Source organism: Populus alba, chromosome 6 (genome assembly GCF_005239225.2).
Source record: "Populus alba chromosome 6, ASM523922v2, whole genome shotgun sequence".
NCBI lineage: Eukaryota > Viridiplantae > Streptophyta > Magnoliopsida > Malpighiales > Salicaceae > Populus > Populus alba.
Genome location: NC_133289.1, coordinates 22764542 through 23044302, shown reverse-complemented (window position 1 = coordinate 23044302; position 279761 = coordinate 22764542). Strand labels below are relative to the sequence as shown.

Here is a 279761-nt window from a genome sequence, read left to right as displayed (position 1 = left end):
TCGTGTAACTTCCAAACCTTGACTTCTTTGCCAACGCATTTTTCCTCCCCTCTTCCTTTCCACGGCACTTTGTTATACGCCTTAGCTTGAGCCGGCGACTAAATAGACTACGTAATTAGCAACAGTAATATTATTTTACTATTTCAAACAAAAGACTAAGCAAATGATTACAAATTAAAGACTTAAGTAAGTAAACAATATATTGAAGCAGACTTGGCAAGAGTAGACTATGATCGGAACAATCTTCTAAGCATCCATTATTTAAACAAATGCTGGAAGGCCCAAACAGCAGAGGAAGAAGAAGTTGAGATAACTGAAGCAAAAGGAAAAGGGTACTTAATGGAGGTAGAAAAAGTCATAGAAACCAAGAGTTCTATCAAACAGGCCTTTTCCTCCATTTCTGGCCTTCACCGGCGACTTGGATTTAAAGAAAACGTACGTATTCTTTTTTGTTTCTCCAAAAACAACTTGGGTTTTTTTAAGGCACACAAAGACAATCTCATTTCTGTTATTGTTTTTTCCTTTTCCTGGTAAAGTTTTTGTTTCTTTTAGCTACGCATACATGCTTCAGAGAAGCATGATGCTATGCAGTTCTGATTTCCAAATCATGATGTTTTGGAGTTGTCGTTTTGGGTTATTGCAGACTAAGAAGGCAATGAAGTCAATCCAGACTAAGGCGGCAATCGAGGTAGCCAAGGCCAGCTATAGGGTTCATGAAAAAGCCACCAAAAGGATAGTTAAACTTATTCCTGGTAAAGATAACAGTAGATAGCATTTTGATTTTCACCAGGGATAATAAATAAGAGGATTAATTTATTAAATATGTTATACTTGATGTTTTCTTATTTCTTACCAGAGCTAACTCCTGTGTATGTTTGGTTTTAGCATGATATTCTCATTAGTTTGTGTTTGATTGAGAAAACATTAATTATCCCATTATTTTCTTATCTTCTTCTTCTTCTTTTTAGGATTTTAGTAAAACTTTCGCAACTATGTTACATGTGTAGGAGGGAAACAAGGTAAGGGCCAGTTGGAAGTGATGGGAGGTGGAGTTGATGCCGTGCGCACAACTTCCCCACAAAATGAACTGATGAAAGATACCATAGAAGATGAAGATGAGCAACTGTCGCCGGCCCAGCTAACGTCACCTCGTTATATCTGTCCACCTATCAATTACGAGGTTCAATGCTGCAACTAACTCCCATGCACTCTTTGCTCCATTCTTTAATTTCAAGTTAGAGTAATAAAGTATACTGTAGGTGGTTTCCATGGGAAATGTTCTTTCCTTTTTTTTTTTTTTGTTTTAATAGTTGAGAAAATTTTATTAAAAAACTGTTTGTTTTTATATTTTTAAAAATATTTTTAGAGAATTTAAATTAATTTTTATTTTAAATTAATATATTTTTTTGATATTTTTAGATCATTTTGATATGTTAATATCAAAAATAATTTTTTTTTTTTTTAATAAATAAATAAATATATATATATATATTATTTTGATATATTTTCAAGTAAAAAATATTTTAAAAAGAAACTGCAATCACATTCTTAGACAGACTCTAAAAAATAGGGTTAAATAGCATATAACATTTTAAAATTATCTGTGGTAAATTTTAAAATTTTTTTTGTTAGATATCTAAAAAATTCCAAATCTACACATAAATTTATAAATTTAGCTTTAAAAATCTTCAACCACATAGAAAATAGAAAGATGATGGAAAATTAATTTAAAAATTGAATTCCAATCTGGTAATTGATTCTAGAAGACCAACATATATATTTTTAACCAGCCAAATACTCCCATAGGCCTAGTTTTGAAATTTTTCTTTCACAAGACTACTCTCCTGGATTAACATATAATAACCATTATTTTCCAGCATACTAGTCTATTAAATACCTGACAAATTCAAAAATCTTTTCCACAATATCCAAATATGTCTGTAACGAAGAACAAAACTACCAACCACTTTAGTTTTAACAATACAAAATGGACAAGCTGCATTCTCATGACCATTTTAGTTTCTATTTGCAAGAAATCCTCTCGTAGACAGTCTGTTTTGAGCCGGCAAGCCAAAGAAGTGCAATACCCTTCCACAAGTGTTCTTTAATATAATGAGTTAATTTGTTTGCGAGTTAGCGGCCAAGCTAGTGGCAACGCATATTCAAACCCTTACTTCACTAAAGAAGAAAAGCAGGATTACCCGCAGCTGAAATGTGCTTGCTTTAAACGAAATTTAAGTTTGGTAGAATTGAATCTTTCACTTATCGTTACTTTTATCGTTGTGTTGTTTGTGAGAAGCTGGAAGGAGCAACGGATATGGACATGAAAAAGAAGGCAAGCACAAATAGTAATCCTGGTTCGAAAAATGCAGGGAGCTCATGCACAAGCTCTGGTAAAGATAACAGTAGATAGCATTTTGATTTTCACCAGGGATAATAAATAAGAGGATTAATTTATTAAATATGTTATGCTTGATGTTTTCTCATTTCTTACCAGAGCTAACTCCTGTGTATGTTTGGTTTTAGCATGATCTTCTCATGAGGTTGTGTTTAATTGAGAAAACATTAATTATCCCATTATTTTATTTTTCTTCTTCTTCTTCTTCTTCTTCTTAGGATTTTATTAAAACTTTCGCAATTATGTTAAATTTCTTGCTATGGCAGTACTGATTCGGGTTACATGTGTAGGAGGAAAACAAGATAAGAGCCAGTTGGAAGTAATGGGAGATGGAGTTGATGCGGTGCGCACAACTTCCCCACAAAATGAACTGATGAAAGATACCATAGAAGACGAAGATGAGCAACTGCTGCCGGCCCAGCTAACGTCACCTTTTCCTCGTTATTTCTGTGCACCAATCAATTACGAGGTTAACTAACTCCCATGAACTCTTTGCTCCGTTCTTTAATTTCAAGTTAGCGTAACAAAGTATATTGTAGGTGGTTTCCATGGGAAATGTTCCTTCTTTTTTGTTTTTTTTTGTTTTAGTAGCGAGAAAATTTAATTACAGAAAAAGGAGGCTTATAAAATTTTATAATTATATTGGTTTTAATTTTTTGGTGTAGAAAACAAGCGAGTGGACCTTACTAATCACCAGCTTACTTGTAGAGGGTATATCTGCAAGTTTTGACCAGCTGGGTTATGCAACCACGTCCATGGTGATGGCATTTGTAGCTTTGCTTCTTTCCATTGTTGATCTAATTCACAAGGCTCGAAAGGAAGGAGTTGCAGGTGATGAGAGGAGCCTGCTTCCCCGTTATTATCGTCGTTCGAGTCATAACTCCCTACATTGGAAGCCCTTTGGCGGTCTTGTTGAGTACTTTGGAGTAGCAGGTGGTCTTTGGCAATGTTGTTACTCGACAGTAGCGTATTATAGCAAACACAACCCAATCAAAATGTGTCTTCTACCTTTGATTTTTTCTTTGTGTGTAGTCATCTCTAAGTTAGTTAAGAGCCACCAACATGAACCAATGGTTAAACCTGAACCCACACGTCGAGAGGAAATTTGTTTATAGTAGACAAGAACAACATTCAATATTGGCATTGGTGTGTTATGATATGAATATACTACACCAATTCTTCGTTATGTATGGATGATGAGATTCCATTGATACAATGCTAATTCCAATAGATTTATTGGATGGTTTCATTGGCGTGTATCCAATAAGAATTGAACTTATGAATTCTTCAATTATGAGTTGGGCACTTTTAACCTTCAGCCATGGATGCCGAGTGGGGATACATGTACATGGTGAATAACCAACGTATGCTCTAGATGGGATTAGCGTGAACGAAATTCAGATCGATCACATTGTAAGCTGAAAGAGAATCAAAGTCAAAAGTTTTTTAAATTTTGGATCATGCTGTCACAGAAGGAATGTCAATGGTGCCGAGGGGAGTACCAAGTTTCCTTGTAGCAAATCATCAGAACAAGGAAACTTGTATGAGAATAACTCCAAGGATCTCCACCCATAATCTCATACATAGTTTCCGTTTGGTTTTTCAATTTCTCCATTCTCACCAGCACCACAAACTCTAAAACCCTGTAACCTCTTAATGCAGTACAGTGGAACTCTAGCAAATCATCAGAACAAGTAACGTGTATGAGAGGTTGTGGTGCTGTTGAGAATGGAGAAATTGAACAACCAAACGGAAACTACGCTTCCTTTTCCCGGTGGGCCAGAGTCTGAAAAGAAATGGCTCTCACATTGACTGTGAAAGACTTGGAGGCAGGAAGAGAGAAGGAACCAGCTGATGGTGTCACTTAATTCCACACCTGGCTCATTTCCAGACGGGTTTTTTTTTTTTTTGTTCTTAGAAGTGCCATTTATTACTTCTGGGCATCGTTAATGAATTTAGTTTGCTCCAACTTTTTGTGTTTTCTGATATGGAGGAATCAAAAACAAATGAAAGTAGAGATAACAACAGTGAAAGATACTCAGAAAAATAACAACATAAATTTCAGAAGCAGCAGCAGCACATGCGTCAGCAGCAAAAACAATAATAGTCACAAAGAAAACTCTATCGAGACATTAAAAAAGCAGAAGTAACTGAAGTTCAAAAGCTAGATTGCATCCATGTCCGGGCGAGTCATGATCTAGTTACTGATAGCATAACTTTAGCTAAAAGAGTGAGTAGGAAATTCAATAATTTCTTTCTTGACGTAAAACCTAGCTAGTTGTTTTGATCAACCCTCTTTTTTTCGCTGCTCGGTAGATTTATTTAATGGCCCTGTGTAACACGTAGCATTTGCGTCTGTTATGCAGGTTAAGGGAGAAAAAATCAATGAAAGAATGAAGATTCTGCAAGATTTAGTAGCAGGATGCAACAAAATCACTTCAAAGGTTTTCGTACTTGATGAAATCATCCACTATGTTAAACCTCTTCAGCGACTAGTAGCGGTAGTTGCTAATGATTTTTAGTTTCCCTGATGTGATGCTTATTGCTCTTCAAAAATATTTTATCAAAATCAAAATCTTTGAAGATCAATAAACACAAAAAAATGACATCAGGGAAACTAAAAATCATATCATAACAAAAAAAAAAAAACTGAAAGGATTGGTGAAACCAATGTTCATATATACAGATTTACTGGGGACTATAACAGTGGCACTTCCCTAGCCAGGCCTCCCTTCCCTTTACTAGCATCAGACCACCAACCACCACAGCCAGCAACGGAGTGAAAATAACAGACCAAAGTAATCGACAGCCCCCGCATCGCCTCCCATTACCTCCCGACACCGACAGACCATCGGCTCGCAACACCCACAGCCCACGGTAGTTAAATAGTCAGCAAAAGTAGAACTCAACACCATACCACCGTCAATAGCAGTTGCTGAAATAGGAATGTAATAAAATTGATCCTCCATGAATTTGAGAGCATCTTTATGTTTGTTTTCAGGTAATAAAAAAAAAAAAAAAGGATTCTTCATCCATGCTCATTCTTTGCTGCCATCATTTGACTTCTTCATCATTAGCTGTTTTGCCTACTTTCCACGGGCTACTAGCTTTACACATTTTTGCTCATTGATTAGCTAGCTAACCGTGTTTCTTACATGGTGGAATCTTTCTTTTACAGGAGAACACCAAACCACCAAGCACAACCTTCAATGATGAGCTGCTAAGTTTTCGTGTTCTTATAGCAGCAAGCAGAAAACTGTCTTGGTGTGATCGTTTTAAAATGTTTTCTTCTTGGATTGAATTCATGTATTTACTTACTATATCGATCAAATCAAATAGAAACAACTATATATCCTAGTTAACCTTTCGGATAAAATCAGGTTTGATAATTGTGGGTGACCCTGTATAGCATCAATCATCAACCTGTTGAATAAAAAAGAAAACAAACAGAAAAGAAAAGAAAAATTACACCACCCCAACGTGGCAGCATCTAAGTCATGAAGTCCATGTAATAAATATTCGCAAAAATCCAGCGTATCCTCCCACTCTACTCTACCGTTGACCACACTGCCTGTTTGATCTCTTCCATCTCACTCTTCTCGAATAAAAAAGAGAAAAAAATCAAGAATAATTCTCTTATTATTATTTATTTTTTTAAAATAGGGTTTTCTTCAAATTTCTGAAAAATGGAAAAACTCAGAAGAGCATCTCATGTTGGTTCTTGGTACACCGACGACCGTAAGTCTCACTCTCTCCCTTTTCATTTTTTCTTTGTTAACGATATTATCCAATCTCCTGAAGATAATACTGATACTGAAGATAAACATGATCAGGGATTGATATCCCTGACCTGACCTGACCTGACCTGATCATACCTGACCATACCTGAACAAGAGAGATTACTACTACTGAAGATAATCGTGATCTCCAAGCATATCTACAATAAAGATAATATTGATATTGAAGATAAACATGATCAGGGAGTACGATAATTATCAGGAAGTCTGGATACTGGAAAGATCATGATCAGGGATTGTTATCCTTGATCATACCTGCACAAGAGGTATTTGAATCTGAAGATAACGTGATCTCCAAGCATATCTACAATAAAGATAATATTGATATTGAAGATAAACATGATCAGGGAGTACGATAATCATCAGGAAATCTGGATACTGGAAAGATCATGATCAGGGATTGTTATCCCTGATCATACCTGCACAAGAGGTATTTGAATCTGAAGATAACGTGATCTCCAAGCATATCTACAATAAAGATAATATTGATATTGAAGATAAACATGATCAGGGAGTATGATAATCATCAGGAAATCTGAATACTGGAAAGATCATGATCAGGGAGTACGATAATCATCAGGAAATCTGAATACTGGAAAGATCATGATCAGGGAGTACGATAATCATCAGGAAATCTGAATACTGGAAAGATCATGATCAGAGATTGTTATCCCTGATCATACCTGCACAAGAGGTATTTGAATTTGAAGATAACGTGATCACATCTACAACAATATTAAAAAATATGTGTATATCTTATCATTAATTGTATCCTTGATTATAGGATTACTTTGAATTTAAGATGGTATTAAATAAAACCATCATGTAACAGTAAACATTATCAAGGAAAATACATTCTTCTGTATCTCTTCAGTCTTCCCGTCTACAGCTCTTCTTTTCCCCTTTCATTCTTTAATTTTACATTCTTGAATTTTTTTAATCAATTATAATTATGATTTTTTAATTTTGTTTCTTTAGCTAAAAAACTAGAAGAAGAGCTTGAGGGATGGCTAAGTGATACTGGATTAACGAAATCTCCTGATGTGCACGGTGTTATTGCTCCGTATATTACTTACTATTAATCATTTTTTCCTTAATTTTTATCAATTTGATTGCATTTTTCCTTTTTTATATATATAATTATTATTCTTTCATGGAAAAATGGAAATTTTAGGCATGCAGGTTATTCATATTCAGGTCGTGCCGCTGCTTACGCTTTTGGAAATATTGATCCCACTAACATGTTAGTGAGATAATTTATTTTCTATTTGATTATTTATTTATTTTTCTGATTTTTTATTGCTAACCTGCTGGTGTTTTAAGTAGTGATAATGTGAGGTTTTTTCAATTAAAAAAATAAAAAATTTAAGTATTGATTCTCTGGAAATGTGATATCCGGTTAGAATTTATTTTTCGGGAACTGCATCTCGAGGAGAGTGGTTCTGATGGGGGAATTAATGGTTTTTTTGATGATGATGAGTGGGAGTTTTGTTTTGTTATGTTTTCTAGTACTCGGTTATTTCTTCTCGGTCCATCACACCATTATTATACCCCAAAATGTGCTCTTTCAACAGCTGTAGTTTACAAAATGCCGATAGGGGACTTGCCTATTGATTTGGAAGGTACTATACAAGCATAGTTTGGTTTCTTATTGAGTTGATATACTAATGTTGAATAATGATCTGGATTAGTCCTTTTGAGCTCTAATTTCTGGTTTGATGTTGTGGTGGTTCGGTGTGATTGAACGAATTATGTTATTTTTGTATCCTTTTCAGTTATTAAGGAACTTAAAGCCACGGGAAATTTTGAGTTGATGGATCTTCAGGTTGATGAGCGCAAACATAGCATGGAAATGCACTTGCCATATCTAGCTAAGATATTTGAAGGGTAATTTCTATCATGTAAAGAATTTCCATATGTTGGTTTTGTTTGTGTCTCAGCTTTGCTGATACTTTATGTTGCCATGCTTTTTTTTTATTTGTTTGTCAGATGTCTCTGAGCTTGCATAATGCATTATGTCAAGTGTCTTCTGTAATCTAAAATGAATAGATCTATTTTTTGTTCAGTTCTTGAATTCGAAAAAAAAGTGACATGGTATTTGGGGGAATCATCTTATGTTATCCATTTTTGTATCTATTGTTCTGCAAAGCATGATATTCAGCAGTTTGTGCTGATTGTTTAGTCACAACCATACTTGAACAATATTGTTGTAGTTCTGTAAAACACATTCAGTTCACCTTATGTATTCAACTGTCTTCAAACATATCTTGACCTGTGTTTCTTGTATTAGGTTCCATTACACGCGCTATGACAAGAAATGTGGCCCCATACACAAGTCTATTGAGGCATTGGACAAGATGGTCATGGACATAATTGAAACAGGGAATGCAGATGCGTTTAAACAATATCTGTCGGAGTATGGCAACACTATCTGTGGAAGACATCCTATTAGTGTTTTCTTGCATGTAAGTGCCCAAATCTCAGAAGTTACCTAAATGGCTTTTGATTTCAGCCCCAAAAGATGTTTGCAGATGTCTTTACAACTTTTTTCTTCCATTTTCTATATGCAATTTTTACCAGCCATGTTTTACTTCTATTTAGTTGAGTAATTCATGACAATTGGTTTCCCACATATAACACTAGTGATAAATTTTGGTTTAAAACACCATTTAAATTTTTTTGGATATATTATTGCATGTTTTTTAGTTTCTATTGTATCCTTTTGTTTAGTATCTATGATACTCACAGATGTTGAGAAATTGCTCAACAAAGATAAAGATCAAGTTCCTCCGGTACGAGCAGTCTAGCCAATGCAAAACAATGAGAGACAGCAGTGTCAGCTGTGCATCTGCAGCAGCGAAGGTCGATGCTTGAAGCTGGGATATTGAGCATTCAAAATTTACTTGTGTGGAAGCAATTAACAATTTAAACTAATTTGAATTAAATGTTTTGTGCAACTTAATTTGAACACGCATTTGCAAGGATCCATCTTGCTATGCATTCCTTGTTTATAGATTGAAGATAACAACGAAGCCAAATTCCTTTTTCCTTGTTTATTGTTCCGGGCTCCATCACTAAATTTTAATGTCAACAGGGGTCATGGTAGTTGAGCAGCATTGGGCATTGATCTGCCATTATTGTCTGTCTACCGAAAACGCCTAGCAATACATAGCTCTTGACTGAAATAGGGTACGATAATTCAAGTAAAAAATGGTGGTTGTGGTGATATGGGGAGTAAAAAAGGTGGGTAATTCCATGACCCTTTCAATAGAGAGGTCAAGTGCAAAATGGCAAGATGGTGGATTTCTTGGCATCTTTAATTGCCAGGTCAGTGGAAATCCAGAGACTACAATTAGTTTGGAAGAAGGAAGGCAAGCCCGGCCAGTGAATAGCAGTACAGATATGGATGTGGTGGGTCGTTGAGCAGTCTCCATATGGTTCTCTCGGAAGCCAAAAATCCTTGGTGAGAAGGTTAAAGATTCAAGGATTGTTGGCTTTCAAGTCTTAGTTCATTTTGGATTATATTCGACTTCATAACCATATCATGGCTTTAGATTGGCTTAGCTTGCAGAATTTAGCTGGAAAAATAAAACAAAAGATTAAAAGAGACTTTCTTTCCCTCTATAATCATAGTTGAGTCATGGTTAGTTCACTAATCAATCCAAATTTATCTTCAAATGATATTATTTTAAATAAAAAATTAAATAGTTTTAGATAATTTTAAAAAAAAATCCTCAAAATTAACCCAGTTAAATCTCAGATTTGGCCAAGTTCAGGGTCAACATATCATGTCACTCGAATTTAGGAATTTAACCAAATTAACTTTTTAAACGAGTCAGAAGCAAACCTATCCTGCATCAGGTTTAAGTTGACGTTACAAAACCATGGTTCTCCTTCCCTTGCATCATTTGTTGACATTGCACGAGGAAAACAAACAATTAAAGAAAGGAGGATTTTGCCAAGGACAGTTATTTCTGCATGCAGTAAGCCAGTAACTGATCACAGTGATGAAAAAAAACCATGCTCGTGCATTATTTATGGGAACCACCCTACATGGTTCGCATTGACAGCTAGGATCAGTGACTGCATAAAGCCGTGACTGTCTCTGACAAAACTTGGAAAACTAATGGTAATACGTTTTATTTTCATAGACTATGGCATATCTTATTGGATGATACCATAAATTACTGTCTAACTTACTCATTACAAAGACAAACATTTGTATTTACACACATGGCCAGCCAAGGTTTAAGCATAGTTTTCATACTTTGAATTCTCACTGATTAGCTTCGGATTCAGCAGGTATTTTACTTGCTGATTCGTTTTCATATGCTGTCAGCATGCTCCATTTACCGACAGAGATTGGAGGCTCAAAGACAATAACAGCACCATCTTTCAGTCCCACTGCAAACTGGTCAGGTTCCTGAGGATGTGCGGCAACGACAAGCGGATGCACTCCCAAACTACAACCACAAAAAGACCACAAGATAAAATCATTAGCCAATTATCAGATCAGATATTTGACACGACTTCAAATACACAAAAATAACGAGCGAATAATTAGAAATGCAGGAGATTGGCAGCTCCTCTGCTGTAATTCATTTCAGTGTGGGGGTTACCTTGAAGTGGGAGAAAGGTAAGCAGTTGGATTATCCGACAGTATAACTGAAAATCTGAAGCATCAAATATAGATACAAGCCCGTCTTCAAAGGTAGCATACACCATCTGGCCATCACACGAGAATGTTGCATGGGTGATTGGTGCTCCAAAATCGCCTGGACTCCACTGTAAACATAATAAAGGAAAAAAAAATGCTTCTATTTATATCCTCACTGAGTAGTCCAATGACTGAAACACAGCTTCTTAGACAGAGAGAGTGAGAACCTACTTCACACACTCTAATTTTCTATCGTCATAGATTGAAAGACATGTCTCATGTACTGCAAGGAATTCTGTCTGATTCTGATGAAACTGGATGTCTGTATCCAATGATAATGAAGAAAGTGTTCTGCCATCGGGAATCTGCAAGAATGTGCTCTTCTTTTTTCCCCACCCTTCAACTTTCCAAACAAAAATCTGCAGAAGATAATGTTGGGAAATCCAACAGGTGATATTCTGATAGTTATCCATTGAAGGCTAAGCACAGTGACACAATATTTAACATGGTTTGACAAACCATCTACATCAACGGGAGAAGAGCCAATATTATTAAAGATATAGAGAAAGGGTTACAATACTCGTGGAGAAAGAGGATCACTTCACTCAACCTCAACTCTCATTGCTCTCACACACTGCTACACATGGCAGCCACTCCTCTTTCTCTCTTCTCTTCACACACTCTCTCTTATGTTGCTCTCTTTGTTCCTATTTATAGGCAAGAATGGTGTCACCAGCTCCAACTCATCTTCAATCATGGTGGTTGCACATGAGTTGCATTATTTTGTCAATGGTTGGTGCAACTACCATTGTAGCCTTTTGACAATGGCAACCCTCTCTTTTCTGATATCAATTGTTGGGGAATCCAACAGGTGATGTACTGATAGTTGTTCATTAGAGGCTAAGCATACTAACACTATTTAACATGATTCGGCAAATCACCTACATCCACGGGAGAGGTCCATATTATTAAAGATGGAGAAAGAATACAATACAAATACATGGAGGAGGATCACTTCACTCAAACTCAACTCCCAGCTCTCATTGCTACACTTGCAGCTGTTGCAATGGCAACAAGCCATTGCAACCCTTCTTTCTTCTTCTCTTACACATACTCACCACTCTCTCTCACTTTGCTCTCTCTTGGTGCCTATTTATAGGCAAAAATGGTGCCACCAACTCCAGCTCATCTTCAATAATAGTGGCTGCACATAGGTTGCGTCATTTTGTCAATGGTCAGTGCAACTACCATTATAGCCTTTTAACAATAACAACCCTACTTCTTTGGGTAGGCTGCAAAGGTTCTATGATTGTTGCACATTAATGGCAACAACCCTAGAACCTTTGCAACCTGCCCTAAGAAGTAGGGTTACCATTGTCAAAAGACTACAATGATAGTTGCACCAACCATTGACAAAATGATGCAACCCATGTGCAGCAACCATTATTGAAGATGAGTTGGAGCTGGTGGCTGCCTATAAATAAGCACCAATAGAAAGAGCAAAGTGAGAGAGTGGTGAGTGTGTGTAAGAGAAGAGAGAAGGGCATTGTAGCAGCTGCAAGTGTAGCAATGAGAGTTGGGAGTTAAGTTTGAGTGAAGTGATCCTCCTCCTCCATGTATTTGTATTGTATCCTATCTCCATCTCTAATAATATAGAACTCTCTCGTGGATGTAGGTGATTTGTCGAACCACGTTAAATATTATGTCAGTGTGTTTAGCCTCCAATAGGCAACTATCAGTACATCTCCGATCGAATTCCCCAACAATTGGTATCAGAGCACATGGTTTAAAGTGATGCTTGATTTTTGCTCAAAAATAAAAGTTGTCAAAATTGTGTTTTGATCATACCACCATGTAGAGGAGGAAGGGATGAGCACACTAGTGAAAACAACCTGAAAATCTAACGTCAGACATGGACACACGCGCCATCACGCTCGCCACGCGCCTTCTTCGCCCGGATAGGCTGACCCGGCCAGAATACTAGAAGCCCCGACCCACGTGCCTGACCCAAGTAAGGATAACATCATCATGATGTAATCATGGCATCAGCGTGCACAGTTGGCATGTCATGTCAGCTGACACGTCAGCACATTGGGACCCACCTGACACGAGCCGAGTGGAGTCGCGCCGAGTTGGAGCCGAGTCGCGAGCTGAGGGATAGGATTCTATGTAGCAGATTCTACATGCAACCGAATATTAGATTGAATCTGGGACACTCATCAGGCCAAAATTGTTTTGTTCAAATCTTAGCCATCTGAAATGCGATTTAGATGATTTTAGACTTATTTCCAGCTGATTTTAGACCATGATATGAGTCCAAGTTCAGACCGCCGCATGACAGGCGGAGACCTCAGACAGAAGGTGTGAGGGCCACAATATGAGCTCAAAATCATACCGTCTCATGACAACAGGCGAAGATACCTTAGAGAAGGTGTGAGGGCCACAATATGAGCCTAAGATCAGACCGTCGCATGACGACGAGCGAAGACACCTCAAATGGAAAGTGTGAGCGCTACGATAGGAGCCCAATTGCAGAACACCCCAGAGCCAATGTGATGGCTAGATATAAGTGGACAGGTGTATAGATAGCCAATGAAGTGGCTATGATGAGTATTGAGACAAATGTTGGATTGACTTTCTTGGATATTGCCCCCATGCTAAAGATCAATGAGCTAGAAAACATTTGCCTTGGACAATAAATGAGTGACTTGTGGAGCATTAAGACGTGACTACTAGGAATGAGTAGAGGACATGCGTAGGTTCCCAGAACAAGTTGACTCTTATCAAGGTGGTGAGCTCGGTGATGGCATTGTAATACTCAGAGTATGAAGACAAATATGGATCAACTTTTAATGGGCTGCCCCCATGGTTAAAGGCGGAAAGCTACCTGGACTCTTGAGACTAAGAGCGGGAAACTGGCAGAGAAGTAAGGTGTGGTTCCTAAGGTTGAACAGAGGGCAAACACAACTCCGAGATGAGTAAACTCTTGGAAGAGTGGTGAGCTCGTGATCACATTAAAATACTCAAATAATGATTGTTGCACTTGGAAATAGAAATTTTCGTTTGAGGGGGTGTTGTAAGCCTTGATATGAGGCTTGAAAAATCATTCTGGACCAAGCATGGTTGATACGCTCGAAGGGGAATGTTATGTCCCAAAAACAAGCGTTAACACTCTTTAGATGTGATGTGACAAACCATCTGGTTGAAGTGATCCTTTGAAGTGAGCAAAGGGGTGCTTTGGTAACTCTGGTGATTGAAAGGTTTGGCAAGTACCTGTAAACTTGGCCATAGACGCTCTCGGAATGGTAAGCTTAGAAGAGCTGCAGGAAGAGCTGCAGAATGCAAGCTTGTGCTGATGATGCAAGAGGACAATTGCCCACATAAATGGCAAAGGGGGTGATTGTTATGATTATTGCCATTAATGTGCAACAATCATAGAACCTTTGCAGTTTACCCTAAGAAGTAAGGTTGCTATTGTCAAAAAGCTACAATGGTAGTTGCACCAACTATTGACAAAATGGTACAACCCATGTGCAATCATCATTATTGAAGATGAGATTGAGCAAAGTGAGAGAGAGTGGTGAGTGTGTGTAAGAGAAGAAGAGAGAAGGGTTGTAATGGCTAGCCATTGCAGCAGCTGTAAGTGTAACAATGAGAGCTAGGAGTTGAGTTTGAGTAAAGTGATCCTCCTCCTCCTCCATGTATTTGTATTGTATCATTTCTCCTTTCTAATAATATGGACCTCTCCCGTGGATGTAGGTAATTTGCCGAACCACGTTAAATATTGTGTTAGTATGCTTAGCCTTCAATGGTCAACTATCAATATATTACCGGTTGGATTCCCCAACAAAGAAAAGAACATGACTGCATAAGCACACTTCAGACAAATAAATGAAGTCAAGGCATCATTAGTTAATAGCAATGCTTGAAAATGTTGTTGGAAATTATCATCAAGTAAAGTCAACATTGGACTTATTCCATATAATTTCAACATTAACCTGCGCATCTGCTCCAAAAGAAACAAGTACATTCAGATCATTAGAGAATGCAAGACCAGAGACTCTTTTAGAATGACCCTCAAGTATGGTATCAACCTGCATGAATTAAGGAAATGACAAACTTTGCTTGATTTTGCTATAGTAAAGCATTGGTGCATATCAGGAGAAATACATACCTTAGCCAAACGGACATTATAAATTAGAATCGTGGAATCGTCTCTCCTTATAGCAAGTATGTTGTTATCTTGAGGGTAGAAAGCAATACATGTTGCTGTAGGTGGTTGCATGATAGGCAGCATTGTCTGTTAAGTTTAAGAATGTTCAGTAAGTTCCTACGTGCTTGTAAGGAACCCGGAACACATGAACAAATCCTGAAGATTTAAAATCATGTTACGTGTTAAAGATAAATATTTTTATATCAGAAGATGACAATAAAAAGCAAGAAAACCACCTATGACAAGTATTTCAAGTTTCAAAAACAATAACTTAAAGCCATATATGGAAGTGTTAAAATAAGTTCAAATGTACGAGAAGTGGAAAGTTTTTTATCCTAAGTAAACCTAGAACAATTTGGAAATCATGACAATAATTGGATGGTTTGGAGTCAAATTGAATATATAGAGATATCAAGTATACCAGACAATTAAGATCACACGATGCTAATGAAAATGTGCATGGATCATGGAGAACTTCATAAATTTGAAGAATTTGTAGACTGCACACGGTGTTCATGATACCTTGAATTTCAGCAAGCTATGCAAAGAAACTCTCCCTCCACATGTTGACAGGAGATATGAATCATTCTTAGACAGGGCAAAGCAGGGAACTGTCTCTTCAGGTTTGCTGCCTGTAAGGTCATTTGTCATCAGTCCATAGCTACTACTGGGTTGCCACAGTTGAGGGGGAACTTTTGCAGTTGCCTACCATTAACATTTCATCATAATGGCATTATTAACAACAGGTGACACAAAATTTCAAAGATTAATTTCAAATGGAAGGATAGAATTGTTCATGTCTATTGTCTTGCTCACCTTGTCACTCGAGTGAGTGTCATTCTGTGACCATTTCCAACATAAATGGGAGGCATTTGATGTTAATGCCAAAATGGAGTTACCTGCATTGTTGTAAATGAGCCTCGATATCTGCATTTGTGTGAGAGAAATCTATTTATTAAATTCTCATTCTCATCCTTTCACAGTATATTGCAATTTTTAAGGGTCTCAAATTCTCAAGCAATTGCATCAGTATCTCCAAAAGCAAAGATCTGTGTTGCTTTTGAATATATCGAACATTTTACAGATGATTTTAGGGATCCTTCCAAATTTCAAATGTGTACACATTTATTGAGAAATCCCATCCTTCACATCCAAAACACACAAGAGTTGATTGTACAATATGCAAAGCAAGAACCAACAAGAAACTTAAACTACCTAGAAACACAAAGGAGAATAAAATAGCAATTTATGATAATGGTCAAAACATCTGAAAACATGTCTACATTTGTAGGACTTGAAATACTTGAAGCAGAAGGAATGAAAAATAAACCAAAAGAAAAATTGAGTTGTTATAACACTGGACAGTTGAACCTTGTTTGTTTTCATGGGAGAAGGAACTCGCAAAATCTGGAACTGAGAAGGGCTTGTTATTAAAATGAGCCTCTCGCTCTTTGATGTAGTGGATTTTCCAGTAATTTTAGATTTCGCTACCTCCGAGTTTTCTAGGTTTCCATTCTTCAGAAGATTAAAAAAATTGCTTAGTACTCCAAACTTCCAAGTAAATTCCAAAGTCATGACAAGGCCTACCTCAAGATAGGATTGTATTAAGTAAAAAAAACAACACATTATGAAGTACAAGATATAGTGTGAATCCCAGACAAAATCTAGAGTTACCCACGTTTGTGACAGCTTCATCTGCAGCTCCAGCACAAGCAACAGTTGAACTCTGTTCAATACCAAGCTACCAAAAAGGAAAAGCATCAGACAGTGATCTATCTTCTAACACAAGATACAACTGTATTAAGAATGCCCACCTTCTTAAAGTTATGACAGAGATCTCTAGAAGCATCATCAGAACAATTTTGTGATGTATGCAGTGAATGGAGACCGCTATCTTTTGCCAAGATCTTGATTTTGTTGTCATTTGCAGAAACAGCTAACAACGTGCCTTCCTTATTGAATCGAACACGGGTTTTCCTTCCGATCAAGAAAAAAAAAAGAGAATTAAATAAGAAACTTAAGACACCCTTCTTTATTTACAGAATGTTTAATTGAAACTCAAATCAAATTACCACTGGAACCAATCTTTAGTAAATTGTTGTAGAAATTTAATTAAAACTATCACCTGAAATGTGATTGACCATTGAGAAATTTATACCTTCACCTGCACAATGATTGCCATTGTAAGCCATTGTAAAATTGTAGCATCAAAACAGTACTAAGGAACTTACTGGTAAGCCTCCCTCTGCATCAATGGTTGTGAAAAGCTCAACTTTGTCCATATCCCATATTTTGATCACATGCTCATCACCAGCAGCTAAAACCTGATTCTTCATTATATCAAACTGCACTACACCCGAAGAACTCTTCTGCAATCCTAGATAGGTTCTTTTTATGGAACCTTCAGAGTCACCCCATTCAACAAGAAATGACTCTCCAGATTTACTGGTCCCACATGAGAAAAGCCTACAAAGCATTTGATTACAACATGATTTACCCATCAAATATAACAAGCATGTTAAACATTGCAAAAGTAATTCAGTCTGAATAAATGAAACCTTCTATCACCACTATAAGCCATTGATGTACACCCCAGGCCAGGAGCATCATAATCTACTCTGGTTCCTAGATTATCATATAGGCACACTTCTATGTTGTTGTTCACTGATGTTGCAGAAAGAAACTAGGGAATTAAAAAAAGTAGAAGCAAAGATGGAGTCATCATGAGTTTGAGAAGGCATGGAGAAGAATCGATATCACCACGACGAGTAAGAGTAGAATCGAGAGTAATCTTTACATGAATGTTTCCGTTGCTATGAGGACATAGAGAATAAACAGGAGCATCATGGCCTTCAAAAGTATACATTTTGACACCACTGGTCACGTCCCATGCCTTAAATGACCATCAGAAAAATAATGATCACACTCTTTCCAAGACAAAAAAAAAATCCATTATCTAATTCTAATGTAAAATAAAGCCAACCTTAACTGTCTTGTCATCACCACATGTAATGACCAGCAGTTGTTTCTCAGGGGCAGAGAATGCTAGGTCATTTACACCACCAACATGAGCATCAATCTAGATATAGGAAAAAAGTTAGTGAATAAGCTCGATAAGACATATATCCAATGAATGAACAGAAAAGTAAAAAAAAATTAGTAAAGTGAATAGTATAATTAGAAACCTACCTCCAATTTCTGTTGTACATCTTTGGCATCATTATAAGAATATATTTGCACTATGTGTTTTGAATAAGCAACCCCTTTTCGAAATCAAAGCAACAAGGTTAAGTTAATGAACAAGCAAAGTCCAAATGACAGGAAGTGATTTCTTATTGTCTTCCATTATCTCTAAACTTACCGAAGAAACAACCTTCTGGGCTCCAAGCAACACGATTCACAGAAACACTAGGATCCTTGAGCAAAGTTGCCTGGATTTACACAAGATCATTTCATGTTTCAGACCAATGATTATTTTTCTGCTAAAATGGAAGCATTGTATAGAAGGGGACAAACCTTGAAAATCTTTGAGCATGCTGCAATATCCCAGACCTTAAAATTCCTTGAAAGTAAACTTTCCCCTGATCTAACTTCCCACAATCCTGTGTCCCCCACAAAAGTTCCAACTGAAGTATCAAACCATCAGTTTCCATGAGTAAACATTCAGTTCAAATAAGGTGTTTATCCCCAAAGGCCTAAAATATGAGAGTTATTGAAAAGATATCCTTATGAGTAGACCTAGAAGAACAGTCTAATGTTCAGGGTGAAAATCCATGCTTGTTGGAGATGACCCCTCATTTAATATCCTTAAAACATTCTTAGGCAAGTCATCAGAAATGCCGACGGAGCTTTGATCAGGATGAGAGTCAGCTGATATTTCCTACATCCAATGAAACCGTGACTTCAGTAAAAAATTGTCATTATCATTTACCAATGTATCAAAAACAAAATCAGGCTTACCTCGTCAGAAGGCCTTTTAGGATTGCAATTTCACTTTCAGAAATACTACTGTAATGTGCACTAGTAATATCCTCCGAACCATCTGTAATAGCAGCTGCAAACATATAATCGATAGTTAGCAATGAAAGGAATATTTTTTCTATAACCACAATAATACGGCTTTCATACAAGGTCATAGAAATATTAATGAGAGAATCACGAACCAATTCCTATGTTTGTTGGATCACCAAGAGACAAAGCTTCACTTGAAATTGAAGAGTGAGCCTCAGAAGATAAGGTAGAATTTGAGGCTGAGGAAGTTGAAACTAGCATTGATGTGGTTTGAGAAGGCTAGACAAAATTATTGAAGCTCATTAGAAGGATTACGTTTGAATACTGTTAAATGGAATCAAGCCGGCTTGGTTAGGAACCATACTCGAATCCATTTATTGGAAAGAAAGAAAAAAGGAGGAAAATGATCATCATTCTTCTCGTGTCATACCACTGGATTGCTATCACTCGATGTTGAAAATAAATGATCATCTGATGGAATTGGTACACAGACATGATCCACAAAAAGGGTTCTTATATCAGGATTTGGCTGTGGATATGCACAAAGAACATGCTGCCAATTCAGACTGTCAGATTAAATACCAAAATCAGTTTTCTCTCGATGCCAAATAAACATATCTAGAAATTTTGAAGAGAATCCAAGAAGACAATGTTCATTTAAAAGTGTGAGTACTTGCATATATTCCATGTTTGTATCTAGTGCCTGTGTTTGGTGTGTGGCTTGGTGTATTCGAGTTGTGATGTGAAGTTGAGAATTAGATTACCTTTGGTTTATGAGGCGTCATAACCTATGACTTGCAACATTCGGAAATTCCAATTTGTCACTGAAAAGGGGATTTGCTTCAATAAGTTTCTTAAGCTCAACCCTCATAACTTTTCTTGCAGAGTCTGCATCGCTATACATGGAGAGTGACTCATGGTCCCTGTACAACAACTGGAGAATTAAGCTTAACATGCTACTCCTATGGAATGTGAATAATAATAATAACAGCAACAATAACATATGCATACCATAGATTTGTACCTTATATCATTCAATGTCAAAAGCAAAGTCATTTCCTTAAACAGCTCCTCATTATATGGGACAAAAGTTTTCAAATCCTTCACAAGGATGTCTAAAGCCTTGGCACAGTCCTTGCTGTAAAATCAATTAACTAATTTCAACTAGGATTTGATGTGACTTGCACAATGCCTGCAAAATGATTTCATGGAAAAGTTTATTGAAAGAAAGAAAGCTGCAGTTTTACTTGTCCAATGCCTCCAGAAATTTCTGCTTCCTAATTTCAAAATAGACCTTCATCGAGAATCTATTGTCAGATAATTTTGTGAAACAAGACAAATATCTCTCAGCCTCATCCCAATCACCAATGCATATCATATCCTCAAAAAACTTCATGTTGAAGTAATAACTACTTTCACGCTCAAGCCTAGATAAAGCAAAGCAGATTATACACAATTATCCAACTGATTCATCAAGAAATTGCATGATTCATCTAAAAGAACCTGATGGAGAAGGAGAAAGTAACATACATGCGAGCAGTTTCTTTGAATCCTTCCTCATCTAAGAACTGTGAGATTAACAAGACAAGGTCTTTACTGAGAGCGGACATCTCCACCGCAGCCTTGCTTGTCAAGATTTTGATCAAATTCAATACTCCAGTTAAGAATAATTAAGAAAAGAAATTGATGATTCTTAAACAGAACACAGTAAATCAATCAAGAAATTATGGGTTCTTAACCGATCAAGACAGTACCTTTTTAGCTTAAAATCACTAAAACTGAAGCCAAACACCATTAAACAAGATAAAAATGAGCAAACTTTGACAACATATAAGAGATGGGCATCAAAGAAAAGCAGAGAAAAAAACAAAGTTAGGTGAAAGCTCACCTGGTATGGGAATTGGATAGGTTCGGAAAGATTGAGTGAGAAAGAGATCAGTAAGTGACCATGACCCTTAGCTTCAAAAAACAAAAGGGTCTCTTAATAAGAGATGGGCATCGAAGAAAAGCAGAGAAAAAAACAAAGCTTGGTGAAGGCTCGCCTGGTAAGTGAATTGGATTGACTCAGAAAGAGTGAGAAAGAGAAGAGTGCCATGACTTTTAGCTTCAAAAAGCGAAAGGGACTCTTTTAGCCGGACACGTGCTTTTCTTTTTTTACTTCAAATTAAATTTTTTAAATATTTTTAAATTACTTTGATATACTAGTATAAAAATTATAAAAATATTATTTTAATATATTTTTAAATATAAAATCATATGAAAAGCAAACATTATCTCGGTCCCAAAAATATTATTTCTCTTCGTGTTTTCTTTGCTTTAACAGCTGAACTCAGACTCTCTGTGCTAAAATATAAGAAGACTGGCGACTTGTACGAGATGATAAGTCGTTGGAGTTATGACTGATAAGTCATGTTCTGGGAAAAGGACTGTGGGCTTATAAAAAGACTGTTGTAATGGGGTCCACTTTAAGACAAATGTCGTCATCTAGAGAGCACAACGTCAGATTTTAGACACGTGATACAACTTTTTTATTGTGCCAGAATTTTCCTCGAAGACAACATTTTGGCATCCCACGTAAACAAGTATTGAGTTTTTATTTGCATTCTTTTTATTTTTGTGTTTTAAAATATTTTAAAAAATAATAACCTATCAATTGTGCTTTTAATGCAGGGAGACTTCTCTTTTTTAAATAAAAGTATGATTGATAAATAATTTAGATAATAAGTTTCATTTTATTCATATATATATATATATATATATATATATATATATTTTTGATCGGATTAAGCAAGGTTTAATTATAGTTGATTTATAAAATAATCATTTGAAAATGATCTGATCGAAGCTAAAAAATTTATTGAGTTTACTAACAATTAAATCTAGATAAAACTTGATTTGATTTGTAAATAAAATTATAATAATATTATTCTAATTTTTTTAAAAATTATCTTGAAATAATATTATGTTTTTATTGATATTAATGAGGTTAATCCATTCAATTTATAATTCAAATCTTGAATGATGTTTTGGACTAGGTCAATTTTAATGAAATTATTTTAATCAAAAATATTTTGTAATGATGTTGATATGTTTGTGTTAACTTATATTTTATTGAATGAGTTTTACAACTCAGCAATATTGCTCATTTATACTAGCAGTTAAAAAATTTGAAGCTCGGTTTAATTGTTTAGTGAACTAAGTTAATATATTATTTTATTTATTTGTTAATAATTTGTTACGTGGGTCACTTGGAGCGTGTTTGGCAGTGTGGTAACGGTTGCTTTTCAAATAGTTTTTCGTGTCGAAATACATGCAAATGATGTTTTTTCATTTTTTAAAAATCATTTTTGATATCAGCACATCAAAACGATCCAAAAAATACAACCGTAACTCAATTTTAACAAAAAAAAAATTAAATTTTGTCAAAACGCCGGTTTGGTAGCAATACCAAACAGGCTCTTGGTTAACGTGTGGCGCTAGCTTATTGAAGATCAAGGTTTGAGCGGTAGGATGTTGCCTATATTTTATGTTATGTGACATATGCCTGTCGTCAATTACATAACCTTTAAAAAAATAAAAATAAAAATAAAAAATAAAAAGGGGGTGGGGGTGGGGGTGGAGAGGTGGACGGCAAGTCATCTTCTCCATACCAGAAGCAAAAAACGATCCAGGCTTTGATGCGCGGGCCACTAGCCCATACACATGAGCTTTTGGTATCAAGGCCATGATTTTCTTAGTGGCCTTTTGGGTTTTTTTTGGACTTATTTTTATATTTTATTTTTATTAATTATATCCTTAGGGTTTATTAAATTTTATTATTTGGTTTTGGTTTTGGTTTTGGTTTGATTGGGAAATTTCAGTTTTTATATATTTTTTTTGTTTTTTATCATATAATATAAAAAAATAATTCAATTAAATGAAGTTCATAACTCAAGTTTTAGATTTATCTAGGATGAACCTGGTTTTTTTATTTTCTTTTTCTTAGATTTTTTTTCTTGTAACTTATCAAAATCTATAATATCACATCAAGATAACTCCCACCACATGATTGAAATTAAAACTGATGTCAAGAGTTTTTAAATTTAAATTATTGTACTAAGTTTAATAATAATACCAAAAAAATTTCTAATAATTTAGATATTATTTTTTTACATTTCCAAAAAATTTGGGAAAAACCTGGACAATAAACCAGTGAACTTATAATTTTGACTAGTGTGAAGCTAGGATAAATGTATAGCCTTTCACAATTAAAGATAACATCTGTGTTGATTGTTTTCTTCTTCTTCTTTTGGGGTATTTGTGGATAATTCTTTTTCCTCTTGCATAGTAAAACTAAATATCTCCATTTTAAATCTTAAGTAAACTGTAAATCCACACTCGAATTGGAGTGTTCGTAACAAAAATTCTTTGATATTTATTTATTTAATTTCCTATTCGAACCTAAATATAATTACACATAGGTATCCAAATCTCCAATTTTACAAACTAGGCCTTGAATTGGCAATTGGAATCCGCCATACATCCAAATGTTAGCAATATATTTGCTACTCCAAGGCTCAATTGGCAAGTAGAGCACAGGAAACCTCACCATATATGAAAGCATTTATTTTCTTGCTACAAAATTGAAAATGACTCTGATACAGACATTTAATCATCCTTTTGTATTTGATATTATCATATACCCAAACTTAGGGAAGTTCTTTAATCATAGAGCTATTTTTTAACTAATTTTCACATGCTAAATATATATCAATTTTTGAGAACTAAATTTGATGAATATTTACAATTCAGAAAGGATGTGTTAAACGAAAAAAATAGTATTTTATTATTGTTTCAAAATAAAAAAGATGAGGTAAGAATATAATAAATATATCTGTGTCATTTATGTTATGAAAAGATATATAAAAGTTTATATTTATATTTTTTTATGTAATTTTTATTATAAAACACTAACCAAATATATTTATATGGTAAAATATTTGAAAGATATTTGCCATATAAATAGAAAATTTCCGGTTCAGGATCTTTACAAGCATTCTAGTTTGTCTTAGACAGGTCATAGAGGTTCAATTTTTCACTCGAGACAAATATTAATTAAATCATTTTGGCCTAAGTTATCTCTAGTTTACAATTGGAAGTTTCAACCAAATGCTAGCGAAGAACTTGAAAGCTATAGAAAAATAATTTAGTTAAAGTGACAATCTTTTGTTTCTGTTTAATTAATATTAATGGTAATGGTATTCTCGAATGAAGTAAATTTCATCTCTCCGTTTGAATCTTAATCAAATCATTTACATTGAACTTGAATTTTTATTAAAAAATATATATTTTCTTGCATTATGAGAGAATTCTCATCCTTCCATTGTGTTAATAAGACTGTTCTAGTAGTGCTCTAATTTTTATAATTAATTAATTGGATGTGTATTTGTGCTGTCCATAGTGCGGTTTGGAACGTCTAAAGATATTTTATAAAGATGGTTTCATAACACACTCTGTAAGAAACAAGTTTAATTTCATTACTAAAATCAAATCCATTATTGAGAGGAAAAATAAAATATTTTTTCTTCTGATCTTCCTCCTGTGGGCTAATTAAAACAATAGTAAAAACATTTGTCCTGATCGCTTTTAGGAGGCTCGCTTGTTGCCCCTAAGACCTCCCGGAGAAGGTGAAATCCCTAGTCATTGAAGTGCTCCCGTCAAGATCTCCACGCACAAGGAGACGAAGCAAGGATGCATTTCTGCCGGTCGGAGGATCCATTTTGCCTTTGAATGCTGGATTATCTGAAATGAATGTCTTAAGTGCATTCATCACGTGAATCCTTTCAATCTTTGGATCTCCATAGCTGCGAAGTGTTCTATGTTTCCTGCGTAAAAAACCAGTCAAGAACAATTAAACTTTTATCAGTGTAGTAAAACATACGATAATGCTATAAGAACATTTTTCCGGAAATTATTTTCCAATAACTTTTTGGTAAAATATTATATTCTTAGTAAATTAGCATTGTTCATAAACATATAGATTATACGTCACATATATTAATAGTGTAGAATTCACACCTAAAATCATCCATTGTCAGCAGTTTGGTAGCATCTCTGAACAATCTTTCATTATACCTTGAGAAATCTTGTAATTCCTTCGTGAGAACATCAAGGGCCTTAGGACGGTCTTTCCTGTCACACATGTAATCATCTATACTTATTTACATGAATGGCTTAATTAATCAAATTTGAATAAGCTAAACGATTAGGAAAATAATGGCTTGCTATAATATTATTAAACTTGGCTCGGTCTAATTGGTCAATACAGACCATAATCAAGATGAAGTTTTAAAAAATTCAAGTGAAAATTAATCTGATATGACTCAATCGATATAATAAGAATCAAGTCAATTTATATTAATATAATTTTAATGTACTCGAGTCAACATTTATTAATTTATTCAATTTTTTATCGAGTCTTTAACTAAGTCGAGTTTAATAACTTTGGTTTGCTATACTATACTATATGTGTATTACATATAAGTCAATAATATCATCAGCTGTGAGTGTCATTAATTAGTATTTCTCAATTTGACATAAAATCAAGAGTTTTAATACCTGTCTAAGGCTTCGAGAAATTTTTGTTTCCTTAGTTCAAAAAAGATCCTGGTAGAATCCAAGTTCTCATGCATATCAGTAAAACCAGATATATACTTCTCAGCTTCGTCGAATTTTCCTCCAAGCACCATTATCTCAAAATGCTTAGCATCAAAGAAAATTCCTGTCTCGCGCTCAAGACTACACATTAACAATGAAAAATAATAATAATAATAATAATAATATTAGAAAAAAAATATAAAAGAGAAATCCGATTCCAGTATGTGTAATAAGTTTTTCATTTTATTTATTTATTGTGGGTGGAATAGAAAGGAAAGAAAAACCTACGCATGAGCAGTGTCTTGGAGATTCTCATACTTAAGGAACTGTAGGATCGTTGACAGAAGATCTTTATGGAGAGGACTCATGGTTAAACTTGCACCAAAAGACATGATAGAAGGGGAAGATCTAACAAAATATATATATAAATGAATAAATAAATCAGACCAAAATTGAGTGTTAATATATGGGTTCAAAATCAAATCAAATTAAATCCAGAACAAATAAAAATTAATTCAAACTGTTGTGCAGTGTCTGTGCGTGTGTGTGTGTATGATATTCAACAAAATCTCTAATATTATATGCCAAAAAATTATCGTCCATAGGACAAAGAATCCTACCCAGAAAACAGGGATGATGGGATGGCAACAAAAGAAAGAGAGAGCCAGAAAACTCTCTGAAGGCTCACTGAAGAAAGAGAAAGCAAGCAAGAACCTTGAAAGTATAACACTAGATGTTAGAATTTCTGTGTGGAAAAATGTCTTGGAGAAGCATCAATTTATAATACCAGTGGCCTGTGCCCATGTTGGTTGGTGGAGATAAGCTTCTTGCCTTGTATAAGCAGTCACTGTCCAAATAAAACCTTAGGGTTTGGCATGTACACCTGCGCCTCGAAAGATTGACTTAAAGGATGGCATTTGAAAAAGGAAAGTCCTCGACCATATCCATGGCGTTTGAGGAACACTCTCTCTTTTGTCAAAATCATTAGAGGGCTTTCTCTCTGGTTCGTATGGACGGAACATCTTGCAACCATGGGTTCACAAGCTTTCACTATAGTAAAATACATGGATCCGTGATTGAAAGGCCTATGTCATTTTAATTTCACGTGTAAAGCTATAGTAATTGATTTTCTTTTTGTTTGGTTGGATGTATGAATCTTGGGTTGCGTGGGGATAATTATCGTTCTTGTTACGTGTGGAACTAGATGTTTTATTTAGAATTTTTTTCATGTTCTTTTAAAGTTTGGAACTAAACTCTTTTAATATAAATCTCAAATCTTTAATGATTAGGATGTGATGATGTTAACAAATTCAAAGTACTTATGAATTAGTTTTTAGTGGTTTCATTCATGGGTTAATCCGAGGTTTCAGTAAAACACTATATTTTTCATGATTTATAAAATTTGTAACTTGTTGTATAAAATTTATAATCAGTAAAACAATTTTTTTTAGTGGGATTTAAAGACCATTAAGTGATAAAATTAGTAATCTTAAAGCAAAATGATTACGGTAACTAAAAGAATAAACATCATTATTAAAAACAAAAGTATTTATTTTTAGTTTTGATATGGTAAATACTTCGGAATTAAAAGGTATTTTTGTAAAGAATATAGATTATTATAAACTCTTTATTTGAATAGTTCAGGAGGTATTTATAACTTTCAAACTTTGTTGTTTTATTTGGTTAAAGAGCGAAAAAGTCATTTTCTCCTGATAACATTAATGAGAAATAAATATATCTGATGTAATATTAATGAGAGACAAATATCTCTTACGCAAATTAATGAGATGAATATATGTTAGGTCATTGAGAGATTTTTTATACACCTAGAGATGTTGGAAGATAAATATATTTGATATTAATATTTTATATTAAAAGTCATAAGCATAAACAAATAAAGCCTTATGGCTCAACATATAGCCTATAATAATCTCGCGTTTAACTCTTTACACATGGCACATTACCAAGCCTACAATCAACAGGTATAGCAGCGAGCAAAATCCACGTCCAATTACGTTTGGCACATAGCCAAGACCAAAATCGATGGGTTGAGAAGGCCGTTAAACCCATGCCTAAATAACCTTAGTGCGTAATCAAGCCCAGGGATATTTGGTTTGACAGGTCATCAGACACATACCTGTTTGGACTTAGCATGTGGCTGAACTTAAAAACATTGGATCTGGTAGCTTGCTAAACCTATGTTCGTATGAGCTCGGTATATGGTTGAGCCCGATGTATGTTTGGTCTCGAAACATGGCTAAATCCAAATATGTTGGATTCAGTAGCTCGTTGGATTCACATATACTTGAGCTCAACACATGATTGAATCCAATAACGTTGTGTTATCATTCTGCCTTTGAACCTTTTTCCAGCAATAAATTTTTAAAATCATAATTAGTTAAGATTAAATGATTGTTGAAGGGAAAGTTAAAATTATATTTGATTTGCGACAATATTTATGAGGTTTTGAACAATAATTTCATTAAGCAATGAATTTTTAGAATCATAGTTAGTTAAGATTAAATGATTTTTCATAATATCATTTTGTTAAAATTTAATTAAAATGGAAGATTTTGTACGTAATACCCTAATATGCCATCAAAATAGAATTAAAAGATAAACTGAGTGTAGTTGTTTACTTTTATTTGAGCAAATAATGTTATGTTGAGGAGTGAGAGATTTAAGATAATGTAAATAATTTTATTTTGTTTTGAACTCTGGGTCAATTATTTCAATTATTATTATTATTTAAAGATCACTTTATTTTCTATCATGTAGTAATTACGTTTGTTGAGTTTACCTCCTTGCCTGATGGTTGTATCATACTATTATAAAAAAAATAAAATTATATTTGTATATTTATATGATATTTTTTATTTTTGAAAGAAAAAATTCTCTGGAAAAAATGGGCATGGATCTTATACATGGAGTTCACTAATTTGTGTGGATTTTCACTCGTAAAGTTTGAATAAAATCATTTATTTAATCTATGTTTTTGTGTTACTTATATAATTTTATTAATGTGTTAAAATTTATTCAAGTAATACCTTGTTTTTATCAAGTTTTGTCCTATTTAAGTGCTTAAATAGTATTATTATTGTATTTTATTTTCAATAAACTCTTTTTTTATAATTCTCACTAGCCCTACTCATTTTTGTCATGCTAACCGTGTTCCAATTGTTAATTCTTCCACCATTAATTTTTTTATTTTCTGATTTATGAAAGTTCTTTTCAAGATTTTAAAAACATAAAATGGAATCCATTAAATGAACCATGGATTTTAAATTGATGTAAAACACTTTATTTTCAATAAATTTGGAATTAAGTATTTTTCTTTTTCTTCGTTATTTTTCAAAGGGAATCACAAAAAAAAAATTATGGAAACAACGAAGGGAAAAAAAAAAAAAAAACCAAAGAGAGAATCAACAAACACCGTCCTCACTCTCTCCTCAATTCCCGCTTTGGAGCGTGTGCCAACAACTCACTCTGGAGCGTGGGGAGAATCTATCCTATCACTGTTACGTGTGACAACTCCTCTCTCCACGTGCAGTGGGTCCACGCGGCTTCTGTCTTCCATGTCATCTGGAACACATTTTTGGCTGTCTTAACTCTCAAGGCATAAATGTAATAAGATTTAACAGCTAACTAAGCTTAGCCATGTATGGTAAGAGAATCCGAAGAGTTGGGGCAACTTAAATTGTTTCGTTAAGATGGAAATCTTATTTACCGATTGTGATCTTGCACGGCCCGACTAAAATTGCCAGAAATCTACTCGATTTAATACACAAGAGCCAAGACTTTGTATGCCATCGAAGAATTGTCTCAACATAATCACCAAATGATAAATACAATATCCACTTGACATGTATAGAACTTTCATTTGGATTTGATTTACATTTTCCATGATCCAAGCAATGGATACTCGTATTTGTAATGAGCATATGCATGCACATAGGTTTAGAGTTTTTTTATATAAAAAAAAAAAACACAATAAAGACGTTCTTAAATCCTTATTTGATGAAATTTTAATTAGATTATCAATGCTTTAAATGGTATGTTCAAATAATTAATTTTTTTTTCTATATTTTCTTAAAATTCAAGGATTAAACTCGCTAATTAGTGAATGTTTATTTTTGCATTTTAGTATATTTTTTAAATTAGTTTTTGCTAAAAAAAAATATTAAATTCATTTTTAAATAATTTTGATGTATTTTCAATCAAAAAATATTTTTTAAAAAAATTATACATCATAATACCAAACATATATTCAATCATATTGCTTAAATATTTTAATTAGAGTTTTAAGGGTATGGTTGGTTTTTTTTTTTTTTGTATAGCTTTTAAAAAGTACTTGTATTCATAAATCTTTAAGTATTTGAATTGGACAAATTATAGATCCATTATATGTTCATCAAAAAAAATCTGTGTTTTTTTAATTAAATCTTGAAATAGAATCCGTGCTACTCCATCTTCTAATGCAAAAGCAAAATAATAAGATAATTTCATGTATTATTACGTGATATTTGAAGATTAAGACCCTAACGGTAGTACTTAGACTCTTGAGGTAGCAAAGTTTAGATGGTGTTCGGTACCAAGATTAAAAAAAAAAAAATGAAGAGGGAGACAATTTAAAATTAATTTTATTTTCATTTTAATACCAAAAAAAAATGAAGATGGAGAAAAGAAAAGGAATGTTGCTGGGAGAGTAAAATCTACTCTTCGAAAAAGAAAAAGAATGTGGCCCAAGCCCACAATTCTCCACTTCAATCCTAGGCCTTACAACCCTACTGTGGGCCGATAAACTAGCCCAGAGTACAGATACCATTTTCAACCGTCAACAAGAGTTGAAATAAATAAGTTTTTAAATAATATAAAATTTCAAATCTAACCCAGAAATGTCTCTTAAGATTATATAGGAAGAAGATTAACTGACACACAAACTTGAAGTCGAGCATGAAAATAAGACTTGGAGCATAGAAGTCAACTCCTAGGGATTTATTTTATTATTTCTTATTTATTTTTCACATTCTTAACTAATTGTCAGATTAGCTCAGACGTCTATTCAACTTGCCCTGTACAAGTTTACGTTTTATTGAAAGTCAAAGACATATTGGAGGGGGAAATGGGGCAAAATGAAGAATACGAAGCCAAGAGGAATATGAGAGGAAATTCTCCAAATTTATTAGTGTGCACAGGAGTTATTAAAGTTCCCGGGTTTTGGTAGGTCAATTTAATAATTTTATATTTTTTTTAAATTAAATTTATAAAAATTAATTAAATATTATTTAGTCAAAACTAATGAAAATTTGATTTGATTTTTTTTAAAAAAAAAATAAAATAATATTGATTTAACTTTTTTTCAAATAATATCATTTTAAATTAACTATGATTAACTTAAATTAACATGAAAAATATCAAACCGGGTAAATTTAAAAGTTCAACAATAAATTTAATTCATGATGTTTGTGGTGATTTCATCAATAAATCTGTGGTAAAATTAGAAAGCCATAATCTATAAAATTGAATGCCACAAGTAATTCTCTTGTTGGAGTTGAAATTATTATTATTTGTAATTTTGCTAAAATAATTGGTCTATTTCTTTTTCTTCCTTTTTTTTCACATTAAGATCCAAATTTATTGAGGATTCTTAATCATGTGAAAGTTATACCACGTGACAGATAATAATACTTTGAAGGGCAATAGTCGAGCTTATTGCTATCTTTTGTTTTGTTTTTTTTTTTTTTTTTTTTTTCACAAAAGAAAGGAAATAGAAAAAACATGGTTATTAAATTTTTACCGGCCCAAAACTTGAGTTACTAGCTGGAATGGAAGGGTTGATTGGAGTCAATCCAAAATAATTTTAATTTAATCTTAAATATACTCATTGCCATGCTGTAATAAATTTTCCAACAAACTAACATCTCCATTCATATTATTTAAACATTTTATTTGAAGGGAGAGGCTATTGGTACAACTTTACAGTCAATTAGCACAACCTTATATATAGTCTAATGGCCGTTTGGCACAACTTTATAGTCAATTAAATGACCAAAGTATCCACTCCTCTTTTGCTAATTTACTAGTGTAATTTATTAAGAAGCCGGAATCAAGTAGAGATTTCTCTCTGTGGGAGGAGAAACTCTTCCAACCGACGACAACCCACGACTATATTTTAAAATAAAAAATTGTTCAAGATAACATGTTTGTATTATAAAAAAGGCTTAATAAACTTGTATTAATCTTGATAACTAATGGATGAACTTGCACAACCCACAGCTATATTTTAAATTGATTAATAAAATATTTTAGGTTGGGCTGAGTTTTATAACTGAGATATCTACTAATAAATTCAAGAATCATATTGATTTTTACCATAATCAACAAGTAGATTATCACTTTTTTATTTTCGATTTGATTTTGTGCTTTAAAAATATTTTTAAAAAAAAATTTAATTTTTTTTTAAATTGTTACTTTAAATTAATATTTTTTTGGTATTTTCAGATAATTTTGATGTATTAATGATAAAAATAATTTTTAAAAAATAAAACAAATATTATTTTAATATATTTTTAAATAAAATTTATTTTTTAAAAAAAAATCACAATATCTTAGAGGCGGAGCCCTCGTTTCACACGCCCTCATTGCTTAATAAATATCTCATACGTGGGTAGCAGCTCATCACGTTTACTCGTCCAAAGTTGCCCTTGAAAATTCCCTGGAGTTCCTAGCGTCTCACATGCCCATCTGTTATTCCTTAATAATTCTTACATTATCGACAATCAAAGGTTACACGTGGAATATACGAGGAAATATAAATTAGAATATACACACACACGAAGAAATAAAGGATGTGATGGGAGATATATTAACGCTGTGATTACTGTGAATGCTGCAGGTAATAAAGAGTTGTGTGGCAAAGAACAGCTTGATAAAGATGGAAGAGATTATTCAGAGATGAGTGGCCTTCCTTTTTTTTTTTTTTTAATGAGGGATTACGCGTGTTTTAATCTGGATGAATGAAAAAAAATAAAATATCTCCTTTGACTTTGTTTTATGCAAGCATGGAGGAGAGTGGTTATTTTAGTCATTTTGATTATGAATATATTTAATAGAGTACAAAATACGCATCTGATAAAATAAATTGAAAAGAATAAGAGATGAAACAAGTGAATTATCATTTAATTTGATAAGGAAATGTAAATCTAATATAGAATCAAGAAGATTAAATAAGCTTATTTTTATTAAAAAAAAAAAGGGACGAGACTGTTAATTTTTATATAATTATTTCATTTTCTAATATTCTAAATATTTTTTCAATTAAGATAATTATTATATGATCATGTCATGATTTTTTTTAAAAAAAACATCGTTTCAAGTTTTTATTTTAATGAGCACCAGCCTTTCCGGTTTACTCTTTTTAAATTTTCTTGGAAAATTCATGTTTTCTTATTTATTAAAAAAAAAAAAACTGGATTTTTAAACAAGACAAATGAATCCGCTGCCATTGTGAGAAGCTGACACGTCGTGAGCAAACAAAAGGCAGGAAAGTTCTGCACCTCAGACTGTGAGTGAAGCAACCATTTAGCGGACAGACAGGGGTAATGAGTCGTTACATCAGCCATCAAAGGAGAGTCTGGACCGCAAAATGGCTTTTATTTAACTTGTCGTTACGTCAGATAGAGACATCCATGCACTGACCAAAGTGTTCTATGCTCTCCAACTCTGATGCACCTTGGAGCGCGTGACCACACGTCACACATTCATGTTACAGCGCCTGTGCTATTAAATTCGGAAAAACCGGTAGATCCGGACTTGCCTAACCTGTTCGAGAAAAATTAACTTGCAATTTACTTCGTCAACGAGTTAAAATATAGTTTAATTTTTTTTAAAAAAAAAAAATTGTTATAATAGTTTAATTTTTTAAAATAATATCATTTTAATTAATTCAAATGAACTCGCTCAATTTAGAATATATTAAATAGAATCATGAGCCAAGCCCGGGTTTCATTTCCATGTAAAGTGTTTGTTTCGTTCGAAAGCTAGTGGTAGGATAATTGATTAAATATGTGGTTGAGAGTTTGTGTTTATTGAAATAGTTAAAAGTATTATATCATTATCCGCATGGGTTAAATAAAAAAAACTTTAACATAAAAATGTTTAAAAATATTTAGACATTGCTAATATTTTTTATAATAAAAAAGTATTTTAATTCATGTGAGGAATTTTTTAATGTAGCCTGTGGATCTCAAGACAATTCAAATAATCTATAAAATAATAGTTTGACTCAAAATAAATATCTAAATGATAATTTTTTTATAAATATTAAGATAATAACATATTGGATAAAGTTGGCTCAGCTTGAATTAAAATGTTAATTCGCAAGCCAGGTTGTGAGACTATGATAATCCTATAAAAAAAAATGAAAACAAATTATGAAATTTAATTTTCAATTAACTAAATGTTGAAAGATGTAATTGAAAAAAAATAAAAAAAATAAAAAAATAACCCAAGTAAACCCGGGTTAACTCCCAATAAAAATAAAATAAAATAAATTATGAATCTAAACTCTCAATCAACTCAATGTTAGAGAATAAAATTGAAAAAAAATGATTAAAAAAGAACACAAAAAACAATTTGAAGTCAACCCGAAGTTAATTTACTATCCATGACTCAAATCATGAGACGAGAATAAATTCATAGAAAATAATTTGAAATGAATATTGAAATTTAGTTATCAATTAACCCAATATTGAATGATAAAATTAAGAAAAAAAAATCAACTAGGAAAAGGGAAAAAATACTCAAGTCAGCAGAGTTAACTTGTCAAACATGTGATACGGGTCATGAGACTGTGACACTTCATAAAAAGTAAATTAAAAAAATTATAAAGTCTGTTCCTTAATAAATCTAATATTGAATGATTGAAATTGAAAATGAAAAATTAATTAAAAAAACATAAAAAATAACTCGAGTCAACCCATTAACTCATGACCCGAATCATGAGATAAGAATAATCTCATATAAAACAAACTAAAATAAATTATGAAATTCAATTTCTAAGCAACCTGATGTTAAAAGATAATATTATGAAAAAAATCAACTAAGAAAAAAAAATTCAATTAAACGAGTTAATATTTAAATTTATAATCTAGGTTATAAGATAGAGATAACCTTGTAAAAATAAATTATAAAATTATATAAATTAATTTTCTAATAAATCTAATATTAAATAATAAAATTAAATTAAAAAACAAAACATAATTTTAAAAAATAAATAAATAATGATACGGTGAACAGGATTACGTAAAACCCTTCCTCTTTTATTTTTTTTTCCCGTTAATTGTTAATGTATATTTTAGTTTATATATGTACTTGACGTGATAAATGATTGTTTAGTATTTTTGACATATTTTTTTATTTTATTTTGATATAAACACCGGTGATATGTAAGAGTTGAATGCAGTTTTTCTTGATTTTTTACCTCTTCAAGTGTGGAATTCTTGTGAGATGGTGGCGTTTGATGTGTACGCGTCTCTTTAAAACCCTAAACGCAACCCTGACTTTTTTTTTCCCCATTCACAAATAGGGTTTAAACCCATTCTATATCTTTAAAGATTTATCTAAATAGTGAATTTAGTTAACTCTTTATATTACTATTTAATGTAAAATTCTAGATGATTTCATAAGAAAATGTGGTGTCAAGCGAATACATCAATCCCAATGCAGACTACTTGTTCAAAACATGAGTTAAAAATAATTTATTCTTTAATGAATATCAAGGATAAATCATTGGTTTTTTTTATTTATATTAAGGATAAATTATTGCTAAAAATAAAAGTCTTATTCTTCAGTATTCCTAAAGATGCCTGTATATTAGAAAATCTATGATTACTTATAATGAAATTATCCTACCTTGTTGACTTGGGATTTGGTCATAGATTTTAAAAACATTTATAGAAAAGATTGTGCACTTACCATTTCATTTTCCCTATGAGTTTTAAAATTTTACCTTGGTATGTATTTTAAAATGTAAATTTATGCCCATTAAAAATATTTAAATATTTAAATAAATCAAGGCTTAACTTAAATGGTCACTCAAGTTGATATTACAAGTAAATTCCTTTTTTTGAAAAAAAAACAAAAAGAAAGAGTTGAGTGCACACTAATTTGTCTGGATTTGGTTTCAAAGAATTCTCATCTTATATAGCAAATTATAATAAATGTTGGTAGGTGCCACTCCAATTGGTAAATCATTTATGATATCAATAATTCTGGACAAACGGTAACAAAATATTTTTAACAAAACAAACATAAGGCAATTCTATTCTCTATTCCAAAAAGCTTACCATGCTTGTTAACTTTTATAAGCATATTATCAATGAACACTTTAACAAACAATCTCCAAATTCTCTAAATAGTAGAAAAAAACAACTCCAATTCACCAACCATAATTATTCCCCACCCCTTGCATCATAACTCTGTTTGTTGAAGCTTTTGCTCTTATTTTTAGTATTTTGGATTGAAAAACATATAAAATAATGATTTTTAATGAGCAGTTCAGAGTCCGTTTATAATTATAGTTGTAGTTATTTTTAAAATAATTTTTATTTAGAAATACATTAAACAATATATTTTTTTAAAAAAATATTTTTTATATTAATACATTAAAATTATTTAAATAAATACAAAATTTTAATTAAAAAAACAATTTTACACCGCAAAAACAAAATGTGACTCAGAAAAACAGACTCTACATCTAAAATCATTAACGTCATTAAGCACAATTAACAAAAATAAACAGTCTCTAAATTGGGCAAATGATAAAAAAAGAAAAAACAATTCCCTCGAGAGAGTGTAATTCACTTGCTTAAAAAAGCGGTAAGGACAGATACCCACTCACCTCAGCCGTCACTGTCTTCTTTTGACAAAGTAAAGACATTTGTCGGCTGAGGTTTCTCGGGTGGTGCCCACTTTTGTAACTTATATAAGTACATGAACTTATCATTCACAGTTTCTGATAAGCTCGTGTACTTATTCCTCGAGAATACCGCCAGTAGCATATATATTTCACTTTTGCTTTAGTCACCTCAAAAACCAAGGAAGCAGCATCTTCTAGGAAACAGAGCTCAGAGATAGAGAGAGAGAGAGAGAGAGGGAGAGAGATAGAGATAGAGAGAGGGAGAGAGAGGGGGAGTTTGATTTAGAGAGCCAAATTGCTCTGTTTCCTTTAGTTCCCTGTTCTTAAGACTATTTCAAAGGTGAGCTTATGCTGTGTTTTTACCTTTAATAGTATAGTGAATGATTCCCTTTTGTTTCGTCTTTATTTTTTTGGCTTAAACCCTTTAGTCCACTTTAGGGCATCTTTAATTTTACTGGGTTAAAGCTACTTTACTGTTTCAAACATGCGAAAACCCTAATTTTCTCCAATTTTCGGAGTTCATTTTTACTTGAAAAACTTGCAATTCTGTGTTGCTCTTTCATGTTATTGAGGTTGTTGTGCTTGGTAACTTCAAATTCTTTTGGTTTTTCGCTTAATTTTGTATTCCATGTAAGCCCTTGTTTCGATTAAATTCTGATAAACTCTACTTGTTTGGTTGTAAATGTTGAGAACTTCTTTCTGGGCTGAAAAATGAGGCCATTTTCTTGCTTCTTTCGCTGTTTCTTCTTTCTTTTTGTCATTTTATGCGTATAATTCAATTTGATTGTGTAATATATGTTGTTTTTTTATATTGATTGGTTTTTGGTGGTTGTGTAGATAAGAACTGGCTGCTGTAATGACGTCTTCGCTCAGTAGAGACCTTATCTTTTTGATTTTGCAGTTTCTTGATGAAGAAAAGTTTAAAGAAACTGTTCACAAGTAAAAAATTCTTATCAATACCTAGTTTTTGGTAAAGTTTATGAATTTTTTTGTTAAACATTAATTGGATTTGTTTCATTTTTAATTAGGCTCGAGCAAGAATCGGGGTTGTTCTTCAATGCAAAGTACTTTGAGGAGCTTGTGCTGGGTGGCAACTGGGATGAGGTTGAGAAGTATCTATCTGGGTTTACCAAAGTGGATGATAACCGATATTCGATGAAGATATTTTTTGAAATTCGCAAGCAAAAGTACCTCGAGGCGTTGGATAAGTAAGATTGTGAATCTTTTGTGTTTAGTTTTCATGATCTGCTCCAGGCAGTTTGTTATTGAGTCTGTCTCTTGGCTCCCATTTTTATTGTGTTTGCTGCTCTTAAATATTATGAATTGATAGGCTTGATCGGACCAAGGCTGTAGATATCCTCATGAAGGATCTGAAAGTTTTTGCCTCTTTTAATGAAGACTTGTTTAAAGAAATTACCCAGCTGCTCACATTGGATAATTTTAGGTATGTATGCTTGAACAAGATGAATTAAGATTTTCCATTTTAGTTGACTGAGTTGTAATTGGACGATTATGCAGGGAAAATGACCAGCTCTCCAATTATAGAGATACAAAGTCAGCAAGAGCAATAATGTTGATTGAGCTCAAGAAGCTTATTGAGTCAAATCCCCTTTTCCGTGACAAATTGCAGTATCCTAACATAAAAAATTCAAGATTACGAATGCTTATCAACCAAAGGTCCGTAGGATTTTAATAAAATGATAGTGAGATTTTCTTCTGTCTTTAATGGTTGTTGCTCTGTCCCCTATTCTTTTCTTTTGATATGTGGCTTTTAAGATGTCACTTCCTTAGTTTTTATTCTTCTGTTCAATGAATATAGTTGCCGCAATCTTATTCTTTGTAATTTCTAGCACCCTTGTTTGCTGTAGAGAATAAACTGATCTTTGGTGTGCAATATGACAGCTTGAATTGGCAGCATTCGCTTTGTGGTAATCCAGGGCAAAACCCTGATATAAGAACCCTCTTTTACGATCACAGTTGTAGAAATGCTAATCATTCGTATCCCCAACTAGCAGCAAACAATCACCTCATAGCTTCTGCACCAAAGTCGGAAGGTTTTCTCCCAATAGTTGCAAATGGGGTACATGACTAGATTGCTTTTGGTTTCAATCATGTCTTGCTGTCTTTGACCAGAATTTTCTTACGTTGCTTGATTATTTTTTATCTACTAGTCATTCCAGCCAGCACCAGCTCCGGCACCGGTGCCCGCACCAGTTCAAACACCCTTAACAGCATGGATATCCAATCCCACAACTGTAACTCATCCAGTAGTTCCTGGAGTTGGACTAAATTTCATCAGCCCAAATCCAGGTGATAATGTGAACATATTTTTTATAGAATTCCTGAGTGGGTATTGTTTCCTATTTAATTCATTCAGGTACATGCTTGGGGTGTGCATGTGTGGTTTTGTTTTGTTTTGTTTTTTCTTTTTTTTTTCCGAGGGGGGTGGGGGTGGAATGGTTGTAAGATTTTGCCTTTAACATCCATTAAAGTTTCAGGTATAGCTGCAATGCCAAAAGGTCCAGGCGATTCTGATGTGTCAAGGCCAAGATTTTCTGGGGCTTTGGACAGGGTAAGTTGTTTGAACTCTTAACTACATAAACACAGTTTTAATAGCTGGTTTCCCGTCAAAACTACATAATTTGTGTGGAATTTTTCCAGCAGGTAATGTTGACAGGAAATAATTCTGGTCAAAATCATCATGGCCTGGCCTTTAACATAACCGAAGAGTTGCCCAGGAATGTGGCATGTACATTAAATCAAGGCTCAGCTCCCACAAGCATGGACTTCCATCCTGTTCGACTGACTCTACTTCTGGGTTAGTTCAGGTTTTCTGACTATAGTTTATGGTAACTTTATTATTTTTCCCCCAATAACTGCATATTACTTATATTTACATGGTGTCTTTTCAGTTGGGACTGGTATTGGAGACATTAGTTTGTGGGACGTTAGTTCTAGGGAGAAATTGACCTCTCAAAGTTTTCAGGTATGGGATATTGGAGCAAGTTCATTGGTATTGAAGGTATGCTCCTTTCTAACTAATTTATCATTTGGCAAGATTTTAATTCTGTCATCAGAGTGTCTCAATTCCATATTGATTTTGGTCAAATTCAGGCATCTCTAGTCAAGGACCCATCTGTCTCAGTTAAACGTGTATTATGGAGTCCTGATGGTTCTTTATTTGGTAAGATTAAAAAATGCTGGATCAAACAGTTTCTTATGACTTGATTTTTCATGATTAAAGTCTGTTATTCTTCAACTAAACAGGGGTTGCATATTCTAAGCATATGGTGCAGTTATACACTTATTATGGTGGACATGATATTCGGCATCATATAGAGGTAGGTTATGTTTGTGTTTACCTTATTTACAACTTCGTCATATTGTTTTCGGAGAAATAATTTATCTGTGTTTACCAGATCGATGCTCATGTTGGAAGTGTAAATGATCTAGCATTTTGCAACCCCAACAAGCAATCTGTTATCACTTGTGGCGATGACAAGACCATCAGGGTTAGCTTGTTATGAGATTCTTAATGACATTGTTTCTCAGAGCTCTTACTGTATATACTAATATTTTTAAATTTTAGGTGTGGGAAGTGGCCACTGGTGCCAAATTGTATGCGTTTGAAGGTCATGAAGCTCCTGTTCATTCGATCTGTCCCCATTCCAGGGAAACTGTTCATGTAAGAAGTCCAATTGGACACTCGTTTTCTGCTGATATATGTCTTTTTTTTTTTTGCTTCCCCTGGCTTTTCACACAGTATGCTAATTTTTTCAATTGTTTATGCCCCAGTTTGTCTTTTCAACATCACTGGACGGGAAAATAAAGGCATGGTTGCATGGCGTGATGGGATCTAGGGTTGATTATGAGGCTCCTGGTCGATCATGCTCCACAATGGCATATAGTGCTGATGGGAAAAGGTAGGTTATTAGAACTGGAATCCCACTTAAAACTTGCATTTTAAGGACAACTGAAAATTCATTCTCTCCACAACACATTTAGGCTATTTTCATGCGGGACCAGTCAAGATGGGGAGTCACACATGGTGGAATGGAATGAAAATGAAGGTAAAATCAAGAGAACCTACCAAGGATTTCAAAAGCATTCTTTGGGTGTTGTTCAATTCGATACTACCAAGAATAGGTTCTTGGCTGTTGGTGATGACTACTCGATCAAATTCTGGGATATGGATAACCCTTCTCTTTTGACAACCATTGATGCGGAGGGAGGCCTACCAGTAAGTTCATGCTTAAACCACAGTCAACTGCAAGTCTTTGTGCAAACATACTATGGCTTAACTGGGTTTTATATTCTTATTTCTTTGACTGAAGACAAGTCCACGTATTCGATTCAATAAAGGGGGCAACCTATTGGCTGTTTCTGCAAATGATAATAGAATCAAAATATTGGCAACAGTTGATGGTCTCTGTTTGATGCGCACCTTTGAAGGCCATTCTCTGGTTACCTCGAGACTTGGAATTGCATCTGAGGCACTGATAAAGGTCAGTAATTTTCTCTCACTTTCATTTCTTGGCTGGACTCACAAACTAAATCAATGGGTGCAATTGCTAGAATGGTGACACTAGAAACTCAGAAGGTGTAAAACCAAGGGTGCCTGAAGAAGCACACCCACCAAAGATATGGAAGGTCACTGAGATTAACGATCCTTCCAAGCTTCGTTCTCTGAGACTCTCAGCTCATGTTAAAACAGATAAGGTATGACTGTGCCACTTGGCTTTTATTCTTTTGACCCAATTTGTGTTTACATGTAGCTTGGCCTTGAGCACAGGAGAAATTCTAAGTCTTCAAATTGGATATGAGAAACTTTTTAAAATTCAGTAGGCTGTATCAAACAAGAACAATGCACCCAGAGACATATCAGATACCATCTTTGTTAACATATCTCTACATCATATAAGTTTTGTGCCTGCATTCTATCTTTTGATAACTTCCCCATGTTGCTGTCATTTAGTGATGGAGCACAGGAGAATATGTACAATTGTGTTATGCATGTGTGCATGTCTAGCAGGAAGTTTTGAATTCACAGTTTTAAACTTTTTTCCAAAACATATACAGACGGTTCATTGCCGTTAAACTTTCAGAGAAAAAAAGGTTCTTATTGGGTTTTCTTCTATCAACTGCAGATCGCGAGGTTGGTCTACACAAATTCAGGCACTGCCATCTTGGCACTTGCATTAAATGCGATTCATCTACTTTGGAAGTGGCCTCGAAGTGACCTTAATTCGAGTGGGAAGGTATGAGATTCCTGTATTTCTTCTGAATGTTTCACTGTCTAAGATGAAAGTCAGTTCCCAATACACAATAAATTTGTTCATCTTTTAAAAATTTGAATTCATTTCCTTAGCAACATATTTGTTTCATGGTCCAGGCAACAACCAAGGCTGCCCCTCAATTGGTGCAACCAGCATCTGGCATATTAATGACCAATGATCTCGTGGATGCTAGACCAGAAGAGGCTGTGCCATGTTTTGCTCTGTCGAAGAATGATTCCTATATCATGTCTGCCTCTGGGGGGAAAATTTCCTTGTTCAACACAATGACATTCAAGGTATTTTTTGAAATGAGATAGTAATTCCTCTTTTTACCCTTTTTCTAATTATTCTCTTGCACAAGGAAAGATGGCCTTGAATTTTTTTGGGTGCTGTATTGAAAAGCTACCTCCTTTGGGCTGCTATTTACAAAATTTATTGGCAACTGCAGACTATGACAGCATTCATGCCTCCGCCACCTGCAGCGACATATCTTGCGTTCCATCCTCAAGATAACAATATTGTTGCAGTGGGAATGGACGATTCCACAGTGCACATATATAATGTTCGTGTGGATGAGGTACAATAAGATGTTAGTTGATAGTAAGTTCCTGTGAATTCCAATGGGAAAAACAAACTAGGATTTGATCATTTTCTTTCTTGCTGTAGGTCAAGAGCAAGCTTAAGGGTCACTCTAAGAGAATCACTGGTCTTGCCTTCTCTAGTGTGCTGGATACACTTGTTTCCTCTGGCGCAGATTCTCAGGTTGGTATTTCATCTTTTATACCATGTCTATGCTAACAATTCTACGTGCTCTCGTAATTGTTTCCTGGCATTTGAACTTCCTTAGAATCTGTATTACCTGTTTTTGCTGGGCTTTTGCTTGCTGGAAAGGGATATATTTCATCTTTCCCCAGCTGCAAGACAGGGTGACAACATCCTATTTGAGAAAATATAGTGGGGTTGAATCACCTCAATGTGCTATCTGCAATATGTATCTTAGAGAATACATTAACCATTTTCCAGGTTATAGTGTGGAGCATTGATAGGTGGGAAAGGAAGAAAAATTGCGTCTTGCAGGTTCCAGCTGGAAGGACACCTGCAGCAATGTCAGACACCCAAGTTCAGTTTCACCAAGATCAAGTCCATTTGCTTGTTGCACATGACACTCAGCTTGTCATTTATGAAACAACAAAACTTGAATGCTTAAAACAGGTATTTTAATCTTGACTGTATTATGTTAGAGCGCTCCAGAGTCGTGTTACCGATTTCGTATTGTTTTAGATAAGGTCCTAGCAGCTTAAATACAAGTGTAATTGTTCTACAAAAAAAAGAAAAAAAATGTTTGTTTAGGGTGCCTTGAAGTTCCACCACAAGCAGAACTGGTGGCTTTGCTATATCTCAATTTTTTTAGGGACTGAAAGGACCACCTGTAATACCCTGTGGTTGATGGGCAACAAGATGGTGATGCCAGTTAGTAGTTTTCAAAGGGAACAGTCATGGTTCAGCAGTTCCCTTCTCCCCTACACAGTTTGTTTTTGCTTTTAAAACTACATTTCAAAATTGCGATTGGCTTGAAAATGCGTCAAATTGATGCTTCTTTTAGTGATTTCCAATGGTTTTGATATGCTAATGTTAAAAATAAAAATAAAAATCTGAAAAAATTATTTAATGTATTTTCAAGCGAAACACACCCTGCATCATAATATCAAACACAATAATCATTCTCTCTGTATTTCTTTTCAAAATTTGACCTTCTGTGTTAAATTTTCAGTGGACCATTGGAGAATTTTCAGCACCTATCTCGCATGCAACATTCTCTTGTGATAGCCAGTTAGTTTATGCTAGCTTCCTGGATGGAACTCTGCGTGTATTTAGTGCATCAAATCTTCAAGTGAGATGCCAGATTAATCCCATTTCCTATCTTCCATCAGATGTCAGGTACTAGTGATCTTGTTTCTTTACCAAAGTGTTGGTGAAAATTAGTTAAATCTTCACTCAAAAATCTTCACTCGAGAGTCTTTTTAACAGCTTGCATAATTAACCTGAATCATTGTTCTGTTGATCTCATTTCATGATCTCCTTCCACAATAAATTATGCTTCCACTACTTCTTGTTTAGCATGACAACTATAGCTGGAATTTTTCCATAGTCAACTTACAACCTCCTGGACTGTGTTCGACACTTTACAACCATTTATATCAACATGCAGCTTGTGGCGTTTGGATATTAGTGGATATGAGCAGATTCTCTTCAAGCATGTCCTAGTTGCGTGATCTAATGTACCTCTCTCATTCATTTTCTGCAGCTCTACTGTATATCCTCTAGCAGTTGCGGCACATCCCCAAGAACCTAATCAGTTTGCCATAGGCCTCTCAGATGGCAGTGTTAAAGTTTTCGAGCCTCTTGAGTCTGACAGCAAATGGGGCGTTCCCCCACCTGCTGAAAATGGGGCATCAGGTAGCATGCCTTCCACCGCCGCACCTCCAGTTGTTGCTTTAGATCAACCACAGAACATGGAGTGAAAACATCAACATCTCCGTTTACTCATATAAATCAGCTGAAGGAACTTATATGTAATATGTAGGAAACTTGGTAAGCCTTTAATAGCAAGCTTTCTTTCATGCATCCGTTTCTTATAGAATGAATGAGTGATAGCAGTTCTTTCGAAACTTACCAAGCCTTTTATAGTCAGCTATGATCTATCTTAACAGCCTTTGGTTAAACCGGACTCCTTTCTCGTCTAGCTAACCAAACTACTTTCTGGCTGGGGTTATACAAACATTTGAACCGACATTGCAAAGCTAGCTTAAGTTAAGGATCATTTGTGCAACGGTACAAGACCTCTACTTAACAAGAGGCTCAAAAAATAAAATATATTTGTCAACTATGTTTTATAAAATGAAAATTGCTAAAATATATTTGTTAATTATGTTTTAAAAATTGAAAAATGAAATGAAAATTATTTAAGGTTTTGTTTGTCAGATATATATAAATAAAAAAAAAAATTATTTGTAGTTTTGTTTCTATGATATTTAGGGCATTACCCTTGTGGAGATTACAAAACAAAGAAAAAATATTTTTTTTTTCTTGCTAAAGCCCAACTCCACAAAAACTAGTGTATAAATTAGAGGTGTAAATCAAACTTGGGAAACTGCATACAAGTAAATTTATTAAACTCTTACTTTTTATCTATATTTTTTTTCAATTATTGACTAAAAGAATTGCTATATGTTTTGTCAGGAGTTAACTTTGGATTAATTAATTGTTGAGTCAGGATTTTACATTGAACAAAAGTTATTTTTTGATAGAGTAATGGTAAGGATGCTCGTGATTTTTCACTGAATGACGTGGTAATTTGTGATAGGTGTACATGTTAATATCACATTAATTATAAAAATCTATCCTAACATGATTGTTTTTTTTTTTCAACTTATATTGTTTTTTATTCTATTTGTTCATGATGGTATTATTTTATTTTTATTTTTTCATGAAGTATATGATTATATTATTTTATTTGATTATTTTTTTTTATTTAAGTAGTTATACTCGATAAATCTATCAATGAATTAATTTTATAAGCTTATGTTATCTATATGAACCGATGTCTCCAAAATAACCCAGATTTTACCATTTTATATCCTTCAAAAGTGAGTCCACGAGTATAGAATTGACTACCCAATAGCAATTTAAGTGTAGGCCTCCATGTGAAACCCATTCCAGTTCTAGCTCCAAGAAGATAGACTCGGCCTCAGGCCTGGTACAAGTTAACTTCTGAGTTGGTGAGTCAACTCAGCTCCATCATGATATTGGTTAGATAAAATAAAAAAACAAATATATAAAAGACAATTTTTGTTCCCCTTTTCTTTTAAAGTTCAAAAAAGTTTTGACCAGAAAAAATGGTCCTGTCAATTTGCCCCAGATCCAGCACCAGACAGAGGTCAAGACAAACGATTCTGATTGTCCTTCATTCTCACTTCCTTTACTTTCTGGATTTTATCAAACTAACCCTTGTACAAATAATTTGTTCAAATCAGCCCTTACACGTCCAATTTTAGAATATTAGTGGGTTTTTTTTTTTAAGAAAATGGTGGTGGTGGTTTGTAATTGTAGCTATGTAAATTGGATTTGATATAAAAGTTCTATACATGATTCTTGAAGTTTTTCTATTTTTCAATCTCCTTTTTTTTTTGTTTTTTTAATTGTTGAATTTAATTTGATTTATTTCCTTTTATTTTTCAACAACATTAAATATTAATAAATATTTTTTTGTTTAGTTTGGCAAGGTAAAAAATATGAACTCTTAAAGATTAAAAGGTAATGCTATTTAAAATTGTTTTAACTATTTTATCTTTTTACTCCAACAATTAGCTTTTAAATACCATAAAAGATATTTATTTATTTGATTAGCGTTTTTATAACCATAGTTATTAAACTCGATCTAATTCAAAACTCCAATCACAAGTTGTGTGTGTTGATCCTAAGTTGATTCAAAACAATGTTATTTAAAGATTTTTCTAAAATTAAAAAATAATATTATTTTAAAAATTAAACTGATTTTTAAACTAGATTAACCAGAATATACATAATTAAGTTTAACTCAATTTAATTTAAAATTTAGCTCAGGCTAAAAAAAATAAAACAAGCTATTAAGTTTACTCATAGATCTGATGAGGTTTCATATCATTGGTTTTATGATAGTTTTAAAAGGAGGGGCTATTAACCTATAAATTGAAAGTACAAGATTTGACTTGACAAAATTATTTCTGCAGAGCTTAATTTGATCAAATTGATAAAGTGAAGGGGCTTGTGTTGATTTTTAGCCTTCTTACCACATCACCTGACGGTCAATCAATACATCCTTGACACCCTTTCCATGTATTCTTCACAGCTATAATAAATCTCTTAAAACCCCAACTTAAACCCCAATTCAAAACCATATTTCTCTCATTTAAATCCCTCTAGCTTCGACTCTAGAGAACACAAATTCTTTAATTTGGGTTTCTTTTTGTCTCTATATTTTTTGTGGTTTTTTGCAGAAAATGGAGGGTCTTCTCTGCTCAAACACTGTCGTTTTTGAGGGCTTCTCCCCTTCTTTAATGGAAGCTTTAGTACTTGAAACAGCCATTGCTGCTTCGAAGGCACTTGCTTTGTCACTTTTCATGGTATAGTCTCTGTTACTTTGCATAATTTGTTCATTACAGCTTCATTTTGAGAAAAGTTTGAAGCTTTTTTGGTTTTTCACATGTTTATAATGTTGTTTTGCTTCTTATGTGTTAATTTTGAGCAAAGTCTGTACTTTGAATATGTCGATCTGTGCTCTACTTGTTTTTTCTCTCTTGACTTTGTTTTTTTTCTATGAAGAAAGTTAGGATTTTGTTATTTTTTAGTGTGTGTGTGTGTGTGTGTTTTTCTTGCTTGTTTAATTTTTTTTTCCAGTAAAGTTATGGTGGTTGTGATGTGGGTTTTGATTATTGTGTTTAAAGGACCTTCTTTTTGGATGTGGGGTGTGTTATGCTGCTCTTTGAAGGTGCTGTTTTATGCTAGGGTTTGAACTGATTTTTGTCTTTGTTTATTTTGCTTTCTTGGTAATTTTCTAGTTGGTGCCTCTTTTGCTCTTCGTCTGTGTATTTGGCTTATCAGTTTTTTTTCCTCTTAGCATATGATGGTTCTTGGCTGCTTTGTTTTGTGGATATAAGTTTGATATTGAGCTAGTTTTTTTGGTTTATTGAGTATGTCTCTGTTACAAACTTGTAATGTGAGGTGGTAGGATCTTAAAAGAGAAGTAATTTTTATTTTTTCTGAGGGTCGAGAAATCAGAGAGGTCAAGTTGCAGGCACATTAATAGGAAGATTTACTGTGGTCTGCAACAATTATTTATTCATAGTCTGGTATGATATTTCTCTTTTGATAACGTTGGTGGGTGAATATTTTCTAGTTCTGATAGGAAATTAAATTACAAATATTGTAACCTTTATCCTTTTTCTTCCCCTGGTTCCATCGTGGTGTTCTATCTTGGCCTGGGCATTCCTTTAAATAAGTTTTGTCATGAACATTTTCTTTTTTCTCCTTAAAAAAAACTAAACCACAACTTTGTTCAGCTGGCAAGCTTAATATATATTGGTATAAGTGTCAAATTAAATGAATGATAAACAGTATTACAGTGGAATCTCTTTCAAGGTAAATGGAGATCGATGGCCGGAGTGATTCACTCACATTTTTTGAGGATGTTTTGCTCTTTCATGCTTACCAGTTTTCATTGAAATGAATTCAACCTGTTTCTCAGTCAAGGCTTGGCTGATTTATTTGCTTAAAGAATTACATGCTGCATGAGAAAGTTCTTGGGCTCCATTGATTTTTTTCTTGGTACTTGTTGGAGAACAATTTGTTTCTTCCAACTGGTCTCTTAATTGAGCAGAAATTTGTCCCTTTTTTTCACCAGATGGGTTCTTTGCCAAACGGATCCGGTGTCTTGCCAGAAGAGTCGGGCACAAGTCAAGAGTTAGTGCTCTGATTTATTTGTCCTGGATGGTGTTTATATGCTGTTGTTTTGGACAAGTCAATAACTAATTTCGTCCTGCAGTTGTCCCTTGACTGAGCTTCACACAAAGAAGAAACCTGATCCTGATAATCAAGATGGCAGTGATACTGAGGATGATGAAGGGGATGATGACGATGATGGCCAAGATGATCAGGATGATGATGATGATGATGATGAAGGTGCTGATGAGGATGAGCCAGGCAAAGACAGCGAGGATGGTGGGGATCCAGAGGATGAGCCTGAAGCCAATGGTGATGGTGGCAGCAGTGACGATGACGACGAAGATGACGACGATGAAGATGATGACGATGATGACAACGACAATGATGAGGAAGAAGAAGACGAGGAGGAGGACGAGGAAGATATTCCCCAGCCACCAGCTAAGAGGAGGAAATGAGGCTAAAATCATCTTTTTTTATATTTTGTTTTACCTTTTCTTGTTAGGGTGGGAGTTTGGGTTAAATAGGGAGTGTAGACTGGGAGGATTCAGGGTGTCTTATCTGCATCATGGTAAAAAAGATTGTGGTATTCTTGTGGACACATATTGGTATTTCTAATGTTTAGAATTCTGTAGTATTTATTCACAGTTGCATATTTCCCTGTGTTATACTGAGTTCACCTGTGTTCAAGAGTAGAATCTTGGGATCCTGCAAGCTACAATTGTCGGTGGATTCATGGGGAATGATGCTGCCATTGCCACTGTTTCTACCAAAGATTGAACCCTGGCAGCGGTGTCGGTACATTGCTAGCTTGGCAGCATTGTCCATATAATTTATGGCAACGATTTGTTCGTTGAATCTTGTGGAGCTCTTCAATTTTTCTGCACTGCAATGTCTTCGTAAACATTTTAATAAATCAGGCGTAGGTTAAACCGGACAGCTTTCCAGTCATGGCTATATGAGCAATGGAGCCGGCATTGCCGTAACAAGCACTTTGTGTTTCAACATTTTGAAGGGAAGCTCTTCATGAGTTTTACCCTTGCAGGATAGCAAAACCGAAAGGGATTTTTTATTGCTAAATCCATCCCCACACAAACTAGTATCTAGACTAGGTAATATAGATTTTTTGAATGCATTTTGATAGTTCAAACAAATCAAAAAATATATTTTCATCGTAATCATAGTTTTCAAATTCGTTCGAGAGGTTCACCAGGTTAAAGAGTCAAGTCTTGGGTTAAATAATTTTATTCAGGTCAATCTGAAAAAATTAAAAAAAAAATATTTGAGGTTTTAATATTTTATATGAAAAAATCAAGAAATAATTCATGTAAATATAGACTATTCATGTTGTAAATAATTAAGTTTAAAAAATTATCTCAAAAGATTTTCTATTTCACATTGAAAAAATACTATTTTATTCTTTTAAATACTTAAACGAAAAAAAAATTATCCCACAATGAAAAAATATAATTTTTTTCCTGTGAACATAGAGTATATATACCAAAAGATTTCAAATCTTACATTGAAAAAATAAAACACTCTTCTAGTATTTATATAGTGAACTTTGAAATGAGTTAGTAATAGATTGAAAAATATATATATAAAAAAAAAAGAGGTCTCTGGGTAGGAGAAAAAAAAGTAAAAAGACTACTAGGTTTTTACTGGGTTGCCCGAGTTCCAGGTTGTCCCGGTGGGTCAATTAATTTTCTTTGGCTCAATTGCATGGCCAATTTTCAAATGAAATAGATCCGACTAACGTTACTGGGTTCTGGTGGTAGCAAGATCCACCGCTGCTAAAATTGTGAGTAACTTGTTAAATTCACAAGATCAAAATAAATTCATAAAAAAATAGATTAAAAAAAAATTATAAATCACACTCTTAATAAATCTAATGTTAAAAGTTTAAATCGACGAAAAAAAAAATTAAATACATGGTATCAGTTATATAACCCAATATAAAGAAAATAAAAAAAATTTTGGAGCTAAATATTTAAAGTGTTAAAAAAAAACAAATAAAAATAAATTTCTGAATGGTGATATTAAAAAAAAAACCACGAAACACTATCATGCAATTACTTAGCCACATCTTTTGGTTCTTTAGTATTTTGTTAATAATTAGTTGTGTGATATATTATACCAGTTCTCCCGTGTGGACACATTTTTGAACGCGTGTAGCACTGGACACAAAATCATTAGCCGCGGTGTAATCAACAAGGAAAATCACTATAAGCTGGATATAAAGTAAAGATTGAAGTGTTGTCTTTAAAAAAATTGAAAAAAATTGAAATTTTTTTAAGCTTTGAATTATTATTTTTGTATTGTTTAATATATTTATATTAAAAATAAATTTTTTAAAAATAAAATAATTATTTTGATATATTTATAAATAAATAATATTTTAAAAAATAATTTCTATCACATTCTTATATATGTAATAAGAATAAAAATATATGACGTAAATTAAACTTTGAAAACGTATGAATAATTTTATATTTTTTTTTCTTGTTATTTAAGGTTTTGTTTTTCAACTATTGAGTAAAAGAATTGCTAAATGTTTTCTTCGGGAACAAGTTTTGAATTTAACCAATAAATCACTTTTAAATTTGAGGCGAGTAAGTCAAAACTCTAGTTTGAGTAAAAGTCTTTTTTTTTCACTTTCGAATACACTCTAGAAATGGAATTTTAGTAGCAATTGTAATTATGAAATGTCATTATTAAATAATTTATTTGAATTGTTTTTTTATTTAATTACTATTAAAAGTTAAATTTATTGTAGTAAGTAAAGCTAAGAATACTTGAGTAGTTACTAAATAATGTGACAATTTCTGACAGGTGCCCATAAATTAATAAGTGTAACACTACACTAATCGCGAGAAGCTATCTTATCATGATTTTAAAACATTTTTCAATTTTAAAAACATTTACTCTATTTTTTTTTGTCTTACATTTTAAAAGCATTTATAAAATGAGGCAATGTATGATAAGTGTATATAAATTCGATGATAATAACATCAAAGTAACTGTGAAAATATACCCCAACATGATTTTAAAAACATTTCTTTAATAAAAGTTGTCAAATCAATTAATAATAAAATTCAGTAAAAACCTCTAATTGTTGAAAGCTATTGAAAGCTATATTTAAAGGTATCGTTTCACGTAACGATTAAATCATTATCGTGACGAGCTTACTTAACATTTTACTAGAATTTACTCTTAGATTTATAATTCAATTGTTTTTTTTTTTTTTAAAAAAAAAATCATACCATTCTAATACATGAGAAATTATTGCATGATGATCTTGGCTGCATGGACTCACAGAATGATGGGTTTCATATGCGGGCGTGACTAGCCTGATAATATTTTTAGCTTAAAAAACCGAAATTAAAAAAATAATATTATTTTCTCCTTTTCTCTTAAACTTCAAAAAAAAAAAAAATTCGACCATGCAAAGTCTCCAGAAAATAAACAGTCTTGATTGCCCAATCAATTTACAGTAAAAAACATGCACAGGTCAAAACCAACGATTCTGACTGTCCTTCATTTTCACTACAGCTAAAAGAACACTGGAAGTCCCTCTACTTTTTTGGTTTAGTCAATTTAACCCTCATACAAATAATTTTATCAAATTGACCCTTATGCTTCCAATTTTGGGATACCATACGCTCTCCAACGACCTCCGTCTGTGATGATAAGTGACGGTGGTTTTTTCTGGAAAATTTCTATGGTGGTTTGTGATTGTAGCTGTGTAAATACAATTTGATATAAAAATTTTATGTAGAATTCTTTTGGTAATCTTTTCTTTTTCATTCATTTATTGTTTTTTCTCTCTGTTGAATTCAACTATTTGCATTGCTTTCTTCTTGTGTTTCCAAAATAGTAAATATTTTTTTCGTTTGACAAAACAATTAATATTAATTCATACAAATTGAAAGGAATTATTTTTTTATTTGTTTGGTTATTTTATTTCAATAACTAACTTTTAAATAGTATAGGAGATATTTATTTGGTCGGCTAATGTGTTTAGTCAAACTAACAATAGATTTGGAAGGACGGGCCAATGTAACCTACAATTGAAATCACAAGGGTTGATTTGAAACAATTATTTTCATAGGGTGTAATTTGACCGTCTTTATAAAGTAAAGGAACTTCTGGTCATTTTTAGTCGAACAATCCGTCTTTAGCACACTTTCCATGTATATTCTTCACAGTTAGTATTATAAATCTTTCAAAACCTTAACTTAAACCCCAATTCATAACCCTAATTCTCATTTTTTAAATCCCTCTCGCCTGGGTTTCCTTTTCTCTCTATATTTTTGTGTTTTTTTTTTGCAGAAAATGGAGGGTCTTCTTTGCTCAAACACTGTCGTTTTGGAGAGCTTCTTCTCTTCTTTAATGGAAGCTGTAGTGCTTGAAACAGCCATTGCTGCTTCGAAGGCGCTTGCTTTGTCACTTTTCATGGTATAATGTCTCTGCTACTTTGCATAATTTGTTTATTACAGCTTCAGTTTGTCAAAAGTTTGAAGCTTTTTTGGTTTTTCACATGTTTATGATGTTTTTTTTTTTTTTGCTTCTTTATGTGTAAGTTTTAAGAAAAAGACTGTACATTGAATATGTGGATCTGTGTTGTACTGGGTTTTTTCTTACTTTTTTAACGAAGAAAGTTAGGATTTTGTTATTTTTAGCCTTTTTTTTCTTTAGTACAATTGGAGTAGTTATGATGTAGGTTTAGATTATTGTGTTTAAAGGAGCTTCTTTTTGGATGTGGGGTTTGTGTTATGCTACCCTCTAAGGCGCTATTTTTTACTAGGGTTTGGACTGACTTTTTGTTCTTTGTTTATTTTGCTTTCATGGTAATTGTCTAATCGGTCCCTCTTTTGTTCTTCATCTGTGTATTTGGCTTGTTTTATTCTTTTTTTTTTTCTTTAAAGCTGCTTTGTTTTGTTGATGTAAGTTTGATAGTGAGCTAGTTTTTTTGTTTATTGAATGTGTCTCTGATATGAACTAGTAATGTGAGGTAGGTAGGAGCTTAAGAGAGAAGTAATTTTTATTTTAACTCTTGAGGGTCGAGAAAACAGAGCAACTTTCAGAGTCGGTTATGATAATTTCTGTTCTGATAACGTTGGTGGGTGAAAGATTTGCGAGGTCTGGTAGGAAATTGAATTACAAATATTGTAACCTTTATAACTGAATGATTTCCCTTTTCTTCTCTTGGTTCCATTGTGTTGTTCTATCTAGGCCTGGACATTCCCTTTGCATAAGTTTTGACATGGACCTTTTTCTTTTTTCTTCTTAAAAACTAAACCACAACTTTGTTAAACTGGATAGCATAATATGTATTGGAATAGAATGTATACAAGTGTCAAATTAAATGAATGATAAACAGTGTTAGAGCTGGAAGCTCATTTAAAGTAAATGGAGACTGACACGTTTTGAGAATGCTTTGCCCTTCCATACTTGTCAGTTATCATTGAAATGAATTCAACCTGTCGCTCAATCATTGCATTTGTTCCCGGTGCTTGTTGGAGGGCAATTTGTTTCTTCCAATTGGTCTCTTAATTGATCTGAAGTTTGTCCTTTTTTTTACCAGATAGGTTCTTTGCCTACTGGATCCATTGTCTTCCCAGAAGAGTCTGGCACAAGTCAAGGGTTAGTGATCTCATTTATTTGTCCTTGATGGTGTTTATGTGCTCTGTTGTTTTAGATGAATTGGTAACTAGTCTTGTCCTGCAGGTTTCCTTTGACTGAGCTTCACACAAAGAAGAAACCTGATCCTGACAATCAAGATGGCAGTGATACCGAGGATGATGAGGAGGATGGCGATGAGGATGGCCAAGATGATCAGGATGATGATGAAGAAGGTGATGATGAGGATGAGACCGGCAAAGATGGTAAGGATGGTGACAATCCAGAGGGTGAGCCTGAGGCCAATGGTGATGGTGGCAGCGACGATGACGACGAGGAAGATGGTGATGATGAGGAGGACGAAGACGATGAGGATGATGAGGATGATGAGGAAGATGAGGATGCTGATGACGACGACGAGGAAGATGAGGAAGATATTCCCCAGCCACCAGCTAAGAGGAGGAAATGACTAAAATCATCATCCTTTTTGTTCTTATTTTGTTTTATGCTTTCTTGTTAGGTTGGGAGTTTAGGTTAATGGGAGTGTAGGCTGGGAGGATTCGGGGTGTCTTATCTGCATCATGGTAAAAAGGATTGTGGTAATTGTGTGGACACATCTTGGTATTTCTGATGTTAAGAATTCCGTGGTATTTATTCGCAGTTGCACATTTCCCTGCGTTAAACCGTGTTCACCTATGTTAAAGAGTAGAATCTTAGATCCTGCAGGCTTCAATTATCTGTGCATTCATAGGGCAGTGGTGCTGCCGTTGGCACTTTTGCTACCAAAGATTTAACCCTGGCAGTGGTGCTAAGCTTGTTAGCATTGCCCCTATAATTTATGGAAATCATTGTTCATTGAATCTTGTGGAACTCTTCAATTATTCTGCTTTGCAGTGTCTCTATCATCTAATTATTGGGGACATTTTAATCGATCCGCAGGAATCCAAGCATACCAAGATCAACAAGTTAAAATAATTGATGATGGGATCCTTCAAAACAAAAAGGTTTGACAAGGCCTTGAATGCTTCAAGAATCAAAGACATGTTTAAATAACATTCCTCGAGCCAGTACTAAATACATAGCAATAATTCACAATAGTTCTCATTCCATTATTATAAGAACCTAACTACAGCTACTAAACCACAGGCCTCCAAATGAAACAAAAAAAAAAAGGCCTCCAAGCTCTCAAAGCCGGTCCTCAAGAACATGCAATTTCAGAGTAAATTGGCATGAAAGGATATTGAGTACCCCAAGAGTAGGTAAAATTGAATGTCTGATACCCGTACACTGGCTGCCCATGGTTAATCTGGCATCCATCATCCCCTATTGCCAAGATGGAAGAGTCAATTTCTTCAACGGTTTGGAACCCATCACAGGCCAGTTTGATATTGACTTGAGTGCATACACAATCATTTACGATGGTTACCTCCCATTGCGGCTTGTTTTGCACTAGCACTTCTGTTCGAGACTGGAAAATTTTGAGGTCGGTTGTAGGATGGCATTGGCAATGGCCTGCAGTGACTAAAATTAGGCAAGATTTTTAAAATAATGAACTCTGGATTCTCCTCTCCCTCGATAGATCTCCGAAAACTCGAGCCTAAAAAATATGAAGCTATGACTATATATCATCACATGATTCTTGGAAGAAAATTGTTCTCATAACCTCTTAAAACCTTGATGAACTGGGATCAAGGTTAGAGGTTCAAACCCCTGCTGCAACAACTAGCAAAGCATTGTCGATATATTAAAAAGTAAAAAGAAAATCGAGGAAGCCCCCCACATGTTTTCACTACATGTTACAGCAATCTTTGAGGATAAAAAACATGATATGAGCAAATTAAAGAAATGCATGACGAGTTTACTAAAGTTGACCAATGTGCATGGTTGATCATTTGAAGCATTAAAAACACAACATGCACATTTACCTTGGCTAGTGAGACTGAGGAAGAAGACTGCACACAGAAAATTGAGGAAGCCTGCCATTGCAGAGTGATAGAATACCAGTGACCAAGCGTGTGTTTGCCTAGTTATATACTTCAACAAGAACTGCCACAGGAAGTGCCAGTCATGTCCTAATTATCACGGACATGGTGAAGAAAGCGTGCACCCTTCTTGGACTTTTTTTGCCTCGCGCAGTGCCACGTTCTTGCACAGTTACATTTCTTCATTTTGAGTTTCTGTTCTTAGTATATAACAGTCCAAATACAGTTATGAGTAAGTAAATGTTGATCTTGCAACAAGTGTGCATGGTTGTCGCCACCGCCAAGGCTGACCCAATTACGACCAGATTGTTAGATTATCCAGTCAAATCAAATCAATTACAAAAAATTTATGTGAGTTTTTTTTTAGAGTTAATCTCATCGTAGATGTCGACCAGAGTGTTAGATTATCCAGTCAATTCAAACCATCTATATTTAGTTTAATTATTTCATAAGTAACTCTTTTTTACTACCTCTGTTTACATTTAAATCTACTTGCCTAGTAACCCCTGGCTAGTAAACTTGATTTTTTTTTTTTGAAAAATCTTTATCACAACAATATAAGATCACATCATAAAATTAAGAAAAAAACTGATAAATCTTCATCCATAAATAAAAAAAAATGTATAAAATAAAATTCTTAGATAAGAAAATAAAAACGATAGCGTAGCAACGTCAAAAACTCAACACCAAGAAGCATGTTTTCTGCTTGTTTCTTGTGTGTAGGTGTTGATGATCACCTAATTGATAAGATATTGGATCCATCACACCTCGATGGAGGTTCCCATCCATTCAGCAGTCTTCGAGGAATTTTGAAGAGTTCAGGGACTTCAGCAGTTGCTTGGGTTGGTGAGGCCGGGGGTGCTTACAAACAGTGACATAATCTTGTCACAACTACGTTACTGTTTAGTTTCTGGTAAGCTAGATATGCATTTGCTGTGTTTTATTTGTTTTTCTTTGTTTTAACTTGAAATCCTGGGCATTGATTGATCTGGTTTTCCATTTACCAACATGTTCTTGGACCAGCTAGGTATGGCATCATCGTATGATTCAAGAAAATGTCGTCGACAGACATTGATTAGTGGAAATTATGGCCCACTAAACACTGTCACATTTGTCCCTAATCCTGATTATTACAGGTAATTATTGAGCTTCAGAAGTAAATTAAATGAATCTGCTGTTACTGCTGTTGTTAACGTTGTTACTTCAATCCATCTCCATCAGTGCTCTTCTGTGGCACCGTTTGATGGGAAGAAATGTCCTGTCGACAGCTCTCTCTGGGACGAACAAAATATGCGCTTATGCTCCTTGTGCAATAGCATCCGTAAGCAGATCCATAAAACTTGGATTAGCAAACAAAATTTCATGTATAATGCCTTCTGTTCTTGTCATCACAGCAAGGAATTACATTGCTGTTGATCAACCTCGACGGAAACACACCGTTAAAGTCCACGTTTCAACTGAAAATGTTGCCAGCAATGGAACTTTGGCAATTCAACAGTAAGAAGCACGAAGAGCAAAGTTTTCTAGGATGTCTAGATGTTCACTTTTCAGAGATTTACTTTCTATAATGGGCGTGTGTTGCAGGCTTGACCACCAAAAATTGAAAGTGCGAGGGCTAGTTTGCCTAGAATAAAAGTAAAGGATTTGCTGTGACCAATTTCTAAAACTCAAGGGATCAGTGATGAACTTACCCGGCAATTCTCCCATATCTATTGTGGGCTGGGCCTTCTAGTCTTCTGCTTTCCTCTTCCATTGCTTCCTCAAACTATTGGGCCCATAAATATTTATTGTCCATATATATATATATATGGAAACGAGATAAATTGATGATGTTTTGATATGAATCTTGGAAGGTTTCAATGTATCTATCTCATTTGATATCACATGCATGTATTGTTTTGATATTTGAGATAATTAAATTATTTTTAAATAGTTAAAATTATCTTTTTTTGATAATTAAATTATTTTTTATGTAAAACGAGCAATATTTAAGATATATAATAAGGTTACTAAACTCGCCAAAAATCTCCCGAGCAATAAATGACATGGCCAACTTGTAAATAATCACGGGGCAATTAATATTTTTTTCAGTGCATACTTGGGAAGATTTTCCATGGATTTACTTGTTTTTTTAACACCGCCCCTCCTAAAATGCTAGATTCGGTCTTAATTAATATCCAACAAATACTTAATGATCTGGCCTTATGAGGTATCTGGTACTATAGATTACAGTATGGGGATGGATTTTTACTCACAAGAGTAGCTTTTAAGGCTATTAAATTTAGATTTTAAGGATGTTTAGTGTGTTAATGAGTTGAAGGGTGGTTGTTAATATGAATATAGATGAGAAAAATAAAATATTAGTTATAACCCGGGAAATAAAATAAATAAATAAATATTTAAGAGTGTATTTTGATGCAGGAAGGAAGTACGTAGGTGAAAATCTATAATAAAGTTTACCACTGTATTAGTTTTTAACCTCCTTGCTTGGATGTTAAAATCTTATCAATTTATGGGAATAATCTTAGTGGAATTTTTACTTGTTACTTGATATTTGTCTACTTAAATTTATAAACATAAAAAGTATGTCCCAGCGAATAACTATATATTTGTTTTTGTTTTTTGCGTTTTAAAAAAATTTTATTTTATTTTTATTTTATTTTTTTATTTTAAATTAATATTTTTTTGTGTTTTTAAATTATTTTGATGCGCTGATGTTAAAACTAATTTTAAAAAAAATTATTTTAATACTAGTAAAAAATATTTTGAAAAAAAAACCGTAATCATACTCTTAAATACACTAAAATAATAGTAATTTTACTTAAATCAGATAAATATTTACTCAAATTAATTCAAATGAGTTACTAGTTACATTCAAACAAGATAGATGTAATATTTTTTTACAAGAGACTAATCATTTAAAATCACATTATTCACATTTTACACTTGCTAATTGAAACATCATCTCGTATAAAAAAGTAGTACTGAAAATTTATCTATAAGTCACTTTCTTAAAATTCAAGAAGCACCAAGAGTTTATAATTACCCTATTGACATCTATCTCGAAAATAAAACAATTGGTCTTAGGTAATTTTTAAACCTATTATCCTCCGAGCAAGTTCTTCCAATAATCATAAATCGAGTAGCATTCTCTTCTTGTGTCTATCGGCAAGATTTTCGAAACATGCGTTCGACCCATTTAAGATCACCTTCCCAAGATGCCATACCAAACATAAATAATATTCCAAAACTTAGAGATTGTTTTGAAGGGATTGCTTGTTTTTATAGTTTAATCATGTTTTTAAAAATTTTAATTTTTTTTTATATTTTTTAATTGTTATTATGTATTGATATCAAAAGTAATTTTTTTAAAAATAATTTAAAAATATATTTTTATATATTTCTAAAACTAATACATTTAAAAATAATCTCATAATAATTTCAAACACGCTGAAAACCAAAAATATTATATAGATAAATGATTTTTAAAATTGATAATCTAATTCGAACATGATGAATATAAATATAAATTGAAACTAAATAGAGTAATTTATTTTTGAAAATTTACCTATAAATAAAGTAATATTATTATACTTGATTTAAAATTTTATTCAAATCTAAATCGAGATATATATTTTTATTATATAAAAATATGTGTATAATATTATATATATATTAATATCGATATAATATATATTTATTATATTTTAAAATTTATCTCTTAATATATATTTTTACTCTCTTTATATATTATTTGTTGCATAATAAATATTAATAAGATAATAAATATATGTTTAGATAGTCAAAACCCGAAAAAATCGAATACAGAGAAACCTACCCTTTGATACCGTTGTCACCGTAATGATTTCCAAGTATAAAAACACTCGGGAGGAGGTTGTGTCATCACCAAACACTCGAAACATTTTTCGGCCATGGCCTGCATTAAGAAATGAGATGAAAAGTCATCAAACTGACAAAGAAACAGAAGAAAGACGAAGAACCCCTCAAAAAGGTTTCAACTTGGCGCTCCTTTGTCCCTCCAAAATCCAAATCCAAAACACACAACCAAATCTCTCTCCCGCACCATCCAGAGAGAGATAATCAAATCACATATCATAGCAAGAAACGACAATTCTTTTGTAGAGGTCTATAATGCTAAGAAGCTCTTTTTTTTTTTGTCTTACAGAGAATAGTTTTGCTGCTATGGCAGTCACTTCAAGTCCTGCTGGTTCGAATGGAAAAGAAGTTGCAGAGAAGAGTCGGGCAGAGTGTCCTGGAGTTCGTGTTGTTGGAGGGAGGATCTATGATTCTCAAAACGGGAAGACCTGCCATCAAGTAATTAGTGATTCTTTTGATAGAATTTTAGATGATAAGTGGACCCTTTTTTTTTGTTTTTTTTTTTATCTCCTTCCAGTTTGGTTGATGAGAACATGCAAGAAAATGAAAGAAACCTAAATTTCAAGTTTCAGTTCTTTTTTTATCCTTGGGTTGATTGAAAGAGAACCCATGAATTTACTCTTCATGATCTCTTTGTTGATAGAACTTTAGGTAATAAGTAAACCCGTTTCGTGGGGTTCTCTTTTGATGAGAAGATGCATGAAAATGAAAGAAACCTAAGTTTCAAGTTTTAGCGATTAACTTTTTTTTGGTTGATTTGAAGAGAACCGTGAGTTTACTTAGTATGATTTTTTTGTTGATTCAATTTTAGATGACAAGTAAACCCTATTTGTGTTTTTCTGTTTGGTTGATGAGAACGTGCAGGAAAACGAAGGAAAACCTAAACTTCTAGTCTCATTTTTTAGTTTTTGTCTGATTTAACAATGTCCTATCACTACTCTTGTGATCTATTTATCTCTTAGTAGTACACATGCAAAGTTATGCTCCCTTTTGCTCTATTTGTACTTGTGATTATGTTGGTTGATGATAAGTAAAAAAGGAAAGTGGAATCTGGGATCTTTGTTTTATGATGTTAAGAGCATTTGTTCTGTCTAGTAGCATTAATTTTGTTTTTCCATATGAAAGTGAATCAAGAATTTGATTCAGTATTGTAATTATTTTTAAATTGTTTGTGGTAGTAGAATTGATGTGCTCAGTGATCTTTTTTCTATATTTGTTCTCTTTTTAATTGATATTGTTCTTCTTTCGGTTGTTGTTTGTTTGTAATCTTCAAAGTGCCGACAAAAAACAATGGATTTCATTGCCGCATGTACCATTCAGAAAGGAAATAAACTATGTACTCTCAAGTTCTGCCACAAATGCCTATTGAACAGGTTAGTTTGTGATGCAAGTCTCGAATAACAAACTTTATCAAACAATTCAAGGAGGTTTTTGCATGTGTGTTTTTGCTCAATACATGTTGCTTTGTGATGTTTTAGATACGGAGAGAAAGCAGAAGAGGTAGCTATGTTGGATGACTGGCAGTGTCCCAAGTGTAGGGGCATTTGCAACTGTAGCCTCTGCATGTGAGTACATTATGTTTGAAGTTTAGTGATGATATTATTGAATATGACCTGTCTTCTTGGTGAATCTAATAGAATAATGTGTTTCCAGGAAGAGACGAGGTCACAAGCCCACTGGCATACTTGTTCGCACAGCCAAGGAAAATGGGTTCTCCTCTGTCTCAGAACTGCTGCAGGTTAAAGGTCCTGAAAATTTGAGCCACTACAAGGATGTAAATGACAACAATGTTTCACCGAAGAAGAGTGCATTGTCAGAGGAGGTTTGGAAGTGTTTAGTTATAATGTTCTTTCATTATGATTGTTAGGCTGTTTCATTCATGGGATTTTTGACTTGCCATGTGTATACATCAATTGATGCTTTGACAGGAGTCTACAGTTGCTTCGCCACGGAAATCAGGGAATGAAGATTCTTTTGAAGAAAACATTGATATGAATTTGCATGCTCAGAATTTAACACCCATCTCTTTTGGGAAGAAATCTAAGAAAACAAAAAGGAAAGAACCAGAGGAAGTCAGTGATGGCAACATGGATGCTGAAACTAGGTTAAAGGAGAGTGGTCAGAATAAATCGAAAAAGGAAGGGACTAAGGAAGTTAGTAATGGCGGTAGGAATGGTGAAGCTAGTTCAAAGGCTAGAATTACTGCAGAGGTTTCTGAAAACAAAGCGAAGATCAATGAAAAGGATAAATGTGATGTTGTCAAGGACAAGAATGAAGATGCTTTTGTGGAGAAAAAGAGGTCTAAGACACAGCCTCAAGAGTTTTCCAAGAATGAAGTTTTACTCGGTACAAATTATTATGGTGGTATAGTTTGTGGTGTTAGAAATGATAAAATTCGAACTGAGACCAAGAAGGATGGAGACTCATGCAAAGTTAACAAGTTTCCTTCAGAATTTCAAACAAAATCAAAGACAGCCAAAGAGAGGCGGCTTACCACAGAAATTCAGAACAAAGAAACTGACATGGACATTAAGTTACCTCAGGGAACCTACTTAATGGCTGTAGCAGGCTTTGAGTTGCCTCCTGAAGATGTCGGTAATGCATTGCAATTCTTGGAGTTTTGTGCTAGTTTTGGTAAGGTATGAATAAATGGGTATATTACTATTTAACCAAATGAAGCATCGTGAATTTACTTGCTTATGATTGCAAATGGTACTTTAAAGGTGGTTGGACTTATATTTAAGCATGGTTTGACAGTGAACTTCTATTTAAGTATGGCTTATAGTGTAACTTCCTTTTGAGTATGGTCTTAGTGAACTTCTATAAAGTGATATAGCTTGAGGTGAATTCTTGTCTTGTAGAGTTAGAAACCATAAAATTCCATATACCTTTCATTTATTGTCAAACTATTATTTCTTAGTTTTGTTTTAGTATCATTGACAAATTTTATAAAGTTTAATTACATAAAGGGCTGGTGTTTCTGTATTGTGTTTCCATTTTCCCTGCTCAATTATTCAGGACTCCTTTGACTATCCTTTTTTATTTCCCGCTTAATTAGGTTCTTGGTCTGAAGAAAGGGCAAGCTGATACTATACTTGGAGAAATTGTAAATGGTCATAGAGGGCGTCGGTCACAATCCTATCACCTAGCCCAGATTCATGTTCAGTTACTATCAGTGATACAAAAGGATATAGGAGAAGAGTATGTAATCTCATACTTTGTCAAATTCTTCTTAACCACTTTAGCTTTATGTAGGGACAGAATAATGATAATTTTGTGATTTTTTGTTCAGATCTCCCACCCTAACTGCAACAAATGACAACTCATGGTTCAAAGCTCTCGGGAAATGTGTCTCAAAATGCCTTTTCATATCGAAAGAAATTCTCTCTGGCAGTTTTGACCTGGACAATGAAGGATATGATAACTTAAAGAGCTCTGAAAAGCTTAAACTCTTGAATTTTCTATGTGATGAAGCTCTTAATACCAAGTAAGTGACAAACAGAATGTGGAAATGGTTTGGTTCTTACAATTATCGATCTGTGTTGAGAAAACTTCTTAATATTTTATTTTGATTGTTTATAAATATATTTTCTAGAGAGTTGAGGAGTTGGATTGATGATGAAAACTCCAAATTTCTTGAAAGAAAGAAGGGAGCCAAAGAAAAAGTTTATGCAGCAAAGGAAAAGGTATATACTCATTGTAAATGGTGACGTTGGGCTTTTCAGTGCTGTTGATGAATCCAAGATTTATTTGCAAATTAATTATTTTCCCATATTTGTTTGGTACAGGAAAAAAACTTGAAAAAGAAGATGCAAGATGAGGTGGCCAAAGCTATTATTGAGAAAAACGGTGCTCCCAATTCTGTTTCTAATCATAAAGAACTAGTCTCACAAATAAAAAGTGAAGCCGCACAAGCTCATGCAGAAATGCTTGAGGCCATGGGCATGGCACAAAAGAGTAAGTACATCTTTACCTTTGAAGTTAATGTAATTACATAAAAAAGTTTGCTTTGTTTTTTTATAGATAATGTTAGATATTGTGGGCTTAAATGATTTTGTATTCTTTGGTTTCACTATACTAAATTGTTGTTACTTTGGCCATGGAGATTCGGTGCCAGAATCAAGTTCGGACAAGGGATGATTCTTGGTGTTGCTTTCCATTTATTCGCTTAGCTATTTTTTGTCAAAGACTATTACTATTAGATAAGAACTATATGACATGACTAGTCAAAGAGAATGCCTTTAAATTTTGAGAAGAAAAACATCAACAGGAAACTGAAGAATCCGTGATCAATTTTTATTTTATTTGAAACTTATGTTATATGCTTGCTGCAAGGATTGGTTATGCTTGTCTTGTGTAGAAATATGGTGTTCTGTTTTGATAGTACATGCATGTTAATGTATAATCTGTAAACATACATATTTAAACTTTACCTGCAATGATCAGAGAGACTATCCAATGCTGTCAGAACAGACCCTGTCCTTCTGGATGTTGATGGCCGTGCTTTCTGGAAACTAAATGGTCATGATGGTCAATCAGCTATTTTGCTTCAAGGTTAGGATGCAAGTTTGTTTTCATTTCAGTAGACTATGAAATAAACATGTTGCATATCACTATTTATTTTTCTTGTACAGATATGGGTGCATGGAATTCTGTTGCACCCAGTGAAAAATGGTTAGCATATGCTGATGAACAGAAAATGGACATTGAGAAATACATCTCTTTCTCGAGGTAATTACATTGATTAATATATATTTTGCACCATGAAGTTTTCTGTACATTTTTTTTTTTTTACCTTCTTAGTCCTCATGTTTTTCCATTATAGAAGGAGAACTTGTCAAGGATGGGAAAACTTATAACCAGTGGGAAAGTTGCTAATCATTTACCTTTGCAAATTTGATTTTGGTTTAAGGCGGGTATATTATGCTCCCAAGCATGTAACTTAAATCACTTAAGCATTCTGGGATGATTGATATTAAAATTACTTGAAAAAAAGGCAATTTATGAAGGGGGAGACGTGCTAATGCTGTATGAATTTTCACCCCTAACATTATTGTAAGGACTTTATTTATGATGTTGGAATAAGAAAAAATAAAATGATGCTGGCCAACTAAACAAGATTCCATTTGGTTCTGTTCATATGACAGAATTGAAATGCGCAATAACTTCTTGTTGGGATGCATGTTTGAGCTATTGGCACAATAGTGCCTTCTCATTTGCGTTTTTCTTTAGGGATCTGATGCTATTGTATATATGGGTTTATACATTAGTATTTCTTACAGGTATTCTGTGCCGAAAAAAGTCAACTATGTTCTTGAAGGGCAATGCTATAGCATATAACTGATATACTCGTTATCTTTATCACATATTTTCTTTTCTTTCCTTTTTGGCTGGCATGCTTAACCATGTTAAGCTCTTTTGTTTTCAGGACAAAATTGCGTAGGGTTCAACAAAAAGCTATTGAAACCCCTTCAATTGAAATTGATACTGAAACCTCTTCAATTGATATTTGATGAAACAAAGTCGGAATGATTTTCTGATGTCCATCGTTTGACAAAAAAAAAAAATTGAGGTAAGAAGAGAGTCAACTACAGAAGTTATAGTTTTGCATTGAGTTACTCAATCGTTTACCACGTATTGGATTAGATTATTGTTTTTTTTTTTTTTTACCCTTGTTTACTTGCATGCAATGATATGCAAAGCCAAGGCAACCTGTCCCCTCCAGCTCTCCTTCTGCATTGCATCTTTAGGTATGAGTTTTGATTGGATCTCAGGGTTTTTGGTATGAAATCAAGTAATTTTGTCCAAGTATAGATCACTACCGCTATTAAATAAATGTAGTGGCTTCATGATGTGCATATGTTTATGTTGTTTTAAGCTATGAAAATTGCATATCCAAGTGCTCCCATGATTGCACCAATGGCTTCCGCTGGTCGGAGCAGCCTGCATGGTAAATGCTTGCTCTTAGTTTAAACTCGTTTTGAGAAAACTTGTTTGTGACGGCCAATTACTATATTTTGTCTTCTGAATTTTTGGAAACAGATCAAGTGGAAAATACAGTGGTTCGGTTGCTCCATGGTCAATGGCATCTGAAGTTATTGACAACTTCTTTTTTACATTTGTTCCATGCTCGAGATAACGATGAAAGATCATTCTTTTAGAGGAAAAACTGCTGTTGTATGTGATCCTCCTTGTAAAGGTTATTTCCTTCTGTACACCATTGCTAGGGGCAAGCTTTACAAATACTAGTCTTGCTGCTTCCTTGATTTCTTTCTTGGGAACTGCAATTGTTGTAGATGGATACATTGTAATAAAAAGGAATTCCTCAAATATATTTATTTGATTTGCTTTCTTGGTACAGATTTTAAATCATTAAATATCATATTAGTACTTCAAAGTATTTTTTATATTAAAATGATTCAAAACATAAAAAAATATTAATTTTTAACAAAATAAATAAAGATTTTAATTTTAATTTTCATTCAGTTTCTGATGATATAGATGAGAAAACCTCAAGGTTTTAGAGATTGTTGTCTTTAGAAATATAAGTCATCATATGCTAAAATGAAAATGGATGTTATTTTCAAAAGCTACATAAATTATTAAGCTGACAAAATTTATATTGATTGCCATTTTTTTTTCCTCTTTAAGTTCATGTGAAAACTTTTAATTAAAAAAATATATTTCAGCAAGTAATCAAAGTAAGATGAATTAATAATCACCTAAATCATAATTAAGTATTATTATGCTTGACAATGGCACGTAGTAAGTTCGTCACACGAATAAAATCATAAGCAGAGCATGAATTTTCTATGTAAAAAAAAAAAAAAAAAGTATAACATGAATTTTATTGTCTTCATTCAATAGACAAGATGAATAATTTTATAGCATTTAGATATCACGGGATCCACCTTTATTGTCTTCATTTAAGCAATTTCAATCTCATTAAAGTTTGTCTTATAAACTATTGGAGGGAACTAAAATAATTAATTAAATCTATCTCTTTCTCTTATCTTAAATACTCTTATTAAATTTCGATAATTTCTTTCAACAATAAATAAATTGACACTTGTATGAATTAAAACCAAGATATAGGAGATATCATCAAAAAAAAAAAAAAAGTAAAAGTTTGAACACTTGCATGAATTAAAATTTTCTCTCTTACAAATCTAATTAGAAATTATATTTTTTGAAATCATGCATCAATCTTTAAATCTCCAAAAATCTCCGTATATACTAATTCTCTTCATTTTCAAGCAAATTTTGTAAAGTATTATTATATTGATGAAATTCATTTTACATTAATAAAATATTAAAATCAGAAATAAGTATACCATAACTTCAATTTTATAACTGTGATTTTTAAGACTCCCCTGAAAGAAAAAACAATCATCAAAATATGCCATTTCATCACCGTATGCTTTGAAATTTTTTTAAAAAATATATATAAAAATAGCTGAAAAATATATCAACTATAAATAAAAGGGTTACAATTTGCATAATGAAAATGCCAAGCCATAATTTATTTATTGATAAATTTAGGATGTGAGATGAAAGGCTTCATCAATTTCATTATTAAAATTTTTCTAATGTTCTTATGCTCAAGAAGTAAAATATACTTGATTGAATAACTTGGACACCTTGACACTTATTAGGTTTTGGAGGTGTTTTGAGAATATAATAATAATTGATTTTCAAAGTATTTTTTTTTTTAAGAAAAACATTAAAATAATATTTTTTATTTTTTAAAAATTATTTTTAATATCCATGACAAGCCACCCGCTTAGCAATTTTTTTTATCTCTAAGAAAACATAAGAGGACCGAGACAACCAAATTAATTTTTATTGAATAAAGGATGTTTACCTCCTCCATTTGCTCGTAGAAGTGATGGGAAACTAGAATGATACAGCATAATCATCTATAAGAGGAAATAAATGATGAGTTCACAAACTGCAAAGCCAATATTGAAATATGCACTTTGCCTGTGCTAATCCTAAAAGAATGTGGCTAATTTCGGCACCTAAAAAGAGTTACCCTCCACGGGTCTTGATGAATACGGGTATGACATGCATGTGAGATACGGTGTCATATCTCACTCAATGTGCCATTAAACAAACCTTAAAAAGCAAGTTTGATCTGTATATATGAAATGGAAGCCTATCTCTCTGATCAAGCCAGGGAACAAACCTTGTCTGCAAATGAACGGCGAGATGTTAGCGGTTAGTGCAAGTTGAAAGACAATCAGTAAACTAGTAGATGAAAGGTAGCTTGTAAGGATTATAGAACAGTTCAATTGAAATTCACTCATCGGAGGAGGGGTGAGGAAGAGTGAACTTAAAAAGAGCCCAGCACTTTAAAGAATCTATCATGTGTGGTAGAAAAGAAGTATCACTTGATAATTACAAGTGTTTTTTTTTTCCTCTCTCTCTTTTCTATACATGCTTTTCTACCATCAAGTCTAGAGACTACAGTTCAACACAAAAGGAAACATGAGCTCTAAAAAGAGAAAAAGGAAAAAAGCTTGAGAAAAATAAGTGCACTTCTATCAAAAGACATGGTAGAAAAAGCTTACCTTGTTTAATGCTACTGCAGCAAAGACAGCTGTCGTCTATATAGGTTGCTTGGACACCCATCATCCAAGATCCCACTGATGAATCATCATGGGCGTAACTCTTTAGAGATGCACTGCATATAATAAGGACCCAGAATTAGTCTGCAACTCATGCAAAGGGTGATGGAATCTGCATTAACTTGAGTAAAATTCTGCACAGGCGACTAACACAACGATGAACTTCTCAACAAACAGAAACTTGTAATAAGAACTGAGCAGCTTACTTTCCATTAAGCCTATCTGAAATCTGGTTCTTATGTATCACTACTATGCAAACATATTCCTCATCAACTTCAGAAAAGCATGCTGGGTAACTTCATCCAATTCACATAAAGCTCAAAGACCATGGTACAATGATGAGATAGAGGGTTTCCAATTCCTCAGCTTTGCACATATATCTGCTAATGTAGTCAAAGTATTTAATCTAATATTGACCCAGAGTTCTTATCATCAACCAAACTATATTGAGTCACAACTTCCAAACTAACCCAAACTTATCCTCACATCAAAAATTAAAAGATGAATTCACACTTAAACTTTTCCTATTACAGCATGGTTCTTTTCACTAACTATGAGGTCACTCTTGTTTCATAAGTTGGGCTGTTCACTTCCAAATTCGATAACTAGGATTTCCGTTGAAACCCGCTTTGAATTTTAGGAAACATGACAATATAACAGCAACAAATACATCAACCAAACCATTTAGTGTCCCAAGACAACCAGACAGAAGGGACATTTGCAGAAGGGACAAGAAAGTGTTTGGTTAAAGGGGCGGAGATGGAGACATAAAATAAATTCGTATATGGGACAGTTTCGGGGTGAGTTTTCTGCCTTTCAAATCAAGAGTGTCCCCTCTATCTCCACTATCTCCGTTTCTTTTATCTTGAGAGTAACCAAACGCTACTTAAAAGAACCTCCAAAAGCACCAATAATTGACATGAAAGGATGACCATGCTTTAATATTCAAATTCAAATATGTCAAGGATTTATGATAAATTCTAGCAAACCTTGCTCTATAAATCAGCATAAAAGCATATGAAATATGCATTACATTTTTTTCAGACTTTTCTTAAAAACTACAGCATAACAGCATAGACCTCTCTTATCCTAGCTCAAAAGCGTTCTTGTAAAGTAGATATCAGCATACCAGTTTCTGAATTCCATGCTATCCTCAAGTACTGTCCACAGAAGTTTGTACATCCAACTCTATAATTAATTCATTAATATTTCCTCTTTAAAAAAAAAACTCAGCTACTGGAATTTCCTTTCCTAAGTATCTGAAAATCCCCATAATTGATAATTCACACATACACAAACATGTACAGAGACTCATGAAAATAAATGCCCAAGAGGACATTATAGATCTTCACATACTCAAAAGATCAATGAAGCTCAACAACACAAGATTGAGAGGAAATGATCTTTTTAGGAAACATCTGGTAGGTGCATTTTGCTGGCTAATGAAAACATAATATAGAAATCTGATTCAATGTAAGGCAAGAACCATTCATCACGATGAACTATTAGTTTAGCAATTCCAATGATTTGGTGGCAAGTAACAGGTGTCATTGTTCAGATGTTGGCAAGATTGAACTAAAAATAACTTCCACGTTATGCAAAAACTACTTAATATTTGCCACATGAATTTGCAGCATGGAGAGAAAAAAATTTACATCACCTTTTCACCTTGACAAACTTCACGTAAGCCTAGATACTTCTTCAGAACAAGACTGTTATCTAATATCAAGCTGTGGTTCCTGCATCTGCAACGAAACCTTTCTCTCTCATTTCACCAATAAGCTGCACTGCCCTTGATTCATCCTTGTGCTGGAGAAATCCCCGGATGATAACATTATAAGAAAATTCATTTGGAGGGCAGCCATCCTCTTCCATATTTCGAAAAGCTTCCAATGCTTCATCTAACAATCCTTCTTTACAAAGTCCATTTATTATTGTAGTGTATATCTGAACATTAGGCTGCAACCCTTGGACAAAGAGTTCTGAAAATAGTTTCCTTGCTTCTTTAAGATTCCCAGATTTGCACGTGGCATCAATCAGGATGTTATACATCACCATATTAGGCTTCAAGTACGTACTTTGCATTGCTCGAAATAGTCTAAATGCATTAGCAAGGTACCCTTGTTTGCAAAAGCCATCAAGCAATATTGAGTAAGTACATAAATCTGGGAGGTTGCCGTTAGCAAGCATATTCTTGAACAGATCGTGTGCTTCCCTAAGTCTGCCTAATTGGCATAAGCCATCAATAAGAGTGTTGTAACTAACAATGTCTGGAGTTAAGCCTTGATGAATCATTTCATTAAAAAGCTGCTTGGCTTCACCTATCCTTTTGGCCTTACAATATCCGTTAATTAAGATGTTATAACTAAAAACATCAGGTTTACAACCCTTGGTTATCATGACATCAAAAAGCTTTCTAGCTTCAACAACTTCCGCCTGCAAGGAATATCCATTCATCAACGAACTGTAAGTAACAACGTTAGGCTCCACGCCCATTTCAGTCATTGTTTTTAGCACACCTTGAGCCTCAAAAACATTGCCTTCTTTACAAAATATATTAATCAACAGGCTGAAGGTGACAACATTTGGCATGATATTCAAACTCATCATTTCATTTAGCATTGCTGAAGCCTCCCTCCATTGGCTGAAATTGCATAAGCCCTGGATCAAAGAGTTGTAAGTGAAAATATTAGGGGAAATGCCTTTAGCCTTCATATAAGAGAAGATATCCAAAGCCTCATTCACCCGCCTATCTTTGCAAAGACTGTCGATGATCGTAGAGTAAGTCACCACATCAGGCTGGCAGCCTGCCTCTCCCATTTTCTTAAACAATCCAGCAGCCGCAGCAGTTTCCCCAATCTTACATAGACCATTGATAATTGTAGTATATGTGTGGACATCAGGTTGACACCCTCTTGCCACCATGTCGTCAAATAATTCCACGGCTTGGCCAAATTTACCCACTTTACAGAGCCCATTGATTAAGGTGTTAAATGTGACAATAGTGAGTTGAAGACCAAGTTTAATAATTTTGGCCAAGACAGAGAACCCAAGATCAACACGTTGCAACTGGAAGAAGCAATTAATCAACATATGAAGGGTATAAGTATCAGGAGAGAGCCCAGCTAATTCCATTTGTTTGGAAAGAGAAATCACAGCATCGTGATAGTGTCTCATTTTGACAATTGTAGACAATAATTTATTGAATTGTATAATACAAGGCCGGGGTTTCCTATGAAGCATGTGATTGAAATAAGCAAGGGCATCATCAATATTTCTAAAAGAAGAAGCATCATTTTTGTGTTTATCTCTACAGCTAATGCTACTGCTACTGCTACTGCTAAAAAAAGCAAGGGCATCGTTAATGTATCTAAAAGAAGAAGAAGAAGCATCATTTTTGTGTTTATCTCTACTGTTACTGTTACTGTTACTGCTACTGCTAGAAGAAGAAATGAAGTTGGAGTGGTTGCTAGACAACGGTGATGAAGTGGTTGGAGAAAGAAGAGTCATACCCATTATTTTCATTTGGCGTCGCTGAATTTGGGATCCGACAAAAAAGGCTTCTGAACCTCCTCGTCTCACAGCCGCCGCCGCCATAATCATCGAGCTTCCTCTGTGTTTTTCCTTCTCCTTGTGGTCTGGTTTTTCTTTGGAGAAAAATTGAACAAAACGACAGAGACACTCTGTAACAACTCTGGAAGATTGAAGAAAGGGATTTGGGGAAGCAGGAGCATCTCTCTCTCTCTCTCTCTCTCAAGGAGTGCAGAAGAAAATTGTGGGATTGTGGGAATGAACGGTTAAGATCATGCTTGGGTGACGTAGACGGCTGGATTTCCATAGAAAAGGATACGTTGACGTGTATATCATGTCTAATACGCTGGCGTTTTGAAGAAGAAGAAACAGCAAATTGCAGTTAATACATTCCAGTCCAGATTTGCTTTTGAATTTTAAATTGCACCCATTTTCAAATTTGAATCATATTCTAGTTTATAATAAAATAGTCATTTGACCGCGCTCTACCAGGCTACATGTTTTATATATATACTAGCCTTCGTACCGGGCGATATCATTTTTTTATATAAAAATATTAAAAAAAAAATTTAAAAATCTTAAATTTTTTTGCTAGGCATACACAAAGAATTTTGTGTTTGGCTGCAACGTCTGACTTAGAAGTAATATTTATAATATTAATAATAAAATTAAACTTGCATGACCCAAGTTTAAGTGAGCCTAATTGCAACACTGGACTCAAGAATATTGGAATAAGGTCGTGTCATAAAAGTGAGATAATTAAATAGACTAATTAAAAAAAAACAAAGAAAAAAAATTAACAGGAAGGAAAAAACTAATGAAGAAAAAAAAATGAATTAATTGGGTTAACCCTTTAAACCAGGTTATGCCGTAAAACCTTGGATTGTCAAGCCCAGGATATGTATCATGAAAGTATAAAAGTCTGATAATTAAATAGAAAGAAAATTAACTTTAACAAACTAAACAAAATGAAAAAAATAACTCGTCAAATCAAGTCAACCCATTAAACCTGAGATCCATATTATGAAAATCTGATAACTAAATAAAAAAAATTTAACATTAACAAACCAAATAAAAAAAAATTCATAAAAAAAAATTAAAAAGAAAAAAACAAAGCTAATATTGTAGTAATCCATAGTGTTTTTTTTTTTTAAAAAAAAAAAAAAAGCTACAAAGCTAAGTTTTCAACCAGATCAATATAAAAAAAACGACAAAGAATATATTTTTTTTTAAATCAATTTTGGGTAAAATAAATGGAAAAAAAAAACATGTAAAAAAAAAGAAAACAAAAACGGAAAAAAAACACGTTGGGAAAGCTACAGTGTTTTAAAGAAATAAACAAAAAAACTACAATTTCAACCAATTCGATAGTAAAAAAATAAAATCAACAAAAAACATTTTGAAAAAAAATGCAAAAATTGACAATTTGAAAAAAAAAAAAACCAAATAAAAAAACATGTGGGGAAAAATAAAACTAGATTATCATTCAGCTCAATATTGAAAAAATAAATTCGATAAATATAATTGTTTTAAAAAATATATAGGGAAACACTACAGCAAAACAAAAGCTATATAGGGGAAACACTGTAGCAATCCATATTATTTAAAAAAAAAACTACAAAGCTAAATTCTCAACCAACTTAATATATAAAAAAAAATCTACAAGGATCATGTTGAAAAAATAAATCATAAAAAGAAAAAAAACCAATGTATGAGAATATTATAGCAATCCACAATGTTTTAAAGAAAAAAACTATATAGTTAAATTTTTAACCAGCTTAATATTTAAAAAAATAATAAAGATAATTTTGAAAAAAAATAAAATAAAAAGATAAAAAAACAAAGACAAAGAAGTCAATTTTGGGTAAAGAAAAAAAGAAAAAAAAACATGTAACCAAAAAAAAAAAAGCTACAGTTAAAAAACTGCTACAGGAAAAAAAAATGTAAAAAAAAAAAAAATCACAGCTGCTACAGTGATTTCCCCACGCGTTTTAGAGTTCTTTAATATATATATATATATATAAATTTTTTTTTACATATAGGCTTTTTTTATTTATTTTTTTATATATATAAAAATCTAAGTACAAATTAAAAATCTCATGCATACGTATAATCAAATAAATAAAGAATTATATGGGTTAATAAATAGGAAAAAATATTAATGATAATTAAAAATAAAAAAATAGGTACAAATTAAGATATTTAATCTTGTAATATAAAATATTTATTTGGTTGTATTTATTGGATTTTTTTTATTAAAATTAATTTTTTATTCAATCAAATAATATTAAAAATGGATGTACATATTAAATTTATTAAATAAAATAAGTGAAAAAATATTATTCAAGGATGCACATATTAGAAATATTATTTAAATTTATTTTTTTATTTAAAAAATAAAATTATTGTATATAAGAAATTAAAAAAATATATATAAAAAATTATAATAATTTTTCAAAAGTTAAATACGCAAAACACTACAAAAAAAAAAATCTCTATTAAAATAATGTTAAATGAGAAAAAAATCACAAATGAAGATCAAGTACACTTGGGACACTAAAATGAAGAGTTCATGAGCATTAACAGGCCTTTAAGCCTAGGTCTCCATGCCTAAACTTATTTTTATTTTGTTAAATTTTTTAAAGGGGTTGATAATAAATCATTTGTCCCTATTTTTTTTTTGAAAAAGACAAGCGGGCGATGTGGCAAATGATATGTTATCTACAAGGCTAGATTTTGGTCATTAAAGTGGTGGCTAAAAAATTAAATAGCTAGTCTTTTAGCAAAAAAAAAAAAATCTCAATTTTCAACCTAAAAAAAACATTACCAACACCCATAAAACAATAAACCATTTTCAAGCTTTTAGTTTTGGTTCGTTGACTTATATTTATTTTTTTATGTAATATCAAGGCTCTAAATAACTACCATGAAATAAACAATAACTTTTTTTTTTTCACCGCTGAAATCTGACAATTTTTTTTCTCTATTTTATCTAACCAAAAAATGAAAAATAACACAAACCAATTTGTGTACCAAAATTTAATTTTTAAAATTTAAAGGGATTTAAATTGTATATATTACATTATTTTTAAAAATCAAGAACCTAAGTGTATTTTCAAAAAGTATTTGGCACATCATCCATATTTGATGTCTTATTTATTTTGGTCTCTCTTCTTTTATTTTTAACATTGACTACAAATTTATATGTAATTAGCTTTTAATTAGGATTAAATCATATAGAATAAAATTTAAGGGCCAAAATAAATTATTAAAACACACAGTATATTCATAGTATTTTATGAGTGTGCTAAACGATAAACACCACATGCCTTTTATATTTTTACTCAATATAGAAGTTTTCTTAGGAATAAATGCATGTTGGGTGTCATTAAGCTATTAAGTTTGGCAATTGGGGGCCCATGCTGCCTCAAATATGCCCATAAATATTTTTTATTCTTTTCAATCAAGTCTATGTTAGTTCAAGTTATTTCTTTCAACAAGTATTTCAGTTTGGACTCCTTTCAATTACACTCTTTTCAGCATAAACTACTAAATTACAAATCCAATTTATTACACTATAAATTTACAAAACACCATTACATAAGAGAGAATTATTATAATTCTCTAATTTATTTTAGGATAAGTAATGGGTTTATGGCATCTTTCAACTTTGAAACTGTCTTCAAATCATTCTCTCCTTCTTTCGGGTCTACTTCCTGCAATCCAAACTCTTTCATTTTTTAGACTTTATATTATTCATGGAGGGAGATACGACATGATTAAGTTGATGGCATTTTATTTACATTGCTACTACAGATTGTAGATCATTAAATATTATATCAGCACTTCAATTTAATAATTTTTTTCAATAATAAATTGAAATTGAAATTGAAATTGATGAGGTTTAATTATTATCTTCAAATAATAATACTACTAGTGATAATAATAATAATGTAAATGTCTGAATACTCGTATAGAATAAGATTTTATCTCTAACAAATGTGATTAGAAATTATATTGTTGAAATCATGATCAATCTTTAAATCTCCTAAAATTCCCATATATATACTAAAAATGTCCATTTTCAAATAAATTTTGTTACATATTATTATATTGGTGAAATTCATTCTACATTAACAAAATATTAAAGTCAGAAATAGTACATCAGAACTTTAATTTTATAACGATAATCACTAGGACTCTCCTGAAAGAAAATAAAATAAAAAAGCGTCATCAATACAAATCTCCTTAAATATTTCATAATTTCAATAATTTCAATGCCCATTTCATCATGTTTAGAAAAACAAAGAGGACCAAGACAGCCAGATTAATTTTTTCTCTCTCACAAATCTCCTTAAATATTTCATAATTTCAATATCAAAATATGGGTCATTGATTTTAAGTAATTTAATTTTCACAATCAAATCTGAAAATCATCATGAAAAATGTAAGCAAGAGAGAGTGATCAAGAAAAAACATTTTGTTTACTCTATCTCAACTATCTTTGTCTCTCAACTATCCAATCCAATTTGTTTATGCATTTCAAAAATATTTTAAATTTTTTTTTTATTATTTTATTAGCTTCAAATCAATATATTTTTAGTATTTTCAAATTATTTTAATGTGTTGATATCAAAATAATTTTTTTAAAAAACAATATTATTAATATGTATTTTAGCATGAAAAGTTATTTGAAAAGCAACTATAACAACACTGCCAACCAGCAACCAAACACTACTTCACAAAACTCAACAAACAAACACTACTTCACAAAACTCAACAAACAAACGATGCCTTCAATGAGCTAATTTAACGTTAGGTCAGGCCTCTTTGGATCTGCAACTAGGCAAAACATCCCTGATCACAAAAATGGTTTAACAATTGGAATTTAACACTAGAGCCCGCTTCAGACTTCTAAGTAAAGCCTGCGTCTGAATTGAATAAAGGATGTTTAACTCCACCATTTGATCGTTAATTACAAAGAGATCTTTTTAGAAGTGATGGAAAACTCGAATGATACAGCATAATCATCTATAAGAGGAAATAAATGATGAGTTCACAAACTGCAAAGCCAATATTGAAATATGCACTTTGCCTGTGCTAATCCTAAAAGAATGTGGCTAATCTCGACACCTAAAAAGAATTATCCAATGAATGCTCCATGGGTCTTGATGAATACGGGTATGACATACGAGATACGGTGTCATATCTCACTCAATGTGCCATCAAACAAACCTTAAAAAGCAAGTTTGATCTGTATATATGAAATGGAAGCCTATCTCTCTGATCAAGCCAGGGAACAAACCTTGTCTGCAAATGAACAGCAAGATGTTTGCGGTTAGTCCAAGTTGAAAGACAATCAGTAAACTAGTAGATGAAAGGTAGCCTGTAAGGATTATAGAACAGTTCAATTCAAATTCACTCATGGGGGAGGGGTGAGGAAGAGTGAACTTAAAAAGAGCCCAGCACTTTAAATAATCTATCATGCGTGGCAGAAATGAAGTATCACTTGATAATTACAAGTATTTTATTTTCTCTTTTAGATACATGCTTTTCTACTATCAAGTTTAGAGACTACAGTTCAACACAGAAAAGAAAAGATGAGCTCTAAAAAGAGAGATGAAAAAAAAAAAAGCTTGAGAAAAATAAGTGCACTTCTATCAAAAGGCATCGTAGAAAATGCTTGCCTTGTTTAATGCTACTGCAGCAAAGACGGTTGTCATCTATATAGGTTGCTTGGACACCCATCATCCAAGATCCCACTGATATATCGTCATGAGCGTAACTCCTAAGAGATGCACTGCATATAATAAGGACCCAGAATTAGTTTGCAACTCATGCAAAGGGTGATGGAATCTGCATTAACTTGAGTAAAATTCTGCACAGGCGACTAACACCATGATGAACTTCTCAACAAACAAAACTTGTAATAAGAACTGAGCAGCTTGCTTTCCATTAAGCCTATCTGAAATCTGGTTTTATGCATCACTACTAAGTAAACATATTCCTCATCAACTTCAGAAAAGTATGCTGGGTAACTTCCGTCCAATTCACAAAAAGCTCAGAGACCATGGTCCGATGAGGAGATAGAGGGTTTCCAATTCCTCAGCTTTGCACGTATATCTGCTAATGTAGTCAAAGTATTTAATCTAGTATTGACCCTAGAGTTCTTATCATCAACCAAGCTACATTTGAGTCACAACTCCCAAACAAACCAAAACTTATGCTCATTACCAAAATTTAAAACATGAATTAACACTAAAACTTTCCCTGTTATAGCATTTATAACTAACCTGTTTATGTCAATATACTGAGCCAAATTTTTGGAGAGTATAAGAAGGGAACCAGATGCATGTCGAAAGTACCTGAAATGACAAGAGGTTAATGTTTAACCATTTTCTGGCCATTCATGCAGTATTTAAAACCATAAATCGATGTTGCAGATATTAACCAAAATTATCAGTAACACATGCACAGCTAAAATATTCTTGTGTTGTCATTCACAAGTTCAGCCACTTACGATTTTTCATCTCCAAATTTCCACCATTCAGGCTCATACCATGGCTTACCCCTGAAAATCAATAAAAGGTTAGATCCCCAAATAAATTCCAATAACCTTAAAATTGAAACGTTTCAGGGCAGAAAAAAAAATCAGAGAACCTCAACTTAAAAAAAATCAAACTTTTACAGGACTAAAAAGTAAGAATGGGCAAATTGAAGACTTTGCCTAAATGAACACATGAATGAAACTCATACATTCATCATAATTGTTGGATCAGTGTGTAATTATAGATGCAACGGAAAAATGAAACAATGGAGATGTGAATATTTCATGCTTTCCAGACATAAGCTTGCACTCTTGGTGGAATATGATATATTAAATTAACTTTGCATTAATTCTACCAAGTCAATCAGAATGACAGTGCTGACACATGAGGGGTGATAAGTTCAGAAAATAATGCCGTGTAACATGAATTTGACTATTCCAAATGTATGGGGAAGGGAAGTCCAAAAATTTCATTAAAGATTCAATGAATCTATAAAGAAGCAGTACCACATATTTAAATGTCTGCACAGTGTCACACATGCTAAACTTGATAGGCAACCACAATTAGGTTAGAATAAAATACGATAGATCACATACTCTTCAGTTACAACTTCTCCAGACTTCATACAGCCAATGTAAGCACTATCTTGACGGCGACGGTGTTCAAGAAGTTCAATTAGCCCCTCTACACAAGAAAACAGAGCAAACAACAATGAAAAATCAGGTCTGATGAATAAATTTTGAATATCTTGGTGTAAGTTTTAAATAACCAGATATGACATTGAAGCTATACCAAGATCAAGGTTGATATTGTCATCAACTTTTACATAAAATTCTGCATCCCATGTTTGCACCGCAGTGCTAAAGAAGTACTTCACTTTCTTGGGCAATTCTTCTTGAGCCTCCTCATGACCTTCCTGAAACAAAATTAATGATAAGTGCACTTACACTCCTTCCCTTAGAATCCAAGAAATCAGACAGCATTCAAATACATTTGACTTAAAGAAATCAAGAGAGCTTTTTGCATCAAGAGTTATGCATGCTGAATATCATTTTTATAATAGTCTAAAGAATATCTAGTGATTATGAACAGGTAAATGTTTTAACTTTCATCCAGGACATCTAACAAGAAAAGGATAAACCTTCAAAAGGTCAGCACCAAGATTCAGAAACCATTACTAATGAAAATACATCATACTAGAAAATGTACATGTGGATGTTTAAAAAGATAAATTATGAAGTATGAATTTCCATCACCTACAAGAATCAAGAAATCCTTTGTTGAACGATTTTCACCGTCGATATTTCGATCTAAGCTATCCCCTCGATTAGCACTGCCAGTTTAAAGTTATCATAAAATCCATGGCATTAGTAGCTACCTCAACCATAATACTGGTAATGAAAAAGGAATCAAACCAAGCAAATTGATTAATAGAAAAAATAATAAAGGATATTCAAATACTACAATAAAGATTAAAGTGCGAGGGAAAACCTGCGACCAATCACAAAACGTATCACTACTCCTCTTTCCTCAAGTTTTTTTAAGGCATCTCCTAAAAAAGAAACAATAACGCTGGTCATTTATTTTTCAAGAATTAAAGGATATATGACTATCATTCACATTGTGAAACAAACAATAGATTCGTAAGTAAAACCACTTAGCTTGTAAAGGAAATACTTCATAAAAAACACACACTAATCACATGACCCTAAATTAATTAAGTAACCTTAATATCATGAATATAGTAAAATAAATTCTAGAGAGAGCTCCTGCATCATTAAGTCAAAAAGGATAATAGAGATCTATGGTAACAACTATGTACTGGACAGGGAAAGAAAGAAATGTGAAGAAACAACAACACTTAAGTCTCACAAGCTTCAATCAAATAGAAAGGAAAATAGAATGGCAGCAAAGATTTCCAAGGAAAAAAAAAAACACAGGAAATCCTTAGACATAAAAGAAAACGTCAAGTAAATCTTTCAAAGTCAAAACTATACCAGGAAAATAAATTCATATAATGTCAGAATTTGCTGTTTATTGGATGAACATCAATGGAATCAAATGAAAACCAACAGAGTGTATGAAATCTATTAAATCTGCAACCTTAACAACTATTTAAAAGAGAATACACTTCGAAGCCATCACAATTTCTAATCAATTACCAACTAACCTCTAGGCATCCATGACCCTCTAAACACCTTCCGCTTCAAGTGACTACCGAATCCAGTATAAACACCAATGACTGCAAGAAACTTTTTACCGGATGAAGACCCATTTTCCGACAACCGGTTTTTTAAATACCCTTGACTCTTAGCCAAAGTCAATTCCATTTCTGCCTCCACTATCCTCCTCTCCAAATCCCTACAAATTAAACAATCAACCATCAATAACACCAATTCACATCACAACATAAAACAAATTCAATTTTGAAAAATATTAAATAAAAAAATAAAGAAGAAAAACATACTTGCATCCTAGTACGACCAGCTTATCTTCAACTGTAAGAAATTTTGGTCTCTGCAAACAAATATGTGAAAAAAGTGAAAGATTAATAATAACGTTGACTTTTCTAATAAATAAAAAATAAAAAAGGACCAGTATGAACCTGCGCTGTATTTCTCTTTAGAAGATTAGAAAGTAATGTTCTGTTCTCTGCATCTTGCCATAAACTAAATCACAGCCAAACAGAGCAAACCAAAAAAAAATTAAATATAATTAATCCAAAATTCTTAATTAAAATTAATCTAATTGCATCAAATTACGATTATACAACTATAATTACCACGATCTCAATAAACTGTAGCTAAAACATTTCGCAATTACAAATTATATCCATTTTCATTTTGCCAAACACGTCCTAGTGAATATTTATTTCCAATAATTTCCCAATTTTAAAATTAGCTTAATTAATAAAAAAATTCATGATCAAACAAAAAAAAACACAAAAACAAATTCACGATTTGAATTTCAAAACTAGTATAATTAATTGCAATTAACTCCAAAATATCTCAGTAATTATAGCTGGCTAATCACAGATTACATCAATTTTTTTTGTGATTTTCGATGAATCTGATACCGCACAATAACAAAATGAAATGATGGAAACGAACCGTCCAGCAACGTAGAGCCAAGCGAAACAAGAGAAGAAGGCTAGAACAAGAGATGGTTTAGAGGTCTGTAACGGCTTCGATCTCCATCTTCGCTCTGATTTGGCCGACAGTGGTATACTGCTCTCCATTTCCAAGGTGAGAAAGATACCGTATATTTATACGTATGAGTATAGGAGTGGATCGTATATTAGCAAGTAAAAGATGAAATGTGCGATTTGATGAAGAAATTGGAGAGAAATTTGGAGGATGGTGCTGTTGGGATTTAAAAAAAAAACTATGGAGGAAGAGAGTTTAAAGAAGGACATGAAGTAACAGCCTAACAAACTTTTAATTACACATAAGCCCCAATGTGGCATCAATGTTTAATAAGGATACACTTGTAGTCTTAATTTGATTAATTGCATCCCCATCGATGACTTGGTCAATTAAACAACATATATCCTGACGTATGAACTCAACTCAATTTTTCGTTATTTTTTACTTTTAAGACATGGGGAAAATATCTCATATTTTTTCTAGTTTCAATTAAAAAAATTGATTAAAAATTTGAAATTGTAAAATTGTAAATAAATAAATAATTTTTTCACCAATATTCATTTATTTAAAGATAAAACTCCACTTTAAAATTATTTTAGATACAAATTATTTTATATCTCTGTCTTCATCTCTTAACCCAAATATACTTATGCCATTTCTTACTTGAAATATTAACCAAACATTTAGAAATTAAAATTAATATAAATTAAATTGATTATTCATCTGAGTCATGAATAATCTAGACTTTATGACCAGTAATCTAGCGTGGTCCTTAGTTAAAGAACGTAACTGATTTTATGACTAGAGATGTTAGAAGGGTCCCTGGTTTAAGAACGTAAAAGTCAACGTGGGTCTTTTATTCGATTCCGACCTTAATTCAACTATCTCCTGCACCATATTGGAGATGTGAAAATGGTGCAGAGGATTATCTAATTGAATGTCTAATAAGGATGAAATATGAAAGATTTTTCTTCTGTTCTCATCAGGTTCATGTGAGGTTTTTTTCTGTAACCATTATAATTTTAAGTATATTTATTTTTGTGTTTTAAAAATATTTTTTAAAAAAATTTAATTTTTTTATTTTTTTATTAATTTCAAATTAATATATATTTAATGTTTTCAAATTATTTTAATATACTAATATTAAAAATAAATTTTAAAAAATAAAAAAATATATCATTAATATATATTTTAATATAAAAATTTATTTAAAATACAACCTCAATTACATTTCAAGTGGCAAGCTACACTCGTCACATACAACAAAGCGAGATCGTGAGAGAGATCGGTAAATCAAGAGTAGCTAATTCTGTCAGATACTCTTTCCAAAACCATTTCCGGAGCAAATCCCCAGTGAATCTCACGGCCTTAATTATTATCATTAAATAAAATATTTTGTTGATCACCTGCCTTCATCAAATCCAGTCAACTCACAGAAGCTTCTGGTTTAGGAATCAACATGTCAGAGACAAAGCACATAGAAATAGAGCTTTGGTTTTGTCTATTCATCAGGCAAAAGAGTCTTTGCTTTTAAGATAGTTCTCGTAGTGATTTTAAAAAAATAAATTTATAAAAATATATAATTAGATATATTTAGTTAAATTAATATATATATATATATATTTGATAAAAATTATAATTGAAATTTATATACAACAAAAAATATATAAAAAATATTTAATTATGATTGTTTTTTTAAAAATATTTTTTATTTAAAAAATACATTAAAATAATTTTTTATTTTTTAAAAATTAATTTTAATTTAGCACATCAAAATAATCTAAACATACAAAAAAAATTAATTTGAAATAAAATAAATAAAAAAATTTAAATTAATTTTAAAACACAAAAATAAATAAAATTTTACGGAACTCAATTAAAAATCCATATAAAAACTGTGTTTGAAACTTAATTTTTGATGGATACTATAATATAAAATACACCTAACAGTATTTTTCAAAAGCTAAAACTAAGCAAAAGCAATGATGACAGCGTTACAAAATTTAGTGTTTTCCAAGGAAATTCAACAACCAGCTACTCGGAGGGATGCAATCGTATGATTCAAGGAAGAAATAATTGATGATGGTAATTTTAGTACACGTCTTTGAGCCCCATTTGGAATACAAGGTTGGGATTTTATCTCTAGTTGCTCCTTGCAGCTCCTGGCAATATGCTTGCTAGGGATGGAACCCCTTGGTTTCTCATTTCTTCTTGAGCTCTCCTCATTTCTTCCGGGTCTGTTGGCAAACACGGCAAATTAGTTTGACTGACTAATGAAGGGAGGAAAATAAAACTGGTGGCATAAAACAATAAGATGTCGAAAGCTCCTCTGCAGTGATAGTCAAGTCAACAAGTCTAGCATAATGCTGTCGAAAGCTCCACTAATCATCAAACAAGCATTTAGATGTATACAACATGAAGAGAAACTCCAAGAAAAAAATAATGTCATGGAAGTCCAGGATCATGTCACGGTCTATAAACAGCAAATTGTCAAACTCATTGACACGAGGTTGAAGGTGAACGGGCATGTAAAAAGAGGCTTGTCTAAGAAGTCTTGCACGTGGAAGCAACATTTTTGAATATCAATTATCACATGAGGCAAATGCTTGCTAAAAATCATTAAAACAAATAATATATACTAGGACCTGAAGAGGTTACAAATTAAAGATTGAGAAATGGTTAAACAATGTCATTTTACTAGCTTGAAATGCTTAAATAAGATTTCCTCGACGATTTGCCTGAAAAAATCAATGTCTATGGCCAAATTGTGTCAAGAACATCAAACACGGAAATGAAATAAATCAATGCATAAGAAAAAAGAGTAGCCATATAAATGACTATTTAAAATCCTGAAATTCTAGAATAACAACACAATTCTCCATGACATTCTTGAACCAATTATGGTAAATTAGCAGATACTGGATGCATCTGAGTAAAGATCATGTTGTTCTGCTGGTCAAAACATTGCATTTAAAATAATTAATCTATGAGCCAAGTTAATGGTTTACGTCTACAGCAATTCCTCAAGGCCATGACTGAGACATGCAAATGTGAAAAAATATAGAGTACTTTACCCATGTTTTCCATTAATTTTGGCATTATGAACATAACCAACACCATAAATCCCATCATGAGACCCATCGGACTTTTGACGATAGACATTATGGAGAAGGGTTCCCTAATCTGCAAGAAAACAAGATATTTGAGGAAAAGATTAGATCATAGTTTATGAAATAATTCTATTGAGATGAATAAAAAGAGGAAGATCAACCTCATAATACTGCTCTTCCTTTAATGGCTCTAATACCATTTCACTCAGACTCCTCCTTTTCTCTGTCAGTGTTGCCTGAACCTTACCAGGGAATCTGGCACTAACATCAACTCGGACCTAAATATTTTGAAGAAAATTCAGTAATGGGAATCCAATACATGATAATTCAACGATCAAATTCAACTGATTGAAACACCTACTGGAGAAAAGAAATAGCCAATGGCATCCACTTCAATTAAATGAGTCCCCGCTGGCACATTATGACTTTTAGTAGACAAGTCAAGGAGTGATGTAAATAGAGAGTGTTTATTAGAGCCTTCTTAATGCTATCTCATCAAAGTTTATATGTGAATATAGTTACTCTGTGAAACACTTAACACAGATACCCAAGGATGGCTGCAACCAACAGAAATGATGTGTTTTCATACAAATGATTTGATTAAATAAGTAAACAGGCATATGAAGAATTAAACAACGCTCCTTAAAGAAAATGTCAAAGCTATCACGAGTCAAGTTTGAACAGAACCATGCACAGAAGAAGAGAGAAAAACAGCAGGATACAATGAAAAATATCCATCAGGCCTCAGAAAAGTCACATGCTGGCCACCATTGAGTAGAACTTTGACATTGGATACTTTTCCATGACCTCCAAGTCCTTTCGTACTGATACCTGCTAAACAAATTCATGAATGCCTTAGATGAACTAAAAAGGAAAGGGGCTGCAAATAAGAAAACACAAATGTAAGAAGTAATCATCAATGCTATCATTAACAAAATAAGCCAAGAATCAATCATCTAGATACTATATTCATTAAGGTAAAATATTATTTGAGCTTGAACTGGCAAGCTAATCTGTGTCATAATTTCAAGTAATATGCACTCCTAACATTAGTAGCAAAATCATGGTCATATAACTTATTTGCAAAATGCACTAAGCAAGCAGAGGATAGACTTCTACTTCTAAAGAAACTGCCACCATGACCTTATGCTATGCATCACTTTTCTCACATTTCCCAGCATAAAAAAACCCTTTAATTGAGTTAAGATTAAAAATTCACCAAGAATGGACAAAATCTATAACCATTCCATTCACACGAATCCACGGCCAAGATCCAACAATCAAATCCATCATCCATTAATGTTCTCACAAAACAACAAACAATTTTTCTCTACCCTTGATTTACATGTTTCTCAAAACAAAGAGCAAAAGGATTCACCAAACAAACCAACAAAAAAACATTATCTTTAACATAAAATTATTGACTTAAGTGCTGAATTGAAGGAACATAACAAGAAAAACCTTATCATATGAGAAAACCGTATACTTGTATAAAAAAAATACCTGGGATCTTCACTCTACCATTGATTGCATAACCATCACCAGAAGACCTAGTAATTAAAAAACAAATAACTTCGTTAATATCAAAATAAGTAATTAACAAAAAAAAAACACTAAATTAAGAAACGTACCCAAAAGTAATTGCGAGAGACGGGGAGAGAAGAGAGAGGCATAATTGTACGAAGAGTAAGAGAATCACCGGTTTCAATCTTACAATCGATGCCATGATATCAGCTTGAAATAATAATAATAATAAAAAAAAACCTTCAGGCCTTTAACAGCTGATGAAAACTAGATTCAGTGACTTCTTTTTTTCCCCTTTAAGCCTCTTTCTGACTTTTTTTTTTAAAAAAAATATAAAAATTGCAGAACTTTTATTCTATCCATATGTGCCTAGCCCGCGTTCCATGGTACTGGGCCTTGTTACAAAGGCACTTAGCCCAAACTATTCGTACGTGAGTTGGGCTAGTCCATGCATCAAAGAGGCATCTTCAAACTGGGTTTTTCATATTATTATTATTATTATTTAAGAATTAGTTTTTTCATATTAATTCACTTAATTAAAGATGTTCATGAATATAGTTGTTTTGGATTTCAATCCATAATTATATCCAACATTAATTTTTAATATTTTACAAATTATAAATATAATCTATTCATTTTTTTATTCGGCGAGTTCGAGTTGGACTAAATTGTTTTGTAAATATTATAAACATACATGAGTTGGGTTTTTATTACTGATTTTTATGGGTCTATAATTTAGAGATGATCTATAACATGAATTGTAGTTGTCATAGTAACCCCGTGTTAAATTTATATCTTATATTACTATTGAATTCTAGTTATCTCATCTCTCTATAGCAAAGAGACAATCTTTTTTTTTTTATGTTAAATGAAATATAATATAAAGTTCACTAATAAAAACTTTGTAGCCAATATATTTTTAAATAAAATAAAAATAAATATTTAATCCACAAATTATCAAATATAAAGATAAAATAAAATATGCAAGCTAAGAGTTGGGCTGATAAAGTTTCAAAAATCTTAAAACTCCCACATAACTTGTGATATTCAATATTGCTTGTAATATTTTATATTTTTAATTTTGACAAGTTGGTCAAGTTAAATAATACAAATATTACAAATAAAATAATTTTTTAAAACACCTATACACTTAATTAATTTTCTACATGATACCATTGACCAACCTTCATGCTAAGATTATTAATACTAAAATATATATATAAAATAAATTATATCTTAAAATTGTAAATTTTATTTACAAGCTCAAGTTTTAGAACTAAAATAGTTATTTAAAATAATATCATTGACATAATATCAAAACTTTAAAAATTAAAACAATTAATTAAAATTAATTAATTATACAAGATTATCACTCAAAAAATTATATTTAAAAATAATATAAATTATATTTTAGATTGTTTTATTATTTCTTTTAGTTCTGACACGTAACTTAATTTTATATTAGATCAAAGAGATGGATTTAATTTAACATGTGTAATTCAATTCAAGAACACCACGAACAACCTTTAAACCTATCATTGGCCTGAACCAACCATGATCAAACTACCATTGGCGTGAACCCTGAAACGCTTCCTTTCGACCGTCATCGACCATCTGTGTGTCCATGGATCCTTGTGAGGTTGAAAGCTTCTCTTTTTGGGAAAAAAAAAAAACTTGAGATTTGAACCCAGGGTTGGGGTGCTATGACTCTAGGGCAGATGAATCCAAGGCACACATCACATGCATGGAGACCACCTTTGTGACTTGACCCCACCATCCTCAACATGCATTCATCAATTTAAATTTACATTCACAAAGTCATAAAAGAACAGTTTTTTTTTTCTTTGAACGAAAATGTTTTCATTTCAACTAGGGCACATCCCTCCACCAGACCTGATCATCCCAAAATACAAAACCCTGTGGCTTACATTTACACTTTACCATGACGGTACATTCCCTGTGAAGACGACAAAACAATGAGGATCACACCAAGACTTTGATATCAAGTCAAACCGGTGAAGAAAAGCCCCGAGAAAAAAATCAGGATTGCTTTAGGCCGGGATTTCACCAATGCTATAACCCTATCCTCTTTGAGAACCAATTCGAAAGATTAGCTATCATGAAACCTGCGAATACCTGCAGTACATGAAGAAAGAACATGAGATTGTTAGGATTACACTGTCATGTAATCCACAACGACACAGATGACAAACTTTAGCTCCTGCCTAAAGGACAGCGCAACCAGTCATTCACCAGTCATTCAAATACGAATCCAAATGCCATCATCACTTAGCAACATGAAAAAACAGGTTTTTATATACATGAGATTGTTACAAAACTAATAGCAAGTTTCCACCTTTTTAAGGAGAAGAAAATGATACATACCACCTTTCAGTACTTTAATTTGCGGCAGATATAATGGATGGCTATCCTGTTTCGTGATGTCAAGGGAACTCAACGCAGGGGCATTTTATAAGAATGGCATTCATTACCTGAGCAGAACCAAGAATGTAAATCGCTGAATAATGACGGCCATGAATCACCATGTCAGCTAGCATAGCAAGAGGGATGGTAAGGGACATGCCCAAGGTGGCCACCAATGGAGTTGTCCATACAACAGATAATGCCCTAGCAGGAAAATAGCAACTTCAGAATGAGAGGCTAGGATAATGAATATGAAGCAGTAATAGAAAGATGGGTGGCTTTCATGTACCAAAAGTAGTCAGAGAGGACACTTCCAACAAAGCCATTGGCAAGAACAATTTCATCCACTTTAGCAGAGTGAGGGATTGTAAACTTGGGTTCAATTCCCATGGCTGTCAACGGCCAAACTGACAGATCAACAGAAAACAATGATTCTGTCAGTTCTCAGGATCTGACATGTCCAGGCAAAGAAAACTCAAAAACAAAAGAAAACAGTGAAATCAGAATGCTCAATGGTTTTGAATTCAGACTTGTTGCCCATCAAAATGACAGAATATCACTAAAATATAAATCAAAGAATGAAAAGGAAAACAAGTGCATAATAAAGTCATCGCCGCCCACTCAGTTTGAGAAGTAAAACAAGAATACTTTCAAAGTATCACTGTCTAAACTTCATATCTATAATGACAAAAACGAAGTTTCTTGTTTGAACTAACAAGTCCCATCAGAGGTTGAACAATGACTAAACAAATGGCTAAAAATTAGTACCTAAATCATCAATCACATCCTACAAAGCTATGATTCCATGATTCGAATTGATCTCATGCATTGAGATTTCACCCATTCAAAGGACATTGAACAAATAACACAGCTTACCAAGCCACCACAGAGCTACTAGTGTAAACAATCCTATATATCCGAACAACTTTTGCACATCAACCCTTTCTCCTTCTCCAGCAAACTTTTTAAGAAGCACTGCAGCAAAGGTTGAAAAAGCAAACATTAACACTGTACTTTGGCAGAATAAAACTAAAACAATGACTACCTATGAATATTGGGATAACAAAAAAAGAAGAAGCAATAAACGGAGATATGGCAAACCTGTAAACAGTCCATATGACACAGCTGAGAGAAGACCAAAAAGATCCCCAACAAGCGAGCGTTTGCCGTTGCTAAACACAAATATCAACTGTCAACGCCCAGAAACGAATTAAAAAGAGCAAGCTAATAAGGTAATAGCTGCTCAAATAATACATGTGAAATTTGATGAAGTTGTTATTATCCTGCACGTAGAGTAACCATGGTATTTGCATCTGAATGTGTTGAAGTATCAGTAGAATATTTAACTAAGGTTCTCAATAATATTTTTAGTGTACGTAATGTTCACCTTAGAAGATAAACAAACCTTAACTATCACTTTTTAAATCGCACTTTAGTAAAAATGAACTGGGAGCCTGAATTGGAAACTCTTTCCTTCTTTATGGTGCATTACTAGTAAGGTGAGGCCACATTGAACAGCATCAACAATGTCCTTTATTTTGCTTTATGCTGACAGATAGGGAAGTTAAAAGTAAGGCAGCATAACCAACAAATATGGAGTAATAGACTTACATGGAAGCACTTAGTGGTGACTCATCTGCAGCCCATGTTTTTCCCAAAGTAGTCATGGCAACACCAGCCATGCTCACCAGGACAGCTATCACCTTTGCTGCATTTAAAGAATCTTGACCCAAAAACACACCGATGAAAAGAGTAAAAAGTCCAGAAGTTGATGACAAAACTGTTGTACTTGCAACACTCGTCCGTGCTAGTGCAGCATTTGATAGGTACTGTCCACAACAAAAAATAATAACTAAGAACTTTCTTGAATTCCTGCTAATTTTATGATCTGGAATCCTATGCCAAAAAGAATAGAGAACCTAGCAAATATATGTGGACAGGCAATATAGATATATTCTTATCTTGATTTTGTACATTCATCTTACATCCTTGTTGGTATTTTCCCTCAATCAATATTAGATTCACACATCAACTTGATTGTTATTGTGGAAAAAGGCATAAAGGAAAAGATAGCCCTGAAGAAGCCTTACCTCAGTTACAAACCAGATAGGGGCAATATAAAAACCACACATAGCAATTTCTCTGGTTGTGGGCTCTTTGTCATGTATAAGAACATTCAAATCATCCTTGTGTCTAGAAACTAATGGCTTTCCTTCTTCTGAAGATGCAAGGTCCAATTCACTGTCTTTTTTAGTCAAAGTTCCCTGAAGTTCCATTTCAAAGATTTTGCAACTCATAGGAGAGCTTAATTCATCAGAAGACCCATTTATGTTGGCTGCATCATTACCACTTTTAGAAGACTGTCGCTTTAGCAGATTACATGTCCAATCTTTAAGGAATGCCACTGGGAGGTAAACCACCAAAAGAGAAGCTCCAAGATATGTCACTGCAAATGGCTGCTTATAATAGGCAAAGATATCCTGTTGGGCAATGCATTTTTATATTAACACCTCATTGATTCGGCCAAAACATTAAAGTTCATTCATTTCTATGACTTTCAATAAAAATTAGAGTATTCTCCGTAGCAAACACTTGAACTAACATAATTCCTACAATCAATTCCGTAGAACAGTAAAGAGTGATTGTACCTATGTTACTACATAGCTGCATTGTTTTCTCTTATATTCATATATAATAATTCCATTGTTTCAATCACCAACTTGACTAGATAATCAACAATTATTTGCCTGATCATTTTCAAGTTCTGTGTAATCCAGCATTCCTTTTCTTTGAACCTCATTTTTGTTGTAAATTGTTGACGAACAGAAACAAACGAACAACAAACCTGAGGTGTGTATAGACATTTCCCCCACACATGATTATCCCCCAGAATTCAAGAGGTTCTTCCTTAGAATAAGGGATTCAAAAACAGCAAGATGAAGAATAACATAGCCTGACAGTCTATAACAACTAGTAAGAAAATTAAATAAAGAGTATGTGGTTTCAGTTTACGGGCCAAAAATAAATTATTATCAACTAGTAAGAAAATCAAATGGGAGAATTAAAGAGTTTGTGGTTTGCTCGGGCTAACCTTACACGTGAAAGCCTACCACTCTTTTCTTGTTAATTATTATCTTATATCAAATTTCACTATATAAACACTGGAAAAAAATCTTATTTTTCTAATATGAAATTGAAAGCCTATTAGTATATATAGGCTATGTAACCAAAAAAAATATGTTTTTCTAACGGGATAATAATTTTTTTTTGTTTAAATAATTAACTTAAAAGAATTCAATCTGAAATAAAAAAAACATTTTTAAATAATCTCTCAAACTTCATTATTTAAAACAATTTCTTTAAACCAACTAGTATTTTACCGAAAAAACGCCCACACCACCATCACATGTAAAAGGGTGAATCAACACACTTCAGTTTTATAAAAAAAGCAACCTCAAATTCAATTTTTAGCACACAGATTTGTATTTCTTCAACCTCAACAATTCCAGTAACAAAAACACACCATCTAGGACAAAGCAATACCAGAGGAAATTCCGGTTTCAACAACTGGGCCAACATCATAATTAAACACTGGAAAATTTAACCAAATATCTAAAAGCAATCCAATTCTCAACAAGAATAAAGAGTAAATAAAGGGGGGAAATGTGAAAAACAAATTTATGATTACCTGGGTAACTTCCGCAGAGGTGACCCATATAATAACAACAGCGGCTATCAAGAACAAACCAGCTTTATATCTCCAACCCATAAATGTTTCACAAATTTTACAAAAACCCAGATAAATAAAACAGCCAAAGAATTTCAGAGATCTGTAAAATCTCTCAGGTCTTAATTTTAGTATTTTACTGTCAACCGACAACGTATGTATATTCAACTGGCTTATAAAATCTTGCAAGGAAAATGAAAGGTCAGGGATGATGTTAGAGATCTCCCAGGCTTTAGATGGCGTGTGCTTCGATGCTTAACCAGGCCGCTGGTGTAAATTGTGAGCTAAAAAAATGAAAAACAAAGGGCAGGATTCTTGTGAATGAAGGGAGAATTTGGCTAGAAAAAGGAAGAGAGAAGGAAGTTTAATTTGTCAATTAGTGTTTTTTCTTTTGTAATTTTGGTGGTATTATGGTTAATTATAGTTTTTTTTTTTTAACCTTGAGGAAATCTGCGCCAATTTTCTACTTCCAAATAAGTGGATACTGTGTTACATTGCGCTTTTAAAAATATTTTTTAAAGATATATTAAAATGTTGTTTTAATCGTTTTTTTAATAATAACATATTAAAAATAGACAGACTCTTTAACAGTGGAAGAAAGATAAATTACTTTGACCAATTTATGACTCAACAAGGAAAATAATTAGTTTAAAATAGGCAAAAAGGTTAACCAAGAATAATCATGTCGTTAAACGCAAAGGCTGCTGGAGCAAAACGCAGGCTGTTAATTTTATTTTGTTTTGTTTGGAGTAGTCGAAATATTTTATATTAATTTAAAAAAATAAAATAAAATAAAATAATTTTTATTTTATTTTAAATTTTAGGTCAGTTCTGAATTTTTCAATTAAATTTTGTTTATAATATTCTGATTTTATTCCACTTGCTCTGTTCGGATTTTAAAAAATTATTGGATCAAATTGAATCTGATTCAAATTAATTAATTAAACCATTAGATATAAAAAAAAGTTCTTCTTCATTATTATTTTCAATAAAAATGATATTGATAATAATATTAAAAATTATTTTTTTATTAATAATTATATTAGTTTTTTTAAAAGTTAGATTTATCACTAATATATATGGTTTATATTTATGTTGTTTTTTTTTAAGTTTATACTTTGTAGGAATTTGAGCAAAATAAGAGATGATTTAGATTTTATTGGCCTTAATAACATTGATCTAGCTTTATATTTAAAATATTTGTGTTAAAACATTTTAATTTTAGAATATTTTGATATTTTTTTAAAGTTTAATTATTTTAATTTAAATATTTATTTCATTTTGACTATTTAGAAATATTTTAAAATTTAAAATTATATTTATTTAACATTGTGTTTGTATTGTATAATTTATAATTAATTTATTTTAAATTTAAATTATGCTTGTTGAATATATATATAAAAACCTTGAAACGACATATCAAAATATTTCAAAACTGAAACATTTTATTTTAATTAAAAAAATAAAATATTTATCAAACAGAATTCACCACTTTGGTTATTTTACATTTATTATTATACTTGTTTCTTTCTCTTTTCTATGTGGATCTCTTTTTCTTTCTTGTTAGTTTAGAGACGTTGTCTAAATGTTCTTAAGCAAAAATTTAATTTTTGCTGTTTTTACTTATTTTTTTATTTTAAGATTATTTTACAATATTAATAATAAAAATAATTTTTAAAAAATATAAAATATTATTTTAATATATTTCTAAAAAATAATTTAAAAAATATTTTCACCATTATAATACCAAAAGCTAACTAGATTTACTGTACTCGTGGTCCCAAAAAGGTCGGCACAGAAATAGCTGTTGGTCATTAAATGTTTTTTATTTATTTATAGAATTTGGTCATTAAATTAAGTTTTTTGTATGAAAAAATCACAGATTCAAATTTCTATCCATAAGGGGAGTCAAGGTAGGACCTAGTTGGAAAACCCAGTCCAGATTTGTCATTCAACCTAGTTGGTCATTAAATTGAATTAGTGTAGAATATTTCGTCCATTCCAAACGGAACAGAACAAAATTAACAATCTTATCGTAAGTTATTCTAGAACTTAAATTAATTCCGATTGAAAAAAAAAAAAGAATAAAGAAATTTTATTAGCGCAGTAAAAAACCCTAATTTGACTTTATTAATCCAAACCTAATCCAGTTAAAATTTAAAGTTTATTTATTTTTATATTTTTAAAATATATTTTATATTTTTTTATATTTTAAATTAATATTTTTTAATGTTCTTGTAACATTTTAATGTGTTTATATTGAAAATAATTTTTAAAAATTAAAAAAATATTATTTTAATATATTTTTGAATAAAAAATACTCTAAAATGTAATTTTTATTATATCCTTAAATAACCTTTAAGCCTTAATTTTAAACCTTTTTTAACAAAAAAATAAAAAATCAATGTAACAAGTTTAACAATGATATGTCAGACTATAACTCTTGTCGATTTTCTATTTACCTTTTAGGGTAAGCAAATTAAAGTGGATCGCATTTTGTTGCATTAGTTGTTTCCAAATTACTCTTAGCTTCAGTCGGTATTTAAAAAAAAAAAAATTAATTTAAAAAAATTAAATTAAATATTTTTTTATAATTTTAATGTAATGATATAAAAATATTATAAAAAATAAATTTAATATATTTTTTTATTAAAAAATAATTTTTAAAAATATCTTTCACCATGTTATCATCAGACTAAACACAAACTACTCATTCCAATATTAAAGAATTTTTGATAATTTACTTTTATGATATGACCTGAAGTTTGAGAAAAATAATTAAAAAAGGGGACGAATTCAATGTAACCAGGTAGAAGTGGCAAGTGGACGGGTAATGGGTTGAGTTAAAATAGATATGGGTCATATTTTACTCATTATTCATTCATGATCCATTATTTTTTTTAATGGATATCCATGTCCACTTAAACTTACTCAACGATTACCCTGCTAAATTACTCATTTAAATATGATTAATTTTAATTATTCTTACAATTTAACATTCAAGGATGTAATTGATATTTTTAATTAGAGACTAAATTGTATTTAAAAAGGTATAAGGACAAACAAACTTGTTAACAGGACTAAAATAGAATTTTAAACTCTTAGGGACTAGGGTGAACATTTTCAGTAAAACTATTTCATGTTGTGAAAATGGTCCAATAAGAACCCTCATTTAACTTGGGATATTTTTTGGATCAACCCATTAATGATTCGTTTAATTTTTGTGTTGAGTCTATTGATTTTTTATAACTCCATTTATAACAGTAAATTAAAAGTGTATTTAATAACGTGGTTATGCGGTTGTTTTTTAAAATGTTTTTCATAAGAAAAAATATTAAAATATTATTATTATTATTTAAAAATTATTTTTGATATCAACATATTAAAATAATTTAAAAAATATAAAAAAGTATTAATTTAAAAAAAACTAAATAAATTTTTTTTTGAAAACTTTTTAAAGTGCTTGGAATATAATTGAGTTGTTAGAAAGTTGACAATGTGATTAAAGAAGGTTCGAGACTGGTTGGTATGGAAGCTTAACACATGGCTAAGTTTAGATTAATAACAGCAAACTAAGAATATCATTTTAGTTTCTAATGTGAAGCGTTTAATTAATATTTTTTTAATTATTACTATATGATAAATATATACACATTAATTGAGTTTTTAGTACATGAGTTTGAATTTTATCTTGGGATTTCTTACAAAAATTATACTTTGGTTCTATTCATTCAAAAGATGCTCTTTTGTCTTTATTTAACTACTCTTGCTTCTTTTTATGTATTATTTAGACAATCTAATTATTTATTTTCATAATTTATTTTTCATAATCAAATGAAATTACTATTGACAAATGTTATTTTCAATTTGAGTTCAACTTTTATTTATAGTTATTATCACTTACCATTACCCAACAAAGCGAACAACTCCTTCAACAATCAATAAAATATAAATATTCTCTTTTAGATTAATTAAAATTATCAGATGTAAATTATTTTTTAAAAGCTTTTTAACTTAAAAATACATTAAATTATTTTTTATTTTATTTTTATTTTGATATTAACATATTAAAATAATTAAAAAAACACTAAAAAACATATAAATTTAATATATTTTCATGACAAATACATTTTTGTAGTAGTGATAAAGCACAAAATCAGCATATCCTCTTGGAACAAATAAATTACATGGATAGCAGGTATTATTTATTAGATGTTAAGAGAAGGAACTTGTCGAGTACAAAAAGACGAGGCGTGCTGCAGGGAAAGAATATTTTAATTAATAAAATTAGTTTTTTGAGACTGCAAATTGGTCGAGTAGGTACAGGCTTAAACTATAGAGAGATGGGGTGTGGGTGCGATGTATAGATCACCAATTTATAAATGCAAATGCATCATTCATGTTATAAGTATTATTATTATTATTATAATGGGAGGTTGGCTACAGAGCTTATACTTTGATGGTGTGTAGCAACTACTCAAGGACATTAAAGTAGGCATGTGCTTGTAATTATTTGACCTGCCTTCTTTCGAGCACCTTATTTGTTTGTATATTTTTTATTACTAAGTATTTTGTGCCTGCCTTCCTGTATTTATTTAGTATTTTTAATATTAAAGTAATGATTGTTTTTGAAAGGGTTAGAAATATATTAAAATAATATATTTTTTATTTTTTTAAAATTTATTTTTGATATTAGTATATTAAAATAATTTTAAAAAAATATATAAAAAAATTTAAAACATGTAAACTCAAGCAAATATATAGATAATAGTCGCTATACTCCGTTGGTAGATTCATTTGGGGAAATTAGAATTCAAAACTCGAGGTAAGTTTCTAGTTAAGCTAGATTTTTAATGAACCGATAAATAATATATATATATATATATATATATAAAATAAAAATGAAATGATGTTATTTTAATTAAAAATAATTGATTTAGAGAGTCGCATGGCTTAGTAATTCACCTCATTTAAAAAGAAAAAAGAAAGTTAATTTAAGAATATTTTTTTTACTACACTACTGATCTTAAAGAAAACAGGGTACTACTTCTACCATCACTAAACTGTTAATGCCAATCCTGAACTGAAGATCTAGAAGCTCCAGTTAATGGCATGTGTTGGGCTATGAAATTGCTTTAAAAAGAAATAAATAAAATAAAATAAGATCAGTATTTCTATTCCAAATCTAGTTTCAAGGTGAAGAACCCCATAATACCTCTGCAACAATAGTGGCAGCCTCTGCCTCAGAAGCAGAGGCCTCCCTGATTCTCCTCAATATTTCCCCTTTAATCTCCCTTTTCTCTACTGGACTCAACCCTTCTCCCACTTCAACTTGCACAGAGAATCTTGCAACACAGCTTGCGAATGGCCAATCGCTCTCACATTTATCTATTTCCAAGCCCAGTCTTCCACCTTCTCCAGTCTCCCTGCTCCGATGTGTCTCAGTCAGGTAGTCTCCATGTTTTGATCTTTGCAACTCCACCAACTTCTCTATCAACCCTTTTTCTAGCATTGATTCAATCACTTCTATCCTGCCAAAATAAGCAATTTGACAGATACAATCCATTGCTCCCACTTCGATTGACAGATCCTCAGAGCTGCGAAATAGACTGAGAATTCTTAGGATTTCTCCATGCAATTCCATTTCATCAATCAGTGGAGTTCTAATCAACGTGACAAGTGAGCATAGAACCTGCATTGAACAACAAGAAGCCAGTGATAGTAGGGCCTGGATAATTCCACTCATCAAAACGATTCCCACAAACACATCTGTATTGAACCTAACCAGAGCAACTATGGCAAGAGCTACATGTTCTCTAACTGTCGTTGAGCAAGTCGAGTCACAGAGTAACAGTTCAAGAATGGGAAATACTTTTCCTCTGAGAACCAGTTCTTGATAATCTCTATCAAAACCTTGTGATAAACGCCTTTCGAACCTCTTCAAGGCCCTAACTTTCTCTTCCTCAATGCCCACCGCTTCTTGAAGTGTCTTGACAAGATTTTGCACGTGTTCTTTATCAATACAGGCCTGAATTTGAATTTCCATAGTGAATGCAACTTGGTAAATTTCGCACCTTGTGATCTGGCGGAAAAAGAAGGATTTAAGGCTGTATTCTCGATACCTTTCGAGCTTTTCGAAAAGGGTTTTAAGGTTGCATAGTAATTGATAAAGCTTGAAAAAATCTGGATCAGTAGATAATACGGTGTCTACTTCACTTTCAAGGTTTAAAATCGATTCCATGTTGAGTTGGGGATCGTTTGTAATAAAGATGGGGTTGATTTGTAGATCTTTCGAAGCTTTCTTGAGAGCTTCCAGGAATTCTAACAAAGAATGCTTGTCTTGATCGCTCTTTGATTGTTCCATGGCTGCTTCGATTCGAAGCTCGGGAAAGATGTTAATTAGTTTGCATGAGGGAGTTTAGGTGGTCTCTCCACCAAAAACGAGATCTACCAGTCAACAACGGTAATTCGCAACTATCTTTTTATTTTTTTATAATATTTTCAGTTTGATTCCTTACTTTCAACTGTAATAATAAATCAGCATGAATAAGGTATATGCATTTCCTTGGTCACTTCCTCGTTTCTTTTTTATAGGCAAAACAGAGTAGATGAAATAAAAAATGATTAAAAAACCTTAAGAGTATATAATTTAACTGCTGAGATTCTAGATTTGTTTTTTTTTTAAAAATTAGTTTGATTTTTATAAATTTTAGAGTCATTAAAAGCTTACATGATAATTAATTTTAGAAAATATAAAATTATACTAATCTGGTTATTCACATTAATAATAAATAATAATAAAAAACAAGATTAAAAACAAAATCAGACTATATTACTGTCAAAACTCATGCCACTGCTTCTAAAGTGCAATACTTCATCAAAAGCAGATACCAATGGCAATCGACTAGAAGAAAATCCTGCAGATTCCAGTAGCTTTTTGAAAAAAACAGAGTTCGTCAATAGTTTTTTCCCGGCCTAAAACCACGTATTGCAAGATTGTCATTTGCTATGATCTGAGAAATTTAATTAAAAAAATATTTGAACAAGAAATCAAAGTAAGATGAATTAATAATCACCCAGATCATAATTAAGTATTATTATGTTAGACAATGGCCGCAGTAAGCTTAAAAATGGAATAAAATGCGAGAAATTCACCATCAAATGTACACCATGACTTTTCTACGTTAACAAAGAGTATAACATGGATTTTTTCTGTTTTCATTCAATATACAAGATCATCATTGATTCTATAACTTTAACTTGAACCATTTAAACTATCTCGTGGATCAACTTTTTATTATAATTTTTTTTTAATACAATCTCACTCTTATAAGTTTATTCTATGAGAAATAATTGGAGGGAATTATAAATTTTAAAATTAAAATCTATATCTTTCTCTTATCTCAAATACTTTTATTAAATTCTGATATGTTTTCTTCAACAATAAATCTAAATTGGCATTGATAAAGTTTGTATATGTTTTTGGTTTAAGAAATGGTATTGAATGAATAATGAAAAAAAAACCATTGTATAAATACTTATAAGATTTATTTTGACGAAAGAGAGAAAAACCAATATATATATATATATATATATATATATATATATAAAGAAATGTTTTAAAACTTTTATAAATTAAAATCTATTTCTATTAAATCTCATTGGAAATTATATGGTTGAAATCATTATGAATCCATTGATCTCTAAACCTCCAAAAACTTCCTTATATACTAAAAAAATTCATTTTCAATGGGCATTATTTGATTTATTTTATGACCGTGAGTTTTTTTTTTTTTTAAATAATAGAGTGTACTAATAAAAAAATTATTTGGAAGATAATCTCTAAGAAGTTAAACAAATATTTTTATAGAAAAATAAAATAAATACATGTGGGTTGTAAATAAATTATCATGCCGGACAAATAATTTATACAGAAAGAAATATCTTAAGATTTCGAGACATATTGAGATCTCAGGTATTACAATAATAAAAAAAAATTAGTAAAAAAAATCATAATAGGTAAGGAATTTTGGCATATAAATATTGAGATTTCAGGTATTACAATAAAAAAAAAGAAACAAATTATTAAAAACAAATCATAATCAAAGAAAAAGAAAGAGAAAGTCATATTGGTGTTTTAAGATAAAAGTATATCATATGTGTAGTGTTGAGAAATATATATTTATCTTATTTTTTTAAATTAAGAATAGAATAATATTTTTAGTTTACTCTATATATAATTATTTTGTATATTTAGATTAGAAATATATATTTTTTAGAATAAACAAATTAAAAAGAATTTTAGTTTTTATTTATTTATATTTGTATTTATTTTGTAATAATTGAATTGTTTTAATATATACGTGTAAAAAAATATATAGTAGAAAACTCTTAAATGGATACCATCTTAAGGAATCATAAGATTTTGTACTTGGAAATTATTATCCATGGCAGAACAGAAATCTTTCGAATCAATGCCACTTAAGGGAAGAAATGGAAATTATTGTCCCTTTTGCATTGACCCACACAAGCCGCCATAGTTAAATTTGGCTTTTATTAAAAAAGAAGTATTTAGGGAAACTTAACATACTAATCCACAAAACCGAATAATATGGTTAAAGTAAAATCCGTTTAATTTAAATTATAATGAATACATAAAAGGAAACTATAATAACCATGGTTTTAGGAGAAACCAACGGAACATTTTACTAGCCTGACAAATATACTTTTTTTATTTTTTATTTGTAATTAATCAACTTTTTTTTTTCTTGACGATGATCACAAAACCGTACCTCATTAGTCTATAAATGAGCAACTTTTGCTGTGCTCTCTCCTAAATTAAGAGTCCTAATAATTACACGTTTGACATTAGCCTTTTTTCTTTCGAGGTCTGCCTTTTTCTACCAGTACTGTAGAGACTCGAGACAGGGAAGATGGAGTTGGGTTCCATGTGGGATTATGAAGAGGTGGGCCCTTTCTACTCCCTATTTCCTCTTCTTGCACTTGTTTGGTCTGCCATTTAAGCCCTTTTGTTGTCTTCTTCAACTGTATGTTTTGCTCAGGACGAAGTTCGTGACTTTTTTTTCCATGAGCATGCCTTGCTGCAGATTAGTGCTTTGTTTTCGTTTTAGATTCATGTTGAGTTCTCGCATGGTAACCTTTTTTATTTTGGATTTATTTATATCTTTGCACGTAAAGCATTTACTCAGTGATTGGCTCGAATGAGAGAGCCTTTCATTGCATTACATGCTATGAGTTTGAGGGCATTGTCTCTGGATATTCTTTTGTTTTCCCCTTGATTTCCATATGCTGGTTCTAATTTCTTGGTTTGGTCAGAGAGAAGGGGACCTTGGTTTTTTTTTAGTTTTTTTCCTTTTTTTTTTGTCTTGCTTGCTGAAGAATGAAGAATCCTGTTAGGGCAGATGTAACTCGTTTGAAACTCGGAATTATTTCAAATAGCGGTGAAGTATTCATATAAAAAAGAGTAGATAGGGCCAAAAAATGTATTTTCAAACTATAAAATAGGTCAATTAACTTTAAAATGATTTTGTTGCAAGTGCACGTAGTTTAAAGAATATATATATTTACTACTTCACAAAGAAAATTGACTAAAAAATCCAACAAAACTAATATAAATAATAATAACAAAAAACCATTATAATTATGATTCTACAACGTGGCTTCCATTTTTCTTATTCTCCCCCCTATCTCATTCAATTAGTTGAGATTTTAATTTCCATTTGTTTTAGCAATTTTATAAAAATGGGAAGGGAGTTAAATGCTTTGCAGTTTAGGTGCAAATTTAAAATTTTCCATATTTAGTGAATATCACACTCATTTAGCAAAGATATTAAATGGGGCAAGTGTCAAATGGTTTACAATATTAGGGACCATTTTAAATTTTCAATATTGGGATTTCCGTCTCTGCCAAGTCAGGATTCTGTGATTTTCATATCATTGTCCATGTTCCATTGAAGCCGAGGTATTGATGTTTCTTTCTGTGTCTCCTAGAGACCGAGGCTTCAATATATTTCGTTCTTTTCCCTATATGTTTTACTTATGAATTATGCCACTCGATCCAAAGAACTCATTAGAAAAAGAGTTTGAGTTAATAGGTTTATCGAGATTAATTATTTTTATTAAAATAATTTTTAAATTTGTTTTTTGGTATTTACCCGGTTTGGTTTTACTAAATTAATCAAATTATGGTGACAATTCAATTTCATAGATCAATATCTTACTCAGTATGATTAAAAATCTAATTTAAATTATACTTCATGCATAAATACTCTCGATCTACCCATGTCTTTATTTTGAAGTTGCCATATTTTATCCCTTCCTCAAACCATATTAACCTGTACTGAATATTGACAGACCATTGATGAATTGAAGCAGAAGCTTGTGTACACCACCATTGAATTAGAGTCACTGATAGTTAAAGCAAGTGAAGAACAGAGAAAGCACGAGGAGGATGTGGGGAGATTAATGAACATGCTAAAGGTTGCTTCTCAAGAAAGAGATGAGGCAAAAGGGCAACTGCAAAATCTACTTAACAAGCTTATCCTTTCTAATTCGTCTGAATTACTTCCCTTTCTCCCTCAAGCACAATCAGGAAACCCTCTTGTAATTCCTGCTAGAGGGAACTCGAGCATTACTGAATCCAACAGTCTATCTGATACACACAATCACCAATCACACGGCTCCTCTCCAGTGGATTCCTTCTTTGATGCAATTGCTTCACCAGATTTCTGTAGCACTGACATGGAAGAATCAAGTCACATGGGGTTTGTGAGCAATACCTTTGTTAAAGAGTATAATAAAGGCTCCATATCAGCAGGTTTAGAGGTTCCGGCAGTGCCCGGGATCAATCCGGCCGATGCTGTAATCGAAAACTTTGTGAAAGGAAAAGTGCTGCCTCAAGAAGGAAACCTGTTGCAGGCTGTAATGGAAACAGGCCCTCTTCTTCAAACACTACTTCTTGCAGGCCCGCTTCCACGGTGGAGAAATCCTCCTCCATTGCAACCGTTCAAGATTAATCTACCTGTTTCCACCAGTAATCAGAATGCAGCTGCAAATGCAAGCTTTCTTGCTCAATCTTATATTGAGTTGCGTCGTGGATCTTCTAAAACATGCTCTTCCATGTTAAATTTCTCCAGTGGTGCTTCTGGTGCAGGTCTAGACAATGGATGCCTGTTAAGTTCTGGTGCTATCCATCAAATCCCAGCAGGAAAGCGGCAGAGGTTTTAGTGAGGTGCTTCTTCTTCTTTTGTTTTTTAATAACATAACTAGTCAACTAGCTAGGTGTAGTCCTCTACAATAATAACTAGCTTAGTGAACCCGTGTAACACCGTGGTTATGATTTCAAGTAAATTTTTATTATAAAGCAAGAAGGTGTAGATGTTAGATCTGCAATTTTCTTGTACAAAATCAGATCATCTCTTGATGTTATTCACCTAAAATATAGGTCAATTCCCTTTTTTATCACCACTTTTTTTTTTTTATTTACACACCCTATAAAATCTTAAATAATATAAAATAATCTACTTAAATCACTCCTAAAATATATAATACTATATGGTTATTTTTATTTTGATTATAAAAAACCTATAAACTCAAAACAACAAAGATATAAAGTATTAGAATAAAAAATAATTAAATTACATCAAAATTAGTCAGGTTACGGTTAAATTCAAATGTTTGATGATCCAAATTGGATTCAGGTTCTCATTTAGAACCTGCAAAATGATCATAAAAGGGAGAGATTATGGAGCATGCAAGTATGGTTTTTCCCCGCAAAACACAACTCTAGAAGACTCTATTTTGGCTCTAATCAACAGAGATCTAGATGGGCAAAATTGCACCAAGTAAAGATCAGAAAAAAAAATAAAATTTATTTACTAAAATATGTTAATTAAATAAAATTATAAAAGAGAAAATCTGAAAAAAAAAAACAACAACATTGCTTATTTTATTTGCCCATAGTCTATATATTATATTGCCTATTTATTTCTACAGGCCCATTAAAATTGTTTGTCCAGAAAACAAAAATATTATCTCCTCACTTCGGCCTTTATTCACCTCGTTACAGATGGCCCGATAACCTAAGTTTACAGCCCATATTTGCAAACAGTCTCATCCAAACATCACACCTGTCCACCTAGCTGTGTTTTTTTTTTTTTTTGGATTTGGTGTCCGAAGATAAATTGTTTTTGTGTTTTAATTTTTTTTTAAAATAATTTTATTTTTATTTTTTTATATTTTAAATTAATATTTTTAATGTTTTCTACATCGTTTTAATGAGTTGATTTAAAAAATAAATTTTAAAAAGTAAAACAACTTTGTTTTGATCATTTTTTTTTAATAAATGCCATGTTTATTTCCTAGAAAGTGGAATCTGGAAAATCATTTTTCAAAATTTTTTGTGTTTGTTTGCCATTAAAAAAGTTAGTCAACGAAAAACACTTTCCAGTCAAAGAAAAATTTGGCTTGATTTTTAGGAAAGTGTTTTCTTGGAAAATTTGCGTGGAAAACACTTTCTGGAAGTTGTGAAAAATTTAGAAATGTTATATTATTTGGTGATTATATCAAATTTGGTTCTCAAACTTTTAATTGCTATATATATATATATATTTTATTTTGAATATTTATTTTTCAATTCATCTCTTAAAATTTATTTTTTATATTAACTTTGATCCTCATTTTTATTTGCTTTTCCCTTATCATTTTTTTATTAAAATTTTTTATCTATCAAATTTAATCCTCATTCTTTTGAATGTTTTTTATTTGAAATAATTTATGAAATGTTAATTATTATTATTTTAATTTCTTCATCTTTTATTTATTTTTTATTTTTTAAATTTGATCTCTATTATTTTGATTATTTTTTTTTGAGATAATTTATGAAATTATATTTTTTTTCAATTTCATTCTTATTCAACTTTTTAATTTATAAGATTTGTTCCTCATTATTTTAATAAATTTGAGAAAAATAAAACTTTAATAAGTTATTTTCCAACTCATTTTTCATGACATAACCAAACGTTGGAAATTGTTTTTCAATTTATTTTACATTACACTACCAAATATCAGAAAATAATTCACTTTCATGGAATTCACTTTTCTAAATTCACTTTTCAAAAGAAAACTACTTTCCAGCAAACAAATGAGGCCAAAAAATCAATAGGTTTCTAACCTATGTTTTTATCTTGAATTGGCCTAAGTTTTGATCGAGTCAGGTCGAGTTAATTTTCTTTATTTTTTTTTAAATTCAGACCAATTTAAGCCCCATGTCAACTCATCTAGTTAGTCCTGATTTTATAACTAATTATTAATTTCAATACTAAATATAAACTAAAGAATATATATATATATATATATATATATATATGATTTTAAATATGTAAGTTTGACAACAATACTTATAAATTTTTATATTTTTTCCACCATAACTAAACATGATTTCAAGATAATTATTTTATCTTATATATCACTACCAACCAAAATTTTATCTTTGCATCCTTTTTTTTCTTATCTCTTTGCCTCCAATATCTTTGTCTCTTCTCTTCCAAAACAGTAACTAAATAATATCTATAAACAGATCAGTGATGAAAAAACTGGTCCAAAAAAAAAAAATTAAAAACCTAAATTAAAATTTTGAAAACAGATTAGCCAGGGACTAGTTTGTTTATTGACCAATAGTTTTTAACTTAGTAGCCTTTTTTATAACCATGTTGGCACTTGGTATCCCCATTTCCTCCCGAGCACTCAAAGTTCTAATTCTCCATATATATATGTATTTTATCCTCGTTATAATGTTAAAGTACTAACCTTTTCCTCTTTAGCATCTTATAAATTGTTGTTTATATATTATGATTGACGCTAGCTAGCTGCATGGGGATCTGAATATTGGAATGTAGTAAAGCTGAAAAAAAAAGGAAAGTTATTTGATGTTGAGAAACACATTCAGTAGTGTCAAAACTACACATGTTTTGCTGCAGGCTTACATTCCGTCTTAGATTTGATACACATTATTTGATCATTATTTGAGTATAATAAACTAAGATCAGAAATGTCTTCACATACATGATCAATCTGCTATGACGAATTATGGGTCGGTTGTGATCACTTGAAACTCATTCATACAGTTGCATTGCAATTTTAATTAATTGATTTCGGAATTCCCTAGTAAAAAATATATATATTAGAGAATCCTACTGTACATGTCAAAAAAACCAATTAACCTAATAGCAGGTCTCAATTTATATTATTCTTTAACACTTCCCTTAAGCGAAAGCCCTTTCAAGTGAAATGTTTTTGGACTTGAAACTTGCACAGACTCACATTATCTTTTGTTTAATTTTTATCAAATAAATAAGGGATGGTGAGATTCGAATTCGTGACCGCTTGATTATTAAGGTTCTGATACCATATCAAAGAAACATTTTCACTCAATAGTTTAAACTGTTAGGTGAGTTTTCAAGATATAATTTATATTATTCTCTAATAATACACTTATCAATCGATTAATTAATCGCGGGCTTGTGAGGATTTTTTTTTAATTATTATTGATCTCTGTAGTTTGGCTATGCTCTTGAATATAATTGCTTACGACTTAAAGAGCAAGAGCTGTATACACAATCAATACACACGCACACACATATATAAAAATAATAATAATAATAATAATAATAAAGGGTTTCCTACTGCATAGCGTGATTGAACATGCATGTCAAAGAGCTTCGTGCACTATGAATAAATTAGAGGAGGAAGGAAAGAATAAAGTAAAGTGGTTTCAAATGATTGAGTTGAATAAAATAAAGGGATGTTAAAGAGATGCCTCGAAATTTCATTAGCACACCTCGACAATCAAGCTACCATTTTCCTTTTCTTTCTTTAATCTCTACTTCTTCTTCTATTTTTTTTTTTTATTGTTAAACCTTTTTATGGCTTTTAAATATTTTGTATTTTTTATTGTGGTGCAAATTATTTTTTTATTTTTTATTTTTAACATCAATATATTAAAAATAATAAAAAAAACTAAAAAAAATCAATCTACTACTTTTTATAAACAAACACATTTTTAAAAAGCATTTAAAAGTAAAACCCACATTAATCTGAGACGGTTTAGGGTCTCCCGAATATTTCAAACTATTAGATAAGCTTTTTAAGCTTTTCCCTTCACATTTTTTGGCACAATTATAGCTATACAGCACTTCATGCGTGCGTCTCAAATTGTTAGTCTCATATGACTTAATTTTCTCATATATTAAAAGAATTATAATTAATTGCATGCCATTTTATCTGTTTTTAAATTAATTTTCACTATTACCCCTTATTTAAATATATAAAAAAAGCATGTTCGAAGCCACTAATCATTTGTAATGCCAGAAGGCTGCTAGATCATACTTTCCCAAGCCGTTTCAAACTCACCTACCTTAATTAAGTAGTAATTTATAAAAATCATTATAATTCAAATTCTGATTATAAGTAATTACCAATCTCTATAACCACCCTCCATCCTTTCTATCAAGATTTTTAGCATATTATAAATATGCTTTTGAAAAGTTCATTTCAATTTAAGTATAAGAAAGGGTATTTAATATTTAATTGAGAAATTTTCACCAAGCTTTCTAGAACTTCATTATTTTTTAACTTTGACTTTATTATTTCAAAAATTACATTTTCACATTCTTAGTCAACCTAACATTTTAAACCGTGTGAAATAATATTATTACTTTCAAAACACTCATCTTTTGCCACTCATTTTTCTCTACCCATGATTTTCTATCTTGAAACCGTACCACAGAAAAACAACCCCAGATAAAAAAAAAAAAAACAAATTAGGTTTTTTTAATAAAAAAACATCCCCCTTTTCTCTCCCTAGTTCCTTCCGATTGAGAAAAAAAAAAAAAACAGAAAAAAAAGCTTTTTAAGAATCATCATTAACGTCTGTCAACTCGCTCTTTCATTTATAAACTTATCTCAACTCAGTTCATCAATCTTTTCTCGTATCCAAACTCAAATTCAAATCCAAAAACTCCCATTTGCAAATCAATTTTAATTGATTTGGAAAATACCCTTAGTAGAAAAAACATTATAGGAACATATTGTACGTCCATCAATGGATTAAAAGCGACTCGGCTACCGTCTATGAAAAGTGGTTTTGTTCAATTATTTATTGGATTAAGAAAGGAAAAAAAAAAAAGAGGTTTTATGCATGAAATTGGGAGGGAAAAATAAATATAGTAGTTATAATTTAATGACGGACACACACAAGTATGCTTGATATACGGCTTGCGTTTAGATTAAAAGAAGAAGAAGAGGGTTTCCTGTTGCATATTTAGTCGTGATTAACGTGCATGTCTAGAGCTTCGTGCACTGTGAAAAAATTAAAGGAGGAAGAAAAGAATAAAGTAAAGTAGTTTCAAATTATTGAGTCGAATAGAATTGAAGGACGTTAAAGGACACAAGAGAGATAGAGGAACCTAATTGATCTTGTGGGCCTCCAAATTCCTTGACAATCAGCCGACAATTTATTATCTAAAAGTTGTGCGAAATCTATAAAACTAAATTTTAATAAAACATAAAAATTAAAGTATTTCCCCATCACTTGCTTTCTTCCTCTATATATTGGTTCGTGGGCTCTTCCATTTCACCACACCATCCCTCCCTTTCTCTCTTCTATATCTCCATACTCCAAAAAGGAAAGAAAAAATGACCGAAGCCAACCAGTACAACATTTCCATCTCCAAGAAAAAAAAGAAACTCATCCTAGCTATTTTTGCTTCCTTCTTACTAGTTGCCGCTATAATTGCCGTTGTCACTGTTGTAAATCCACACAAAAACTCCACCCGAAATGATGCTGCTGATCATGCCAAACTCGTCAAATCGACCTTTTCAAAGAATGATTTTCTACTACAAGTAAACCGCAGTATAGATGCTGCTCAAAGCAACAAGGTGGCTTTGTCTAAGAAACTTGCCACCAGTAACAAATTAGATGTTCGACAAACGACTGCTATCAATGATTGTTTGAAAAATAATGATAGGGTTGTTACTGATTTGGAAAAGGTTTTTGCGGGTGTCAAAGTCGACACCGGAAAGAAACCTCTTCAACCAAAAGCTGATCAGGATCTCAACACCAAATTCGCTTCTTGCATGAGCGGCGTAAACTCATGCTTGGATGGTTTCTCTCATTCAAAACAAGATAAGAAGGTGCGTGAAGCTTTGTCTGGTATAGTTGACGTTAAAGGGGAATGTAAAAAGGCACTGGAAATGATTAAGAGCGAGCCAACCGCCGACAGGGCAACTGGGCTTAAGACCACAGACAGGAAACTCAAGGAGGACAATGATAGTAATGAAGGGGGGGCAGAGTGGTTGTCAGTAACCGATAGACGGCTGTTTCAATTATCATCGTTGACTCCAGATGTGGTGGTGGCAGCTGATGGCAGTGGGGACTATAAGACAGTATCAGCTGCGGTTGCTGCTGCACGCAAGTACAGCAGCAAGAGGTACATTATTAGAATCAAGGCAGGCGTTTACAGAGAAAACGTGGAGGTACCGAAGGAGAAGAGTAACATCATGTTTCTTGGAGATGGAAGAAAAACGACTATCATTACAGGGAGCAGGAATGTGGTTGGTGGCAGCACAACCTACCATTCAGCCACAGTTGGTATGTCGTCTATATATGCATTTTCACCTTCTCTCTCCCTTGTCATATTCATATGCAATTGTTATAGCAATTAAATGGGGTAAATCTGTTAGTTTTTGTTACATTAACTCCTATGAACGTTGCAGCCGTGGAGGGCCAAGGATTCCTAGCCAGGGACATAACCTTCCAGAACACAGCTGGTCCCTCCAAGTACCAAGCCGTGGCACTGCGGGTTGAGTCTGACTTTGCAGCTTTCTACAAGTGTGGCATGGTGGGCTATCAAAACACCCTCTATGTCCACTCAAATCGTCAGTTCTTCAGAAACTGCTTCATTGCAGGCACAATCGATTTCATTTTCGGCAACGCAGCTGCTGTTTTCCAGGACTGTGACATCCGTGCTCGCCGTCCCAATCCAGGCCAGACAATCACAATAACCGCCCAAGGGAGGAGTGATCCTACTCAAAACACTGGTATTGTGATTCAGAAATGTAGGATCGGTGTCACTTCTGATCTACATCCTGTCAGGAGCAATTTCTCAGCGTATCTTGGCAGACCCTGGAAGGAGTATGCAAGGACTGTTATCATGCAGTCATCCATAAGTGACGTGATACACCCAGCCGGATGGAATGGGTTGAAGGGTCGCTTTGCGCTCAGCACATTATCGTTTGCAGAGTATGAGAACAGCGGGGCTGGTGCTGGAACCTCTGAGAGGGTTACTTGGGAAGGATACAAGATGATCACCAGTGCAACTGAAGCTCAAGGTTTTACTCCTCGCAATTTCATTGCTGGCAGTAGCTGGTTGAAATCCACTACTTTCCCATTCTCTCTAGATCTCTAAACTGGGCGGTGCTACTATATTTCCGACTTCTAGATGCGTTGAAAGAGTTTTGTGTGGCTGATGTTTTTTTTTTTTTTTTTTTTTATTCATGTTTTTGCTCAATTACAAGTTTTGGTTCATGTTTGCTCTCCCCCGGTGGGGAGTTTGTCTTTTGGTCCTAGCTAGCCTGGACTCTTATGAATAACAGCGTGTGAGATTTTAATTAAATTTGTTTGTTACTGTTGTTTGAATCTCTACGTTTGACTTTTCTATTAGTATTTATTTAATTTAAATTAAAACAAATTCATGTTTCCTCAATTGAAATCAACTTCGCCATATATATATATATATATATGTGATGGTTAATTTTTTATTAAGATTTTTTATTTTAAATTAAATGGATCAGATAAATATATCAGATCCAAAATATTTAAACTTGACAGTCAGCCATATTAAAAAATATATGGACGTGACAGTTAGTTAAGTTCAAAATTACGTGTCTAACAAACATGTTAAACCCAAAATATTTGAATTTAATGGATAACCAAGTCTAAAATATATAGATTTAGTAATCAACTAACTGCAAATAACATGGTTGTAGCAAACATACAAGTGTTAAAAAACTTAGATAATACCAATTCTAAGATTTTATGACATGTTAAACCATCATATTTCTTTTTTTTAGAATAATTTTTCACATTAAAGTAAATTTTTTTTATGCTTATAGATGTATTTAAGGTCTCTTAAAGAATCCATAATATTTGTTGTCTTATTAATTACATATAAGAGTTGTTTGCCTTCCATTAGTATAAAAAAAACAAAGGATTTTCTAGCCTTTTATATATATATATATATATATATATATATATATATATATGAACGATGAGGTTTAAAAGTATAAATATTCTCTAAACAATCCAGATAAAAGATATACAAACTCTCCCTAAAATAAATATTCAAAGATTTCATAACATTAACAAATTTAAAGCTCAAAAATAAATATTTTTTTCAATGAAACTTAAAGTTTTTTAAAGTTATTTATTGCTTTAAATCATTAAATATCTTTCTTAAAAAAAATACTAATTTTATTATTAGAGGGTTTTTAAATCCCCTATTAGAATTGTTTTTACAAGTATTCAAGAGATGCAAAATTGGTAATTGATGGCAAGTTTGTTTCGGTATTTAACTTGGATTACAAGTTTATACTGGTTAAGTTCTTTAGACCATGTTTGCGGATGCTTAGATAGGGAAAAGAGACTGATTTTCGTACGCAAAAGCCCGCTATGATGCAATTCCTAGGAATAGATGCCCCTAAACAGTATAACCTGAAACTTTTGGCAGAATTTGTTTATAATATGCTGGAAATGGTAGTTATTCTCGTAGTTTTAAGATATGATTTGATGGTCAGTTTGGTCAGAAACTCGGGTTTTAGATTTTAATTGTTTATCGGGTATTAACTGGGTTGCCGGGTCGGTCAGGTTATTTTTTAAAAAAAATCAAAACAACGTCATTTTAGTAAAAAAAAATAAATAAATAAAAGTCAATGGGTTTGCAGCCAGGTCAACCGAGTCACACTGGATTTTTTTTTTCTTCAACCCAGCCTGGTTCTAACCACGGGTCAGCCGGGTCCTCGATCGAGCTATGTGACTGGGCCGAATTTCAAAACTATAGTTCGCTGGAAATTTTCCAAATACTTTGTCATTTCTTTCTGCCATGCATGAATATTTTTGGATGCTTTGGATGTGCACTGCTAGCCAGCAACGTCCACTAATGATAAAAAAAAAAATGCCCTGGAGAGGATATTTTTTCCATAACATTGCATAGTTCCAGCAACACTGAGATGAGATCCAAGCCAATCGCTATTGAAATAGTTACTTCAAATTTTTTTTATGCTCCTGCAGAAATATACTTTAGTTTTTATTTGACAATCTGCAATAATATGCCAGCTTATTGAGCATTCTGTTGATCTATTTCATGATGCATCTCCCACTTTTGTGCCTTTAAATTCACGTGACAGTTCATATAAACTGCTAATTGATGAGTGACTCAAGAACTAATGGCGACTTGAAATGTAGATAAATAACAGGAGAAAATAATGGAAAAACAATGCGTGCATGAATGATGCTAATTAAAATACCATATTAATGTTATGACATGAAATAAATATAATGTGTGAAAGTGACCAACATGGATAAAGCATGAATGTGTATGGTTTAAAAATCACCATACGCTAATGAGATTTTTCTTTGTAGCTATTTCAACCAATAATCATGTTGAGCATTCTGTTATTCATCTTCCACTTTTTTCCTCAAAGATTTATGATGATAGTAAGGAGTCAACTAGGAGGAGATGACATCTCTAATTCAAATCCTTAGACAATTCAACCAAGTACGTTTATACACTAACTAAATGCAACCAAAATAATGTTTTATCTACATTAACAACTCCGAATTTCTGGCAGCATCAAAAGAAAGAGATTCACTTTTGATCGGATTGATTTAGTCTCATTTAGCTCAGCGCAAGTGAAAATGTGGGTGTTCTTGTGACTGCTCACTTATATTCCATGAGGTTTTGATGGAGACTTTAAACTCGTTTGTGTCAAGCTGATTGTAAACTGAAGCTTGGTCTAAACTCCTGTACTTCTTGCATGAACAGTTTATCTTAAAAAAAAAAAAAAGAGCATCCCAAGATTGTCATTCTTTATTGCCGTATTTGATCGCTGAATATCTTGATTTTATCAAATTACCTCAAACTAACTGATATCTTCTCCAGGTATCTGTGTGTTCGATGGGGGCACAGACTAGTCAAATACTGTGCTTTTCACAGGAGAAAGTGGAGACACAGATTATGAAGGCTTACTTGTTGGGCTTCTTAAGACTGTCGTGTTGAAGGGAGCTGGAAGCAGTTCTCTCAAGCTTCATGCTAACAGAAGCAATCCTCTAAGATACGCCTTTTGACAATCCCAACTTTAATGAATCACGAGTTCGAAGAAATATTACTCTTCTTATGCTGACAAAGAGGGACATTTCTTCCTGCTTAATAGGAAGCCTTTCCTTTTGAAATTGCCTCTAATTACCCTCCTCCCTGTCAATCTTCATTTTCCTTGAAATTGCCTACAATTTATTAAAAAAATAAATTTATGTGCTTAAATGTAACTACCAATATACTTACTCTACGAAAAAAAAAAATAGAGAAAATTATATTTATTCCCATAAAAAATAGGGATTGAACTACCCTATACTTATCATTTTCTTTTGTGGCTTTAGGGATTGAACATTAAGACGGTCCCCCATTTTAGCATTTAAGCAAAGCAGAATGATCATAAAGGACAATCCTTTAATTTCCATTGTGAATGAGATAATTACAGCAGATTAAATTGACATTTATTTATATTTTCTTTATCAGGAGCCATATTGAGATGGAGAGCTACCACTTTTTCACTGAGGGGCCAACGAATGACATTTACTCCATTGAGGGGCAAATTGTTGACGAATTGGACAGCGGCAAGAGCCCATTTTCAGCTAACAATCCTGATGAGGCACTTGCGTTTCTCGTCCCAATTAGCATGTCTAGCACCATGCATTTCTCAAGCAGAGGAGCTGACCATTTTATGATTTCCTGTCATGATTAATTGGGTGTGCTTATTCTTTTTTTTATATTTAATTTTTGTGAAAATCAAAATAGAACAATTAGGATTATGCCAAGAACTTGTGAGGAGCTCGATCGCTCGCGGGCAGAAAGATTGAGTTGTCGTGGTAATATTAATAACTATCAGTGCTAATCCTCGGATTGTTTGACTATGGGCTGCAGGAACCTATATATCTATCTCAATCTATAGCTTCTAACTTCTTTTTTTGACTTTTATGCCGTGATCCAATGTTCATTAATATGATTGGAGCAAATTACTCAGGCAATATACTCAGGCTGTGTTCCGGTTGTCATTTCAGACTATTATGTTCTACCTTTTAGTGATGTTCTTGATTGGAGCAAATTTTCGGTTCAAGTTCCGGTTGCAAGGATACCAGAAATTAAGACAATTTTACAGAGCATTCCCGAGGAGGAGTATTTGGAGAAGCAAAAGGAGGGTTATTGAAGTCCAGCGACATTTCAAGCTCAATCGACCTGCTAAGCCCTTTGATGTGGTGCACATGGTCATGTATGCATTCTCTTTGGCTTAATATCAGGCTGCCAATACTATGATTTCACCATTTTACATAAATTCAATTCACCTTGTGTAACCTACCCAACATGTATTCCGAGTCTTGGATCATACAGGGTTTAATAATTTTGTGTAAATCTACTCTTGGCTCGGGAAATTCACGAAATTTATTTTATATATGTACGAACCCTACAACTATGAACTACTCAATTATTTTTTACATCAAGAATAATTAATTTATTGCAATAAAGTTGTGAGAAAATCGTTCAAGTTGTGATTTGAGCAAGTCTCCAAGAGAGAAACGATGCCTTTCATGTGAGCTAATATTTTTTCTTCTCGTTTTGTTATCATTCTTGACTTCAAGATCAATGAGACCCATTTCTTTCTTCATTGACTTGATGAATCCCATATCAACTTCATTCCCTGAGATGTCTCTTACATAGAAAGCATTCACTGCTTTCTTTCCTTTTGTTGCTATATCTGCTCGAACGACCGCAAGTCCGTTTTCTCGGAGAACCCTAGTTATGTCCGATAGTAGCCCGACTCTATTTTCTGCACATAACTTCAGCCAAACACCCTGTGCACAAGTAGGAAAATCAATATGAATTTGATCAAGAAAATTATGTGATGATGATGATGATGATCGATAGATAGATATTATGGATCGGATTCGAGTGATAATTTTTTGTTTTAACAAGAGCTCACCTCACAAACCCGACGCTCTATGGCAGCCTCTAGGCATTTTATTACTCGTTGTTTCTCACTTTCTGTGTTAAGTGGATATCCATCGTCATGTCGAATAAAGTATTCCTGTATCAACAAATATTGTAGTTAATTAGTCATTGAGAGAAAAGATTGTGCCATAGGTTATGTTCAACAGCATTAGAATGTTCATATGGTAGATCTTACTTGGAATGCACGGCCATCATGAGAGGCAACTGAAGCATGGAAAATCACATATTGCATGTCAGTTAGTGTGCATACGGTATCGAACATGAGCCTTGGCCGATCCTTGCACTCTATGCTAACAATTGAATACCCTTTTTGGTCACAATTCTCGATCGAAACAGCCATCTTCGTCCCTCTTTCGGTGATATTCATTTCGGATGAGCTTCTAGGCCCGTCAAAATCCCTTACTGAAAGCATGAGTTGATGCAACCTCCTTTCTACGTTGGTCATGGTGCCTTCCCCTCCGAGAAATCCCCCGGTTTTCACTTCTCGATTCTTGATTTGGAATGGTCCAGTACCAATGCTTGGCTCCATGTTGGCACGGAGCACTGTGATTAGATGATCCTCGATGGAGGCTAAGCGGTGGGGGTCTTCGATTGGGGTGTGAGAGGATTGATCGGAAATGTATGCGACACAAGCTAAGCAAGCATTGTGGCTCCAAGCATGGGCTTCCACAATGTTGCAATGAAGATCTGCCAAGGTAGCTGATATCTCGGAGAGGAGTCCAGGCCTATCGGTTCCTGACATTTCAATGGCCGTATGCTCGTTTGAATGTTCGGCTTTGGAAACATTGTTGGTATATGCTCTTGCTTTAGGGGGACTCGGGGTACTCTCCCTTGTTGTTCCTATAGCCTGCAAGAAGTTTTTAGGTCGAGTGGCTCTTCGTTAATGACGATTACAACGACGCTAATTAATCACGCTAGCTTGATGAAAGACTACATTAATTACCTGCTGGATACAGTTAATAACATTTTGATCTCTAAGTTTCTTGCCTTGCTCATCTTGTACATGAAAAACTGCAAGATCAATGCACAAATTAACCAATTGTTCTTCAACAAGGCTTGATAAGACCCAACAAAATGTTGTAAATAGAATGCAAGCAAATCCACAAAATAACCTACCATCCATGAACCACTCGGCATCAGAGGAAATATAGCTTTTTGAGATGAAGAGATTCAAATCTGTCATAACTTGCACAACCTCCAGGAGGAGGCCCTGCTTATTTACGCTATCCACCTTCACTACCGTGCAATCTTCCATGCTTTCATTGTCAATACAAACTCTACAACTGCAATGCAATGATGAACAACATAAGGTAGCTACATGAGCCTGCAGCTATGGATTGTTATAGGCTTCTGTATTGAAAGGTAAATTACTTACGTGGGCCCGTATATCCTCTCAGACAGATTATCAAAATCAGGATCAAAGTAAGGCCAACAAACATTCTTCATTCTGCCAAAAGAAAGATCGAGAATGTAAGAACTAAAAGACTCCGAGATCTTGGTTTTGTTTCTCCCTTTTACTAGCCTTTGAAAGACTTGTTGGTTCAGTGATGCAACATAAAGCTAGCAAATTGCTAAAAATAATCATAGTAACTGAAAGTTAATGCAGGTACTCTTGGCTTAACAGCTCATCAATACATGAAAACAGATGGTCCAAAAAAACTGAAGGTAAAAAGAAGAAAAAAATAGCACAAGCTTGTACTCAAATTGTAGGTGTTCTTTAATAAATCTAATATTTGTACAATGTGTTTTCATCAGTTCAATAAAAAAATCTACGTACTATCAATATTCAATCAATTAAACATTCATATTTTTTTAGTCAATTGAGTATAATTCATCATAATCGTACGTCTAGCTGGGTGCAACCAACATTCTATATATATATATAGTTTATTTAGCCTAGAGACCCCCCTCCCCTCCTCTCTTCCTAGCAACTAGCTAACGGGCTATATGTAGTGAATTACTTCAATTAAATTTGCAATGCAAGTTAAATATGGTATGTGTATATATATACATCAAGAAGGTTCATGCAAAAAACACAACCAAATTCCAATGAGCTTGAAATTCAACCGGTTTTCATATTATCCCTCGTCAAAGGCCCTTCGGGTATGAAAAGAAATTTAATTTTTTAAAAAACATTTTTAAAATATATAAACAAATAGGCCCTAAAGAAAAAGTGAAGTATAGTAGCTTACAAAGATATATATCGTAGTGGTACAGTGGCCCAGCTGATTATGAAGCAACAATGCCCAGAAGAGAGAGCAGAATCAAGAAGCTTTCAGCCTAGCTCTCTGTCGAAGAAGATAAATACAAGACGAATTATGCTCTACGTACGTACTCCAATATATGGGGGGAGCGAGAGAGGGAAGAATGTTACTAGTTTGAGGTTTGTGAATGGAGTTTGATTAGCTTATATAGAATGTTAAATACTTGTGGAAGAAAAATCATAGAAAAGGGAACACGTACAAAAGTCAAATAATATTTATCGGCCACGTTTGTGTTGATTTCTTCCTCTTTAATGTCTTTGTCTTCATGTCTCGCCACCATTTTCCCACATGCTTCCCTATGTTTTTGGCTTTCTTATTGTGTGGATATATATACTAGTCAAATTAATATCCCATGTTTATAATTAAGAACAAGTAATTAGTGAAGAAAAATGCACCATCCTCTTTGATCTTCTCACTTAAACAATGGCCAAACACGTCTTTCAAATATGTGATCGGGAGGTGATTTAGGCCAAGATATGTGTCTGCGTGTATGGTAGCTAGCTAGCTAGGTCCTGCCCAGTTTACACATGCAGGAAAATTTTTGCTTTCAAGATATATTGCTTTCAAGATATATCGTATCATTCTGTAAAAATACTTTTTATTTGAATCAATTCTCTAGTGTTGAATTTAAATACAATCCATGATTCATTTCATTTTTTATATTAATTATTCTCGTCACTTTCATCTTATTATTCTTTAAAAAACTTTTTTTAAAAAAAGATTAATAAATAAAAATACAATTTTACAAGCATCATACATGACTTCCATTTAAGGAATTTGAGGGGTTGGTTAGGATTTTAGAGAAATTATTATATGGACTTATTGATTATAAATAAAAATTTAATTATAAAAAATAAAAATTTAACAAAATTAATCATATTATAAAGACTCATCATAGTAATTGTTAATAGTTTCTTATTATGCATAGTCCAGTCCATATATATCAGCTAATACAAATTATTTTGGTTCAATGAACAAGATAAATGCAAAAACAATTCTAGGGTTTTTGAAGCTTAGATTTAAGAGGAAATCTTGAATTGTGCTACTTGTATAGTGGATTGAACTTCAAGGACGTAAGTAACAAGTTCACGGAAATTACTCCACATGTGGGCTATTCACACCAAGAACAAAAAATTCTTGCCACGGTGAAAATTGCCTCTCACCTGCAACTGCTATATAACTTGTATGAATATGCTTCCGAGACTAATTGAAGCATTGAATTTTTTAATTTTCTCTTTTTAGATACCAAGTTTGCTTACCTTATGTCTGAAAATGGACAAAGAGATGTCCAATTGCCTCCTATCATCAAGCTCTATGTACCGGTGCCAAATTTTAGGCTACATCGACGATCTTATCAGCTGTGATGCTGTAAGAACTCCCGTGTTAGAAAAACAGGTGCCGTAATTTCCAAAACGTGTTGATTTTCTTGCATGTCCCATCATGGTACGTTTGCAAAAGGGTCAAAGATAACATGGTTGGATCTATCATATGATTAAGGATTTAGGATCGATGATGGTGATGATCTTATCTGGCTGAGTCGTCATGTTGTAATTTCTTCTGATGGAAGGGAACATTGTGGTACTATGGTCTTCTCTTGTTGAACGTGTAAGCTGACGTGGAGATCTGGCTTTTGTTTTAAGATTTAATTAGAGGGTGTGTTTGATATATGGAGAGGATTGGTTGTTGACAAGTCTTCATTTTTTGAACCTAGAAAATGACTATTCATGATATTGCTGATAATTCAGGGAGGAAACTATAGGTTTATCCTATTTCAAATTGCAGCATATATTTGCATCGATCGATGAATGGAGGAACTTCTTTTTACCCGCCTGATTTAGCGCATTCATACTAGGGAGATAGCATTTTATTATTGTTTTGGGATAAAAAAAATATAAAAACAATAAAGACAAAACATGTTTGATTGAAATGATAAAAATAAGATATAAAAATAATTTTTTTCTTGAAATAATTTTAGAGTGAATTTTGTAGATGAGACCATATTTTTGAAACCCGATTCGATCTGACAGGTCGACCCAGGGCTCGACTGAATCGGGACTGGAATCGAGCCGGTTGAAGAAAAAATAGGATACGAAAAAACCCGGTGTGGCCCGGCGGGTTGACTCAGCAAAATCAGGTCAAAAACCCGGTTGCAATCCCTTAACTTTTGTTTTATTTTTATTTAAAATGACATCATTTTGATTTTTTTAAAAAAAAAAATTGACTCGACCGACCAGGTAACCCGGTCAAAACCCGGAACCCGAGCCTTGAATCGGGTCAGGTCTGAAAACTATGAATGAGACATTTCTTTAAAAACAATATTTTTTATTTCTAAAATATTTTTATAAAAAAAACTTTTAATTTTAAAATTGATAGTTTTAAAACCGAATCCAAAAAAAAACTTAAGTCAAATTAGAAGGTCAACCTGAATTAATCTAAAAAAATTTAAAAAAAAATAAAAAAACATGTCACTTAGCGTACATAAACAAATTATTTTATCTTTTACGTCATCATTAAATATAGTTTTGTTTCGTCTCTTAATATATCTTGTTTCTTTTATTTTTGGTCTTTATCTCTTATGTATCGAAAAATATACAGGAAAGAAGACGTCAATATTGCACTTATACTGTCAAGTTACATATAATTTAAAACCATAGGGAATTCACGCGATGGAGATATGCGGGAAAGAGCATTTGATGGTTTCTGGTCTTGATGAAATTTATGGCTAGACACCGCTGTGAACACTGATTGATCAGTGTCCGCCAACCAGGAAGCAAGTAAGCAGCACAAGTATAGTGTTGTTTTCCCTCCATTTCTGCAGCTGATTCTTTTCATTTCTTTTTTATCCTTATGTGCAATTCAAAAATTCGAATTTCAGAATTAAAGTAAAGAACCGGTGCCAGTCAATTATCTTTGCTTTTATTTGAAGCATCACGACATAATCATCACCCATCACCCAGGCTGGCTGGTGAAAAGAAAAGTTTTTTTTTCACTAAGATGACAAAGCTTGAGCCCATCGCTTGCGCCAGTGAACCCGATCCTGTAACAATGCCTAACAACTAACCATGCTGAAGTTGTTGATGCATTCAAAATATTTAGACAAGAAATCTGAGACCCAGCAGCTTTACTCTGTGCCAAGATCGAACATGTTCTAGCTCACAACTGGACTAAACTGGACACCAAACCAGCTCATTATACTCGAAACCAAGAGATTCCCACCGAAGGCAATCACATGAACCAAGACAGGTCGAACTGAGAATCTCTGTAAACTGTGTCGGTGGACTCAAACGAACGAACCAGCCTCTGACTATCAAAAGGGCTACCAGGAGCACAACTTTACTCCATGTCAAGTTATAACCCGAGAATCAAACTGGTTTTTCAACTAATTGGACAGTCGAGTTATAACTTATTTTCAACATTAAAAAAGATGAGGAAAGGCTGCGTAATGAGATATGCCCATGATCGACAAAACTTTTCATGAGCCTTGCAATTAACTTTTATGAAAAGAAACAAAATAAGTATGGCATTTGCAGCTGTTAGTCCTATTGGACTCACTTTCCAGGCACTGCCCTCCCATCCCTCTTTCATACGAGAGAGATGTGTTATTCACTTCTTTTTTTCCTTTTCAGAGTGTTCCAACAGTTCTGCCAGTTAAAATGCCAAGAAGTAACTCGAAAAGGGAACATCCCTTCATATTGAGATTTCACCAGGCCGCATAAGGCGAACAACTGCGCCAGCATTGGACATTATCGAACCTGTAATTGTGAAATTTATGTATGGTTAAACCATGGACCAACTGTTCCATTCACGAGTCCATTGTTGTGGATCCCGACACCATTTGGAATCAGTGGAGGCAATCCAACTGCCATTGGAGGTGGAGCAGCAGGATACAACCCATGATTGTGGGGTAAGGTGTGGGGGCTCACATGAGGACTGGAGGCAGGACTCCCCTTGCACTGTTGGAGGGCATGAATCTGCCTGAGACCTTCCTCATGAATACGTGATATAGTCTCCAACTCCTGCATTGATAGAGCTTCCAATCCGGCTCCATAAAGAGGGGCATGCCGGTTCATTTCATCTTGAACAGAAGCCTCAAGGGTGTGGATATATTGCTGAAAAGGAAAGGATGAGCATTAATCTGACACTGCTGCTTCTAATTCACACAAGGCGGGAAAATAACAAGTCTAACGTTAAAATCTATTGTATTATTGCAAATGATTAATTCATATGCTATATGTAAGAGCTTACACCATTCTAAGCTCATGCTGCGTGAAGCAGAAATGCAAGGTTTTATTGGAGTGGGAAAGGAAATAAAAGAAAACAGAGTCTGTCACTTGATAAGGTCATGTAGCAGCTCTGCTCTTGTAGTCAACAAATCAAGCATCAAAAGAGATCCCAAGTTTAATCATGCTTGCCCAAACCATTCGAGGTAAAAAAAGAAGTCTACCACCTAAAACACTGACATTGCATGGGGGAGTTCAAATGGCAGATTATTAAGACAATCCTTTTGAAAACAAGGCAATGGTTTTGATTCTCAAAGACAATAATGGAGAACCACAAGCTTGATCAAGTATCATGACCAAGGCAGATTTCTATATGAGAACATGATTTGACATGACAGTGATTGTAAAATACTCAGGAGAGGTGTAAATTATGTAAAAGCAAAAACCTGGCAGGCCTGCAATTTTGATTCCATCCCATCAATATATGCTTCACACCTGGCAACCTGCTCTTCCTTCTCCCTCCTCTCTCCTTCAGTTTGCCCAACTGTTTTTGTCAATCTCCGAACCTCATCCTCCAATGACTGACGGATTTCCTCCCTTGTCACATTCTCTGTAGCATACCGTTTCAGTTCTTCATCAAATCTTTTTCGTGCAGCTTCAGCGCTCTTCAGCCTTTCAGCAAGAGCATTTTTCTCTTTTACTACTTTCTGCATGTTCATATAAATGCAGCACAACAGCAGTCAGCACCAAAGGGAGAAGAATACATGCAAACAGCTAAAACTGTTTCCAGAGTACAAACTTTATACAGTAACCCTGACCAAAAAAATATTCTAAATAACATAATTCCATCCACCTATCTCAAGTACAAAGAAGCAAATTCTACAGGAATATATCAACCATGTATATTCACAGTGTTGATCACAAATATCAAGCAAGTCACTATTTCCAAAACATTTCTCCATAAGAAAGCAATATGATCAGATGTAGCAGAATAGAATAATTAATCTTAGAGAATGTAAGAAATGAAGTTAAAAGCAAAAGACGGTGAATGGAGGGAATTTTTAAATACCACTCTTAAAAAAGTCTCCCCTTGGACTGGGAATAATGGAGGTAGTTATTAACTTCGTAACTATTGAAGCCAAACTTCCAATCATAACATTCTAATTAATTTAGGAAACTATACCCTAAGGATATACAAGAAACTTGATAATAACTTCATTTCCCTCCCGCTCTCTAACCAAACAAAGAAAATTATTTAACTAGCATTTCCCTAATGATGAATCGAAACAAGGAAAGAGTCTCTTTCCTTCCCTTTCCTTAATTCCCCCTCCCTACCACTCCTCCCAAGAATTCCTAGACAGCAAGCCAGAAACAACACCTATGCCCTTTTCTAATTGAGAATGTAAGGCCAGATTGGCAGCTGCAGATCATTTGATTGGAATGAAATTTGGAATGGGTACACAAGACAGAAGGGAGTGGCTACCTACTAGAACTTCGACCAGACAGCTAAGTTGGTATTTCACTTGAGAAAAGAGACAAGTGATAATGGATTGATGTGGTAAAAAGGAGAGGATTCAAAAAAGAGGGCAGTATCTTATTGTCTTACCTTCAATTCATCCCGTTTTCGGGACTTCAATTGGGAGAGCTGTGTCTCAGCATCATGTAGACGGTCTTGAAGAACTTTTTTTTCAACTGTCAGCTTTGTGATTTCATCATCTCTCTCTGAACGTAGCCATTCAAGCTGACTCTCAACTTCTTGTATTTGTTCAGAAAGTTCCTTCTTTTCCCGAGTGAAGCGATCCATCTCAGCCTTCATTTCAGACTGTCATTTGAATAGTGTTATTAACATTAATAAACACCCATATGAAATTCCCCACATGTTTATTAACTGAATTATATGAGGTACCTTTAGCCTATAGTTAGTGGCCTCACAGTCACTCAATTTTTGCGATAGATTTGCCTTCTCCCGAGCCATATTGGAATTTTCTGCTTTCTTCTCATCACGTATACGAATAATTTCATCTTCACTAGCACATAGCTGGTGCCAGAGAGCTGCCCGATCAACATTTGCAAGTTCAGCAACCTCCCGCATCATGCTCAGAACAGGTTTAACAATTTCTTGCTCCTCACAAACTAAAATAGCCAATATGTCCAAATCTAAATCTACATCACAACTATTATCAGTAGTACTGGTGGCACGATCAACAAGTCTCTTTAGCATTCTCCCTCTATAGGTCTCATTGGCATACCATTTAAATAGTATTGTGTACAGCATCTTAACAAATCCCTTCACACAAAGGTCTCTAGAAAGAGCCAGTGTCTCAGCAAGACCAAGAACAACAGAAAAATCATCACGTTGGACTCGCAGCTGTTCACTGGCTTCTTCCTCTATTGTAGCATCTGTGTGCTGAAAATTTTCATTAACAAATCTGGCATTAAAATTCAATCTTTGAGCAAGGCGTCTTTCCAAGACCATTGCTACAGATTGAGCCATAATTGCTCCTCGAGCTACAGCCCTCTCAAATGTTTGGGAAGCCTCAACAGCAAGGCAAGGTATGGATAACATCTCAATCAGGATATAAATGTCAGAAAAATGACATCTAAAATGGAATGTCTGCTCATCCACCACATGCAACCTTTCAGCAGCCGATGCATTTTCTCCAAACAAGAAGAGGCCACAAGGCAACGTTGAGCAGCTATCACCAAGGGCATCATCACAATCAATATCTCTTAGTATGGTTTCAGCAACATCTCCCCAACTATTCACAGTTCTGCTCAAAAAATCTAGGACAAAAGGAGACACGTCAGCCCCTAAGTTTTTTAACCTAGTGCGAACTGATCTGACCTACAGAAGATAACAGAGCAGGTTAAATAAGCATTTAATAAATCATGCCGGACAACAGAATAAGATATTCTGAAATATAAATGCATACTGCTTCCGGAAGATGTTGACACTGGGATGCAGCCTTGAATATAAAATCTATGGTAGCAGCAAGAGGCTCATCATTTGAATCAGCCAAAAGATCAAAAGACTGAATTAAAACACGCTCCCACACATCACTGCCACACTCCAGTTGACTAAGAGCACCAAAAACCTAAGCATGACCATCAAAATCACACAATAAGACATCTGGCAATAGACTTAAAAAAGAATTGCTTGTGCAGTTGGTCAGAAATGAGAGGGAATCTTTCAAAAAAAGTGTCCAATTGTATTCAACAGTTATCTTACAGGTATCCACAGTGCAGGTTCTGCATCAGGCTTTTTAAGTCTTTCAAGAAGTGCATAAGCCGCCAATGGATGCTCTGCATGCTCAACCAATTTGGGAATCAAAGAAACCAGGTCCGGCTGCAGATGCTTGGGAGCTTTATCCAGTACAAGAGCAATCTTTTGTGCAGACTGAGGTCTTCGTCTTGGCTCTGGGCAGCCTTGTGGAACAGCTCCATCTAGGGCTCTCAGTGAGTTAACAATCAGTCCCAAGAGCTCCTCAGATTGTTCTGGCCACATGGTCTGAAAGTTCATCTTCTCCAATTAATTAATATAAACTAAAATATTAGTCAGGAAAAGTTGCCAGTTATGCAGAAACCCATACCTTAGAGCGAAGAGAAGCATTTTCCAAAGCACCTCCTGCTGTTGTTACTGGTGGATAAATAGGCTGTCCTGGAAGAGCTTGTCCAGGCATATCAGTCCCATTTATGTCAGAGCTCTGTACAGCAGATGCTCTTTTAGAATCATCTAGACCAGAATCCAACCTTTCATGTACAGGAAATTGAGCGGATTCAGTTGCTCCACTTCCCCTGTCAGATTCCAATGGGCTGGAAGCACCACTGCCATCAAGAGAAGGCTTTGAGTGCGCATCAGAGGAATCATCATTCAAACTTCCTTCCGAAGGTTGGCAACATTCAACCATTATGTCCAATAGTAAATCTATGATTGCCTGCTGCAAAACTTTAACTCCCATCAACAAATTCATCAAGCTGGGAGAAGATTCATCAGCCTTCACAGCCTTCTTTCCATCATTGCCACCAGAAAGCTTGGTTGGAAGAAGCAGCTTCTTTACTTTAGCTGGTTCATCAAGATAAACACGTAGTCCAGTCAGAAAACCAGCAATTGCACCGGCATCCATTAGAAGCTTTTCTCTTAAGGTAACCTGAGGCTGTGAAGGATTATCTCCGTATGTGAGGTGAAACCCAGCTCTGGAAAGAAGGTTTCTAAAGATGTCTTCTTCATCTCCACTATTTCCTTCACTATCTTCAGAATCAATGAGTTCATCAGGATCAGTTGTTAAAGCATCCTGATCATCCTCGGACGCCAAAACCTAAGGGAAGGCAGAACACACATAAACATCTAGCTAGCATATGAAAAAGAGGACAGAACAAAATAAAACATGTTGCTTCTAATCTCAACAAATTGTAGAGTATTGAAAATAGGAAGATGCAGAGAAAGAGTAAATCTTTAGAACACAAAAAACACACGCACAAAAGGTAAAAGAAAAAAAAAAATCAGAACCAATGAACTGGTACTAAAGTCATGAATTTTTCTATTGTTACATGCATTTTCCTGACATGTATTGTGGTGCTTATAAATATAATTACCAACATGTGGGACGGGCTGGTGGGGTTTGGGGATGGAGGACAACTACCCCCATTATGTATTCCAAGGCCTATTGGCCTATAGATGAACCAAAACAAATGATATTCTTATAATTCTGAGATAAAAGAACTTAAAAGTGTGTAAAATCTAAAACACCTGGCTGATGTAAATACAATGGATTTTAAAAACTTGGACACAAAGCTCTCCGTATACAGAAGGTTAAAAATCATGTAAAAACATAAAGCAAGCACATGAACCAACTGGCATATCACCATACAAGAATCTCAAAGAACAAAAATAGCAGGCAATAATAAGAGAAGAAGGACCATAATTCTAACCTCTAAATCTGAAAACTCGAACCATGGGCAGCAATCTAAAATTTCACATACAAAAACAACAGTATCACGTACGAGGAACCCTGCATCTGTTTCCAACATATCTGACACCTTCATGAATTGCAGGACAGAATTATTCCATGTCTTTGTACAAATAGATGACTCCTTCCACACAGTCTTCGCTGGATTTTTTTGATTCACAACAGCCATCCTGTATCTGACCCAAAAGTTTTTATCTGGATCACTACCAACTGACTGATCACTCTCCAAATATATGCATATGGTGTCAAAGGACTCATACACACCTGCAATGGGAAAAATAAGGACCATCAGTTGAATAAAGAAAGAGGCAACCACAACCAGAATTTCAGCTGAGAGGGAACCAGAGATAACTACCCACCAATCCGAAGCTCACAGCCACCAGCTTGGAAGAACTTGCTAAATATTTTTCGAGTTTCCATTATTTCTTTGAAGGACAAGAAGTTCTCCACCTTCCATGTAAATGAACTTCTTTTCCCAACCTTGTCAGTCTGGGAAGTGCCATTAGTTGACTCAGTATCCTGATCCGTAAAATCTTGCATAATGGATGTTTCTTTCAAAATGAGAACCTCCGCCGAGAATACAACGGTATCTTGAACGAGAAACCCAGAGTCTTGATCAAACAGGCTTGTGAGTGTCACAAATTCACGCCAACCCCAATCTTTTGCAGCTTTGGAATAGCGATTTTGAGATTCCTTTGTGACAGACTTCTCTTCCATCCTCTGGTTGACAACTGACAATCGATGGCTCACAAAACAACTCCAATCGCTAGAAGTATTTCGCAAATCTGTAACTTCAAGAAACACTGAAAGATGGCATGGTGGCTGAGACTGCCCTGATACCATCAAGCATATAGGAAATTCTAATCAGTTCACTCTCCTAGAAAACTGTCAGTTTGGCTTGCATATTATCTTGAATCCATAATTCATGCAAGTAAAGATAAGGCTAATTATAAGAACTGTCAGTTTGGTATACATATCTAGCAATTGTACAATTAGCTTAAAAAAATAAAGCATTTGATTCAAGAAATCCTTCTCTTTCCTATTACAGCCTATGAACCAAAATACAAGTAACTAGCTAATTATAAGCAGTAAACAACAATGCATAGTGTTTGGAAACCCCTTAGTCCAGTTAAATGAGTTCATCACTAATTGGAAAAAAAAGTATGAATCTTCTTCAAATAAGTCCAGCATAACAGACAATTACCAACAATAAGAAATAAACTCTATTATGTTTACACAAGCAGGAACTACTACATCTCAACTATCCATATGAGTAATTAACAATTAGGGCAAGATTTTAATAATAAAGTCGAGGCATACAAAAAGTCCACAACATAAAGATATATGAGTAACTATAAGTTCATAACTAGATATTATTAATGAAAATCTTGCACACCTCGAGGATAAACAATGAGTCGGCAATCCCGATTCCCAATCTGAAACCTCCTGCTCTTGATGCAAAGACCAGTAATCTTCCTCTTCTTCAAAAGATCCTTCAACCTCATGAAATTCTCGATCCTCCAAGTGAATTTCCCCATATGCCCATCAGACTTCCTTGCTCCACTCCCAACCCTCCCTCCAATTAACCCCCCATTCTTCGAAAAACTACTGAACTCCTTAATCACATGAAATGAAGTACTAAACACTGCAGTATCATCAACCAAAAACCCTGACTCAGCCCCAATAAAATCAGCCATCTTCATATAATCATTCCACCCCAAACTCGTATTATCCCCACTCTTATTATCTGCTGCAAACCGTCCATATGAATCCCTATGCACATGATTACTCCCCCCAGCCTTCTGATTCAAAACAGACATTCTAAACAAACACCAACAACTCCTATCTGAAACAGCTGTCTTCTCTGTATCCTTACTCTCCAAACACATAGACAAGTAATCCATTCCATTCACGGAGCTCTGATACACACTAATCCTCAAATTACATTCCCCTGCTGGAAACACCGGACTCATTATCTTCTGAGTCTTAATCATTTCCTTAAACAAACTAAAATTATGCACTTTCCATGTACATTTGCCACTTAACACGTCCGATACCGGTCCCACAGCTACCGAATTGGACGAAATTGATAACGAAAGCCCCGATTGCACCTCATTATTACTAGTGCTACTACTACTATTATCACGCATAAAACTAACAGATTCGTTTAAAATCAAAATATCAGCGGTGATTAAAACGCAATCATTATTAAACAAATAGCCTAATTTGGAATCAAATACGGTAGAAGCCGGGGTAAAATCACACCAACCGTGTGATTTTTTCTTACTGGAAAACCGATGCCATGAATCACGGTGTATGGTTTTGGAATCATCAAGTGGATTAACAATTGATAAACGGTAACTAGCAAAACAATCCCATTTTGACGATGATGTACCGCGAGGGTCCATGATTTGAAGATAGATTGAGATGTACCCAGGCAAAGCTTGGGAGTCACCTTTAGGGTAAATTAATAAACGGCAATCGTAACCGCCTACTTCAAAATATTTACTCCATAATGCCCTAGCTTTAACACGTGGAAAACCCTGTACCGTCCATTTGCAGGTTGCGGAATACTCCCCTCGCCGATCGATTGTCACGGTTTCTGCTGCCGCTCCGTTCGTTCCGTCTAGCGTTGTCCCCACAGTGATATCGTCGATTGTCGAGGTTGTTGTTGTCGTCATTGCTGTCGATGATGAGGTGCCGAGAGAGGATTGGTCGGAGTGAGAAGGTATAGGGGCAGATGATGAGCAGGTAGAAGATGTGGCTGCCGCTTCCATTGAAGTGGCGGTGGTGCTGCTGCTGCTGCTGTGTTTCATTGTTTGTTAGGGGTTTTGGTGTTTGGAGTTATTTATTTTTAATTTAATTCTCTATAGTTTTGTTCCCAAAAAAAAAAAGAAAATAGAGAGAGAAAGGAAGTGAAAGAGAGGAGGGATGTGTGGGCGTGAGGGTAAGAGAAGAGCCTTGGACAGTGAACGGCTCATTGTAGTTAACATGCGCTTCTTCTTTTTTTCGTTTTTTCTCTTCTTGTTTTTTTTTGGGTTTTCTTGCTGCCAGGATCCGGTGTGGCGTGGGTGTAGGTTTTGTTTGTGTGAGATTGAGGAAAATTTTGAGGTGGGGTCCACGTCATGGGCCCTGATTATGATGCTCATGCGTGGGAGTGTGGACAGTAAGCCATAAAGGCGGCTAACTTTTTTATAAAAATATTTATATATTTTGTTTTTATGCTATTGATATATTTGTTTTGGGATTTTTTTTAAAAAAATAATAATAACAATAATACCATCACCACTATTTCAATTTTTCAAAGCCACTATCTAAAAAAAAAATTATAGATTGATCCTCAAGTTTTTTGTTTTAAAAATAAATAAGTATTTTTAAAGAAAACATAAATAATAATGTAATACTAGATCAATCTTAAAAAAATATATTAGTTTTATAGAAAACTACCCAGTCTAATTTTGAAAAAAAAATATTAATTGATTATTAAGGCTTTTTTTTTAAGAATAATTAAATATTTTTAAGTAAGATAAAAATATTTATGTGTTCAGATTCTATTATTTGATTTGAGACTTTTGTAAGCAATAATAATAAGAATAACATCAACTATAGTAATAATACAAACACCACTATTTCAATTTTCCAAAGCCACTCTATCTAATTTTGAAAAACAATCTCAAGCCTTTTGTTTTAAAAATAAATAAGTATTTTTAAAGAGAAAAAAAATAATATTAGATCACTCTTAAAAAATCAATTAGTTTTATAGGAAATTACTCTATCTAATTTTGAAAAAATATCAATATTTTTGTTTTAAAAATAAATAAGTATTTTTAAAGAGAAAAAAAATAATATTAGATCACTCTCAAAAAATCAATTAGTTTTATAGGAAGTTACTCTATCTAATTTTGAAAAAAAAAATATCAATATTTTTGTTTTAAAAATAAATAAATGATGATCCATTTAAAGGAAGGATGCAGAAATTCCATGTTGTTGTTTTTTTCTCTTTTTTTTAATTGGACCACGTCAGGGATTAGCTAAATATCAACGTGACTCTATCTATAGGCGATGATGAGTCTCCTATTCTATCATATGCGTGTGACGTTAACGGAATGACTGAAAATCATGACGATTCAGTTTTTTCCTTAGCGTTCACTAACCGGAGGGAATAGGCGAACCTAAGCGGGCTACAGTTTTTTAAGTTTTTTTTTTAAAAAAAATTAAATATAATTTATTTTATAATAGATACTAACTCGTGCTAATCTGATTAATAATTTATTTTATATTTATTCTTATGAAAAATAAATATAATATAAATACTGTTAAATTTAACTTCAAACATGATTCAAACTTAGCTGAAGGTATAATTTATATCATATATATGCACATGTAAAATATTTATATTTTTTTAATTTAATATAATATATAAATATTTCAATATCAACATATTAAATATTTATTATTTTATGATAAATAATAAATAGTATTTAAATGGATGATACAAATGGTAAAGTGTCTCCGTTTGTCATTGTAATAGTTTTTAATATTATATTTTTTTAAAAGTAGATTTTAAAAAATTATAAATTATATTTTTTTAACTAAAATTTCAAGTGAAAATTATTAGTAAATCTTATATAAAATTATAGTGTATGTTGACTAATTAAATATTTTTAAATTTATAATTGAAATAAAATATAAAAGGTATCATGCTACACCGCATCCAGTGGCAAAACTAGGGGGGCTGCAATATTTTTTTGTTTGTAAATCCCTCTTTGAAAAATTAGATTTTTAGCTCCAAAACAAAAAAAGAAGGTTAAATTTTGCCCCTCCTAATGTTTTTTCCCCTAATTTGTCCCCAAACTAAAATTTATTAGCTCCGCCACACCAAATAAATAAACAAATTGGAAACACTCACACTGCTAATTTGCGAACTACATGACCGAAAAGCAAAAAAACACAATTACCAGAGAAAAAACACTAGTTGTATATTTATAGCGTTTTCAGGCCCCACGTGTCGTTCTCCAGAGTCGAAAGATCAACGAAACCTCTGTAAGCCCGAGTGTGACTCGCAGACTTTCCTTCAACGCCAACTCGGACAGAACTCACTCCTATGTATTCACCGTCGATTGCTGCCTGACTCAGTAATCACTGTAAGATCCTCCAAAATTCCCCCTTCAATTTCAATTCGCAACTCATTTTTTAGAGCTAAAAAATCAATCTTCTTTGCTTTTTAGGGTTTCAATTGATCATATCTGTAAAAAAATTGAGATTATTTAACAAGAATCTTAAATGTGAAGTATGTTTCCTAAGGACTGGATAATACTGCTTGACATATTTTCTGCTAAGCATCTTAAGCATTAAGCATGTTTTGTAATGTAATCCTTTTAACTTGGGCTACACTTGTTACAACAGACCAGATTGTGCTTGGAAAATAAGCAAGCAAAGGATGCTATAATTAGTTTATTGGTGGTAGTTAATATGTTCATTTTGATGAAATTACTGTTTATGGTCCTGTCTGGCCTTTCACTGTGAAACTTGATATTTAAGGTTGTCACCATTGTTTTTTATCCTATCCATGATACTTGGCATGTATGCGTTGCAAATTAGTGTTTTTTTTTCGTGTTCAGATGGAAGAAGTTTGTTTGAATAGTGAGCCGGTGTTTGACGAAGGCGATGACTATGAAGTTGAGGGAGACTGCAGTGCAATGGGATGTGATGATGAAACTGGTGAAAATTGTTCGAAGAAAGAACGACCAGAACCGACTGTGGGTTTGGAGTTTGATTCTTTTGATGAAGCTTATGATTTTTACAATGTTTATGCCAAGGAACAAGGTTTTGGCATTAGAGTGAGCAACTCTTGGTTCAGGTCAAAGAGAAAAGAACGTTATAGAGCGAAACTTAGTTGCAGTAGTGCAGGTTTTAAGAAAAAGAGTGAAGCAAACAATCCAAGACCGGAAACAAGAACTGGCTGTCCTGCAATGGTCGTCATTAGGCTAGTGGACTCTAAAAGATGGAGAATAGTTGATGTTGAGCTTGAACATAATCATCAGGTGAATCCTCAAATCAAAAGGTTTTATAAGTCTCATAAACGGATGATTCTTGCAGCCAAAAAAGCACAACCACCACCAGAGCCTGTCACCGAAGTACACACTATCAGGTTGCATCGTAGAGCTCTCATGAATACTGGGTGTAATGTGTACTTAAATGTTGATGAAAGGGGGCATGTTGATCATGTTGATCACTTCAAACATTTGGAACTCAAAGAAGGAGATGCACTTGCAGTTTATAACTACTTCTGTCGCATGAAGTTGACAAATCCTAACTTCTTTTACTTAATGGATCTCGATGACGAGGGGCGCCTGAGGAATGTGTTTTGGGCTGACGCTAGGTCCAGGGTTGCATATGGTTTCTTCTGTGACACGGTAACAATTGACACAACATGCCTGGCAAACAGGTACGAGATACCTCTTATTTCATTTGTTGGTGTGAACCACCATGGACAATCTGTGTTACTGGGATGTGGCTTCCTTGGACACGAGTCTATGGAATATTTTGTCTGGATTTTCAGGGCATGGATCAAGTGCATGCAAGGGCATCTTCCACAGGTTATCATTAGTGACCAAAACAAACCCTTGCAAAGTGCAGTATCTGAGGTTTTCCCAAATGCTCGTCATTGTTACAATGTGTGTTGTATCACCCAGAGAGTTCCAGAGAGGTTGGGAGGGTTGCAGGGATATGAAGCCATCAAAAGACAATTAAATAAAGCTGTCTATAATTCCCTAAAGATAGCTGAGTTTGAAACTTCTTGGGCTGACATGATCAAGTGCCATGGTCTTGGTGATAATAAATGGCTTCAAACGTTGTATGAAGAAAGACAAGCGTGGGTTCCAGTCTACTTAAAGGACATATTTTTTGTGGGAATGATCCCCATCCAAGAAGATGAGAGCTTGAACGCCTTTTTTGATGGTTATGTACATAAGCATACATCGTTTAAGGAATTTGTAGATAAGTATGATCTCGCCCTGCACCGTAAACACATGAAAGAAGCCATGGCAGATCTGGAGTCCACAAATTCAAGCTACGAGTTGAAAACAAGATGCAACTTTGAGGTGCAGCTCTCTAAAGTGTATACAAAAGAAATCTTTAGAAAGTTCCAGTCTGAAGTTGAGGGGATGTATTCTTGTTTTAACACAAAACAGCTGAGAGTTAACGGACAAATAGCAACATACATAGTCAAAGAACGAGTTGAAGTTGCAGGAAGTGAGAAGGAGGTTAGGCATTTTGAAGTTTTATATGATACAAGTCAAGCAGATATCCGATGCATATGCAGTTTGTTCAATTACAAAGGTTATCTATGTAGGCACGCCTTGAACGTGCTTAATTATAATGGTGTGGAAGAAGTCCCTTCTCGCTACATTCTGCCACGTTGGGGCAAAGATTATAAGCGCAGGGGTCTTCTAGATCACAATTCCGGTGACGTTGATGTGGATAACCGAATTTACTGGCATAATCTTCTGTATAGGTATGCCATTCCAGTTGTGGAAGTAGGAGCACAGTCTTCAGATCATTATAAGATTGCATTGCAAGAACTGGAAGAGTTGTTGAACAAATTCAATCTTGCAGAGGACAACTTGGTGTAAATTCCTATATGTAGAAACTAGCTAGAAATTAGAAAATGCCGATTTGTAAAACTTCTTGCGGTGTCTATTATACTGTCTTCTCATGCCACTGGTGGAAGATATGCATCTTATACGAGGTTTCCCATGTCTTTGATTCTTTGAACTTGTGGCAAGCGTTATTCTATTTTGGTCATTTGGGATGTTTTTGCTATGTTCTATAGCCTTGGTTCAAAATGCAAACAGCACTACACAGTAGGTTAAAGTTTCAGGACATGAGTTTGAACTCGTTCTTTCTATGTTTGTGTTTGCCTTTTGAATTATGTTTTCTCAAAATTTATGTTTTTTTTATCTATTTAACATATTAATATCAAAAATAAATTTTAAAAAATAGTATTTTAATGATTTTCAAATAAAAAATATTTTAAAATATAATTGTTATTACAATGTTAAATAAATTCATGGCACAGCAAAGATGCCCCTTGAATTGGGCAAACAAGAAAACTTCTTGCAAGACACCAATTACACTTTGTACAACTTTCATTTGATTTGGTTTGTTTTTGTGGTTGAATTGTTTTTATTATTATTATTATTATTATTATTATTATTATTTTGTGTTAATATTAAAAATAATTTTTTTAAAAAATTATTATTTTAATATATTTTTAAATTAAAAATATTCTTTAAAAAAGAATGTCGAACATGCTATTAATGTACAAAATATGTCAAGCTTCATTCCACAGAAGATGCATCTTTCTGAATGGAATCAGAGAAGAAAAATAAACAGGATTCTGGAAACTTGACAGGTGCTTTCCCTCTCCCTTCCCGTCGATAATACTGAAAGCAGCACACACATGAAGGGCTTTTCTGACATAGGAAACAAGAGACATGTATAATTAATTATACCTTAGCTGAAAAGATTCACAAAAATGTTGGTACTCAAATAAATATTATATCAATCATATGCTTCAATAAACATACAGCCTGCATCACTTTGTTTCCACAAGGGCAGTCTGTTAACAAGAAGTGCGAGCACAGGCCCAGATAATTCAAGTATTTCACATTGCTTGAAAGAAGAAATTTAATACAACTCCGAGGAGAGAAATTTCAAACAGAAAAACCCATGTACTAAGAAAAATAAATTAATTAATAAAAAAATGCAAGCACATAGCACACCAGATCTCACTCAAAAGTTGCTCTTTACTTTCGGCATGTTGGCAGTGTAACTCCATGGCATACGAAGGCCAACACAACGTAGATAATCACCAGCAGTAGTATAATCAAAGCAACCCTGCCAGACGCAAAAAAAATTATTCAGTGAGCAAGAAATTCAAGTATCTCTGGTTTCAAGTGGGTAAATGCTGAAAGAGTCTCTTGAAATACATTCTTGCGTGTAGTTAGACATCAACAACAATTCATTTGGAGAACATACGTGAGCTTGACATTTCTCCACCATACTGCACTGCTGAAACGACGAGCTTGCTTTCTGAAACGGAAGGTGTTTCCTTGCATGTTGGCGGTTTTATCTACCAGCAATTCCAAGCGATCACCTCTCTCCAAAACTTTGTCAATGTTCTCAATCATAACATTTCGCACCTATTACAAAACAATTGCAAATTTTGAAATTACAAGTCTGTTTAAAATGAAAAACTCGGACAGGATCCTTCAACTGGAAATTTATAGAATAATTATTAAGTGCTAGAGTACGTTTCCTTTCTAACTACGATGATAATAATGGTGTATATCCTTCATATACCATTAATTTCATTATTCAGTACCCAAGTAGGAGTCGAGACCACAGAAAAGTCATTCAACCTGGCACCACAGTTTGACAGTGCGACTGGACAGCAGAATGTCGAGACCACATTTTAAAGCACAAAATCTAAAATAAAACACTATTCCAGACATCTATCATGAATTGGAAAGTAATTAAAAACCATCCTCAAAATTCATAAATCGATCCAAGAGATAGCAATCATGATTTAATCAAGCTCACCTGGCTCATTTCACCTTTCAGTCTATTTATCCTATCTGCATTCGGATCATTAGTGTAGTACTCCATTTGTTGGCTCAAAACCCTTGAGAATTCATCATTCATGGCATAAGCTTGAGCTGTAATAACTGCACGTCCATAAGTCCTGGCAAATCTCTGATGAATGTCCTCAAGAAATGCAAACGGAATTCTTCCTGGACATAAAATCAACATTATCATAACTTTTTCCCATACAATTTACTTCTTATATTCATCCCAAGAATCCAACAATCTAGAGGTGCTAGACCCATTTTAAAATCAAAGGTGAGGCATTCAATTTTATATGTCAAGTAAATAAAGTTATGAACTTTCAAATAAATTCACTCATTCTCCAAACAGGTATAGCTTGACTACTAAGAAAAGCATTAACACAGCTCCCTAAAACATCAAAACGCAGTAATTGTGACAGTGAATGACTTGCCTTCAGCTAAAATATCAGAACTTTCCCGCATGCAATACATTTCCAATCCTCATCTAATCCATCATAAACCTATACCCACCACAAAAATCAAATGTCTAATTTTCAAATAGTCTGTAAACTTGATAAGTTGCAAATTTTTAATGGTTTCACACATCGTAGCTTGCATCCTAAAATCCAGCGATTACTTCCTAGAATAGTTCTGAACCAACCCAGCCTGACGGGTCAATCCGCTGACCCAGGTCTGGAAAAACCCGGATTTTTTTAAGCTAAGTTGTTTCAGTTTTTTTTTTTTTTTTTTTAAAAAAAGGTCTGGGTTGACCTGGCCGACCAGCAACATGGGCCTTGGCCGAGTCGAACTCTAGGTCGGGTTCACTAAATATGATTCCTAGTCTTCGCCTAGACGAGCAGATACACTTAATTTCAGTTGCCCACAAACAAGTTTGATAATACCACTAAACAAAGCTATGAAATTTCTAACAAATTCTCCAACATGCGTAGCAGCTCGAGTCCTAAAATCCCATGTTTCTTTAATTGTCATCCAAGGCAATAATTCTTTTATCTTTTCGTCTAAGACCCGACATCCATAACGTAATCACAACGAAGAAATCGTAACTGAGATCCTAAAATCCGTAATTGACCAAAAATTAAATTAATTCATGCGAAATTAAGTGGAAAAAAAACAAGGGGATTGAAAAAAATCTTACTGCCGGCGGTTTCATCGGCCATGCAAAGAACGGCGAGGCCATCGGTGCGTTTAACATGAAAAATATAACGATCTTGAGAGTAAGAGACATTGCTATCATCATTGCCAGGTATCTTATCCAGTATTTGCCTAGCAATCGCGCTTGCGTTCGTTGCTGTAGAGCTAAACTCCGCTAGCACCACCGATCCCCTTGCCACTAGCGCGTACAGGATCGCCATTGGGATCTAATGAACGATCGATTTTTCTCTCAATTGGTAGGAGTTTACTTTTTTATTATTTTTAATTAGTTTGTAGCTATAGATTAAGAATTGAAAGGGAAGTGATGAGCCTACTTGCTGTAGAAAACAGGAGAAACCGAGGGAAGAGGAAGGGAAATGAGTGAGATAAGTAATATAATTAATTATTAATTGAGTGAGATTGGATTGCGTTTTAATTAGTGTCTCAAAATATATTTGATTAAAAGAATATAAAATAAAAAATAAATTTATTTCTATAATAATTTTTATTTTAAAAAATATATAAATAATGCAAGATATTGCATTTTATTTTGAAATATATATATATATATTTAAAAAATAAATTATATATGGTAATTTTGAAAAATATATTTTAGAGGTTCTCTTTGGATTTTTTTACAATTTTTTTGTTATTTTTTTAATATAAATAATATATATATATAAACACATTTTTAAGCAACGTAAGAGATTATAATTATTTTTTATATTTTCATATATAGTTAATATCATAAATTTAATTTTTTATGAACTGTATTATTCTCTAACACACCCTCTCGAGTAAAAGTTCCTTTGGACTTGAAACTTGCACAGGTTCACATTACCTTATGTTTAATTTTCATCAAATAAATAAGGATTGTAAGATTCAAACTCGTAACAGTTTGGTCATCAAAACTATATACCATATCAAATAATCATCTCAACCCAATAGTTTAAACTATTGGATAAGGTTCCACAATAAATAATTTATATTATTTTATAACACACCCTCTCAAATAAAAGTTTTTTGTGCTTGAAACTTAAATTGACTTATATTATCTTGTGCTTGATTTTTTATCAAAAAATAAAAATAATGAGATTCGAAACTCATAATCGTTTCGTCATGAGACTTTGATACCATGTCAAAAATCATCTCAATTCAATAATTTAAGTTTTTAAATAAAATCTTAAATATAATTTATATTATTCTCTAATATATATTTAATCTATTTGATTGTCTATTCAATTAGCCAAACACCTCAAACATGATCTTTGTAGCCAACCGAGAAGCAACTTCACAACAACTCTCTTATGCTCTGGTTTTTTTAGCCAGGTATGTGCAACTTACTATAAAAACTGAAAATACTAGGAGGTGTTTGAGATGGAAAGAGCTCAAAATAACCCTTTCATATATACTTTTATAGATATTTATTTATTTTTGTTTTTTTAAAATATTTTAAAAAAATTTTGATTTTTTTTTTATTATTTTTTCAAATTAATATTTTTTTAGTGTTTTAGTTTATTTTGATAGGCTGGTATTAAAAAAAAAAAATATATTAAAAAAAAAAAAAAAACAGTTAGAACGATGCAAATAATGTATACACGGTAAGAAGAAGATCAGCATCCAGGCATTTCAATAAACATTGGCCAGTCCGGCAGCAAATTATCCATTTCATGTGACCTAAAACATGTATAGTATACGACTTCAATTATTGGAAATACTGGACAAAATACCACGAGACAAAGAGTAGACCCACAAAGGATCGATTCATGGAAATACTGGACAAATACACAGCTCCCACGACCTGGATTCCACCAGCTCACAGAGAACACGTGGAAGCTAGGGGTCTGTGCTGCCCTCCTTGGGCCTGTTATTAATGTTGTTGCTGGAACTCCACCTTACAGCAACTTGTAAGGTATTATTGTTTCTGTTTTGTGCAGCAGCTTGTAAGAGAGCGGTATGTTGCTTCATGTGATCTTCTTGCTGGGTTTAAGATCTTGAGGGTTTCTTGTACATTCCAAAAATGTCTTAGAGGAAGGGCGGGGCTACATTATCTGTGATTTGTTCATGAAACTTGGCGAGCCTGTTTGCCTCTGTAAAAAAGGATTACATGTTCGTTAATTTCAGGGCCCGTGAATTAGTCGAGGTGCGCACAAGTGAGCCCGGATTTCAGGGCCCGTTTGCCTCTGTATAATAATGATGGCCACTGGAGGCTTACATGGTCGTTAACTTCAGAGCCCGTGGGATTAGTCAAGATGCGCGTAAACTGGCCCGGACACCAACATGTTAAACTAAAAAAAAAAAAAGATTTTTTTTAAGAGGTTATTTTAGTGATATCATTATTATCAATAAAAAAAAAAAGTACAACAAAAACATGTTACTTTTGACAAATAGTCTTCTTTTTATTGAAAACTCGTCCATGGCAAAACAATACTGGGAAAGTTTTATAATGTTAATTAAATTTATATAGTGTTGGAGAGCAGCAACGAAAAGCACTGGTATATTGCTTTTCACAGAGATTGGTCCTCAGTTTTGAAGTGGGGTCCACGTGAAAAAAAATACGATTAAATTAATCAAATGTTTTAAAACAACTTTTAATTGTAACAGTAGTCACGACAGCATATCCAAACACCCACTAAGAGCAACTTCAAGGGATATGCTAAATAAAAAGCTAATAATAATAATAAACAAATATACACACACACACACTCTTACATGCATGTTTTACATGCTGAAAAAGAAGTGCTAAATAAAATTTTAAAATGTCTTTTCTCTTTAAAAAAAATTATTATTTACATATATATTTTTTTAAAAACCAAATAGATAAAGTATGACTATCAAAAAAACAAACCAATTAAATACAATCATGTAAAAAAAAAAATATAAAGCACTTATTTATACTATACAATTTATCTCTTTGAAAATAACATCTCAGATGCTCTAATAGCTCTGGCATGGACTGGTCATAAAAATTACACTGTCTTTTTTTTGTTTTATTTTATTTTATAAAAAAAATATATAGATAAGTTGATATCTTGTCCATCCATATTTTAGCTACAGGTTATTTTTACTGTGATATCATGTTTTTTTTAAAAAAATTAAATTAATATTAATAAAAAATATTATTTAAATATATTTCTACATGAAAAATATTTTAAAAAATAATTGTTATCTAAATATGTATTTAAAACAGTGGTACAAATTATTTTTAAAGTATTTTTTTGTTTTAAAATATATTAAAATAATATATTTTTTATTTTAAAAAATTATTTTTAATATTAATATATCAAAATAATCCATATATATATATATATATATATATATATATAATTTACAACAAAAAAAATTAAAACAATTGACAAAACAATAGTTACATGGCTACCCGAAACGTCCCTAAATGCCGAGCACTAGTTTAGATTGCTTTTTTTTGGTTTCGTGGTGGCTGAAAAAGAAAAAAGGTAGTTTAAAATTAATTTTTATATTTTAAAATATTTTGATATAATATTAAAAATAATTTATTTTAAAAAAATAAAAAATACAATTTTAAATAAAAAATATTTTAAGAAATACGTACTGTCATTTTCACCAACAACGCACTAATCGATATATTTTAATTCAGTACCAAGGTAGTTCAATCTACTTATGTACTAATTTTGTATTCCGAGCCAAAACAGTTACTCCACAGTTTATTAGCATACATGATATTAAAGTGTAATTGTTGTTGTTTTTAAAATATATTTTATATTAAAATATATTAAAATGATATATTTTTTTATTTTTAAAATTATTTTTAAAATTATCACATTAAAACGAATTTAAAATATATAAAAAATTAATTTCTAATAAAAAAATTTCAAATTTTTGTGGAACACGATTTTTGTTATAAAGATCTGACGATGTATCTATACCTTGTTTTTCTTTTTAATTTTAAAAATATTTTTGAAAAATTTAAGATTTTTTTATTTTAAATTATTTTTAGATAGTTTTAATGTGATGATATTAAAAATAAATTTTATTTTAATATATTTTTAAATAAAAATATTTTAAAAAACTGCTATATAATAATAATAATAATAAATATACTGTAAGAAATGAGGCAAGTACCTGAAGTTGGTTCACCACTTTTACTACAGCCTTTACTCTTACCAAAATTTTGTCCCCAGTCCATCAAGCAATTCCTCTTTACGAGAGCTAAAACCATTAACCTGTCCATCAGTCTTTCAAGAAGCAATAACTTGGTAGCTAGCATGGTGAAGTTGATGTTGAAGTTATCAATGTCGGAACATTTATCATGGGAAAAGGGATCGAGTAAATTTTTTCATTGTGCTATGAAAAGTCTACTTTAAAACTCCATATTGTGTATCGGAGTTGCCATGATTCAATTAATTAATTTCGCTGATGCAAAATTAATCTAAACAACTATTAAAGAAATTTAAGGATGAAATTAAAATGATTAATAATAAAATTAAAAGAAAAAAGAAGGAAAATTAAAAAAAACAATCTTATTTGAAAAAAAAAAAAGATGAGCTTTATTATTTATATGAATAGTTGGCAAGCAGGCTATAATTGGACTTGATAATATGTCAAACTCTAAGCATGTTGGGTCTTGGTGTTGACCAGACTCAAAAGAAGATTGAATATACCACAATTAATTCTATAAATTTTTATATAAAATTATAGAAGAGTTATTTCTCAACAAATGAATGGAATACAATTCACTATACAATTCAAAAATATCATAAAGGTAAAATTAGAGGTAAGTCTCTCATCTATATAAAAAGACAAGATTCATGAACTATAAATACACTATGGAATCTTCATAACAAAAATTCACAATCTTTATTCTCTACTACATATATATTTTTAGAACATCTATATCTAGAATAGTATTGTAGTTTCTCTCTTTAAAAAAATACTTATTTAAACATCAAAGAATTTCCACTTCTAAAAAAAAATATTTTGCAAGTACTTAGTCACAAATCACTTTAGCCTATTAAACATCAAATATAAGCTATCAACCATCTTAATTAGAGAGAAAAAATAAAATTATTAGAGCTAATTGATAAATCAATTATTCATTCCAAGAATCTTATTTATAGTCTGCCTAGATTTTGGAGACTTTATCAGCAACCGATAGTTTTATGGTTATTCTTTGCTTCTTAAATTTTACGTAGCAAAATTATGTAAATGTTATGTGCCTAATTTGTTTTTTTCTTTCTTTTTTTTTTTTTTGTAACCCGGGTGTTTGGGGCAGCTTGCGTGCACCACAACTAATCTCCGGGCTCACTGAACATCCTGCAAGCCCAGTGAGCATGTAAGGCACCGCGGGGATGACAAGCATACACAAGTAGGGCTTGAATCTTGATGTGAAGGAAGAGAACAAGTCCCTTCAACCACTAGGCCATATTCTTTCTCTTGTTTATATATATAGCGGCGTGGCTAATTAGTCTAGCTAGCTAGTAGGGAAAAGGGTGGGAATGAAAATAATTTTTAACTCCTGGTAATCAAATATCATGCATGTCTAACCCTATTTAGATAAAAACATTTATGGCGGGCATAAAACTTCTGAGATATTGATCTACCTCCCCTGTAGCTTATTAATTTCTTTGAGCCTTTATATACTTCCCGAATAATTCCCCCAAAAACTAACAACATGCTGTACTATATATATCAAGGCGAGCACGGCTTGTAGACATGGGTCTCTTGGTGATTTTCCACGGCTTTCTTGAACTGTATATATTATCAATGGCTTTTTACGAGACTGGAAGATGGTTTCCATGGAGAAGAATTGTCACAAAAACAGTTCAAGAAAGCCCTGAAAAATTATTTAGAGGATCTATTTGTCTATACAATGGCTGGCAGGAGACAACAAAATTCTCTGAATTCTCTTTGATGGCTTTCTTATTATCTCCATGTAGGCTCTTTGCCCATGTAGGCTCTCCATCTCTCTCTTTTCTCACCTGCAGAGTTTCTTCTGATGCCGAGAGGTTGGTTAATTACAGTACAGAGCTTTGACAGACAAGTTCCTTTAATTAAATTATTCATTTACAGTTCTTTCCTTTCCTTTCTAGTTTCCTCTCTATAAGTTGCAGATCACGAAAAGAGAAGACAGATTGCATCCAGCAAATCACAATTCATGCATTTTTGTTGAATGGTAAAGGAACTAGTGTAGATGTGGGCATCTTTACATTCGAATTAGGCTTGCGCACACAGGAGTTTATATATACAATAGAAAAGCAATATCTTCAATCTAGATTATGGATCCTTCTTGATTAATAATATACATGTTTTGCTTGACTTACACACATTTTGGGCTTTAACTTGTTTGCTCATCCATGAGAACCCTATTTATTTAGTTGGAAAAGGAAGGAGAAGAGCGTTTAATTTCCAATATTTTATTTTTAATGGATATATTTTTTGACTTCAAGTTCTGTCATGGAGAATTTTTCTAATTTTCTTGAAAAAAATGAAGTGATATTCCATTAGGCCAAGTACGCACGAAGATATGATCCATCTACTTTATTTTTATTTGAAATCGGGGCCTGAAACCCTAAAATAATCTTAAATCAAATGCGGTAGCGTAGATTCAATAAGATCAAAATATAATAAAAGATATAACCCTGTAGAGGATCTCCAAGGATCCAATTGTGTTTATATATCAAAAGAATTTCTAGATAGCTCAAAATTGACTAACCAGTCTCCTGCTACATTCACATATATGTCAGAAAGCATGCTGCATGAGCACGTGCCTACGTATATGATTTTATATATCTTAGACGTTCGGAATTTCTTCAGAAGAGCAGGTTTGCTTATGATCTCATAAAGCATGCATGTGAAGTTATAATTATGTTAGGTATAACTTCACATGCATGCTTTATGAGATCATATATATATATATATATATATATATATATATATAATATATATATATATATATATATAATAAAAACTCTATTAGGGTTTCGGCATATTTGTGCATGTGTTATCAATTTGGTCAATTTTATACTTGAATTATCATGATTTTTGTAGATATTATTCCTTCGTTTGATTTGAATGTTATTATTGACCAGAACTCCTTTAAAAATTCATTCTTTGATATCTTCATGAGTAGAAACTTGTATCTAGTAAAAATTCAATCTATTATTAAAAATAAATTTTAATTTTTTTGGGTCTACAAGCATTTTTTTAATGTTTCTTGAACATTAAATATAAAAAATTAAATTATAATGATCTGAAATTTTGTTGGGGGTTTTAGAAAAATCATATAAAATTTATCTTCTTAGTCTTAGCAAGATTTTCAAAATATTTTTTTTAAAAAAAATTCAAGCTTATTTTTTTATTTTTCTAATTTATTGAATCCTTATTGTCTAGAATATATATAAAAAAAATACTTCCCAATTTCAATTCAAAGTGGATTGAATTTTCATTAGCATCTATGAAAATATTGATTTAAAAATACCAAAATATGAAAAATTTGAAGGGGGGGTTTTTGGTCGTACCAATGGTAAAATCAAATGGTGGGATAATATTTATCTACATGATAATTCAAGAAAAATATTGATCAAATTAGTAGCATAGTCCTCAATTTACCACAAACTCAATAGTTTGGGGGGGGGGATATACCATTAAACCGATAAAAAATAGTTACGAATCCCCCGAAAGCTTGTTGTTTGTTTGTTTTTTTTTTTTTTATCAGCAATATTCTATATATGCTGGATCATTGATGCAGGACTGAAATTAAACCTTCTTGTGATTTGTTAAAACCATATGAAGGTTTAATGCGCCGAAAAATATTTAATTAACTAAGTTATGGTAACCTTGAAAAGATCTCTTTCCATACTTAACTCTTGTGGTTTCTCAATACATATAATGCAAGTGAAATTAACTATACTTCCAGCAAGAAAATTTATTAATTCATCGATATATATATTATTTAAACTTGGGATCAAATAAATATATTATTTAATCAAGATTGTTAATTTATCAAATATTAATTTATAGAGGTTATATTAGTCCTTTTGGCTCAACATTACCAATACATATAAGGCTATTTTTTGGATGCCTGAATCAATGAGAAAGTTTATAATATACACACTACAAGTATGGGGCATCTACAATATAGAAAGAGTTAATACAGGAAAAGAGAGAAAATAATGAATTAAAAATACTTCTTAATTATTATTATTTTTATAGATTTTTAGTTGAAAAGATACAATTTTGAGCTAATAGCACAAATAATTTTAAAAACATTAGTGTAATAATAGCAATATTTTTTGTGAAATAATATAATTTATTTTTGTCACAGTTTCAAACATGACTCATTCATAAAATAAAATTATAATTAAAAAATATAATATTAAATAAATCACAACAGCTAAAAAAAGTTAATAATAATAATAATAATAATAATAATTTAGTGGTATTTTGTGATTTAAAATTAAGACAAGATAAATTATCACGTTTTAAAATCTTGACATCTTAAAATATCATAGTTGGAAAATACAATAAGCTAAAAATATGTTATTTTATTATTTTTTTCAAATTATGTTTTTCCTTTATTGTTATTATTTTTATTTTTTATACTTAGTAAAAAAATTAATTTTTTGACTTGGATGTTGTAATGAAATGTTTGATATTGAAGCAGCAATTATATTTTTTAAATTTTTTTTTTTGAAAATATATTATAATATATTTTTTTATTTTTTAAAATTTAATTTTGATATTAATATACTAAAATGATTAAAAATTTTAAAAATATTAATTTAAAATAAAAAAAAAAATACAATGTGACCACAAAAACAAATATCTATTTGCCGTTATAATTAATCTGGTGTTTTTCTATTCTTTAACTTCAAATTAGTTATTTTTTTTTTTAAAAAAAAAGTTTTTAAATATTTTAATGTGCCTGAAAAAGAGACACGAAGATCTAATTGATACAACATCGCACCGTACAATTTAGTGAACTCGATACTAACGACTGTGTCTTTTCCTTCTCTTTCTCCATAGAAGAGAAAAGATAAAAGAGACAACAAACAAACGAAGAATCGAAGCAGGCAGGCAGGTGTGTATTTCACACGCTACACCACACTCTCTGCTCATTATAGTCACGTTTACCTTGCCCCTCAATTATCTCTCGCCGTCGTCGTCGTCTATTTCCAGAAAAAAAGTCTGATTCATGAAATAAAATTGTACGTGATTTGTTGCGTGATCTCTCCGGTTCGTGTTTCTCCGATCTCAACCGGAGAGAAAGATAATTTTTAAACACTGTAAATTGAAGTTTTTATTGCGTGATTTGTTGATAGAATCAGAGAGATCATAGTCCATTTCTGCTAATCCCTAGTTTTTAGAGAGGGAAAAAAAATTTCTCGAGAGAGAAAATGATGCAGAGGCAGCGGAGTCCACCAAAGCACAGGCACGACGGGACTTCGCCGTTGCCGTTAGGGATGGATTGGAGTCCTCCGCCTCGAAAATGGGTAAAATTGTCAACTACTTCAATTTCTGTATGTTCAATTAGATAATTCGTTTTCATTTGAGTTTAAAATTTCTCTTTTAGTAGACTTGCTTGAATTTTATGTTATTTTTTAAATTAAGTATTAGCTCAGGATGGACTGGTTAAGTGGTCGCTGAATTGCGATTTGATCGATTGATCTTGTCAACACCGAGTTTGATTAGGGGGGTAATTAAGGTGCAATTGGAATTAATTTAGCTGTTTTTTGCACATGGAAAATGATGATAAATCATATGGAAGTTAATCTATGCGAAATGGACAGGCATTCTATGTGACATCATGCAGAATCATCTCATTAATTGTATCGTGACTGGAAGAACTCTGCGCATTTGGTATCATTATTGGAAGATCTCCGTGCATTTAATTCAGTGTATGATTAATTAGTTGATTTAATATGGCATGTGTGTTATATTTTGATCATGTGTATTTAGTGTATTTAGAATCACGGTTGGAATAACACCTTAGATTTAGTATGGCATTTGAAAGAACTTCATGCATCTATTAAAGCAAATATGATTTCTGGCAATTTATTCGTTTAATTTTGCTGGCCTTTTCATTGTTGGAATCAAGACTCATGCTTTGGCCAGTAGGACAGCATGCATGTGTCAACTAGTCTAGAGATTGTAAATGGAAATGGTTTTTATTAACCACAAATTATGCTTAAATACCTGATGAGAAATATGAAATCTTTAAAGAAATGTTCTTTATGGAGAGAAGGGTAACTATATTTGCATCTTTTATGTTGTTTTTGGTTTTTCGCTTTCTTGACTCTGATATATTCATTTCATTTTTTCTCAGGTTTTCTTTCATAATTGCCCTGTCATTTGCTATAGCAATGCAATTTAGTAGCTATAATTCTGTTTCTGCTAGCAATAAAATTTTTCAATACATGGAAGGATAAAAAATGTTCTTTTGCAGAATGGGCGAGAAACCGTTTGGCCCCATGATCCTAGAACGGGATGGAGTTACTGTGTCACTATACCATCCTGGGCCGTGCTCCCAAAATCAAGAGATTCAGATCCCATAGTGGTACTCAATTTGCATTACTTTATTTTGTAATGTAAATATTATTCAGATCCAGTAATGGATTTGTTGTAAAATACTTTAGATTGGTTATTTATTTTTAGGATGTTTCTAACAATACGGACAACTGGTTCCATGGTTTACCTTACTTTAGGGAAAAACTAGTTGAAGCTTCCAAATTATGCTATTGTAGTGAAAGAGGTTAATAGCATTCCTTGTTTTTCTATTTGCATAATTCATTCCATCAGTGCAAGAATTGTTTTATGTTCTTGCTACATCAGTGTGTTATATACTTCTGGTCAAAATTATCCTCATTAACTTCATTTATCCAATTTTCTTTTTTTGGGAAGTGCATAATATGTAAATATTATTTTTTATTAATTCCTTTGCGAAATGCTCATTTGAGTTTGGATATGTGTATCTGCATGTTTTGTGCACACTTCTGTGTATATAGTAATGTCTATGTACCAGTTTCAAACATCTTATGCTAACGTTCTTAAGGGACAGTTTTACAGGGTTCAGGTGGGTGTGCAATCACCAGAAGGGGCTACAACCATCCGTGGAGTGTTGAAAAGATTTAATGATTTTATGAAGTTATTTACTGATGTAAGTACAAAATTTTTATTGCATTTTATTACATTAATAATTTTACTTTGTTAATTCAGGGTACTTGAATTACTTAATGCCGTCAGGCATTCTTTATGGGAACTAAGTCTTGTCCCTTGCCTTGAGTGAGTACCTGTAACTGTATAAAACTGTGAACAATGCTCATATATTATTTGCTATCTCTTACAGCTTAAGAAGGCATTTCCCAGGAAAAATATCCCACCAGCTCCACCCAAGGGACTTCTGCGTTTGAAAAGCAGGGCACTCCTGGAAGAGGTACAGAAAATGTTTGGACTTTGTTACTGCATCTGTTGTTTTCTTTCTTTAGTGGCGCAGGTGGCATTTTCTTGTATCTGTTTTTCTATTATTTGGGAAACACAAGAAGATTATGTTTTGAATGCCATTTTTTTTTGTGCAATAATTGCTCTTGAATTTTGCTTATTGTTAATGCCACTTCATTCTACAAAGCAAATTGCCATAACTGTTGTGTAGAAATCTAAGCTGATAAAATCTTAACAAAATTGTTTGGAAGAATTTTGTGTTTAAGTTGCTGATTTTGACATTGTAGAAATCTAAAGGTATATAATTTTATATATTTTCCATTCTTGCAAAGTAAACACTTATTTTGTAAGGTAAAGTTTTCACTATATTGCAACTATACCAAAATCCAGCTTACAAAATAAGCGTTTAATGAGAACTTTATTTTGTTCACATGTAACTGACTAATATTCTTAAAAGACTTATTTTTGTTGCAGAGAAGGTACTCTTTGGAGCAATGGATGACAAAACTGCTGTCTGACATTGATTTATCAAGAAGTGTGGCAGTGGCATCCTATTTTGAATTAGAAGCTGCTGCGAGGTCTTGTATGTGTCATTGTTGTGCATGAAATTTACCTTAAAACATCTTTACTTCTTTTGTAGTTATGGTGAAAGTGTATAATCTACTTGAATCTCAGCTCTGAGGATTTTTTCCCCTTAAGAATTGAATCTTGCTTAGCATTTCCCACCAATTTTTTCAGCATTCCAAGATGGAAATCAGCAGTCATCAGAAGCAAGTCCTACCGGTGATGGTTCAACCTCCTCACTTCAGATACCTCCAAATTTAAGCTCTTCTCTTGCTACGAGTTCATCAATTGCATCAGATTATGGCAGTGATACTGCTTATGAGACATCTGATCTTGGAACACCAAAGCTAGCAAGAGACGGCAATTTTGGAATTGGCTTGGGGGATTTAGCACTGGATGAAGATTTGACCGGTCCAATAGAAAAACTTGTGAAGTATGGTATGGCGAATATTGATGAGGGACTGTTTATGGGACAGACTATTCTAGAGCAACTAGAAGGTTTTCCTAGGCATACACCACATGGTGGACATATGAACAATGTTATAGGGAAAGATGGGTATAATGGAAATGCATCCAAACCTTCATTTCTTACTGGAAATGGGATGGAACTTTTCTCTGAGCCAGAGCCTGGTAAGGTATTTGGTCATGTTAGAAAGTTATCTTGTGATAGTGTTGAAAGTGATGGAAGTTCTCTACGAGGAAGTGAAATATCAAACACTGGGATACCAAATTCATCTGGTGATGGATATCTTGACCTTCCAGGAGTTGCTGAGATTTCGAGTTCTACAGAAATTCTTGGTAATACGGAGCTGCAGTTTTCAGGTGATGCACACATTGTACTTCCTTTGGATCAGCGTCATAAAATGAACAGGGTTCTGTTAACGATGCAGCAGAGGCTAGTCACAGCTAAAACAGACATGGAAGACCTCGTATCAAGATTGAATCAGGAAATAGCTGTAAAAGATTACCTGACAACAAAAGTACGTCAGTGTTAGTTGAATAAGCTTTTCGGATGCCATCTTTTCATTGCATGTTTGAACGGATGCAATTTGGACTTCTTGCTTAATTATGCATGACAGTTTTAGGGCATGCAAGAGTATAATAGCTATTAAACTCTCCATGATCCAACTTTTGGCATGTCTTTTGTTGTTTCACTCCTGCACCAGACTCTGTTATTCTTTATATTACTCGCTGATTGGGTCTCTTCAGGTCAAGGATCTGGAAGTGGAATTTGAAACTGCAAAACAGAAAAATAAAGAAACCATGCAGCAAGCTATTTTAATTGAGAGGGAAAGGCTTACCCAAATGCAGTGGGATATGGAGGAATTGAGACGGAAATCATTGGAAATGGAATTGAAATTGAAGTCAAAAGAGGTTACTTATTAGCCATCATTCTGATTTCGAAGTTTCTTTATTGTTTTCTTTTATCTCCTTACTTTCTTTTGGAAAGTCCCCACGTCAATGGAAAGATGGTCCTTTCATTGCCTTAAATTCAAATTATGATTCATGTAACCATTACAGGGTGAGCAGCGGAGTACAGAATTTCAAATGGCACCTACTGACCATGAAAAAGACATAGCACTTGAGGAGTTGGATGCTACTAGAAAGCAACTGGAGGAATTGTCCAAGCGATATGAAGAGCTTGAAGCGAAATCGAAAGCAGATTTTAAATTTCTTGCTAAAGAATTTAAATCCCTCAAAAATTCCCAGACAACATTGAAGCAAGAGCTTAGTCAATCACTGAAGGAAAAATATGAAGTTGAGGTAGTATATCATTTCTGTATATCAAGTTTTTTAAACAGATTTTCTTCTTATGGGAAGCTACATCATATAATAACAACTCACTCAACTAGGTTAAGTCCCAAGTCAAATTTCAAACACATCGCTTGCTTCTGCCAGTTATCATGTCCCAAGTCAAATTTCAAACGCTCTATTTTTTATTGAATTAAAATATTAACTAATTGATTTTGGAAGTATATCTTGCTTTTGTTCAGTACATAGATATGTTTTACTGCACCATCAGTCATCCCAAAAGTCTTGCTGTTATATTTTTTTATTGTTAATCTTGCTGTTATGTCTATTCCTTGCAGTTGCATTCATGAAATTTTATCATTTAAAAAAAAAATCTTTAGACTCAGAATTGATATTTTGCATTTGAACCCAACTGCTAGCAGTGATATATATTCACTGATTCCATGCTATGCTTTGTTTTTTCAGAAACTTCTTTATGAGGAAAGAGAAATGAAGGAGCGTGAGAAAATTACTCGGAAGAAACTGCTACATGATTGCAGGATCCTGTATGACCAGCTGCAAGAATGCAACGGCAGTTTGTCCGGTGAAGATAATTTTATTGTGAACTCTTCTCTGGGAGATGCTTTAGATTTGCTGACCACATCTGATGATCAAATCAGCCATCTACTAGCAGAGGTACTTTTTATTTCCCGTCTATATCTCATTGCTAAACAAATCTACCAAGTACATATATACACACACGCACACATATATATTGGCTAAACAGAATCTACCCTGCTTAGGACCGTTGGCTTTAGGTTCTTGTCATTATTTAAAATGATTCCTAGACTTGATCACCTCTACCAAGACTACCAAAGCTGTATAAAATGATTCCTAGACTTGATCACCTCTACTAAGACTATCAAAGCTGTATTAACTATTTGGAAGCGCATTTTGAATATAAATTTAAAAGTAGGGTTCATTGATTCATTTTCTATGACTTACCTTCAACGTTTTCCCCCAAATTATTGGTTAGGCACAACTATTATTTGAAGATGATAAAATCACTGCTCCTAACAAGGATACAAGAGCAACAGATGATGAATTGAGGGAGATGCTGGCAAATATCTTCACTGATAATGCTAAGTTGAGGAAACAGGTGAACTCTATTATGCGTCATGCTCTTAAAATGGGCAGCATCTGTAGGAGTAGTAGTGACGAGGCTCCTTCAAGCAATAATCATGATGTAGAAAGATAAAAGGTATAGTCGAACACTGTTAACATTTTTTTTTTTAGTAAAAGGCTTCTTTCGAGACCATACTAATATTACAGGTAATGGACAATCTGTTTTGAACAGTTCCATCTCGCAAAATCAGCAATTAATTCGTGTAATTTTGTGGTTTCACAAGCAGTGGACTCAAAGAAATTTCCTTTTCCAGTGTTGCATCTTTTATTTTTTACTGGAATAAAGAGAGTTCATATTATTCAAGGAGCCAAATAAACAGATTACATGCGTGTCTGTTCATACTTTCCCTAGAATGAGAATCTCTGTATGCACACCCATTATGTAGATAAATAAGCTGTGCTTTCGATGCAAAAATTTTGGTCCAAGCTGTAACGTTTCATTTCCCATGATTGAAGTGAATTTCGCTCCAATTTCACTCCAGATTCTAGAGCACGTGGGTTAGGGTTTCAACACGGATCTGACAGGCTAGAAAGGTAAAAATGTCCACCAAGAATGGTGACCGAAGCCTGTATCATAGGCTGGGTCAAATGGGTCAAAACCTAGCATTTGAACAGTACAAGAAGATGGAGCCAGCTCAATTACCATCGCGGGACAGAAAAGATTGGGGACAGAAAAGATTGAACGGTGAAGACAGAGGAACATGTCTCTCATGTGCTTCTTGTTTTGAAAGTAAGTGAAATGACAGAACACGTTTTTATTCTCAATGTCTTCCTTTTCTTTTCTTTTCAAAAAACGTGTTTTTTATTCTCAATGTGTATAAATATATATATGTTTTTTTATCCTGAGATGATCAAACAAACATCACCTAGCAGTCCTGAACTCCCTAAACCATAACTTTAGCAGGGTACAATATCAAGAACCGAACCAAGTCAGGGTTGGTGACCAGATCTGTAGAAGAGCAGAAACGGGAATTGCATTTTCAGGCACCATGAACAATCTCACGTCTTGAGTCGATTCTAAGATGCTTGATGACCAAAACGGGCATCACATGGCTCTATGAACACATAAGATGATTCACTCCATCTTTTATCAAGTGGGGGGCAAAGGCCTATAAATGGGAGAAAATAGAAGCAAAGAATCTCAACTTTCCATCTAAAGTGAACCCCACGCTCCTGTTTCTGATCCATGCTTGTTCTAGCAGGGAAACTCGAGGCATTAACAAAGTCAAAATCATATGACAGAAAAGGATGGCCTGGCCTATTTTCTTTCATCTTTTTTGGCTGCAAAGAAAATTTAGAAGTAGAATGGTTCAATTATAGAAAAAGGTATAATAGCTTTTAGAAGCTCAACCTTTTCTGCTGCATCACATGGGAGCACCAAACTAAAGAGCTTGAGATGTCAAATCTAGACCATGTCAAATTTTCACATGAAGATGGCCAGACATCAAATTTCCCATGGGACATAAAGGGGGCTGTAAAGAAAAGCCAGGACAATGAATCATTTAATCATTATTAACAACATCTAAAACGGTCTCTGCTTCTTTTTTCAAAACTTTCATAACAGCCTAAATACGATTCAAGATCCCACAATGAAAAAAGAATGATACAGGATGAGCACTGTGAGGGAGGTATGCCCAGCAGCATGAAACTTGGCAGAGAAACATATCAACACATCATCACCTATGGTTCAGGTGTCATCTTTTCCGGCGAAGTCGGCCCCGCGCATAGCCATCCTCACAGACCTGCAAATGATGGAAATTAGATTATTATCAAGTTCAAATGCAGAACATTTTGGCAGTGGTTAAGAATATAAAGCCAACAGTGGCCTAGATATTAGATGTTGTTCATTTCATTCCATCCTTGATTTGAATAAGGTAAGAACTGACAACTTCGGAGGCCAAAATCGTTCTCAAAAGATTGAGAAAATATCCATATTCAGTACCCAATATGGCAGTGACCAGAATTTAAGACTAGAGTGTAATTATTGATTGAGCTTTTCCTGTCAACACACTCGTAAAAAAAAGAATGCAATCTCTGTTCTTAATCTTGTTTATGATTCATGGTAAGGCAAGAGGTATAGTACCTGTCCTTAACAGCAATTATCAGTTTGGCGTGGCTCCACGAGGATGTAAAGTGGCTTGCCATTGAGCCTGCACTGTCCCTGAAAGGCATGTCATTTGGTATGAAACGCATTATCCAGAGATTACTCTACTGAATTTTCTGGGAAAGAATCCGACCAAAACGTTTTTCATTTATCATGGAAGTCTTATTAGGGGAAAAAAAAACACAATAGAAAGTTCTTCGGCCATTACCTTGACGTCCGGCACCCCGATCACACAAGCACACTCAATTACTTCAGCCCCCACTCGTTCTGCGAAAACATGAACATGAGCATGAAATACATTATGCAAAGAGTTAACAAGGTCTAAGTAAACATAATTATAGAGGTGGAAATGGTTCTGATAGGATCGAGATGGAGGAGGCCAGTACCCAAGAGGCTTATTGCTGCTGACAAGGTCCCTCCTGTAGCTACCAAATCATCAATTACAATTGCACGTTCGCCAGGCTGAACAGCACCAACATGTATTTCTAGACAATCAGTTCCGTATTCCAGCTCATATGCTTCAGAAATCACTTCACCTGCAGACTCAGCATTGTGAAACCCTCAATTATAACAAGATTCCTTGTGTAAACTTCGGAGACAATACATCAATTTACAAACCAATAGATATCAGAGATGTTGATATTAAGGAAATTAGACATGAAATACAGAACTTTACAAAGTGATTTGATATGCAGGAAATAAAAAAACCTAGATGCTTTGCCTCTGGCATATATGCGCCAGTTTTTCTTCCACGAAATTTGCTTCAGAGAGTAATAGCATTGAAGCTGATGGAACAAAACAAGCTACCCCTTTCCTTAATATCAACATATGGACTAAATTACAGCAGAAGCACCATTAGAGCTCCAGATTAAGCACAGTAGTACCTGGCAACTTTCTGGGTTTTCTTAAAGGAACAAACTTCGCACCAATAGCTAAGGCAATTGCTGGGCCAAACATGAACCCTCTAGCTTCAACTCCTACATGAAAAACAACAGTCATATGGAAACATCATTATCAAGCAGCTTTTTTCCCTGCAGGGCTAGTCAACAAAATTTCTCAGCTAACCATGAAATTTCCAGTTGTACTAGAACTCTTACATGATAAAGACCCTTCAAAAATCCCACCAAAAACTTTTTCTAATAAATCTAGAAACAGCCTTTTATTTATGGAATTTTAGACCAAAGTCAACACCCCAGTGAAGGAAAAAAATTAAATAAAGCCAAAATCCATACATGAAACACGAGAAAATCACCAATTCCCATAATCCCATCGTCCTTTGTCCCAGTAATTAACCATTTTCAGAAGGCAAGCCATCCCACAAAAAGAAGAAGAAAAAGGGCAAGAAAAAGGTTTGGCTGATAAGTTACCAGCAACAACAGAAATGTTCATGTCTCTATAGCGATCGACAAAGATATCCACTGTGTCCTTGAAAGCTTTATGATCCAGCAACAAAGTTGTTATATCTTGAAACATTATCCCTGTCAAACAACAACAACAACAAAAGTTAAACAACCAAACAGAAAAAGAAAAAAGAAAAAAAGAAAACAGAAAACGAGGGAAGAATTCAAACCTTGTTTAGGAAAGTGAGGCACCACCCTGATAGCTTCAGAGATGCCTTGTAATCTTGGGTCACTTTTGAGTCCATTCTCAGCTGCAAACATTGCTTCTTTGCTCTCTCTCTCTCTCTCCCTCCCTCTCTCTCTCTCTCTCTCTGATTAAATTTTCTTCTACTGAAATGGGGCGTTAAAGCTTGTGAAAGGGTGGTTAATATAAGCAACAAAACTCTATAGTCATGGCTTCTCTACCCTGTTTGTCTCTGTATCTGTGAAATGGGATTTTGGTAACCAAAGTAGTATTCTTTACAAATTCTTTTTGCCCTCCTAAACTCTGCTAAAGACCAAATCTTTCTCTCATCAATGCAATCTATTGGAGCAAGAGATGATCAGCGTGTACTAAAATTAAATACAAACTATTTTGTCTATTTCAGCCTGTAAATTCTTGTGATTGAAATGAATTTTAGAATATTAAATTGAATTTTAAATAAAGTTCAATTTATAAAAATCTTTTAAGAGTAAATCATATATTTTAAATTTTTATAAGGTATGCTATTAATTTTTGGTTTATAAATTAAGAGTAAAATAATCAAGATTGTTAATTCAATTTGTTTTTTTCAAGTATAATTGAATTCAATTATTTATTGCAAATAATATTTTAAAAATACCAGCATATTGAATCAAAATTTAATTTTTGCTCGCTTTTTCATCCGTCTCTTTTTTTTCCTCGCAATAACCATTGGCTTTACAATATCTTTTCTTTCTTGTAAGTTATGTTATTATTTTACACGAAACTTTTCTTCTTCTTTTTTTGAATTAATATTAAAATATTTAAGATTGTTAATTCAATTTACTATCCTAAGTATTTTAAAATAATTTAATTTAATTATGTGATTTAATATTTTATTAAAATACAAAAATCATAATACATAACATTTTATTAAAATACAAAAATCATAATACATTATTAATTGAATTAAAAGTTATTTATGAATTGGATTGATGGATGCAGACAAAGTGTTTATGAAGGCCAGTCCATGCACTATTCTTGTACAAGCGTGTTTAAAGCACGTGCAAAACACACTTTATCACCCTCGTTTTGAGCCCACATTTCCAGTTGCTTACTTGACTCTTCCATCGTTTTTTTTTTTTTTTTAAAATCTTTTTTCTGCTGTTGTTGATTAGACCACACAGCGGGCTGATAATAATTTTTAATTCTTTTTTCTTGCGAAGCACATAAAAACTATATTATAATTTGCATGATCATTCAATGATACTAGGTTCACTCCTTGCGTTTCTTTGATAAAATACATATTATAATTTGCATGATCATCTTATATTATAATTTTTAATTATTTTGAATATATATTATTTATATCGCATTATCAAATATATATTTTATAGCTGTTAAATCTTATACCAGTAGAAAGATTACTCTCTAAAAACTTTATTTGAATAGAGTTTTAAGTTAAATCCAAGACACTGTTAATATAATAAAATTCAATTTATCTATTTGGATTGTTGCTAATTTGGTTGTCTTGATTAAATTCAATCTAAACCCAACAAGCTAGCACTTAATAAAATTAAAATAAATAAATAAAATATTATTATTTTAATAAAATGGATTGGGCCATAAATATATCAAAAATTAATTTAATAATTCAATAAACAGGATATTTTTTAATTGAATCCGACAACTATTATTTTTAAGTCTCGATTTCATTTAATGGTAAGCCCATAAATAAAAGTATATAACAAAAAATGTTCCTCTCTTAAAATACCTATTTAGATTTTATAAAATCTATTTAAATTTATTGGTTGTAATTTGCTTTGCATGAGAGTTTGCTTCCTGGTGTGAAGTCAGAAAAAACACCTTGGCAAAATCTTCAAGTGCACTGTTTCTTTCACAGTGATAAAATAAATATATTGAGTGTTTGTACTGTGTTAGATTGTTTTTCAAAATAATTTTTATTTAAAAATATATTAAAATATTTTTTAAAAAAAAAATTTATTTTTAATATTAACACATCAAAACAATAAAAAAAACACTAAAATAATTAATTTAAAGCCAAAAAATTAAAGTCTCTACAAAAAAAAAAAAAAATTAAATCTCTCGATTATTGTACCTACTTATCTAATTATATTTGATTTTGTTATAGTTTTTACTACTAAAAAAATATTAAATGATTTTAATATATTATTTTTAACTGAGAAACAAACCATACCAAAAGAAAAACTAGATTTATCCAAATCTATAAAGGAAGATTCTATGTTGCAGGGACCATTGTATTTATTAAAAGCAACAATCCTTGCTGTTAACCAATTACCACTTTCTTGAAAAAATCACTAATTAGTAATCACTAATTACCATTCATTCATGTTAAACTCCATTTATGCTAATGATTAATCCAAAGAACTCAAGATTTAGAGCATGTTTTTGAACAAAATCAAACATTTATTTTACAAGACCCCGCTGTTCCGGTCGAGTTTTAACGAGTTGATTAACCTAATTAAATTTAACCAGATTGATATGAAAAAAATATTATTATTTTAATAAAAACAGTAAGCTTAAATTAACCGATAATGTAGAAATTAACCTGATAATTCGGTAATCTAAGCTATCCAATCACTATCTCAGGTTACGCAAACAGTATTTATTCAACAGCTAGTTTCTCTACTTTTTAAATACAGTAAGACTCCTTTTCCCAATATCGAGGTTAAGACCCATTTTCGTCATTTACCAGAAGTTGACGGCTACAAAATTTTCCAGAGAATCAAGTGGGCAGGAGGAGATTTGGGAGATTTTTAGATGGCGAAGGTCCCACCCTGAGTCCCTTTAATTATTATTTTTCCCTCTTCTATGATGATTGGGGCTAGCTACCATCATGATGATCAAATTGAATCTTGCCCTACACGTGGAGTTATGAATTGAGTTTTTACCCTAATAAAGTTATTAAACCCGAAAAAAATTCACTGTCACCCAAGTCAACACGATCAATTAAATCAATTCAAAACAAGTCGTTTCATATTTTATTTTAAAAATTTTCATTTAAAAACTTAAAAAAAACAAATGGAATTTCATTTAATTTTTGTATTAGATAAATCAGATTTAGATTATAGCTGAACCTACTATATTATTCACTATATTATTCGTGTCAACTTTCAATTTAGCTTGACATAATACCTTACCCAAATCATGTCTAGCTAGGTTTGGTGAATTACTAAATAAACCCACAAGACTAAATTAGATATGATAACATTATTTTTTTTTAAAAAAAAAACTATATGATTTGATACACATATATTTATAGATAAGTGATGATGATCTATAAAATTGTCTTTTCCTATTACAAACCATATAATGTTACTTTATTGTCATGGACCCCATAGGCAGATACGAATGAGGTCATCGCGCAACACAAGCCAAAGCCTCGACTGTGTGTGTGAAAACCACACCCAAAGCCATGGATTTTGCATCTCATCTCTTCATATTTTCCTCTGTTTTTTTACCTCTTCAATGCTAAAAGTCTCTGAGCATTTCTTAATATTTTCCTCTACTTAATTCTTGGATATACATACATACATACATACATACATACATACATATATATATATATAATTATAAATTTCACGAGTATTTATTAAGAAAAATAAGAAGTAGAAAAAATATACTGTCGTCAAGTTTAGAGTACACATGTGTCATGTATAAAACACTACACGAAATGGTAAATAACCTATTTCGGAAAAGGGGTTGATGCTGATTGAAATAGATACACTTGCTATGGTTCGAGACAAGACCCAAGAGGGCAGTACAAAACTAGTATGGTCTTGTCATTTGGAAGACACGAAATTGAAGGTTACAAATCAGTGAGAACTTTTTTTTATTATTATTTTTTAAAGGATATTCTTAAGGTTTCTTTTAGAGAAAGTTGCCGTTGAACTCATGAATAATAAAATAAATAATTATAGCTATTAGAAAACCCTGATTAATTAGTAGACATCAAGAATATAATATAATAATGCAATGAGATATATATTGCTTAATTATAGATATCCACATGTTATATTTAGTATTAATACTGGTAAAAGAGCCCGTGTTCATTAGGATAAATATTGGTCCAAACAACTTAGAATGAATAGTTTTTTTTAAAAAAATAAATTTAGAATCAATAAAAATTGAATAACCAAACCAAACAAATTGGTTTGGTTTTATATTTTTAAAAATTGAACTGGCTTTTAATTACTTTTTATATAAATCTTTATTTAATAAATTTTTATTTCACAATGAGCCTTTATTATTTAACTTGTTTAGATTCAACCTTTTATATTTTAATTCTTGAAACTAAAACTGAAGAGGAACAAAAAAAATTAAAAATCTTCAAGTACCAAATTTATTAAAAAAAAATAACAATCATCCAAATCAGTTAATTATAAATCAATTTTTATTAATATCCCAAATAATTAATTTGTGAAATGTATTCATCTCTAATAAAATAAAAAAAATAATAATTTTTCAAGCTAAAAACACATTTAAAGAAGAAAAGGCTACATCAAAGAACGCGTGGTGGCATAGACACGGACGATGGACCTACAAAATAAAATCCACGGCACCAAGTTACTGCTCATGCGCACGCGAATTGTACTAAGAAAAAACACTCTAACATGATGATCATTCACAGCCCTTTACCTCTCACTATCTCTTAGATTCACAATATCCTCTTGTTTCTTCTTTTTTCGTGTCTGGACGGCTTGTATCAGCGGCCTAGATCGTCAAGAGCAGCCCAACTCCAGATCCTGACCCTCAATCCTGATGCCTCCTTTTGCCTTTTTGTTAATTATTCAAGTAAAGTCAAAGACATGGGTAAGAGAGATAGTCATCACCCTATCATTCCCCTTGCCAGGTGTCAGGAGATGGATAGTCTTGCGCGTGATAAATGATAAGAACAGAAAATTCCATGTAGTAACCTAGTGATTGCTGTAATCTTATTTTAAAGATTTTAGACAAATGTAAAAACAATTCAATCGAGAGATTAGTGTGTTCTAGTGAAGATCTTGGTTATCCTCAGGTTGTCAATTTCATTTTGATAAGTATTTTGTTTTTTTAATTGGAATAAAATTTTTTAGTTTCAGAATGTTTTGCGTATTGTTTTGGAGTTGTACTGTTTATATATATGTATGTATGTATGTATGTATGTGTGCCCGCGCGTGTTCAACAAATATAATTCAAATTTAAGATAAATTAATTATAAATTATGCAATACAAACTCAACGCCAAATATATATAATTTTAAATTTTAAAATATTTTAAAATAGTCAATATTAAATACATCTTTAACTTAAAGTAATTTAACTTAAACAAAATATTATGAAAATAAAATGTTTCAACACAAATATTTTAAATATAAAGTTAGGTCAATGTTATCAAGGTTAATGAAATCTAAAGCATCCTTTGTTTTGCTCAAATTCCTACAAAGTATAAATATGAAAAAAAAAAAAAACAACAACATGAATATGAACCATATATACCAGTGATAAATATAATTTTAAAAAATTAATATCATTATTAATGGAAATAGTAATAATATTTTTTAATAATATTATTAATATCATTGTTATTGAAAATAGTAATGAAAAATGTGATTTAATTAATTAAATTGAACAAGGTTTAATTTGATTCAATGGCTTTTCAAGAGCAGAATGGAACATATGGAATGAAACCGGAACGTACCGGCCGAAATTTAGCCGAAAAATCCGAAACGGACCGAGATTTAAAATAAAATAAAAAATGTTCTGTTTTTTAAATTGGTATGAAATGTTTCGATCATTCCGAGTGAAACGGAACAAAATTGACAACTTTGGATATCCTGGCTTCAAAGTTTTTTTTTCCCACACACACATGAAGAAATGAAAAGAGTGTGATGCATGTGAGCATTGGGTTGAGTTTAGTGAATTTAGGTATTCAATGCCATGATAAGAAAATTAAGATCAAGATTTTAGGGTTTCTTTTAGGAAGTCGTGGATTTAAATTATGTTAAGGATCGGTGTGAATTTAAAGATTTATAGAGAATTATTTTTAGTTTTAAAGAGTATGTTTGAGAGTGTAGTACTCGATGTTGCTTTTCAAAGTCAATTTTCATTGAAAATGTATTAAAATAATATTTTTTTTATTTTTTGAAAATTTATTTTTGATATCAGGACATCAAAATGATAAAAAAACACTAAAAAAATAATTTGATTTTTTTTTTTTCAAATCTTTCATGAAAAACATATTAAATCGCAGCCCCAAACAGACACAAAATGCAAGACATTTTAAACCTTTTAAAAAATTAAAGAAAGAAATTGCACTCGCATTAAAAGGTCGTGGGAGGAATCAAAGGTGAGAATAGTAATTCTATACGTTTATTCTATTACTTATAAGACCTGCCATGACTTCACAAGTTAAATTAGTAATTGATTGATATAAAATATAATTAATATTGGATTCTATTTCAAATAAGATTTTTTTATCAAATCAATATCATCTTTTTTAAATAAAATTAGATATGGTTCGAACAAGTTAAGTTAGTAACGGATGAACTTGAAGAATAACCTAATATATATATATAGGTTTGATTATGAAACCATGTTTTTTTTAACAAAACAACTTTCTCTTATTAATTTTTTTTTATTGGTTTGGTAAAAAAAATTGGATTGATATGTGGATTGACCCGACCAACATACGATCTGGTAAAAACCCAACAATAAGGATTTAAAAAAAAAAAATTTCATTATATATCTCATTACATTATTAAAATTATATTCTTGATGTACTAATTAATCAGGATTTACAGGGTTTTCATTGATATAACTCATCTATAGAAAAAAATAATTAATTAAGGTGTTCATTGATGCGACCGATCTCTAAAAAAAATATAAGAAACTATGCAAGTTGTGAGTTGAATGAATTATATTATGTCAAATAATATCTCAACCAAAAGTTTAAATTATTAGGTGAGATCTCTATATTTGATTTATATTATTATCAAATACATTTTCCTTTCAAGTAAAAACTCTTCAAACTCGAAACTTGAACATGCTCACATTATTTCATGCTTAATTTTTATCAAATAGAATAGGAGTAATGAGATTCAAACTTGTGATCACTTGATCAATAAAATTCTAATACCATATTAAAGAACCTTTTCAACAAAAAATCTTAAATTGTTAGATGAGAATTTCAAGATATAGTTTATATTATTCTCTAATATGCAAAACCTAACGAAAACAATTTGTTTTGTTAGTGAAGTGAATTTCATTATTACTAATTTTATTTTATAACGGGCATAGAATTTGAATGGTTTAATATGAATAAATTGAATATTTTCTCATCAAACCATGTTATTTTCTAATAGTAATAATTATTTATTTTATTACTTATGAGTTCATTGGCAACTTTCCATTAAAGAAACCTCATGACTATCTTCTTCTTTTTAAATGAAATTCTCACTAATTTAATATAATAATTAGTAGACATCAAGATTATAATATTAATAATGCAATGAGATATATATTGCGTTTATGCCATGGCTTAAAAACAACAAGGAATACCTTGGGTTAAAAAAAAAACAAGTAAATAAAAGACAAGTAGATGATTTCAAATCCTCGAAAGCACACATCATGTATGTAATACTATATATACATTTGAAAACACCCCATCACACCTTAATTAAAATTGAAACTCAAAATAGCTATTTAGATGGGATCAGAACTAAGGCATTAGTTTGGATCTATTCCGGCAGAAACTTCAGGCAAATAATTGATATATAAATAAATAAATAAATAAGCCGGAAAGATTGAAGAAAATCTAAGATCCTAATTCGTTGATATTTTAAGAGAAGATCCAAGATTTTCCAGCCATGAAGCTCGATCAAGATAATGTTGCCATTTCAAACGTAATGGAGCCGCAAGTGAAGAACACTGATTGTTTTTTTTTTATTATTATTTATTTATCAAAAGACAACTCTACAATCATTAGCATTACGAAAATTATACAAGATACAGGAGACCATATCTTCATCTCCTCTTTTTTTAATGGAAGGTTTTTGGACAGGGGCGGGGGGAGATAAAACCCTAAATCTTTCTACAAATGGGACCCCAGTAGGAAAAGAGCGATGGTTTTTTTTCTTTTCTTTTTTATTGGCGCCCATGGACCTCGTACTGTCGTGTTATCATTGATAGCATCTGTACATGGTCACATCTTGCTCAAACCTAACCTCAACTACAACTTTATCCTTCACTTTACAGCTTATGATCACCAGACAGGTACTTTGGATGTTATTTTCACTAATTATTTCTCTTTATCCACTGCTCATATTATATTACATTTGTTGATGATGAAGTCGTCGGGGGGAGAGATAATTAGTTTATTAGGTCGCCATTTGTTTATTTAAGCGATAAGAGTGAGAGACTGTTGCTTTTTTTAACCCTTTTTTTTTTTTTTCTGATGACAAGACAGAGATCAGTACATTCGTTAAGAAGGCATAGGTTATCAGTATAAAACGAATTTCTGCTGTAAGAAATGGATCATCAATCCTGTGATTAATGTTTTTCAATTGGGACATTCGATTGTACCTCCCTCTTTGATTTGATGGAGAAGACTGCCATGCTTCAAAACTAGGGGTAACCTAAGACTCAAATGCAGCGCTGTCAAGGCTGAAGATCAGTGTTGTCAAACAATATCCAGTAGGTTAGCTCGGGATCCAAACCTAATCTAAGCTAGGTTTTACAATAGTAAAGTGGAAATTATATCTGATAAAATCAAATGACCTAGCGACTTGTTATCCACCTCGGAGATTCGGTTAAAAATAGGTTTCGTTTTTTTCAGAATAATATAATTTTATTTTTTTAATATTAAAATAAAATTATTTTAAATTCAATCAAGTTATTTTATCTAATTTATATTTCAAGTGGGTCAACCAAAAATCTAATGGACATGAAAGATCCGGTTAAAATTAATTTTTTTTTTAAATAATCAGAACAACATTGTTTTAATTATTTAATATTAAAATAAAATCAAGTTAATTTGTTCCACTCATAATTCATGTCTTGAATTATAATTTAATAATTTTGATAATCTAAGTAATAAAACCAATAAAAAAACAGAAATTAATACAAAATCAACAATCCACTGTCTATTTACAAGTTACATGATTTTTACTGGCCCATACAGTATTTTCTATTTTTAGACTACTTTTTAATTTCGCATCATGATTGAGTTCATATCAGAGTTATCATCGCATCAAAACCGAAGAGGAACTGCTCATATTGCGATACAGAAATTCCACTTCTCATAATTTGATGCATGATTAAGGCAGCCTCGCTATCAAGACTTGGAACATCGAAGAGGATTTAGATATGACTACAAAATATTGGTGGATTTTCTTGCATGCGTGTTGATTAGCAGATGCAATTATGGACTTTGAGGCTGAGAGATAAAGTCTCAGTTTTGATTTCAACGAAGGTGGAATATTCATGACACCTTGGCCCATTTATTGCTTATTTTCCTGAATGTGTTGGCCATCCATGCGGTCCAAATCTAGTGTATTTATGCTTATCTCATCCATTTTATTTATCTATTGTTTTAAAACCTGATTGGACTGGAATGTTAATCTATGATCCATGAGTTTCGACATCTGCAACTAGCCGAGATTTAATAATAATAAAAAATTTAAGTTGACTTGCAAAAATACTCAATCAAAACAATTAATTTTTTATTTTTTTTAAATGATGTGATTTTTATTTTTTTTATAAAATAAATAAAATTGAGTTTACTGAAGTTCAATTCAGGTCAATCTACTTACTTCGACGATCTGAACTTACTAATATCACCTTTCAAATCAAGTTTGAAAATTATGAATATATTGGTTATTGTTATGCGGTGATGTCGGGATAAATTTGATCCATTCAAAGTACCGTGTATATTGATAAACTTATGATAAATAGACTTAGGATAGAAAGAGGAATGGAAGTCAATAGCATTTTAATCTTAAGAGAAAATTCAAATGGAGAAAAAGAAAAGGCATTATAAGTTTTTGATACTAGCTTATTATCATACGATTTTAGAAAAACTGTGAAATAGTCTAGTACCTATTCATCTTGCTTAGAGAAATAAATAAATAGTTTTTAATATTTATTAAATCTCATTCATTTCTCCTTCTCCCAATTCATTTCTTCCCTCCTATCACAAAATTGTCCCAAACGTTAAATAATTGATCTTATTTCTATATATTGTATTGTAATTTTTATTATCACACAGAAATAAAAGGCTCGACTCAGTCTCAAACACAACAAGGATTAAATCAAATCCAAACACAAACCAATCTGAAGCAAAAATAGAAGAAAGTCGGGCATATCGCTATCCCCTTTTGTCATCTGTTCCTGCACACTGAAAAAATAAAAATAAAAAAATTAAATACAAGAGACGAGACGAGTGGAGTCCATACAAGAGAGATTGACCTCTAATAATACGAACCACCATCATATGAAATTATTTCTTGGATGATTTATTCTAAGCTAAAAGTGGACATTTATCGACGATCAAGTCGAGCCCTTCAATCACTAAGGAATTTTTTGAAGGCCCGTTTTGCGCTTAAACCAAAGCAGGATCATGACGACGACAAGGGAGGTTTATTATGCGTGGCACCCTTCGATCCACACAACACAAGCTAGATCGATCGCCTAAAGTACCTACATGAAAAGTGCATCAAAGGCAGGCCATCGTGAAACCGTGACTCTACTTGTCCTGGGTGTAAGTTTTATAAAAAAAAAGGTGCAAAAATCTTTTTTTTTTTAATTAATATTCGTGTCCAAACTAGTTTGTATGTAACTCGATTAATCCCACAAGTTTTAAAATTAACAACTATATAAACCTTCAGTAATCATTATATTAGCAACTATAAACTTGAACTTGAAACAACAAGAAAAATACATCATATTAATTTTAAATTCTTACAATTAAATCATTTACTAAATAATTGAATAAAGTTCTTTTTCTATGTACATATCAGGTATGTTTGGTAAAACATTGTGGATGAAAGTGATTTTTTAAAAATTATTATGCGTGGCACCCTTCGATCCACACAACACAAGCTAAATCAATCGCCTGAAGTACCTACAAGAAAAGAGCATCAAGGGCAGGCCATCATGAAACCGTGACTCTCCTTGTCTTAGGTGTAAGTTTTATCACAAAAAAAAGGTGTAAAAATCTCCTCAACCAAGTTCTTTTTCCATGTATTTGTGAGTATGTTTGGTAAAAAATTATGGATGAAAGTGATTTTTTTTAAATTAATTTTTTATGTAGTTATTTTATATAAAATATATATTTAGTAAAAATTATGGATAAAATTGCTTTTCCATCAAAAGCATGCTAAGGAGGCTTGAAAAGCGAGCATGGCCCTCCAAGCAGTGGCCGAGACAGAAGGGGCTGCTAAGAAATGTTTTTTCCAGCCCCAATCTTAATAACTAAAATCTTACATAATATTTCTAATTTGAATTTTTTTAATTTTATTTTCTGGCTTTGCTGCTTCCAGGTCTACAAAATGGCTGTAGCCTACCTAGCAATAATGACCTTCCAAGCTTCTCTCGAAAACTTAAAGATGGCCTGAGGATGCATGATTATAAAGGTGAAGAGGGTAGTTTTTGGAGAGTAGAGGAGATGTTCGTAAGAAGTTTTAATAGAGATTTTAAGTGTTAAATGTTGCGTTTGCTTGAGATATATTAAGGTAGTGTTTGGGCAGTGTTTTTACCTGTGTTTTGCAAAATTTTTATTTTTTTTTTTTTGCTAAAATTGAGTGCGGTTTGTACTTTTTGGATCGTTTTGATGTGCTGATGTCAAAAATAATTTTTAAAAAATAAAAAAAAATCATTTGGCATGTATTTCGGCACGAAAAACTATTTAAAAAGCAATCCGCTACCACAACTGCCAAACACACTTCTAAGTAAATCTTATTTATAATAGCTTAAATTGAGTTATTTGAAGTAGAATTGTAATTCTTTATTTAAATGGAATCGAAGTTGTATCTGACTGTCGCAATACATTCAAAATATGCTAGAGCACTTTAATTTCTAAATTCCAACAAAATTTAACAAAAAAAAGCATTTCCCATATTTTTGATTACATTCAAATGCAATTGAATCCGGTCTAATCCGGTCGACCCGAGAAATATTTCAAAATCTAACCAACTCAACGTTTAAGTGAGTCAAGTTGTAAAATTAAACCAAACACAAAATTAATACTAATTTGTATAATTTAAACATAAAATAACTTTTATTACTTAACAAAAATAAAAAACAAACTAAACATTTACTGACTGCATGCAACTAAACCATAAACACCTCTTGATTATACAACTTCACCAATCACCTCCTCCATCTTCATTCAACCTCCATTATACTGTGTGAAATTATATATTTAGTATAATTTGTTTATTTGAGAATTCATATTCCATTCTTTTTAATTACAAACAGTGTTTGATTTTTTTTGCTCATTTTAATTATAAGCAGCGTCATTTGAATTCATATCCGTTAATTTGTTGAGCTGATTCATCTGCATGTTTCAAGAAATAAAAAATATTATTTTTTAATAATAAATTACAACAATCGTGTGGGTAATCCACTATTTGTTAGTGGAAAGTGAAGTCATAATCACCACTTGATCTTCTCTCACGAAAAGTATAAAGTATGCTGTGTCATCCACACGAACTAAAGCATAGAGAGTCACGTGCAATTTATCGAAAAGGGCATGGATTTTACCAATTAAACCAGTTAATATCCACTTTAATGTTTCTTTTTAATTTGGTCCTTACATATCTGAATCAGCCTAAGGAGCAAGTTCAGTGGCCAACGTTTGCCACCCCATTAGATTTGGGTTCAGGTCTTATCCAAAAAATAATCAATAGGATTATGTCTACATATCTTATTTTTGGATGAATAGCTCTTCATCATTTTCTTTTTCAAAAAATAAAAAATCACCCTGGCTATCCTATAGTTCAGTCATTTTTACATTTACCTTCCTTGTTTTTAAATATTATAATTTACATTCTTGGTATACTATATGATAATTTATGATGTAAACTGTGTACACGATAACAAAGTTTAAGATATAAATTATAATTTTTAAATTATTTAGGATAAGAATAAAAATAACTGAACTATATAATGATCAAGCTAATTTTTCCTGAAAAAATTAAAGATTTTCCATAGGGTTTTGGGTATTGTGATGCATGATATTTTTTGTTTGAAAATACATCAAAATAACTTTTTTTATATATTTATTTTTTTATTTTTAATATCAATACATCAAAATCACTAAAAAAAACATTAATTTAACAATTTTTATTTATTTATAAAATGACAAAAACTGTGGACAGTTATCATGCAACATGCAAACAAAAGGGTGGTGTAAAATCAAAGGATTCGGCCTCTGGAAGGCTGTTGCTTTCCTTATCCGAAGCCTTCATTTACCACTTCCCAAACAGACAAAGCCCTTAACCAGTCACTCGTGGACCAGCTCGAATGGGCCCAACAATGGTGAAGTTTTTGCCTGCGGTACTTTTTTGTTCTTCTCTTCATCTTCTTCTTTTTATAATGGAGAGCGAGGCAACGTCACAAGAGCGTATCTTCCCACTCTGCAAGTATACTCCTCATCAAGCAAGCCTTTTAATGGCGGCGACACCGTATAATTTTACAGCTTCAAGTGGCTAACACTCGTTCTACAGCCTACCTTCCAATAGCTTCCAGACAAAGTTTTCATGAAAACTCCCTTAATAGGCTATAAAGTTGTAGCTTCAAATTGAATTTGATAAAACATGATAACTTGAGATGTAAATTCATTCTTGATCAATCAAGATTATAGTGATGGTGCATCTTCACGTTGCAATAAACAAAATAATGGATCTAAGGATGAAATCATCGGTAACCATTTTAAATTTCTAAGAGTTTAATTCATTTGATAATTGAGCTTGTTTTCACATTATCATTCAAGATTTGAATTCTAGATATATCACAATTTTTTTTTCTTAATACAATAAATAGAATGTGAGTAATGTATTTGAAACTCCATTATAAAGAGTTTAGGGTTAGTTTCTCCATAGCGGTTGAAGCAAAACACAAAAATATAATGTTTTTTTTTTTGTTTGAAATACAAATAAACAACTATTTAGTATGTGATTAGCATTGTGTTAGTTTTTACGAAAAAAAATATTTTTAGTTTGGATTTAAAAAATATATGTTTGATTAGAACTATTGTGAAATAAATTTATACATACATACATATATATATATGTATATATATATATAAAAATAAATTTGTATAAATAAAAAATATATCATTATAACTTTCATAAAATCAAAATTTAAAATGCAATTATCAGACTAGTCAAAAGAACAAAAACTATATAACTAACCAATTTTTTTTTTTATATATATATATATATATATTTAGTTGGGAAAAAACAAAATTATTAAAATATCAAAGATATCAAAGGGTGTTGAAAGTTGATCCGAGAATATCTTTAAACTCGAACAAATAAGCGCAACCCTAGCGCTCCACGTAAGATAATGTTTTCCTTATCCAATGCCCTCACTCCACCTTGATAAAGCCCTTCAACCAAAAAAGGCCAAATAACGGTGAAGCTTGTGCTTCATGTTAATGTGACCCTACCTCTTTATTTCCTCCCTTTCGTGTTCTCTCAGTCGTTTCATTTCCCTCCGAAGAAAGAATCCATGGTCCCAGATGATTCTTCTCCTTCACTTCTTGACTCACAAGCCTGCCAAATCTTGAGTCGTGATTAGTAAGATTTACTAGCTGTTTTGTTTGCTTGTGAGAGTACTGGATAGATTCTTGATGGTTTATTGATTAGTGATTTAATGGCAGCTAGGTAGATAGACAGAGAGCATCGTGGCCTTGTCAAATGGGGTTTTCAGTTGCCCTTCGCTGTTATCTACCAGTCGAATCTTCTCTCCATTCCTCCAAGGTTTCTCCCTTTCTCTATTTTTATCTCAAGAATGAGCTTGCTTTTGTTTTCTTTTTGTTTTTGCAAGTGTTGTTTGTTGGTTTACTCTTTTTGTGCATGTTGACTCCTAAATTATTGGGGAAACTGAGGGGTTGTGTATTGGTTCTTGTTTTCTTTACGCATCTATTGACAAATTGGAGAGATGGGTTAGTGCGTGCTAAATCTTGGTATAGAGCGGTATATGAATTTCAGAAGAATTTTGTTCTTCACATGCATTAGGCTCATGCCAATGTGATATTAACAAAAAAATTTACCGAGAAATCTTGGTGCTTTCTGTAAATGAATCAAGAATTTTAATTTGGGACTTAAAGATGGTAAACTTATAATTCGGGTCTGGAGATTGAAGTATTCTTTTTTTCTTTTTTTTTGTCTGTGTGTGTGTGTGTGTGTGTAAGTTGGGAAAAGAATTCAAGGAAAAGATGGCGATTAAAGAATGTGGAATCTCAGTGCATGCTTCAATTTGTTTACATTGGGGAAATTGATATTGAAGCTTAGTAATTGTAAATTCTATATATATATATATATCGTTGTATGAATTCCAAGTATAACAGCCCTCCGTCCATTCTATTGTCTTATTTTTAAAGTGCTTTCGTGTGTGGCCTGCAATAAAATTTCGAATTTAGGTGATTTGTAAGTATTTCTAAAAATCTCTAGCTGAGTTCTAGCCAAATACTGGCAAAAATGGAAAGAGAAGTCATAAAAAGACTGCTCATTTATCTTGATTAATTGTTGATTACCATTAATATCCAATTCCTACACAGTATGTGATATGGTGAATTATTCTGCTGCAGTTTTCACCGAGGTTCAACTTGAAGCAGAACAGACTGGCTTTCATAACAACATCAAAAATAGAAAGCCCTTCGCTGCAGATTGTCAAATCAATCTCAAACAACATGAATTCGAGCATCAATGAAAATGGGGCTACTGAACCTGCAAGGGTTCTTCTTGAGAGATTGTTTGCACAGACTCTGAAACTCGAAGAACAGATGAGCAGGGGCTCTCGCCTTCCCGAGGATGTTCAACCAGTGGTTAATCTTGAAATTCTGGAATCTGATCTTCTTGCTCTTTTGAAAGCCTTGAAGAAGAAGGAAGAAGAACTTCAAGATGCTGAAAGAAATGTTTTCTTGGAACACAGCAGATTAAATCAGGCGAAGGAGGAGTTGGAAAAACGGGAAAATGTAATTACAGCTGCCTTTTCTAAGCATGAAAAACTCGAAGGGGAGCTAAAGCAAGCAAATCTTAATCTAGTTTCTCAAGCCAGGGAGATTGAAGAATTAAAGCTTCAACTCAAGGAGAAAGAACAGGATATTGCTTCTGCATGTTCTGCACTTTCTCTCAAAGAAGATGAAATGGATAAGATGAAAACTGATTTGCTGAAGAAAAGTGAGGAAGTTGGTAGGATTGACTCTGAACTGAAATACAAGACTCAACTGCTGAACCAAGCCAGTGAGGTTGTGAAGCGACAAGAAATCGAACTTCAAGGACTGCAAATGCTTATTCGAGAGAGAGAAGAAGAACTGGAAGTTTCTACGAATCTGAGGAAATTTGAGGAAGAAAAGTTAAAAGTTGTGGAGTCCAGTTTGGAGGATCGGACAAGGGAATGGTTGCTAATCCAGGAAGGACTGAACGAATTGGCAAAGGAAGCATCTAAACAAGTCAGAGACAGTAATGAGGCTTTAGAGGATTTTGGAAAGGTGTACAAGCTTCTTGAAGACGTGAGATCTGAACTGATTTCTTCACAAAAATCTCTAGCATTCTCTAGAAAGCAAATGGAAGAACAAGAGCAGCTATTAAAAAGGCAACTAGCAGAACTTGAAGAACAGAGGAAAAGTGTTATGTCTTACCTGAATAGTTTGAAAAATGCCAAAATAGAAGTGGAGAGTGAGAGAGTAAAGCTTAGGACTGCAGAGGCTCGAAATAAGGAGCTTGAACGAGACTTGTCCATGGAGAAGGAGCTGGTGGAAGAATTACAGAAGGAGTTAGAGAAGGAGAAATCTTCTCTGCAGCAGGAAATTGAGAAGACATCTTTTCTACAACAGGAACTGCATCAGAAAAATTTTGAATTTGGAGAAATGCAGCATCTTCTTCAAGCTAAAGAATCAGATTTGGTGGAAGCTAAACTAGATATACAGGATTTAAAATCTGAGCAGGCTTCTCTTCAGCTTGTCCTGGAGGATAAAGATTTGCAACTCTTTGACGCAAGGAAGAATTTGGATGAAGTAAATCAGGAGGTCGCAGAGCTAAGGATGCTAATGAGCAGTAAAGAAGAACAACTTGTCCAAGCCACCACCATGATAAAGGAGAAAGAGGAGCATGTTCAGGTTATGCAAGAGGAATTGAACAATACAAGGGTGAAAGTCTCTGAAGCGGAATCTGTAGTGGAAAGGATCGTAGAGCTTACAAACGAATTGGTTATCTCCATTAAAGATCAGAATGAACTAAGGCAATCCGACAATATGACCTTGGAATTCTTTCAACAGCCGTTGGATGAACTAAGTGATGATTTTAGGTTGCAGAAGAAGCAGTATGAAACAGAACTCAAGTTTAGCAGAGAAAGGTTAAGAGTGAAAGAAATGGAAGTTCTAGCAGCAAAGAGAGCTCTCGCAATCAAAGATGAAGAGCTTAAAACAGTTCTCGAGAGATTGGATACAAAAGAGAAAGAACTGAAAAAATTGAAGGAAGAGGCAGTTGAAGATAATGATCTGAGGAAGCTTTATTCTTTAGCGCAAGAGAGAATCGGTGAGAGTAGTGTTGGAGACTTGGCTATTGAGAAACTCAAACTGGAGGCTGCTCAACTTGAAGTTGAAGCTGCCACCAGCGCTCTGCAAAAACTTGCAGAAATGAGTCGGGAACTTTTAAATAAAGCAAGCTTGAGCATTGAGGCTGACGCTGATATTTTCATGGCAAACGGCTCTGGTCCTGGCCTTGTTCTGTTAGAGAACAACGAATGTTTCAAGGAGGTTAAAACAGAAGTTGCTCGGCTGTCATCTTTGACTGAACAGCTCTTGCAAGATGCTGGTATTACTGTTGGTGCAGACTGATAGATTCTGAAGCTTAAAAATAGATTGTGTATAGGTATCTAACTTCCATTGTTGTGTTGCCAAAATCTGTTGTATGATGAGCTGTACACTGAGAGCATGTCTCTGTTGCACAGTTTTTAACCCGATCAGTAAGAGATTGCCACTGTAATTTGGTACGTATTGAATCTGGGCAACATGTCCTGGCTTGGTATCAAGCATCTACTGGACAGCATAGTTGCTGGCAGTATGCATGGTTGTTGGCTCATGCCATTAATTTTCTCCTAGTTTGGGATTCCTATGTTTCGATTTTTGTTAAGTTGTATCTGGGTTTTACATGGATTGTATAGAGAGCATGGCCACCAATTTCTTCCATGAATGGGTGTCCTAATTTTGCTTCCATTATCATGCAAGTCAAATAGAGAAAACATGAAACAAAACAGGAAACACTGTCGAAATAGTGCTGGCTTTCAGAAACTGCACAAGCATACGTGCATCTTCGCATTACATGTATCAAGAGCAGGCTTGACTTCATCGAAAGTAAATAAGCACCAGCAGTAGTGCCAGTTCCTTCCACGACTTGGAAGAAAGACGCTAAAAAGGTTCTAAACATGATGCAGATAGATAAAATGAATATGTACAGGTTTTTGTGAACTTGAAAAAGCTCAGCTACCGCGCAGCAGGGCTAACACCAAGGATATTTTTCACGGATGGCGGAAACCACTGGTTGCTACCACTGCCGCTAGTCTGGTCATCCACATGTTGGCCATTACTTTGCACTGCAGTACCCTGTCGCTTGTTTGATCTCCCTATTTTCTTCCCGACAAAAAATCCAACCTTCATGGCTGTAAATATACCCAATGCTATCACAAGAGGTCTCACAGCCCAATGAAAATCCTCAAAGTGTTGATATTTTTTGACGACCCCAGGACAGGAATTAAAAGAAACCACTTCCACTTCAGCTGGATCAGCCAAGAAACTGCTATTTTCTTGTCCGATTGTCAATCTTCCAGGAAACTTTACAATGAGGCATCCATTGGGCAGGATCCACCAAATCCTCCCAGTAGCCCAGGCCCCTCCTGTTTTACGAGGCCATTCAAATCGGGGGCTAAGAACATTAGCTCTCGGCCTCACAAACTGACCGACAAAGTAAGGTTCAGCCATTTGCAGCTCTGAAGAATTTCCTTTCCAGAGAGTTTCCACACCTATAAATCCAACAGCCACACTTCCATCACGTTTTATGGAATGAAGAATGCCCACTGGTGAGTGCCTTCTGTCTTCCTCCTTCAGATGTACCCAATCCCCAGCAGCAAGACCAAAAGTGACTCGTTCCAAGGTTGAGACAGGAAGTCTTAATGGGTCATGGATGCCGTGAACTCTCACCAAAACAAAACCATCCCGATCTGGGTCACGTTCTAAACCCACTACGGTTCCTTCCGGGACATCCATATTTTCAGGTTTGCAAGAGTTAGGTGGCCTCCTGGAACGCACCATGTCTCCCACTTGCAGATGATCCTTTGACAGAAACCACTCTGTGTAACCAGTGCCACTAAATTTCTCCAGTGCAGTTCTGCTGCCAAACCCTGTCCAGCCTCCATCTACAAAAACTGCGTTCTGCGAGCTGCAAATTTTGTTGCAAGGAAAAACACGCAAGTACAAGGAGTGAACAAGAAAACTTCCATTCCAGTAACCAAATAAGAAGCAAATACTCATGCTGATCAATGAAGGGGAAAATTACAAGTCAAACGAAAATACAGAGGGGGATTGTAAGATCAGACATGGTAATGCAATCCACCAGCACATGTCAATATCTATGTAGGTTGAGCAAAGAAAAACAACAAGTGGAAATCAGTGTATAAAGTGTATATATGACCAGCGGGGTGTCTAACCAAACCACGAGCGAATGTCAACTAACTCTGGAAAAAATCTGTTCCCTTGAGCATAAATTAGTCTCTTAAACTTACTGTGATTCGTTTGTATATATACAAAATAGATAGCACGGTGGAGGGAGGGAGGGAGCTAGTAAGAGAGTAGCATCAGAATTGTCTAATCCATAGGAGCAAGAACGACAAATCAAGGTATCCCACAGAATCTGTCTCCTCTTCATGTCATAGAAATGGACAATATGGAAACAACAGATACAGTGAACACAAAATTTTTTATCCTAAATGCTGTGCCATCTAAATCTGTGGCAAGGAGGCAAAATTTTCTGTACAAACATAAAATTGAAATTTTTTGGGAATAAAAGGTAATCAAATAAAAGGAACTAGGATACATATACAAGCATAGTTTGATGTCCGACAGGTATGCTTATCCAAACAGGCCATTTGCAAAGCTAAATCTAATAAAACATTTACTAAGCAGCCTAAGCAGCCATTTTATTGCATTCATCAGCATTTCCAAGGCAAGTGATGTCTAGAAGAAAGTAATGAAAGACCTAATTTTCATTTTACAAAAGATAGCAACATATGTTTGTCAACATATAACAGGATTAGCATACCAAAGATCTACTTACAATGCAAGACCTACCTTTTAAATACACGTACTATGTCTGTCATCAAGGGCCGACTCCTCAAGTCATATTCAAAGCAGCCAAGAAGAACATTTTCAACTGGAGGAGGGAGGCCCTCAGGGATACGTGGTTTCTCTTGTTTCCTAACCACTGAGTCGTAAATTTCTTCAACTGACTTCCCACGCCAAGGCTGAACACCAGTCAACATCTCCACAACGCTGCACCCAAATCCCCATGAATCTGTCTCAAAGGATACCGGACCTCTTATTTCTGGCTGCCATTGTTCTGGAGCCATGTAGTTTGGGGTTCCAAGCCTCCGAGACATATCTGCACTTGGCAATGGAATTCCAAATAGCAGGAAAGGAATGCCAACATCTCCCAGAACTGCTTGATCATTCTCATTAAGAAGGAAGCTACAAGGTTTAAGGTTAAAAACTAGGATTTCTTTAGCATGCAACTGTGCAATTCCCTGAGCCAACACTATCCCATACCTGCAAACATAAGTAAACACTGAGGCTAGACTGCTCTTTGCTAATTTAATCATTCAGATTTAAGGGGAAAAACCAATTCACCTCAAAACATCAGGTAATGAGAGCTTCCCTCCTTTAAGGCGAGCCATTTTGTCCCCAACGGATCCCTCATAAAACTTCATCACGATGCATATCTATAATGAAATACAGGCATCAGTACTAATGATCTAATAACTAGCCAGAAATGTAATCTAATCATTGTATATCACACATAAAGGCACCAGCTCACCTTTCCATTTATAACTGAAATCCCATGTAGAAAACACACATTTTCTATGCTTTGACACTTTGAAAACAAATTATCAAACTTATCCAGCACAACCCTCATATGTTCCTCCTTAATGGGATGCAACATCTTGACAGCCACTTCATGACACTCATCATAATCTTCAGTTGATTGATGATGAGTAGCCAACCAAACATCACCAAAAGGTCCCCTCCCAATTCTGTGTCTAAGTTTCAATTTCGCAGGATCAATCCTAGGAGATGGCTGGCTTGACGAGGCCACCACAGTTCTAAGGTGATCAGGATCTTCATAAAGCTCAAACTCGAAAGGAGTCACGGGTTGAGCAGGAACAACTTTGCTGGCCATTCTATCTTATACAAAAAAGAAAAAATATGTGGAGTTAATTTCAAAAGGAAGACAAATTGACAAAAACCCATCAAACAAAATAATTGAATTGCAATAATATATACTGGAAAACAAGTATCTGCAACAAATCGATACAATTAACAATAAACATGCGAAGATAAAAGATCACAAAATATATCGTAACCATGCAAAACAAGCAAACTTCACAATAAATTCACAAACTTTATGCTCTTTATGTTTGGTAATGAAATGATCACTAAAAAAAAAAAAAAAAACTCTTTTTCTCGGAATCCAAACAGTTCCTTAAGGACCCTGTTGGCTTCCATTAAAGAAAAGGAAAAAAAGCTGCAGTCTTTGAATATTATGCTCTCAACCCTTTACTTTTTGCTTCACTTGAACAGCAAAAGAACATAAAAAACATCGAAACCCAGAATTCATATTTTCATTCTCTAATTAATTCTTAACAATTTCTAAGCAACCAACCAAAGTTTCTCTCTTTAACAAACATAATCTTAAATTAAAGAAGAGAAATACCTACTCTGGAAGAACTGATTAAAGAGAGGATTGAAGAGAAAATATATAGAGAGAGAGGCTTTAAAAAGCCTCAGAAATTTCGACGAATTGATTGAGCTGAACTAGGAAAAAAAGAAGGTAAACTTGTTAATAATAATAATCTAGAAGAGTAAAGGACAGAAAGATTGAGAGTGAGAAAGAGGGAACAACCAAAGAAACAAAACAGTGGTTAGCAAATGGAAGCAAATTTTGACACCACTAACAACGACAACATAGGAGAGACTGTCTCTGTCTCTCTCTGCGTTTATTTATTTACGATGGTGGTTAGAAGGTTAGGGATTTTTATTTTTGTATTTTAAAAGTATTTAATTTTTTTTATTTTAAATTAATATATTTTTTTTAATATTTTATATTGTTTTGGTATGTTAAAAATAATTTTTTAAAAATAAAAAATATTATTTTAATATATTTTAAAATAAAAAATACTTTTAAAAAAAATCACTAACTCCCCTTAAAAAATAAAATAAAAAAACGAACCATAGTCTTAAACGGTGATTTAAGTGAGGCCTGCATTCTTGATTATAATTTGAGATTTTACATCTAAAATGACAATTCAGTTCCAAAATTGGGGTCCTTGCCTAATTTTTTCCCCACCCTTTTCTTTTAATATTTTGAAATATAGTTTGAAAAATTAACTATTTTTTTAATTCAATTTAAAACTAAGCTCATATCACACTCATATACTAAATCTTCTGATTGAGACAAACATATCCTTCACCCTAATACTTAATATTTACTGATCAGATACTAAATTTTAGATAGACTAATCACATTAATTAAAAGACTTTTTAAAACATTATTAAACAAACCTTGATTAGACAAAGCAAAGGCCAAAGTTGCCCTTTATTTATGACGCGACATGCGTTCATCGGACGTTACGAAGCTAAGATAACTGCAGTAGAGAACATGATATTTGTAAAATAGCAGTCAATTTCCTTGTGGAGAAGAGATCAAAAACTTGCACCGCAAGATTGGCTCTGTTTTCTCAATCGAAAGACATGAGAAAACACAAGCAAATCAAACCCAACAAGTCTAAGAAACCTAGCGTAATGGCCATGGACATGTGCAAGATGCGTCTAACCTTGGCGAAAGCCATCATGTAATCCAGCAAGCAATCCTTGTCCAGATCCCAGCCCTCGTTCAAAAAATGAAATGAAATGCCAAGTAGGAATTCTGTTTTTGGTGATTACAGAGTCAGGTTATGGCTTTTATTAATCGATTTAAGCTTTTTATTTTTTGACTTGAAAAAGTCGCAAGTGTTTTTTATTACAAATGATTTTTAATTTAAATCTTGTTTTAATTAGAAGTTGGGATTCTTAACTTTTGTTTGAATTGTGAATTAAAATTAAAAATTATAATTCAAAAGTCGTATAAACACACAAATCTTAATTGTCAAACACAAGCAACCTTGATCAGCTATGGTCACCATGGATCTTTCCACATGGTTTTTAGTCACTGTAGAGTGAGTTCCAAGTTCCTGCCACGTGTTCATGAATGCTCCCAGGACCTGGGTGCAGCCGGCCGGCCGATTACTTTGATCATCTGGTCTAGACGATGGTGACTTTTCTCTTCAAATCATGCTTTGCACTCAAGTTGTTTAAGAAAATGTCTTTTTTCCTATCGTTACTAAACCTTTGTTTATGTATAATATATGATGACCGAAGCTAGCTCGGCAGCTTCTATTTGATATGCAGTGGTTAACACTAAATTTTGGTGGTTAATCCGATGAGTTCATCAATGGTTACCAAGTATGATGATTCTAACGATGATCTTGCATGTATTTCATGCACATCTCACTAAAAATTGTAACAGTTGTACCAGGAACTATTATTAATTAACTAACTATATATTAAAATTTAAAAGGCATCAGCTTGTGAAAAGTTGATGCTTTAGTTATGGTTTAATTAATTAATTAATGCAATACCGTAAATTAAGGAGTTGTCAGCCGGTTGAAAGCTGGAGGATGACCAGTACCGGCGAACCTTGACATATCTTCTCCCTCTTTACTTTTCGAAGAAAACGGAGTTGAGTATAAATGGGTGCTCATATCCTGTCATTTGCATGAGTGATATTTGCATCATGGAAAGGAAAGGATGGCGAAGGCTGATTTTGCCATTCGTGGGAGAGGTTAGCTTTAGGGTTATATCAGTTTTTTTCACGAGGTTTATTGGTAATTACATTTTAAAAAAAGTGCTAATCAGTAATTTTATGTTTTTTCTACAATGTAATTACCAAATAAATCTTTAAAAAAATTCCCCTTTTCAGGCTTTTTATTTTTTTGTACATGTCAATTACTTAAATGTTCTAAAAAAATAAACTATCTCTACTATGGATACAAGGTTATTTTAGATTTTTTTTTTTTTTTTTACAATTCTCATGTAGAGTTATAAGTGATATGATATTTTAACATATATAAAATTAATTTTAAATTAAAAAAGCTATTGGTGCATGCGTCGTTCGTGCGTTTCGGATAACGCGTGCAGCTCCCACACAATACCGAATGCCGGACAGTGGCATTCGACGTGCCTCACCATTCTCATCATGATGGGTAGGTGCATGTTTGCTGGTGATGTGCCGGCGATGAGTTTTTCCCTTTCTTTCTCTCTTTTTTTTTTTCCCTCTCCACCTAGAAAAACATGCTGGCCATTGCCAAAAACAAAAAAGTCTAGTATAATCCTATAGCAGGATCTTTTTTCTCAAAGGTAACGTGTTTGAGAGTATGGTTGTTGTTGTTTTTTAAAATGCTTTTCATTCAGAAAAGCATGTTAATAATGTTTTTTTTATTTTTTTAAAATTATTTTTGAGATCAGCACACCAAAATGATTTGAAAACATCAAAAATATACTAATTCAAAATAAAAAATAAAAAATTTAAATTTTTTCAAAAGCATTTTTGGAACGCATTACAAAACACGCACTTAAAGATCTTTGTATTTTATTTGTATTGATTATTGAATTAAGTCTGGTCATTCATGGGGGATAAGTCTAGTTTAAATGTTAGAAGAGTTACTAGAAAAAAACAATCAATTTTCTCTACTTATATATAAGGACATAGTCATGAGAAGATGTAAGTTTTTTATTTTAAAAGAAAATAATTCTTTTTTCTTTTCTTTCATTTTTTATTTTTAAAAATTAATTTGATAAAATTTATAAAAATATTCATATTGTGAAATATCTTTTTAAAAAAGTGAATACTGAATTCTACCTTCACCAATAAATTTCCTTTAAATCTACAATTTGGAAGCTACTACTAATCACTTACAAATGAAATTGCGCACCCTAGTATAAGATTTCTGCTTCTATTTGTTATTCAATTGCACAATGGTTTCTTCATTAGGTAGAAAGCTCGATGTTCATCTGTCGAGTTGTTGCCTTACAAATACTCCAGTTTCAGATCAAAGAAACTGAGTTGATTTCAAATCCCATTATTTTTCTACTGGTTACTAGAAAAGGACTGTGGTGTGGAACTCTCACTAGAGATTTCAGCAGAAAGAAATGAGTGCAGATATTATTCACAAATTCACAACCCTCTTAGATGTCTGGGGACACCTAACCAAAGATCAACGTTTCCAAATTACCTTTTATGCTTTGCTCAAGTCTCACCATTGGCAATCAGCATATAGCCAAATAAAATTAACATCCATAAAACCACAAAACAAGATCACAAGCACCACCACATCATCTTTAGAGGCCAAGGCAGTGAAGGTGCCAGAACAGATTCAGATGATCAGAAGAGGCTGTCAGATACTCTTATAAGGCAACTTTATACTGCCAGCTTGCTACAAATTTCTAGTTTATAGAGCAATTTAACCCAGTTGCCAAATTTTCATTTAAACATGGTAAACAACAAAACCTAAGAAACAAAGTATTAGAGGATCCAGCATGTTAACCTAATTTTCATTGCCTACGTTCTTCATTAATAATGTTGCTAATCAAACTCAAATTTGCGTGATGACTTCAATCCATGTCATCTTTATTTACCTCTCCCCTCCAATTCCTACAAACTAAAGTTGTAATTACCTTCTCAAGTTTAGCAATGCCAGTTCACATATTGAAATAAGGCACACACAAAAGAAAACCACAATCATTTTAGAGGCAAACTGACCAAAACAGGATGGTCACAAAGGTGAGAAAGAGCTCTCTAAACTCCATCCTAATCTCCAAAACACACTTGCGTCCTTTTTTGAATGATAGCGCACCTATGCTTTTAGTGTTAAGGATCTCCCTAAACTCCATCCTAATATCTGAACACAAGTTTATACTGCTATTTCACAAACAATTCTAGCTCACAAAGCAACTTAACTCAGTATTTCCATAAAACAAGGAGGGGGGAAGAGCAACGGAAACTAAGCAACAAGAAAGAAAGAAAGAAGAAGTTTTACAATTCACTCCTTTCATTGCATACCATCAGTGTAATTCAAAGAACATATACATTAATAAACGGAATTCATTTCCAATCTCACAAAATATAAGCACATGCTAAACCACAAAGTATTAACTTCATTGAACAGGAAGCACCTTCTTGACAATCCCATCACTGAGAGCAGCAATTTGTGAATCAAGTGCTTTCATAGTCTCCTCTTTCTGAGTCTCCAATTTAGCCAATGCTTCTTGCAAGTCAGCCTCAATTTTCTTCCTTCCTTCAGCCAACTTCTGCTCCACTTCACCCTGTGTTTCCTTCTTCATTTTATTCAATGCAGCCGATATCTCAGCCCTAGCTGCTCTCATAACAGCAGCAGCCTGTTCTTCAAGTTGCTTAACTTCTTCAGATGTATCTTTAACGCTGCTCAACTTCTCTTTTATAGCCGCATCTCTCCCATCCATGAAATTACCAAGTGGGGTGAACCAGATTTTGTCCAAAGCAACCATGAGGACCAAGAACTCAACCATGATTATAGGAAGTGTTAAGTTGAAGTCAAAGAGTGCAGCCTTTTCTATTTCTTCAGCCAAAGAAGGTGGTGCGAAGGTTAAGGAAGTGGCAGCAATGAGAGAGAGGGATTTGAGGGTGGAGGTGGAGAGAGATAGGAGTTGGGGTTTGGTGATCTTGAGGATTTTAGGGAAGGAAAGTTGTGGGATTTGGAGTTTGGGTTTGGTGTTGGTGGGGAGGGAAGAGGAGGAAAGGGTGATGAGAGGTTTGGAAGAGGCCATGATCATGTTGGCCATGGCTGATGACTAAAGATGCAAAATTTAGAGTTGAGGTGTCCTTCGGGGTGTGAGAGGTGATGACTGATGGTGGTGGGAATGGTAGATTTTGTGTGGAAATGGGGAGGGGATTTTTGGAAGGGGGTTATCTCTTTCTTTGCCACACAAATTGCTGAGGTTTGTAATGGGCGAGGGGAAGGAGTGGAGCGGAGAGGAATTGCTATGCACGTGTGAGTTGTGTGTTCTTGACCCATGTCCATATTGATCCGACCCGCCCGGAATTCATAGAGGCAGCCCTGCCTACCTGACCGCTAGGACTCTAGGTTAGAAAAAAGAAACCGTTCACCACCCTACCGGTCATTCTTTGGGCCTTTGATTAATCGACCGAGTGTCAAAACATCCCTTGTAATATTTTATTGATGATGATCGGATGTTGGCATGGCTTGATCTGATTTCCTATATATCCGTTGCCAGATTGGTTGATAGGATGTGTAATATCCCTGTTAACCCAGATTTATGTATCATCTGAAATATAGAGTTATTAATAAGGTATTTGATTTTGCAGTGGTAATTATTTTTTAAAATAATTTTTGTTTGAATTATATTAAATTATATATTTTTTAAAAAATTATATTTTATGTTAACACAAAAAAATATTTTTAAATAAACTAAATTTAAATTTTTAACAAAACAGTTTTTTTTTTACTACCAAAAACACTTGTCTGACTTAGCCTGGCCAGCAATACAATCCATTACTTGTGCTACGATGAATGTTTTTTTCAAAGAAAAACTTGTGAAAATTAACCTGTCAAATTAAAACAACCTAGATAAAACAAGTTTAACTTTTTAATTTGTTTTTCTTAAAATAACTTTGTCTTTTAACTTCTTTTGAAAAAAAACTGAAACGAAACGGGTTAATCCATGCAATCAGTGATCCCAACCTTGCCCATGTTTAATTAGTTTGCGGAAATACTTACAGTAGAAAGTTATCAGTGCTTTTACGTTTTCTATTTCTCTCATCAAAATAGTCAACTTAAAATTCAGACTCGGACTCCCGGAGGGGTCAAATTAGAGCCTTAAAACGCAATTACGCTGTGGTAAGAGAGAATATACAGTGACAGGAAAATCGAGGAAAGGACATAATTTTATATGTAATTTGGAATTCTTAAACTCATCCATTGCATTGCAGTAGATTTGGGAAAAGAAAGGGAGAATGGTGTGGTGCGACACTACCTGTATCAGTGCATGTATTTGTCCACTGTCTATTGGGCATTGGATAATCATGGCTAGAGTTGTAAACCGAAATCATTGAGCAATTCAGATTTGTAAGCAACAATTGTACAAAAACATGGTTTCCGCAGGATGTTAAAGAGACTAGGGGCAGCTTACATTTAAGGCTATCACGGCATGTCTCTGTAGGCTCGAGGTAAAGATTCAATAACAGAAAGAAGCCGCATTTGTGATGCATTTCAGCCGATCACTAATCCTCTCTAAGTGTACCTTTTCGGGAATAACTATTGTTACCGTACAACTGCAGTATCCTTCTAAAACTGCCCAAGAAACCACAGGCAGATCTAGATGGAGAAGTCTTCCAGCCAATTGTCCTATCCATGGTTGACAGCCTGGAGTACATGAACCACCGTCTGAAGACACAATTCCATCTGGCCTCGTCTTGTGTAATAATGCCATCGTTTTTATCTTGAAAATGCTGGCACTTCCCATTCTCTAAGTCATCATAACCTTTGTCTTCGTAATTCTGTTCTTTCTCTTCAGAGCGATTTGATGGTGACAGTGAGCTGCAAATGCACATTCCCAGTAATGTCATATATGGTTCCGATAGATGAATTGATAAACAAAGACAGATTCCTGAAGTCACTAGAGAAAATTAACACTTTTTAAAGCAACCCATGCCAGATGCAAGTGGACTGGAACCTTTTAATAGACATTTACAAATGACGAGTGGTAACATCGAAGGTGCAACTATAATAATGTTTTAAAGTGCTTCAAGAGGTTCCGAAGACCGAAACCCTTCTTATCTCTTTCTCATAGATTGTCCACGAGTTCATTCAATCTCACTAAGTCGTACATGTCAAAGGAAATTATTAATTATGCTTACCAAAGCATTTCAGAAATTGAATTGCCATATCTTAAATACACTCCGGTTTCTGCAATCTAATTTGTTTTTAGTTTCAAGGTAGCCTCAAGCATGTGTCGATTTCAGAAATAGGTGAAAATCATGCCTACCCAAAGCATCTCATAATTTAATTGCCATATATTAAGCAAACAATTTCCGCGGAGCCTATTTTTTTCTTATAGTTGCACTATAGCATAAAACATGTGTTTGTTTATGCAAAATTGCAAAGGTAAAATGGAGAGACCAACTAGTTCAACATGGCTTAAGAAATGACAAACTTGTCTATGTTGGCAAGCAAGCATGTTTATCTGTGACTGAAAGCTAGTAAGTAAACTGAAACAAAATACTTGACACAATGATAATATCTAAAGAAATCAAAGAAAGATATGGTCAGGCGCAGATCCTTACATTTTTGGTGATTCTGACCCAGCAATCTTTTTCAATGAACGCTTCTTTTTCAAACTGTAGTTGCCTGAGACATGCCGGATAAATTGAAGCTGCAAATACCAAACAAGAAACTGTGAGCATCAAGTAATTCCAGCAAAAACTCTTTGCAGTTCCTTTAGACTAGTAACAAAACTGGAAACTAATAGCCTTTATCAGCAAACAACTCCAGGGACACCCATTATCATTTACTGAATTTTATTCTTCGAGATTTCATAGACATCAGATAGACATCAGTTAGAGCTCTAGTAAACAAGCAAAGCATTGCTAACTCCCGACAGTAGCAAGACCAGATACTGCAGGAACTTAGCCATTCTCATCTCAGTTTATAAAGACCAGAATCACAAAATTCATTACATCTACACCTATCTTTATATATGCATCATGCACGCACTAAACCCATGAATGCAGCTGTTTTCATCTACAATGCAGCGATCATCCATCCAACAAACAAATTAAAAAAAAAAAAAACCTACAGCAGCATAGGAAATAACCAAAATATCTTCTAGACCCACAAAAGAAAAACGTGCCACGTACCTGATCACCATCCTTGATGCCATAGTTCTTAATATAATCTGTCTCCATAAGCAGCTTCTGATCACCATAACACAAGCAAAAATGCCCCCACAAATGCGGCCTGCACAAAACCATAAATTCACACAACAAAGCATCATATATCAATAACCCCAAACCCTAACATTCTCTTCCACATCTAGCAAACCAACACAAACTAAACGCTTTCCAAATCACAATTCACTTCTCCCCTCATTAATAATATATCTCAACAAAACACAACACAAAATCCAAAGCATCAACAAACACGAATTGCATTTGTAATTTTCGTGTTAATTTAATTGAATTTTACCATGAGATCTTTCCCGGCCCTTCCTGCGGCATGTAACTAAACACAGCCTCAACCGCTTGCCTGAGTTCTTCAACTGTAGCTGACTTCATTACTTCAATCTCTGTACACTCACAAATTTAACCCCAATTTCTTAATAAATTTTTTCATTTCCCTGCATTTTCTCAGCAACCAAACAGAACAGAACAAAAAACAATAAAAAAGGTAAAGAAACATAAGGTACGAACCGAAGGAGGAGGCGTCTAATTTGAGAACAGAGAGTCTGAGAGGCTCTTCAGGAAGTTTATTATAAGAATAAAAAAGAGTCTTGGTGACGTTGCCGAAACTTGAACGTCGGCCATCGAGAGTCATAAAGGGCGGTAATGAAGTAGACCGGCGGTGAAGGTGTCCACTAGAAGAAGAAGAAGAAGAAGAAGAAGAAGTTGGAGGTGAATAAGAACCGTCGATTCTGAAATCAGCCAGCTGAATCATAGAGCTCTCCTCCTCCTTCTCCTCTTCCTCCTCCATTTATGTATTGATTTTGAGAAGATTCTTAGGTGAAAGAGACACGCATTGTGGAGTGAAAATGTAGAGAGAGAGTTAGGGTTTCGCTTTTGGGAGATTCTGGAATATGGAATTGCTTGTTTTAGGAGGGGGGAGGGGAGGGAAAGAGGGTCAAGGGTGACAGTTGGGTTTTTTTTTTTGAAGAATAACGGTTTCTTTGGGCACCAGCTCAGCTCATGCAACAAAATAGAGATTACTATTATTATTACTATTATTATTAGCTTGATAATTTCGAAATTATAGAAAATCTCCATGCAAAAGCCAACGAGGTTTTATTAATTAACTTGGGTTGATATTTCATTCCAAAGGATTAATTATTACCCAAGAGAGATTTTTAAAAGAGTAAATGTGAGCCCTTAAGGAAATGAAATTAATCTATTTTATAAGAATTAATTATTACCTAAAAAATATTTTTAAAAGAGTAAAGGCGAGCCCTTAAAGAAAGGAAAATAATATATGTTCATAAGGATTAATTATTACCTAAGAAGGATATTTAAAAGAGTCAAGGTGAACCCTTAAGGAAAATAAATTAATCTATATCGCATGAGAATATCTTTATCTTCGAGTAAAAAATAATGTTTAGTGTGTTTAAGTGCTTAATGTAAATTTGTTAAAAATTAAAGATTTGAGAGAATAAGTAACATTATTTATTATTAATGGATAATTGGATTTGTTTATTAGAAATATTAGTAATAGAAATTAAGAATCATTTAACATGTGTTTTGAGATGTGATACCAAAAAAATAGTAACATTTGGCGGGTAAAAAAAAGGAAGAAAAGAAAAGAAAGAAAGAGCAATAGGGTTCTTAAGAACATAGGAAACAAACTTGAGTTTCACAACGATAAATTTTAACCCCACATTGACCTCCTATTGGACATGCTTGAGTTGGTCTGTAATCTCAGGTGTAAAGGATGTGTAACCTTGAGAACGAAGAAGACCCTTTACATGAAACAAAGAAGCCCCTTTACAGCAGGCAAGGAACCTCTGCTGAGGGAGTTGAAAAGTGGTAGCTGTAGAAGAGCTACAGGGGAACAGTGTTGTGAAGAAGATGAAGTCTCCCACCCTGAAGTTTAAAATAAATAATTATAAAAATATGTACATGACAATGAAACAAACCTTCAATAAAAGGGAAACTTGATACTAAAGGCAAAGTTGTTAAAGTCAGATTAACAAGGTATACTTAAACTAAACAAGGTATTGAGTTAATAAAACCTAATTGATCTGACCATCTAGCAGCTAGCTCAATATAAGGATTAAAAAAAAATGAATTTGTTCTAATAAAAATTTAAATCCAAGATTTCTCTCATTACTGGTTTTCTTTCATGAGAAAAAGAAATAGAGCAGAAGTTTACAAGTACTAGTCTTATTCCTCGTCCCTTGAAAGTGCTTCCTAATTTTTGCTCCAATGCTGCTCCGGTGAATAGCAAAACTGCAAACGTAAATAACAGAATTCTCTCAAGCATAAGGCGTTCTATGAACTCTGAAGTCAAGCTCCATTACAAATTGCAACCTTATACACTGACTTCGACAGGTTGAAGTCACTGGAACATGCAAATCTTTTACAAGGAAAAATGGCTAGTTAGGATAGTATCATAAGCATATTTCAACATCATCAGAGGTCCGGGTGATACACCGAAACACTTGCAATGTTGCCAAGAAAAGATAAAAAAAGCTCTAAAAATGGAAGTCAGTTTTGGAGTCGGGGCCTGGTGGTTCCCAGAATATGCTGTGTATCAGTGATCTATCGAACAAAAACCTCCTCGACATAGTTAAGTCTCTTCCAAGAACCTATAAGAGTGGGAACATCCTGTGAAGCAAGGGTCTCTATAGTTTGTCCATTTACCTCCCTATGAGCTTATAGTAGGCATACAAACCGGAGCCAGCAAAACCAAGGCATTGCCCAATGACATTGAACTGTAAGGAAGCAAAATAATATTCAATCAGAGAGTGAAATCACAAATGCAGAAGAGATATTAGTAGTGCGTGTAGAGAACAGATATAAGAAGGTTTTTACTCACAAAATCAAAAGGAAGCCCACCAAAAATAGTCCAGCCAAGTGCAATGGTAAATAGATCCTACATCAACATGATACCAAAAGATCTGATAAAAGTATCCATAATGTCCGTGGCAAGGATGGAATATTCAGTTTAGCCATGGATCACTAGATGTGCTGAATTAACTTGGGAATTTTACCAATAACTAATGAAGATAATAGTTGATGTTCAATATAGAATTGCCACTTCTTTAACCCCATAAATGTCAAATTATCGCCATTTCATAGCAAATGAAAACTTCATAGCAAAATTTGCAACCAAGGATAATATTTGAAAAATTCCAACCTCCTCAAAATTCATGCAAAATCTGCAATGATGTTAAGAGTAGCTGAAAACCCCTTCATTTTTCCACATTTATAATACACAAATATAGATGACTGTTTTTCAAAACTCGAAAATGTACCGAACATGGCCAGATTTTCAACTCCCGTCAAGATTAAAAACTTGTTCTTTAATTTATTCACTTCCAACCTGATTTCACAGCATCTGCAATGATCCTGACAGAGGCCTACATACCCCCCCCCTTGCTTTTTGTTTACTGCACTACAGACAGGTCCAGCCATGGCTACACTCTCTCTCTCACACACACACACAAGCATCCACTTGTAAGTTTAAGATAAATGTATAGTGTAAAATCTGGGAAGCTGGGTGACTAGCACCATTGGCTAGGTCCTTATTCGATATGATGATCCTAAAATTTATAGTTAATGCAGCTTGGTATTCAAAATCAGACAATAGTAAATGACGTCTGTTGGTCAGAAAAGTTGAATAATTTATGTAATTCGTTTCAGATTTAAGAGTGCCATGCCTCCATTACCAGAGATTGACAAAGATGACTCGGACACGCACTAGAATATCATTCCCAAGAAAGGTACAACTCTTATTATCAACAAGTTGCCCAATTCCATGCATTACAGTAGCAAGACATAAAAGAGTGATTAGTTAACTAACCTTAAGGTTACCACAAATTGTTTGTGTGAGTGCTGAATTGAGAGTTGTGTTCAGGAAGATACTGTAATTCAAGAAGAAAGCCAGGATACATGAAAGAAGCAATACAGCCTGCTCAAGAGAGAAGCAGAGTTATCACCACTTTTGTCAAAACCCTCTACACAAGTAAGTGCACTAAAACAAGAAAATGACAGAATTAAAACAGCTTTATGCTTCAAGTGATTCATGCTGGTAGAAAGACAAGATACCATAGTGCTTGCAACACCAGTACATACTTTGATAAGCTCGGTTAAGAGGGAGAATTTTAAACTTCATTAACACACAAATAAAATGTAAGAACTGAATTGCAGTGGGTTGTCAGAACATCCCCATCAATACTAGTAATGAATTGGAACCAGGCATGGGCAAAGACACACATGACCATTGGTGCCTAAGAATGTAGATTTTTTCCAATTAATTCCTAACTAATTCAGTACAGATTTGTACAGAGAATTAGGTGTTATAGCATAAGGGCAGCTACACTAAAAGTACATTTAAGACTTACGAAGTGCAGTGGACTAAGCTACCATGCTTGGTTAAATCAAGGGGAAAAAGGGACTTTAAGAATTACCAAGAAACCCGGGGAAAACAGATAAGGGAAATTCATTGTCATCCCCAAATCACCACGGATAAATGTCCAAAATAACAAAACCGGTCCACATATAATTCCTGTAATAGGAAAAGCAACACAATGTACAATTTCAGGTAAAGGACAGAAAAGTCTGGAGCACATGAAAATAAATTCAACAGATTACAAATTAATTTAAACATCTTCACTTACCATTGCACCATATAAGGCCAAAGCTATTTAGGCCACTGGATTTCCCTGGGAAAAAGAACATGTTAGCCACTATACAAAGAGAGATGTCAAGCTAATGAAGAGAAATTCCAAGAAGAAAAACAAGTGTGAGTACTACCAATACGGCTTATGGTTGCTAGATATATAGCCGTTGTAAAATTGGCTGCGAAGACAACAGCATAGCCATAGAAGTCAAATGACAAGTCCCGTGCTCCAGCAATAAATGCACCGAGAACTATCAACCCAACACTGGTAACATCCTAAACCTTTTCAGTTAAATGAAGCAATAAAAAATTACAATGGAACAGTAGCTATTTCCAGCAGCAAAATCTATATTGAAGTTCCTATCCAATTAGATATTTCGATGCAGAAACAGGACTATCAAAATGAAAGGAGAAATTAAAATGAAGAAAAAAAAAGTCAGTTCTATTCCTTCAAGCTCTTTCTTTTCTTTTCTGTTCTGTTCTTTTTCCTACAAAATACACACATTAATCAAGCTCGTGCAAATCCAGGGAGATTTTGTAAGTGTAACACAACCTTAATGGAGACGTCAACTTAAATTTTTGGACAAAGTCATAATAGTGGGCGCAGAATAGTACAATTTAAATTGCTCGCAAATAATATTTTGATAGAATAGCTACAATAAAGGACTATTTACCTTCCAAAAATTGGACGTGTATATCTTTGCCCTGCCAGAATATACTCCATTATCATTGTAAATACCACTGTTGTCCGCCTTAGGGTGGTATACATGGGAACATTTACCCCACGGACAGACTCCATTGTAACTAGCTTTCATGGGGAAACAGCAGAAGAGGTAGACATTAATTACAAGTGAAAATTCAATGAGGTAAGAAACCTATTCAACATTACACACTAACATACCATGTAAAGCAAATAAGTCAATGCAAGAGGTAGGGTGTGCATCAATGTCTCCAGTGGTACAAAAGTAGCATTGACATCAGAAGTAGTTAAAGATCCACCATCAGTGAAAGATATAATTCTCCAGCGTCTCAATGCATACAGAAAAGAGCACGAGCATATCATCTGTGTGGAACCAAAACAAGAGTGTGAAATGTGGCTATAATGTTGCCAAGACAGCCATTGACAATAAAGGCATAAAATACATAAAACATTCTGATTAAAATGGCGAATAATAAAATGCAACATGTTAGCTCAGGAAGATCTACCTGAAATAATGTTATGACATTTGCACTAGGGAAATTATAAGAAGAAAGAGCTGCTTTATTGAACAATACCAAAAGCACTGCAAAACATACAACAGAAACCGTAAGCAGCTGAAAATAATTACAACAAAAAACTCAGAAATGACAGTCTATATAAGACTATCATCCTGCTATTTCATCGATTTCCTTTCTTTTTTTTCCCTTTCCAATTGATTCATTTCCCTACAAATTATTAAAAATAAAAAAAATTCCTCATTCTCCTCATCGGTGCGCTTTTCTGGAAGGATACAAGAAAAAATGAAGCCATAATATTCAATAAGTTTCACGTTACTATTTCATTTAAAATCTCCAAAATACCTCAAACATAATTAGCCATCCAACTTGAGGAATCACATAAACAAATAACAAACAATCCGGTAAAATATCCAATCTAATCACTCTAAACCTCAAATTAACACCAGTAACCACATTCCTAATCACCAAATCCACAATTCACAAAATCTAATAACACAATCCTCTCTATGAGGGGGGAAAAGTAACAAAAAATCAGCTATACAAAATTCCTTTCCCTATAAAAAAAACCACACGCAGATAATTTAATAATAGATATCAACATTCAAAGATATCAGACCGAATCAAACAACAGAAATAAAAATTAAAAAAAAAATGATCAGTGTAAATTGTTCACGAATTGATTTATACCTGCACACGACATGTAAGAAATAGCAGCATAAGCTCCTCTCTTAGTCATTGAAGATCCTCTGAAGGCCTTCTCGTCCCCCTTGATCAGTCTCTCTTTCTCTCTTTGCCTCTCCTCGTCGAGTGGAGATACGGAGACTGGAAGGATTGAATTGGAAGAGGAACTTGAAGCCATCGGAGACATCAATTAGAGATTGGTTTGGACTGAAATGGTGATCACTGAGGATTTACGGTCAACTCAACGAGGTGAGGGAGTCGTTGACTCGAACTCGTACGCACACGCGAGAGCCGAGGCCAGTTTCGGGGCTGGCGATTTTTTGATTGCGCCTCGCCAGAATGTTCAGAACATTGGTGTTTCCTTAATTTCGATTTTTTTTTCAAATTTGTACATAATTTCTTTTTTATTTTGATAATGGGTTTCACTACGAATTTGAAATATAAATAAAATAAGTACCACAATATATTTTTTTTGGCGATAAAGGAGAAAAAATGAGTGATCTACGATAAATCAGCTATATATATATATTTTTTTTTTTACGACACACAATTTGTTATGGAAAATGAGATGACAAGAAATAAAATAATATGACACAAGTCTATTTTTATTATCGAGAGCCGCCGAGTGCCCATGTACACCTTAAGGTATATCTATTATGATGGTTTTTAATTTTCATTATAAAAATTCACATTTTAATTATTTATTGTCCATGATCAGTTTATGCACTAATCAATACTAATTCAATTCTTATACAATTGTACATTAAGAAAAATAAATTATTCTTAAATATTGATCTTAAATTTTGAATCAAAAAATAAAATAAATTACGAATTTCTTGAAATTACATTTCAATTATTGATGAACATTTCTCCTCTTAAGAAATATTCACAAACAATAAAAATAACAATTTTAATTTTAATTTTACATTAAATACAAAATTATTATCTTAAGATAAAATTTATTTATTCTAGTGTTGTTAAATCTAACATGATCTAGGATTTAGTTTGAGATTAAAATTTAAATTAAAATGACTGAGAGTTGATTCACCTAATTTAAATAATCAAAATTTAATTTATCATTTTTATAAATAATATTATTTTAATTAAACCCAACTTAATTTATTGATTCCATAGATTAAATTTTTAACTTTGATTTATCTTATAAATTTTATCTATCACTTTAATAATAAAAAGTAAAACACAAATTAAATTTTCAAACGACCCATGATGTTTGAGTTATTACCATTAAAAAACTTTTTTTAAAAAAAAAATAATAGACGCTTTACATAGCTATAAGTTTTGAAAATTTATATATCTAATTTAGTAATTGATATATTTACTACTTAAAATCTTTTATTTTTTTTTCTTAATTCTCAGGTTTAAATTTTAATTAATGTTAAAATAATATAAATATATTTTCATCTTCCATTAAAAACAAGATGTATATTATTTAATAAAAAAAAAGATATATGTTCTTATAATCAAAAATATATATTAAAAAATCAAATAAAAGTGTCATATTAAAAAAAAATAATAAAAATAATAAAGACCAGATGGGCCCTTTTGCTCGGTGATGAGCAGGAATAGGCCTTAATAATTTATACGGGCCTGAATTACATAAACCCTCTTTCCTGCTGCAAAAGGCAAAAAATCCTAACACGACGACTTCTCGTAACTGGGTAAAGACTCGTCGCCTGAACTCACAGTCACAGCACCGCAATTCATCGGCAATGGCACCTTCTTTCAAACAGAGAAGGAGACTCTGCAAGTCGTCGTTTTGAAGCCCTTCCATTGCTCAAGTCTCAATCTACCCTGATCAAATCCATTACCAACCACTTCTCTTTATAAACATTAAAGGTTAGCCTCTTAAATTTGCCTTTTCTGCTTAATATCTTAAAATAAATGCGAGGAACTGAGCAATTTTTTTTTAAGAATTTAGATTTTGTTAAGTAATATAAACTGTTTGATTTAGTTTCTGTTTTTTGTTTGTTGATATATGGTTGCTGTTATTTTTTTTTAATGCGGGTGTAACTGAATAATTAACTATTCATGATTTAAATTATAAAAAATGACCGATTTTTCGATGGTTAACCGGAGATACAGTTACTTACCTGAATGCAAGTGGCTTTTAGAAGCAACTGATATGCACCATGTTGTGGTGAGGAAGAGTAATGCAAAGGATTTCTTTGTTTGTTTATCAGCTCTCATTGTTGTCGCAAATGCGCGCCGCTTCGTATCTTTTCCTAGTTAAGGTGAAAGAATTGTCTTTGCTGTGATTTAATTTTTCACGGTTCAATGTGATACAGTTTGATATCCATGCTTTCTTGAAGACTACGTAACATTGAAGGTATGGATAAGTGGGATTTGTTTAGTTCTTGTAAATTGTCACCTTGTTCTTGGTAATGAGTTGATGTCTCTTCCTAATTGAGATTAAGAATTGTTGAGTTCTAGCGTGATAAGGCTGATTTGTTAGTTTGGCATTTGTGTTTTTGTTAGTACTGGGATTCGTGTGAAATTGAGCTGCATTATGCTAGCCTTCTATAAAAACATTGGGTCATTGTAATCCTGGACCCTCTCTTCATATCTTTGCAAGAAGGATACATTTGGTTTCATTTGTTGAGTAAATTAGCTGGTTTACTCTAGTGCTTTGAGTAATTTGTGGGGTGAACTAATGTAATGGCCATCAACTAACAGGATAAATCAATCACCAATCTTTTGTGGGGCTTTCTTCTGAGTGTGCTCCTTGTCAAAGTAATGTTTTGGAATCATGTCATGAAAGGTAAGAACTGGTGAAGTTGGGTTCTCAATTTTTTTGAGAGCATTACAGTTTGCTAGCTTCCAATGGTGGGATAGGATAGAGTGCATTATGTGATTTGACGTCGGATAATTATGTTTGCTTTCTGTACTTATTTTTATGCTTGAATGGTAGAGAGTCCGTTGTGGTTATACCAACTTTCGGAGTTCAACTTGAAGCACACGATGTAAGGTACATTTCTTCTTCTTTTTATTTGAATTTCATTCTTTTGTGTCAATTTCATCTCTGAACAAGCATATATAAATACACTAAAACACATTCTAATTTTTTCTAATCTAGCAATGTAAAAATGTCATGCAATTATACTGCTATGATTACATAAGTGGTTTGGGTGCATTATATTGATAGTGGTGATAAAAGCTACCTATTTACGGAAGCTTACCATCGGACAGTGATATGAAGTCTGAACAAGTGATTGTACTGAAAGGAGATGATTGTTTTCTTTAGCCATGTGTTTTGTGTGCTGGCACTAAAATGATGAATATGCTGTAATCTATCACTTTGATGTGGTTCCAAATTGTATTTTAGGGGAATATTTAGGTTCTGAATTCATGTTTCCAGCATTTTTCTGTATTTTCATTCTCTGAGACCAAATTTCTCAACCATTTTTTCATCTCTGTGATCAACTATATTTCTCACATGTTTCTGTCATAGAAAAAAAATGGTCATTGGCCCACCTAGGCTTTTCCATTGCAGGTCATTTTGCAAGGGGTTATAGGGTTGAGTTCTCCCTTTGAAAAATATTTTACCATCATTTTTCTCTTCCTTTAAAACATTTTTTTGTCTATGCAGTGGAAGAATTGTCCATCGCTTTATTCCAATTTGCAAGATTTTGAAACCTGTACTGCTGGAATGTGCATCTCCAGTTACTTGTTACTGGAGCTTGTCTCTGCTTCTGCGTGGAGAAGCAGAACTAGTGTTAGTTTTTAAGGTATACAAATATTTCGCATTTCAGACTTGAATTTCAAAGAAAAGATTTGACTGATTAAATCACTTTAGGAGGCATGAATTACATGAAATTGCAGGTCGTGGGGTATTACAAATAAAACAGGATATCATGCATGGCTTATAAAAACTAAAGATGGTTGACGATTGAGGATTTTTGTTGTGCTATTTCTTAATTGTGGTCTTCAACTTCACTAACATGATTTCTGATGGTCATGGTTTATCAAATCAACCTCATTTAAGAGATAATGCTAGAAAGTTATAATCTAAAATGAGGCTATGTTTTTTCAAATATTCATTCTCACGATTGAGATCGCGCAACGTAATATTAGGTGAGGACGCGTCCGGGCTCAATCCCACGACTGGGCCCGGAAGCAACCACGCCCAACTCTACGTTGCGCGAGGACACGTCCACACCAAGTCTTACGTTGGGTCCGGAGACGACCACATCCAATCCCACGTTGGGCGTGGACACGCTATCTCTCAGGCTTAGAGCGTGAATTAAGCCCAACATCCCTTAGATTTGGTGTGAAGCTGAAGAGTCACTCTACACCAAGCTCCCATACCTTGTGCTTGAATTGATAGTCATGATGCTCGTCATAATACTATTAAATACGAACAAGCAGCTCATGCTTGTATTAATTAGATGTGATGGCACAAACAGTAGAATGATATTATTTTACTATTATAAAATTACATCTTTACCCCTCCTATATTGCATAAAGCAAGTCAATTCAGGTAATATAAAAAGAAGCATGAATAAATAGGAGGGGGTTTGAAAACCTTATACTCTGAGAAAAAGCACATTCTTGGCTTCTTCTTCCTGATTCTCCAGTTTCTTCTTTCTTTTCTTCTCTATTTTCATAAAAGTTCATTAATGTCTTTTGCTACATGAAAAATTCTTGGTATTGACTTGATCTTTAAAGGGTTCTCCATCAATATCTTAAAGAACTTTGTGCAGATATTTATTTCAGAAAGAGTTGATATTTCTCAGAGAAAGATTTGTCCAAGAAAAACCCTACATAGTCTTGAAGGGGAGATCATTAAATACAGGTGATTTCAAGGAAGAATTCATCCCAGAAGATTCCTGTTATTATAACCTCATCAATTTTCATGTTCAGGAATTACGACCTCACGTGAAGATGTTGATCCTTATCTGGAAGGCCTTGTGTGATGCTTCTGGCATTAAAGAAGGTGCAGACACCTGGGAGGATGCCAACTAAAGAGATGAGATGCACCTGCAAGTCAGCAGAGTACCATTTGCAGAAAAGTAGGCCTTAAGAGATAATGTTTATCTTATCCTCTTAACACGAAAAAAAATAATTTATCACTAGCCATTCCTGCTCACAATTTACATCATCAATACACCATCATTTCATGAGGGCCATTTTTCTCTCGGAATAGATTGGTGCTTACTTTTGAAGCCACCTTGAGAAATTCTGTACATGGAGATATCATCAGATTCAATAAAGCTTATTCTTTCATACTGGGTAAAGGAACAGAAATTACCAACTTTGACTGATGGTTAACCTAATGCTATGTAAAACAAAACAAAATCATGATATTTCACTGGCGTCCCAGCACTCACCCTCACAGAAAATGACTTTTTGCGGCTTGTTGCGCTGGATTGAAGGAACAAATGATGAAATTGAAGCTAGTTATCAAACATGATTATGATGGAGCATGTTAATCTTGACTTCAAATTGAGCATAATCTAGAGCAAACTTGAAAGCTAGCACAAGATCCGTGAAGATGGTGGGTCTCCTTTGTTACTGCTGACGATATCCGTCATCGTCAGGTTTGCATATAGTTGATAAACTTGTCTGAATACGGTTGCCCACGACAGAACCGCCGATCAGGCGGTACTGACCCTAGCATCAGAGAAATGTCCTTCAGTTGATCCCCACCCTCTCACGTGTGCCGTGCAGATATAGACACCAAGTATGGAAATTTACAGACACCTTCCCATCAATGTCCTGGCATGAGAGATAATCGTATTTTGTGAGAATGAGTGTTGATCTTTCAGTGAATGTGACGCGAAACTACAATTACTTCGAATAGAAATATGGCAGTCTCCATCCATCAAGGGTGTCGTATCCTCGATGCTGCTAAGGGAGAAGAGCTTCCTTTGTCAATTATGTTGTTGTTGGCTTTTTGTTTTTTAAATTGTAACTATATGTTTTGGTTTTGAGGTATTTTGATGTGTGTTTTTGAAGTTGTATTGTTTATATATATAATCTAAAATATTAATTTAATAAAAATAATTTTAACTTTAATAAAATAAATTCAAATAAATTATGAAATTTAATTCTTAATAAATTTATTGTTAAATATAAAATTTAAAAAAATTCAATCTAAAAAAAACATAAAAAATAATATTTCAAAACAAAATTATAAAAATATCATTAACAATCTCGCAAAATCTTTATAAATTACTTTTAAAATTTAGCTTGAGATATAACAATATATCATGACTCCTAAATCTAATCTTATGGTTATATTGAAATATATAATTGATATTGTAAAGTTATATAATATTTAAATATATATATATATATATATATATATAGGATGAAACAAAACAACCAGAATGGAACTGAAACATTTTAATCAGGATTTAAGCAGAATTTATGGAATGAATTGATATTGAATAAGATAACATCTATTTCAATTTATTTTATTTTTTAAACTAAAACAGATATATTAATCATTCCAAACATAATAGAACGGAAATTTCAGCCTTCCTTTAAATTACTATTATTGCTTAGGATGCTTACCTTACGGTCCCTCCCTCTGTGTAGGGACCCTACCGAGAGATAAGAACGTGAATGCTTTTGAACTACCCATACCAACTTGCTTTAAAAGCATTTATCCATTAGTAAATAGATCAAGGATGGATGTCAGCATATTAGCATAATTGGAAAAAAAAAAAAAAAAACTTATTTCGAGGACTGTTTTTTTTTTTTTTTTCATTTGATATTTAAAAACATGGGGGTATCCGCACAATATGCTGCTGCTATTAGATGGTAATCTTAAATGTTAATTTCATGAATTAAGATATCTTAAACTTGAGGGGGTTGGTTTGGATAAAAGGGTATGCTATTTGTAAAGTCCGACTCCATGTTGATTTTGTTTAAAATTCAAGTTGAGAGTTTAGATAGTTAACCCGAGTTAATCTAATTTTTTTTTTTAAATATCTAAAATAACATCGTTTCAATAAAAAATTTATTTTTATTAATCCCGAGCTAAATTTTTGATTGATGGATCATCGAGTTGATTTTACGAGCCAATTTGAATCTTACAATTTCATGTTTGATCTAAAACCCAAATCATTTTCTAATTCTAGCATGGACATGTTTCTGATTGGATAATAAGATAAATTTAGTTTTAATAAGTAGAAATTGAAAGAAGAAGGGAGTTTCCAGCACAATGAAAATTGCTAATCTTGCACTACATGCACGTTTGCTTAATGTTTCAAACTCTCATACTTTCGTATGATCACACGACTCCCTACATTTTATTTCCTTTCAACTGTAGATGTGGAATGTGATGCAAACTAATGGCTAAATTAGGGATATTCTTGTTTGAAATTGTAAAACCATTGTTTTAACAGACTTGGCAATGTCCATATGGGTTTACTTACCTCGTCTGTGTATGGCTAAACATACAAAGCCTGGAGATTAAAATTCTTTGTTTTTGTTAGGCAAAAGCATGGAGTTAGTGTCAGATATTTGACTATGGAATTGGTATGCTATCAAATCCTTCAACAAACCCAACAAAAAACGAAGATCTTTCGGAGAAGTGACTGCGAGTGACAACGATTACTGACCATAAAGTCCCAATTAATTAACCATGTGGGGTGGCTTGATTTGTGAAGGTTAGCTTAGCTTAGCTTCCTCCATAATTTCTCGCCACCCCACCTGCAGCTGTAACTCTTTGCCTCATCCCATAGTACAGTTTTTCATCTCTAGGAACTAATCGAATCCCTCCTTGTCAAAATCCATCCATGCCAGCAAACCGTACCATAGTTTGGATTTGTGAGGAGCGAGCTAAATGAGCAACAAACGCTATGTACAATTTGTTTGCAAATTTGAGTACACAAACTTGTAATTGGGTTCCACCACCACACGAGCATGATCCTGGCCACATTGATTGATTGAACTGGTCATAAAAGAACTAACCCTAGCTGGTTTTGATGGTGTCAGCCCACACTAGCCAGTACTGTAGACTCTTGGGGCAAGCTAGCATGCTCGTGTGACCATGCTGGCCATCACGTGAACTTCACATGGTATACCTTCTCTGTGTTCAAAACATCAAAGACGACCTACTTCAAGGGGGAATATTGGAACCCCACCCTGCCCTTCTATGGTGACCAATTACCAAAGAAACATGCACCAAACCCTATATTATATTAGTACTGGGGTGCTTTGTCTAGCTAGCTAAGATCAATACTCTCCTCTCTCTCTAGCATTATTGACCCTAGCAATGTAGAACTAAACTCCGACAAAAAGAATCCTCATTATTATAATAGGAAAGTAGAAGAGAGTGTTATGGTTTTAGTATCATCATAATCAAGAAAATCAAGAGAATGTTTTCTAAGTAGTAGTAGAACTGCCCCCCATTATTATGGAGGTTCTTGAATGATAGAGAGTTCATGCATCGTGATATGTTTGACGAACTTCTTGCCGACATGCTGGACATTTATATTGATGAAATCATGTGCACAATCCTACAAAATATATTCTGTATGTTACAAGAGGCAAATGCCAATTATCAATGATCATAAATGATGAAGTTTTTTGTTTGCTAAACACCAATTTGTAGCAAGGTAAAGACATATAGATGTATGCAAATTGCACATCCGTGCGTTACCACGAATAATTCGATTCTTTAATTAGTTATAATTTCACTAAAACATAATGCCTTTTTGTTAAATATATCTTCTTATTACTTTAATTGTGTGATTAGTAATATGATGTAGAGTGTCATTTTAATTTTGAAAACATTTAAAAAGTATCATTTTATATTTTTTTAAGATGAAAAATAGTTTGAAAAGCAGGTTAAAATACAAAAACAAATATTAATTTTGAGATTAAATATCTATAAAAACTAGAATATTTGATTTCATGCATGCTTCATTGGAATCCAAAGACTAACTCTCGAAGAGGAAAATGGTAAAATTTTTACTCACAAGTTGAAATCGACCCTGGTAGTTAAGGTCAATAACCTAGTCAAGAAAAGCTCATGCTTGCCCAAGTTGAATGGAATGGTGTAATTTGCTTTCAATCTAATACTATACAAATCAATCAACTGTATACCATAGTACAGGAGCCTGTTGTATTTTCCAGAAATCATCAGACTATGCTGTACTAACTAAAAGTCATATATATTGATTTAGATTGTCTGTGGGTCATGATGTACCATAACCAAATTTAAGAAAGGGGGGCCTCGAGTTGTTGAACGTATGGACACAAGAACAAGCAGCCGGGGTTCAGACTTGAGAGTTAAGACAATGACGAGAGCTCCCCGGGCTAACTGGTCCTGGCACGTTAGTGCACCCTTTCCTTACCTGTCGTATCAATGCTAGGCTTTTGCCCGACCTAACTTCCATGTTGTCCCTGACTCACTCTCTCTTACAGGACAAGATGGCCAACTTCGTAGGCCTTTAATTCTCTCTCCCACCTGTATATATACATGTTTCACACTTTCAAGCAAGAAGTATCCATCAGCCAACTCACCCCGTTTCTTGCTTTTGTTCATATTTTATTACTACCTTGAAGCATTCTGTGCTACCTTGCTTTCTTGTTAATCAATATCTGGAGGGTATCATGGAGCTTCAACTAGGTCTTTCCCTTCCAACCTACAATTTTATTGAGAACTTTGACCTGAACAATGGTGGTTTTGAGCCCAAAGATCAGATGCTTGGTTCGAAACCATGGATCAGCTGTGAAGATGGTAATTACTTGGACAACAAACGTAGCTTTGAAGTAGCCTTTGAAAAGAATATCAAAGATGCATCTCAAGAATTGCCTTTACTTTTATGGAGTGGCCAGCCAAATGATGAAGATGATTGGAATGGAGAGAAGAAAATCTCTCGTAGCATTAACAAGTGAGTTGTCAATTGTAATATTTAGTATGATCAGACCCTTTTCTTGTTTACAGGTCTTAGCCAGGCATGCATGATCTGACTACAATATTTCATCATGATCTTACAGGAATGATGAAGAGGAAAATCAAGTTGTGGGGTGGCCACCTATTAAGTCATGGAGGAAGAAGGTGCTTCATCACCAGCATCAAGCTGGTCATGTTGTGAATAGTGCTAGAATGGCAACAGCTGGGAATTATGAATATGGTACTGGATCAAACTCCAAGTATGTCAAGGTGAAGATGGAAGGAGTAGCAATAACAAGAAAGATTGATTTAAGGCTCTACAACTCTTATCAGACACTCACAAAATCCTTGATCAGCATGTTTGCTAAATGTAAGTGGTAGCTGCAATTAATATTCATCATCACATACAAACATCAGTGCCAGATTCCTCAAAGAAAATGCTGTAATAATTGTTTGATTTCTGGTTTTGGGTTCAGGCAAAAACCTTGAAAAAGATGCTGCACGTTACAGTCTGACATACCAAGACAAAGATGGGGACTGGCTAATTGCAGGAGATGTTCCATGGCAGTAAGTATCGATACTTCTTGATCTCTTCAATTTATTTATTTCTTACTTACTTCAATTATATATATTTATTGAGCTTGAATTAGCTAGCAAGGTCAAGTAATGTGTGAATTAATTAGCCACAAATTTGAAATTTATGGTATAATTTTGCAGGACTTTCATGGAGTCTGTGCAGCGTTTGAAGATAGTAAGGAATGCTGGTTAAATTGGGTTGGATTAATGATCAATTATTGTGTCCTTGTGTTACAGTGCTGTAGTATAAGAGAGATATCGTATGTATTTATACCCTAGTGTTAGAGGAAGAGCATAATTAGATTATTAAGCCTATATATAAATGTTGTGTTGAATGTAATTGAAGTAATTTAGCATTGTAAGCTTGTAATCTTAATTTGTTGTTAATTCCATCATATAATTAAGTTGTTTTGCTTTTGAGAGTGAAAATATTGATATAGATATGTTAATGCCATATCTTACGAGAATTCGGACTTTGTAAATCATCTTTAGAAAATTATGATTTTCATCACAGAAAGAAATAATATGATCGCAATAATAGATACAAAAAAAATACAAAACCATGTTTAATTGAAAAGACAAAGACATGAAATAAATTTGTTTATGTTACAATTTTTAAATGATTTCATCTATTTTTAAAACAAAAAAATATAGAAAAATATGTCATTTATCTTTATATTTATTCCAAAACAGTAATCAAAATGTTATCCAACTAATGACTAATAATTACTGACAATTTAGATTTTTTTTAATATTGAAATTCAACATTTATTTGATCAAATTGCAATTTCTGAATATATATATTTTTGGTTATATATATATTCGATGGGAGAGAGTGAGCATAATAATATCATTGCAAATCTCCTGTAAGAATTATAATTCTATCATCAAAAACACATTTTAACTTTCATCTCCCTCATATTTTTCCTTATATGCTCTTTTTTTTTTATTTTCAAACCCTCATTTCTTGTTTTGCAGATCGCAAAAGTAAATCACTTTAACTAAGAGAAATAATTTTAGAATACAATTTTGTAAATATATCAGTCTAATTAAGAGAATATTTTTAAAAAGAAAATATAATGAATAAAAACATAAAAATAAACAACTGCTACCATTGTCTCTTTTTTTTCTATGATCATTGTGTCTATTCATTAAAAAAATTTCGTCGGACATAACATTGCATTAAAAATAATAAGATAAATGACTTAACTAAAAAAAAGATCTTAGTATGCTAACATTGATTGAATTTAATTAAAAACAAACCATATTAACTTATTGATTTTTTTATCTCATGAAAATCTGATGATATTGATTTTTTTAGTGTTCATTTTTTTAAAAAATATTTTCCTATAAAATAAAGGGCATGCTCGATAATAAATAAATAAAAGAACATCCCATCTGTATTCTTATTTTTCTTCTTCATTTTTAGTTTTTCTTTTTCCAAAGAATAATTAAAAACATGTCCATTAACCCCCAAAAGTCTAATTGCCCTCATATAATCATCATCATAATCTTGAATTTAAAATGCCGAACCTAAATACTTTATATATATTTTTGTATAATTATTTTAAAAAATGAATAGATAAAAGTTTCACTAACATTAGAAAATAACAACAATGTGATTTAGTGCTTAACATTTAGCTAGTGTTTTATTGTTCATATAATTAAAAATTGAAAAACAAATTGCATTAAAATGAAAACTCTAAGGGTATATCGGAATGCTTTGATAGCGGATGTGAAATATTTTACAAAATATGAAGGAAAAGCTATGTTTTTTAATCTCTTTTTTTCATTATTACCTAAGAAATGATGATTAATTAAAAAATAAAATGTAAAGCAATCCTCTCTTCCTTTTTTTGCAAGCCTCCTCTATTTACTGTGTTTTGGGCTTGGTCCAGTTTACAAAGCCCGCTTCAAAGACTATAAAATAGCCTAGTTAACAAATGCAAACCAAGCCCACAAATGCAATACAAGCCCAGGACATGGGACATGGCCCAGATGTGACTCATCGCCTAGAGCCCTAGGGTGTTCAAATGCTCAATGACCTAGAATTGTTGAGTTTCTTTTCGAGTCACGTCCCCGCCGTTTCAATAATCAATCATAGTTTTCAGTATTGATCCGGAAATTAATTTGAAAACGACCATGGATTACTGGTTTATTGGATAGCTTGTAAGCCATAAATTTAACGCCTTGTTTTGTTTTATTTTGTTTTTGTTTTTTTTTTAATGTTAATTTTATTAAATCTGACCGAGTTAAACAAATCATTTAAATTCAAGTTAGATTAACAAGATTTTAATGAATGAATATCTTGTATAGTTTAGCTACAAACTCAACTTAAAATAATGTTCAAATCATGAATTTAAATTGTTAAGCTGAAACCAAATTTAACTATAATGGTTTTAACGTTTGTATTTGCTGATGATAGTGTTAAATGATTTATTATAACGTACCTTGCATTGGGCACCAGGATGTTTCTGCGGTTTTTTTTTTAAGAAGTGTTTAGAATAATGATTAATTTTAAAAGTATTTTTTATTTTGAAATATATTAAAATAATATATTTTTATTTAAAAAAAATGCACATATCCCATTTGCCTTTCTTTCTTTTTTTTTCATATAATGACAGTTACACCAGTCCAAAAAGGGATCCAATGGATTATCTATGTATTTAATTCATAAATAATTGAAATTATTTGGAATTTCTTACTTGGAAAGAAGACTTCATAGTCTACTCTCCCCCTTTTTTTTTGGGATAATTAGCTAGGATGGGAGGAGGATTTCTATTTTTTGTTGTTGTTAAAGTGTTTATCATCATGTTTTTGGTTTTGCATGAATGATTGGCAAAAATCTTTATCTACGATATTAAATACTTTTAAATCTCGAGCCCACAATCTTGAGTCTCTTTTCGATCTTGGCTTTGTTTGTTTATGTAGTGTGGTGTTGAGTTTTGCATTTCCCCATCACCATGTATTTAAAAAAATTTAGTTCATTAATACATATCATAATTTTACATGAATTTTACTAAAAAAATCTAATTAAAAAAATTATAATTTATATATTTTTAAAATTTATAATTTTAAATCATAATTACAAAAACTACCGCACAAAACTAGACACGTAATAATTGCCAAGTCCACTTATTTAATCTATGACTAATTCAAGCTGTTTTATGTTGAATCTCAATTATATTTAAAATTTTAAGGGACAAGTTGCCTAGGATAAGCAATTGACTGTGCAAATGTCTACCTTTGGACAGGGAGAGGAAACAAACTAGTCAATAGTCATTGTCTCTTCTGTACATGTCCTTGGCAAAGAAACTATTGAAGAACTAGAGTACCAGAAATTACTTTTGGCTGGCAACGGAGAAAACCCTCGTATACTTGATAAAGCTCATGCATCTTGCGTATATTTGAATCTAGCAGAGTCAAGAGTAGACTCCTCGTAATATTCTAACATGTTTAAGATATAAATTTGATTATTTGACCCTCATGTCTCTGTTTTTTGTTCTTGTTGTTACACTAGCGAATGCGAATCTTCAACGAAACAATATCTAAAATTCTCTGTTGGGTTCTCAAGTACTGCTTTACAAATTTTGCAGCCAGCTAGTCACTCTCTCACTCTCCCTTCCTGTGTGTGCTTTGTAATGGGGGCCTTGAGCTTCTGTTTCTTTGTTTTTTGGGTGTCTCAGGTTGGTTTTGGACAGCAAACTACTGATCCTAAAGAAGGTCTTGATCACTTCATTTCTATACCTGTATGGTGTTATGAAAATTTAACTTTTGGTTCTGTTATGTGATAATTCTGCCTTTGTTCTTCAGTGGATGCCCTAAACAAATTGATAGATTACTGGAATTTGAGAGACAAGTTGAATATTATTGATGACCCCTGCATCCAGAATGCAACATGGGCTTATGAAAAAGCAAATCCTAGAGTTGCTTGTGATTGCAGCGGCAACACCTGCCATATCACTCACCTGTCAGTATATAATCATCATTTCAATGCCTATCACCCTCATTTCTTTGCTATAGTAGTTACTTGATGCTGAGGGTTTTGTTTTCATTTATATGATGATTCAGGAAGATTTATGCTTTGGACATTTCTGGTGAGATACCAAGTGAACTGTTTGTCCTCAAGGAGCTGATGGACTTGTAAGAAATCAAATTTTATTTAGAACTTCTACTATTGCCTTGTTGATTTTGTTGTTGATTTAAAGAGGAGCCTGAATTATGTATAATGATGCAGGAATCTTGGTCAAAATGTACTAAATGGTTCCATCCCAGCAGAAATCGAACAGCTGTCGAATATGCAATACCTGTAATTTCCTAACAATCTCAAAGGATCTTAAATTTGCAGAGTTGCTGTTTTTATTTTTCTTTATGAAAAAATTGAATTTTAAATGTTGAGATACTCAAAATTGTTATTCCTCATGTTTGACAATGAACAGTAGCCTCGGCATCAACAACTTCACAGGTCCAGTGCCTCCAGAACTTGGAAATCTAACCAAGTTGATTATCCTGTTAAGTACTATCGGCAAGTTTTTAGAAATTTTTTTGGTTTCATGTCATGACTTCTACTCAATTGACTGAAGCTAATATTTTTTATGAGTTTATATCCTGTCGCAGAAGTTTTAGCTCGAACAATTTCGTTGGACCACTGCCTACATCCCTTGGAAAGTTGACTTCCTTGCAGGAGCTGTAAGTTGTTCATGACTAATTGATCATAATACATATTGAGGGACCTTAGGCCAGTTACTTTGATAATTTGGTGGATGCAAATGTTTGGTTTACGAGGATCATTGGACCAATTGAGTTCGGGTGTTCTCAGTTGGGAACTGCAGAACTGCATGTTGCCTCATCTTGCTTGCTAGCTGAACAATCTGATTAGAAATCAACACTTTCTTTCAGGTACATTGATAGCAGTGGAGTCAGTGGACCGATCCCGCAAGAATTTGCAAATCTGAAATCTCTTCAAATTCTGTACCTCTCAGTTTCTGTAAATTATAGTGAAGTGTTTGAAGATTCACATGATGGATTGCAAGATAATTTTTGGATTTTGTATCCTTCATTTCAGCTGGGCATCTGATAACCAGTTCACCGGAAAGCTTCCAGATTTCTTTGGAACTCTGACAGAACTCAGGATCCTGTATGCATGATTTTCCTTCTGCTATAATGCTAAAGTTTTGAGAGAGATTTTTAACTAGTTATATTTTCTTCATTCTTTACTACCATGTCTTATCATCTGCAGGCGGCTTCAAGGGACATTGCTTGAAGGTCCAATTCCAAACAGTTTTAGTGCTCTAAACAAGCTGGAAGACCTGTAAGGCCTTCAAATAAGAGTTGGAATATCTTGCATCATAAAGCATGCTGTTGTCTATTACTCTCAGAACAAGAATGTTCGGAACAAAGTGTGGCAGGCCATATACTAGTAGTTGTTGAATGTTTGCAGATCCACGTTTTTTTTCCTTGACCTCCCTATTTTTGGATACTTTTCAATCATTATATGGAAAATCAGAATGTTTTATATCAATCTATTCTTTACAGGAGAATCGGCGATCTTAGCGGTGAAGATTCTTCCCTTGAGTTCTTGCAAAATCAAAGAACTTTGTCTATATTGTAAGATTTTGTAATGTGAAATCTATAATAACTTTCTTCGTATAGCAGTTTCTACCCTTTTTTTTTCTTTCTAATATTATCCAATGAGTTCCATTACCTGTATCTTTTGAAGGATCTTGAGAAACTGTCTACTGTCAGGAAAAATTCCAGACCAACTGGGGGAATTTTCTAAGTTGCAAGAACTGTAAGTCACTTAGACATCAACAGTTGTGCATTGTGAAGCTTCTTCATTCTAACCTATGCATAAAACAAATTTTTCCTGACAGGGATTTGAGTTTCAACAAATTAACAGGTCAAATTCCAGAATCATTTCAAGATTTAGTTTCGTTACAGTATCTGTAAGTTTTATAGTCTCCATTTTATTATGATTCGATCGGTGAAGCTGATTCCTGGTCATCAAATAATCTATTCCTCATTCATAATGCTTATAATGAACCATGATCAGGTATCTTGGAAGCAACAACTTGAATGGACAGCTCCCTGCAAATGTCCTAGGTCGAAATATAACTGCAATGTGAGTGCCGCCCTGAATTCAAATACAAGAAGATTAAAATATTCATACGATAACAAAACAAATTAATAAAAATATTTTTATACAATGATAAGAGTCCATTATCCCTTTAATCCTCCATCTACTACATTTGAAAACTTGTAGCAGATGAGACTGGGAAAAAAGATATGCTCAAGGAATGTCAAGTAACAGGAGCATTGATCATTTTTGTACTGTGAATTCTGATAAATCCCAGCATGCTTCTAGATGAGGCTAAATTTTTGTTGGTACTTCATGGCAGAGATGTCTCATTCAATCCCCTTTCTGGAAGTTTGCCACAAAACTTTGCCAAGGCTGGATTATCGATGTAAGCTAAACTTTGTATCCTTCGCATTCAATCCCCTTTTTGATCATGCACTCTTGGAAGTGGTTCTTACTTCTTACAAGTTTTTGTCAAGTGATCATGCTGCAGTTTTTAAGCAAGATCCAACTTTTTTTTCTTTTTCAGGAATGCTGTTGGAACTTCCATTGATGCAAACAATTTACAGGACAAGTACGTTTTTCTGGAGATTACTGTGTCACTGAGATCTGTTGCTGTTAAGGTGTCACTTTTCAGATATTGCACTCATAATGTATTCTGCTTAAGAATATTTATGTTAGGAAGACAACTTTTGCACTGTTATGGTTTTGACACCCTTATGAATTTTCCCTGATCGAGTGAATAAAAATGAACACAGGAAGGCTTCTGGGATGTTGCAGTGCCTCCAAGCTGATTTCAAGTGCAGCAACAAAGTTCCATCAAGTATAGCTTTCGAATTTCAGCATGCTTAAAACTGTTTTGTGCATCCTTTGAAAAACGGAACATGAGAATTTTTCAAGACTTTTTGAGGATTGTTTATTGCACAAGTTCATCTTCCAATCCCACTTGCATTTCCACTACCATTGCAGAATCATTTTCTGTCAAGTGTGGAGGCACAGGCCAAACGTCTGCATCAGGGGTTGAATATGAAGGTGATTTTGAGTCAATGGGATCTGCTTCACTATACACAAGCTCAGAAAATCTATGGGCAGTAAGCAATACTGGAAATTTCATTTCGAACCCAAACGGACCCCAATACATAGCACAGACAGGCTCTCAGATCACCGGAACTTTGGACTCTGAGCTATACAAGACAGCAAGGATTTCGCCGAGCTCGTTGAGGTACTATGGCCTTGGTCTAAAGAATGGAATATACAGTGTTGAGCTTCACTTTGCAGAGATAGGAATGGTTGACTCGAACTCTTGGAAAGGTCTCGGAAGGCGCATATTCGACATTTACATTCAGGTATGCTGAAAACTTCCATTTACATTTAGAAATTTCGAAAAACTTGTGCTAGAGACAGAGACGGTCTTTGCCGTCAGATATCGACTATGTGCTTGCTTGATGGTCATAAATGTATGTTTGGCTTTAGGGAGAGAGAGTTCTCAAGGACTTCAACATTAAAGAAGCAGCTGGTGGATCCAAGAAAGCCTTGATTAAGACATTTGAAGCAAACGTGACAAACACAATCATGGACATTCACTTCTTTTGGGCTGGTAAAGGCACTTGCTGCATTCCATATCAATCCACTTATGGACCTTTAGTATCAGCCATTCATGTTTCTCGAGGTTGAACCATCCTTCAAATTTTCTTTTTCAAGTACAGAATTCCTCCATTTGCAGGCTTCCTTTTGCTTTCCTGACTTACTCTACTGTGCTTAATTTTTGTAGCATCTGATGCTGCCGGCTCTTCCAAAAGGGACAAGAAACGTATAGGAAAACTCATCGGGATATCAGTGGCATGCGTAGCTGGGCTTGTGATCATCTCTTCTGTATTTTATCTATGGTGGATAAAGGAGGATTCACCTAAGCACAAGAGAATTTACACAGATTCACCCAGGAAATGATCGATGCCAGGAACTAGAGCCCTAAAAGGATACTGCAAACTAAGTACCATGTGGATAATCAATTTTCAGGCAAGAATCCCTTAAGCAATATAATCGTGAAACAATGTATAATCACCAGTATATGCTATGTATTTCAGGCCAGGTTCTTACTCTGCTTTACAAGAATCCTAATCAACGTGAAGGTTAGGGTACCAGGTTCTATGCTTCCTTGTTAGATTTATGTACTAGAACTGTATATAGTCAATAAAGGCGGTTGAGTGTAATCATGTTTCGACGATGTTTATCCACTACATAGCTAGCCCCACTATCTCAAGAAAATCCATGGCAGAATGCATACCTCCTGTAAGTTCCCTTTCGTCTTTCTCTTTTAAAGGGCTTGCTTGGATGTATGCGTTCAAAGAGATTCGCAGCAGATCAAATCCATCAACTGACATGATTGAAAAGAAGTAAAATGCTTCACATGTTCTTCCTAGTGGAAAAGGGTTTTCTTTAATGTTATGGCATCTTTCATTCTTCCCATGCTGTTGTTGGATAAGATATGTTGCGTTGAAACACATCGAAAGTATTCAAAGTTTTTTGTTGTCTGTAGACAGCGTTTTGCTAGATGTTACTTGCCATTGTTGTTGTATGGTTTTTAGCTAAAAAAAAAAGAGCTGTGATAAAAAGCGATCACGGTGGGACTCGAACCCACAATCTCCCGCTCCGGAGGCGAGCGCCTTATCCATTAGGCCACGCGATCCACTGGTGGTAGCGGTTTGAGATTCTAACTATTATTAGTTTACAATCTAAATCCTTTCTTTAATTTTCAAAGAAGAAGATGAGGGCAAGTGCTAGTTCTTCTTAACGCCTCCAGACCCGAGGAATCGTAATAGGATGTTTTTGTTTTAGTGGTCATGTTTTTAAGAAATTTTAATTTTTAAAAATTTAATTTTTTGATATTTTTTATTGTTTTGATATATTAATATGAAAAATAAATTTAAAAAATATTATCTTAATATATATTTTTTAAAAAAAATATATTTTAAAAGTTAATATTTATCGTAATCTTAAACTATTAATATATATGATTAATAAAGTGTTTAAAACTTTCTAATTTAAATTTTGAATTTAATATTTAAAAATATCTATTGAGTTATTTTAAATACAGTAAGTAAATGAATATCTTTAAGAATTTATAATATTAACTTTACATTCTTGCTCGAGTTATATTGAGGATATGGTTGTTTGTTTGGGATTTTTTTTATCTTTTTTTAAAGTTGTTTTTCATTTTTAATTTTTATTTAAAAAATTATAAATTCAAAAATAAAAACAAAGAAAAACGGTTAAAATAATTTCTTTCCTAGCCAGCTAAATAAAAAACAATGCTTTACTTGAGATAATTTTGTGTCTTCCCTATCCCAGAAGAAAAGGCTGGATCGGGGATCTAAAAAGCTCGAAGAACCTTAAGTGCATCACGTCAAGTTATGTATCCTTATAATTTTATTTTATTTTTTAAAATATTGAATGCATTTTCCAACTTATTTCTTATAATTTACTTAAAATATTGAAAATTATTCAATTGTATAAAAAAAGGCTTTCTGCTATGAAAATTGTTTTCAGGCAAACAAATATAACCTTGATTGATAGTCATGCTATCAATTGAGATTGTTTTACACAATATATTCGTATGAACTCGTAAAACAAAAAATTTAGACATAAAAATCTTCAAACTATCTATTTCTTTGTTTTAATTTCACGTAATCCCAATCTGTCTAGATCAAAATGTTTAAATGTAAAATAAATGAATCAGGCAAATTTTTTTTTATTTCGTCACTCACTCATCATGACCATTTCAGTCTCTTTTCTTCAATCATTTCACAACTACAGGTATTTAGCACTGTAATTAAAAAAATATTTTTGAAAAAATTTAAATTTTTTTAATTAATATATTTTTAATATTTTCAAATTATTTTAATGTGCTAATATAAAAATTAATTTTAAAAAAATAAAAATATATATATTATTTTAATATATTTTAAAATAAAAAAACACTTAAAAAATAATTATTATCACATTTTCAAACACACTTTTCATCTTTATATCCTTTTTCAGCTCAATTTGTTTTCATGCATTTTATCATTCCACCCAAAAATAAAAAGCCATTTAGTGAAATTAATTATGCTTCCCATTTTAGCAATCAACTACATGGATCAAGGAGGTCAAAATTTAACAAAGGGAGTAATCAGTGAGGTTTATTTCATCCCAGAATATAAATTCCAAATTAATTTCCCAATAATAATTATTGATGGGATCAACCCACTAATAAGGATCATCTAGCAATTTCAAATTATATATTTTAAAATTAACTTTTTAAAAAATATTTATTAATTATTGATAGATTTATTTTTATTATTATTAGCGTAGATGTTCAGGTCAGCTTACGCACACCTTAACTAATTTAACAGATCCTAAAATTAATAATTATCTAAATATGCAGTGACTATAATATGAGTAATCACATGGCTTAAATTTAAGACCATAAAAATTAATTATTGATAGATTAATATGATTTGCTGATGTAGAAGACACTGGTTATTAAGTGGCTAATGTTATTATTAAAATAAAAAAAAAACTAATTAGAGATAGATATGTTATAGAGATGAACAGTATTAATCATTTAAGCGCTATTTGTCTAGTATTTATATTGATGGATTTAATTTTGAACTCCAATTCGAGAAATAAGTGCTAATAAAAATACAATCTTAATTGACTAATATACAAATTGATATAAAAATATTTTTATTGTGAAATAAAAAATAAAAAAAGAAGAAAAGATTAGGCATAGGAAAGGTATAATATACAGCCATGCTCCATGCCCGATCTGACTTGATAGATTAACATAACAAGTTATTAATTTAAAACTCGGTTTTTAAATTAGGTTTTATATTAAGTTAAGTTAAAATTGACATTGTCAAACATAATTAACTTGCTACTTGTTACAACTCTAAATAAAAGTTAATTTGATTTAATTTTTATTTTTTTCATAATAATATTATTTTTTTATTATATAAAATAATATTTTTTAAAAAATTAATTTTGAACAATTTACTCCTAACTAATGTTACAAGTTGTTATAACTCTAAAAAATATATGATAATGGTTATTTTTTAAAGTATTTTTTATTAGAAAATATTAAAATAATTTTTTAAAAAAATTATTTACATTAAAATCATAAAAAAAATAATATATATAAAAAAAAAAAAGGTTCGAAGCTTACTCCCAAGGTGCCTGCATCTCTATTCCTAAACAAATATAACTATCCACCGACTGCAATTAATTACCTGAGACCTATAATGCACATCTGACTTTGTATATTTAATGATTAATTAATACTTTAATTAGTCTCCAAACTTGGCCATCAGTCACCTGCGCATTGGTCCACTCCTCTTCTTCTGGGACCAAACAGCCGGATCAGCCGCCACGTCAATAATTCCGAAACGCTAAATCCCACAAAAAGAGAAAATCAACACCACCGGATATCGTACGCGTCATAACCAATCATGTCCTCTTTTTGTAATTTGTGTGAACTTAATTTATTTAGTCCCTGAACTTTGAAATTATCCTCTTCTACTCCTTTATTTCTCACAAGACAACCCTTCAAGGACTAAATAGTAGCTTTTCTATAATCAAGAAGTAAAAACTCTTTTTCATCAAATCCTCGTGAAAAATAATAAAAAATGATTTTGCGTAATTTATATTTAGAATTCCATCAAATAATTAATTTATATGATTGTCCTCTCCATTCATATAAAATAAATCTTAAAGGGTGTGGCTTAAACATCAAATTATTTTCTATTAAAAGATATGCATTTTACGTGCTAGAATCACATTATTCGAGCTAGTCACACAACGGTGGACTCCCTTTTTTTGGCATAGAAGAAATAAATCACAATCCTTCGAAAGTGGATTGACTAAATTACTAACAACGTCAATATAAATTCTTTTCCATTCCTAGATTTTGTTAACAATTAGAATATATTCAATCAATTTTCACATAATAAAATTAAATTCCTTTTCAATTAAATGTAAATAAAATTAATCTAATTGCTAACTATTAAAAAAATATTATTTTAATTAATCTCAATTAATTTATATAAGTCGTGATATAGGTTATGATCGGGTTATGTACCAGATCGGGTTTCGTAGTCCTTGCAAAGCTCCTCGGGCACTTCCGCTAATATTGCTGTCTCTCCTCGACTTCTCAGATCAACGCCTCTCCTTCCTCCACGTCCTCTCCGGACCCCAACTCCCTCTTTAAATCAACCTTTTCTTGATTTTTATTACAGCTAACTACATTCTCGCGCACCTAGCTCTTTCCTTTTATCCCTCCTCTTCCATCTCTCTCTCCATATCCGCTGCTCTCGACACCGGGATTGTAATAAAACACAGTAGATCCGACGCCGTTTTCAGCAGTTTCCACCCTTCTCGTCCCAGATCCAACAACCTCGAAATCCGACACATCGGTAAACTTACTTTTTAAACTACTAAAACCTCGAACTGAATTCCTTACTTATTGTCCGCTTGCTTCTTCCAGCTCAGCATCAACGGTCGATATGGCGCCGAGCACAATTCGAAAAGCGATCGGGACCGTTAAAGATCAAACAAGCATAAGTATAGCCAAAGTAGCGAGTAATATGGCGCCGGAGCTTGAAGTAGCAATTGTGAAAGCAACGAGCCACGACGATGAACCGCCAAATCAGAAGTATATTCAGGAGATATTGAGTTTGACATCGTCTTCTCGGGGTTATGTGAATGCGTGTGTATCTTTGGTTTCGAGAAGATTAGGGAAAACGCGGGATTGGATCGTGGCGTTGAAAGCATTGATGGTTATCCATAGGTTGTTGAATGAAGGAGATCCGGTGTTTCAAGAGGAGATTTTGTATGCTACTAGGAAAGGAACTAGGTTGTTGAATATGAGTGATTTTAGAGATGAAGCACATTCAAGTTCCTGGGATCATTCCGCTTTTATTAGGACTTTCGCCATGTATTTGGATCAAAGACTTGAACTGATCTTGTTTGAAAGAAAAGGAGGTGGTGGTGGTGGCCGTGTCGGTGGGGGGAGTGCTAATGGTGGTGAAATTGAGAGGTATGATGGAGGAAGGGGTGATTTTAGGTCGCCGCCGCAGCAGAGAGGTTATGAGTATAGTGATCAGTATAATGGGGAGTATAATAGAGGGGAGATTGGGTATGGGATGCCGAGGAGGACGAGGTCTTACGGGGATATGAGTGAGATGGGGGGGAGAGAAGGGAGGGAAGAGAAGAAGACAGTGACGCCGCTGAGGGAAATGAAGCCCGAGAGGATTTTTGGGAAGATGGGACATCTGCAGAGGTTGTTGGATAGGTTCTTGTCGTGTAGGCCGACAGGGTTGGCGAAGAATAATAGGATGATATTGATTGCCTTGTATCCTGTTGTGAAAGAGAGTTTTCAGTTGTATGCTGATATATGTGAGGTTTTGGCTGTTTTGCTTGATAAATTTTTCGATATGGAGTATCCTGACTGTGTGAAGGCCTTTGATGCTTATGCTAGTGCGGCGAAGCAGATTGATGAGTTGATTGCGCTTTATAATTGGTGTAAGGATACTGGTGTGGCTAGATCGTCTGAATACCCCGAAGTGCAGAGGATTACGGCTAAATTGTTGGAGACTTTGGAGGAGTTTTTGAGGGATAGGTCTAAGAGACCTAAAAGTCCGGAGAGGAGAGAGGAGGCACCTCCTGTGCCTCAAGAGGAGGAGCCTGTGCCTGATATGAATGAAATTAAGGCCCTGCCTCCACCGGAGAATTACACTCCTCCACCTCCCGAGACAGAGCCCAAGCCTCAGCAGCCACAGTTTGCCGAGGATTTGGTGAATTTGAGGGACGACGCTGTCACGGCTGACGATCAAGGGAATAGGTTGGCTTTGGCTTTGTTTGCTGGTCCGTCTGCCAATAACGGGAATGGATCGTGGGAAGCATTCCCATCCAATGGAGAACCTCAATTGACCTCAGCTTGGCAGACTCCAGCTGCTGAACCTGGCAAGGCAGATTGGGAATTGGCATTGGTTGAGACAGCTAGTAATTTATCGAAGCAGAAAGCAACTTTGGGTGGCGGGTTTGATCCATTGTTGTTAAATGGAATGTATGATCAGGGAATGGTGAGGCAACATGTTGGGACTGCTCAATTAAGTGGAGGTAGTGCTAGTAGTGTGGCGTTGCCAGGGTCTGGAAAGAGTACAACGCCTGTTTTAGCTCTTCCTGCCCCGGATGGAACAGTCCAGGCAGTTAATCAGGACCCTTTTGCCGCATCTTTGAGCGTTCCACCTCCTTCATATGTCCAAATGGCTGATATGGAGAAGAAACAAAACTTGCTTGTTCAGGAGCAGGTGACATGGCAACAATATGCCAGGGAGGGGATGCAAGGCCAAGCTAGTTTGGTCAAGATCAGTGGTACTGGTCACTACAATGGAGGTCCTGCGCCAATGATGCCTTATGGGATGCCACCTGTCAATGGAATGGGGCTACCACCGGCCGGGTATTACTATGCTCCCTACTGATTCGAATGCCATTTATCTAATAATTTTGTTCATGTTCATGTTAATGCTCATGTTTATTTTTGTAGTGTTTTGTTTCTCTTAAAAAGATATGATGTCATGTTATTCCTGCAATTTGCATACAAAATGAGGGGGGGGGACTGAGTTCGAGAGATAAACGATGCAGGGGAATTGTGATGTTTGGGAGACCTGTAATTGGAATTGTGATGTCTCTTTGTGCTTTGTAATATTAGAATTTTCAGACATTTTTATTCTTTATTCATTTTTTTTTTTTAATCTTTGGTTTGAGACCTCAGAGAAACTACATTTAACACAATTTAAACTGCAACTTCTTGTGATTGGTTGTAAATTAACCTTTCTTTTTTTATTTCCAATTGTGATGATCCATGTATCTGCATCCATACAAGTTAGGTTAATTCGACAATTAAGTCATGCATTCTAGACCGAATGCTCTTAATTCTAATTTTCCCTGGGATGTTTAGCCGTGTAAATAGTGGGTGTTAGGAGGCAACTTCTTAAACTTTGAGAGGATCTTGTGTCTTTGGCAATGTGACTTGATCAATTTGAAACCAGACCTGGACACGTTCTCTCTTGATATTTTTGGCTTGCGGATAAGTTTGGAAAATTTAGGCAGATGTAGTTATGGACTTGTGAATTGACCTTTCAATTTATTAGAAGGTGAAACCAATGGGGTCAAGAAAGTGACTGGTTTGAAAGAACCTGAAATCACTTATAAATGATATCAGATAATTGGAGCTGATATTAAGAGTGTGTTTGGAGCTGATATTAAGAGTGTCAATGGCTGAAGCTGACGTAGATAACAATGGAGTATAATTCAATGCAGACAGATTATAAGGTTCAAAGTGAACAAGGTAGTAACGAAAACGACAGTATGTCTGTAATGATATCATATGTATTTGGTGTTTTGTTTTGCTTTTCCTGTTAAGGTTGCTATGTTGATCCAAACTGGATCATATGACTCTAGTTATCTGAGATAAAGATGGCCGTGTCAATCCGAAGTTAAAAACTCTGCTGCAACCTGGAAGGGTTTCAGCAATTCAGAATCTTTTAGCTTCGAGCTAGCATAATCCTGAAATGGCATAACTTGCTGGTGTTAAAAGAATGGCACTAGATTCCATGGATGTTTACACCCTGCCTGTAATTTCTTATTCCTTGTCATAATTAAGCACCCTTATATCCTGTGGTGGCTCACCAATATGAAGGTGGCCGCATGGACCCCGCCATTAAGACCATGGTGTTTTCTTTTATGGTGTTTACTTTTATTGTCAACATGAGATCCAAAGGACTTGAGGGGGTAGATCATGAATCCATAACTTATAAGATTTATATAGTAAAATATATAATAAAATATAGTAAAATTTATAAAACATATAAGATTTCAAGCTAAATTTTAAATAGTAAAAAAAATAAGATAATATTGCAATTGCTACATTGAAACATTGTTTGCTTAGTTTTTTTTTATAATTTTAAAAAATAATAATTTAAAGAAAAATACACAATTACAAAACAAATTACAAAAAAAAAAGATAAAAATAAAAAATAATGATATAAATAGTTTGAATGTATAGCAATAAATATTTAAGGTAGAGAATAAAAAATATATATTTTAAAAAAAAATGTAAAGAAAAACACTAAAAAAATATTACAAAAAAATAAAGAAGAAAAAAAATAATAGTAAATAGATGAAGTGTAAAATAATAAAAATATTAAGTATAAAGAGAATAAAAAACAAAAGTATAGACTTGTTATTATTATAATATCAACAACAATAAAAAAAAATGAATTTTTTTTAATTATATCATGTCTACAAAATTTTTTTATAATAAAGATTAATAGTGCTATTTTTTTATAATAAAGATTAATGATAATATTGATGAATGTAACTCAACTGATCATGTTTTAAATTTGCTTTTTAGAGTTTACTAGTTTGATTTTTACAAACTTTAATTTTATTAGAGATTTATATAATTATTAATTTTAGGGTTCATGAGATTAATTGAGATATATACAAGTTGATAGAAGCATTTATTTTAATAAAAAAAATAAAGATTAATGGCAAAACAATTATTGGTGGCGGTCCATTTATATTTGCCAGGGCATGGATCCGAGTGAAAAAACTTTATTGTCTTCTTTGAAAACGTGTCCCACTGATTCCACACAAGGAGGTCTTTGCACAGAAACTTCACAGCTTTTATTGGGTGGACCGACCTTCTAGACTATCATTACATTTCATGCCCTGGCAACCCAGTCCAGGGGGCAGACTTACTGGAGAGAACTAAAGAACACGGCAACAGCAAACCCATGTTTATAATTTTTTTTAGATTAATATAAATATTAATATTAATTTACTTTCATCTAAATTAATTTCACGGATTCTACAATTAATAATTATATAAATTTTTAATAATTTTAAAATTTATAAAACTGAAATTAATTATTTTTAAAAAATAAATTTAAAATCTAACAAGTTAAATTATTTACTTTATTTTTTTTAGACTGGTATGCTGGTTCCTGAGCCACGGTGTAGTTGACTCTGACCACCAGTCCTGGTCCTCCTGGATGGCTTGGGTGTGTGAATACAATATTAGTAGCATAAGATCAGCGATAGTGCGCGGTGGGGTGGTAGAATCAAGGACAAATTGGCTGGTAGTTAGGCAAACAGTGGTGGAGATTACGGGGCAAAATGTTGAATTTAAATGAAGATGCACATTTTATCGAACGGATAATTGAAATGTCAGCTGCTGGTGGGCTGGCTGTTCGTGAGCAAGAAAAACTACCAGCTGTGTTGTGGGTCCAATGGAGGCAGGTCATCAATCCCACCGTTCCTCTATGTTTGTTGTAAGAAAATTAAGATAGCTTTTTAAAAAAATAAAGATATAAATATATTTTGTGAGATGATTTTAAATTGATTTTTTGTATTTTTAAAATAATAGTTACACAGGGGACAAGTATTTAAGGATAATATTCATTATTTTTTTATTAATAAAATATCTTTATAAAAAAACTCTCAATTTTAAAATTATCCAGCTAAGAGAAGTAAAGATAAAAATAGTTATGATTATAACTTTAAAATCTAACTTGAAAGTCAATCTCGAGTGGTCGGGTTGACCTGTAATTTTAAAACCTAACTCAAAATTTGATATTTGGCAAAGCTCAGGTCACTGGTCGAAGCTCGAGTCACGAGTCAATCTAAGTTGGTGAAAGAATAAAAGTGATTTTGGTATAATTTTAAAACTCAATTTAGGAGGCAATCTAGGTCAAGACCTGAACATGAGTGGGGTCAACTATTAACCTGAGTCAACATCAAAACAAAAATGATTCTCATCATAGTTTTAAAACCTGATTTGAGGATTGACAAGAAATAAAGCCTTGGTCACATTTTAGAAAGGTCAATCCTTATCATCATAAAATAAAAATAAATAGGTATTATCATATTTTTTAAAATTAATTCGTGGGTTAACATAGGGCAAAGCCCAAGTTACGAATCAAGAGGGTCAACTTGCTTTAACCCATGTCAATGTAAAAATAAAAGTTGTGTTAGTATAGTTTTGAATTCCGACTTGAAAGTCAATCTGGGTAAAATCCAAGTTACAGGTCGAGATGGTCAACACAGGTTTACATAAGTCAACATATGGATAACAATAATTATTGTCATAGTTTTAAAACTTGATTTGGGAGTAATGGGTTGGGAGGGTCAACTCGGCTAACCTTACAAAAAAAATTAATTTATTCTTCAACAAAGTCAACAAGTGTTTTACCCGAGTTTTATCCTAGTGTGACCTAGGTTACAGTAGCGGAGGGAGGGGGGCTGGCAGGGGCCCCGGGCCCTGCAAAAAAATGTCTTTCCCTTGTAAATATTTGTAATTTTAATAAAAATAAGTGAAATGTTTTCTCCCCTAAATTTTTTGTCTTGTTCCACCCCTGCTAGGTTGTTAATTGGGTTGGGTCAAAGTCAATCATTTCTCTATTTTTTCTTAAACTCGGATCAATCTAAGCTTCAGGTCAACATTTGAAGTCAGTCATAATCTTATAACTAGGGTAATTATAATATTATTAATTCCAACACTCAATAAAAACTAAAGTTAAAAAAAAAATATTGAATTATTATTTTTAAATATGCAAGTTTGATAATAAAAGTAAAATATGTTTTTTTTATATATTTTATTTTGTCTTGTTCATCATAACCAAACTGAATATAAAAATAATTACTTTATCTTATATATCACTATTAAACATAATTTTATCTCGAGTTTTTATTTTATTTTGTTTTGTTTTTATTTTTCATGTCTCTTCCCGGGACATCAACTAAATGATATCTAAAAAAGTACATAAATTGCCTTTTCTTTTTCTCCCGAAATCTCTTGATGAATATAATGTTAGATCTACATGTCAATGGTCTTTCTATGGTCGTCCAATTGAAAAAAGACTCTAGTTTTAACGTGTCAAAACTGAATATAAGAATACTTAAACATGTATACAAGACATAATCCAGTCTAAGACTTAGGCTAAGGGTTAGACAACTCAATCTAGAAAGATTTAAAAAGGATAAAAATAATATTATTTTAATTTTTTTAAAAATTGAAATATCATTATTTAAAAAATAATTAAACCAGGTTTCCCTTGATTTTTAATTAAAAAAATGAACTGACCAGATCAATTCCCAAAATAATTTAATATGAAATTTAGTTTAGTTTAAATCCTAAATTAATAATGATGAAGCTACTTGAGAAGTAAGTCGACTTTTATAACCATATACTCAATTATTAAAAAAAAAACAAGAACTCAATTCTAAGAAGAATTATCTGTACATCCAATTAATTCCGTTCTTAAAATAAATAAATAAGTAAGAAATTACAAGGCAACTTTTTAAGAAATGGCTTTGTCGAGTCAATCTACCAACGTTAAAGCAAAGACAAGGAGTCCAAAATGAAGAAGACCAAACTGCTCAGTCCGGGTCCAAATTGTTGAAGAGATTATTATTGGGCCTGTTTATGGGCCGACATCTTCACTATGAAAAATCTACTCGACAATTGTTTTTCGAAAAATCAGAAGATAAATGCACGATGATATCATCAGTTTTTTTTAAGAATAAATTTAGTATTTGATTATTTTAATAGCATTTATATTTTTTTAAAAAAATTATTTTAAAGTATATGAAAATGATATTTTTTAAATTTATTTTTAATATTAATATATTAAAACAATCAAAACACATAAAAAAATAAAAAAAATTAATTCGAACAAAAAAAATCAAATTTATGCAAAAACACATCAAATTTCTGCAAAAGAATAATCTAAACCTACACGGACTATTTAATTATTCGTCATACAAAATGGACTGATTTATTCTCTTTGAAACAATACAGTGACTAACTTATAATTAACTCAATGCTACAGAACAGTGAAGACACTGGTAACAAAAACCCACAACCCCGACTTCAAGTGGATAAGGAACAGCAAGAGTCGGTGAGCCAGGTAAAATCTTTAGTTTCAGTTTGGAGAAAACTAGAAATGGAGGAGCAATGGAGGCTGTATGAAGCTTACAATGAGCTACATGGGTTAGCACAGGAACTGAAGACTCCATTCGACGCACCGGCTGTGTTAGTGGTGGGCCACCAAACCGATGGAAAGAGTGCACTGGTGGAAGGTCTAATGGGCTTTCAATTCAACCATGTCGGCGGCGGCACCAAGACTCGTCGCCCCATTACTCTCCATATGAAATATGATCCTGAATGTGAGGTCCCTACTTGCCATCTTGTCTCTGATGATGACCCCTCTTTTGCTCAGGAGAAATCCCTCCATGAAATTCAGGTTTGCTTTAACTTTGATTTAATTGTTCGCCGCAAAAGTTTTTTTTCTCTCGAATTTTCGTTTTGATTGAGGATGGAATCATATTCTACAGGCATACATCGAGTCTGAAAACATGAGGTTAGAGAAGGAGTCGTTTCAATTTTCAGCTAAGGAGATAATTATAAGGGTGGAATACAAGCATTGCCCGAATCTTACTATTATAGATACTCCTGGACTTATTGCTCCTGCACCGGGCCGGAAAAATCAAGCATTACAGGTCCGAAAAAGGAATTTATGATTTAGCATTGCGATTGTGAATTTTGATTTTTGATTCTGAATTTTTGATGTGTTATATTTGTTTATTCAGAGTCAAGGTCGTGCGGTGGAGTCACTTGTGAGAGCAAAAATGCAGCATAAAGAATTCATTATATTGTGTCTTGAAGATTGTAGTGACTGGAGTAATGCAACTACTCGGAGAGTTGTAATGCAAGTATGTTTCTTTTGATCACTTGAGTGTGTAAAGCTTTTTGTTGGATTCACATTGTAGGGTGGATAATTTGAGAACCTTTTTGGAAACTTCTCATTAAGGAACTATATGTGCTTCTTTTCATAGGACAGTGGGAGTGATCGTACTTGAGATAGCAACTGGGGTGAATATTAGGATAATCTTTGAATATCATCAAAGCCAACATGTGTTTGCTTCGCCCAAATTTGTTTTTGATAAATCTCTATACCCGGGAATAATATTTTGGCTGCTATTCTCCTTAACAACCGGATTGGAGTGTTAAGTTTTTTTGATTCATAGTGATTCATAGTGATTCAAAGTCTGTCTCAGGAATGAATAATTGCCTGTAAATCATTACTGCTATTTGTAAACCATCAATTCTTTTTTGATTGCTTACAGATTGATCCTGAGCTCTCAAGGACTATTGTTGTCTCAACAAAGCTTGACACTAGAATACCTCAGTTTGCTTGCTCATCTGATGTTGAAGTGTTCCTTTCACCACCAGCGCATACACTTGATGGTTTCATATTAGGTGACTCTCCCTTCTTCACATCAGTTCCTTCTGGAAGAGTTGGTTCTGGCCATGATTCAGTTTATAGCTCCAATGATGAATTTAAGCAGGTTTGAATCTCCAATCATCAAATTAATATTGGCTTAATGAAGTAGATCAGGAACTTTTACAACTGCAACGTGCTCCTTGTTATATGATCAATATTTAATCTATCATTCAAATTCATAATTCTGTGTTCCTCTAAACTTAAGTTGTAAAGTTGCAGCTATATCATAGATGAATAGTGATGCAGCATAGGGATTTAACTGTGACTTTGGTGAATATTTAGGGCAAATCTGTAATTTCAGTAGATTTCCTACTAAAGATGCATTCAGGAAATATCAAGCGTGTTTTTAGTAAGAAGATTTAGATTTCTTATTTATGTTTCCATTTACTAGTTAAAACTGAAGCATTATGCTATTTAGTAATCGTAGTCTAATTTGGATTAGGAATAACTCAAGCCTACACATATGCTTGTAGCTTATCAATTTCAGTATGATGAAGTTTATTATAAATAAAATGCATCCTTAGCTTTATATGTTGTGAAAATGTGATGTTTCCATTAAGTAGTGATTCCCCTATGTGTGATGGTTGGTTTTTATGCGAGTGATTCATTGAACTATTAGTGTGAGGCTAATCTACTTAACTTCTTTTATTTGCAACTTTCAGCCCTATGTTTTCAATTTCTAAGCAACAATAAACTTTCGCCAGACTTTTCCTGCATCCTGTAGTTATCTGAAAAGGCTGAGTTAAGTTCTTGTGCATCAAATGTTGCTCGAACCATACACACCATGAAATGTTCATGTTTCATGTTAGAAATTGCATATCTTATTTGCTTGATGCTGATGGTTGTCACAATCTCATGAACCTGGTGCTCTTAAATTACAATTGTTAGAGCCAACAAAGTTAACAATACATTGCATCTATAGAATTAATTTTGATAAAACTAGAGTCATTTAACAAGAAGTTCATGCATGTTGTTGTTCCTGTAGTGTAGCTAAACAAGGAGGCTTTATTTAGTGCAAATATTAGATGCACACTACTGTAATATTGTAACCCTTATTTTATGTTATACAGTTAGAGGGTTGTTTTTTCCAGCATTATTCTGTTGCAAAATTTGTTAATCAAACTACATGCAGGCCATATCCTTGAGAGAGGTGGAAGACATTGCATCTTTGGAGGAAAAGCTGTGCCGCCCATTATCAATGCAAGAAAGAAATAGAATAGGTGTTAGCAAATTAAGGTCCTTTTTGGAAGAATTGCTACAGAAGAGGTATAGCTTATATATAAATATATATATTATCTTTTTGCACAAGTTCTGATCACGATACGTCTCCACGCTAACCAGCTATCTACCATGACTAAAATTTGAGAATTTATGTTCCTGTCAGGTATATGGATAGTGTTCCATTGATCATTCCGCTTCTTGAAAAGGAGTATCGCACTGCAACAAGAAAGCTGAATGAAATAAACAAAGAGCTCAGGTTTGTTGTTGAAGTTATAACAAAGGTTGTTTTGAGGCAATAGGGGTCTAACCTATAGCCTTTTCATTTTTCAGTTTCTGATAAACTTGGTTAGGGGCTTGAGTACTTTCATGTTTACCTCCTGTTTTCATTGTGATGGGTATCTTTTAACTTCTTTCATTGCCACTAGTTACTTTACGATATTCTTTGTTAAGTATGCAGCACTTTGGATGAAGTAAAATTGAAGGAGAAAGGGAGAAAATTTCACGATCTATTCATAACCAAGGTTTCTATCGACTTTCACCTTTTGTCAATATTTTAACATCGCTTCTAGCCTATTAAGAGGTTCCTTGACCTCGAGCAATGTATATATAATCACACTGACACGAATACTCCACCACCATCCACAGTTACTGATGATTCTCAATAGTTTTTTCCTATGCTTATGACTCATTTATGCATTCTAACTAAATCTTTACATGTTCAGCTGTCATTGTTGTTGAAAGGGACAGTTGTTGCTCCTCCAGATAAGTTTGGTAAATCATTTGATTGATATTGCACACCACAGACAACTTTACCATTGTTTAAATATTATTTTATTATCTTCTCCTCTAGCATGAATTAGTTGAATATTATGTCACATGGTTCCAGTAGTAGAACTGTCTTATTAGTAGATCCAAGGCTCTCCAAAAACTGAGAAAAGTCATTTGTAGCTTAACGCTACTGAAATTTTAAGGATATGCTTGATAGAGGGCTCCAAGGCAGTGAAAAAATCACTAGTAAACTTTTTCACCATATTCTTTAGTTTTGCAAGCCAAACATTCAATAGATAATAATAAAAATGGGCAACATTTTGTCCCGAACCCCCATCCTAGGGGTACTGTGGCCCTCCCATTTTCATTTATCAATGTCGTGAATTCCACCAATATTGTTTGTCTTTAATCTGTGAGTCCCATCATTATCCTTCATTTACATTCTTAACTTTCCACATCCACCAAATATCATCCCTCATAAAAAAGTTATACACTACCATGTTTGTACCATGACATTTACTCTGTGATTTTTCAGCCCCCATTTTCTCACCTTGAATCAAATGTAGCTTTATATGAGTGGACTTAAAAGGGAAAGGATCCATGTAGCATTTCAACTAGTTTTTGGTAGAGGTCAAGAATCGCTTTGTTACATTGTCACCACTCAAAGAAATGAACTTGCTATCTTTGAACTCCCATCTAGTTTAAGTTTTAGGCCAAATTGTAAAAAGACTGGACTTTATTTTGAAGTCCCCTTGAACTAAAAAAAAAATCCCCAGAATTGAAGCCTCAAAGCAAAATGTCATTGCAATGTGATCCAATTGTTAGAGAAATGTGGTATTTTGTCAATTTTGACCTCCAACTTTAAAAAGGTCCCCACATAACCCATAATTGGAGGATGTCAAAATCAACAGAAACTTACATTTTACTAGTGGTCGGACCAAACTGCAATAGGGTCTTAGTACAAGGCTTAAATTTTTGTGGTTTTTCAGTTCAGAGGAGCTTTAAGAATTGCTAAAGTTCAGGGTTTTTTTTTTATATATAATTTGGCCCAATTTTTATTATTGTCTTACTATTTTAATATGCCAGTATACTCAGTGCTGTAGTGTTTATTGCAGGCGAAACACTGCAAGATGAGAGAAGTAATGGAGGGGCATTTGTTGGCACTGATGGTCTTCAATTCCCACTCAAGCTAATACCTGTAAGCTGTATTATTTTTGTCAACAATTTCTTTATGCCTTTGTAGTAGGGGTGTATGATTTTCCAATGTCATTATAAAGCATTCTCATTGCTTTACTGAGAGGAATATAGGAAATGCTACCATAATGGTGTGTGACAATGAGATGATTGAGGTTGTTTTGGACTGTAAGGCTAGAGAACTCTTAAGAGTGTGCTTGGTTGGAAGGGCATGGACATTTGATTCTCAATCACTAAATATACCGAGAGTGAGGTGGTGCGCTGTGAAACAATGGAAATCATGGGCTACATGTCACTGATTTCATTGATGGCTGTTCAAAACAAAGGTTTGGCAAAGCTTGGGTCGATGGGATTGATTGCTGTTTCTTCCAAATCATTCCTTTCTCTCCTTGCCTTTACTTTAAATATAATTGTTTTTCTCTCTTGCCAATTGTCTTGGTAAGTTAGGGTTTTCATTTTTGCTGGCAGATGCTTAATTTGGGGAACAAACTCTTTGATTTTATGGGTAAAGTAGGTAGTTCTGCATAAGGTAGATGACATGGTCCTCTACTAGCACTTTTTGTTGGCTTTGGGAATGAGAGAAACCATATTATCTTATGGACATATGCTGTAGTCTTGGTGATTTGGATAATTTAGTGCAATGCAATTTCTGAATCTTCAAGAACTACTCTCTTTTATAGCAATTCTTGTGGACCATTTTTTTTTGGACATCTTTATTGTGTTTTGCTTATGGAACTTCCCCATGAGTGTCTTTAGTGGATCTACAATGGGATCAGATTGCCTGTTATATGATTTTGAGCCTTTCTTTAATTCCTTCTTTTTATTTTTTCTGTATTCTTTACTCCTGCAATTTTTCCTTCTTCCCTCCTTTTGTGAATTCATTTCAAAAGATTCTCGTTGCCTTCTGCAAATGTTGCGTCACGTGTAGCTCCTAGACTTCCAGGCTCAATGCTGGGATGTTTTTTCTTTTCTTTCTCTTTCAAGTCATTGAGTGTCTTAAGGTTTTCTTGTCTGTTTCTCTCTGTAAGTTGCATTCCATATTTGTTTGGCCTATATTGACTGGTCAAGTCTACTTGATATGAGGAGATTTTTCTTCTTGTGACTAGTATCAGCACAAAGAAAAAAAATGTTAGCCAATTACCACAACCAACTAATATTAAATATTGGACAGTTCAATAATCTCTATGGAAGGTTGACATTTTTGCAATTTACATGTAGAATGCAGGGATGCGTCTTTATGGGGGTGCACAATATCATCGTGCAATGGCTGAATTCCGTTTTGTTGTTGGGGGAACCAAATGCCCTCAAATTACACGTGAAGAAATTGTGAATGCATGTGGAGTGGAAGATATCCATGACGGAACCAACTACTCTAGGTATCCTTGAGATTTGATTGAACAGCTACCAATGCTTTCTGAGATGGGAAACATTTTTTTCTTTCAGTTATCTGATCTCCCTTTTCTCTACAATTTTGTGGATCAGGACGGCTTGTGTAATAGCTGTAGCCAAGGCTCGTGATACATTCGAACCTTTTCTTCATCAGGTGAGCTGATGTTTGCTCTTGTTTACCCCTCTAGGTGGCAGTACGTGTAATATATTGTTACAAGTGATTTATACGACCAATTTTGGGATTATACCAAATCCTTTTCTTTTGCTGCTTTTAAGTGCATCCTATCTGTTTTGAGGTGCAGCCTAGAGATTAGATAACCAGCTGAATGCAACTTCCCTGTCAACTTGCTTCTGCATCTTCTTTAAACCTTGCAACGCAAATTTTGAGCAAAAACACCAGGGTTTCATTACAGGCCATGTCCAAGCAAAAGCCTGCTTCTAAAGAAGCATGTCTCTTAACAGGGAAACTTTATCCACTTGATGCTTTCAAGTTGTCAACAAAAGTTTTAACTGAAATTCTGGCATTCCTAGAGCCTCTCTTGTGTTCTACCTTCATGTTCCTGGCATGCCTCCCCTGTTGCTTAAGGAACAAATAATCGATTGAACATATTTCAATTTAAGATATTTATGCTAAATGTATCTCATGACAATGTCAGTGATTATCTCATAATTTTAGAAACATAATTTTGGTAAACAGGTTGTGATATGTTAGGGATTGTAGAGTTATGGTCCCACTCAAGCAGAATTCTATAAGGGGAGTGCAAGAAAATATGCTTCGAAGTTACTAGAGTGTTAATGAATTATGAAATACCAATCAATTTGTTGCAAAAGAATGATTCATGTTATATCATGTTCTTAATGATAAATCTGTCCAATTATGAAATCCCAAACAATTTCTTGCAAAAGAATGATTTGTGTTATATCATGTTCTTAATGATAAAACTGTCCCATTTTCTTAATCATCGGGAGAATGTTGAGTTTTTCAGAAAATTCTGGTTGCTTGTCTTATTGTCATTTATTGATAAAACTCATGTAATTAATTTTAATTTGATTTACTCGCATGACTTTCAATCAATATATTTGGTCATTCTGCCATTATAATTTTTTTGAACATAAATTTTGGACTATGAAAGGAGCAGTCCTGTTTTTGGTTTGCTTCATGCTATATGTTGCAAAATTTGGACACTTCTTCTCCTGGTATGGTTGAATTTGTACTCCAAAACTAATAACTATCCTCCTTTGGTACAGTTAGGTTGTAGGCTCTTGTACGTCTTGAAGAGATTACTTCCAATCTCGGTCTATCTTCTTCAGGTGCAGGTTCTATTTTGGTCCTTTTCCTTTATATCTGGAGGACCTTCTGAATAGTTGTGTTATTCGTTCATTTATCTCATACCTGAAATTGTTTGTAACAGAAAGATGGTGAGTATCTAAGTGGTCATGATGTATTCCTCAAGCGTGTTGATTCTGCCTTCAGCAACTTCGCAGAATCTACAGAAAGGGCATGCCGTGAAAAGTATTCTTCTTGTTCCTTACACCAGTTATTTTATTTTTATGATTTTTTAAGGAGAAAAAAAACTGCTAACTTTGGATTTAGTTCTCTGAGATATTTTTCTACCATGGAGGGCTGAAGGCAAGTGAGTGCATCAAAATTCAAATTTCCCAATGTACGACTGCCTAAGGAGCACCATCACATAGAATGGATAGGCATGCAAACTGCATCAAATAAGAGAGATAGTATACAAACAAGATTTTTTCAAAACAACACTTGGATAAATCCATGATTTACCTGGGCAAAAAGGGACACCTCATAGCTGGTGTTCAACAGAGTTTATCAGTCTCGTGCAAAATTCTTCCTAAACAAATCGTAACTTGCACTCATACTTGCCTTTTTTGTTTAATATTTGCTGCAGATGCATGGAGGACTTAGAAAGCACCACACGTTATGTAACATGGTCCCTCCACAATAAGGTTAGTCATAGTTAAGGGATGCTTATGAAATCAATAGATTCCTAATTATCACTTTTGTCATGACTCTTTAATTTGATAAGCATCATGCTTTGCATAATAGTGCTATTGTTAATAATGGCTGCAACTTCTCCTTCAGAAGCCTGCAAAGTAACTACTTTGGCATCTATAATGATTACGTTGGCATAAAACTTTCCATCCACTCTTAAGATACATGAACTTGTGGATGTGCTATTCAGATTATTTGTGATCTAAGTTCTTATTTTTTATGTTCCATATATAGAACCGGGCTGGGTTACGCCAATTCTTAGACTCCTTTGGTGGAACGGAGCAGTCTGCTATGGGAGTTAATCCTATATCTGCTAGTCTGGAGTCATCCATGGTTTCAGCTGCCAGTGAGAAGCATGACAATAGACCAAGGGCTGATGTCAAACTAAGTCATTTGGCTTCAGGCATTGACTCAAGCTCTGCAGTTCAGACAACAGAAACACGCCTTGCAGATCTTCTAGACAAAACCCTTTGGAATCGGAGACTTGCCCCTTCATCTGAAAGAATTGTTTATGGTCTAGTTCAACAGATATTCCATGGCATAAGAGAGTATTTCTTAGCCTCTGCTGAGTTGAAGGTTTGGCATCCTCTCCATTTGCAGTTTGGTCAAAATGCCCGTGTGTGGTTGATTGGCTCCACCCTCATTTTTCCTACTGCTTTCCAAAGATCATGTCTTGTTAGGATATTTTTCAATTTGAAAAAAAGAAGGAACCAAAACTTACGGTGAACATCAACTTCTAGAAAATTACCCTCCCTCCCACAGAAAAAAAAAAAAGAAAAAAAAAAACTCCACAAGTGAAAAATATATTTTGGTTGTAGATTCAAAAAAATAATTTTTTTCCGTTTTCTGAACATAAACATACTTGGAAATGGAGGGAACAACAGCAGTTAATCAATTTTCTTTTTCGTGACACACTATTGCTTCCTCTTTTTTAATCAAGAATTTTTGTTTTCAATTGCTTTGACTATTTGTCCAACTTTTTTGTTACTAGCTTTTTATGTGTGAGCTTTTCACAGTTTGCATGTGTCCCTTGCAGTTCAACTGTTTTCTTTTGATGCCGGTTGTCGACAAGTTGCCAGCACTTCTTCTGCAGGACCTAGAATCTGCATTTGTAGATGATTTAGATAATGTTTTTGACATCACCAACTTGCGACACTCTTTCAGCCAACGGAAGCTAGAAACAGAGATGGACCTTAAAAGGGTTTTTATTTTCTTTATTTCCATTTCTTTTTTTGATCCTTTCTGTAGGAAATCTGTCAATCCTGGCATTCTCTAGTTTGCTTGTTTAACTAAATGACATTTTTTTGCAGATCAAGAGGCTCAAAGAGAAATTTAGGCTGATAAATGAGCAGCTTACTTTGCATCAACTCAAGGCCGTCTCCATTGAATGAGCCCTATACCAGAGTGACACTTGAAAGGTTTAAAGCAGTTGTGGATGCATGAGCTAATCAAGCTATCTGCACCCTTTTTCCTTTCATTCTGAACCCATTTTATTTCCATTACTGCATTAGTCTTGTTCTGCACGATGATGTTCTGAGCGTGATCTCATTATAACCATAGAAGATGTGATGCAAAATTCACTGTTCAAGATTTCAAATTAGTATGTATTGTAATCCAACATATCTTGTGTGGTAGTCTTTTGTTTTGTTGTTGATTGATGACAATAAGAGAATTTATCCTCATTACTTTATTCTTTTTCCCATGTTTCGATGACTAACTCGAACCTTTCAATATCAGGATGACTAATAAGTTCATCCTTCATCCTTGATATGACAGTAAACTATTTTTTATCAGTTAAACTAATCTTTTCCAATTCATGAATCCTGAATCCTTCTTTCTTGTTTTTCAAGGTATATAGTGTGTGCTAATGGAGGGAGACAGTAGTGGCTTGAACCTGATCATGCCCCCAGGGGTGGGGATGGCAATCTCTCAGCTTTAAGTCAATCATGCATTGAGTTTATCCATTAGAATTGTTGGAGTATTAGCTCAAGCAGGCAGTGAGTGCACCTCTAGTTATTTTCTTGTCCAGATTAAAGGGGGCCAAGAAAAGTAGATTCGTTATGGATCAACCAAATCTCTTGATGAAGGATAGAAGCTCTAACGAACAAGTAGTCGAAAGTGATTCTAAAATGGACCTACTGTCCAATTCCATTCCAAATTGCTATATATATATATATATATATATAACTATGGTTAAAAAAAAAAACCTTGAAATGATATTATTTAAGAATTTTCTTTTTTTTTTTCCTTCAAAGAAGAGAAAAAACAGAGCTAGAAGTGAAACTTCACCTGGATTTGTAACACCATCTTAAATTCTCTAAAATGGACCTACTGTCCAATTCCATTCCAAATTGTTCTTCATGTATATATAACTATGGTTAAAAAAAAAACCTTGAAATGATATTATTTAAGAATTTTCTCTTTTTTTCCTTCAAAAAAGAGAAAAAACAGAGCTAGAAGTGAAACTTTACCTGGATTTGTAACATCATCTTAAATCCTCTCATCTGGAAACTTGAGCGAGCAACCCCCTCTCCCTCCATCATCTCCTTCGATGGGTCAACAGCAACAGATAATTAATCCAATCAGCCATCAATTCATGGTGCTGGTTGGCCCCACCAGGAAAGTGAAAAATACATAAAACCATCACCATGGGACGGGAAGCTGCATGGCAGGCACTGCCCATAATGGACAATACATAGCTTGATGACAACACAGAGGTCTTTAACTCTTTGAAAACACACACCCTCACGTGTTCTCTTTAAGGAACAACAACTCAATGCTTGCTTGTCCTCCACAGTGTGTCAGTGAGCGAGGCCACGTTTCCAACCATGACAGCTCAAGTCTAGAGTCTAGACTCTAGTTAGTTGATAAACACGCAGTACTTTATTGGGTTTTGTTTTTAAATTAGCACTATTAATTAAAAATACAGCCAGAATAGCATTTTTGTACTAATCGCAGCTCAAAAATGCAAAATTCCATAAAAATCATGATTCCAAATGGTGGTAGCTTAACATATGAGATTTAAAATTTATTAATCGCAACTTCTATATATTTTTTGGTGTTTTTAAATCGTAATAAATATAAAATTATATTATTTCATCAATATTTATGCCAAAAAACTTTACTTTTTATGCTAATATATTTTATTTCCCAATGCAACAATCTACCAGCCCGTTGTGGACTAATCTGGAAAAAACATAAATTATTAGATCAGCTCGAGGACTTTTGAGTTAATTATTTTGACTAAAATGGTGTTATTTTGTTTTTTTAATTATAATGACTTTTGAGATTATGAATTTTCAAAATCAACAATGAAACAGATTTAATTAACCATGACAAGGACTCTTTCCACGTCTCAAATTATACAAAGTATTTTCGTTTCTAAAACATCTTTTTCAAGGCCACTGTATTGGCTAAAGTCCACCAGATAGGCCCCTGAAATAAATGATAAAAGACAAGTGAAACATCAGTGCCCACAATAAGTTTTATTCAAAATATATTTTTTATTTAAAATTAATATTTTTTATTATTTTAATATGCTGATATCTAAAATATTTTTAAAAATATTTATTCAATGCCATCTCAATTTTTATCATTTTTTTTTATTTTTTTTCAAAAGAAGGGATTTTTTTCTTTTCAACACAAATAGATCATGTGCTCATAGTAATAAAAGAGACCCTGTTAAAAAAAACTAGACATAGTAATAACTAACCATTGATCTTTAGAATGTAGCCTCGTTAACAACAAAGGATCATACACAAATTTTACAAGATTTATTTATTTGTATAAAATTATTCATAAAATAATTTTATTGTTTTGTCCACCGTTTTAGCATTGTTAATAAAAAAAATATTGTTTTAGAAAAAAATCAACTTGAATCTCACTTGAGTTTCAATTATCCCTGTTTGTTTTTACGTTTGAAAAATGTTTTTGAAATTTTTTTATTTTTTCTTTGCTTCAAATTAATATTTTTTTATGTTTTTAGATCATTTTGATATGCTGATATAAAAAATAATTTTTAAAAAATAAAAAATATATTATTTTGATACATTTCTGAGTGAAAAGTATTTTAAAAAACAACCGCAACAACACTCCTAGACAGGCTTAATCGGATTTAAATAACAGTAGTTTTTTAAAGGGAAAAAAAAGCTTTGCACTTTTAATATTAAGTTTGTAATCACAACTTCTTTTTTATATAATTTTCTCTAAAAACCATTAATTTTACAACAACGCCATTATCCTAATCATTCAAGATGATATCCTTTTCTATACTAATCAACAACTGGATCGAATCAGGAGAAAATTTCCTCGCAAACAAGAACGGGTCATTTCGTTTCATCACTGACAAATCAGAGCCGTTTATTCCCTCGTAACCATACCTCGGCCTTTTGTTTCTCAAGCTCATTATCAAATCTGGGCCTACCTCATACGCCTTATACTCACGTGGGTGACCACCAACACGAACACTCCAGTCAATGCTTGTTAGTGTGGTAGAAACTGACCCGTGCAGGTCCTGCATATGGATAAGGGTAGGGAAGTAATGCTCTTCAGGATAACACGTGTCCTCCCTTAAGCAAGTTTGGTTAAATTTGGGCCAAATCCTCATGTCCCTCACTACCATCCTCGCATGCTTACGTGTCAATATCCAAAATTGGGACCCGATGCGAAAATCTTTAAACCCCACCTCCGGGAGCATCAACTCTTCACCACGCGCCACCCATCTATCATAAGCACCGCCCTTAATGTCAAGTATCTCAATAAAACTCTTCCCTGAGTTAGTCAAGATTTTGTATGTGAAGTTGAACGAATGTAGAGGAATACAAGAAGGGGATAAAAGGGCAAATATGAAATTGGAAGGGTCATGAAGAAGCGCATGGGATAGTAATCGACGCGTCGCCGATATGAGAGTGGGGGTTGATCTTTTAGCTGGTTTTGAGTGGATAACTTTGTTTGTGAAAACCCCCGTAAACGGCAGGTCGTACTTGTAAGTTGGATCTGCATGGATATAGATGTTAAAGAGTGTAGTTCTACTTTGGTTAAAGTAGAGTTCCCATAATGGTGCAAAGGGAAGAGGTGCAGTCATCAAAAATAAAAAAAGCTAGTTTTTTTGGTGATTTAGGTCTTGGATTGACTTGAGAAGCAAGGTGTAGAAGTGAGTCGTCATCTTGAGGTGGTGGTGGTAGGGATGGAGGATAATGTGGTGGTTGTGGTGAAATGGGGGTTTTGATTTCGAGTTTATGGAGGTTTTTTATTAAAAAGATTGCAACTTTATCTTCTTTGCAATTAGTGATAGTGGTGATGGTGAATGGAGGCATGGTGATGGTGAAGACAATGGCCAAGGGTAAGCACAGGATCAAAGCACAAAAGAGAGAGGGGGGGTTGTAGAAAGCATTTATTTTAATTTTTTTGCAAAATTCAAGACGATTGAATTTCTAGATTTGGTGGGGAGAGGGGTTTAAGGTTGTATGGGTTGAATTGTAAGATGCTTAATTGACTGCTGATGTAATTAACTAACCATTTAAATAGAGATGCTAAAAAAGAAGAAAGAATAGGAGAAAAAAGAAAAAAATATATCATTTTTTTTAAATAGGAGAATATATATATATATATATATATATATATATAATTCAACACCATAAAATATTAGCTAAAATAGAGCAGCGTTTGTGTCATTTGATTGTGTTACTTTTAATGTGGCTTCTTGGGAAATTGAATCACAGCCCTAGAGTGTGTTTACTGGGATCATAAATCTAGAGATAAACGGTGATGATGTCTTCGCATTTTTCATGTGAGAGTTTCCCTTTTTGGCAAGTGGAAAAAAGAATTTTGTTGGATATCAAGAAAGATGAACACGTGGCTAGCATGCAATTTTTTGTGGGCCTTATCGGGAGGGCATAGTGCGTGGGCCATGGGGCCCTCACATGTATATTGTGCGTGCCCTCATTAAGATCTTGTCGTCCTCCTCGCCAGCGCCGTTGAGACCTCCCTCCTCTGGCCGTTAAAAGATTAAAAATAACGTCAATTAGCTCGTTGCTAATGATTTATCGTGCTTTGTTTATAAATGTTTAAATACATTGAGCGGTGTTGGGTTAGATTTTAGCATAATAACGAGAAACACCACCCCAGTCTCCGGCTCTCAGCCACCATGCATCCATATCAGGCAAAAAGCTGCAGAAAAGAAAAGAGCCGTGGCCATGTTTTTATTCCCTGTCCTGTAAAATAACCCATCCATCTTCATCGTGGTATCAGAAATCAGGATTCAACCATGTTTGTCTGTGCACATCTAATTATCGAAACAGCGATGGCGCCTGACACCACTGCAGCGGAGGCACTGAGCACTGACACACACACATGCATGCACGCAGCCTGACCACCAAAACCCTGTCGAGGAGGCGATCCAGGATGCACCGTGCCGTGCGTGTATGGCTGCTGTAGGTTTGGGCTCGTGAGGGAGTACTTAACCTTCTTTCTTCCTGGGTCATCTGTCCTTTTCTTCTTCCCTTTTCAAGTACTGGTCAGACAATGGAGGCAGTAGTAGCTAGCTGCCATCTTTTTTTACACGAACATGCATGCAGAACATGTAGGGAATCCATCACAAGTTGGAAGAGAAGATCCATTATAATTATGAATCCTTCGTATTTATTCCCCACATGAAAATTAATTTGTTGTTAAAACCCAGATTAAAAAAAGAAGAAGAAAGTAATTCCTCTTAAATGTATAAATCTGTTATATATATAGACACAGTAAGAACTTAGCGCGTGCATGTTACATCAATCAGGTTGATTGACACAATAAAACCTAATAGTATACGGAGTATAATTATTTATTTTTCATTGTAATTATTTTTTATTGTTTCGAGGCAGATGAGATAAAGTTAGTGGAAAGAAATAAGACACGTTCTCCCTTTATTACTGTTTTAAAGTAAAAAAAATTTATTGTAGAATTATTTTAAGAATAAATTTATTTTTTTATTTTTTTATTTTTATTTATTTAACCAGATATATTTTTGTTTGTCTGTCTTCATTTTTTATGTTGCAGTACAATAACTAAGAACTATCTAATATCTAGGATTTATGACTTTAAGTCCTTTCCATTAGATAAATGTTAGGTTAATTTGCATCTAAATCTGTATTTAACTAATGATAATTAAGATTTGTTTGAAAAATGCATGTTTTTATCCAATAATTGTGTACTCGTTGACTTTAGTAAGTAAACCAAGTTTTTTTTCCCAGTAATTGCATTTTTTTTTCTTCACTATTATGTAACACAAAGGGAGAGATTTATTTGTAGGGTTTAGGTTTAAAAGAAAAGCACATGTGCTGGACCGAGAATAACTCAGTTAAAAAGGTTTATCTTCTTCTTTGATTATATGGATTTGAGTCTTAATTCCAATATTTAGAAAAATTCTGTTAAATATCTTTAATTGTGAAATAATAATAATAATAATTACAATTATCACGATGTTGGATATGTCCATGGCGCCATCACTTGTAAATCGCAGTGCTTGAATTTTGCCGTCTAAAACAATTACAATGTCCTTAATCAAAGGCAATGGTTTCCCTGATACCATCAACCATGGATTTATGAACAGAACACGGTACTCTGTAAATGCAATCATAAGCAATCACAGCAAGAGATTGCTGGAGAAGAGGAGACATCAATGAAAAGGAAGAAATTCTTATGAAAATATTGGTCCGCGCTCCTTCATGCCATTTTACACAAACTAGTTAACCGTTTTTTTTCTAATTAAACTATGAATTTTCTTTTTGATGTTCTCAAGAATAGAATCAAGTTCTCATGTAAATAAATAATATTTTCCCATCAACTATTTGGTTGTCCACAAATACAATCATCCATGAATGATCCTTTTTTTTGTTTAAAAAGATTTAATATGATAAAAACATTAGTCTCAAAGAAAAAGCTCCGCCTTCCACTCATAGATCTTCACTCCCGGACATGGTGATTATGGAGAAATGCATGATCAAAGCTAATTTCCTGGGGATTAAAGTAGGAAAATTTCAATCTTTTCTTGGTTTATCCTGACACATTTGACTCAAAAAAGAGACTTTTATTTTCTAGTAATTGAATGGGGCACACTTTCCATATAATTCAGCAAGGGGCTTGCTTACATGGTAAGAACATGAGGCCACCCTGCCTCACACCAGTGACCGTCCATGTTGTGGTGGGGGAGAGAAGAACGTATAACATTGTCACTGTCGGTGGTGTCTATGCAACCCCAGCCCCAGCATCTACTAGTACTGTAAAAGGTTCACAAGACACTGGCAAGAAAATATTTAAAGAGAGGGATAAAGTTGAATGGCGAGAGAGAGAGAGAAAAGGCCAAAACCAATGGGCAATGAGGGGGAAATAGAGAGGGGGACTCTTGGGTTTAGGGGAAGCAGGCATGTGGACGAGTGGGGGACACACCAAAACTCAACCCTCTTGAAATAATTGAGTTTGTGACAGAAAAGAGAGAAAAAGTAGGGCAAAGCCCTTATAAAAAAATATAATAAAATCTGAAAAGCCTTTGCTTCTCTCACCATTTCTTGCATTTTGGGACTCCTCTACTGTGTTGTTGTTGTTGTTCTGTTCAGTGTTAGTGTGTGATTTTAAAGACTTGATAAAGTCACTAGCAAGAGTAAAAAGACAGGAAACCAAAAACTGATGCTACCCTTTACTTCTTAGTCACAGCTTAATTTGTCATCATCTTGGTCCTTCTTTCTTCCTCTCTTTCTTCCTCTCAAGGAATTAGTGCTAGTGAAGGTGAAGAAGAAGATGCCTAGACCAGGACCAAGACCTTATGAATGTGTTAGGAGAGCTTGGCACAGTGATAGACACCAGCCCATCAGAGGTTCTCTGATTCAAGAAATTTTCCGGTGCCCCTCTCCCCCTGTCTTTGTTTCTGTGCATGTTCATATGTGATATAAATTCTGTCTTTTTCACTGATTTTGGCCATGTATTTTGTTCAAGACTTGTTAATGAGGCTCATAGCTCAACAACTAAGAAGAACAAGGAATGGCAAGAGAAGCTCCCAGTTGTTGTCCTGAAAGCAGAAGAAATTATGTACTCGAAAGCCAATTCTGAGGTTAAAGCCCTCTCCTTTTTTATCCTCTCACTGTCAATTGAAATCTGCACACCTCTACCCTTTGTGTGTTGTTAATTGAAAGCAGAGTTAAAGTGTCGACGAACTAAGATTTTTTAAAGAAGTTTTGAGCTTGATTTCGTACTGCTTGGGTGCTGACAATTCATGAATCAAAGATTGAAAATTAACATTTATTATGTTTTCTCAGCATAGTCCATAGTTTTTTCTGGTTTGGTAGATTTCGATCCTGTCTTTTTATAGAGCTTCCTTTTGGATTCTAATTCTTGCATAGGCTGAATACATGGAGCTTAAGACACTTTGGGACAGAACAAATGATGCCATTAATACCATAATTCGGCGTGATGAGAGCATGGAAACTGGAGAGCTTCTTCAACCTTGCATTGAAGGTACCGTCTTCGATTAATTTCTGCATGTCTTAGAATAAAGATCTTGTTGCTTTGGAGTTTAGAATGGCTTTGGTCCAATTTTCAGTGCTTGAAGTCAATTACAATGAGTGCTACTTTGAAATTTAGATTTAGTGTGTGTGCCTGTCATCGTACTTGATTCAACCATTATAATTATTTCTCACATGGTGCCATTTTTACTGTAAAGTCCTATATTGTGTGATTCTCCACTTTGTTTGATACGTTGTACGGACAATACCCTGCATGTAAATGCTATGTGTAATCTTTCTCACTCCATTTCATCACTGTTCAGCTGCCCTTAATTTGGGCTGCACACCGAGAAGAGCCTCAAGGAGCCAGCGGAACTGCAATCCGAGCTCTTACCTTAGTCCTAGCACTCAGGAACCAAACACCTTGTCCTCTGGTTCTGTGCACAGTGCCATTCAGGCTAATCGTACATCCAACTCGCATGTCCTACCTGATTATTCAAGCATGGTGAAACCCATAATCATGAATTCCACCCCTCCAGGCTCGGAATCACAAGACTTTGTTGGCCAAAGCAATGGCTCTTCTAACAGATTTCTTTTTATAGATGATAACATTCCTCTATCTAACGTTAACCAATGCTTACCCTTGGGAAATTACCGTATACCAAGCTTGTGCTCGGTTTACCCTTTATACTATGGTAGTTGCCTAGAACCACAGCGAGGTTGTGGAGCTCTTCCTGAGACTTTTCCTGGCACCATGGAGCCTGTCAAGGTGGCTGTTATGCAAAACTTCTTCCCTTGCAACGAGGACACTCCTGTTAAAACCTGCCATGCTGATCACAAAGACAGTCCTTTACAGCCACAAGAAATTGGGTGCGATCTATCATTGAGGTTGGGTTCTCTCCCAGCTCCAATGCTGAGTGTGAAGACCAAGCAACTCAAAGATGCCAAAGATGGTGGTCATGATTGTTCTCAAGAGGGGGGTAAGGTTGATGATTGGATGCCCCAAGCGGACAAGGCGTTACCCTTCTTCACTAGGGTCAATGTGGCTGACCCGTTAGTTTCACATTCAAGCAAATCGAGGGAACATGTAAATATAGATGAGACAATGAAAAAACGCAAAGCGGTGTTGGATCACCATGTTGAGGATCAATTTTGCTGGCAGCCAAAGCTTCATTGTAATCAGTTAACTTGCAGAATGAAAAGTGCCGGTTCGTAGGTCTGTCACCTGGTACGTTGCTTGAAACTCATGATATGCCCTTGTAAGAAAATCTTGCTGGGGCTCTTTTTTGGCAATGTAGTGTTTGTTATTTTTGTTTGACAATGATGAGTTGCTAGCTGCAGTGATGTAAGAATGTTAGATGTAAATATTGATCCAGTTTACATTAGAACTAACAGCAGAGGCTCGTGGTTTAAATTCACAAAAAAAAAAAAAAAAGGTTGTAATGTAACATGGTGTTGCTTTTGGAAACTAGACCAGTACTTGCATATCATCATACCCCTTTATCTGGTAGAAGGAATTTGATTTTAAGAAAATAACTTGGTGTAAAAGAGAGGAGGCTGGGAGTAGTTGTAAAGGGTAATCTATGCATAGAGCTGGTAGGATAATCCATGCCACTGTATGTCCATCAGCTGAAATTTGGAAATCACAGATCCAAAAGGAATTCCCTAGTTGCACTTTGGATGCATTATAGATTATGGTATCAAGGTGGAAAGGTGGGGGCAAAGACGTGTCTCTTCAACAAACCTTAAATTCAGCCATCAGAAGAAGTAATCCTGATCATTAGATCTGAGGTCACTGGTCCCCATTCTGATAGTTTTGGCTAAAAAGTGGGCAAGAAATGATTAATGAATAACTGGATAGGGCTTTTTGTTTGTGTTAGTGGGGAACAAGAAGGTCTATCTTGCCATAGCTGACTAGTTACTACTATTATCATGAGTCAATATGCTCTCTGGCTGTTCCCTTGTGTATTTGTTGGCCCAGTTAGGGAGAGGATAAGACCTTTTGCTTGCATGAATGGTGATTATTATCTGTAGGGAATGGGTGGTTATCAGCCATCTCTAGGGTCAGAGTCTAATTCTAAATGACTTTAATATTCATCAAAGGTCATCATGGTGGAGAATGTGGGCCATATGGTTTTGATAAACTTGATATGTAGGAGGAGGTGAAGAGGGTGGATGGAGGGAGGGTCACCAGGTACTAAAGAATGGCTTGTATTTGGAGGCGGTGGCTCCGGTGACTAGACTTGAGGTGCCGGTTGCCTGTAGGGAAAGATCTCCAGATGCATAAACATCAAGGATCGCTAGCTATGAAAGAAGGAAAAACCCTTGCGCACAGTTACAAAAAGAACAACATTTTATTCATTACATTTATCTACGGGCAAGAGATCACTTGTTTTTGCAGGAAAACATCATGGATTACCGGCCAAAATCCAACTTAAACAAAAAACTCTTCAAAGCTCATCAAACAGCCATTTTAAGGTTTTTCCGACCTCGTCAGTCTCGGTTGCTGCGAAGCTTCCACCGTTCCTGTGAACCTTCTGCTGCGAGGTTCAGTGTGACAATGACGGCATGAATTCTTGGTTCGAGTGAAGCCAACCGGCAATGACAACAACTATTGCCGTGCAGGCACTCTCTCCGGTGATCAAGGGAAGCAAGAAACACTCTCGGAGTTTTGCTTGCCATCTCTGCCGGCCATTCTTTGACTCCCCCCTCATCTTTTCGCGAGTGTAATCAAGTGCCAATTATATCACGAACTCCCTTTTCCCAGAAATTTCAAAAGGCAATGATTCTGTCTTGGCAAATGATAAAATCTGCTTCTCGTCAGAATTACGGACATCGTGTCGATGATGAATTTCCTGTGGTCCATCGTGCCATTACGCTCCATGGCAAGTTCTCTCATCATTTCAATAGCAACTAAAAATTCAGCCGATAGTTCTTACCATCCACTTACTTGGGATATATCTTGAATTATGAGGTTTTAACTTTTGAAAATGAAACCGATGTGACCCTACTATATGGGCCACGTCTACGGGTTTGGCCGACACTTCAATATATATTAGTCTGATTCCACTCGCTACTCTATTGGGTAAAACACTTTTTACCTCTGCGTAAAAAAAGATACAGGTGTCATACATCCATTCAATAAAATAGATCAAAACATAAGTCAAATTCTTAATTTATATATATATATATATATATATATATATATATATATATAAATTAAGAATTTGACTTATGTTTTGATCTATTGGATGTATGACACTTTACACTATATTATGAAATTGCCTAATACAAATCACTCGAGTATTCTCTTGTGAGTATATGAGATAAATTCGCTTAAACTCACAAGAGAATACTTGAATGCTTTATATTATGCAATGTCATACTATAGTGTAACTTAATGACTTTATTTTTTAAATTAAGATGTTTTTTTAATATAATATTAAAACTTGAATGACCAGATAGTTTGAAGTTTGAATTCTAACATTTTTATTTTAAGTACATGTTTGGTATTGTGGTACATAATTTTTTTTTGTTTAAAAATATATTAAAATAATTATTTTTAGATTTTTTTTAACTACGTCACATCAAAATCATTGAAAAGTATAAAAATATTAATTTAATATTTTTCAAAACAAACACATTTTAAAAATATACTCAAATTTAGTTTGAAATGCACTTTTAAACCATCATTAATTATATTAATAAAAAATTAAATATAAAATAATAATAAGTGTTTATTCGAGGAGTCATGTCAAAATATAAAATAAAATTATTTTTAAAATCTCGTATAATAACTTAATTTTTTACACTTAAATGTTTATTATACGGTGTCGATTGATGTAGTTGTGTGGGAAAATGCCGGCGATAGTCGTCTCAATATATGGCTCAGCTCTTATGCTAACCTCACACCCTCATCCCTTATGCTAAGCTCTAAGGTTTATATTTATTTATTTATTTATTTTTCTAGTCACCGGAAAATACTAATATATTGTAAAGGGCAGCTGGGGTTTGAATTGAAGTCGATGTCCCATGATATCTGTCTTTTGGGACCAAGAAGGAAAGATCAATTAGGGCACAGTACTAATTGGGCCGTTTTGGGTTATGGTTTGGGCCGTGCTTAGCTTTCAAAGGTAATAGGGCTCGTTTTCACTTCTTCTCATTAATTTGTAGAAATTCAGATGCATGCAAAAAAACTCGAAACTTTGAAAGGATCTCTAGTTGCCGATTTCAATGCCTTTATTAATTTATTTTAGAGGGATGGTTAGTCTATTGATATTTTCTCTTCCAAAGAAAATGGCATGGGGAGGGACTATAGCCATAGGACAAAAAAATAAAAATAAAAATCTTAATCTAAGCTCTATATATATATATATATATATATATATATATATATATATATATATATATATATTGTTAAGATCTATTGATTAAATCAATATTGTGGATAGAATCCTAAAATAAAATCAATGGAAGGAGTTGATTTTGGAGGGGGGAAAAGTTGAAGGGGGTTGATTTTATAATTCCCAGTTCAAGGATTAATTCTATTTTAAGTTTTTAAGTAATAAATCAAGGGATTGAACACCTTCTAGCAACAACAAAAAAAGGAAAATAAAAGAACCAAATTTTTGTTTAAGAATTAACTCACTTCCTCTTTCTCGAGGACAATGATTTAGAAAATAACTAGAGAAAAAAAAAAAACATAAATTCATGATGATAATTTGACGTAAAACCAATGTACTATATATAGATTATTTATAGATGACCACCTCATGTTCTTCATTCCAGATACGTGAGAGAGAGATTCCTAGACAATAATTTCAGATCTCTTATAGTTTTATATATCTCATACGACAATAGAAAACTATTCCTTTGAGGATCTTTTTCCAAGTTTTCCCGTTGCTTCAAAACCAGCAGCTTTGAGCTTCCCTTGTTGAAAATCACAAGCTCTTGAAGGCAACCTAATGCGTTTTGTTTATGAAAAAAGTTGATCATAATTGGTTTCCAGTTTGAATGAGTAAAAATATTTCTTAATTTCCCAACAACCGAGGACTTTAGTCAAACATAAATTAGTGTTTTATATATAACCAAATATATATACACTGCCTGAAAGTTTTCTCTTATTTTTCTTGGGGTGGATCATCAGGGGATTTGTCAAATTTGCAGTCTCTCCTCATTGCTATTGTTTTTCGAAATATAAAAAGTACATGCACTGATATTGTTCGAGTGGGAATTTAGTTATCACTAGAGTACTGAAAAGCATAAAAATACATAATACCAATAAAATGGGATGACGCTCTAGTCTAATATCAACCATCAACCGAGGAACATAACTACAAATATTTAGAACATGTTTGTTTAAGAGTTAAGAGTATGTTTACTTAAAAGGTATTTCATGATATATCTTTTAAAAAGAATGAAATTCATGTTTTTTTTTGTGAGGTGTGCAGTGGTGCATCTCACAAACAAACACATTCTTAGTGTTGTTAAAATAGTGTTTGAGATTGCTATAATTTTTAGTTTTAAATGTGTTTTGAAATATATTTTACTTTAAAAATAATAAATTAATACTTTTTTATTATTTTAGTGTATTGATGTAAAAAATAAAAAAAAATCTATTAATATATTTTTTTTAAAAAAATACTTCTAATACATGCTAAATGCAACTTCGCTGAGCAACATGTAATTCAATTTGAATTTCATATTAAACTGGTGGGAGTTAACTTGGTCAGCTAATATTATGGTTGACAAAGTCAAACCTTGGTTTGATTAATTTTAAATTATTTTGTTGTAATTTATTTTTAAAAAATCTTAATTGATTTTAATTTGAATCGAACACACATTAACCCGTATAATCTATAACTTAAGTATTATATTGTGTTTTGGGCTGGTTAGGTTTAATTACACTGGAAAATACATCTTTATAAGAAAAAAGTTGTGATCATTGGAGCAGAAAGCATCAATTTATTTATAAGTGGCTTATTTAAAACATATATGGAGAAGGCTTGAAAGTGAATAAAAGCTGAAACGAAAATAGACTCTAATAAACCTTTACCAAAACAAACAAATTGAAACACTTAATTAATGTTTACATGTGTCCGTACAATGCTGTAATACCATTTAGCTGGTCAAATGTAAAAGTCTTGTACTAAATATAATGCTTCCATGATTTCATATATTCCATTTTCAAGAAATAATTTACTTTTGTCTCTATGCATGCTGCCTTGATTCGATATTCCATTTGATCCACCCAATAACTTTTTTTTTAATAGCAATAACTCCATGTTAATTTAATAGGTTTTTGTTCTCATTATATATACAAAAATATTATTATTAGATTTAATTATAATAATTTTTTAATATGAATATTTAGATTAACTTGCGCGTATTTCAACTAATCCCACGGTTTCTGAAGTTAACGACCATATAAGTCTTTAATAATTATTATATTAGCAATTATAAAACTTAAATTTTTAATTTTTAAAATTATAAAAAAATAACTTTTTTAATCTCAAGCTCGGCATGATTAATCCATCACATGTTAGCACCCGCAATTTCGAAAACATTGATCTCGGTGAGCTTGGAAAGCTTATAGCAAAGATCGTAGATCTATATTTATTTTCACTGATAATCATCTTAGATGGTACAGTACTGATGCAGACTTTAATTCGATTGAATATTTAATGTATTTGATTCAGAGATATTTTCAACCACTTGAAGATTATAACAAGAACTCGTTACTAAATTTGAAATTAGATTTACTCACCTTACTCTAACCTAGTTTTTTTCCTTTCTTATATAAGAAAAATATTGATTTTTTTTTATATATATATGGATAATGACCACCTAAATATAAATAATTTACGAGTAAATATTTTCCTTTTCTATTCATTATAAAATTTATTGCTCACTACTTTATTTGTATTGCAATGCACTAATTAAATCATAATATATATATATATATATATATAAACAAGCCATGTGACCAAGCCACGGGATCCTGTCTCTTCGCCATCTGGATCAACACCAGATTCATGCATGTCCCTCGTCTTGGTAAATGGTAATGCAAATAAATACGTACCTGATGGCCTGTTGGGTTTAAATTATCCATGTAGCCATGTTAGCTAGCAGAGGTAATTAAGAAAGAAGAAGAAGAATGAATCTTCCTGTTAATTTATTGATTCTTTAACGAAGAGAAATCAAGAAAGGAAATACAAGAGAGGACTCAATCGATCTGTAGATAGCAAGTTTCTGATCTGAGCATCCTTTGGAATTCTTTTTGCTTGGAGATTCAATTATATCTTTTTTTTTTTTTTTGGTAATCCGGGGTGTCCGGACCAGCTTACGCGCACCACGACTAATCCCCGAATCTACTGAATATTTTGCAAGTTCAGTAGACAGGTAAGACACCGCGGAGGTGACATACTGGTGCACAGAGAAGATCAAACTCGGAATAGTCGCAAAGCAAGCCTTGCAGTTAACCACTGAGCTAAACCCTCAAGTGCGATTCAATTATATCTTAATTACATGGGTTGTAAAACTTATATTGTTGTCTTTATCTAAATTGAACGGATTTCAAGTCAATTCAATATGTTATTTTGGATTTTACAACCGTACTTATATGAAGTACAAAAACAATAAAAATGAGCCCTTTATTTTCTTGTTTTTTTGAATCATGTATACATATACATATATGAGCCCTTCATTTTCTTGGAATTATAAAAATATAACATGATACAAGGATCTTGTCTCCACCTCTTGATGTCTCATATATCATTACCATTAACTTAAGGTTCTACTTCTAGAATCAGTCTAGAAGATTAGGGTTAATATTCCCACAAGTACGGCTTAGCTGTATTTAAGGTTCATGGCTGCTGTAGCTGCATGTGTTTGTCGATTTGTACAAATCTCCCTGTATATATATATATATGCACATCCTTTTAGGTCACATTGGCCTTCCAATTTTTGGAACTCTTGTGTTACAGAGAAAGGGAAGCAGCGGTCACGTAGACCTGATCCGAACAATTCAAAGTTTGGATCGTTGGCTGGGCATGAGTTGGTGGCAGGTAGCTTTACTCTATCTCTCCACTTTCTTCAAACATTGCATTAAATTATCCCACAACAGTCTTTAATGTTGAAGAACCCCATCCTCATACCTAATCGGCCAAGACAATTAAGTACGATATTAAATTAAATAATTAAAAAACTAGCACCAGGCCATTGCAGCAACTTGGTAAATAAAAAATTGCAAAAAAGATGAGTGTGGAGAAGCATGGCCGTGAGCTGATCATAGGACTTTCCTTTTTTTTATTTTAAGTTCTGAGTCATCAGATTATTAGGTCAACTTACACTAATTTTAAATAAAGCTTTTTTCGCACCTTAATGATCAATACTTAGAGAAAGAAATATGCATCGAATGGACATGATCTGGATCAATTTTTCTTGGTTAAATAACATTGTTTTGTGCATTCTGTGTGTTTTCTGGTTATTTTTATCGAATAAGGACCGGATTTATTCAAGTTAATTTAATCATTAAAAGCCTGATGAATCGGACGAGTTCATCGTATTATTATCTTATCAGATTTAACTAGAAATTCAACACACGCCAAGCTTCGAATCCTCCCGAATTTCTCTAGTTTAAGCCAAACAAGATTTGAATATATTGGGAGATGTCAAATTAACCACGTAAAACTGTACGAAGGTTTTGACAGTTCGGAACTTAAGAAGATATAAGCCTCGCCTCAGATCTCTTCAAGACTCTTTGATGACACAAGCAAAGCTATAAACAAAACATAGCAGTTTGTTTATAGAAATAAGCCAAACAGAAAGACCCATGTTTGCATATCCCCTTGTTTCTGTTACAACAACGACAAAAAATGAGGTGAGAGCTTCACCTACAAGACAAACTTGTCTGTTTCTCTATCACTTTAACCTCCTCTTCCTCTCCTTCCTTCTTGCTTTCATTTATTGCACTGCCAAAAAGCTCAGCTTTCTTTGAATCTGCCTCTTTTTGCATATATATCACAGACTGTTTCTACAACAAGTTGGTCAAAATTTATAAATGGTCTACGTGAAGAGTACCCATCAATTCAAATTGATGGTTCTCTTCTTCCTTTTCTATTATTTGTCATTAGTGAAATGTACCTATCAATAAGCTGTCATTCTTGATTATGATTTTTCTGTTTATCAGGAGTGGTTTTGGCCCTTTTGGGGTTTGAAGTTGTTTGTCTACCGTATTCTTGAGGTACATGCATGACTCTGTCTATTGGTTTGCTTCCTTGACTCACCATTTTGGTTTCTCTTTAGTTTTGTCCAAATTTTGGTGCCTCAATTGAAGGGAAGAAAGATTAAAACAGGGGTCCTTTTTTCTTTCACATTTATTTATGTTCAGTTGTTTTATACTTTATTAGTCTATGCTTTGGAATTCGATAGCCTGTTATCCTTTTCTTCTCTCTTACCTGGAATTTTCCTGAATCTGGGAATTGTTAGCTTTAGATGTATAGCAACCAGCTGCTTTCATAGTTCAACTTGTGAGTGCTGATTCAAGAGTGATCGCAGAATGTGGAGTTTGTCATTGGTTTGTTCATATAAACTGTTCATCAAAGCCCTTTTCTTCGTGTCCTGGATTTTGTAGCAGAATTTCGTTCTTTTGTTTAGTTTGTTTGTCCTCCTCTTCTTGAGTGTTCATGGACCGAAGGGGTTTGATTCGCTTTATGAGGTCCATTTCATTGTTTGTCCTCCTCCTTCCTGAAGCCTGTAAGGCTGGTCTCCAAAATGTAGGAACGATCTATCCAGGGTTTCAAGGGTCTCAAATGACTTGGATCAATCTTAATGGGTTGTTTCTTATATCCAACAACTCGAATTTCGCATTTGGCTTCTCAACTACTCAAGATGTTACACAATTTCTGTTGGTCGTTGTCCACACGGGTAGCTCGAAGGTCATTTGGTCTGCAAATAGAGGCTCTCCAGTTTCAAATTCTGATAAATTTATCTTCGGTGGAGATGGGAAGGTTTCTTTGCAAAAAGGGGAAGCTCTGGTTTGGACAGCTGATACCGGTGGCAAGAGGGTTTCTGCGATAGAAATGCAGGATTCAGGGAATTTGGTTTTGCTTGGGAATGGTGGTAGTGTACTTTGGCAGAGTTTTAGCCATCCTACCGATACACTTATATCGAACCAGGATTTTGTTGATGGAATGAAACTTGTAAGTGATCCTAACTCCAACAAGCTGACCCATATCCTTGAAATCAAGTCCGGAGACATGATGCTTTCTGCAGGTTTCCAAACTCCCCAGCCTTATTGGTCCATCCAAAAGGAGAGGCGGGTGACCATCGATAAAGGTGGTGGGAAAGTTGCTGTAGCATCTCTCATTGGAAATTCATGGAAGTTCTATGATGGAAACAGAGTGCTCCTGTCACAATTTATTTTCTCAGATAGTACTGATGCAAATGGCACCTCGATTGCAGTTCTAGGAAATGATGGTTTTATATCTTTCTACAATCTTGATGATGGAGGCAGTGATTCACAAACAAAAATACCAAGTGATCCATGCAGCAGACCGGAACCTTGCGATGCACATTATGTTTGTTCTGGTAACAATGTATGCCAGTGCCCTTCTGGTCTTAGTAATCGCCTGAATTGCCAGACAGAGGTTGTCTCTTCCTGTGATGGTTCAAATGGTTCTACAGAGCTTGTGAGTGCTGGCGATCGGCTCAATTATTTTGCTCTGGGGTTTGTTCCACCCTCTTCAAGAACCGATTTGGAAGGTTGCAAATCCGCTTGCCGTGGTAATTGCTCATGCCTTGCGTTTTTCTTCCATAACAGTTCTGGAAACTGCTTCCTGTTCAGCGACATAGGAAGTTTCCAGAACTCTAATGCAGGCTCTAGCTTTGTTGCATACATTAAAGTTTCAAGTTATGGAGGCGGTGGTTCCAATGCTGGAGGGGATGGGAGCGGCGAAAAAAGCTTTCCAATTGTTGTGATAATAGTCATTGGAACGTTGATTGTCATCTGTGGTCTCCTTTATATGGCATTTCGCTATCACAGGAAAAAGAAGAAGATGCTAGAATCTCCCCACAACACCTCAGAAGATGACAACTTCCTAGAGACTTTATCTGGGATGCCAATCCGTTTTAGTTACAGAGATCTTCAGACAGCTACTAATAACTTCTCGGTGAAGCTTGGACACGGAGGATTTGGCTCAGTTTATCAAGGAGCTCTCCCAGATGGAACCCAACTAGCTGTGAAGAAGTTGGAAGGCATGGGTCAGGGAAAGAAAGAATTTCGAGCTGAAGTTAGCATAATTGGCAGTATCCATCATCACCACTTGGTCAGGATAAAAGGCTTCTGTGCTGAAGGAACTCATCGCCTTCTTGCTTATGAGTTCATGGCAAATGGCTCTTTGGATAAATGGATCTTCAAGAGAAACAAAGAAGAATTCCTGCTGGATTGGGAAACAAGGTTCAATATTGCTGTGGGAACAGCAAAAGGACTAGCTTACCTCCACGAAGACTGTGATGTTAAGATCATTCATTGTGACATAAAACCAGAAAACGTGCTCCTTGATGGTCAATTCCTTGCTAAAGTCTCAGATTTCGGCTTGGCTAAGTTAATGAATCGAGAGCAAAGCCATGTTTTCACAACATTAAGAGGCACCAGAGGGTACCTTGCACCAGAATGGATCACAAATTATGCCATATCAGAGAAAAGTGATGTTTATAGCTATGGCATGTTGTTGCTTGAGATCATTGGTGGAAGAAAAAACTTTGATCCAACTGAATCTTCGGAGAAGTCCCATTTCCCTTCTTATGCATTCAAGATGATGGAAGAAGGGAGACTGAAGGAAATCCTTGATTCGAAGCTGAGGTTAGACAATGACGACGATAGGGTTTCCACGTCTATTAAAGTTGCATTATGGTGTATACAGGAAGATATGAATCTCAGGCCATCAATGACCAAAGTAGTCCAAATGCTTGAAGGTCTCTCCCCAGTTCCACTGCCACCAACTTCATCACCGTTGGGTTCCCGCCTTTATTCAAGTTTCTTCAAATCAACAAGTGAGGAGGGCACTTCCTCAGCACCATCGGACTGCAATAGTGATGCCTACCTCTCTGCAGTGCGACTTTCCGGCCCTAGATAACATTTGCTGAGGGGAATTCTTATGTTTAGATGTAGAGTTGAACCATTTCTGCAGATGTTTCCCATAATGTTCCTGTATATTTGTTATATTACTTTATAGTTTTGCTGCACTAGCCATTAGTTAAGCTTGATCGCTTTGTACACTCACTGATTTGAGATGTAAATTAAGAGTGTCGATTGTGACAAAGTGATAAAGCATAGAGAATTTCAACATGAAACATTGAAATCGCGTCTTATTTTCGACTAGATTCCAAGATTTAAAAAAGGGACTAGCTGTAAATGATGAAGTTATGATAAAATGATTGCCTAATTCCTTGCTGGAAATACACAGCCATAAAATCATCCTTCTTGTTGGCATGAAGACTCATTTCCACCAGAATTTTTCTTCTATTTTGGTCGAGTTGCTCTTTGTATTCCTTTATTTCCTAAGTTCTAAATGCTCTTGTCGCTATTTCAAACCAAGAGGCAACAAAAAACAGAAGCCCTCCACTTGTTGAAGAAACTAGCCAATAGGATAGGGTCTTTTGGTTCCACTTCTCCGTGACTCAACTTCGTCCAATCACTACCTCTCCAACTTAAAAAAATCCTCCCTACCCTCCATAGAGCAAAAACAAAAGCACTATCTTAACACAATCCATTAAAAGATGGCTTCTTTAACTATCCTCAGCACCACCAAACCCTCCTCTCTTCTCTCCTCCACGCTCTCCTCCACTTCTCCTCAAGAATTCAAATTTCCCGCCAACTCACAACGACCCTTTTCCTCAACTGTCAAATTTCGGGCCCTGCCCTTCAAAGCCTGCGCTTTTCCCTCTAACAACAATGATAACGGTTCTGATAATAGTAGCTTAATTATCCTTTTTTCTGCATAAGCAAATTCTCTTCTTGGTGTTGTTATTTTGTTTTCAAGTGCTTCTTAGTGGATTAATGAATTCAAAATAGAATCTTGATTGAGTTTTATTCTTTTACAGGAGAAAAAGATGATTGCTTTTCAACTAGAAGGAGTTTACTTGTCTGTATATCAACATTGCCTTTTCTATTTGGTTTGCATGAATTTCTGGAGGATCTTAGCGCAAACGCATTGCAGTAAGTTAAATAAACATACCCAGTTGTTGCTTTGGTTTTGGATTTGCATTTTCTCTTGTGAATTCTGGATTATTTAGGTATATAACTCTTGTGGCTTCACTAGGTTCCATCATTAGAGGTTGCTTGATGTTGCTACTTAAGTTTGCTAGGTGGGAATTATTGGGTTTTTGACCAGTGTGACCACTAATGCACACTATCTTCATGGATGATCCTTTAATTTGTCAATGCCACATGCCTATGGATACTTTTACATCAGAAAAAAATCGGGTTAGATTATGTAGTGTGTTTTTATGTTAATTTAGTGCCTGTCTTTAGATGCTGTACTTGTTGATGTTTGGTTTTTATAAGCTTATTCTTTTCATTGACGCTAAAGGTCGGATACAAACACATCTATGCTCATAAAGGAAGAAGTGAGGAAGGTAGTATCCAAAGGCAAGGCTGCTGGTGTACTACGTCTTGTTTTTCATGATGCAGGAACCTTTGAAATGGATGGGAATTCAGGTGTTTATTTTGACTAAATGATATTAGTTAAAAGTTATCAATTTCTGATTCCTTTCTCATTTGTATACCATTAAAATTAATGCAGGCGGGATGAATGGATCAATAGTTTATGAACTTGAAAGGCCTGAAAATGCTGGTTTAAAGAAATCACTGAAGGCATGCACTCAGTCTCTCATGCTTTTCTTGTTATAAACAGAAATTTGAACTTGCATATGTGTATTTGCAATTATGTTTGCAGATACTTGTTCTATATTAGATTTTTTTGCTTTGGCTAAATTTCCTTTTATCTAAATCCAGACTGGTCAATCTTAATACGATCTCCTGCCAGCTAACTCCATAGTGGGTGCATTGTTGTTTAGATTCTTGACAAAGCAAAGGGTGAAGTGGATGCAATACAACAAGGTGGTTATCTGAAATGTCACTATTTAATGGCTTCAAGAATAATGGACAGTGTGGTGCCTGGCTCATATGTTTTAGATTTTTCCACTATTAGTATCCTGGGCAGACATGATAGCTGTGGCGGGAGCAGAAGCAGTTTCAGTTTGTGGAGGTCCAACAATACCTGTTCAGTTAGGCAGGCTAGATTCACTGTAAGAGGCTAGCCTCTAACCTTACTATTTAGCAAATAATTAGACTTGACTTGAAGTGAACGGGATCATCTTATAGTTCATGAAAATATTTTCTAATAGCCTTGTATTTGAGTTTGAAATTCATGGGAAAAATAGTGTTCAATTTAATGTAGAATTTTGTAAGTAGAAATTTGAGTGTTATCTACTTAAAATTCCTGGCCCACATTATTAACAGCTGTTTTATCTTTGTAGGGAGCCCGATGCTGAAGGCAAACTTCCTCGAGAATCTTTGGATGCACCTGGTTTGAAGCAGAACTTTAAAAGAAAAGGCTTATCGTGGGTTCTTATCCTTTTCCCATAGACTCAATTGTTGTCATATTCTTCCTGGGCTAAGTCAATTTATAGTGAGGAATGTTAGGAAGATATTTTCAGCATATTTATCATGCTCAAGTTTCATTTTTACTATCTTGTCTGCGGAAAATATAACTTTCCTTTTTTGGCAGAACACAGGAACTTGTCGCATTATCTGGAGCGCATACTCTTGGAAGTAAAGGATTTGGAAGTCCATTTGTTTTTGACAATTCTTACTATAAAATTCTTCTAGAAAAGCCATGGAAATCTTCAGGTAAAAAAAAGCTAACATGAATATCATTTTTTAACAACTTTTCTTAAGACTAGCTGCGCTGCACAATCTCATATTATCTAGTAATGTCGTGTGACATCTCAGTGCACTGTTGGTTTAAGCCACATGCTTGAGTTGAGTCTATACTATTCTGAAATGATAATGTACATGAGGAATTATAAGAAGTTAATAAAACTTAATCCAAAACCATGGAAGATTACTTTTTTCTCACCCAATAATTTTTCAAGCCAAACTTTCTGTTAGATAAATCAAAATTGAGACAGAAGTATGAACATCTAGTAATCTAATTTGTCCCTTTTTTGCTTCAAAATTTTCTGCTTTCATATTGGCATTTGCGAAACTGATATTTTGATCTGATGTACTTTACATGACCTGCTTTATCATTTCTGTTTTTTGAATGTAGGTGGTATGTCAAGCATGATTGGTCTTCCTTCAGATCATGCTCTTGTTGAGGATGATGAATGTTTAAGGTTTGCCATTTTCAAAGATCTCTCAATCAAAGCATGTTATCTCATAAGTCTTGTATGCGTTGTCTCCTTACTTTGCAAAGCAGTTCTGAGTTGTACCCTCGATGAGTGAAGCATATAGCCTAGCCAGGGATAATGAGTGGTTCGGAATTCAATAACAAGGAACCTAGCAGACGATAGCCATAATAGTTGTGAAAATTCAGACATAATAACACAAGCATGTGAACATGCATTTTACACCTACTAAAAAATTAAAGTATTTTACTTAACTACAATTCGACAGTACATTGAAGTTTTTGCAGTCATTTTACAAAAGCTCGACTATGAACACATGCTATGTAATTCTTATCATGTAATGAGTGTTTAGTTTGTCATCCAATGCATGTGTTATGGTTTTTTGTGGGACATATATCTCGTCTTAAAGACATCCAAAGAGACGTGGACATGGATTCTATTTCCTAAACTGGTCACAGCTAACTCTTCAAATAGTTTCTTGCCTTATCTTATATATGCTTAACCTGAACCAAACTTGTTTAACTTTGATACATTGTTGTATAGATTTGAATTTTGATTACCTTTTCCTTTCATTGCTTAAACCTGTGTTCTGTTGCAGATGGATCAAAAAGTATGCTGACAATCAGAACATGTTCTTCAACGATTTTAAGAACGCATACATCAAACTTGTCAATTCTGGTGCAAGATGGAAAAGCTTGTAATTGTATCAAGAGTTTTACTTTTGTGTACTTTTATTCATAACTGAGCCCTTGTAGCATCCACCAAGAAAGAACACACACGATACATACACGAAACGGCTGCTTCAATGGTTCATTGCTCTTGGATGTGGTGTAGTGGGGTATATTATGCTTGAAATTTAGTAACTTTTAGTTAGGGCAAGAGACACATGGGAGATCTAACAGCTAGGTTGTCCAAAAAACACGAAAAACCGAGTAATTAATACATATAACATGCATGGTAGCCAGGTTGTTGAGAACATCCTTTCTGTAACCTGTTATGCAGGGTCTTAACAGGGCTTGTACTTGGAGGTTAAAACCTTAAATTATGGCTGTAATATTTATGTAAAAGATGGATTGATAATGATAATCACACAGGCTCAGCCATTATTACATGGCCAGTCCCTTGTTGATGCAAGGGTGAGTGCTCTATTTTCATGAAAATGGAAAGCTAGCCAGTAGGTGCTTGTGAATAATGCGATACGTAATGGAACGAAAAGGAAAACTCAGTCAAGTGGTTAGCAACTCCTTGTCACAGGACACTGATGCGTTTGTCGTTCATCGTTGTTCTTGGAGAAAGAGAAGTGAGATCCTGAGTTCAATTTCCATTATATATTAATTCACTCAGAGAATGGCGAAATATAGGAAAATATGAGTTTTCAAGCTCGAATACTGCAGCTTTAAAATATATAGAGAAAATTTTGAATAATCAATTAGTTGTTTTTTTTTAAAAAAAAAAAAAGCTACAATGTTGTTTAAACTAGTTAAATTTGACTGAACTAATTATAACCAAAGCTCTGAAACCTAACTAGGAAAGGAATAGTAGAAAAAAATTATATATGTTCTTGTTAGAAAGCTAATTTGACGTGTCTGAAATCTGATATGAATTCAAGGTAAAAGAAGGTGGTGTGATTGTAATCTCTAATTTATTACGACCCGATAAAAATATAATAGATTAAAGTATCTTAAAAAATGTTTTCATTATGACACTTTACAACAAAAACAAAATGGTTGAAATAACTATCAGCATGTAAAATGGGTTGGCGTTCGTGCTGTAATGTATAATATTTTTTATTTAAAAATATATTAAAATAATTTTTTATTTTGTTTATATCAATACATTCAAATTATTAAAAAATACTAAAAAATCAATTTAATATTTTTTATAAATAAATATAATTTTTAAAAATACTAAAAAACAAAAACTATTGCTATGGCAAACATAGTACAATCATTGCTTTGATTGAGTTCTTTTTGCATGCTGTGTTGTTGCTGGTCCTGCATGATCTTTACATGGACAATCTCTTGTGCAGCATTTAGTTATTGTTTTGGATACTAGAAATAAAAATATATTTAGTTGAAGAAAAAGATAAAAATATCAAAAAGAATTTGTTATTTTGATAATAATATATATTAAAGGTAAAATAGATTTTTTATATGTCTTGTCTACTATAGTTAAACATAATAAAAATATAATTAATTTTATATTTCATTAGCGATTTTTTTTTTTTCCCTATCTGATCTCCGGAAAACTAACTTGTTTGTTGACAAGGTGAGCGCTACATAGCTAGCTAGCTAGTAGATGTTTGTGGATAATTTGATACGTAGTAATGGAACGAAAACGAAAACTCGGTCAAGTGGTTAGCAATTCCTTGTCACGGGACACTGCTACGTTTGTCGTCCAACGTTATTCTCGTGGAAAGAGAAGTTCTATTTTAGGCTGCTTTTTGAAAATTGATTTTCAAGAAATTATTTTTTAAATTTTTTTATATTTATTTGTTATTAAAAAAATAGATGAATAAAAAAATTCTTTCTGATCAACAAAAAACACTTTTCAATCAAATAAAAATTTGACTTGGTTTCTAGAAAAGTGTTTTTCTTTTTATTTTGGGTGGAAAACACTTTCTAAAAGTTGTGAAAAATTTAGAAATATCATATTATTTACTGAATATATCAAATTTGATCCTTAAAATTTTAATTTTTATATATTTTTTGTTTTAAATATTTATTTTTCAATTTAATCCCTTAGAATTTAATTTTTATATTAATTTTGGTCTTCATTTTTATAATTATTATTTGCTTTTCCCTTACTATTTTTTAATTAAAATTTTTATCTTATCAAATTTGATCCTCATTCTTTTGATTGTTACTTATTTTATTTGAAATAATTTATTAAATGTTAATTATTATTATTTTAATTTCTTTATCTTTTAATTTTTTTTATTTTTTAGATTTGATATCTATTATTTTGATTATTATTTATTTTATTTGAGATCATTTATGAAATTATTTTTTTTATTTCATTTTCATTCAACTTTTTAATTTGTAAGATTTGTTCCTTATTATTTTAATAAAATTAAAAAAAAATAAAATATTAATAAGTTATTTTCCAACTCATTTTACATGACATAACCAAATATTTAAAAGTGTTTTTCAATTTATTTTTTATTACACTACCAAACATCAAAAAATAATTTACTTTTTTCAAAATTCACTTTCCAAAAAAACCTACCTTTCAACAAATAAACGGAGTCTTATAATATTTCATGCAACAATATCTCTCAAACTGTAGCTTTTATAATAGAGGGAAAATTTTGAATTCAAAAATTTTGAATAAAAGCTCTTAATTACTTTTTTAAAAAAAGCTACAACTTGTTTAACTAGTGGTTAGACTGACTTAATTAATTAAAACCAAATTTAATTACAGCAGTTAAACTTAATTAGGAAATGAATAAAAAAATAATTAGGAAAAAATACTTCAACATCAATTTCTAGGTCTAATCTAAACATAAATACAATACAGTTGGTTATGATAAGTTGATCAATGATTAAATTTTATCTTGATTTAATATTTAAATTCAAAATTATATATATATTTTTTAGAAAACTTGTTTTATGCATGTAAAATATGGTATGAATTTAAGATAAAAGAAGATAGCATGATTGTAATTTTTAGAGTTTTTAAACCTAGTTTGGTGTCGACCCAGGTCACCCGGGTCAATTCTAATTTTTTTTATAAATCAAAATGATGCTCTTTTTTTTTTAAAAAAAAAAAAACATAGTCAATAAGTTACAACCGGATTTTTAATCAAGTCTTATCATCAACTTGCCGGGTCACTCAAGTTTTTTACTTTTCTTATTTTTTTTAAACCCGACTTTATTTTAATTTTGGGTTAACCGAGATCCTAGATCAATCCCACTACATCAAACAAAGTTTTAAAATTATAGTAATTTCTAATGTATTAAAACACGATAAAGAAATAATAGATTAGAGTATCCATATAATAAAAAAAATATGCTATCATTACGCCTTGACAGTAAAAACAAAATGTGTGAATCTATATGCAAAATAGGTTGGTAGTATCATACTGCAGTGTATAATATTTTTTATTTAAAATTATATTTAAATGATTTTTTTAGATTTTTTTTATATGAGTATATTAAAAACATCAAAAAACATCAATTTTATATTTTTTAAAATAAATATATTTTTAAAAAACACCAATATACAAAAGCCACAGAACTCCCAAACGGAGTTGAATCATTGCTTTGATTGATTGCTTTTTGCATGCTGTGTTCTTGCTGGTCCTGCATGATCTTCAGCATGCCATAAACAATTAGGAAAAATAAAAAAAGGGCATACATTAACACAATTAAATCATATATTCGCGAGGGCAGTCTAGGAAAATCCTCCCTCCAGTTACAAAATCCTCATGAAGTTACTAGACAACAATGCATGTCCAAAGATGTATGCCTGTGGGTCAACCCTTAAAGTTCAATCTTATGTCCTAATCTACCACTTTATTCCATGCTTATCTGGCCAAAAATTAAACAAATAATAATTAAATAAAAGAGAACTAAAAAACTATAAGCTAAAGGTTCTCTATTCCATTTTATTGCTACTTAATAAGGAAATTTTGACCAGTTATTCTCTCAATTGTCCCCGTAATGCTCGTCACCAACCAATTAAATATTTTGCTCGTGGGAATCATAGTAATCCAGCATATATTTATATATATAATAATGTTTAACATGCCATATGAAATTCCATGTTTAAAATAAATAATAAATAAGTAAACATAGAGTATAGATTATATTTTGGTATTATGTGAGTTTGGCCAACTAAGTGAGTAATTAAAAGAATGGGTGTGACAAAATAATATTTTCTATGTGTATTATTGCCAATGGATTATTTTCTTCCCAAAAAGAAACAGTCAAGGGGGGCTATCAACTTATATCTCTAACAATAGTGACTACTCTAACTCTTTGGGATTCGTACGGTTCAATTTATCCTTTAGATGATAAGATGAGCTAATGACTCCCTTATCCATTCATGTATTTATTTTTTTTTTTTTTTTGTTTTACAAATGAATTAAAATTACCAATTTTAATGGGATGTGGATGAATGAAAAAATTATTTATATACAAAATTTATTCATAAAATGAATGTTGGGCCACACCATTAGAGCCCTTTTGTTTTTGTTTTTTTTCGAAAAACAAATAATTTTTATATGCTAATATTAGTTTTTTATATTTTTATATGCTAATATTAAAAATATCTTTTAAAAATAAAAAATATTATTTTAATATATTTCAAAATAAAATGATTAATATTAAATTTTAAAAACCCTCTAAAAGTTATGGCTAGTCGTGTATGCTTCTATAGATGGCGAAAAGATTTTCCTTCTTTGTTTGTGAAAGACAATTGCTTGTAAAATTATATTATACTTTATTGTCTCTTTCAATCACGCTCCACAACTAAAGTTTCTTGGTGTGGATGATGAAATAGAGATTTTTGTTTAGAGCTAATCTTAGGTTAAAAGTAAACAATAATTAGAACTTTAAGTCAGGTACGTCGAGAGTCACAAAGAAGAGATTAACCTACTAATTAAGATGAAAAATAAAAGGCACAGATCTTTTATTTCTTCAGGTTTATTAAAGTCGTGTTAATATTGACTATTAAGCTTTAACTTGTTTAGGAATTGAATATATCCACCATTTTCATCGTTTAAAGATTCAAATTATAAAGTGAAAATGAAATTTTAATAAACAAATAATTTTATTATAATTAATCTATTAGGCATGTTTGGAGTGTGGTTGTAGTTACTTTTTAAAATGATTTTTTATGTCAAAATATATCAAAATGATATTTTGTTAAAATTATTTTTGAGATCGGCACGTCAAAACGATCCAAAATATATAAAAAAAATTAACAAAAAAAAATAAATTTTGATAAAACACGATTTGCAACATTTCCAAACATGCTCCTAAGTAAAGAATAATAGTAAGTAAAAATCATTTATAAGATAATATTTTGTTATTATTATGGTATAAAAAAGATAAAAATATTCAAGATAAAAGAGCATGTCACTTTTTTTTATTTATTTTGAATGTAAATAAATTATTTTAAAATTGTTAAAAAATAAATTTAGTTTATATCTTTATGTTTGTTCTTACAACCAGTCATGTTTATATTATTTTTATACCATAAACTATTATTAAAAAACAAAAATCAATATTAAAAAGATTTGTGTGGGCGGCAAAAAGTGATTTAATCGAGAAATGTTAGGGACGGATTGTGCAGGACGGATGAAACTTGCATTTGACTTGCGTTGACATGCAACATGCCACGTGTTGGGACCCAGCCTGGAGTAGTGGGGCCTACACTACACGTGCAGATGCTAGAGAATGTCCTGGAGGCTGAAATCAGTGGGGACATTGCATTGATCGCTGATTAGCTCATGCTCGGGATGCGTGCTGCACGGCCTCTTCATTTGTGCTCGCTCTCTAGATCGCTCACGTGCTCTCACTTCTTTGGAGCACGTGCCATGTGACTTTCAGTTTTTTTTTTTTTTTGAATTACTTGGTAGGATTATTTTTTTTATTATTAATGTGGATGTCTGGACTAGCTTATGTATACTTTGATTAATCTCACAGGCAATGGCGGAGGGAGGGGGGCTGGCAGTGCAAAGAAATGCATAATATATTTATAATTTTAATAAAAATGTATGAAATATTTTCTTAGCCCTCTATTTATACCTTGGCCCCCCTAACTTTTTTTTCTTGTTCCGCCTGCTCACGGGTCCTGAAGTTAATAACCATGTAAATTTTTAGTGGCCATCATATTAGCAACTACATGGCTCAAATTTAAGATCACAGGAGAAAGCAAACCTCTTGGTTCTAGATTCTTATCACTGAACCACCAATTAAATAGTTGGCAGAGCTACATTTTTAATTTCCATGGTAGATGATAAATTCAAAAACTGGATTTTTAATAAAAAATCAAGTTTTTTTTTTTACTAAATCAACAAGTCATTAAGTTATTCAACTAGACTGGATTTTTGTATATACAATTTTTCGAAACAAAATTAAATTACTTCCTAATCTTTACCCTGTATATAACAACGAACCCCCTTAGATTAAATATCATCAAAAAAAATTCGAATCATTTGCAATCTTACAATAATAACATGCAAGATCCTTCAAATAGTAATCAAGGAACTGCTTAAGGTTTACAATCATGAAATACCCTTCAAGGAGTAACAACCCATGAAGAATTTAACTAATTATGTCAATTAAGGTATTCATAACTAGGATCAAAGCACTCTAAATCAAATAATTAACACTATTCAATGTTTGTTTTTCTCTCCAAGCACGTGTCTTCTCTTGCAATACACGAGCCGAGGTTAATATAGGAGTATTTGGAGTTGGTATGGTGTAAAAAAAAATGGTGATATTTTGGTCAGGTAACCACCCACCGTGAGCAACCTGAAATCTGTTATTTGTAACTATCATCGGTAAGTGAGAAAATACTCCGAGGAAGATTGAAACCACGATGACAACATAGTACTCATCATTAAGTAGAAATATAACGTCGAAGGTTGCCAAAACCATGATTTTTAGCACACAATCTTGTCTTGTCCTACCAAACTTGGCTTAAAAGTATTTTGTGTCTTGTCATTAAGGTGATGCAAAACGCACTCCATTAAGCAACCCATGATTTCTTTAAATTTGACCGTCAACATTTTTATTTTTATTTTTTTAAAATCTAATGATCTATGCGACTGTGATGAGAGTGCGTTGAAAGTCAAGATTCAAGAAAGTAAGCACCTAGATCCCCAACGGAGGAAAGACACCGCCAACATTATCATTAATTTTCTCTTAACTCTTTTAATCCAATAATTTGTGATTAAATTTCTTTAAACTACTATTTATTGGTTCCAATTTATTTGCCTAACCGGCCCTTTTTCTTTCTTTAAATTCTCAACCATCCCATTGAAGTTCAATTTTCAAACTACAATTCTAACTTGGCATGTGTGGTCCTTCTCTTTTTTTCACTATGGACAACGCAATTAGTAAGTGTGTATTTGGAAGGTGGTGTGGATTTTTTTTTTTTTAAATTACATTAAAATTATATTTTTTTATATTTTTTTAATACTGGTGCATTAAAATTATAAAAAAAATACTTTAAAAACATAAATTTAATATTTTTAAGAAAAAATAATTTAACATATACTTAAAAAACCGACTGAACCACATAAATTTGATGGATGTTTAGTATCTTGGTTTGTTTCACTTAAAAAAAAAAAAAATCTAATTAATACCTTTTCTATTGCTTTATGATATTTTGATACAAGAACAAAATTAATATATTTTCAAATAAAAATTATTTTAAAAAAATATTATACACTATAATAATAATAATCACGTTTAATTACTCTAATTGTAGTTATACCTGCACAAAACTAGCATAGAAGTATAATTGATCAAGTTGATATGAATGCATACGAGTATTTGGAATGAAAGAATTCTCACTCAATTTGAGATTGATAACAAAAAAAAATTAAAATATATTAGGATGCTTAATTCTGATACATATATAGGACTAACTAAACGAGGATTAAATGCAAAATAAATAAATAAATCTTCTATCTTATTTCACATAAATACAAAAAACTTGTGGAGCTAAAGTTATTATATTCATATTTTCTCTCAAATGTCGTTCAATCTATTTAATATTTAATTTTCTAAAATAATAATAAAATTAAATTTTTATTTATAAGTTTACACATAAAAAGGTCCACTGAATTTGTGGCTTGAACTTATTTAAGGATTTTAGTAAACCTAACCTCACAGAGAAAAATGTGTTTGGATATAGCCGTGGAACGCTTGGGGCATGCATACATACAATGACCCACAAGCATGTTGGTTTTGTAGCGGTTGAGGAAGAGGCTGGCCGCAAAAAATGGTTGCTTGTCGCCGCACATTGTCACTCCCCGACAACTTAGCCTAACTGGTCGGTCTGTCATCCCCCCCGTTTGCCCCCGTTTGCCTTCTCGTCTAATTACTAATTAGGTCCTCGTCCAAGGATGGCAATAAAAGTCGATACACCTCACCTTCTTGTAAAACATTATCCTTCCATGTATATTTTTGGGTCTAATTCAAAAATAGGTTCAGATTATTACATCAATTTATCAGTTTTGAATTAATTATTTTTTATTAAAATAATATTGTTTATTAAAATTATTATTATCGACTAGTAGGTGTGATAAGATTGATTGTGACATGTATCAACCTACCAAATTAACTAGATTTTACTTAGATTTAACTGAATTTATATTTTTTCAATTCAACTTGAAACAGGTTTCAAGTTATTTTTTAATTGAATTTGATAAATACAAAACAAAGCTATTTTATTCAACATATAATTTCATTCTCTAAAAGAAATTGCAACTATTTGTGCTCGAGAACTTTAATTTATCTAATTATAGTAATTTTGGATCATTAACCTGGACGATTTGACTCTACATTTCAATCTTAACTCACCATTTGGTCTCTACAAGGAGGGACAAGTGAAAAGAGGACTAGAGGATACGTTACACGGTATTTGCCCTGCCCTCCTGTCCTCATTGTGGGGTGTATGGTCCAAACAAGCGTTTCTTCCAATAATTGTAATGTCCGTTTACAAGGGTACTTTTGTACTAATAGATTATATTTTACAGGTTTTAATTTTAAATTTAATATATATAAAAAGTTGGATTAAAATATTTTTTTTATTACTTTTATTCTTAGATTTTTTTTTAACCGATTGGGTGAGTTATTTTAATAGAATTAACCTTGACATTTGATGATTAAAAATTCCAACACCATCTATAATTACAAAACTTGGTCTCACTCCACAAATTTACCTAATAAGCCTTAACTTAACCTAGTTGAATTTTATATCGAACTAGATTTTTTTAACAATAATAAAATTATTTTGATTTTTTAAAAATAAAAAATTTGTTTTAATAAAATAAAATTTTGACTCTATATTTAATGTGTCCTATCCTCTAGAAAAAAAACCAATCACAAACAAGAGTAAAAAAAAAAAGAAGTGGCTAATAATAAATTTTATTTTATTCCAAGTACGAGGACTATTTAGCAAAAATAAACAATCACTTGTCTATTAATGATCCAGTTACTTAAAATAACCGCACCAGAACCGCCCTATTTTCCTTTACAAAAAAGAAAGAAATAACAGTATATTTTATTCTTTATCTGTTTATCAGTTACTAAAAAATAACCGTATCTCTCTCCAACTCGTATAATTATACGTACCCCATACCCCACTCTCTCTTATAGATTAGACAGACAGTGAGTGACCTGGAAATAAAATGGATTTGAAAGCCTCTGTTTTTTAAATAGCCTTTTAGAGCCTTACAAAACAGAAAAAAACAATAATATAATTTTCATTTTATTTCGAGAATAATCCGAGGAGAGATCGATCTTACCTTTTCCGGTCGGATCCCCCGGTTCACGTAGCCCGGTCTTCTTGTCTCAGATCCTTCGTAGCCTTTGATAAATCTGTTATTACTGTTTTGTAGTGGCTTGGTTGATGGAGTTTTGATTTTTTTGCTCGCATCTCGAGGTAAGGAAGTTGTTGAAGTATTGTTGTTTCTGTTTGGTTGCTGAGAAAACTTTTTCAACTTCTTTCTCTCATTGTGGAGTTAGATTTGAGTAGTTAGTGAACTTGTTGGGTACTGAACGGAGTGTTGATTTTTGCTGTCAGGAATTTTTTTTTGCTGTGAGCAGATCAGTGTTGAACGAGCGATTTGACACTTGGAAATGTAGAGATTCTTTTGATTTGCTACGAAATATTCGTTTGGAAGATTTTGTACTGATTTGATTTTTTTTTTAGGATTAGAGATTCATTTAGCGGAATCTGTTTTTGTACAGGTCTTGTTTGGTTTCCGAGAAAGTGGAGGGAAAAAATGGTAGAAATTAATCAAATTATGAATTGAATTGATTAGGTTTTCGTTTTTTGTTCACTTAGTCACTGTAAATTTGGTGACGAACGGATGAATTCTCGCGGTTTTTCAGGCATTTTGTGTACTATTACTGAAAATTGTGTGTTAAGTGAGTGCCTTTTATGGTTTTGGAGTATAACGTGATGGGTGCAGGGCGTGGTTATGTTTTGGAGAACGAAGAAGTATGAGTTTGGGGACTGGTGTGCATAATTAGGAACGGAGTTGAAATGTTTTCAATGTTTAATAGCATTAGTTTCTAAATATAACTCAATTATCATATGAAAATAGAGAATTGGTTTTGGCGGTTTGAATGTCACTGCCAAGTGTATGTTTTCATGTTTCGTCAAATCATTTTTAGTTGCAAATCTTACATTTGTTTTGTTTATTTATTTATTTATTCTTATTTGCAGAGTGATGGATTCTGATAATCATCTTTTGCCTGATGGTGGGCTTGAGGCTGCCCATCAAAATGGTGGTCATCAGCAAAGTCCAGCTGCTGGAGAGGATGGTGTTGTTTCAAATAATTTAAATGGGAGTGTGGGGAACACTTTTAAGCTTGATGATGACACTACTGATAATTTATCTACTGGGGAAGTAGAGGATGAATTAAAGGCATACGTGGGAAGCAATGGATTGCCTGTTTTTAAGGTAAGGAAATGTACCAGTCTGTGTATTTTGTTCAATGAGTAAAACTAAGCCTGATTTTAAACTTGATGCTTCTATCATAAAGGAAGGAGAAGTAAAAGTGAAAGATGCTGATAATTCAGAAAATGCTAAATCTCAGAAAGGTCCGGGAAAGAGGGGTACTGCAAAGCCCTCGCACCCGAAAAATGCCTCAGCCACTCAGGTGAAGAAAGGTAAGGATGGAAGAGACGCTGAGGTGCAACTCACTGTTTCAAATGGTTCTGTTGATGTAAATTCACAATTAAAACAGCATTTGAAAAGTAAATCATTCAACGAGAGGCAGGGTCAGGCATCCAAGGTAGAAATTGACATTGCCTTTTGCTTTTGTACCAACAACCACCTTTGCATTTGCTTATCATTTTTCTGATCGTATTCTTCTAACAGCAATCTGGGAAGTCTGATGCAGCACCACCTGAAGGCATTGTGTATGTATTGCTTGCATTGTTTGCGTGTTTCCTTTTCTTTTTTCTTAATGTCATGGAGCTGCATGTCTATCTTTGTTAATTTCACCTCTTCTGTGTAGTGGACTTACTGGTTAATTCGTTAAACTTGATCCAGAATGTCTGATTATTTGAAGTAGCTGTTAGAATTTTTAATTCACATTGTATTTACCATTGCTTTTTCCTCTCGCCATTTGTTAATGGTGGTTTTGCTTTATACAGGGAGAAGACGAAACTGAAACCTTTGAAAAAAGGGCCTGTTGATAAAGCTGAAGCAGATACAGACTCTACTTCGTATCCTTTTTTCTTTGAATGTGTTGTCATTTCTTCTTCTATGAGCAGAGGGCTATCTTCAGCTTATGACTATTTTACCTTTTTCTGTGGCATACATAAGTTTTTCCTTAATTGCACTGTAGAAGTCCCACCGTGGAAGATGCCAAACCTCGCAAGGTGGGTGCACTTCCAAATTATGGTTTCAGCTTTAAGTGTGATGAACGAGCTGAGAAAAGGAAGGAGGTTAGTTCTGTACTCAAAGCTTCTTGATTCTCCATGTAAACTCCCTAGCAGTAATTATGGTGTTAGTGTAATAGCTATAATGTTATGCTGTTCAGTTCTATTCAAAGCTCGAGGAAAAGATTCATGCTAAGGAAGCAGAAAAGACTACTTTGCAAGCTAAGTCCAAGGTATAGAAATGTAATGATTTCTATGGGCTTTGATTTCTGTTTGAATTCGTTTCTTGTCCTGGCAATCATTTGACTCTCTCACAGGAAACCCAAGAAGCTGAGATTAAGTTGCTTAGGAAGAGTTTGGGTTTTAAAGCAACACCTATGCCCAGCTTTTATCAGGAGCCTGCACCACCTAAGGTGGAGCTAAAGAAGGTAAAATTGTATTTTTTATCACTAAATAATTTCTGCACTCAATCAATCCCTCCATTGCATCCAATTGTCAATATTGGGTTATGTTTTTTTTTTTGTTTTTCTGTTCTCAGTGTTTCATCTATCTTGGATTCATTTATTTGGCATTTTTATAGTTTAAAGTAAAGAAACTATACCAAGTTACTGTCCCTGACCATAATTTTCATATCACGTGCTTTTGTCTATGCATGTTGTGTTACATCCATCAAATAACATGATTATTTTGCTGTGAGTAGCATCTTTGCTCGGTGAGATTCATCTCTTTCACTGCCTATGCTTGTATCATGAGACCTTTTGCTGCGGTGAATGATTAGTATTAGTGTTGTACCAATGATTCATTGCTTACTTCTGATTACCCGCACTCTGCAGGTTTTCACCATACTAGTTGTTCAAATTTGGCAACAAACCTTACCTTATGAAATACTATTATGATCCTTTTCCATTTAGATACACCAGTGATAGGGTATCATATTCCCCTGTGGAGCAACTTATGGTTGGATAACACTAAAAGCTACATCATGATAACGCTTGATTTCAATCGCTTACCTGCTCGGTAATTTACGATTTTCGAAAACAAGAGAAGCCTAACAGGACTTCAGACTATTAGAATTTAAGATCCATGTTTTATTTACAATTTACACAACAACACATATAAATAGAGAAATAAATTCGTAGGCTTAACCGCAAAAAGCCAGAATGAAAAAAGAAGAAAAATCCAACATTTCCTTCTCTATCTCGCTGCTGCCGGACAAGAAACGTGAAATATATATAAATATTTCACGTTTCTTGTCCGGTAGCAGTAGTTTCTTGTCCGCAGCAGCGAGATAGAGAAGGAAATGTTGGAAAACCTGCAGAGTGCGGGTAATCAGAAGTAAGCAATGAATCTTCCTGGATTTGATGATAACGCTTGATTTCAATCGCTTATCTGCTCGGTAATTTATTTAATTTAGCGATAATTACAAATCTTGAAAATCTTGAAAAAAGAAATAATTACAAATCATATATATTATTTGATTTTCTTTTTTTCAAGATTTTCAAGATTTGTAATTATCGCTAAATTAAGTAAATTACCGAGCAGGTAAGCGATTGAAATCAAGCGTTATCATCAAATCCAGGAAGATTCATTGCTTACTTCTGATTACCCGCACTCTGCAGGTTTTCACCATGTCAGTTGTTCAAATTTGGCAACAAACCTTACCTTATGAAATACTATTATGATTCTTTTCCATTTAGATACACCAGTGATAGGGTATCATATTCCCCTGTGGAGCAACTTATGGTTGGATAACACTAAAAGCTACATCATGACAATCTTTAATTTTCTTTTGTACCAAAACTTTCAGTTAGGATGTTATACGCTGAAAAGTTTTTGGAGAAACCCTCTAATGCTACCAAGATCCCTTAATTAACATGTGACTATTATCAACCTAATTAATTCTACAGTCATGGCTTTGTGTTTATGATTCCTGTCGAAGTTTGCCTTTGTGTTTTACAATGGGTGCACTACCATGGGATTTGGATGATCTAATCCTATTCGACAATTTGTCTCTGTGGCTGCATTGATCTCTGGGTTAACTTGTTCTTGATGTATCTGGCAGGACTGTTAATCAATTGAAATTACGTTGGTCTTGATGTTGTTACTTTGATGCAGATACCCACAACAAGAGCCAAATCTCCCAAGCTAGGTAGAAGGAAGAGCTCATCCCCTGCAGATACTGAAGGAAACAATAGCCAGAGCTATCGACCAGGTCGGCTAAGTTTGGATGAGAAAGTATCTTCAAACATTCCCATCAAAGGACTTTCTCCCGCCCATCCAAAGAAGCCGCAGAGGAAGTCCCTTCCCAAACTGCCTTCTGAAAAGACCAAGCTATCCAGTGCAAATGATGAAAAAACTAAATTGCCTAAAGCATCAAATGAGGAAAGTCCCACCTTATCTAATCAATCAAATGAGGGTTCATCTCCCACCCAAGAGCAGGAAGCTGTTTCAAAGAATGAGGAGAGTGAATTTCTCCCCGGGGTTAAAGAGGAAGCTCAGGCCACGATGGCGAAAGATCCAGTAGCATTGGTGGTTTGACCTCAAAAACGAAACAAGAATCGAACGGTGAATGCAAAGCCCTCAAATCCATGTGCGTAAATAAAAAGGTGAAAGACCTGAATTTATTGGACAATGAAGGCGTAAAGGATTTTGCATGATAGATTGTGATGGCTGTGTCTGTCCTTAGTCAACAGCATTGATTGTTTTGTGTGCATGATTTCAGGTTGCTGGTCTTTTCACTAGGGCTCTACATTCTTGCAGTATTGTATGTTATCACTTGCAAAAGTTATTCTAATTTACATGTTATTTCTTATTTGCCTGCTGTATTGAAAATATTTAGCAAAATTTTGGAGAAGTATGCTGTTAGATAGGCCATGCCATCTGTAAACCTGTTATATTTGGACAATTGGATATTGTTGATTAAGGTGACTTTGGTGGTGTGAACTGCGAATCCTTTGTCTCTTTGAGTTTTTATTTTTATTTTTTTACTTTGGATCATTCGTATAACTAAGGCGATGTATTAGGAGAGAAAAGACGAAGGTAATTTTTTAAAATAGTCTGTAGTTCTATGATATAATCTTTATTGTATTCTGCTCTTTAATTTATTGCTGAAGAAAAATCCTCTTAGTTGGGTGATAAATTAATGTGCATAAGAGGGTGTCTCATGCGTGCTGCCAATATTTACATTCTCATTTACCATACCTACATTTCGAATCTCACAAGCCAGCTTTGGTCTCAATTTTCTGCCCATGAGAAATGAAATGAGTTCGAAGGAAGAGTATATCAATTCTCACAAGCCAGCTTTTGGGAAATTGAATGGACAAAACTAATTGAACATATGGAGTTTTTAGTGATTTGGTGACTTGGTCTAAACTATGTTAAATTATGTTACGTTAAAAGGTATGTTATTTTAGAACTAGAACTCAAAATGAAAAATCTGGATGAACATACTGGGTTTTTAGTGATTTGGTAATCCAGTCTAAACCAGGTTAGGTTAAAAAAAAGTTATTTTAATAAAAATATTTGGGTCTAAAAACTCATGTACTAATTTAAAACCTTTTTCAGATCATTTCGGTTGTGACAATTATGGGAAAGAATTCATTTCCTGAAGCAATAAATGAGGAAAATGCCACTGTATTCAAATAAGTAAGGGTGCGTCTCCTACCCAAGAGCAGGAAGCTGTTCAAAAAGACAACAAGTAGTGATTGGAGATGAAGCTCAAGCTACCATGGCAGTTTGAGCACAAAAACAGTGAAAGATTTTGCATGGTGTATTTTGATTTCTAGTTAATCTGTCCATAGTTAGCAGCATTGGATGTTGTCGTTTGCAAAGATATTCTAATTCACATGTTATTTGCTTGCTGTGTTCGACATATTTTGCAAAAATCTGGAGAAGTCTCCTGTTATTAGATAGGCCAACTCATCAGCATCGCCCTTCATTTTCATTTTTTCACATCCCCCCCTTTGTCTTCTGTGCCTCAAATTTAACCATTTTGGCAATAAAACTCAGAAGACAGCGCTGGAGAAGAAGAGAGCACGTGAGTCCTATATTGGACATTAAAGCCCACATAGGAAGTTAGGAATATCTTCAGCGAGACGAGGAGGAGCAAAAGATACTAAAAGCACAGGAATAATTTAACAAGAAGACGAGGTTAGCAACATAAATCCACAAGCAACAAGACAAGAATAGTACCAAAAGAAACTCTTATCCCTTTCTTTCATTTTGATGATTGAACATGGTATATATTATCGATTCTATCTTCTGCTAGATACTTCCAATAACTTCAACCATTGAGCAACATCATCACCATCCATCTTGACTTGGCATCGGACATCTCTCTGTTTGGTTCCTTGCACAAAACTGAAGGTGTAAGAACAAGATTTACACCAGAGACAGGCTGTATCGGCGTTAAGAAGCAGCAGCCAAAGGAGGGAATCCTTGAGGAAGATTATATATCTGTTTATATGTTGGCAAACTATCACATTGAATTTCTTTCTGCTTGGTCTCTTCTTCTTCACCACCGTCTTCTTCACCAGCATCCCAGAGGAAGTGAGCGTAAGAAGCAAGCACATAGCTGCATCATCAAAAATATGTAACATCAAACTTGATTATCTAAACGGATTATATCATCTAACCATCTCTAAATAAGTCAAACATGTTTATATTTTTCTTTACCAGTCATCGGGAGAGGACTTGACAGCTTGATCAAAGCAAGCCTGAGCACGATTACTGTCCCTGTGGTTATTCCATATTAGATCTCCGTACATTGACAAAACATTCCCATCATCTCTTCCATTTGCCAGAATTGCTTTCTCACAGAACTCCTCTGCCTTCACAACATCACCTCGTACCTAAAAACACATCTCTTACGATTTATAGCAATTTCCCATTTTTCCTAAAAGGAAATCAAGAAACAACAACAAATACGAACACGGGCACATATTGATTTACGCTTACCTCTTTCAAGAATTTAGCGTAGTTTGCAAGAAGAAGAGCATCACCAGGATAGGCCTTGATCATGTTCTGGTAATAAAGATTCATGCTCTCATGATCACTTTCATAAGGCTGATGACCTGAGTCCCAGCTCCCACCACCACCACCACCACCACATATACCACCACCACCACTACCACCACCACCACAGACCATCTCCTCCTCCTCGACTGCTTCTGTGCAAACGCTCATTTCTTCTTTTTCCTTGAGGACTGGCGACATGAAAGAACGTTTAGAGAACATTCTCTCTCTGGCCAAGTAGAGTGGCTTAATCTCAGCCTCTGATACTGTTCTTCGAAGGCACATGGACACTGGCCGGCTTGTTGAGGACTGGCAGACAAGTGTCCTTAATACCGGTGTAGAAGTACTTCTAAGAAGCATTTTTTTTTCTTCTCGTTTCTTTTGAAACCCGAAATGTTGTCTCAAAGATGGACAAAAAAAGAAAGAAGCAGCGCATATATATATAGATGGATGGATGGATGGGAGGAGAGGATTTTTAGCTTTTTGACTGAGAGCATGTGGTAATTAAACCCATGCTAATAACTTGAGGTAGAGAAGGTAAAGGCACAGAGGTAGCTAGCTAGGGACGTGAATATTACGAGTCTTCGAGGAGTTACGTCAAGCTGACCTCCGAGTTTTGGTTTTGCTTTTTGGCCACGAGGTTGTCTATTTCTTCTGCTCTTATCATGGGAGGGCACTAGCCAGGGAGGTAGCTGGTGATATTTTGGCTCAATAATATCTAAGATTATCTTCTAATATGGATTAGAGTTTTGAATTCATTTTTCCTCTTGATGTTTGCTAGAGCTTGATTAGAAACTTGTTTTTAGCACATGGTTTTTATTTTTCCTGATGAAGTTGCGGTGGTATCGGTGAATTTCTTATCAAATCTCACATCCATATGGTGCAAATCATATAGTTTTTTTTCCTTTGTTCTTATTCGGTGAGTGTTTGTATATTTTTTTATTAAACCTTATATTAGTGCATCAAGATATCATTAAAAAACATTAAATTAATATTTCTTTCAATAAAATATATTCGTAGAACACTTCTAAAAACAAAAACAATGCATTTCCAATCAATCACACGCAGGAAAAAGTTAAAACTCAATCACTAGACGCTGGCTGCTGGGTTTTGCTCTTTGTTGCGTTTTTCAAAGACTTTAACAATTGAAAAATGAGTAAAATGACAAGTTGTTCCTTTTCTTCTTCCTTGATGAACAACTGGATATGGGGACAAGCCAGGTGATAACTACTACGGCCGAAACCCATGCCTGAAAAGGAACAGAACCTTTCGCCATCAATCCATCAAAATATAATTATCCTTCTTGGACCCACTGCAAGCACACCATGCCTCCTCACAGCAACTTCTTACTGCTGTGACTGAAATCCAGCTTATATAGTGGTGTGAAATGAGACTTTGGTTAATCTTTTTGTTGGCCTTTCGTCTTCTTTTTCTGCATAAAAAAATAAATCAGCATGCTTTATTAATTTTCTCACTATTAAAAAGAAAACCCGATTGGTATAGTGATTTCACTGTACACCTAGATATGCAATGTGAACAGAAACAATATAATTACATTATTTCCTTTTCCAAAAAAAAATATAAATATTAAGCTAGCTATTAAGGGTGATATTGTAATTCAGCAAGGACCAAAAGGTTATTATTATATTGATTGAGGACAATATGATTTTCTTAACAAATTAGAATACCTTTTTAAAAAAATCTATCCAAGGTTGATTTGTTTTTTCACCATTCATGCACAATGAATTAACTTAATTAACATTGGAATCATAATTTTTTAAACTTGTAACCAGAGGTTACCTCATCTTTTCATTATGGTTGTTTTCGTAACAAATAGGTCGGTTCAAGTCAAGAGCAATTTGGTATCTTAATAAGCTTAAAAATTATTTTTTTAAAAAAAATGGTTTGTATGTGCATTTGCATGTCAGGCCGCTCTGCACGCTTCTAACAGCACGTGCAGTGGAGGAAATTAACCATCCATGATGGTTTTAGAATCTTTATAGCATTCATTTTTCGATGAAATGGTGTATGTAGTGTTATACGATGGTATGGATCTTATTATCTTTTTTTCTCTCTCTTCCATTTAAAAAACAAGCTACTCAATCAAAAAATGTATGTTGTCCTTTTATTTTATTTATATTTCAGATTTAATTCTCTTGCTTTTGATTGATTGATTTTTATCTTGATTTCCTTTATAAACTTTAAATTTATTTTTGATTTTCCCTTTGTTTAAATGTTATTTTTTATTTATTTTGTTTTTGTTTCAGATATGATCCTTTTTTTATATATATCTTTTGTAAAATGTATGATTTTATTTTAATTTCACCCTTAAATCAAACAATGTTATTTTCCTTGTTGTTTTGTTTTTCTTTAACATCTAGTCCTCATTATTTTAGATTGCTATTTTTTTTTTTTTCAAGGTTTTTTATTAAATTTAGATTATTTTTTTCAATTTCATCCTCTAGCCTTGTGTTGGTACAGAATTGAGGATCGATGTTTTTTCTAGTTGGGTAACACTGGGCTCAAAACCCAAGTAACATATTTGAAAGGTTAACACATGCGATACTAGACTTTTCTCTTATTTTTTATACTATATATTTTTTTCAATTTTATCATTTAATACTTTAAATTTTATCTTTTTTTTTAGTTTTTTTAAAAATTATCATGAATAGGTTGTGAGTTTGGTAGATGCACTCAAGTTAACTTGGGTCATTTCCTTTCTTTTTTTTTAACTGCAATTGATAAGATTGAAATGTATCTTTGTCATTTTTTTTTAATATCAATAAATATTTTTTTTTAGTTCGATCCATTTGATGTTGTTTTTTGTTTTTTGTCATCTTATGTAAGATAGATTTATTCGACCCAACTTGGATTTATAACCCGAATTGTATTTTTTTTTTTAACTTTTTTAAAATAAACTTGTGGTCTCTTGAACATTCTCTTTTTATGATAAGATTTTTTTTTCCCAGCCCATGTTATGTGAACTTAGTGATTATCAATTGGTGACCACTACAGATTTTTAGATGGATTTTTTTTAAGGTGTTATATTTATATTGACTTTATATAAAACAATTAAATTATCTTATTAAATGTATTAAATAGCTTTTCTTATCATTCAATAACTTAATTAATTATCTCATACTTTAATTATTTGCTGACATTATTATAGAATTATGACTCAAAAAATCTATTATTTTTTTCAAAGGAATAATGTATATTATTTTCTTTTTAACAAGTGATTATGAATTGTTAAATAGATTTACCAAATGAATCATAAAAAACAATATCTTATATATTTGTAATTTAGTTAATCATGATGGTTACAGCCAATTAATTATAAATCCAGAGAAAATAGTTTCTGCTATCTTAAAAAAGAAAACAAAATATCATTTAAATTGTAAAGAAGTTATTTTTAAGTATTTACACGTATTGTGTCTTGAACTGCAAAACATTATAATTATAATATTTTGAAATAACTATAGCAAGCATCTATATTTTAATATAAAACATAATAATCAATTAAATAATATTTTAGAAAATATTAATTATGTTTCGTGAACGTAGAAGATAAGTTGAATTTGGAGGTGTAACAGTGAATAAATTCTGTTTCTTGAATTGTGGTTTTTTAGCAACCATTCGAACCGGGAGTTTCAAAAACACAAATTTTAATGTTATAACTTATTTTTTAAAGTATTTTTTTTTAAAAAAAAATGTATCAAATTGATATTTTTTAAATATTTTTGAATAATTTTAATACATTAATATCAAAATTTAAAATATTTTAAACAATATTTTTAGAAATATTATATACCATAATACAAAATAAATACTTGAGTTCACGACATCCATCATGGAGAAGAGATTAGATTGGATCACAAGTCTTGGGCTTATTACTTACTTTCAATGATAAAGCTAGTGCCCTTTGGACTTGGGCTTTATTAACCCAAATAGGCCGTTCATATCTACTAGCCTATTACATGCATGAGAATATATTTATTTCAAAATTTTTTATTATATTAAGAAAATAAAATAAAATTTGAAAATTTACTCATCCAATTTATGAAAAACATGTTAGGTTATGAATAAAATTATAAAAATCTTGTCAGCGGATAATTGTTTATTAAATGTTACAAAAAAACCAGTAACCCTTAAATTATAGATTTGAGTAAAAATAAATAACTCAATACATGCCAAATTAAATATCAAAAAATAAAATCAATAAATTTAATTTAATTAAAAAAAATTCACTTTAAAGAAAACAAATTTAACAACGATCGGAAAAAAAACCCCAAGGCATTCCTTGTTATTTTAAAAAAGAAAGATAAATCACATAAAAAGATAATAAAAAAAATATTAAAGGATGAAAATTAGAAAAAAAATTTATAAAAAAAAACCCAAGGGAACCTAGTAAACTTGAGTTAAACTCTTAAATCATCAATCTGTTAAATTCTTGACCCGAACTCAGCTCAGGAGCTCAATATCGAAAAAATTAAATGTTAGAGGATGAAATCAATAATTTAATTCAATTTTTAAAAAATTCTTTCACAAAAGCTAAATTTAATTAAAAAAAAAAGCAACCCAAGTTATTTTCAAAACGACTATAAAAACTAGAGAAAGTGAATTAAAAAATAACAAAATGCTAGAGGATTAGAAAAAAAAATTTTGAAAAAATGAAAAAAACCAAGAAAACCCGTGTCCACTTCATAAATTAAGTTTAATCTATTAATTAAACATTGTAAACTGTTAAATTTTACACCTGAACTCAACTAAAACACTAAACACCTAGGCTAATTAAATGTTAGAAAATCAAATAAAAAAAATCTAAAAAAATCTTGCAAGGTAAAAAAAAGTGATTAGACTTGACATGAAAAAAAACTAAAGAACAATGAAATTGTAAATTTTTTTTTTGCAAAAACCATCTAAAAAACACAAAATAGTAATAAAAAGAATATGAACTAAATCTAATAGATGAAAAATATCTATTGGTGATGAAATTAAAAAAATTCTTAATTTAA

The 279761-nt window shown here is 33.3% G+C and overlaps 33 protein-coding genes, 1 non-coding gene and 2 pseudogenes across 70 annotated transcripts; 19 read left to right on the top strand and 17 right to left on the bottom strand.

Annotated features, from left to right (window-relative positions):
- The first annotated feature begins 6020 nt into the window (after positions 1 to 6020).
- Positions 6021 to 9251, top strand: LOC118050238 (uncharacterized). 3 transcript variants are annotated; one of them, XM_073410199.1, is made up of 7 exons: positions 6021 to 6136; positions 7174 to 7258; positions 7370 to 7438; positions 7705 to 7817; positions 7971 to 8082; positions 8486 to 8660; positions 8944 to 9251. In XM_073410199.1, the coding sequence occupies exons 1-7, from the start codon at positions 6085 to 6087 to the stop codon at positions 9067 to 9069; spliced, it is 732 nt and encodes a 243-aa protein (XP_073266300.1). In that variant the 5' UTR covers positions 6021 to 6084; the 3' UTR covers positions 9070 to 9251. The 3 variants fall into 3 exon arrangements, with proteins under 3 accessions (XP_073266300.1, XP_073266301.1, XP_073266302.1); XM_073410200.1 differs by having other exon boundaries at positions 8926 to 9251; XM_073410201.1 differs by having other exon boundaries at positions 6065 to 6136; positions 7174 to 7238.
- A 955-nt stretch (positions 9252 to 10206) lies between these two features.
- Positions 10207 to 21172, bottom strand: LOC118050200 (topless-related protein 1-like; annotated as a pseudogene).
- Positions 21173 to 24723: 3551 nt separating this feature from the next.
- On the bottom strand, positions 24724 to 26080 carry LOC118050143 (protein TOPLESS). The gene is made up of 4 exons (XM_035060391.1): positions 26001 to 26080; positions 25674 to 25853; positions 25191 to 25247; positions 24724 to 24940 (listed from the first exon to the last, which is right to left on the bottom strand). Exons 1-4 carry the CDS (start codon positions 26078 to 26080, stop codon positions 24724 to 24726), a joined length of 534 nt encoding a protein of 177 aa, XP_034916282.1.
- A 10726-nt stretch (positions 26081 to 36806) lies between these two features.
- Positions 36807 to 44531, top strand: LOC118050249 (topless-related protein 1). 3 transcript variants are annotated; one of them, XM_035060523.2, is made up of 25 exons: positions 36807 to 36970; positions 37468 to 37569; positions 37659 to 37838; positions 37961 to 38074; positions 38149 to 38307; positions 38533 to 38710; positions 38802 to 38940; positions 39129 to 39202; positions 39295 to 39448; positions 39543 to 39652; positions 39745 to 39814; positions 39898 to 39971; positions 40050 to 40142; positions 40220 to 40315; positions 40426 to 40553; positions 40636 to 40870; positions 40965 to 41135; positions 41206 to 41349; positions 41778 to 41888; positions 42023 to 42202; positions 42355 to 42483; positions 42573 to 42668; positions 42930 to 43118; positions 43678 to 43844; positions 44212 to 44531. In XM_035060523.2, exons 2-25 carry the CDS (start codon positions 37487 to 37489, stop codon positions 44426 to 44428), a joined length of 3291 nt encoding a protein of 1096 aa, XP_034916414.1. In that variant the 5' UTR covers positions 36807 to 36970; positions 37468 to 37486; the 3' UTR covers positions 44429 to 44531. The 3 variants fall into 3 exon arrangements, with proteins under 3 accessions (XP_034916414.1, XP_034916413.1, XP_073266123.1); XM_035060522.2 differs by having other exon boundaries at positions 39292 to 39448; XM_073410022.1 differs by having other exon boundaries at positions 39123 to 39202; positions 39292 to 39448.
- Positions 44532 to 46764: 2233 nt separating this feature from the next.
- Positions 46765 to 49051, top strand: LOC118050250 (uncharacterized). The gene is made up of 3 exons (XM_035060524.2): positions 46765 to 47068; positions 48346 to 48404; positions 48487 to 49051. The coding sequence occupies exons 1-3, from the start codon at positions 46946 to 46948 to the stop codon at positions 48839 to 48841; spliced, it is 537 nt and encodes a 178-aa protein (XP_034916415.1). The 5' UTR covers positions 46765 to 46945; the 3' UTR covers positions 48842 to 49051.
- A 3545-nt stretch (positions 49052 to 52596) lies between these two features.
- LOC118050251 (uncharacterized) lies at positions 52597 to 54688 on the top strand. The gene is made up of 3 exons (XM_035060525.2): positions 52597 to 52841; positions 53971 to 54029; positions 54114 to 54688. The coding sequence occupies exons 1-3, from the start codon at positions 52719 to 52721 to the stop codon at positions 54472 to 54474; spliced, it is 543 nt and encodes a 180-aa protein (XP_034916416.1). The 5' UTR covers positions 52597 to 52718; the 3' UTR covers positions 54475 to 54688.
- A 5143-nt stretch (positions 54689 to 59831) lies between these two features.
- LOC118050252 (uncharacterized) lies at positions 59832 to 66244 on the top strand. 7 transcript variants are annotated; one of them, XR_012170199.1, is made up of 15 exons: positions 59834 to 59999; positions 60174 to 60322; positions 61160 to 61257; positions 61363 to 61449; positions 61538 to 61706; positions 61813 to 62523; positions 62943 to 63085; positions 63177 to 63371; positions 63480 to 63570; positions 63673 to 63841; positions 64331 to 64438; positions 64519 to 64615; positions 65313 to 65634; positions 65763 to 65834; positions 65927 to 66244. XR_012170199.1 is itself a non-coding variant. In XM_073410120.1 (13 exons), exons 1-13 carry the CDS (start codon positions 59849 to 59851, stop codon positions 65395 to 65397), a joined length of 2226 nt encoding a protein of 741 aa, XP_073266221.1. In that variant the 5' UTR covers positions 59832 to 59848; the 3' UTR covers positions 65398 to 66244. The 7 variants fall into 7 exon arrangements, 3 of the variants coding, with proteins under 3 accessions (XP_073266221.1, XP_073266220.1, XP_034916421.1); XR_012170200.1 differs by lacking the exon at positions 65763 to 65834 and having other exon boundaries at positions 65313 to 65456; XR_012170198.1 differs by having other exon boundaries at positions 65763 to 66244.
- A 1542-nt stretch (positions 66245 to 67786) lies between these two features.
- LOC118050253 (uncharacterized) lies at positions 67787 to 71583 on the bottom strand (annotated as a pseudogene).
- A 5343-nt stretch (positions 71584 to 76926) lies between these two features.
- LOC118050254 (hydroxyproline O-galactosyltransferase HPGT3) lies at positions 76927 to 81999 on the bottom strand. Of its 2 annotated transcripts, none has more exons than XM_035060535.2 (12): positions 81704 to 81999; positions 81199 to 81262; positions 81061 to 81110; positions 80764 to 80954; positions 80085 to 80145; positions 79850 to 79926; positions 79386 to 79505; positions 79190 to 79277; positions 78566 to 78616; positions 78339 to 78410; positions 77733 to 77845; positions 76927 to 77355 (listed from the first exon to the last, which is right to left on the bottom strand). In XM_035060535.2, the coding sequence occupies exons 1-12, from the start codon at positions 81829 to 81831 to the stop codon at positions 77333 to 77335; spliced, it is 1038 nt and encodes a 345-aa protein (XP_034916426.1). In that variant the 5' UTR covers positions 81832 to 81999; the 3' UTR covers positions 76927 to 77332. The 2 variants fall into 2 exon arrangements, with proteins under 2 accessions (XP_034916426.1, XP_034916425.1); XM_035060534.2 differs by having other exon boundaries at positions 79386 to 79509; positions 79854 to 79926; positions 81704 to 81995.
- Positions 82000 to 83796: 1797 nt separating this feature from the next.
- On the bottom strand, positions 83797 to 86680 carry LOC118050255 (ER membrane protein complex subunit 7 homolog). The gene is made up of 7 exons (XM_035060537.2): positions 86481 to 86680; positions 86353 to 86399; positions 85572 to 85680; positions 85211 to 85274; positions 85011 to 85127; positions 84814 to 84922; positions 83797 to 83976 (listed from the first exon to the last, which is right to left on the bottom strand). The coding sequence occupies exons 1-7, from the start codon at positions 86573 to 86575 to the stop codon at positions 83882 to 83884; spliced, it is 636 nt and encodes a 211-aa protein (XP_034916428.1). The 5' UTR covers positions 86576 to 86680; the 3' UTR covers positions 83797 to 83881.
- Positions 86681 to 88152: 1472 nt separating this feature from the next.
- On the bottom strand, positions 88153 to 92929 carry LOC118050256 (uncharacterized vacuolar membrane protein YML018C). 2 transcript variants are annotated; one of them, XM_073409727.1, is made up of 8 exons: positions 92486 to 92929; positions 90888 to 91277; positions 90409 to 90626; positions 89899 to 89969; positions 89674 to 89772; positions 89087 to 89204; positions 88871 to 89001; positions 88153 to 88514 (listed from the first exon to the last, which is right to left on the bottom strand). In XM_073409727.1, exons 1-8 carry the CDS (start codon positions 92564 to 92566, stop codon positions 88447 to 88449), a joined length of 1176 nt encoding a protein of 391 aa, XP_073265828.1. In that variant the 5' UTR covers positions 92567 to 92929; the 3' UTR covers positions 88153 to 88446. The 2 variants fall into 2 exon arrangements, with proteins under 2 accessions (XP_073265828.1, XP_034916429.1); XM_035060538.2 differs by having other exon boundaries at positions 88153 to 88509; positions 88866 to 89001; positions 92486 to 92927.
- Positions 92930 to 101457: 8528 nt separating this feature from the next.
- LOC118050145 (uncharacterized) lies at positions 101458 to 103771 on the top strand. Its single transcript, XM_035060393.1, has 2 exons — positions 101458 to 101490; positions 102899 to 103771. The coding sequence occupies exons 1-2, from the start codon at positions 101458 to 101460 to the stop codon at positions 103769 to 103771; spliced, it is 906 nt and encodes a 301-aa protein (XP_034916284.1).
- Positions 103772 to 109166: 5395 nt separating this feature from the next.
- Positions 109167 to 111210, top strand: LOC118050257 (pectinesterase). Its single transcript, XM_035060539.2, has 2 exons — positions 109167 to 110192; positions 110318 to 111210. The coding sequence occupies exons 1-2, from the start codon at positions 109238 to 109240 to the stop codon at positions 111007 to 111009; spliced, it is 1647 nt and encodes a 548-aa protein (XP_034916430.1). The 5' UTR covers positions 109167 to 109237; the 3' UTR covers positions 111010 to 111210.
- A 4088-nt stretch (positions 111211 to 115298) lies between these two features.
- On the bottom strand, positions 115299 to 118247 carry LOC118050258 (ACT domain-containing protein ACR2). The gene is made up of 7 exons (XM_035060540.2): positions 118074 to 118247; positions 117257 to 117328; positions 116998 to 117164; positions 116825 to 116892; positions 116057 to 116728; positions 115853 to 115957; positions 115299 to 115724 (listed from the first exon to the last, which is right to left on the bottom strand). The coding sequence occupies exons 2-7, from the start codon at positions 117325 to 117327 to the stop codon at positions 115380 to 115382; spliced, it is 1428 nt and encodes a 475-aa protein (XP_034916431.1). The 5' UTR covers position 117328; positions 118074 to 118247; the 3' UTR covers positions 115299 to 115379.
- Positions 118248 to 121585: 3338 nt separating this feature from the next.
- Positions 121586 to 130330, bottom strand: LOC118050259 (uncharacterized). 2 transcript variants are annotated; one of them, XM_035060541.2, is made up of 10 exons: positions 128729 to 130330; positions 127692 to 128165; positions 127295 to 127596; positions 125956 to 126681; positions 125595 to 125885; positions 125299 to 125460; positions 124272 to 125210; positions 123972 to 124187; positions 122812 to 123072; positions 121586 to 122254 (listed from the first exon to the last, which is right to left on the bottom strand). In XM_035060541.2, the coding sequence occupies exons 1-10, from the start codon at positions 130146 to 130148 to the stop codon at positions 121913 to 121915; spliced, it is 5133 nt and encodes a 1710-aa protein (XP_034916432.1). In that variant the 5' UTR covers positions 130149 to 130330; the 3' UTR covers positions 121586 to 121912. The 2 variants fall into 2 exon arrangements, with proteins under 2 accessions (XP_034916432.1, XP_034916433.1); XM_035060542.2 differs by having other exon boundaries at positions 125595 to 125873; positions 128729 to 130328.
- A 1915-nt stretch (positions 130331 to 132245) lies between these two features.
- LOC118050260 (protein FAR1-RELATED SEQUENCE 6) lies at positions 132246 to 135108 on the top strand. Its single transcript, XM_035060544.2, has 3 exons — positions 132246 to 132476; positions 132954 to 133780; positions 133895 to 135108. The coding sequence occupies exons 2-3, from the start codon at positions 132954 to 132956 to the stop codon at positions 134964 to 134966; spliced, it is 1899 nt and encodes a 632-aa protein (XP_034916435.1). The 5' UTR covers positions 132246 to 132476; the 3' UTR covers positions 134967 to 135108.
- Positions 135109 to 135602: 494 nt separating this feature from the next.
- Positions 135603 to 138490, bottom strand: LOC118050261 (vesicle-associated membrane protein 711). Of its 2 annotated transcripts, none has more exons than XM_035060546.2 (5): positions 138100 to 138490; positions 136939 to 137129; positions 136375 to 136538; positions 136119 to 136233; positions 135603 to 135809 (listed from the first exon to the last, which is right to left on the bottom strand). In XM_035060546.2, the coding sequence occupies exons 1-4, from the start codon at positions 138314 to 138316 to the stop codon at positions 136143 to 136145; spliced, it is 663 nt and encodes a 220-aa protein (XP_034916437.1). In that variant the 5' UTR covers positions 138317 to 138490; the 3' UTR covers positions 135603 to 135809; positions 136119 to 136142. The 2 variants fall into 2 exon arrangements, with proteins under 2 accessions (XP_034916437.1, XP_034916438.1); XM_035060547.2 differs by having other exon boundaries at positions 135603 to 135804.
- An 8528-nt stretch (positions 138491 to 147018) lies between these two features.
- LOC118050262 (PX domain-containing protein EREL1) lies at positions 147019 to 154317 on the top strand. 9 transcript variants are annotated; one of them, XR_004687851.2, is made up of 12 exons: positions 147029 to 147565; positions 148519 to 148629; positions 149131 to 149229; positions 149419 to 149505; positions 149985 to 150093; positions 150249 to 151054; positions 151284 to 151448; positions 151596 to 151838; positions 152292 to 152501; positions 152842 to 153066; positions 153473 to 153720; positions 153895 to 154317. XR_004687851.2 is itself a non-coding variant. In XM_035060549.2 (11 exons), exons 2-11 carry the CDS (start codon positions 147470 to 147472, stop codon positions 153061 to 153063), a joined length of 2148 nt encoding a protein of 715 aa, XP_034916440.1. In that variant the 5' UTR covers positions 147019 to 147153; positions 147395 to 147469; the 3' UTR covers positions 153064 to 153336. The 9 variants fall into 9 exon arrangements, 8 of the variants coding, with proteins under 8 accessions (XP_034916440.1, XP_034916441.1, XP_034916442.1 ...); XM_035060549.2 differs by lacking the exons at positions 153473 to 153720; positions 153895 to 154317 and having other exon boundaries at positions 147019 to 147153; positions 147395 to 147565; positions 152842 to 153336; XM_035060550.2 differs by lacking the exon at positions 153895 to 154317 and having other exon boundaries at positions 153473 to 153850.
- Positions 154318 to 154463: 146 nt separating this feature from the next.
- LOC118050263 (adenine phosphoribosyltransferase 5) lies at positions 154464 to 157040 on the bottom strand. The gene is made up of 7 exons (XM_035060555.2): positions 156665 to 157040; positions 156462 to 156572; positions 155979 to 156071; positions 155481 to 155630; positions 155303 to 155361; positions 155074 to 155151; positions 154464 to 154732 (listed from the first exon to the last, which is right to left on the bottom strand). Exons 1-6 carry the CDS (start codon positions 156753 to 156755, stop codon positions 155080 to 155082), a joined length of 576 nt encoding a protein of 191 aa, XP_034916446.1. The 5' UTR covers positions 156756 to 157040; the 3' UTR covers positions 154464 to 154732; positions 155074 to 155079.
- Positions 157041 to 171289: 14249 nt separating this feature from the next.
- On the top strand, positions 171290 to 175033 carry LOC118050264 (uncharacterized). 2 transcript variants are annotated; one of them, XM_035060557.2, is made up of 3 exons: positions 171290 to 171475; positions 171563 to 171658; positions 172489 to 175033. In XM_035060557.2, the coding sequence occupies exons 2-3, from the start codon at positions 171596 to 171598 to the stop codon at positions 174736 to 174738; spliced, it is 2313 nt and encodes a 770-aa protein (XP_034916448.1). In that variant the 5' UTR covers positions 171290 to 171475; positions 171563 to 171595; the 3' UTR covers positions 174739 to 175033. The 2 variants fall into 2 exon arrangements, with proteins under 2 accessions (XP_034916448.1, XP_034916447.1); XM_035060556.2 differs by having other exon boundaries at positions 171559 to 171658.
- A 117-nt stretch (positions 175034 to 175150) lies between these two features.
- On the bottom strand, positions 175151 to 179184 carry LOC118050265 (protein KINASE OF THE OUTER CHLOROPLAST MEMBRANE 1). 7 transcript variants are annotated; one of them, XM_035060560.2, is made up of 6 exons: positions 179072 to 179184; positions 178883 to 178978; positions 177986 to 178353; positions 177799 to 177890; positions 177244 to 177717; positions 175151 to 176335 (listed from the first exon to the last, which is right to left on the bottom strand). In XM_035060560.2, the coding sequence occupies exons 3-6, from the start codon at positions 178346 to 178348 to the stop codon at positions 175384 to 175386; spliced, it is 1881 nt and encodes a 626-aa protein (XP_034916451.1). In that variant the 5' UTR covers positions 178349 to 178353; positions 178883 to 178978; positions 179072 to 179184; the 3' UTR covers positions 175151 to 175383. The 7 variants fall into 7 exon arrangements, with proteins under 7 accessions (XP_034916451.1, XP_034916450.1, XP_034916454.1 ...); XM_035060559.2 differs by having other exon boundaries at positions 177986 to 178349; XM_035060563.2 differs by having other exon boundaries at positions 178887 to 178978.
- A 4097-nt stretch (positions 179185 to 183281) lies between these two features.
- On the bottom strand, positions 183282 to 184247 carry LOC118050266 (ATP synthase subunit b', chloroplastic). The gene has a single exon (XM_035060565.2). The coding sequence runs from the start codon at positions 184081 to 184083 to the stop codon at positions 183421 to 183423; it is 663 nt and encodes a 220-aa protein (XP_034916456.1). The 5' UTR covers positions 184084 to 184247; the 3' UTR covers positions 183282 to 183420.
- A 1102-nt stretch (positions 184248 to 185349) lies between these two features.
- Positions 185350 to 188304, bottom strand: LOC118050267 (uncharacterized). Its single transcript, XM_035060566.2, has 5 exons — positions 187730 to 188304; positions 187506 to 187605; positions 187178 to 187277; positions 186605 to 186693; positions 185350 to 185858 (listed from the first exon to the last, which is right to left on the bottom strand). The coding sequence occupies exons 1-5, from the start codon at positions 188007 to 188009 to the stop codon at positions 185543 to 185545; spliced, it is 885 nt and encodes a 294-aa protein (XP_034916457.1). The 5' UTR covers positions 188010 to 188304; the 3' UTR covers positions 185350 to 185542.
- A 1163-nt stretch (positions 188305 to 189467) lies between these two features.
- On the bottom strand, positions 189468 to 194201 carry LOC118050268 (UDP-N-acetylglucosamine transporter UGNT1). Its single transcript, XM_035060567.2, has 10 exons — positions 193776 to 194201; positions 193077 to 193153; positions 192772 to 192933; positions 192545 to 192678; positions 192005 to 192135; positions 191869 to 191913; positions 191659 to 191756; positions 191052 to 191159; positions 190065 to 190121; positions 189468 to 189960 (listed from the first exon to the last, which is right to left on the bottom strand). The coding sequence occupies exons 1-10, from the start codon at positions 193954 to 193956 to the stop codon at positions 189886 to 189888; spliced, it is 1068 nt and encodes a 355-aa protein (XP_034916458.1). The 5' UTR covers positions 193957 to 194201; the 3' UTR covers positions 189468 to 189885.
- Positions 194202 to 195837: 1636 nt separating this feature from the next.
- Positions 195838 to 199744, top strand: LOC118050147 (uncharacterized). The gene is made up of 5 exons (XM_035060394.2): positions 195838 to 196002; positions 196469 to 196548; positions 196699 to 196755; positions 197377 to 197515; positions 198651 to 199744. Exons 1-5 carry the CDS (start codon positions 195838 to 195840, stop codon positions 198750 to 198752), a joined length of 543 nt encoding a protein of 180 aa, XP_034916285.1. The 3' UTR covers positions 198753 to 199744.
- A 3488-nt stretch (positions 199745 to 203232) lies between these two features.
- Positions 203233 to 204636, top strand: LOC118050274 (auxin-responsive protein IAA29). Its single transcript, XM_035060575.2, has 4 exons — positions 203233 to 203638; positions 203745 to 204010; positions 204117 to 204207; positions 204358 to 204636. The coding sequence occupies exons 1-4, from the start codon at positions 203358 to 203360 to the stop codon at positions 204407 to 204409; spliced, it is 690 nt and encodes a 229-aa protein (XP_034916466.1). The 5' UTR covers positions 203233 to 203357; the 3' UTR covers positions 204410 to 204636.
- A 2824-nt stretch (positions 204637 to 207460) lies between these two features.
- Positions 207461 to 212511, top strand: LOC118050272 (uncharacterized). 2 transcript variants are annotated; one of them, XM_035060573.1, is made up of 20 exons: positions 207461 to 207655; positions 207813 to 207939; positions 208030 to 208186; positions 208288 to 208359; positions 208454 to 208525; positions 208656 to 208727; positions 208834 to 208905; positions 209116 to 209187; positions 209282 to 209353; positions 209456 to 209527; positions 209752 to 209823; positions 209936 to 210007; positions 210090 to 210161; positions 210269 to 210337; positions 210615 to 210680; positions 210822 to 210866; positions 211051 to 211115; positions 211262 to 211638; positions 211766 to 211961; positions 212064 to 212511. In XM_035060573.1, exons 2-20 carry the CDS (start codon positions 207858 to 207860, stop codon positions 212237 to 212239), a joined length of 1953 nt encoding a protein of 650 aa, XP_034916464.1. In that variant the 5' UTR covers positions 207461 to 207655; positions 207813 to 207857; the 3' UTR covers positions 212240 to 212511. The 2 variants fall into 2 exon arrangements, with proteins under 2 accessions (XP_034916464.1, XP_073266167.1); XM_073410066.1 differs by having other exon boundaries at positions 207737 to 207939.
- A 394-nt stretch (positions 212512 to 212905) lies between these two features.
- Positions 212906 to 212978, bottom strand: TRNAR-CCG (transfer RNA arginine (anticodon CCG)). The gene has a single exon. It is a non-coding gene; the product is annotated as a tRNA-Arg (tRNA).
- Positions 212979 to 216432: 3454 nt separating this feature from the next.
- Positions 216433 to 219081, top strand: LOC118050271 (putative clathrin assembly protein At2g25430). Its single transcript, XM_035060572.2, has 2 exons — positions 216433 to 216741; positions 216813 to 219081. The coding sequence occupies exon 2, from the start codon at positions 216832 to 216834 to the stop codon at positions 218806 to 218808; it is 1977 nt and encodes a 658-aa protein (XP_034916463.1). The 5' UTR covers positions 216433 to 216741; positions 216813 to 216831; the 3' UTR covers positions 218809 to 219081.
- Positions 219082 to 224218: 5137 nt separating this feature from the next.
- Positions 224219 to 234451, top strand: LOC118050270 (dynamin-like protein ARC5). Of its 3 annotated transcripts, none has more exons than XM_035060571.2 (18): positions 224219 to 224637; positions 224729 to 224893; positions 224984 to 225106; positions 225521 to 225742; positions 226811 to 226944; positions 227063 to 227155; positions 227357 to 227420; positions 227622 to 227670; positions 228783 to 228865; positions 230080 to 230237; positions 230344 to 230404; positions 231499 to 231561; positions 231663 to 231763; positions 232161 to 232218; positions 232499 to 232840; positions 233301 to 233465; positions 233575 to 233682; positions 234123 to 234451. In XM_035060571.2, exons 1-17 carry the CDS (start codon positions 224338 to 224340, stop codon positions 233653 to 233655), a joined length of 2262 nt encoding a protein of 753 aa, XP_034916462.2. In that variant the 5' UTR covers positions 224219 to 224337; the 3' UTR covers positions 233656 to 233682; positions 234123 to 234451. The 3 variants fall into 3 exon arrangements, with proteins under 3 accessions (XP_034916462.2, XP_034916461.2, XP_034916460.2); XM_035060570.2 differs by having other exon boundaries at positions 224220 to 224637; positions 234115 to 234451; XM_035060569.2 differs by lacking the exon at positions 234123 to 234451 and having other exon boundaries at positions 224220 to 224637; positions 233575 to 233954.
- Positions 234452 to 236441: 1990 nt separating this feature from the next.
- Positions 236442 to 237579, bottom strand: LOC118050148 (glycosyltransferase BC10). Its single transcript, XM_035060395.1, is given in 2 exon segments — positions 236442 to 237359; positions 237361 to 237579. Coding segments are annotated over 2 exon segments (1137 nt in total).
- Positions 237580 to 240707: 3128 nt separating this feature from the next.
- On the top strand, positions 240708 to 243132 carry LOC118050273 (uncharacterized). Its single transcript, XM_035060574.2, has 4 exons — positions 240708 to 241140; positions 241235 to 241349; positions 241639 to 241753; positions 242064 to 243132. Exons 1-4 carry the CDS (start codon positions 241040 to 241042, stop codon positions 242954 to 242956), a joined length of 1224 nt encoding a protein of 407 aa, XP_034916465.1. The 5' UTR covers positions 240708 to 241039; the 3' UTR covers positions 242957 to 243132.
- Positions 243133 to 250298: 7166 nt separating this feature from the next.
- LOC118050269 (G-type lectin S-receptor-like serine/threonine-protein kinase SD2-5) lies at positions 250299 to 254197 on the top strand. Its single transcript, XM_035060568.2, has 2 exons — positions 250299 to 250621; positions 250931 to 254197. The coding sequence occupies exon 2, from the start codon at positions 251427 to 251429 to the stop codon at positions 253875 to 253877; it is 2451 nt and encodes an 816-aa protein (XP_034916459.1). The 5' UTR covers positions 250299 to 250621; positions 250931 to 251426; the 3' UTR covers positions 253878 to 254197.
- A 171-nt stretch (positions 254198 to 254368) lies between these two features.
- LOC118050275 (putative L-ascorbate peroxidase 6) lies at positions 254369 to 258132 on the top strand. 2 transcript variants are annotated; one of them, XM_035060577.2, is made up of 10 exons: positions 254369 to 254704; positions 254845 to 254959; positions 255333 to 255460; positions 255546 to 255616; positions 255820 to 255862; positions 255954 to 256050; positions 256282 to 256365; positions 256533 to 256654; positions 257076 to 257142; positions 257753 to 258132. In XM_035060577.2, the coding sequence occupies exons 1-10, from the start codon at positions 254521 to 254523 to the stop codon at positions 257853 to 257855; spliced, it is 1014 nt and encodes a 337-aa protein (XP_034916468.1). In that variant the 5' UTR covers positions 254369 to 254520; the 3' UTR covers positions 257856 to 258132. The 2 variants fall into 2 exon arrangements, with proteins under 2 accessions (XP_034916468.1, XP_034916467.1); XM_035060576.2 differs by having other exon boundaries at positions 254371 to 254716.
- Positions 258133 to 267529: 9397 nt separating this feature from the next.
- On the top strand, positions 267530 to 273587 carry LOC118050277 (protein WVD2-like 5). Of its 4 annotated transcripts, none has more exons than XR_004687861.2 (10): positions 267530 to 267780; positions 268570 to 268807; positions 268890 to 269141; positions 269228 to 269268; positions 269506 to 269577; positions 269700 to 269799; positions 269895 to 269966; positions 270051 to 270161; positions 271849 to 272339; positions 273298 to 273587. XR_004687861.2 is itself a non-coding variant. In XM_035060579.2 (10 exons), the coding sequence occupies exons 3-10, from the start codon at positions 268574 to 268576 to the stop codon at positions 272269 to 272271; spliced, it is 1305 nt and encodes a 434-aa protein (XP_034916470.1). In that variant the 5' UTR covers positions 267530 to 267780; positions 267922 to 267979; positions 268570 to 268573; the 3' UTR covers positions 272272 to 272683. The 4 variants fall into 4 exon arrangements, 2 of the variants coding, with proteins under 2 accessions (XP_034916470.1, XP_034916469.1); XR_004687860.2 differs by lacking the exon at positions 273298 to 273587 and adding an exon at positions 272456 to 272683; XM_035060579.2 differs by lacking the exon at positions 273298 to 273587 and adding an exon at positions 267922 to 267979 and having other exon boundaries at positions 271849 to 272683.
- Positions 273588 to 273918: 331 nt separating this feature from the next.
- Positions 273919 to 275410, bottom strand: LOC118050278 (uncharacterized). The gene is made up of 3 exons (XM_035060581.2): positions 274690 to 275410; positions 274408 to 274583; positions 273919 to 274306 (listed from the first exon to the last, which is right to left on the bottom strand). Exons 1-3 carry the CDS (start codon positions 275104 to 275106, stop codon positions 274141 to 274143), a joined length of 759 nt encoding a protein of 252 aa, XP_034916472.1. The 5' UTR covers positions 275107 to 275410; the 3' UTR covers positions 273919 to 274140.
- Between the last annotated feature and the right edge of the window lie 4351 nt (positions 275411 to 279761).

Excerpts from the sequence above, each read along its gene's own strand:
- LOC118050238 (XM_073410199.1), top strand. The coding sequence starts at position 6,085 with ATGGAAAAACTCAGAAGAGCATCTCATGTTGGTTCTTGGTACACCGAC. Across the intron at positions 8,083-8,485 it reads CTAGCTAAGATATTTGAAGG|GTTCCATTACACGCGCTATG; the intron begins GTAATTTCTATC and ends TTCTTGTATTAG. Across the intron at positions 8,661-8,943 it reads CTATTAGTGTTTTCTTGCAT|ATGTTGAGAAATTGCTCAAC; the intron begins GTAAGTGCCCAA and ends TGATACTCACAG.
- LOC118050261 (XM_035060546.2), bottom strand. The coding sequence starts at position 138,316 with ATGGCGATCCTGTACGCGCTAGTGGCAAGGGGATCGGTGGTGCTAGCG. Across the intron at positions 137,130-138,099 it reads GGCCGATGAAACCGCCGGCA|GAAGAATTCCGTTTGCATTT; the intron begins GTAAGATTTTTT and ends TTTTATGTCCAG. Across the intron at positions 136,539-136,938 it reads TGAAAGGTGAAATGAGCCAG|GTGCGAAATGTTATGATTGA; the intron begins GTGAGCTTGATT and ends GTTTTGTAATAG.
- LOC118050250 (XM_035060524.2), top strand. The coding sequence starts at position 46,946 with ATGGAGGGTCTTCTCTGCTCAAACACTGTCGTTTTTGAGGGCTTCTCC. Across the intron at positions 47,069-48,345 it reads TTGCTTTGTCACTTTTCATG|ATGGGTTCTTTGCCAAACGG; the intron begins GTATAGTCTCTG and ends TTTTTTCACCAG. Across the intron at positions 48,405-48,486 it reads GAGTCGGGCACAAGTCAAGA|TTGTCCCTTGACTGAGCTTC; the intron begins GTTAGTGCTCTG and ends TTCGTCCTGCAG.
- LOC118050259 (XM_035060541.2), bottom strand. The coding sequence starts at position 130,148 with ATGAAACACAGCAGCAGCAGCAGCACCACCGCCACTTCAATGGAAGCG. Across the intron at positions 126,682-127,294 it reads TCGAGTTTTCAGATTTAGAG|GTTTTGGCGTCCGAGGATGA; the intron begins GTTAGAATTATG and ends GCCTTCCCTTAG. Across the intron at positions 125,886-125,955 it reads ATGCTTCTCTTCGCTCTAAG|ATGAACTTTCAGACCATGTG; the intron begins GTATGGGTTTCT and ends TAATTGGAGAAG.
- LOC118050257 (XM_035060539.2), top strand. The coding sequence starts at position 109,238 with ATGACCGAAGCCAACCAGTACAACATTTCCATCTCCAAGAAAAAAAAG. Across the intron at positions 110,193-110,317 it reads CTACCATTCAGCCACAGTTG|CCGTGGAGGGCCAAGGATTC; the intron begins GTATGTCGTCTA and ends TGAACGTTGCAG.
- LOC118050147 (XM_035060394.2), top strand. The coding sequence starts at position 195,838 with ATGACCGATTTTTCGATGGTTAACCGGAGATACAGTTACTTACCTGAA. Across the intron at positions 196,003-196,468 it reads TCGCAAATGCGCGCCGCTTC|ATCAATCACCAATCTTTTGT; the intron begins GTATCTTTTCCT and ends CTAACAGGATAA. Across the intron at positions 196,549-196,698 it reads TTGGAATCATGTCATGAAAG|AGAGTCCGTTGTGGTTATAC; the intron begins GTAAGAACTGGT and ends CTTGAATGGTAG.
- LOC118050260 (XM_035060544.2), top strand. The coding sequence starts at position 132,954 with ATGGAAGAAGTTTGTTTGAATAGTGAGCCGGTGTTTGACGAAGGCGAT. Across the intron at positions 133,781-133,894 it reads ACAACATGCCTGGCAAACAG|GGCATGGATCAAGTGCATGC; the intron begins GTACGAGATACC and ends CTGGATTTTCAG.
- LOC118050270 (XM_035060571.2), top strand. The coding sequence starts at position 224,338 with ATGGAGGAGCAATGGAGGCTGTATGAAGCTTACAATGAGCTACATGGG. Across the intron at positions 224,638-224,728 it reads AATCCCTCCATGAAATTCAG|GCATACATCGAGTCTGAAAA; the intron begins GTTTGCTTTAAC and ends CATATTCTACAG. Across the intron at positions 227,156-227,356 it reads GAAATAAACAAAGAGCTCAG|CACTTTGGATGAAGTAAAAT; the intron begins GTTTGTTGTTGA and ends TTAAGTATGCAG.
- LOC118050258 (XM_035060540.2), bottom strand. The coding sequence starts at position 117,327 with ATGAAGAATGTTTGTTGGCCTTACTTTGATCCTGATTTTGATAATCTG. Across the intron at positions 117,165-117,256 it reads GAGAGGATATACGGGCCCAC|TTGTAGAGTTTGTATTGACA; the intron begins GTAAGTAATTTA and ends ATTGCATTGCAG. Across the intron at positions 115,958-116,056 it reads ATGATGGCCGTGCATTCCAA|GAATACTTTATTCGACATGA; the intron begins GTAAGATCTACC and ends TTGTTGATACAG.
- LOC118050256 (XM_073409727.1), bottom strand. The coding sequence starts at position 92,566 with ATGGGTTGGAGATATAAAGCTGGTTTGTTCTTGATAGCCGCTGTTGTT. Across the intron at positions 90,627-90,887 it reads CTATCTGGTTTGTAACTGAG|TACCTATCAAATGCTGCACT; the intron begins GTAAGGCTTCTT and ends TGTTGTGGACAG. Across the intron at positions 89,205-89,673 it reads AGTAGCTCTGTGGTGGCTTG|TTTGGCCGTTGACAGCCATG; the intron begins GTAAGCTGTGTT and ends TTGATCTGTCAG.
- LOC118050254 (XM_035060535.2), bottom strand. The coding sequence starts at position 81,831 with ATGGAGAGCAGTATACCACTGTCGGCCAAATCAGAGCGAAGATGGAGA. Across the intron at positions 80,955-81,060 it reads CTGGTCGTACTAGGATGCAA|GGATTTGGAGAGGAGGATAG; the intron begins GTATGTTTTTCT and ends TTTAATTTGTAG. Across the intron at positions 79,278-79,385 it reads CAATATCAACCTTGATCTTG|AGGGGCTAATTGAACTTCTT; the intron begins GTATAGCTTCAA and ends TTTCTTGTGTAG.
- LOC118050274 (XM_035060575.2), top strand. The coding sequence starts at position 203,358 with ATGGAGCTTCAACTAGGTCTTTCCCTTCCAACCTACAATTTTATTGAG. Across the intron at positions 203,639-203,744 it reads ATCTCTCGTAGCATTAACAA|GAATGATGAAGAGGAAAATC; the intron begins GTGAGTTGTCAA and ends ATGATCTTACAG. Across the intron at positions 204,208-204,357 it reads GCAGGAGATGTTCCATGGCA|GACTTTCATGGAGTCTGTGC; the intron begins GTAAGTATCGAT and ends ATAATTTTGCAG.
- LOC118050263 (XM_035060555.2), bottom strand. The coding sequence starts at position 156,755 with ATGTTTGCAGCTGAGAATGGACTCAAAAGTGACCCAAGATTACAAGGC. Across the intron at positions 156,573-156,664 it reads GCCTCACTTTCCTAAACAAG|GGATAATGTTTCAAGATATA; the intron begins GTTTGAATTCTT and ends GTTGTTTGACAG. Across the intron at positions 156,072-156,461 it reads GAACATTTCTGTTGTTGCTG|GAGTTGAAGCTAGAGGGTTC; the intron begins GTAACTTATCAG and ends TTTTTCATGTAG.
- LOC118050272 (XM_035060573.1), top strand. The coding sequence starts at position 207,858 with ATGGGGGCCTTGAGCTTCTGTTTCTTTGTTTTTTGGGTGTCTCAGGTT. Across the intron at positions 208,526-208,655 it reads CTGTCGAATATGCAATACCT|TAGCCTCGGCATCAACAACT; the intron begins GTAATTTCCTAA and ends GACAATGAACAG. Across the intron at positions 211,639-211,765 it reads TATTCGACATTTACATTCAG|GGAGAGAGAGTTCTCAAGGA; the intron begins GTATGCTGAAAA and ends GTTTGGCTTTAG.
- LOC118050267 (XM_035060566.2), bottom strand. The coding sequence starts at position 188,009 with ATGGAGGAGGAAGAGGAGAAGGAGGAGGAGAGCTCTATGATTCAGCTG. Across the intron at positions 187,606-187,729 it reads ATTAGACGCCTCCTCCTTCG|AGATTGAAGTAATGAAGTCA; the intron begins GTTCGTACCTTA and ends GTGAGTGTACAG. Across the intron at positions 186,694-187,177 it reads GCATCAAGGATGGTGATCAG|CTTCAATTTATCCGGCATGT; the intron begins GTACGTGGCACG and ends TGGTATTTGCAG.
- LOC118050269 (XM_035060568.2), top strand. The coding sequence starts at position 251,427 with ATGGACCGAAGGGGTTTGATTCGCTTTATGAGGTCCATTTCATTGTTT.
- LOC118050145 (XM_035060393.1), top strand. The coding sequence starts at position 101,458 with ATGGAGTTGGGTTCCATGTGGGATTATGAAGAG. Across the intron at positions 101,491-102,898 it reads CCATGTGGGATTATGAAGAG|ACCATTGATGAATTGAAGCA; the intron begins GTGGGCCCTTTC and ends GAATATTGACAG.
- LOC118050252 (XM_073410119.1), top strand. The coding sequence starts at position 59,849 with ATGATTTCCAAGTATAAAAACACTCGGGAGGAGGTTGTGTCATCACCA. Across the intron at positions 60,323-61,159 it reads ACGGGAAGACCTGCCATCAA|TGCCGACAAAAAACAATGGA; the intron begins GTAATTAGTGAT and ends TAATCTTCAAAG. Across the intron at positions 64,616-65,312 it reads AAATACATCTCTTTCTCGAG|GACAAAATTGCGTAGGGTTC; the intron begins GTAATTACATTG and ends TTTTGTTTTCAG.
- LOC118050249 (XM_073410022.1), top strand. The coding sequence starts at position 37,487 with ATGACGTCTTCGCTCAGTAGAGACCTTATCTTTTTGATTTTGCAGTTT. Across the intron at positions 38,711-38,801 it reads TCCCAATAGTTGCAAATGGG|TCATTCCAGCCAGCACCAGC; the intron begins GTACATGACTAG and ends TTTATCTACTAG. Across the intron at positions 40,316-40,425 it reads ATTCCAGGGAAACTGTTCAT|TTTGTCTTTTCAACATCACT; the intron begins GTAAGAAGTCCA and ends TTTATGCCCCAG.
- LOC118050266 (XM_035060565.2), bottom strand. The coding sequence starts at position 184,083 with ATGGCCAACATGATCATGGCCTCTTCCAAACCTCTCATCACCCTTTCC.
- LOC118050143 (XM_035060391.1), bottom strand. The coding sequence starts at position 26,080 with ATGAGTCCTCTCCATAAAGATCTTCTGTCAACGATCCTACAGTTCCTT. Across the intron at positions 25,854-26,000 it reads CTCCAAGACACTGCTCATGC|TCTTGAGCGCGAGACAGGAA; the intron begins GTAGGTTTTTCT and ends GTTAATGTGTAG. Across the intron at positions 25,248-25,673 it reads TTTCTCGAAGCCTTAGACAG|GAAAGACCGTCCTAAGGCCC; the intron begins GTATTAAAACTC and ends CATGTGTGACAG.
- LOC118050273 (XM_035060574.2), top strand. The coding sequence starts at position 241,040 with ATGCCTAGACCAGGACCAAGACCTTATGAATGTGTTAGGAGAGCTTGG. Across the intron at positions 241,141-241,234 it reads CTGATTCAAGAAATTTTCCG|ACTTGTTAATGAGGCTCATA; the intron begins GTGCCCCTCTCC and ends ATTTTGTTCAAG. Across the intron at positions 241,350-241,638 it reads ACTCGAAAGCCAATTCTGAG|GCTGAATACATGGAGCTTAA; the intron begins GTTAAAGCCCTC and ends ATTCTTGCATAG.
- LOC118050251 (XM_035060525.2), top strand. The coding sequence starts at position 52,719 with ATGGAGGGTCTTCTTTGCTCAAACACTGTCGTTTTGGAGAGCTTCTTC. Across the intron at positions 52,842-53,970 it reads TTGCTTTGTCACTTTTCATG|ATAGGTTCTTTGCCTACTGG; the intron begins GTATAATGTCTC and ends TTTTTTTACCAG. Across the intron at positions 54,030-54,113 it reads GAGTCTGGCACAAGTCAAGG|GTTTCCTTTGACTGAGCTTC; the intron begins GTTAGTGATCTC and ends CTTGTCCTGCAG.
- LOC118050278 (XM_035060581.2), bottom strand. The coding sequence starts at position 275,106 with ATGCTTCTTAGAAGTACTTCTACACCGGTATTAAGGACACTTGTCTGC. Across the intron at positions 274,584-274,689 it reads ACGCTAAATTCTTGAAAGAG|GTACGAGGTGATGTTGTGAA; the intron begins GTAAGCGTAAAT and ends ATGTGTTTTTAG. Across the intron at positions 274,307-274,407 it reads AAGTCCTCTCCCGATGACTG|CTATGTGCTTGCTTCTTACG; the intron begins GTAAAGAAAAAT and ends TTGATGATGCAG.
- LOC118050262 (XM_035060550.2), top strand. The coding sequence starts at position 147,470 with ATGATGCAGAGGCAGCGGAGTCCACCAAAGCACAGGCACGACGGGACT. Across the intron at positions 147,566-148,518 it reads GTCCTCCGCCTCGAAAATGG|AATGGGCGAGAAACCGTTTG; the intron begins GTAAAATTGTCA and ends GTTCTTTTGCAG. Across the intron at positions 151,839-152,291 it reads AGGAAAAATATGAAGTTGAG|AAACTTCTTTATGAGGAAAG; the intron begins GTAGTATATCAT and ends TTGTTTTTTCAG.
- LOC118050271 (XM_035060572.2), top strand. The coding sequence starts at position 216,832 with ATGGCGCCGAGCACAATTCGAAAAGCGATCGGGACCGTTAAAGATCAA.
- LOC118050255 (XM_035060537.2), bottom strand. The coding sequence starts at position 86,575 with ATGGCATCGATTGTAAGATTGAAACCGGTGATTCTCTTACTCTTCGTA. Across the intron at positions 85,128-85,210 it reads TTGGCTATTTCTTTTCTCCA|GTCCGAGTTGATGTTAGTGC; the intron begins GTAGGTGTTTCA and ends CAAAATATTTAG. Across the intron at positions 84,923-85,010 it reads AGGAAGAGCAGTATTATGAG|ATTAGGGAACCCTTCTCCAT; the intron begins GTTGATCTTCCT and ends GTTTTCTTGCAG.
- LOC118050268 (XM_035060567.2), bottom strand. The coding sequence starts at position 193,956 with ATGTCTCCGATGGCTTCAAGTTCCTCTTCCAATTCAATCCTTCCAGTC. Across the intron at positions 192,136-192,544 it reads ACACGTCCAATTTTTGGAAG|TGTTGGGTTGATAGTTCTCG; the intron begins GTAAATAGTCCT and ends GGATGTTACCAG. Across the intron at positions 191,757-191,868 it reads TGGCCTTATATGGTGCAATG|GAATTATATGTGGACCGGTT; the intron begins GTAAGTGAAGAT and ends TTCCTATTACAG.
- LOC118050264 (XM_035060557.2), top strand. The coding sequence starts at position 171,596 with ATGGGGTTTTCAGTTGCCCTTCGCTGTTATCTACCAGTCGAATCTTCT. Across the intron at positions 171,659-172,488 it reads CTTCTCTCCATTCCTCCAAG|TTTTCACCGAGGTTCAACTT; the intron begins GTTTCTCCCTTT and ends ATTCTGCTGCAG.
- LOC118050277 (XM_035060578.2), top strand. The coding sequence starts at position 268,574 with ATGGATTCTGATAATCATCTTTTGCCTGATGGTGGGCTTGAGGCTGCC. Across the intron at positions 269,269-269,505 it reads GCACCACCTGAAGGCATTGT|GGAGAAGACGAAACTGAAAC; the intron begins GTATGTATTGCT and ends TGCTTTATACAG. Across the intron at positions 270,162-271,848 it reads CTAAGGTGGAGCTAAAGAAG|ATACCCACAACAAGAGCCAA; the intron begins GTAAAATTGTAT and ends ACTTTGATGCAG.
- LOC118050265 (XM_035060560.2), bottom strand. The coding sequence starts at position 178,348 with ATGGCCAGCAAAGTTGTTCCTGCTCAACCCGTGACTCCTTTCGAGTTT. Across the intron at positions 177,891-177,985 it reads TTTCAGTTATAAATGGAAAG|ATATGCATCGTGATGAAGTT; the intron begins GTGAGCTGGTGC and ends ATTTCATTATAG. Across the intron at positions 177,718-177,798 it reads TCATTACCTGATGTTTTGAG|GTATGGGATAGTGTTGGCTC; the intron begins GTGAATTGGTTT and ends TTATGTTTGCAG.
- LOC118050275 (XM_035060576.2), top strand. The coding sequence starts at position 254,521 with ATGGCTTCTTTAACTATCCTCAGCACCACCAAACCCTCCTCTCTTCTC. Across the intron at positions 254,717-254,844 it reads TGATAACGGTTCTGATAATA|GAGAAAAAGATGATTGCTTT; the intron begins GTAGCTTAATTA and ends ATTCTTTTACAG. Across the intron at positions 255,461-255,545 it reads TGAAATGGATGGGAATTCAG|GCGGGATGAATGGATCAATA; the intron begins GTGTTTATTTTG and ends AAATTAATGCAG.